Source organism: Vulpes vulpes, chromosome 7 (assembly GCF_048418805.1).
Source record: "Vulpes vulpes isolate BD-2025 chromosome 7, VulVul3, whole genome shotgun sequence".
In the NCBI taxonomy this organism is placed as follows: Eukaryota; Metazoa; Chordata; class Mammalia; order Carnivora; family Canidae; genus Vulpes; species Vulpes vulpes.
The window spans coordinates 44,803,686-45,092,043 of NC_132786.1; the positions used below are offsets into that span (position 1 = coordinate 44,803,686).

Here is a 288,358-nt window from a genome sequence, read left to right on the forward strand (position 1 = left end):
TTCTCCTGCTTAAAATTGTTTGAAAGCTCTCTAGTGAAAGCTCTCCCCATACAAGACCTTCATCTTTTGTTTTAATGAGCTGGCACCTATTTCATCTTTTGAAGATTCCTCCATTCTAATTTCCCTTGCACTGATCAGTTGCCTCTTTGCTCTTAGATTATTCTTCATCCTTCTTTTGCTTTGCTTTACACTTAGGGCAACTATTCCTGTAAATCACAGTCCTCCTGGCTCCTTTGCCATCTGGCTTCCAAATAAATTTTGTGTTTCTCTCTCTCCCTCATTCTCTTTCTCCCTCCTCCCTCCCTTTTTTTCTCCCTCAAGCCTTGTCTCCACCAGTAGATAAATCACCTTAGTATCTACCCCAGTATCTACCAGGTGACCCATCATCTTGGGCTGTAGCACCACCACCTTCCCTTCATCCTTCCGGACCTGGGCTGGTAGTGAACTCCCCCTGCAGTTGCCAATATTAGATTTGTCTCACCTCCCCATGGTTGCTCTTTCAACCTTCCAACATTTTAAAATTTGATTTCCCATATTTAATTCCTCCCACTAAATTCCCTGGTGTGAGTTTTGCTTTCCTGGCTGGATCTTGACTCATATATGCCCTTTACTTCTAGTTCCCAAAATAGGCTGCTCAAGAGAAGAAGGCATTCCCTGTGGGAAAAAAAAAAAAAAAAAAAATCCCTTCATTTCCCCATGATGCAAGCTCCTACTTATCTTTTGTGCTTTAATATAAATTCTACTTTTCCTGTGAAGGTTTCCTTTACTGTTCCAGGCATCCTGAGGCACTCTCCTTTACCAGTGAAGTACTTGGTACAGTATTAAATGTACTTTATCTTATTATTGAAAGTACCTGTACATTGGTCTCACTAACCCATTAAGCTCCTTGAAGCTAGAGACCACATTCTCTAGTCTGTATATCTGGGCTTTCAATGAATATTTGTTAAATAATACACTGCTGGATTTTTTAAAAGGTCCTAGGCTTATACTTAAGTAGCCTCAATAGATTCATGATATTTAAATTTTGTAAACATATTGGAAACTTCTGTGATTTTCTATGTTTCTTCAGCTATTTATAACTGCCTTTTTTATAAAGAAAATTAATTAGTACTTTTAGCCAATCTAGGTATTTTATTCCAGTGTTGGAGGCAGTATAAGTCATGGCAGTGGTTACTCTAGTTAACAAAGTAAAAGAATACTGATGTTTATAACATTAGTTTAAGTCACTGGAATTTGCCTTTTGATCAAAGAGTAATGATATAGTTACCATTTACATTGATGTGGATGGAACTGGAAGGTATTATGCTGAGCAAAATAAGTCAGTCAGAGAAAGACAATTATATGGTTTCATGCATATGTGGAAATATAAGACATAGTGCAGAGGATCATAGGGGAAGGGAGGGAAAACTGAATGGGAAGTCATCAGAGGGGGAGAAAAACAATGAGAGACTCTTAACTCTGGGAAACAAACTGGGAGTTGCTGGAGGGGAGGTGGGTGGGGGGATGAGGTAATTGGGTGATGGGAATTTAGGATGGCATGTGATGTGATGAGCACTGGGTGTTAGATGCAACTGATGAATCACTGAATTCTACATCTGAAACTAATGATGTATAAGTTGGCTAATTGAATTTCAATTTTAAAAAGTAATGATAAATTCCTATAGGTCCCTATCTTTACCACTGGAAATGTTTCATTAGCACATCATGTATAAATAAAGTCCAATTTAACTTTCCTACCCACTAAAAATATTTTAAAACTCTACAATTTCTACAGTATAATTAAATGAACATTTTCCAACAATTCACAAAGTGACTATCCCAAGTTGTTAAATCTTTTCTACTTTCTGGAAATTAAGAAAAATGTTATCTTTATTATTTTACTGAATTCAAGAGAAAGCTTAAAAGAATGAAAATTTATTATTCAAGTCTATTATTTGGTTCTGAGCATAAGATCCAAAATCTTTAGTCATTTGGACTTCGAACCCTCAACTACTGTTTTGAGTATTTGAAAAACAAAAAGTCGTGTTGTCTCATATTCCAGATATAAAAATCATTGATATTCCACTATCCACCTAGCATTTCATAGCATGACCCATTATCAAAGAGACTGAGATATGAGCCAGTGGGGAAAAGTGTTATCAACCAGTGAAATAATCCAAAGAAATTCAGAGTCTAGAGTATCTAAGTATCCCTTGGAAATAATTAAAGACTCTTGTGCATAAGACATAATTTACACTGGATAAATTCTAGCCATTGGAAGAATCCCTGACAATCAAAATTTTGCTACTACAAATCCAAAGCCAACATGCCTTTTTTTCTTAAATGTCATCATTAAATATTTATTCTTCATTTTCCCAGTTCTTTTCATAGGCCTGAAAAAACCCTAGTTAATTATTTTTCTTTCCACAATTATAAATTTCAATGCGAGCTTGATCTTCAAGTTACATTTAAAGCCTTTGGCAGCCCCTAAAAATACTTACCAATATAAAGCCCCTAAAAATACTTACCAATATAAAACACTGAACGTTTTTAAAATTAAATTAAATAAATAAATAAACTTACTTATTTATTTTTGCAGAAGAGAATGTCTTGAACCAGAGCTAATATGGGTTTGTACAGACCACTGGACAAGACACATTAATTCCACCTCCCCCAACTTCTGCCACACGGAAAATCCAGCATGACTAATCATCTACCCTACAGAGACAGAGCCTGACAGAGACAGAGCTGAATATAGACAATTATTTTGGGGGCACCTCAATGATTATCTGCTCAAACAACAAAAGGCAAAGTATCCTGATGCCCACTGGATGAAGATAGACGATTTTGTGCTTTAAGGCTGGAGGTATCTAGGAAGAAAGTTTAGGAATTTGGGTAACGTATTCTGATAAGTTTCTCCTTGGAAATCTTTCGAAAGTAAACATTTGTATACAAGCCTCAGGTTAAAGATAGTGTTACCTCTTCTCTCTCTGTTATGATTCATCTGGCTCTTTATCTTTAGACTTAATCTTCAAATAAAGCTCCCAACATTACAAACCAAAAAATGTTTTCAACTGTCTACTAACCCTCATTTTTTTGTTTCTTTAAAACAGTAGAGATAGAATTAGAGAGGAGACTTTTTGTTTCTTGCACTTATAAATATGCATTTAAAGCCTGCCTCATGAATATTCAGACAAGATAAAATGTCTAGTCAGTTCTGTCCAGTGGAGATTCCTATGATGATGGAAACATTCTAGATCTTCACTATCCAAAACAGTTCCTGCTAGATCCATCTGGCAATAGGCGCTTGAAATGTGGCTACTGCAACTAAGAAAACTGAATTTTTAATTTTATTGTATTTAATTTAATTTGAATTTAAATAGCTACATATAGGTTGCAACTACTTATTGGACAGTGCAGGCCTAGACATTATGACTTGAAAGGCACCAAGCAGGTTCCTCTGTCCCCAATTCCTGTATCCCTAATTTCTCAAAGCACCTTGGTCTCCATGAGCTGAAACTGACCCCATAAAAAATGGGATGCGGAATGAAATTAAAACTATGATCCACTTGACATTCCTGGTTGCAAACAAAAGTCAATGCTGGTTGACTTACACACACAAAAATATTTTTGCTGGTATGTAGACTCCTCACAGAATCAACAGGAAGCCTGAAGAATGAACCTTGAGCCAGCACAGAAGAATGTGAGGCATGACCATGTTCTTGCCATTACGAACAGTCTGAGTAGGATGCCATTACTGGCCTTGACAGCACTGGACACTTGCCACCATGCTGCAGGATTCTGTTGCCCTCGGTCTGCTGGCCATTGACCTTTCAACTCCACAATGGCCAGCTCAAATAATTTCTAATCAAACCTTTGTCATTGTGTCACTCTTTAAAGATACTGTCAGTCCGTGGGGTAGAAATATTTGCCTACCTTTTGAGTTCATAGACACTGCCTTATTTCCATTTTGAGACAAGGGAGGTGGGTTTGTGTAGGCCACAGCATTCATTTAAGTGAATTTTTTCAGCATTCATTTAAATGATTTTTTTTATTTCTAAAAAAATTAACCTTAGTGCAAACTGTAAAGAAGTGGAAGTAGAATCAAACTGACTTGCTCTATAGAAAAAATGTTATCTTAATTTTTTCAATTTTCTGCATGTGGTTTTTATTAATCACTTGCCATTGAAGTATAACATTAATTGTATAACATAATTATAGTTATGTATAATTGTCATGAAATTAAATTCATAATTTATAATTGCCTTGGTTAAGCTAATGGTTGATGCTATTGAAATCTATGAAAAGTCTAGAGCTGCACTGCTTGGTGTGCCCCTGCCATCTAGTGGCAAGACACGTTAATACCATTTTAGAGCTCTAAAGGGCTTCAAAGGCCAAATTTGCAAGAGACAGTTTTTTTCCACTTTACAATTTCCCCAATCTTTTGACCCAATCAACCTCATATTTCTTAAGCCTTTGGAATTATCTTCCATTATACTCAATTTACATTTCACGTTAATTTCAAACTATGGGTCTCTGAGAGCCAAAGTGTATCTCAGCATTACCTATAACTACATTCCCTAAAGGAGTTTCCCTTCCTGAGACTGCTTTTTTTCTTTCTTTCTTTCTTTCTTTCTTTCCTTTCTTTCTTTCTTTCTTTCTTTCTTTCTTTCTTTCTTTCTTTCTTTCTTTCTTTCTTTCTTTCTTTCTTTCTTTTTCTTTTTTTAATGAATCCATAAAAACAACATGTGGACAGAGAGGATCTTGGCCACTATTATAAAAGTGCAAATTAACACTAGAGTCATTGATGTCATGTATTGGTGACTTATAACAGGATTCCTCCCCCCCCCAAAACTGTTAAGTCTACTTTAAGAAAACATTGAAAGAGAATTATCAGTATTTTTGCTAGAAGTACAGGAGGTTTTTGCAGAACACTCGAGGAAGGGTGGGCGAGTCATAAGTAAAAGAATACATTCAGATCTCAACTTCGTTTCTTTCTGTCCTTGTAAATTTAAAAGGTAGTATTTGTCACATACCATACCCTAATAGCAAAATCAATACAATCAATTTCTCACCTAGCTGAGTAATAAAATTGACCTTATGCTTTAAAGATGCAATGTTTCCCCCTAAGAACACTTTTAAAAGGAAAGAGACACTATCAAGCAAATGACCTAATAAAGTTTCTGGTAGGTGATGTGGCTGAAAAGACGACATAAGGATGGTACAGTATAGGCAGCATGGACGGAGGTTCTAGAGATGGGGTGGGTCCATGGCTCCCCCCCCCCCCCTTGGTGGTCATGTTATTCATGATTCACACTAGGGAAGGAAGTAAGTGAAAACTTTAATCTGGATCTGGAGGAAGGAGGAAGATTTGGAGTATTAACAAGGATAGCAGAATAGATTTCAGATGTGGGCACTAAAGAATCTGGGAAAATGGTTCAAAGGAGATCTTGACTGGAGAAAGAAGAGGAAAATCAAGTTTCCTTTGTGGGGACAGGGTCTGCTCACAGGGGTTTTGAAAGTTTGGAGGTGAATGACTTTTATAAACTACTGAATGGGTGGAGCATCCGGGCAGAGGCCTGGTAAGGACAGAATGACTGTTCTTAGGGTCTTGGTGGGCCAGGTGTGGGGGCCTCTCTCTTCTCCTTGTAGGGCCCTTGTTGGTCTCCTGCTTGCCCAGCCATTCCCTTTTCCTTATGTTGCCCTCTTCCTCTTTAGCTGTGGCTAACTCCGTTTTTCATAAATGGCCATTGCAGTTTAATCAAAACATTACATGAAATTCACAATTTGATGTAATTATTGAATATCTAAAATTTGTGAGTTGAACCTCCTGTACTTCTAGCTAAAGAGTAAGTCTTGGGGCACCTGAGTGACTCAGTCATTTAAGCATCCGACGCTTGGTTTGGGCTCAGGTCATGATCTCAGGGTTTGAGATCAAGCACTATGTCTGGCTCAGAGCTGGGCATGGCCTGCTTGAGAAGCCTGCTTGAGATTCTCTCTTTCCTTCTCCCCCCTACCCATACCTCGCCCAGCCCCACCCCGACCCCGTTATGCACATGCTCTCTCTCTTCTTTTCTCTCTAAAAAAAGAGTAAGCCTCTAGTGAAGTTGCTTAATTGTCCATGACCTTCAAATTGTTTTCCTGTTGATGCACAGCCTTAAATAAGGCAAAAAATAAATAAATTAAAAAAAAAATCCAAAGCTCTCTATTCTAAAATTAAAGTTATACCTCCACTCTCATCAGAGCCTAATATCTAGAGATTGGCTACTCACCAAAGAGCTTACAGTTGTGCACCTATGCTTATGTCCGCCTTATTAGAGCCTGTGCAGAGAGAAGTCTTGTCATTGTATGGCTTTGGAAATTATTATTTCTGAGCTAGACTTTTTTTTTTTTCAAGATAAGAGTGATACCATTGAAGAATTCAATAATAGTAGTACTCTTAAAATGGCTAAAAATAGATTGCAATTATTCCACAAATATTTATTGTAAATATGAACATTTAACATTTTAGATAAGGAATAACAGTGTAGCAGCGTCTTTCAAAGATGTTCCACCTGCATATTCTTCCAAAAAGATGTGGCAACGGTTTTTAATGCTAATCCATTTCAGACCTCAAGACCTTGGTAAGGCCATCTGAAGAGGGGCAGCATCCATCTATTACCCAGATAGGCACAATTTCCAGTTTATTCCAGTTTCCAGTATGGGAAATGTGACTTGACTTTTCATACTTTGGTAGTCATCAGTGACCTTCCATCACGGATTTGCTAGTCTCTGTAGGAATATTTCAGTCCTGGTAGGGATTTTATTTCTGGTTTTTAGATTCTTCTGGTTGGGAGCATAAGGTTGATATTCATGGGAAAAAGTGGATTCCACGCAAGTTGTGTTTTTATACTAATCTACTCTACAGGATATCGAGTAAAGGATGTAAGGTGCTGCACCAAAATAAAATGCTCACTGGGCTAGAAATATTCCCTTTTGAATTATTTAAAATCGCACAGATATTTGACTGGCATTGTCTGTGCCTCTTTTAATAGAAGTGCGAAGGGATTTGATGCGTGTGTAACATATAGTAGCTACTTCGGGGGAGATTAGTTTGCTTTTAATCTGGTCAACAGGAAGATAATCTCAAAGACACAGGAGCTTGTATTTCTTTGAATTTGTGCCACTTTCCTCATTCAGTGTGGTTGCTGTGTGGTGTGAACACATACGTTCATTTATGCTAAGTGCAAGTGTGCACACTATCCGCGTAATCATGTATACGATTCCGACGCGGTACGTGCCTTGAGATGTTTCCACTTGGAGTCAGGTGCGTTCCAGGACATAAGGGGAAACGGAAACAGTCTCAAAGCGTTCGTAGGTTTTTTTCCCCCCATTTCATCGCTCGTAGCACCAGGGCTTTGGTCTAAACCACCCGTCGGGTCCCTCCCGGGAGTTTCAGCGACCACCCTGGAACCTGCGGCCTTGAGAGTCGCCGCCAGAGGAAGAGCTCGCAGGGAGCAGGGGCAGGGGCAGGGGCTGGGGCTGGGGCTGGGGAAGGAGCCGCGAGCACCCCGGACCCCGGCGGCGGGGAGGGCCACCGGGGAACCGAACAAAGGGGCCCCAACCCCGAGCGGGGGTCCCGTGGGGCTGGGCTGCGAGACCTCGCGATCCGCACGCGCGCGGCCCCGTGGACAGGTGCGCCCCGCCTCGTGGCCCCCCCGCCCCGCCCGCCCCGCCTCGTGGCCCCCCCGCCCCGCCCGCCCCGCCTCGTGGCCCCCCCGCCCCGCCCGCCCCGCCTCGCCTCGTGGCCCCGCCCGCCCCGCCTCGCCTCGTGGCCCCCCCGCCCCGCCTCGTGGCCCCCCCGCCCCCCCCGCCCCGCCCCGCCCCGCCTCGTGGCCCCCCCGCCCCGCCCCGCCTCGTGGCCCCCCCGCCCCGCCCCGCCTCGTGGCCCCCCCGCCCCGCCCCGCCCCGCCTCGTCTCGTGGCCCCGCCCGAGGACCGCGACCCCCAAGCGGGGGCCCGAGGCAGCCTTCGCGATGGGCGCGCCTCTGGGGCGGGGCCACGGGGCGGGGCCACGAGGCGGGGCGGGGCGGGGCCTCCCTACCTGCCTCGGCAGGTGCCGGTCCCGTGCGCCCCGGGCCCGCCCCCCGCCCCCCGCCCCCCCCCCCCCCCCCCCGCGCGCAGTGCGGCCGCCGGGTCCGGGACGGGGAGCCCAGCGGGGGCCTGGGGGAGGGGCGCCCGGGGCGCGGATCCGGGCGCGGGGCCCGGGCGGGGGCGGAGGGTCGAGGTGGGCGCCCCCAGGCCCCCTCGGCGCCCCTGCGGTGACCGCGGCGCGGCGCGGCGGGGCGGGGCGGGGCGGGAGCGCCCGGGAAGCCCGCCCGAGGGCGCAGCGGGCCGCGGGGGGGGGGGGGGGGGCGGGGCGGAGGCTCCGGCCGCCTCCTCTCGGTCCTCCCCTCCCCTCCCCCTCCCTCCCCCTCCCCCTCCCCCCCTCCCGCCGCCGCCGCCGCCTCCGCCGGGCTGAGGAGCGGGCAGCCCGCGGCGCTGGCGCGGGGCTGCGGGATGGGGACTTAGCGCCACGGCGGCGGCAGTGGCCGCAGCGCACCCGGCCGCCGCCCCCGGGTCGGTCCCGCCGCGGACGCGGGGCGCGGCCAGTCCGCCCCGGAGCCAGGCCCGCGGGCGGCGGCGGCGGCGGAGCTGGGCAGGTGCCTGCGGCTGGAACATGGCGCCCTCGGGCCCGGGCAGCGTCAGGCGGCGGTGCCGGCGGGTGCTCTACTGGGTCCCGGTGGTGTTCATCAGCCTCCTGCTCGGCTGGTCCTACTACGCCTACGCCGTGCAGCTGTGCATAGGTGAGCGCCCCCCGCCCCCGCCCCCAGGTCCCGGGACGCCGCTCGCGGAGGGTCACCCCTGCCCGGAGAGCGCGGCCCCCCGCCCCCGGCCCCCCCCGCCGCGGCCACACCCCCTGCCTCGCCCTCGCGGGCCCGCCCGGGGGCACCCGCCCCGCCGCTGCAGCCTCCGCGCCCGGGTCGCCCGAGGGCTCCTCGCTCCCGCCGGCGCCAGGCCCGCGCGGGGGACGGTGGCCTCGGCCTCCGGGGCCCAGCTCGCCGCTCCGGGTGTCCTTCATCCACTTCTTGGACGCTTGTGACAGCGCCCAGGGGCGGCTCCGCTGCCTTTGTGACCGGGGGTGGCCGGCGTGGCTTCCAGGCAGCAGGAGGGGAGGGTGAGCCTGGAGAAAGAACTTCTGCGGACACAGGCGGCGCGCAGGACCCGTCGTGGAGATGCTCGGGCCCAGGGGAGGGGAACGCGGCTGACCCTAGGAGCGTTCTTTGCATCCGGAGAGCAAGGTGGCTCAAGTCCAAGTTTTGGGCTCCTGAACTGGGGAGTAGGGTAGTCAGTGCTGAAGGGGGGGTGAGTGTCCATACTTAGGGAATCTAATCATGTTCCCTCCTGCCAGCAGGCTTCCACCTTCGGAGGTTTGCGAGAGCCAATCTGTGCTATCGGAATGTGTGTTCAAACAGGATGACCTTTCTGCCGGTGGCTTGTAAATGCCTTTTGTGTTTGGTACTTCAGCTAAGTGTCTACGTTTTTGCCCTACTGAGCACTAGCTTTGGGTGGGACAAGGGGAAATGTTAAACAGTGGCCTGCTTAGTTGAATCTTAGTAACTAAAGCATTTCAAAACTTCAACTCAGACGTGGAATCTTGTCTGAAGCCATCTTACCTCAAAATGTTGCTCCTTGTAAGAAATAGGTATCATTATAATGCCCCCAAGTAATCACTGACATCACTTTTAACTAACTTGGTTTTTAAATGTGATACTATTGATTTATTGAATTGAAAAGGATTTTAGTACAAAAGATTTCTTTAAAAAAAAAAAAAGGATTGGTTGCCCTCAAATCATCATATTATTTAAATATGTTACATTGAGGTCTAAAATGTATAAAAGTCTTCAAAAACATGGTTTAGTTTTTTTGTATTATTGTTACTATCAAAATAGCTGGTCTTGTTGAGATATACTATATAGATTACATAACTACTAGAAACCTTTGTTGCATTGCATTGGTTCTCCCTCTTAAAAGCAATGAACAGTTTCAGCTATTGAGCCTGGTTCAGAAGAGGGAAATCATGGAAGCCTTGATTATCAAAACAGGAGTTTATTTTCCTAGATCATCACATTAAGCTAAGAAGCTTAGCCTGGTACGTTGTCTCATGTTCATCAGGAGGAAGCCTATGAAGGCAGGCAGAGCTTTTCTTTCCTTGCAACTACCTCTGTCCTGGTAAAGTGTTACACGGGAGGTTTTTCTGTATTGGATAGATAGGTAATAGAGGAAGAGTAATAGAGAAAAGAATAAATAGAAAGTCACAGTCATATTGGGATCATATTTATATATATTCCTTCTGGAAATTTAAGATAAATCTAAAGCATCTGTGAAATCTTTATCACCTGAATTGGTGGGCTTAAACTGCCTAAGTGACATGGCCTGTTATTTCCCTGATGATCAAAAGTGAAGTCTCGTATCACCTCTTGTCACTGCCTATCTGGCCTGGTACGATGCCTGTCACGTTGAAAGCAATCAATAAATGGTCCTGAATAAACAAATAGATGATACAGAGGCAATATCTCTGAGGTTGTCAGACAGTAGTTTTTATATTTTTATTACTATAGGAACAGTGATCATGTGAAAGTCTAGATTGTAGAGTCTAGAAGGCAGGAGAAATTGAAAACATTTCATTCTAGACACTATGGGCAGTTTAGGAATAGTAAGCTCTAATAGCATGGCTAGATAGCCTTGGTTGAGTAGGGAGTTGAACTGAACAGTTCCTTTATAAGCACTGGGAAAGATGGTACTAGTATGGCAGACAAAACCAGCCTCCTCTCCTTTCCATAAACAAAGCAAAGGGGAATGCCAACCTTCCCTACCTCCACCCCCCCACCCCCCCCCCCCCCCCCCCGCATTAATCACATCTCAGACTGCCCTGCCCTTTGTGGATTCCTTTTCTGTTGGAAGTTGCTATCTACAATCAGATTTTCCAAATTTCACCTATAAAACATTGGCCAGGGTTGGGACCAGAGCATTGTAGTAACTGGAAACTGAAATAGGTTAAAGAATAGAAATAGAATAAACAGGGTGATTTACCCTAGTCCTCCTTTTACATCTGCTGTCAGCTGAGGATGACCCTGAATGTAAATTACTCTGTGCCCTTTGCTGAATGAACTGCAATTTAGGAGTAGTGCTTATCCTGGTATCCTTGGAAACTGGAGATAATGATTCTCATTACAGTTAGTTTCTATATTTAACAATGTGAATGTGTGTGGCTCTCTAGGCACTTTTTCAGTTAGCATGATGTTTGTTTAGTGGTTGTATTTAACGAAATCATAGTCCTATCTCTTCTTGGAATATTTACATATAAAAATATATGGGGTATACATATGTTGTATGAGAGTCAAGTCTTTTGGTTAAGTTTCTTTCCAGTCTACCAAAGAAAAGAGGTCTGCTAATACTTGTGAACAGTCAGAACATGTTTGTTGATTAACTAGGATTTTTTATTCATATTATTTCTCCCTCCTTCCTTCCCTCTCTCTCCACCCCAGCCTTTTTTGTGTATTATCCATCTTTTGATGCCTTTAGTTAATTTGAATTAGGTAAGTTTGAAGGGTAAAATTTGTAAGATGGTACTTTAGGATGCTGAATTGGAATAAAGGTAGTTGCAGTCTCCATCATCCTTGGTTCAGTGGACACACTAGACATGGTTCATATGTTTTACAAGCCCATTATGTCAGTTACCTTGTTAACTTTGCTTGCTGACCACGGTAACTGAAGTTTTCCCTTCTAAGTGCTAACATTCAAAGTTGTCTTAACTATTTTTCTACCTTTTTATTTTGTTGTAATTTCAAATTTACAGAAGAGTTTCAAGAATAGTACAAGAAACCTCCCCCTTACCCTCGTTTTACCATTTTGGCTTACATTTTTCTAAAACGTATGACTTTTCCGCCCTCACTTGAGGCAGGTGCCATGAAACAGTTCTTAATCGTTGTGTACTCATGTGGTTCTGCATTTGCTTATGGCTTTACTTGAGGCATTCGAAGCCACCGTGAAGCTTGACAAGCTTAGAGATCATCTGTGTCCTTTCTCCAAATGAACCAGTGAAGGTGTCAGCTGTGACTTCAGCTGCTATGGTGCGAATGTTAAAATGTCTGTTTCCCTTTCCCTTCAAACCTCTTAAATCTCTCTAGCCTAATGGGATTATTTAGCAAGTCTGTTAAACTTTGTTTTTGCTGAGTAAGAGTTAACACAGCACTAAAAGTGAGCTAACAGCCTTTACAAAATGATTTCAGAATTTTAGGATGATTTAGAGTTTGGGCCACATAGTTACAATCACTCAGCTCTGCTGCTGTAGCAAAAAGGCAGCTGTAGACAGTTACCTTCAAAGTGGGTGTGACCCGATTCCAGTGAAAGTTTATAACTAGTTGGCAGGTGGGACTTAGCCCTTAGGCAATAGATTGCTGATTTGGGAGTATGTTAAGTGAGCCCATTAGAATATTGGGGTTTTGCTCACAGGTTTGCAAGTGTTTGTTAATAAACAATCCTCAAAAATGATTGCAATTTCTTATGTACCACAGTGATTATTGAAGATGTTCAAGAATTAAATCAACTAATCTACATACTTTGAGATCAGTTTGGGAGAGATACAGTTAGGTTTTCCTTCCTTTATTTTTTTTTTTTTATTTTTTATTTTACGATAGTCACAGAGAGAGAGAGAGAGAGAGAGGCAGAGACATAGGCAGAGAGAGAAGCAGGCTCCATGCACCGGGAGCCCGATGTGGGATTCGATCCTGGGTCTCCAGGATTGCGCCCTGGGCCAAAAGCAGGCGCCAAACCGCTGCGCCACCCAGGGATCCCAGGTTTTCCTTCCTTTAAACAAACATCCTTAAGGATAGAATATATAAAATCTCAAAGCTTGGATACCGTTAACCTACGATCTACCATTAACTCAAGGTCATGGCAAGCTCAAGAATGGAGACCGAATGGGGCAGTGAATTACCTTCCATTATGAATTGAACTTGAACTAGACAGAGATAGAAGTGTGTTCTTGTTATTGGTAAACTATCATTTAAAAAAATCTCCAGGACATTAAAGCTTCTTTTGAAAAAAAAAACAAAAAACAAAAAACAAAAAAAACCTACAGGCAGATGATCTTGGGAATACAAGTGTTAACTCTCCATAATTACAAAATAGTTTTAGATGACATAGAAGATAACTGAGCCAAAGAAAATTGATGTAAATGTTTAATGTCTTGAATGACTTAGAAATCATTTCTTGTTGACAATAATGATTCAGAATATATCAGTTCTGTGACTTCTTGACATTCTCAAATATTTTGAAGATTTTAAATTATATGAAAGGATAAAAACATTTCATCAGATCTAAAATTCAAATGTATAAGAGATGATATGTTCCAAATTGTTGATCTGTGCTGCCATTTGACTTTAAATGATTCCCAGGAAAGCAGGGGAAGAGAAGACTCTGCTTAATGCTTTCTTGGTTCCATTTAGTGTGTCAGAGAATTCTTTTTCTTTTGATATATTGGACAATGCAGCATTACTGTTTGCTATTAAATCTTATTAGAGATAATTTATCTTATATAATAGAGACAACAAACAATCATCACAGTGCTTACCATGCAGAGGTGCTCCATAACTATTGAATGAATTGATCTCTTTGTGATTTTAGTAAGTCTTACTAGATCTGTGTTTTAATATAAGAACACGCCTTTGGGTAATGTAAGTAAGTGAAAGAGCAGGATCCAGTAGTAAAAACTCAATTTAAACTAAAACTTGTTATAGAAAGTTTGCTTTCAAATGCCTACTGAGAATGTCATCCATGCCATTAAATTAAATATGTGCTCCAGTGTTTCCAGTAATTAAGCAGAAGCCAAAGGGATGGTTTCTTAAATCACGATAATTAATTGTCTCCTGAGAGGGTGCATTTCCACGAGGTTAGAAAGAAGTCAGCTTAGAAGGGCTTGGGGAAGGTCCATTCAAAAGCATTTATTGAATCCTGTTTTGTGCCAGTTACTTTCCCACAGAGGTGATTTAGAGGAAAAAGTAATGGAGATCTTGTCCTAATAGCTAAGTAAAAAACTACCTCTGGAGTGGTGGGAAAAAACCCTGAAACCTTCTGTCCAGCTTTGGCATAAGGAGAGAGAGTTGTTCCCTTTCGGAATGCCACTCCCACAGCGAAGAGGCAGGAAAGCAGAAATGGAAAACAAAATACCCCACTGCTAGGAGCCTGTGAATTGGTTGCTGGACCAGCATAAAAGAATAATAAGGTAGGTAAAAAGAGCTGATGGAGAGCACCTCAGTAGTAATGAATTTCTAATTATATTATAAATCATACCACATGTAAATATCTTAGAGTAAGATTACAACCAGCAATTTTTGCTCCTGCTACGAACTAGTTGGCTGTTTCAGCCCCACCTTCCTTACCTGCTGCCAGGGCAACTTTTACTCTGCTTCCAGTTCAGGGCCTATGATTTGGTGGGTGAAATGGAGGAAGCAGAGAACTTCCTGAAAACAACTCATTGAATCTATGGAAAGACTGGAGAACCTAGCTTAGAAAACAGGCAGAAACCATGAGAATGTGGATGAAATGAAGCGGACATTATACCAGAGGAATGGTCTTTGGTAAGAGCTGCTGCTGTGGTGGCTGGCCATCACAGAGCGCTGGAGCTACTGTGACTCTTGTAAGGATGATTCCAGGAGCATCAGCTGGCGGAGCTGAAATTGTTGTGCCCATGTCCCAGGCAACAGGGTTCAGCAAGAGCAGGTGTTTGATCTTTTTGGCTTACATCATAGGGAGAAATGCCAGGAAGACAAAAAACAAACAAAAAAACCCCCACACATATCCCAGAGATTAGCATGGATGAGGATTCTCGTTAATGTTTTTGTTTTTTATTTTTCATCTTTTTGGGAAATTTGTGCTTTTCATCTCAAAAAAAAGGACCCATGACTTATATTTTATAGTTTATGCTGCTGATTTCATGTATTTTGATGGTTATATCACGTCCCTCAGCCTTCTTTTCTCCTGGAAGTGGTGAGTTCATGAGTCCCCCGAGACTCCAGCACTGTGTGTCATGACCGTAGAAATACAATATCTAACTTGCAAAGTGATAGATTAGAACATGTTATAGATCCTTAATGCTCTCTGTTGGAAAAATAGTTTTCCAAAGAAAGATCATTTAGAAAGACATTCTTAATATTATGTGGAACCGTATGATTTCATATTACCATTTAGAGATACCACAGGGAACTAATAATAAAGCTAGAACATAATTGAATTAATTTCTTTAGTAGTCTGTTGGAAAATTGTTGAAATATCTTATAATTCCCTTAAGGGTAGCTTTATTGTCATGTCTTAATTTTTATCTCAAATGCTGAGAGTGCAAAAGGGTGGAATTTGGAGGGCAGGGGGTGGGGTGAGGGCAGCAGGAGGAGATAAGTGACCTGATTTCTTAAGAAGCATATGGTAGCAATAAGGTAACAAGCTATGATTGCTTGAAATTTTTCCTTTCAAAATCCTGCCACATTTGGAAACATTTGTGTAGCATTTTTCCTAATTTGACTTTTTATCTGATTGCAACTTTGAAATTTAATTATAAATATTAGTGCCAGAAATGTTACAAAATCCATTTTTATTTGGGAGGTCCTCTTGAGCAAAAATATGTGCTGCATTGATCATCTTAGCACTTCTCTGCACTCTAAAATGCATACTTGACAGTAGTTCATTTCAGATATGTTGTTGATTACATTTAAAAAATGCAAATGAAGGAGCAGTGCTTTTATAGATGATTTTTATTTCTTTGCCAGTATTTTTTCATGGTATCCTGAAATTTCTCCTCTTGTGAAGTGTAAATTAAGCATTCCTGTTATACTTAATTTGACCTCTTTGGATTTATTCACTAGCATTTCCATCCTAGAGGAGCAGAATGATCTAGAGGAGTGCATCAACAAAACCAACACCAATAAATAAAAATCTTTTTTTAAAAGCATCCTTTAAAAGCAACATCCAAAGAATACAGTAGTTTCAATGCAGCTTATCTTCATGATCATCTAATAATAGATAGAATCCTTGTAAAAAAGCAGTTTATGTATTTCCAAGAACTTTATAGACTTATTTAATTATAATTCAATGAAATTTGGAAAACTAAAATGCTTTGTCATGGATGTATATTTTCTATATAGAGGTAAAATCAAGTTTCTGTCTCTGTGTTAATTGTATCATGTGAAAACTGGATTTTCATTGTATTCGAAGGGTATGTTTAGAATGAGGTGTCTAAAACTCAGACTGCAGTCTGTCCTCAATCATTTTGGGGCCCCAAGGGTCATCTCACAGTGGTAGGTAGCTGAATGTGAAGTGTGGCTTTTCACCAAATTTGTAGGGATGAAAGATGGTGTGACTTAAAATATGGTCTCTATACTGTACATGTGATTCACATTGGGGGTACAAGCGGGAAGAGCAGCCTGCTCCAAAACAGCTGATGTCAAGCTGTTATGAGAGACGCCTGATGCCACTTACAATTCACCTGCTGTGAATTGCAGGAGCTAATCTGTGATCGAATTTCTTTCTAGGTAGGCAACTCCATATGACATGTTTTAGGAAGAAAGGAAGTAAGAGAATGATGTGCTTAACTATGACTCGTGGGGGGCATCTCCAGGGAGGTCAGTTAATGTGAAGGGGTGAAGGACAGAAATCACTTTGACTTAGTCAAGGTTTTGATCATAGTGTAGTTTTAATGAAATGCAGCCTATTCCAGGACTGGGACCTCCAAAAGGCCAACAACTAAGGGCAGAATGTCAGTTGGAGGAGAGTAAATAGTAGAGATTCATAATAACAACCCCCCCCCCCCAGAAAAACTTGCATTTTAACAAATAATTACAAAATCCAAGAATTAAGTGCATTTCAGCCAAGGGCAATTGAAGCAGGTGACAAGGTCAAAGAGAGAAAGGTAGAAATTGTATAGTGCCTCCTAGGCCATTGTGAAGATTTCAGCTCTCCTTGGAATGAGAGGAGGATCCATTGCAAGATGTTGAGCACTAGAGTGACATGCTTTGGCTTAACGTTTAAAAAGATCATTCCTACTGCTGAGTAATGTAAGCTACTTCCATCACTTCATGTGAGAAAAAATGATATGTCACATCACGGTGAGGGTAGTGGAAGTGATGAGAGGTGGTCAGATTCTGGATGCACTTGTAAAGCAGAGGCTACAGAATTTTCAGACAGACTTTCATGAGTTGTAAAACGATTCCAGTATTTTGGGCTAAACACCTGGAAGGAGGGCGATCAGCTAAGATGGAAAAGTTCTGGGTAGAACGAGGTGACCTCAGATCAGTAGTGGGCATGTTGACGTTGAAATAGAGATGCTGAGTGAGCAGTTGCATTTATAACTGGCATTTGGGGAAGAGTCAGGACTGGAGGAATACATTGGGGAGTCTTCAGCATACAAATGGATTTCAAGAACAATTGGATACATTTGTCCCACCAAAGGAATAAATGGAAAGTGAGCAGAGACAAAACTTTGAGAGTTCAGAAGGTGAGTAGGAACCAGCATGAAGTGGAGGAGAACTGAGGATATGGTGTCCTGAAGCCTGGAGAGGAAGGGGGGCTCAAGGAGGAGGTGGGAATCAACAAATAGACTCATGCGTTCAATCAAATGAGGACTGAGAATTTAACAGTGTGGATATTGAATTTTTATTTTGGATGTATTACTGACTAAGCAGATTCCAAATTGAAAAGGTTTATAAAAAAGAAGCATATATACCAGTGTGTGGGTTGCTGGGAAATCTGAAATCATCCAATCCAAATTAAAAAAGGCGCTTTACTCTATTAGGCAAGCTTAACTTTTTCATTATACGAAGATAATCTACAGAGAAGGCCATGAGAGCAGGGACAATGTCTGATTAATATTGTAACTCTGACACAGAGGATGACACATAGTAGCATTCAATACTTACTTTTCTTAAATGAAAGAATACCAGCTGAACTTTGAAACTTTTGTGAGCCCAAGTAGACATTTTTAAACTTCAAAGAACATGAAGCCTTTATGAGAGCATTATCTGTTTTACCTTTTTTTTTTTTTTAAAGAAAAGATTTTATTTATTTATTTGAGAGTGTGCACTCAAGAGCAGGGGGAGGGAGAAGCAGACTCCCTGCTCAGCAGGGAGCGTGGAGCCTGACTTGGGGCTGGAGCCAGAGATGCTGGAATCATGACCTGAGCCAAACCCAGATGCTTAACCTACTGAGTCACCCAGGTGCCTCTATTTTACCTTTTCATTATTTGATCACTCAGATGTTCGCAAACAAGCTTGTAATGTTTTTATAGTTTCAAGTTATGGGCTGAATCTCCCCACCCTACCCCCAAAATTTTTGTTGAAACCTTACCCCCCAGTAACTTAGAATGTGACTCTGTTTGGAGATGCAGCCTTTAAAGAGCAATTAAGTTAAAATTAGGTCATTAGGATGAGTTCTAGCACCATATGACTGGAGGAAGTTTGGACATGGGTACTGAGGAAAGACCAGGTGAAGACACAGGAGGAAGACGACCATCTGCAAGCCAAGGAGAGAGACCTCTGAAGAAACCAAAGCTGCTAACATCTTGATCTCAGATTTCTGGCTTCCAAAACTGTGAGAAAAAATACATTTTCTTCTTTAGGTCGCATGCCTTCAGCAGCACTTTGTTATAGCATCCTTAGCAAACTGATACACAAATACAACAATCAGCTACTTTTTTTTTTTCTTTCTGGATTTGGAAATGTAATCATCTATAATAAGGATTGAGATAAAATTAATTGTATAATCCATTTGAAAATTTAAAACAATTAAAATAGAGTATATTAAATCTTAGCACTAGTATAAAAATAATCACTAAAAAAGAAGTGAAATACATGTGCATAAAGCACTCAAATTCCATTTTAATAATTTTCAGATAACTGAAATTTCCCCGTGATGTGCTGACATTTTTTAAATCCCTTTTAGATTAAAAAAAGAAAGGCCTTCTAAAACGTTTCAGCTACCTCTTTCTTTGCCCCAACCTTTCTCCAATAGAGTATGCTGCATAATTTAACTTTGAGTTAAGGCTATCATTCCGAGACAGATACACGTATGAAGTGAATATCCAAGGCCCTTTACATTCCCAGTTTCCTCTGATTCCTACTGACTGGAAGGGTCAAGAAGGAGTGGAATTTGTCATTTTGCCTTGACAAAAATTCTTTTGAAACCCAGGCATTGAGAATCTGGGAAGGCTCATGAATGAAGCACTTCAGTGGAAATGCCTAGCCAGGCATCTACATCTTACAGAGACTTTTCTCTATTTACCACTTCTGAGATTCCTTTTTTTGAAAAGATTAAGGAAAAGGAAAAACACACACACAAAACACTTGACTGTGGAAATAACCAAAGGTAGGAAAGAAAATTTTAGGTCAAGTTGAATATTGCTGTAAGTTGTCAGTTTGAGGAAAGGCTCTAAAGAAAGTGATTTTTATTTTATTTTTTTATTGTGGCAAAATATATATAATATAAACATTTACCATTTTGGCCACCTGCCATTTTTTAAAAAGTTTTATTTATTAAAGTAATTCTACATCCAATGTGGGGCTCGAACTCATGACCCCAAGATCAGGAGTCAAATGCTCCTACTGAGCCAGCTAGATGCCCCTAGCCATCTGCCATTTTCTGTGTACATTTTTAAGCGTGCAGTTCATTGACATTAAGTGCATTCACATTGCTGTACAGCTATCAGCACCATCCATCTTAGCACTTTTTCATCTTCCCCAACTGAAGCTCTGTACCCATGAAGCAATAAAACCCCTTCTCCCCTCCTGAGCCCCTGGCAACCCTATTCTACTGTCTGTCTCTGTGAATTTGACAGTTCTAGGTAATTCATAGAAGTGGAATTATATATTTGTCCACTTGTGTCTATTTCACCTAAGCATGTTTTCAAGGTTCATCCATGGTGTAGCCTGTGTCAGAATTTCATTCCCCTTTAAGGATCCGTAATATCTCATTGTATGTATACACCACATTTTGTTTATCTTTCATTTGTTGATGAGCATTTACGTTGTCTCCCCCTTTCAGCTATTCTGAATAATGCTGCTTTGAACATGGTTGTGCAGATAAACATCTGTTCAAGTCCCTGAGATCAATTCTTATGGGTATGTACCCAGAAATGTGATGTTGGATTATATGGTAATTCTAGGCTTAATTTTTTTAGGGATCACCAGACAGTTTTCCTGCAACAGTTGATCTTTGATGAAAGTGTGATTCCAGAGAAGTCTGTGTATGCCCTTGTAAACATCCAAATTTGAAGGTCTCCAGAGGCATCTGTCAGGTCCATCCCAATGTCACTGTAACAGTTTTTAACTGCCTTGTCCTTTTATGGTGCAGCAGGAAAGTGGGTGGTCAGGGAATTGTGAATAATCCCATTTTGCCCATGAGGCGGCCTTTATTACTGGGGAGCATGTCCCTCATGAAACACAGGCCATCAGGTATGCCGAACACAGAAATGCTGAGAGCTGCTGGCCTATTGTACATAGTCTAAAACTCAGCGATAGTTCTTAAGTAACCAGAACCCTACTGCTAAGTGGCAGTAATTGCATCTTTTTTTTCTTACGATTTTATTTTTTATTATTTTTAAAGATTTTATTTATTTGTGAGAGACACAGAGGCAGAGACACAGGCAGAGGGAGAAGCAGGCTCCATGCAGGGAGCCCGATGTGGGACTTGATCCCTGCTCTCCAGGATCACGCCCTGGGCCTAAGGCGGCGCTAAACCACTGAGCCACCTGGGCTGCCCAAATTGCATCATTTTAAAGAGCAACACGTTCACGAGTGTCAATGGTACACACACTTGGAAAACAGGAGCCGGTGGGGAAAAGTGGGGGAAACACATGTGTTTCTGTGGATGCATCAGTAACCTGTGGTATTAATCCTGAACTAGCTCCTTATCCACAGTATAGGGACTACGCAATTCACCAATGAATAGCAAGGCATTTGTGTTGTCTGCAGGGCTGGGGTAAGTGAAAATGATTTACAAACAGAAGCAAAAATCAGTACGTACAACTGGGGAGAGATCCAGGCAGTAAAACGAAATGCAGTTCACACAATGAACAGAGGAAGAGACTCAGTCCAAATATTGATGTCTCTTACTCAATTCTGAACACAAATATTAGAACTTTCCACTTAACGTTAATGAATCCATCTACCATATAATTAGGTGGTATTTGTATAATACTGCACTGTTGTCATATACTTTATCATACAGCGGCAGCAATAACACGCTTCTTCTCTGTGTGGAGGCTTCCGGCTTATGATTATATCAAATTATACCAAATCTGCTGCAATGGAATATACATTCTTGCAGTTACTGTCAGGCAGACTGCCAGTGCTGTAGGTAAAAGCAGTGTAGTACAACGGTATGACTGGTTGCACATTAGAAGGAGAACACTAATTCAAGCTGAGATCAAAGGAAGATTGTGTGTGTGAGTTTCCTGCATGAGTATGTGACAGTAAAGTTACGAAAGAAGATAGTACTTCCCAGGGTCTCCGTATAGAAGGATGATACCCAGTTTGACACCCTTGCATGTGTTAATAGATATTGTGACCCAATGCGATACTGCAGTAATTATTGCTATGCTAATGTTGTTTTAAATCTTTTGACTTATCCCTTCAGGGGTGCTATTGTAAATTCTCTTCTGATGAACATCAGAGGCAAAAAGGTTGGAATTACAGCTTTATACAGTTCCTTCCTCTGGGGTACTACATAAGTGCCAAATAATTTACACAAACCTAGAAATATTGGCCTAATTTTTGTATTATATGTGTTTTGCAATATGTACCCTGGTCATATAGTACTCGGCATGTAGCGCTAACCTGGGGAGGTTTTTCAAAGTTGTTTCTTTGGAAAAGCAGATGAGAAGCATTAATTTTTCTACATAATCAGACAGCCAGTGTTTGGGAATAAGAAGAAAGCACTCGTAGTATTATCTTCTGTGGTTATTCTGAGTATATCAAATAATGAGATTGATACAATGACACTAAAAAATATACTACAAAAATTGTTTCTATTTTACCATGTACATCTTTAAATGCTGAAAGAAACAAAATACAAGTGGCATTTTTGCTTGCTACCAATAAATAAATATGTACATACCTGTGTAAGAAAGGTGATAGTTACATTGGGCAGTGTAATCATTAAGGCCCCTCCAATTCTAAAACTCTAGTTCTGATTAATGAGGGAAATATTTTCAGGATCTAAAACCCCTGTTTGGCCTTCTCCCTCATAGCAGACAACCTGCATATGGGAACCAGGTAAAACGTTGCTAGGGGTGTAGCATCCACTACAGACTTGCATGGCTCAGAGGAGTTGGTCATGCCCTTCAGCTCCAACCCAGAGAAGGGCATCTGCAATTAGAAAGGTAGGCAGTTGGCCTTGAAAAGATCCAGGCACTGTAGGTATCTGAGTGGATTGTGACCATGTGTGAAAGAGGGAGGACCACACAGTTCTATCTCATGGGATGGGTAAACTCCTCTGCACTGAAATCCGCACAACTTGCTGGCCCTGGGAATCTCTTCTGTTTTAATTTGAGACAGAGGGATTATAGGATTCCATTGAGTAAGCTGTGAAATGAGGACACTAAGACCAGCCCTGAGGTCATATGTCCGTATTTCATGGCACTGTTTAGTACAGTTACTGATTCAGGAATTGCCTTGGCCTTAGCCAAGGGGAAAGTGGCAGTGAGTTTTCAGAGCCATAATCATGAGACAAAGCTTTTTAATTTCCCTTTCAAAACTGATGTATTGAAAGACCCACACACATTCTTAATGATTTAAGCTGATTCTCAGCTTTCAATTGGACAAGTTGGGTTTCACACTGTTTCTATAGAGTAGAGCTTCTTAGATATTTGGAGCAATGATTTGGTCACATTGCTAAAACATGTTATTGAGAGAGAAAAATATTTCTAACTTAGAAGATCTTGATAACTGTAAGAATTACAGATCACCATATCAGGACAGATGAATGGTCCATCTCTCTTCATTGCCAGTTTCTACACGTGGGAGATGTACCTTAGGAGCCTGTACACTGTTCCCTCTACTGTTCAGGAGTAAGATCAGCAAACCCCCTTCCCATCTCCTAATCTTTCTTATATCATCATCTCACTCTTGTCCCAGGAACCTGATTATCTGTTCCCTTCCTAATTACTGAATTGAGAGCTTACAAAACTCCAGCTTCAAGTACTGTTCTGAAATATGACCAAATATTTTTTTTAAGATGTATTTATTTATTAGAGAGAGAGCGCCAGTATGCAAGGGGGGGTAGAGCAGAGGGAGAGGGAGAGAGAGAGAATCACAAGCAGACACTCTGCTGAGTGTGAAGCCTGATGTAGGGCTCAATCCCAGGACCCTCAGATCATGACCTGAGCTGAAATCAGAAGTTCGGACACCTAGTGGACTGGGCCAACAAGGCACCCCAATCTGACCAAATATTTTAATTTTTTGTATTCAAAGTTTGTAAAATGATCGATTTCTAGGTTACTGGAGAAGGGGTGACAAAGAGGACATTTTAAACCCTGCATCCCAAATCAGAAGTAACAGGTGGTAGCACGATATTAAACAGGCCAGGATTATGTGATGGCAACAAAGAAGGAATGGCTGCCCTGGACAGAGAAGCCCGGGAGGCGGTGGGGGGGGGGGGGGCGGGGGGGAGGGGGGGATGCATTCAGAGCTTGCGAGACCACATGGAATCCTTGAAAGAATTTTGGAGTCAGACAGACTTATATTTAGATCCTAGCTCCATATGTTATGACTTGAATAACATTAGAATAGTTATTTTACCTCTGTAAGACTGTCGTCCTAACTTTTAAAGTTGTGATAATACCTTCCTCACAGATTGCTGTAAGATCTATATGAGAGAAACATTTGAAAAATTTAGCACAATCATCAGCATATAGTAAGCATTCAATTAACTATTCCTTCCTTTAGTTCTCTCTTACCCCCTGACGTCTGCCTCCTGCCCCTCCCTGGCCTGTGATGCCCTCTAAACCCCACCAGCCTTCACCCTGCTCAAGCTTCAGTCTTATTTTGGGGAGTGTTATAGACTCTACTGTGTCTTCCCAAAATCCATAGCTTGAAATCCTAACCTGTAGGACTTCAGAATATGACTGTATTTGGAGACAGAGCCTTTAAAGAAATAATTAAGTTAAAATAATTAGGTTAATGAGGGTGGGTCCTAATCTAAGTTGACTGGTATTCTACGAAGAGGAAATTTGGACGTAGACATGTACAGAGATAAAATGATGTGAAATACAGGGAGAAAACGGTCCTCTACAAGCCAAGGAAAGAGGCCTATGAAGAAACCAATCCTTGCAACACCTTGTTCTTGGACTTGACTTCTCCAGAACTGAGAAGATAGCTGTGTGGTGTTTAAGCCACTCAGTCTGTGGTGCTTTCCCAAGCTGAGGAATCCAGGGGTCTTTGCTAAAAATATGTATGAATGCCTGCTATGGAAAGGCGATGAGTATGGATTTTGTAAACTCAAAAGCCTTTCCTTCACAGAATAGCTAATTTTTATAACATGTTAATTTACAGTTTTGCAATATTGTTCCAGGTGGGTTATGCATTAGAAAAGCTTTTGGTGGCCAGTATGGAGGCCTAACCACCCAGATGACAAATGCCTTGCATAATCTTTTGGACCATAATCTATTCTTATGTAAGAGACTTCCTCTCTGTGGTTTATACTGCCTGACTTACTGTGGTTCATTTTTGTCTTTGAGGTTTTGTTGTGCCATCCTTCAGGGAAAGTTCTCCAGCGATTCCTCAACCATCTTGAGTGGTTGTTTGATAATTTCTAATATATACTTTAGTTCAGGAGTGTTTGTTAGATATAAATTCTGGGTTAGAGGCAGGAGGAATGCATCAAGCCACCTGGCAAGTCCTAGTTTCCTCCGTATGACGCAGCTCCTCTTACTGAGAATCTGGTGCATGTCAGGCTCTATCAGAACCTGGACAGGGGGACAGCTAGGTGATCTCGGGACCCTGGGATCAGTCCCACATCAGACTCCCTGCAGGGAGCCTGTTTCTCCCTCTGCCTCTCTGTGTGTCTTTCATGAATAAATAAATAAAATCTCTGGAATGGGTAGGGAAAGAAAATATACTTTAAAAGTCACTTTTTAGTTTTTCTCATATTAGTTTGCCCACATTGCAATTCACTTGCAGGGTTGTTGTTTTTTTCTTATTCACACTCAAAAAGTCTTCCAGCAATTTATTCCCCCCGACTTCACATGACACTCTCTAGAAAATTATAGCATTCCTGCACGCTGAAAATGCACTGCGTACCTCTTTCTCCAGATTGTTTTTTAACACAGTTAACACCAAACTTTGGGGGAACTCCTAACACTTCCCTCTTTTGTGATATTTATGTTCCATATTCAGCTAACATTTATTGAGCCCCTAATATTTATTGCCAGGTTCTATTCTAGGTTCTTTTACCTACATTACCTAGTTTAACTCACAAAACAACCCAATGGGATAAATATTGAGATAAGGCTCAGAGGGGCTAAGTAAGTTGGCTGAGATAAAACCTGGATCCAGGCAGAGATAGAATTCAAACCTTAGAGAGGGACATGGAAAAGAAACAAATAAAAATAATTGCAGATTGGACTGTGTTAAGAAAGAAACAGTATATCCTAATGATTGCAGGGGTGAGCTGGACCTGTGCTAAACTCTGTGCAAAACTGTTACTGAAATTGCAACTTGAAGCATGAGAAAGCTCTAGCCAAGAATGGAGCTGGGGAAGAGCTTTTCAGACAGCATGAAGACACTGAGGTTTAGTATGTTCTAGAAACAGAAGGCCAGCCTATTTGTAGCTTAGTAAGCAAGAGTATGACTGTTGAGAAGTGATATTGGAGAGGTAAGTAGGAGCCAGATCATGTTCGTTCAACCCAGAGAAAATAAGGAGATTGGACTTCACTGTGAATTCAGTGCAAAGCCATGGGATGGTTTTTAGTGAGATGATGCTATCAGTTTACATTTTAAAAGAGACCATGGTTTCCTTGTTATAAAATGAGTTTTTAAGGAATTGGATGAGGATCCAATGAGGAATGTAGACTGGCATGATGTTTGTGGTCAGGACTATTAGGCTCTTAGTCTTGAGCACAATTGGAAGCCATGTGTTGGGATGTTCTGCATAAGAAGCCTTATCCTTACTCTTTGTTTCTGTATGGAAGGCCACCACTTTGTCCTTGACAAATTCTTCCTATAAACCCATGGATAGATTTATTTGGAGGTGACTTTTGTCCTTGGTTTTTAAAAGTAAGTAATTTTTCAGAATACATCAGGGTAGAACTTAGGATAATTTTAGAGCCAGAGGAACTGTCAAAGTATGATTTTTTTCTAAACAATAAAATCAAAGTACAGAACAGCTGAATGTCATGGTCAAGGTCACACATATTTGGAGGATTGGACTAGAGTCCAGGTCTCCTACCATCCAGCTAAATGCAGGTGCAGAGGACACAATATTAGCATATTCAAGAAGCAGGCAGCCTGGGGCCTCCTGGGTGGCTCAGTTGTTTGAGCATCCAGACTCTTGGTTTTGGCTCAAGTCATGATCTTATGGGTCATAGGATGGAGCCCCAAGTCAGGCTCTGAGCTCAGTGGGGAGTCTCCTTGAAGGTTCTCCTCTGCCCCTCCCCAACCCCCACATGCTCTCTCTCCCTCTAAAATAAATAAATCTTAAAAGAAGGAGAAGAAGAAGAAAAAGAAGCAAGGTAGCCTCCAGTGGTGAAGCATCCTGCATTAAAAGGGGAATGGCTTAAGCTGAGGTTAGGGAGGGACTGCAGTTGTCAATACAATCACAATGACAGATGAGAATGAGAAAGGAACAGTTTGATAAAGACTTAAAAATATAAGTAAATCTGTTATAAGGAACATTAATTAAAAACATTTGCTAGGAAAAAAATACAATTGGAATTCAACTGGAAATATTGATCTGAATAATGTATTTTCTTAAGTCTGTCATTAAAATGGTCTGGCAGCAGTGTCACTAGCATTCCCGGGAATGATTTGTCATGTACCTCCTACCGCCCAAATTTTGATCTGTAATACCTGAAAAATGAGCTGCAGCTTCTTGGAAAGTAGCTAAAGGGACAAAAGATTCTACTTCAGGGTGTTCCTGCAGGCCAATTCAGTCGGAGAATTCATTGTCAATTGGACGAACTACTTTGACAAAAGCATCATTAATTGTGTTAGAGTAACTTGAGTCTGGAGAATCCACTGCCAGGGAGAGCTTTGGTGACTTAAAGGGGAGTGATGAGCAGTGGAGTCTGGGGTGCAAGGCCAGCTGGAGTTGGTTGAGATGGTAATAGGAATTTGGCAGGGGTAGAGACAGTACATTTGAATGATTGTTAAAATCATTTTTTCCTGTGAAAAGGCCAGAAAAATGGGTAGCAGCTAGACAGGAGATCAAAGACACATGAGACACACAGACACTTTGTGAGGACTGGAGATATTAAAGCGTATTTGTGCTGCTACTACTATATTTGTTTTAATCTTCTGAATCTGAGCTGCTCTGATTTCTTAATTGACAATGCCTTAATGACCACATGTCCTTGTCTTTTGTTAGTTTTAATTTTGAATTTGAGTGATCATGAACTTTAAGCTTTTTGAGCACGGGGATGGAATCCTATTTGCCATTTTATCCTCAAGACTAAGCCTAGCGTAGTTAGTGAATGTCTTTCAGTAAATGAGTTAAAGATTAAAAAATAGAGCATAGCTATAGTGTTCTCCTTACAATTCATTCTTTAGAATCAAATCTTTATTCTTGGCATTCATCATCATCAGACTGAATATATGGGGCTAAGATGTATCTGTGTTGAACTGAATTTGGAATAGTGTTGTGGATTTATAAAGAAAAGTTACTGTGTCTATGTGGTGTAAATAATTCCTCCAAAAAAAGAGTTTGAATTTGAAGGCAAGGAAAATTCTGACTAAGAAAGATCACAGCAATACACATTTGCAATGAAAGTGCCTAAAATCAAATTGTTCTAGCAACAATTACATAACTGTTCTTTGCTAATTTAAGGGGGAAATACTTTTTTTTCCTACTATGAGGGCGTATTTTAGTATTTGAAGTTTTGGATTTCGGATGTACTTATGACTAAAAGTTGAACTAGACTTAAGTTACCAGTGGTTTACTGAACTGCTTCTTATCAATAGCAATGGAATCATATTCCAGGAAGTACCAAACCTTTGCTCACTACTACTTCCAACTTTGAGATAGGCCAAAACTTCCAAAAAAGACTCTAGTCACAATGGAGGAAGACCATATGGAAAACAGAACAAGCAGACAGTATAGAAGGTAGGAAAACTGCCTGGGTTGTTATAAATACAGCTTCCTGTCCCAGCGTGTTTCAGCTATGTGGTTCCTGATGGAGGGTCCTCATCTACCTTGGGGTGTTTACAGCAGCCTCCAAGGAGTGGCAGTTTCTCAGGCATGCTTCCTGCATCTCTCATTGTGCAGTAGGGAGCTATTAGTCATTGGGCACCAGCGTTTATACTTGAGAAACTTGACAAGAGTGTATGCCATGGACACAACATTTTATGCTTTCCGGGGAGTTAACTAGGCAATTGCCAATGTATAAAGAGCAATAAATGTCTCCGGAGATGTGATGACCTGGAGAACACTGTTTTTATCTGAACCCTGGGAAGACTGAGAAACCATCGATCTAGGATTAAGACCCAGAAGGGGCAGGCCTGACCGGTTTTGTTCTCTGTGTGGTGTTCAGGGCTGAAATGCCAACAGAGCCCTGACTGAATGCAACCATGGCTTCCTTCTTCCACTCACTCTCACCTCTCCCCGAAATAAAGTTGAGCAAATATTTGGAGAATGTTGGTTTGAAGGGGAGCCAGGTTATTAACCTACTTGAGTGCCCTATGTCTCTTTCAGGCCCTGTGTTTGCCAGAAGTGTCCTAATCTTTACTCTCTCTTTTTTCTGTTTATTTCTCTAGTGTCCATGGAAAATGTTGGAGAACAAGGTAAGCTATGGTTTATTATTGTTTTTGATATAAAATTTTAAAAAGAATTTTAAAAAATAGCATTCATTGAGATTTGGTTGGGATTAATAAATCATACTTTGAGAATGCAGAGTCAAGGTGGGGTTAAAAACTTCTCTCACTCCCCAGACTGAATTCTCTCAGATGCTTGGCAGAGACCTCTCCCTTGAAATGGTAGCCACTGTGCCAAAGATTCCTGTGGCTTGGAGATGTAGGAATATCAAACAACTCCTGTGTCAACTTAGAGTATTGCCTCACACCTGAGTCACCCGTATTGTTTGTAGAAAATGTCATTAGATCTAGTCATTTCACACTCATTTAAGTGCCTTAATGAATAATTGAATTTTTAAATGATTCTGTGAGTATCGTCATTCTTTAAAAAGATAAATGAAGAGTGTCGTCATTCTTTTAAAAAGTGCCACAGTTTTAAAATACCAAATAGGCTGCATTTTAAATTACAAATGTTATTCAGCTGTCTTACAGAATTAATTTGTATATTAATGTATTTTCAGAATTGATCCTTGTTACTGTATACAAAATTAATATTTTACTTTGCATAGTACAGTATTTCAAGACTAAAATGCCATACAAGGTGTGTTTATACACATTGCCTGAAAAAAAAAAACTATGCTCTTCTTAACAGTTGTCCCCTGCGATAAACAAGACACTTGAACTCTTGTTGGAGGAAATCTCTTTTTGTCCAGATGGTCTCTATTTAAATATGTTGTCATTAGCATAATCAGGGCCACAGATTTGACCACAGCTAAGCAAAATTAGCAAACTGCTTCTCAAATAGGAACTGCGTTTGCTATTATTTGTCAGTGAAGTAAAGTTCTTAAAGCCTCCAATGCTTTAATTCTGTGTTTATGATTTAAAGTCGCAGGCATAGCTGCCTTACTTTTATAATTTAGGAAAGGTCCCTGTAGCCATTTGGCCAATAGATGGGCTTGTCTACAGATGAGAGTTTTCTAATCATGGGATATGAAATAATTAAATTATTAAAGAATTTGGCTGAGAACAAGTAGATCTTTTGTAAATATCATGGATGGTTTTAGTTTGCATTTGCATATTATAATGGTAATTATGTTCTTCTCATTTTAGTTGTGTGCCTGATTGCTTATCATCTACTTTTTGCAATGTTTGTCTGGTCATATTGGAAAACTATCTTTACATTACCAATGAATCCTTCAAAAGAAGTAAGTTAAAATATTAACGAAGTTATCTTAAAGTTGGAAGTCAATAATATTGATGTCTAAAGAATGAATTTTATGTCTTTTTGTTAATGTTGCAAACTTATTAAGTGTAGTGATTTGTTTATATTAATGTGTCTGTTTGTAAATACTTGAATTTTCATTTGGCAAATATTTTTGCACAAGTTGAGTATTGTATATCCAATATTAAATCTGTTGTGTGTTCCATTTCTACTGTAGACTCAAACATCACGGTGGTGGATGGGTAAATAGAGCTGAAGGTAGATATTGCTGTATTATAATTATCAGTTATCATACTAACAGATTAGTTGGCTGTCAACCACCAGAAACAACAACAAAATAACAATGTAACTAATCTTATCTTACATTCAAAGTCTGTAGCTAGTTCACAGCTTCTTGCTCTGATATGTGTAGCCCCCATTTCCAACATCACTTCTTGGCCTAAGATGAATGCTCCATTTCCAGCCATTACATCTACCTTCCAGACAGCTGGTCAGAGAAAGTAGGATAGAGGAGTAGAAGTAAATGTCCTTCCCTTTAAGGATACCTTCTGGAAGTTACTGATGACATTTCCACTTACTTTAGAACTTAGTTATATGACCATATATTTTTGTGCAGAAGGTTGGGAATGTAGTCTTTATTCTCAGTGGCCATGTTAACCATATTAACCATGTTAGAAGAAGAAAGCTGTGGATATTTGTAGGGGGTGGGGGGATTAGCAGTCCCAGCTACAGAAAGTTTTAGGTAGAGTGATACGGTCAAATTTACACTTTGAAAAGATCATTCTAAGTATTTGTTGCTGAGTCTTTCATCCTGGTTAAAAGTTCTTGGAGCAAAGAACTGTGTTTTACTCATTGCTGTATTGTTGGCACTTAGTCCAGTGCATGTTTGTTGAATTGAAATAAACTTTGTTCCAGTAATAATGGTAGAGTCTTAGTTGGCCAAGTTCAAAAAAGAAAAGACAGATCGAAGCACCACTGCAAATTGTTCCCTGAAGTAATCTGTTTAAAATGCAGCTGTGGTCAGAAAGGCTGATAAATTTGCTATATGACCTAGGAAAGGATATTAAAAAGAAAACCACAGATATTTGCACAGAATTAGTGGTATGCTTGGCCTAAAATGTTTTACATGTGGCCTTTTTTTTTTCCTTCTACTCTCTACTAATTTTTTTTCCTAATTTTTTTTCATCCCTCCTGCTGGATTTGCTTCTTTCCTATTATCTCTCTTACCCCCATCTTGGTCTTATCTGTAGGTATGAAGAAGAATGCAGACGCCTGTCCTAGGTGATCTTATCCTATCTGGTGCTTCACCTATGACCTCTGTATTAACACTTGCCAAATCTATTTCTGGCTCTCACCTCTCCCATTGCAAATTTATATGTCTCCCTGCCAAACATAGCTCCTTAGTCTACTCACACCTCAAATACAGCACATCAATGGCTGAAGTCACTCCTTCCCCTTCCCCAAACTGTGACTCATCTGTTTCTTATACTGGTTAATGCTGCTGCCATCCAGCTCATCTTTCTGGACATTCCAGCCTTCTAGAAGCTTGGCAGCCTTGCCCAGAATTCTCTTGCTTCCTTGCCCCTTCCCCCAACCTCCAAATCCTGCTGTTTTTACTCTCTAATTTTCCTTTTTTGATTCCAACCCCTCCCCTCTATTTTCTTCCATTCTTTGTTTTTCATACCATTACCCTAATTCAGGGTCTCAATCATCTCTTTTGTCTGAGTCATTGCAATCTCCCATAGGGTTTCACTATTTACAGTCTTGCCCATATTCCCTTCCCAAAGTCCTGCGAAACTTCATCCTTCATCCCAAAGCTGGAAGTCTAAAATCAACTTTAATTCTTCCATTTGCTATCTGACAGCCCTCTCAACCAGTTTCCCGATCCTGTGTATTTTCAATATAGTATCCAGGGATCCTTTCAAAACACAAGACAGATCATACCATTCTTTTGCTTAGAACTTTTCTTTGATATCCAAGCTCCTCAGAGTAAAAACATAATTCTCTGCTGTAGCTTAAAAGGCTGCTCAGGGTCTGGCCCCACACCACCTCTCTGACCCTCTTCAGCACTGCCTTAGTCACATTCCTCTCTCCTTGCTCATATGTCAATATGCGTGTTTCTACTTCAGGGATCTACAAACCTGGTGTTTTCCTTGACCTGGAACATTCTTCCCATAGATAACTGTGTGGCCAGGTCCCTTACTTACTTCTTATCTCTGTATCTCTGCTCAAATAAGACCCTATCTTTGAGGTTTTCCGTGACCACTCTGTATAAAGTGGTTAAACCCTATCTCCAGAATCCCCTATAAACCTTAACCTTGCTATATTTTTCTCCATGGCATATCATTCTATGACTCATTAATAGTCACTTTTTAATGTCATTCCTAGAATGTAAGCTCTGCAATGGCATGAACTTTATCTGTTTTGTTCACTGACCCGTAAACCAGTACCTAGAGCAGTATCTGACCCGTAAAAGGTGCTCAATAAGTATTTGCTAAATGATTGGATGTAGAGTAGAAGTTACATGTACACATGCAGGTTTGTGTTTATGACTTTGGCAGAAGTTGAAGTAACTTCTGATTTCCCCCCTAAAATTATGTGTGAGATCACTGGCTAAGAATGGGAGAGAGGGAAGTTGACTGAGGTTGGGGAGAGGAGAGGTTTGAAATAGTGGTTAGAGAGAGTGGGAAAGTGGAAGAAATGGAAGAAATGACACAGTATTGAGGGAGCAGTCGAGACTGAGGAGAGTGATTTACAGCTGTACCAGGCTTTGTTTATGATTTTTCTACAAAAAAACAAAAACAAAATCCATATACTTTATTTGATTCCTACAACTGTGTGAGACAGATACTATTTTTTAAAAGGATTTTATTTATTTATTTAAGAGTGAGTGAGTGAGAGAGAGAGCATGAGTGGGAGGAGAAGCAGCAGAGGGAGAGGCAGAAGCAGGCTCCCCACAGAGTAGGGAGCCTGACTTGGGGCTCGATCCTGGAACTTAAGAATCAGGACTTGAGCTGAAGGCAAATGCTTTAACCAACTGAGCCACTCAGGCACCCTGAGCTAGATACTATTTATTACCATTTTACAAATGGAGCATAGGCTCTGAATGTTGGCTAATTATCCCAGAGCATCTAGAGCTAGAGTGTGGTACAGCTAACATTCAAAATGAAGTTGTTTTGACCATCAAGCCTACATTCTTGCCAGTATCCATGGCTTAATACAGAGAGTGGACACTACTCTCTCTCCAATGCTTTAATGGGCAGGTGCATCCAGGACATCAGTTGGAGCATGGAGAGAAAAAAAAAAAAAAACAGCATTTCCATTTATATATTATTTTTTAGTGTTTCTTTTTTTTTTAACTTAAGTTACATGTATAAGGTATAGAAATTTACAGAAATATATATGTAATATATATAAACATAAGTATAAAATATATAAATATAATGTTTTATATATAATGTTTCATATGTAATATGAAAATTTCATATGTATATTAGCTAATACTACATATATAAATAAATATGCATATTGGCCCCAGAGTATTTTTTAGTGATGGGTCCATTATCAGGAGAATTTGGAGGCCATTATTATGAAAGAAAGAACTCCAACTCTCTGGCTAAGAATCCTGAGTTAGTAAAATGCAAGATACCACCCTAATCTTTTAATTGATCAGAAGCCAGAGACCCTCCCACTTATAAACTGTGGAGTCCTTGACTTAAATTGACAATAGAGTGCTCTCAACTGCTAAAAATCTTTGAAAATGGGACTAAAATAGCAGAGAAGATATAGTATAAGAAAATAATGTTAATATTTTCTTGTTGCTATTGAGAGAATTATAAGTAATCTGGAACTAAATATACCTTTTATATAACAGGATTGTTAAATTGCTAATAGTTTTTCAATTTATAAGATTTTCTCCCATAAGGGATCCCTGGGGTTTAGCGCCTGCCTTTGGCCCAGGGAGCGATCCTGGAGACCCGGGATCGAATCCCACATCGGGCTCCCGGTGCATGGAGCCTGCTTCTCCCTCTGCCTGTGTCTCTGCCTCTCTCTCTCTCTCTCTCTCTCTCTCTCTCTGTGACTATCATAAATAAATAAATTAATTAATTTTTTAAAAAAGATTTTCTCCCCTAAAAGTAAGATAACCATACTAAATTATATTTTGAGAATGGTGACTAGACAAAAAGAGAAAGGAAAAAAAAAATCACCCCAGGCTAATATAGACAGTTTACATGCTGAATTTCTTTTGAGTTATTTTTCCTGGTTGTATCCAACATGCACATCTTTTAGTTTTTCCCCACATAATAGTCCATCATTGGTTTATTGTCATTTTTAATAATGGCATAATATTCTCACTGAAATATGTAAAAACCTAAGTTGGAATTTTAGGCTGATCCCAATTGTTTGTATTATAAATGATTTTGTTAATATGTGTGTACATGTTTTGTGCACACTTTATATTTTGGATTATTTCCTTAATATTCTCAAAAGTTGAATGACCAGACCAGGGAAATTTAAATCACTTGCAAAATCATTTGAAAAGAGAATGGTAGCAAGTTAGAGTGCTAACAGTTTAATCAGACCTTTGGCATTACATGTCATTAAGAAAGCCATTCGTTGTGGAGTACCTGGGTAGTTCAGTGGTTGAGCATCTGCCTTTAGCTCAGGTCATGATCCCAGAGTCCCAGGATCGAGTCCCGCATCAGGCTTCCTGCAGGGAGCCTGCTTTTCCTTCTGCCCATATCTCTGCCTCTCTCTGTGTGTCTCTCATGAATAAATAAATAAAATCTTAAAAAAAGAGAGAAAGAAAAGCCATTGGTTGCCTATTTATTTATTTATAAAGATTTTATTTAGTAAAGCATACAATTCCGTGAGTGTCCTATTTGTTATTAGATTTCAGGTTTTTTCTTAATTTGTATATCCTTGTAAAATTATACTCTTCTTTAACCTGAAAACTCTATTTGACTTCCAATCTTGGTTTCTAATTCCATTCTCTAGTAAAAGGAAGGAGGAATCCTTGGAGAAATGACTGATTCTAGAACTAGGGCAGGAAATACTCAGGATGAGCCAGAGTGTGGGTGGGGGAGAAATGGGTGAAATAGGGAAAAGGGAGTAAGAGGTAGAAACTTCCAGTTATAAAATAAATAAGCCACAAAGATGAAAAATATGGCACAGGGAATATAGTCAATAGTATTGTAATAACGTTGTATGGTGACAATACTTAACATGGTGAGCACAGAGTGATGTATGGAATTGTTTAATCAATATGTCATACACCTGAAACTAATACAATATTGTATGTTATACCTCAATAAAAAGTAAAAATCAAAATAAGAGCCATCTATAATAGCCATCATCTTATGGTGATAAAAAGTAAGGTAGGGCTTAAAAGTAAATAAGATAAAGTAAAATAGAGCACTTTCTCGACTTATGGGGTTATGTCCTGGTAAACCCATTGTAAATTGAAAATATAGTAAGTTAAAAATGCATTTAATACATCTAACCCATTAAGTGTGATAGCTTAGCCCAGCCAACCTCAAACATACTCAGAACACTTATATTAGCCTACATCTAGGCAAAATCATTAACACAAAACCTATTTTATAATAAATTGTTGAATTTATTGAATAGTGTACTGAAAGTGAAGAATAATGGTTGTATGGGGACAAAATGGTTTTAAGTGTATGAGTTGTTTACTCTTGTGATCACCTGACTGGCAGGAGCTGTGGATTGCTGCCACAGCCCTACATCATCAGAGAAGATCATATTGAATATCACTAGCCTAGGAGAAGATACAAATTCAAAAGCTGAAGTATGGTTTCTGTTGAATGGATATCACTTTCACACCATTGTAAAGTCAAAAAAAAAAAAATTGTGAGGCCATCCTACGTTGGGGGCATTTGTAGGTTGATGGTGGTATTTCAAAGGGACACAGAAGCCAGTTGAAAATTCCCAATGACTGAAACTAGAACAATCTGAGCAACAAAATAGGTAAAATAGTATTGGATTATAGCCAAAAGTATACAATAAATATCTATCAATCTACTAATATAAGGAAATGAATAAATGGGGAGAAAAATCTTTTTTATTGGAGAATTTCAAGTAATTTATGTAGATATTTTGCTCTTAGAAGAGGCAAGAATAAATCCCCACTCTTTAAATATAGGCTGCAGGTGGTAAATTTCTTTCAAAGAGTACAGAGGATGGAAAAGGGAAAATAATGAGGAACTTTAGTGTAGAGAAACCTGACAAACGCTCCCTCAACCAGGTGATTTAGTTTAATGCAAGCACGGATAGGCGATGTTGGTAGTATATCTCCTTGATATTATGTGATGAGAAGGACACTTTTACCTCTGCAGTCTTCATCCCTCTAACAACTAATCTCAAACCTAATCATAAAAAAAATCAGACAGATTTTAATAAAGCAGCATCCAGAAAAACTGTCAAGGTCAACAAAAACAAGGAAAATCTAAGAAATTGTCACAGCCAAGAGGAACTTAAGATAGGACAAAGTACTTAAACTTAAGATAGGACAAGGTACTGTGGTGTACTGGATGGAATCCTAGAGCAGAAAAAGATATTCAGTGAAAACAAAGGAAATCTGAATAAGCTATAGACTTTAGTTAGTAATAATGCATCAGTATTGATTTTATTAATTGTAGTAAATTTACCATAATGTACTAATAGATGATGTTAATAATGTGGGCAGTTTGGCGAGAAGATATATGGGAAGCATGTAATATTTTCTCAAATTTTCTATAAATCTAAAGTGTTTTAATTTTAAAGTTGATAAAGCTATTTAAACAAGACAAAACAACATCCATTAACTGGCCAGAGGACTGCCATAACTTACAAGTTGGTGGTAGGTCAAAGATATTATCTTTTCCACCCTAGGAGGTCTTCCATTCTTTCAGATATCTACAAATGTTATTTCTTCAAATCCATGACAAGCCTTGGCACATTAAAGTGTTCTGGGGGACAGGACTCTATGTGGTGTATTCCACGTTAATATTAGATATTTGAACATCCTTATTATATGAGTAATAATTCTACCAACCTGTATTTGGTTTTCTGGACATGATGAAGTATATTGTTTATTTATTAATAAAAGCATTAAACATCTCAGCAGTCTTTCAGTTCACTCACTAGAACTTTCCTTTAAGGTAAAAAGGATCCCAAACTCCATAAGAAAATGTGGTAACATGTTGGTTTTAATTCTTTTGACTATATTAAGTCTTTATTAAACTGATTTTCAATACTATAGTTTAAACTAATTTTAGAAATAAGGAGGGGAAATATATCTGCCTAAATGGTGGGAATCTGAGAATGGAATGTTGGGGACTGAGATACAAAATAAATTTTTCCTTGATACTCATTGATCTGACATAGGACTACTGACACTTTATCCATTTCATAATTGTAAGAGAGTGTGGACTCTGTGCTAGGACTTGATTCCTGCCCTTGTAGGGTTACGTATTTGTGGGAAAGTTAGACAAGGACTAATGAACAAACAAAATGATTTAAAATTGTGGTGCATAATGCAAAGAAGGAATATATGGACCTAAGGGAGGGTGTGACAGGAGGAAGGGACAGAATTTTCAGGGTACCTACCCTAGTAAGGGAATCATGGAAGTTCTTTGAGAAGATGGCATTTAAGCTGAAATCTGCAAAATGAGAAGGAGCCATCTATAGAGTGAGGACTAACCTTCTAGGGAGAGGAATCAGCATGTGCGAAGACACTTTCACAAATGTATCATAGACACTTTTACAATGACCATGTCTTTTTCTTGACTTTTACAGCATTATGACATCATTTGATATTATACCCTTTATACCAATTAAATATTTCCAAACAAGATATGCAGTTCTATAAGGACCATTTACCTTTATGTCACTGTTTTTTTTTTTTCTTTCAAAACAATGAATGCACATTTTAAATGTTAAAGCAGTAAGGTGCATGATGCCTAACCTAGAATTTTTTTTTTTAAAGATTTTATTTTTTCATTCATGAGAGACACAGAGAGAGAGAGGCAGAGACACAGGCAGAGGGTGAAGCAGGCTCCATGCAGGGAGTCCAATGTGGGACTCAATCCCGGGGGATCACGCCTTGGGCCGAAGACAGGCGCCAAACCGCTGAGCCACCCAGGGATTCCCCTAACCTAGAATTGTTAAATAAGCCAGAATATCTGACAAATCCCCTGATAAACCAATACAATTGCATATGATGGATCACTAAAAAATGTGAATTTTTCTTTGCCAGCTCTTTAATTTAGATAATAAGATCTAAAGAGTGACAACATTCTCAGTGCACCCACCTCCTATCAAGTTCTTTTTTTTAAGAGTATCTTCAAAAACAATGAAATAACTTGTAGGAATCTGTTATCCAATTGGGAGATAGTTGTTTACCTATTTGAAATGTGGTTCCCAAATTTTCCTTCGATTCCAAGATATCTAGTCTGCTGTTCCTTTGCCACAGCCTCTGGGATCAGGCTGCAAGATCTTTCTTTTCTAGGCTGGAAATTCAGCACTACTCACAGTCACTCACCATCTTCACATATATATTCAACCAATCAGAATACTTGTATAAATATTTTTTTTTTTTAAACTGAGATTTAGGGTAGCAAGCAAGTGAAAAGCAGCTGACAGGAAGAATGCACTATGCCTTCATATATGTGACCTTTATTTATTTGTTATTTGTATTCATTTGAGAAAGGACTGGTTGAAGTGTAATTTTGGAACAATATGAAATTAATAGGAAAAGAAATGCTGTGGATTTATAACAGAAGGAATGTTTAATGTGAATTCTTTTTTCAATTATCTTAGAAACTCTTAAAGACCTAACTATAACCTATCTACTAGTTTATTTTTTTTATCTACTAGTTTAATGCCAGTAAATTTGTTATACTAATTTAGAATAATTTGTATGATGTAAATTTCTACTTACGCAAAATATCTTATTTTCTTTACCTTAATAAGTCTGAAATTTTACAGCATATGTAACTAAGTGTTCTGCATATGGTAATAGCATGGTAGCTTAGAAATGATCTACATTTGAAAGCTGGAAATTTGTTTTTCTTTTTAAAATAACCTCAATAGAATTGTCAACCTCTAAACAAAGATTTTTAATTTATATTTCTCCAAAGAGAAAGATGTAGGCTCAAATATGATGACTGCATTTTCAATAAATTGTATTTCTTTCCTTCATTGACATAATTAGATCACTTTCTTAAAACTTAAACAATTATGGAATATACATACAAAAAAGCATATACAATGCACAATTTACTATATATATGCATATATATATGTAATGTAGTTCATTAATTGTGCAGTGTAATATAGGGTTCAATTATGTGGATATGTCATACTCCAATTTATCCATTATCCTTTTGATGGACATTTGGGTTGTGTTTAATTTTTTACATTTTTAACTTTGATGCTGTGAATATCCTTGTACATATCTCCTGGAACAGATTTATACTTTTTTATACAGACTTTTAAAACTGTTTTTTGTGACATTTTTGTGTGTATATGTGCAGCTCAAACCAATTTGATTTTTGTCAAATATGTATTTTTAATTGAGTAGGCCAAATTGACAGGTTAAGAAGTAAAATACATGATTAATTCTTTTGAGTGCTAGAGAATTCATATGATTATCCCTAAATTAAAACTCACTTAGATGAGAAAACATACTTGATGGATTCATTTCTGAATATTATTAATCCTAATAATATTCAGTTGAAAAATGTGTCCATCAAGCCAAATTTATTTTACCATTTCATTTATTAATATAACTAATATTGGGGTAGAAGTCTGCAGTTGGTTTTTTTTTTTTTTTTTTTTCTTTGAGAGAGTGAGTGAGAGAGAGTACAAGCCAGGGGAGAGGCAGAGGCAGAGGGAGAAATAGTCTCCCTGCTGAGCAAGGGGGCCTGATTTGGGGCTCTATCCCAGGACCCCAGGATCATGACCTGAGCTGAAGGCAGATGCTTAACTGACTGAGCCACTCAGGTGCCCTGAACTCTACAGTTTATAAAACAACTTTACATACTCTGTTCCTCTTGAGTTTCACGATCATCAAAGGAAGCAGATATTAGTAATTATTCTCTTTTTCTAGATGCATCAACTAATGCTCTACCAGATTAACAGACTTGCCCAGATTCAAACTCTATTACCACTCTGAATCTATATGATACATACTATTGATATTTTATATATACCTTTTTGTGGGTGTAGTAGACCAGTGTGCTATTTCTTGAGAACTCTGCTGAAATTCAGTTTTTTTCCACAGTTCCATCTCTCTTATGCAGAAAAAGAATTGTTGGAGAGAGAGCCAAGAGGAGAAGCCCATCAGGAGGTTCTTAGGCGAGCAGCCAAAGATCTTCCCATCTATACCCGGACCATGTCTGGAGGTACATGATAATGAGTGCTTTGGCACGATTGTTGTGGTGACTGTCAGCATATTTATATACTTGAAACTGTCAAACACTCATTGAAATGCATTGTGTTATGTCTTGGGTGGTTTATTGAATCTTTCCTATACAATTCCACAAAACAGACCTGTGAATAACAACGTGGCCCAGAGATCTCAACTGCATCCACACTGACTTTACTTGTCTTGTGGCTTTTCTAGTCACTTAGCTGGGACTCAGTGGAGATGTTAGAACTGCTGAAATCTTGATTTGTAGTTATATTTAAAGTTTAAAAGTTTAATTATAGATCTTCGTATTTAAAAGGGAGCAATATCTATAATGAACATAACATTGGCAATTTTACACAAATTTAAAGCAGTAATTGTATAAAGTAGTATAAAACTTAAGGTATTGTTATAATTTCTTTATCTTTGAAACGTATGGTAATTTTCACTTTTTTTCTCTCTCTCCCTTTCCCTTTCCTTTTCCTTTTGCAATTCAGTTAGTAAATTTTTTTTCCTGGGTCAAGACCTTTTAGGTATTTAACAGCTATCTAATTAAAGAATTGTCTTTAAAATGTACACACACCAAGACTCACCCAGAAATTTTGTAACTTTAGGCCTGTGCCACCCACTTTGGTAGCACTAGCCCTATGTCCTGTTGAGCATTTAAAATATGGCCACTCCAAATTCAGTTGTGCTCTAAGTGTAAAATACGCACCTGGTTTCAAAGATTTAGTATGGCAAAAAGACTGTAACATATCTCATTAATATTTTTATATTATTTATATTTGTTTCTAACTCACTTGAGAATCATAATTGAATCTAAGTCAAGGTCTTGCAATTTTTTCCTGTTTGTTTTTCCTATTTCTCAATGGGCAAGTGGCAATTTCTTGATTTAATATTAATGCCACTGGTTCTGTGGCACAAAGACAGATGTGCTTGTATTCTTCTATGTATATTGACCCTAGATAAGCCTAAGCAAATATTGAGGAAATTTAATCTCCTTAAAAATAAATTACTGCACAAATTTCCAAAACTAGTTAATGACAGTGATGGTATCAGGTATGAAAAACTAGTCTCCATGTTCCTAGGACAGGGCTTTTTAACTGTACAGCTTGATACACTGGATTAAGAGAAAGGGAAGAAGCATAAGTCATACCATAATAAAGTATTAATTTCTATTAATAATAACTATACTTTGGATTTATAAGTCATCTCCTTGTGTAGTTTGTATAATGTTAAGGCTGTTAATCTCTGTTCCTCTCAGGTGTTAGATACCTACCTCCTGAGATGAACTTATGGTTCTTAAGAGTTGTGAAAGTGTGGAATACAGTCTGGATCTCCTAATATAACCTTTGTTTATATTTTCAGTGCAAAAATTCTGGATGACTGCAAAATCAATATTAGCCGACTAAAGTCATCAACGAAATTAAATTACACACAAAGTATAATAGATGATGTTGGTCTGATTAATCCCCCTCTGGAATATATAGAATGTAGAGGTGAACATGGTGCAGAATGGATATTCAGGGGAGCAGCCACAGTCCCACCAAGGCGAGAACATGAGAGGGGTGCTTCTTACCTCACCCCCAGCCAAGACCCCCCGGGTTCTCTGGAAAACTTGCTTCTTCATCCTGAGAAATTTTGTGGATTACTAAAGCAACTGAAAAGTTCAGTTGATGTTCATGCACTTTATATTTTATAGACAGAATTGAAGAAAGTGGATGGTAATGTAATTGAAGATTTTACTATCCATTTTAAATCCACAGTACTTCCTCCAAACCCCAAAGAGAACAATGCCGGTTGCCTAGATGAAACTGACTGCCCTAACAAGGGGAAAAATCCAACCACATTCACACTTTAGTGTTGGGCGTAGTGAAGCAGGAGATTATCTCACCTGCTAGTCCTGTGCTTTTTCCTGATCCAACCATCTTCTGCTTTCTTACAGGGATCATCAAACTTTATTAGATTGTTTTTTATTTTTATTCTTATTAATGAGGACTCTTTGCTTTTTTAGCTCTTTCTTGCCCTTGATCTCTTTCTATGAAATTTTTTTTTTTTTGTAGATTTTGACTAAGAAGATAACAGCTAGAGGTGATGGAACTTATTGTTTTGCACACAGAAATTAATAATATTTTCTTTTCAACATTACCCAAAAGGGTTTTAAATTACATAAGAGATATGGATAAACTCTGAAAAAATGAAAACAAGACCGTTAAAATTCTCTTTGGTAGGAGCTTTTAAGTGATAATCAGGTGGTTAATTTTAAATTACAGTGGTATAAGTTTAGTTGATATTGGCACATGGAATTTTTTTTATTTTTTATTTATTTTTTTTTTTAGTTTTTATTTTAATCACCCAGTGCTCATCGTGACAAGTGCCTTTCTTGGTCCCAATCACCTATTTACCCATATCTCCACTTCCTTTCCTCTGGTAACCATCAGTTTGTTTTCCATAGTTAAGAGTCTGTTTCTTAGTTTGTCTCTCTCTTTCTCTTTGCCTTTATTCATTTTTTTTTTGTTTCTTAAATTCCACATGAGTGAAATTATATAGTATTTGTCTTTCTCTGACTTATTTCACTTAGCATTATACACTTTAGCTCCATCCGTGTCATTGCAAATTGCATGATTTCATTCTTTTTTATGGCTGAGTAATATTCCATTGTATATATACATAGCATGACTTTTTTATCCATTCATCAATTGATGGACACTTGGGTCACTTCCATTTCTTGGCTATTATAAATAATGCTGCCATAAACATAGGGGTGCATGTATCCCTTTGAATGAGTGTCTGTGTATTATTTGGCTATATACCCAGTAGTGAAATTGCTGGATGGTAGGGTAGTTCTATTTTTAACTTTTTAAGGAACCTCCATAGTATTTTCCAGAGTGGCTGCACCAATTTGTATTCCCAATAGTGCATGAGAGTTCCTCTTTCTCCACATCCTCACCAATACCTGTTGTTTCTTGTGTTGTAGATTTTAGTCATTCTGAGAGGTGTGAAGAGATACCTCATTGAGGTTTGATTTGCATTTCCCTGATGATAAGAGATAATGAGCATTTTTTCATGTTTCTGTTGGCCATCTAGAGGTCTTCTTTGGAGAAGTAGCTGTTTATATCTTCATATTTTTAATTGGATTATTTGTGTTGATTTGTGTACATTCCTTATATATTTTGGATACTAACCCTTTATCAGATACGTCATTTGCAAATACCTTCTCCCATTTTGTAGTTTGCCCTTTAGTTTTGTTGATTTGTTTCCTTCACTGGGCAGAAACTTTTTATTTTGATGTGATCCCAATAGTTTATTTTTGCTTTTGTTTTCACTTGCCCTTAGGGGATGTATCTAGAAAAAGTTGCTATGGCCAATGTCAGAGAAATTACTGCCCGTGCTTTCATCTAGGATTTTTATGGTGAGACACTTGGGTGGCTCAGCGGTTTAGCGCCTGCCTTCAGCCCAGGGCATGATCCTGGAGTACTGGGATCGAGTCCCACATGGGGCTCCTTGCGTGGAGCCTGCTTCTCCCTCTGCCTGTGTTTCTGTCTCTCTCTCTCTCTCTCTCTCTCTGGGTCTCTCATGAAGAAATAAATAAAATCTTTAAAAAAAAAAAAACAGGATTTTTATGGTTTCCTGTCTTCCTGTAAATTTCTTCATAATTTTGGTCTTTAATCCATTTTGAGTTTATTTTTGTGTATGGTGTGAGAAAGTGGTCCAGTTTCTTTCTTTTGCCTGCTGCTGTCCAGTTTTCCCAATACTATTTGTTGAAGAGACTATCTTTTCTTCGTTGAATATTCTTGTCTCCTTTGTCATAGATTAATTGATGTTACAATTGTGGGTTTATTTGAATATTTTGGCTATTCACATATTTTGTTGTTCCGTACAAATTTTAGGATTATTTGTTCTAGTTCTGTGAAAAATTGTGTTGGTTTTTTGATAGAGATTGCATCAAATGTGTAGATTGCTTTGGGTAGTAGGGACATTTTAACTGTGTCATGGATTCTTCTAATCCATGAGCATGGAGCATCTATTTATTTCTTCATGTCATCTTCAATATTTTGCAGCATTGTTTTATATAAAGTTTTCAGAATACAGGTCTTTCACCTCTTTGGTTAGGTTTATTCCTAGGTATCTTATTATTTTTGATGCAGTTGTAAATGGGATTGTTTTCTTTTTTTTTTTTAATGAGAGTAAATTTCTGTTTATGAAAGACTATAAAAAAAAACCTATTTCTACATTGTTTTGATTTCCTGAGAATTATTACCCACTTTTATTTGAGAGGTTTTTGTTTTGTTTTGTTTTGGCTTTTGTTTTGTTTTGTTTTGTTTCCCGGTGTACTTTAAAGTTGAAATAATCACCATCTGGAGAAAATCTAGCATTGCTCACCAAACTCACCGCTTAAAGTGCAACTATAAATGTAAAAATATATATATAATAGTTTTCAAAGACTTAGTATGAAAAAATGTAAAATATTTGATTGATATTTGTATATTAATTTTATGTTGAAATAACATTTTTTACATAGTAGGTCAAATATTATATTATCTTAAAATTAATTTCCCTGTTTCTTTTTCTTTCTTTTGACATAACTCCTAGAGAATCTAAAAGTACCATGTGGCTCACATTATATTTCTTCTGGATGATACTGCTTACAATATGCTGTAATGCTCTGCATGAGTCAGTGATACTATGTAGCTTTCCCTGGAATGTAGCTATGATACCTCTTCATTCAGCAATGAGCCAGTCATGCCGTTAATCTCTGTAGTTCAGGGAAAAAGAGAGCTGTAAAGGGAGATGATTGAAAACTTATTTTAATACTGAAAATAATTCCATATAGGTCTTGTCTGAAAAAACTCATCCTAATCTTAGTTTATAGCAACTGTTACCTTTTTCAGAGATCGTAATATTAGCTAATGTAACAGTGGTAATTATTTGTTTCAAGTACTTTTTCCAAATTTTAAATTCACTATTTTGATTTTTATTGACCCCATGGCCCACCTAATAACTGTTCTCCTATAATTTTGGAGACTGCTTGTATCTTGTAAGATGTCTGTGTACTGAAATAGCATCTTCAATTTAGTCATCCATAATTGTCTTTGCTATCTGTATTAGAGAAGAAAGGATCAGGATTACCATTACAAGAATTAAGATTGTGTATTGGAAATGCTTCTTCCAATACTCACTTCTAACCTTGTATCTCACCCAACAGAGAACATGTGAGCTCTTTCCCAATTTAAGCAACTAATAGAATTTAATAGTGTTTCTAAAATGTGTTTGTATCATCAGGTACTTATCCTGTTAAGGTACTGGAAAGAAGTTGATTTACTTGAGGCAGACATTTTGTTTTCTTTGATAGAAATGGACATATTTGCATTCTTTGTGAGCCTTCCACCATTACTGACAATTAGGAATGCGTTAGAAAAATTCCTCCCAAAGATTCTCTATTCTTGAAAAACCTCTCTAGAGAACTAAGGCTGGAGGCACTTGGCTGGCTCAGGCTGTTGAGCAGAGTGACTCTTAATCTCAGGGTCATGAGTTTGAGCCCCATGTTGGGTGTAGAGATTATAAAGAAAGAAAGGAAGGAAGGAAAGAAAAAAAGAAAGAAAGGCTGTAGGCAAGCCATTCTATTTTTGTATTTACACAGCAGAATATCTCATTTTTACCAAATTCAAATTCACTTTGCTTTTTTAGAAGTTAAATTTGGATAGATGAAAAAGCCATTTAATTGTATATTCAATTCAGTGTTTAATCTAAGACTAAGTGGAGCTTTTTGTCCCTAGCAATCCGATATTGTGACAGATGCCAACTCATAAAACCAGACCGCTGCCATCATTGTTCCGTCTGTGATAAGTAAGAAAACCTTTTACTTCTAAAATGTGTACATGCTGGTGGTCTTTTTAATTAATAATGTTTCTTTCCTCACTGTTTTCCAGATTATTTCCTTTTCTTCTTAGTTGTGCTTCTGAGACCTTTATTTAGGACATAGAACCGGACAGCCCCTTGTATTAATATGAGTGTGGCTTAGGACGATAATCACCTAATTGTCCCTTTTCCCCCAGATTCACGCTGATGTGAATGAAGTACATGAGTTTTGGTAACTCAGACTTGGCTAGTTCTATTTAGTAAAGACTTCTGTGACTCTTTTTTCACCTTTATAAAGTTAGCTCATTTGACTTCACAACAATCAGATATTGTTAGATACTGAATACACCACAAGGACAGTGTTACTTAGCTTAAAGATTGATACTAAAGGGTAAACTTTTATCCAGACTTTCTGTAAATCTGTTGACAATTTTGCACTTTTTTTTAGCATAAGGTAATTGTATTTAACATATTGGATTGTTTTTAGGGAATGGGTTTTTGATTTGTATTTTAAAGTTTGTATATTTTGAGAGTTCTATAATTATATATCATAACTAGGATTGGTTATAATGTATTTAAGATGAGGACTTTTATTTATTGAATTTTTAGATAAGTAGGTTTGCAATATTTTACTTGCCACAACTTTCTAAATAACTTTTATATTTCCTTTTTATACTTAATGAGATTAAAATTTTATGAGGTGTTAAATTTTTTTTGTGTGTGTGTTTATTATTCTTTTAGATGTATTTTGAAGATGGATCATCATTGCCCATGGTGAGTATGGCTCTATATTTAAACACCTTTCTGTCCCTTAGAACTTAATAAATTGAATCCTTTATCTGTTTAAATCTTTTTATAAGTGAAATCTTGCCTTAGCTGAACCAGGAGGTACTTTGAGATTTAGTTTCTAGTATTTGTTGAATTAGCTCAAAAGAGGTTTTACTCGGGAGAATTTCCAAGGAATAACTTTAAAGCCAGTAGGTTTTTTTTTTTTTTTTTTTTTTTTATTTATTTATTCACGAGAGACACAGAAAGAGACACAGACACAGGCAGAGGGAGAAGCAGGCTCCATGCAGGGAGCCTTACGTGGGACTCGATCCCGGGTCTCCAGGATCACACCCTGGGCTGAAGGCAGCGCTAAACCGCTGAGCCACCTGGGCTGCCCTAAAGCCAGTAGGTTAACATCATAAAAGTTAATTTGTCATATTTGCTTAGAACAAATGGTTTTGTCTGCACATGCATAAACAGAATGATTCTGAAACCCTTCCCAGAAACTACACCAAAATGTATTCTCATAAATTATACACAATACCTCACTGGAAGTTTTGAGTAATGAATTAATTCATCTCAAGCTTTGACAATTTATTTTAAATAAAACTTGACATTGAGGAGAATCGCAAATACATAAATACACGTGTTTAAACAAGGTTTCCACTTGAAATTTATTAACACTTAAAAAAATAATTTTAGATCAGGCACTTTAACAGAGGATGAGTTGAAAGCTCTAATTAATGAAGATTGATTTTTCTACCTCTCCCTCTGATTTTTCTTCTCAGTGTGCACCTATTGGTGACAACTATACTCAGGGTACCAGCTAGGTTGGATTTGGACATAGGGCATGATTATTCTACAAAGGCGTGCCTTCTTTCCAGTGACCCTAGAAAATGGTAGACATGCTTTCAAATTTGTGCTAGGTGTAAGTGGAAACATATAGGGAATAATTATCTTAGCAGGAAATAATAGAGGAGTGTCAGCTTTACAATATTTTCTCTCTCTAGAGACCTCTTGCTTTTCTCCAGCTAGATTTTCTTCTTTCAGATGTTAAGGCCAGTTAACTCCTATGAGAGTAATGTTCTCAATGAATAGCCTCGCTTGCTATTAATATTCATTTGTAGTCATTCTTTTGCTTTCCTTGTTCTTTCATTCATTCTGTTCTTTCTCAGCAAGTGATTTTTTCCCCAACATCTTATAAGTTTTCTCTCTTTTTAAAAAATACTTTATTTATACGTACATGAGAGACACACAGAGAGAGGCAGAGATATAGGCAGAGGGGAAACAGGCACCCTGTGGGGAGCTGGATGCGGAACTTGATCCCAGGACCCCAGGATCACACTCTGAGCTGAATCAGACTCTCAACCACTGAGCCACCCAGGCGTCCCTATAAGTTTTCTTAATCCTCCCTACATTCCTCTCTTGGTCCTCCCAGTAGCTCATGTGTCCGGGCCTCACCCATAGGTGCACGATCCACCTGTGCCTTCGTTGCACCTGCTGCAGACAGTTGGCATGCCCTTGGCAGTTCCTGCCTTAGGCACTACTGTTTTCTTTTCTTCTCTGCCCAAGGGTGCTCTCTTCCGCCGAGGAGGCTGGGTCAGCTGATCAGCCAAGCAGTCCAGACATGCCAGGGCATTAATGCTTCCAGAGTCCACCCCCAACTGGCAGGTGCCTGGCCAACAAGACATGCTTTATGTGCTTTTCTGTCCTTCTTGTTTCAAATAAACTGTATCCAAGTTCTTGTCTCAGGGTCTGCTCTTGGGGTGGTGGTGGGGGAACGCATACAAAGACACTCTTCTTTTCCAAATAGCTGTGTATTCTCGGTATAATTTAGTAGAGTGGGAAAGAAATCAGGGACATAGAACTGACCTTGATTTTTCTGACTTAACAGTAGTATGAGATTGTGATGATAAGGAATGGAGAAGTGGAAACAACCAGTAAACAGCCTGTAAAGTGTGACATGCCCTTGTTGTCCTCACTAAAGCACATAAATAGGAAATAACAATTTACTATGATAGCAATTTTTCTAAACCTGCTATTAATTTGCCATTATAAGAGACTTTTGACATAATTTGACAGTCTTTCAAATTTTGACAGATCCTGTTAAATAAGTGAAGAGGAACAGATATAAGGCTATAGAGGTTTTAAAAATAGGTGCAGATTACATACCCATGTACTCCCTGTTAGCATGCTCACTCTGCATGGCAGCATGGAAGTTGGATGAGCTGACTGCAGTGCCTTTCAGCTTCTGTGTCCTTGCTTCTTTGCACTGTGGCATCCCCTGCCACGGCCACCGTCACAGCCAGTGCCTCAGCTCTGGGCACGCCCTTGCTGCCAGCAGTAGCCAGGTGGATTTAGGAAGGGTTTTGTGCCAAGGGCCTTGTGTTCTCTTGGTGCCAGCTGAATGAAGCAGACATTTTATTTATATATTTGAAATTTCAAGTTACAATGTTAACTTAAAAAAATTTATAGATAATACGTACTCTTGTTTCTCAATTCAAAAATAAAATAAGTGGGGCCCCTGTGTGGCTCAGTCGGTGAAGGGGCTGACTCTTGATTTTGGCTCAGTTCATGATCTCAGGGTCATGAGATTGATCCCGGCATTGGGCTCCCTGCTAGTCTGCTTAAGAATGCTCTTTCTTTCTCCTTCTGCCCCTAATATTCTCTCCCTAAAATAGATAAATCTTAAAAAATAAAAAAAATTTCAAAAATAAAAAAAGTGATCTTCTTGGTTCTCTCTCCCCCGCTGCCTCTCCTCTTCACAGGGAACATATCATTAAATGTCATGTGTACTTTTCAGATATAAATGTGTGTGTGTTCTACATTTTTTTTATACACACACAAAAATATTTTATACATTTTCTAATGCGAGTAGTTCCACTGTGGATTGAGTCTGTGCCTCTTTCCCCTCTTCACTTAATATATCCTGTAAAATTTTTTCTTATCCGTATATAAATAATCTTTTTTATAGCTATTATGTCAATATAACAGTCATTTATTAAAAGATCTTCAGGATGTTCCCAATCTCTAGGGCAACCTTATTTTGCAGGTCTTACATATAATTTTAAAGTTCAGTATCTGTCAACTTTGAGCATTTGAAAAACCAGAAAACCGTGCTGCTTTGTGGTCAGCAGCTTCAGCGTATCTGCTGTGGGTAGTTACGATGGTCAGGGGATCAACCTCACACTTGTGTTTGAACTAAAATAGAAATCCTGTAGTATTTACTTTATTGAGTCTCCCACCGAAGAGCTTTTTTCTTTTAACATAAAATTTTCGTTCATTCATTAATTATATTAATAATGTTTTGACATGCTTGCCAAAGATAAGGTAACACTAATTAAATTCAGTAATTTTAGCTTTAATTTATTGAGTGCCTATAATGTGTTAGAGATTATATATAGATATATATGTGAAATCTGTAGTACTTACAACTTAGTGTTGTAAGTACTGTATAATTTTCTAGAAATTATAGAAATTATTTGTTCTTTTATTTATTTACTCATGAGAGACACAGGGAGAGAGGCAGATACATAGGCAGGCTCCCTGTGGGGAGCCCAGTGCAGGACTCGATCCCAGGACCCCGGGATCATGACCTGAGCCAAAGGCAGATGCTCAATGCTGAGCCACCCAGGCATCCCTGCTTTGTCCAATTTTAAAGAGGAGGGGGAAGTAGAGCTCAGAAAAGTTAAAGAGTGGATTTAAGGTCACATGACAAATTTTTTGGACTCCAAAAGGCCACATTCTTTCCTTCCCCGCCCCCCCCCCCCCCCCCCCCCCGCCTATATATTATGTTCTTTTCTTCATTTAGAATCAGAAAGCAATTGCCCTGATTCTAGGGCCAAAAGCTATTTGCACTGAATTTTAAACAGTATATAAGGGATATTTGCCTTGGGCATGTTTTGTTTCTCCATATAAAATCATTCAGACTCAGGATACATCTCTTCCTTTTCAAATTGAGTCTACAAAGCAGTAGGGTGTTAAAACATTTCACTGTGTCTTATGAAGAGATGTTTTATTACTGTATTTCCTCAGTGTAAAGTACTTATCAAAGTCTAAGATACTTGGTTTTTATTTACTGACTTTCTCTTCTGTTTCCTAAGTGGCAGATAAGGCACATTACGCCATGCTTGTATTATTTAATACAAAAGCTGCTTCTTACATTTCCATAGGGAAAGAAACAATCTTTCTTATCCCTTTGTATTTTCCCTTAGTCCACAAGAGAGTCATTGTCTTCACCCCCTCTTCCAAAGTATTATGGCTCCCCAGCTTCTGTCTATGCATTCTCTCCTCTGGAAACCAACACAGGGAAGCCAAGGGAATATCCTATATCCTTTGGAGATAGAATGCAATTAGACTAGGCTTGTTTGGAACTCTGCAGTATTATTCCTTGCCATTACTTCATTCAGTTGTCATAGAAGGCAATCTTAGTAATTGGTCTGCACTCACACTAGAACCATAGCTGTTTTTATACAATGTGCACCTATAATTTTTGCCTTCTTTATGAACTTATTTGCCATATACAAAACCCTTATGTTCCAAAGTTACTAAATCCAGTGTTGTTCCCTTCACTTTGTTTCTTGAGATAGGTGATATCAACACTTTTCTTCCCCCATCCCCAAATTTTCAGTTTACTCATAAGCCAGGAAAACATTTACCTTTTTATTTTTTTTTTAATTAAAAAATTTTTTTATCGTAGGAACACTTACATGACACCTACTCTTAACAAATTTTTAAGTGCACAGTATGGTATTGTTAACCATAGGCACAGTGTAGTACAGCAGACTTCTAGAGCTTATTGGTCTTGCACAGTTGAGTGAACATTTTTCACGTGTACGTTGTTTCACTGTAAAAATCATTTTTTAAAATGATTTTATTTATTCACGAGAGACACAGAGGCAGAGACATAGGAAGGGGGGAGGAGAAGCAGCCTCCATGCGGGGAGTCTGATGTGGGACTTGATCGCAGGATCATGCCCTGAGCTGAAGGCAGATGCTCAATAACTGAGCCACCCAGGTGCCCCTCGCTTTAAAAATATTAAAAGAAAAATGTCTCCGTTTGTTAGCAAAGTCAGTAGAGAATGAGATCAGCTTGGAAACATTAGAGTAAGATAGACATTTGAGGAGAGGAAACAATCTGTGTATATTCTATGCGATAGGTTTATTTAGACCAATTAACAAAATGACCTTGATCAGTGAAGATACTGGCCACTTAAGTGTTGTATCATGTTTACATGATCATCCTGAAATTCCCTTGTCTTCGTAAAAAGGAAAATTAAAAAAAATTTTGATGGAAAAGTGTGACTATAAAGTATTACTTGTATTTGTATTTATACTTAATTGACATAATAGTTTGAATTCTTCTCCTCTCTCCAAAATACTCAAACTGAGAATTACCAATCTCCATTTTAGAATCAAAGGTTATAGAGCCAGCTCTCTGGAACGTTTATCTGACAGATAGGGAAAATGAAATTCCTGTGGACTATTTAACTTGGTCAAAACCACATAATTATTGAGTGTCAGATGTACTTTCTGACCCTGGCTGTCTGACTCTCAATCCTATTTCTTTTCTTAAACGTCCTCTGGATAATCTGGTTGTTTCACTGGTATGCTGATGGCATGTGAGTAGTTTGCAGATATTTCATCTAATATGGGAATACCTGAAAGATTTAAGTTAATCATAGTTAGAAATCAAATCCAAAGAGAAAGAGTTTAGTAGATACCTCTTATCTGCCTGACTTCATTGGGTTTCTCACTGGCTCTTTGTTTTTAGGGATGTGTTTATTTACAAAATTGGACATGAAACATAGTTACATGGTTCATGATTGATTAAAGCAATACCACATATCAAATTTAAAAGTATAAATACAAATTCCTTTTTAGTGAAATGGACTTCTTCAATATTTGTATGTGTAAAGAAATCTTATGAGTCATACTTAAAGAAATGCCAATAAATTTTAAATGATAGGAAACCAAATTCTGTGTTAAAGGTGTGCATATGTAGACCTAGTTTAAAAGTGTACCACTCACTGAAAATGTTGTTTTTGTTTTGTTAACAGGGTGAACAATTGTGTTGGATTTTCAAATTACAAATTTTTCCTCCTTTTCTTGGCTTATTCTCTGCTGTACTGCCTTTTTATTGCTGCTACAGATTTACAGTATTTTATCAAATTTTGGACAGTAAGTCAATACCTTGGTGATTTTTTCTGGTACACAAAATATATAATTGATTTTCAGTAATTGAGTTATTTCAGACACTAATTTTATAGACTAGGGTCTGCAAAATTTATATGCAATCAATATATATATATATATAGTCAATCCTCATTGTTCACAGATTTATTTATATATAGTCAATCATTTATATATAGTCAGTCCTCATTGTTCACAGATTCTGTATTTGTGAATTCTCTTGCTTGCTAAAATTTATTTATAATCCCCAACTCAGTGCTCACAGAGCTTTTGTGGTCATTTGCAGACATGCACAGCGTGGGAAAAATTTGACTCACCCCATGTGCACATTCCCAGTTAAGATCAAACAAGGCAGCATACTGCCTTCTTTTTTCTTCTTCTTGTTCTCTCCTACTATAAACAAGTATGCTTTTCAGTCTGTTTAGTGTCACATTTTTTTTGCATTTTTGTACTTTTTGTTGGTGATTTTGCTATTTAAAATGGTCTTCATGCATGATGCTGAAGTGCTTCTCGTGTTTCTAAGCAAAAGAAGACTAATATACCTTATGGTGAAAATACATGTGTTGGAGAAGCTTCCTATAGATGTGAGTTACACTGCTGTTGGCTATAAGTAATGAATCAACTATATATATTAAATGTCAGTATGGTGTTTTTAAGCAGAAACACATATAAAACAAGGTTGTATTGATCAGTTGATGAGAATATTGTGACCAAAAGCTCCTAAGAACCTAACCCTGTAAATTTCATGTGGCAGTGGTTCCATATTTACACATTCAGTGTTCATGACACCTTTATAGAACATAACCATTACGAATAATGAGAATTGACTTTATTAGGAGTTTTTTTTTCAGTATTTAAAAATTGAAGTATTTTCTTTATGTGTATAAAGACTATTTTTTAAAACTATTATGTCTTTATAATATCCTGAGTTTTTATTAGGTATTGATTGATTAGGCTTTAAGTAGTTCATTTGTTTTTCTGTGCTATATATTTTAAATGTATGCAAAACAAAATTATAGTATTATAAATATCCAAGTATTATAAATATCCATAGATACTCCTTATTGACCCCAAACAATAGTAAAAAAAACCAGTTATCCCAGGCCAGGATTGCTTTATTTTCATTAAATTATCCTTTATGATGGTAAGACTCTCTAAATTCCTAGATAATTTAGGTCAGATTTGAACCACACTGAATAGTAAAGACTTACTGAATGCCTCTGTGTGCCAGTTTCATTGCCAACCACTAGGAATATACAGGTATATGGACAGGCTCCTAGCATTCAAGAATACTTTTATGTCTAGCATGAAGAATGATCCCTAATCAGTGTCTGAAAGAATATTACCTCACTGCTTCTCAATCCTCTGGATGGTTTTAGTTCCAAACCATAAATATATATCTAAAGGAATGACCAGTTTTCACTGTGAGGATTCTGCTGTCAAAAGCTAGGAGTGAGACCTGGTGAACCTGTGTCAATATAGGATATCGGAATAGTATAACCTTCTCTCAGAAGGGGACACCTCCTAGCAGCTCTGATGCTTCACCAAGTGTTCATAGACCAAGCCCACTATTCTAGACTGGGTTCAGGTCTCCTTGGACAGTACGTATAGTAAGAGACAAGCTAATTTTGCTTTGAGAGGGCCTGTTTTATTACCTGGATATTGTAAAGGTTTGTTTCAGACTGGTGTTATGCACTAGTGTCGATCTTTTCTGTGATGCTATTATTTAAAATAGCTCAAAGCATTATTGTGGATGTGTTGTTGTATGTGTTTTTGTAGTTGATGCTGTTGCTTTGTAGTAATGTAAAACATCAATAAGTATAGTATTTGTGCCAATTAACCTTCATTTACAGGCATTATAATAAAACTAACCATTTGTAAAGCTGTAGTATGTTAACAGAACATTTTCAGGAAGTAAATTAAAAACTATATTTTGTAGTTCTTTTTATCTTCCTAGTGTTACAGTTTACCCATATACTATCATTTTTCTATGATTCAGTTATGAAAAACAAAATAAATATCCCAAATTTTAATACTTTTAAAATCTGTATTCATTAATAGTAAACATTTTTTATCTTATGACATTATTTTTTCCTCAAAGTTTTAATGTAAAGCCATGTATCTTTCTCCATATCTACATTTTTAAAAAGTAGAGCAAAAAAAAAAAAAAAAATCTTACTACAGAAGTAGGGGAATACTTATCCCTTTGACAAAACATTTTATTTTCTTCCTTTCTTTATAGAATGGCCTACCTGATACTCAAGCCAAGTTCCATATTATGTTTTTATTCTTTGCTGCAGCTATGTTTTCTGTCAGCTTGTCTTCTCTGTTTGGCTATCATTGTTGGCTAGTCAGCAAAAATAAATCTACATTAGGTGAGTATTCAATTATTGTAGTTAACAGAACTTTAAAGACATAAATAGATACTCATCGAAAGTTGCCATATGATTAAATGCCAACCCATCCTGATGTGGCAAAAATCATTTTTATTTCACACACTGTTTTGTGGGATGGCGACTGAGACACCTACAAATGCACTCGTGCTGTATATTTATTGACTGTCCATTGTGTGTAAAGCATTGTGTATATATGGTGGTGAACAAGGGCTAAGTAGTCTAGTAAGGGGCACAGAAAATCAATAACCAAACATAAAAGTAATTGCAAAATGCAAAGTGCTATATAGGAAACAAATAGGATGCTGAAGTGTGAATCAGGCCTCAAGAACTGTGGATGAGAACCTATTTAGGTAGAATGGACAGGACAGAGCTCACCAAAACAATGAGTATTTAACTTAAGAAGTCAGTCATGGTAAAAACCATTAACATCTTAGAGAAAACAGTATGTTCAAAAGCCCCACAGAGCTGCAGTGCACTAAAACAGTGCTTAATGGGAAATGTATACTTAGCTATAAATTATTTCATTAAGAAGGAAGAAATAGGTCAAATCAATTACCTTATATCTTAAGGAAGTACAAAAATAATAGCAAAGTAAACTCAAAGCTAGCAAATGGTAAAAAGAAGAGAACAGAAATAGAGAATTTAAAAAATAGAAGTTGATGGGGTGCCTGGATGACTCAGTGGGTTAAGTGTCTAACACTTGGCTTCGGTTCAGGTCATGATCTCAAGGGTCGTGGAATGGAGCCCCATGTTGGACTCCACTCAGTGGAGAGTCTGCTTGGGACTCTGTCTCCCTCTCTCTGTGTCCCTTCCCTCACACTCAAAAATAGATAAATAAATCTTTAAAAAGAAATAAGTTAAAAAATTAAAAATAGAAGTTCAATGAAATCAACCATTCATTCTTTGAAAATACTAACAAATTTTGCAAGTCATTAGCTAGAAAGAAAAAATAGAGAAGACTCAATGAAAATCAATAATGAAAGTAGTAGATTCATTACTACTGAATTTACAGAAATAAAAAGAATTATAAGTGAATGCCTGGAACAACAAAAACTTAGGCGACATAGATGAAATGGACAGATTCCTAGAAACACACAAACTACTAATCTAAAGAATATAAAACCTGAACAGACCAGGGTGCCTGGGTGGCTCAGTCAGTTAAATGACTCTTGATTTTGTCTGAGGTCATGATCTCAGAGTCCTGATATTGAACCTGGAGTCAGGCACCCTGCTTAGTGGGAAGCTTGCTTGTCTCCTTCTCACTCTGCTGCTCCCCCTGCTCTCTCTCTTAACATAAATAAATAAATCTTTAAAAACAAAACAAAACACCACAACTGAACAGACCTGTAACAAGGAAGGAGGTTGAATCAGTAATCAAAAACCTCCCAACGAAGAAAAGCCCAGGACCAGATGGCTTCACTGGAAAATCTACTAAACATTAAAAAAAAAAAAAAAAAATTAGCATAAAATTTTCTCAAACTCTGCCAGAACTTAGAAGAGAGGATAACACTTTGTAACTCATTCTATGAGGCTACCATTGCTCTAATGCCAAAGCCAAATAAAGACATCCAAGACAACTGTAGGCCAGTATCCCCTATGAGTATATACAAAAATCCTCAATAAAATACTAGTAAACCAAATCTAGCAGCTTAATAAGAAGGTAATACCATGACCAATTAGGATTTATCCCAGGAATGCAAGAGTGTTTCAATATACAAAAATCAGTCAAGGGTAATACACCACATTTATAGAATGAAAGGAAAAAAACCCCACATGATCAACTCAACTGATGTAGAGAAAGTATTTGACAAAATCCAACACCCTTTCAAGATAAAAACACTTAACAAACTAGGAACACAGGGGAATTTCCTCAACACAAGGAGCTTCCTTAAGCCTTAAATGATAAAGGGCATTTATGAGATATCTATAAATAGTATCATATTCAATGGTGAAAAACAAAAATCTTCACCCTAGGACCAGCAACAAAACAAGGACTGCCACTTTTCACTAGTGCTGTTTAACACTGTACTAGAAAATCTAGCCTGAAAAATTAGTCAAGAAAAGTAAATAAAGTCATTCAGATTGGAAAGGAAGAAGTAAAACTATCTCTCTTTGCAGATGACATGGTCTTCTATATAAATAACCTTAAAGAATCAACATTAAAACCTATTAGAGCTAATGAACAAAATCAACAAGTTGCATGACATAAGATCAATATGCAAAAAAATCAGTTGTATTTCTGTACACTAGCAATGAACCATCCAAAAGGAAATTAAAGAAACAATTCCATTTACAAACGCATCTAACATGGTAAAATGCCTTGGAATAAATTCAACCAAGAGGTGCAACAATAGTACACTGAAAGCTACAAAGCTTGGCTGAAAGAAATTAAAGATCTAGGCAATGGTAAGACTTCCCATGTTCATATATTGAAGATAATATGTTAAGATGGCAATATGACCCAAAGTGATGTACAGATTTAATGTGATACCAATTACAATTTCAATAGTGTTTCTTCCAGAAATGGCAAAATTGATCCTCAGATTCATGTGAAATTGCAAGATACCCCAAATAGCCAAAACAGGACCCAGCAAAAAATAAAACAAAGTTCTTCCTGATTTCAAAACTTACTACAGAGCTACAATGATCAAAACAGTGTGGTACTGGCACAAAGATAGAGATATAGACCAATGAAATAGAATGATAGAATGAGGAATCCAGAAATAAAGCCATATTCTTTTGGCCAGATGATTTTCCACAAGAGTACAAAGACCATTCAGTGGAGAACTTAATAGTGTCTTTAACAAATGGTGCTAAAACTATAAAACTCTTAAAGAAAACATAGAGATAAGCCTTAAGGAGCTTAATATGGCAAAGAATTCGTAGATATAATATCAAAAGCATTAGTAACAAAAGAAAAAATAGATTAATTGGACTCTACCAAAATTGTAAAAATGTGTGCATCAAAGGACATTGTCAAAAAAGCAGAAAGAATAATATTTACAACTCATTTATCTGATAAGGACTTAGTATTCAGATTATAAAAAGAAATCATACAACAACCAAAAAAGATGAACAGCTCAGTTCAAAAATTGGCAAAGAATTGGAATAGACATTTAATTATTTATTTTAAAGATATATTTTTTGAAAGAGAGTAGGAGACTGACAGAGGGAGAGGGAGAGAGAATCTCAAGCAGACTCCCTGCTTGAGTGCAAAGCCCAACCTAGGGCTGGATCTCATGACCCTGAGATCATGGCCTGAGCCGAAACCAAGAGTCAGGCACTCAGCTGACTGAGCCACCCAGGTGCCAATGAACAAACATTTAAATAGCCATTTCTCTAATGAAAATATATAGATGGCCAAAAACCATATAAAAAACATTGCTAATCATTAGGATAGTGTAAATCAAAACCATAGATACCAGTGCACACCCAAATCAACAAACTAGAAAGCAAGCGTAGCTGAGGATGTGAAGAAATCAGAACCTTCATACTTTTCTGGTATGAATATAAAATGGTGGATCCACTTACGTAAAAAACAGTTGCAGCTCACCAAAAAGCTAAACATGAAATTACATGACCCAGCAATTGCATTCCTTGATATATACCCCAAATGAAAGCAGAGAATTTAAAAGATACTTTTATGTCAGTGTTCATAGCAGCACTCTTCACAATAGCCCGAAGATGGAAAGAATCCAAACGTCCATGACAGATGAATATTTTCTAGACAATCGAATATTACTCAGCCATAAGAAGAAATGAGATACTACCACATGCATGAACATCAAAAATATGCTAAGTAAATAAGCTGATCTCAAAAGATTAATATTACATTTCATTTATGTGAACTATCCAGATTAGGTAAATCCTTAGAAAAAAAAAGCATATTGGTGGTTTTCAGAGGATGAGAAGAAGGGGGCCTAGGGAAAGACTCCTTGATAGATATGGAGTTTCTTTTGGGATGATGAAAATATTTTGGAACCTGGTCATTAATTACACAGAATTGTGAATATACTGAATGCCACTGATTTGTTCACTTTAAAATGGTTAATTTTATATTCTGTGAACTTCACTAGTTAAAAAAAGAAAAAGCTAAAAATGATTGTGAAACTATCTACATGGCTAGAGCATTGAAAGCTAAAGAACAAAAAATATATTATGAGGTTTGAGAAGTAGGGACTAAGCTGAGTAGTATCTTCTAGGCTAAGATTAGGAGTTTGGAATGCAGTGAGGACTTATAAATCCTTATGGTCTCTCAAAGAACACTTTGAGCTGAGAGACACCATGATTAGAGTAGTGAAGATTTAATTATAGTATATAGTCAGCACATGTTAATTTTTAATTTTCAGATGAAATCTTACAGCAAATATTGTTCAGCAAAAAATAATCCCATATTTTTTCTATTTTACTTTCAAATAATGTAGTCAGCTCAATATTGTTCAAATATTCAAATATTATATTGATATAATAATTTCTAAACAGTTATCTTATTTCAAATTATATGTTAGATAATTAAATTATAATTCATGATAAATTATAATTCAGCAGAAAATAAATTATTTCTAGAAGTTTAGGAACTTCTAGATTTAACTTATAACACTGAAAGAACTTCCTCTAGGCAATATAGTCCTAAAATTATGAAAATATTTTATTAAAAGCTATATATAACCCAGGGTGACAAATGCTAAAGGTCTTCCAAATTGCCACATTTTTCATAGTACCATGATTCTCTTAGTATTTTCTTTTTTTAAATGATGGACAAAAAAATCATTATACTTCTGTTTGTTCAGAAGTAAACAAACTTCTGTTTGTTCGTGTTCCAAAAATAAAAGTTCAGATTTTGCCTATCAGCATTATTTAAGAAGAATTTGTATCATAATAGAAGGGACATTCATTACCTTGTTCAGGTTCCACTTCTGTCATTTATTTGCTGTGTGATTTTGGACACGTCCCACGGCCTCTCTGAAGCCCAGCTTCATTAGGCAGAGTATGTACAACCAGGCACAGTGTTTGCATTTGCACTGGATCCTGCTTCAGATAAGCCAGCTTTAAAGTAAATTTTTGACTAGCGAGAAATTTAAATCAAATTGGAAAATGGAATTTATTGACTGGAAAAAAGGGAATTTGTAGAGTGTATGTAAAGTACAGTCTCATTGGTTAAAAAAACTATAGGTTTGTGTAGATCTATATCCATCCATCTATCCATCCTCACATCTATTTAATAAAGACCCAGAAGATGTAAAGTTTTAGTTTATTTGCTCAGTTGTGTTTTCTAATGTTTTGCAATGCACATGTGCTGCTATAAGAGTAAAAGGGTCTTTAAATATTAAAATACATGTAATCATATCTTATTATTTTAAAACAGAGTAGACAATCCGTGTTGCAGAGCTATTGATAGGGACATAAGTACTCACAGGAAGCTAGCCATCAATTTTTAGAGTTCTCTCATTCAGTGCAATAATTTATAACTACGGGGATTACTAGATATGTTCTAAACTCACATAGTTGCTCTACCGTGTTTTGTAGAGGCATTTAGAAGTCCCGTATTTCGACATGGAACAGATAAGAATGGATTCAGCTTGGGTTTCAGTAAAAACATGCGACAAGTTTTTGGTGATGAAAAGAAGTACTGGTTGCTACCCATTTTTTCAAGGTACTTTGTTGTGAAAATATTCAAGTTTTAAACTAATGAAAGTAATCCACCAGAAGAACTATCCTCCTGCATACAAGTTCCTGTTTTTTTTTAAGAATTGTTTTATGATTCACTGTTATATGAATGTGGTAGTCAGTTAACTCATCTCCTTAAACGTTCTGTATGGAAGCCAATGTCTGGTACACATGTTTTGTCCATAATATAACTGTGTTCTGTTTGCAAACATCAAAGCTTCACTTATGTTGTCTTGTTTACTGCTCAATTACAAGTTTTCATTTTAATTATAGTCTAGGTGATGGCTGCTCCTTTCCAACTTGCCTTGTTAATCAGGATCCTGAACAAGCATCTACTCCTGCAGGATTGAATTCAACATCGAAAAAGTAATCCCATATTTTTTTCTATTTTACTTTCAAAAAATGTATTTTATCTTCCTGTGACCTTTGATTCTATATTTCTTTGAAAAAAATGGAAGAACGTAATTCACTATAATGGCTCCCACTTGGAATGAGGGGGAAAGGAAAGTATGATTAGAGAGGGGCCCAGAGCAAGCTTCAATTATACTTATAAAACTTGTTACTCTAGGTAGTGGGTAAACAGGTATTGATTCTCTGTACATTTTGGTTGACTGATTTTTAAAATGTAATGCATAAAAGAAGAGAATATTCAGTCCACATTAGCTCCCCCAGTGATCAGGTGAGTGGACAATAAACTTGACCTCTGACCCTCCAGGTCCTTTCTGTGGTAACTATAATATTATAAAAAGATCAGAAGAACTTACCTGGATTAGGTTTTTGGAGATCAAATGGAATCCCCCACACCCACTCAATAGTGCACCATGTTCTTAATGTTTGATAAAAACCTGTAAACATCTGAACCATTTTTTTGTGGAAAGAGAAGGGAAGGAGTCCTGGAAATTTAGTGTCTGGAGACTTTTGCCCTTGCTCTAAGTTTTTTGGTTCCAGTCTATCAAGAATTTGAGGAAGACCTTGAAATTTAATTCTGACTTTGCTACCAACGAGCAAAAGGCAAAACTACTCAAACTTTTAAAAATGTTATTTATGAATTTGTGAGTTTGAAACACTAATTTTTGCATATTTAAGACAGATTTATTTGAATATGGCCATACCTCTAATTATTAAATGAAAGCTGATAGCAAGAGCATAACCATATCATTCTTAGTTAAATGTTAGAGATTTTTCTTAGTTGCTGGAATGCCATGTTCATAACACCTGACCCTACATGACTCCCATCTAGTGTGGATGTCCTACTGATCACAGTATTTTCTCTGGTGGAGCCTGTCATGACCCTAGAATTCTTCTTGAGTTAGTGATCCTGGTAGCCATTCCAAAACATTTTAAATTGTTAAGAGATGAAACCTGTTTACCACCCCATCCCTAGAGTGACCTTTGTATAGACCAGACTCAACCAGTTAATGAGGAGGCCATTCCGATGTGTTTTACAGGGATATTCAAAGGCATCAGAGTCTTACTGGGGTATACCCTCTGAGTTTTGGCTTGAACATTGAAGGATTAAGAGTTGTTTTTTTTTTAATATCTTGATGCAGAAAAATCTCATTTTAATAGATTACTTAGAATATTTCCAGGCTTTTATAAATTTTAGTAGTAGTTTTCAATAATCTTTTTTTTTTTTTTTTCTGCCTCTTAAGGGGCTTCTGTAGTTCAAGAAGATTTGGGTTTCTGAAATAGTATCTCTCTTTTTGCTAAATAGGCTTTGGGGGAAATCCTAGTTCTGGCACTATTGCCCAGCTAGGTGATCTTGTAACCACTATGGTCTTCTCTTCCTTTAAATTTTGAGATTGTATTTTGACAGCTAACATATCTTTTACATAATTATATAATTTCCCCTGATTAGCTCATATAGAATTGTTATGGCAAGTGATAGTCTCTCCTCTGTATTCTAGAGATATCTGACTCAACATTCTGTTGATATCTACTCAACATTCCCACCACTTAAATGCCTAAAAGTCATCTCCCTCCGAACAGATGCAGAGCAGAATTCTTAATTCCCAGACATTGACACTCTCACCTTCAGCTTAAATCTCCTACATTCTTCCATATGTCCCAATTAGTGATGCTCAGACTCCCAGATGCTCAGGCCAGGAACTGTGGAGTCATTCTAGCTTCCTCTTTCAATGACCTTGTATTTACTTCATTTGCAAATTTTATCACATATCCATTCTAAATATTCCACTAATCCAAGTCTTACCACCTTCAGACTACTTTCTGGTCCAAGCTGTCACTTCTCACCTAGATTATTTCCATACCGTCCTTACTGATCTTTCTGATTCCATTTTTGTCCTACTCCAGTCTGTTCTCGATTAAGAATCAGATTGTGTCACTCTTGTGCCCAAAACCCTCTGTTGGCTTCCCATCTTAACCAGCATAAAAGTGAATGCATGTCCTGACCTTTTCCTGTCTAATCTACCCCCAGTACCTCTCTGATTTGATCCCTTACCACTTTCCCATCTCTCACAATCCCTAGACACACAGATCTTGCTGGTCCTCAAGTATACCAAGCATGTCCCTTACTTAGCACATTTGTACTTGCCAATTCCTCTTCCTAACCATTTTTCTTTCTCTTTCTGAATGCTCTTTCAGCTTCTCTTCATTCACTTCTAGCTCAGGTGTAATTTCACAATAGAGGGCCATCTTTGAAAACCCTTTGTAAAATAGCAACCTGCTCTTCCACTTCCCCTTACTGCTCTTTATCTATTGTCATAGCTCTTACTGTCACCTGACTTCTTATATCTATGCCTACTTATTATTATTCCTCCCTAATTACAATGAAATTTCCATGTGATCAGAAACTATTCATTGATGTAATTGGCACTCAGTGAATGCTGTTGAATGAATGGATCCTTCCTTGTCATTTGTTGGAGTCTTATAAGCAGCAGTGAATCTGCAAGGAGTCTCTAAACCTGAACCTAGTTACTATGCTATACCTGGTAAATGGTCCCTTTCTTGAAGAATAATAATTAGAGGAAAAGAGAGTTATGGGGTTTTTTTTTTTCATAGAAATAAAATATATCCTTTTTATTTTTTAGACTTACCTCCAAAATTTCAATAAGGGGATGTTAAAACTGCACAAAATTGAAATACGCTCAAATTTTAGATATAAGGTAATTATTAAGGAGCAAAAGCATATCCTTTAAAAAATATAGTCAACTCGCATATGTGGAATTATTCTTGGAAGAATTTTAAGTATTTTTTTCTTTTGAACATTATTGTAATTACGGTTTCAGGGTGTTCTAAAAGTATACTTATAGTTTCTCTGCCAATAATTTTTTCTATCTAAGGATAGAAAAAATGGAATCCCCCACATATCTAAGTGAAATGCTATTTTAATTTATATTTTTTCATGCTATATATTGACATATGTTGATATATAGCATGTCTACTTAAATTTTTAAACTTAAATTTTTCTTTTAAGACTCTTTATTCCTCAAGTTAAACATCACATTTGTAAGACCTGATGATATCAGATGCTTTCAACGTTTCTGCAAGATAGTGCTCAAATTTGTTGTTTCAGTTTTTTTGTTTTGTTTTGTTTTTGTTGTTGTTTCAGTTTTATAGAGGAAGACAGAGAATTCTTTGTTCAAGACAAGTTAGGCCACTTTAGAAACACTAGACCAATTTTTCTCAAACTTGTCTTTCTACCATCACCTTCATATATTTTTTTCCATATCACCATACCACTTACAAAACTAATATTTTTATTTGATATACTTAGTTAAATTGGTACTGAAGCTTATTTTTAAATCATACATTATATCACTAATATATAGTGAAATGAAATGAAAAATGAAATGAAAACTAGTATAATTTACCATAAATAGAATATGACTTTAAAAAATAAAATTGTTAATAAAGTCCTGTTAAATTCTAACTAGATTCCCTCACCTACTAAAGTTAGGGGCGGAAGCCTGTTCTCTGTCTTAAAAATGGAGACTTGCCAAAGCTAAAGATTGTCATCTTACTGTATTTAGAAGAATGAAAAGAGAATGGAAGGAAGAATGGTTTTCTCGTTGTGAGTCAATGTGATTAAATGCCTTATTCCCCCTTCACCCAATTCTTTTGGGAAGTGGTTTGAATTCTGTACCTTGAGAAACCCTTAGCTTAATACTATTAAGAGTTAACATATGATTATGGTGTTGATTATTATTACTCAGTCCTGAAAACCATCAGTTTCCTGCAAAGCCATTGAGAGAGTCCCAGAGCCATCTTCTCACTGATTCTCAGTCTTGGACAGAAAGCAGCACAAACCCAGGAAAAGGCAAAGCTGGTAAGGGTGTGCTTACATGGCTATTTTAATAGATTTTATTTATAAAAGGTGAAAGTAATGCACAAATTTCATCATATTCTTATAGATTCTTCCTAGCTTCGGAGTTGAACTCCCATTTTAAATTTAGAATTATTTTCAGGAACTTCTGTTTGTAAAAATACTTTGATTAAGGTCTGTAAGCTGAAAAGATCATGTTGTGAAAGATCTGCATTGCTTTTATTCCAGTTTAAGAAACAGTTACTACTGCCTAACAAATAAAATGATATACTCAAAATCTAAATATGTAATTGCAAATATAATCAACTCAGACAAAAGAGTGAAAAATATCTAGTAAAAGGGATCTTAAACCATATGGTTCTTTTAAGATTCTATCCAATTTCAAAATGTCAAAGTAAAGTTACTGCATACTTATCATAACTCTAGCTGTTATTTCTTTGGATCCCACTCACATTTCCCTTGTTATTATTGATTTTAACCTTTGACTACTTCAGTCAAAATAGTTTATTGGCAAAGAAAAAGCAAGGCTTTGAAGTCAGACCTGATTTTAAATCCCAGTTTGGACACCTGATTAGTGTGTGATATTTGTAGCAACCTAACCTCTTTTAGATGTAGCTTTCTTTCTTTAAAATGCTATTTATTTCTCAGGTTAGTGAAGATTAATCAAAACGTATGATCATACATACAAGTGTATAAATATATGTGTGGTGTCCCTATAAATAACCATGATTAAGGCACTATTAGCCAGAAAATCGCTCCTTCATTTCTAGTCCTTTCTTCAAACTCTCTCCTAGCCTCCCTGACTTTGGCTCCCTGCACTTCATTTATTTAAAAAAATATGTTTATTAAAAAAAATAAAAATAAATAAAAAATAAATTATTTACTTATTTGAGAGAGAGAGAGAGAGAACATAAGAGAGAAGGAGAGAGAAAGAGAGCATGAGTGGGGGCAAGGGGAAGGGCAGAAAAAGAGGGAGAACCAGACTCCTTGTTGAGCAGGGAGCCCGATGCAAAGCTCGATCCCAGAACCCTGAGATCATGACCTGAGCTGAAGGCATATACTCAACTGACTGAGCCACCCAGATACCCTGGCTCCCTCCATTTTAAAGTGATTGTTGTTTTCTTTGAAATTTCTTTGGGATTTAGTGATAATGAAAAATAGGCATTCCTAAGTAAAAATTCTAAGGTCATTATTTAATCTATAATCAATCATATTCTCCTAAAATATAGGCTTTCTTTAAAGGGACTTATTCTTAAGTAATATATATGCCTATATATAGGCATGAATATCCCTATTGTGTGAATATCCATAATTTGGTCTGTCTTTTCACCTTCAAACCTGCCTTTACATTTTCCAGTCTATGGGAAGGACTAGACCTTGCCGCAACAAAGTTGATGTCACCTATTAGCCCTTTGAATCCATCAGTTTCCTTAGAGGCAAAGAAATGATCTATAGTTGGAGGTTAATTTTCAGGTGGTGGAAAGACAAAGAACTCTGTTTCTTTCAGAAGGAATTCATGTTGCCTTGTATAGTTCTGCACTAACATAGAAGTGATTTCTTGGCTTCCATGTGCTATTAATCATTTGGCATGTTAGATTAATTTTCTGTTACTTGGATGGATGAATTGAAAACTTATTTAAAGTATAAAGAGTGCTTAAAAGTTGGAAGGAAAATGTGAGAAGGATGAGCTGAGAAAGGGCTCAAAGATTAGTTTCACCAGACTGAGGGAGGTAAATGTAGAATTAGAAAGAATACCCTAAGATGATGTGAGAATTGCCAGGTCTAATGTGTCTTTCATGGTTTTGTTCACTCCTCCCACTTCCTGAGGTATATATCTCTTTTTATTCATCTTTTTAGAGATGGAGGTGAGAGAAGAGGCAGAGGGAGAGGGAGAGAGAATCCTAAGCAGGCTCCATGCCTAGTGCAGAGCCCCACTTGAGGCTTGATCCCACGACCCTGAGATCCATGACCTGGGTCAAAATCAAGAGTTCAGTGCTTAACTGACTGAGCCACCCAGGCACCCCCTGAATATCTCTTTTTAAAGAGCCTTTTGAGGAGCACCTCTGTGGCTCAGTGGTTGAGCATTTGCTTTTGGCTCAGGGTGTGATCCTGGGGTCCTGGGATCGAGTCCTGCATTGGGCTCCCTGCGGGAAGCTTGTTTCTCCCTCTGCCTATGTCTCTGCCTCTCTCTGTGTGTCTCTCTCATGAATAAATAAATAAAATCTTTAAAAAAAGAAAAGAGCCTTTTGTGACACTGCTGGAGGTCAACACTGTATTGTGTGTGTGTGTGTGTTTCCATATGACTACCTTACAAATCTGTACTACTTTCAGGGCACCTTTGGAAGCATATTGGGGGGATTCATAGATGGATAAACAAGTCCTGCCTATTTATTCAAAAGCAACCCCCTGCAAACAAAATGTTAATTTATATTCTTTCTTGAAGGTATGAGCAATCCTGCATTAACCATGGAGAATGAGACTTAACTCTTCAAACAAAATAAATTCATACTTTATGGAAGTAAGATGTTTTCCTTTATTGTGACGTTTTATATTTTTAATAGCCTTTCTGTTCTCTTAGGGCAAATAGTTTCCATAGACATTATTTATTTTTGAGTAATTGAAATTTTAAGATGTTGTAGTTCACCCTTAGGATCCTATTCATTATGCTGGAGACCTCTGAATGTGGACCTAGCTTTGGTTTTAGCTATATGTAAGATTAACTTGACACAAAATAGAAATGAGTTGATGTACAAAATTAATTTTTATAGGAATGCACTAAATGGCAAGGATTGTTCCTAAACTATTGAACTTACATGGTAATTATCTTGTCATATGATAGAATCTTGCAATTTTTTATTTTTAGTTTTTCTATCCTTCAGATATACAGTGGTTATAACCTTGACCATCTATCAGTAGAATCTCACTGGGTCTCAGTACAAGATAATTAATTATATCTTGTTAGTGCAAACCTCCATCATTTTTGGTTACTGTAGGACCCCCTAGTGTGTGTTATCCTTAAAACAAGTGTTCCAAATAATGTTCTTTAAACCATAATTTTTTTTAAACCTGTTGCTCCAAATCAGTATCTTTAAAAGATTATTTATTTATAAGCCTGCAGTCAATACAGTAAAAAGCCCTTCTGAAACAAAGCCATAGACATCTAAAGAAAACAAACAACTATACATACTGTTAAAATAAACAGTGTAGAGTTGAACAGTAAAGCTATCAAGACAAATTTTTATTTACAAAACTGTAGTCCAGAATCCTAAACTCTAAAGAAAACAAGAGAGTGGAATCTGAAACAAAATCATTTGTGTCAAGGTACTTCATGGATATCTGCATTTTTATTTTGTTTGTTTTTTGTTTTTTGTTTCTTTTAACCCATTTTAATCCTCAAATCTGTGTTGTTATTTTTTTTTCTTAAATCTGTTTCTTTGTTTTGTTTTCATGAATAGCTATGTAAATAACAGCAAAGTACCGATCTGGCAGTTTGCCAGTTGACTAATGTTTTGGTTTTGGATGACTGTATATAAGGTGTAGTGGATCAGATTAATCATAATTATGGTTAGGGTAGTGAAAATTTAATTTTAATTTGGTTAAATAGCAAAGAGACAATATTAAATTTCCAGAAGTAATTCTTAAAATGTCACTATTAAAATATTTTACAGAAATAGTTCTATAAACCATATAAAGTTGTATAGGATTTTTTTTTCAGTAATTTGAATCATTAGTCCTAATTATGAATGTTTATGAGGTCATACATGTTAAATATTTTACAATACTTTACATAGTGACATTGTGTGTAAGTCACATAGACTTCCCGGTATTTTGACACAAGACTAATGTAGTTTGAAAATCATTATTCTCAACATTGCATAATATTAGACAACATAGTAGGCTCTAAATAAACATTTTGTAAATAATTATAGAATAACATGGTTAAAATAAAAAATCTCACAGAAACTTGATTTTATTATATACAAATACATGACATTAATGGTCATAATAGCCAAGTGGAAGCATGAATCAGCTGCGATGTAAAAAAAAAAAAAAAAAGATTTTGTGATATGTTTTTCATTCTATTGATCTAACCTGTGACATTTAAATGTTTCTTTAAAAAATTGAATTTTCCCAAGGTAGCTAATATTCCAAATAGTTTTTAAAAGTTTTAAAAATGGTTTTCCTGCTTTACATCTCAGACTTGCAATTCCTTCAATGTACATTATATTGAATAATAATATCTGATATTGATATGCTTAATTTAATGATATTACTGAAATATATTTTCATATTTTCTTTTTGATGTACATTAATAAATTACCTGTGGGATTTTCTATAAAATATTTATTAGTTCATTCATCATACTTTGCAGATAGCCATGTACCTAGACCCATAGTAGCACTAATATGTAAGTCAAAATTAGCCTTTTCCACCTTCTCTCTTTAAGTAAAAAATGCTGTGCTTCTATGTATGTGAAATTTCAAACATATTTTCCTACATCCCCATCCCAACTCAGCTGTCACTCCTAAACTTCTACTGGCCTCAGACAAATGCAGAACAAGGAAACCAGCCATTCAAATTGCTGCCCCAAACTAGCAGTATTGGCATCACTTGGGAGCTCAATAGAAATGTAGAATTTTGGACCTTACCCTAGACCTACTGAGTCAGAATCTGCATTTTCTGCATTTTAACAAGCTCCTCTAGTCTTCTTCTATATGCTTATTATAGTTTGAGAAGCACTGATGTAGAAGTCTGTATTCAAGAACATATCTGAGCTTTCTGCCTAGAAAATATTTAATTTTGAACAAGGAATGTTATTCAACAAACACTGAATGAGTGGTTAGTTTTTTTGGTTTTTTATAGTTGACACAATAGCTTCATGATTTCTGTTTCATTTCAAGGTATCCATGCTGTAGGTGGATGGAAGAGGCTTCCCACAGGAAGGCACCATTGGCCAGTTGTTCCCATTTTCCTTTGGCTGGATATGCAGAATATGAATTGGTTAGTTCTCTCCAAGCTGTTGCTTAAAACATAACACATTTTTAAATTCAATATACAGATTGTTTGAACTAACACAAATTCCTCTTACATATTAGAAGTAATTATGGTTTATGAATCAAAGGCAAAAGTATCTTCTATCATAAAAGCTTGGAATAAATTCATGGGCTGATTTTCACCCAAATGTTTGGGTAGTACAATGTTTATACATAAAAAGCCCATTAATCATCTGAGTTTCTGATTCAGAAAATTGAGACTATATAAGATATTGAAATTTGAAAGATTTCAAATTACCGTATAATGACAGCTTTATTTATAAAACCTACTAGTTACCGAGTTGGAGGTAGCATTCCCTCTGTTGTGAATCCAGCCCCAGACTGAGTGAACTATAATGACTATGAATTCATTGCAAATTTTAAGTGGCCTACAGTTGAAGATTACCACCATTTTTGCCAGACTTTAATCTAATTCTAGCCTTTGTTCCCTGCTGGGAAAGATGTATGGTCATTGAAGCCTGAGCTCACTGATAAGCAACTAGCTAGCAAATTTTTATCATAACTAATACATTAATTACTACTACATCCAAAATATATTTTTCATCTCTTCTGATCCTCTTAAATTGGCTGAAAATTATAAAAAATCATTTATGATGTTCTTTTGCCATTCTGGCTTTTTAAAAAATCTAATTTTTTAAAAGTTATTTGTTCTATTGAACATATAGCTAAAATATTGAATTTGTTAATAATTCCTAATGGGCCAATAGATTAATCCTCCATTGGTATCTATATTATTTCTGTGTCCCCTCATCGAAAGTATGACAGTTATACTTTATATTTCTTCAAATACTTAAGATTAAATTATGCAAATCATTAAAAGAAATATACTTTTAGAAATTTAGTTCAATATGAACTAAATGGTGTGCTGTTTGGAAATTGAGTTTAAGGTAAACTAAAGTGGTGTGTTTGTTGATGCCAAATGTTCGGCTTCAGTAAATATACTAGGAAGCTCTTGTGCCTTGTATGCACTATTTGAAAAAAAATTTATTCTTTTTTTTTTTTTTTTTTTTTTTTGAGTGGAGTGTAAGTTTTGTAAATGTTAGAGATTAGAATAAGCTGTAAACATTTTTTGGTACTGATTTTGAGAATTTAAAGCAGATTATCTTTTAAAACTTACATAGCTAAGGAACTGGTATTTAATCAAAGAGAAAATGGTGTTAAACTTTTCAAAATCTGAGTTAGACAAAAATGCAACACATAATAGACTAGTAGACCAGAGGATAATGGAGTAAAAAAGATCCTTGCAAAACCCATTCTTTCTAAAAATATAAAGTTTTATATTTAAATGAGTTTGTGAAAGAATCAATTATCAGTGAAGTTCATTTTATAGATCATTTGAGTGTAATTCTTTGAGTAATAGGATGGCACTCTTTTTCAGATTTTTTTTTTTTTTTTTTTTAAAGCTAAAGACTTTGATCTGACAATCTGTTTCAGGAAATCTCAGAAGATATGATACATTCTTACTTTTTACTTTTAAAGGATTTTTTGGTCATCATTTTTTATTACCTGAAGTGCCAGGTTGGAACCTATAGCTACTGCTAGAAGTCTTAAGGGCAACAGCATCACATGATGTATTAAGAATTATATGCAGCCAGGTTTTTTTCAAAGCACAGTACTATAGCCATTTTTGTGGATAGGATTCTGTGACATGTTCCTTGTCAAAATAGAAGAGAAAAAGAAGTTTTTATTCTTTATCTTGCTAGAGTACTGTTAAGTTTTTCCTTTTGTGTAATTATTGATATACATGAGTCAGTACACATTAGAATCAGATTTAAAAAAATTTTTTTACAAATAAATTTTTTTCCATTAAGTTGTAATGGTTCCCTTTTTGTTTTCATACAGTGAATAATCTTTTAAGGGTTTTGTTTTGTTTTTAATCTAGGTGGTTATAATTTTTAGAGATGATGGCATATCTCATTAGATATGCAGTATAAAGTTTACCGAGTGAATAAAGCATCAAATAGACCTACATTTTGTACATATTTATAAAATGTACCTTAAAAACATTTTAAACATTTTGCTTTAAAAAATTTAATTGTTCGACTCAAACTTAGACACTTACACTTCAACTATCCTGATCATATATTTGATTGATGTTTGATTTTTCCTGTTTTTCAAAATTCTACCATATAGGTTAAATTTTTTAGATTTTTTTTTAAATGTACAAATACTTCATATACTTTTAGTTAACTTTGCCATTGTGCAGTGAAAAGAGGGTTTGTATTTTCAAAGATAAACTTATTGCATCTAAATCAATGATGGGACATTCAAGGAAGTGCTTATTCATGAATTCCCTCCTGTTATACCATAATAAAGTCTGGTTGATCACCTTTAGTAGCTGTCTATATGGAATTGCCTTTGCACTGACAATCGAAGTTCCTTTAAAGATACACTTTTCCTAAGTCTACCAGAACTACTGCAGACAAAGCTGATCTACAACCTGGTCATAACATAGGTCTTTTGAGGAGAGGTGGATGACAGGATAAGTATGTATTGGTTAAAATGATTCTGAGGACAATTAGAAACAGACCATAAAACTTGAGTACACTTGTTCAACAGGTAACTGGGAAATATGGCATATGTTTGGCAATAACCACATCCTCTAGAGAACTCAAATACAAAGGATTTATAGAATATGTTCTTTAAAAATGAAGGTGGTAATCATGATTCATGCTTCAGGAAAACAACCTGTGAAAAATTATTACTCCATTAAATTCTAGATGAGCAGATTTTCCCTATTTCAACGTACATGTGTCCCACAGCACAATGTTCAGTGTATTTCCATCCTCAAAAAGAGAGGATGTAAGGGGCTGTTCTACCATAAGGCAGTTTAGGTTACTCAGAGCTCTTTAATTGTTCTTATTCCACAAAAAGTTAAAATATGACTGGGCAATGCCAAACAAATCACTTGCAGTTTTTTCTCATGGCAGGAAAGTGATAGCAAAAACAAAACTGGTGACAGTACCCACAGATCTTTGGTGTTCTTATTTGTAGCCAGTATTCAGTATTAGCAGTTGGGGGGAAAATGTGTTAGGATGATTCATCTTTTGACTTACTTCTGAGTACCAGTGAAACCAAAGGGGGCTTTTTGAGAAGTGATTTTAAGCTCCAGTGTATGCTATGTAAAGGAGTTCATTACTCAGAATGGACAGTACTATTTTATGATTTATAAAAAACAACCATTTATGTTGCATCTTCCAGGGAAGGGGCTCTCCTGACCTGAATTTATTAGTAACAATTCTTTATCTTGTTTGACAGATAAAGGTGCTTGAGAAAAAAAAATAATGCTCCAAAGTAGAATTCTGTTGATGCTGAATTAAAAACTGATTATCACAGAAAGCTTCAGTTCTTCTGTTGTCTTTTATCCAACTATGAAAATAAAGCTATTGACAGAGTTTAGAATTCATGTCTTTTTCACTAAGTATAACCCCCTAAAGTCTGGTATTAGAAGCATCTTAAATGACCCAATCATTTATTATGAGAATATTAATAAAGAGCAACTTTAATTACACACTAATTTTAGTATAACATGCAAATGTTTCAAAGTTCTTTAAAAAATATCCTTAGGCAAGGAGACATTATGGGTAAACCCAGAATGGCTATAAAGAATCAACTGGAGGAGAATCTGTACACACATGTGTAACACAAGTATGATTTTTTGGTTTATTCTCTTTTCACATGGTCTTTGCACTAGTAAGACACCGGCTAACAATGAAATGTTTATTCTTGTTTAGAAAAAAAGAGAACAAAGGTGACAAGTGAAATGGCTACCTGCCAAACCAGAAGACCTTACATTTTCACAAGGTTTTAAATTTGACCAACTCAACCTTTCTCTGCTCCATGCGCATTTTTACGTATTTGCAGTTGTTAATACATCTGAGTCGATTTCAGGTTGCAATGACATAGTGGTTTCTCAACTTCTTTGAAAATGGTCTCACCTGTATTTCCATACAGACTACGAAAAGAAACTAATTCTTTGGTCACTTCAAACTTAACATTGATTTCTCAAAGAATAGCTGGGAAAGTACTAGAACATTTTATTTAGAGGCAAAGAACAATACTCAAAATCCTGTCACTTTATAATTAACTGTAGATGTTGTACCCAATGTCCTCACTCTTCAACCATTCTTTCCAAAAGGCTAAGTTGTTAAAATTATTTTCTCTAGACGTTATTTCTTTGGGCTACTACATTCAGAAACCATGACATAACTATCAGTAAATGGCTTTGCTTGGCTAACAAATGGGCCAGACATAGACTTTTCACTTATTTTTGTGAAGAAATCATGATGTGATGAGATACTCGGTTTTAAAATGTTTACACTTTCCCAGTAGTTGGGTATATTGTGATGAGTGCTTGGTCTGGTTATGTCAACATATATTGCATTTTTTAGCAGTTACACTATCATTGCATGACACATTATTTTACCATATGATTTAGTTAACACTCTATTGTGCCTTCAAGGCACATCATTCAAAGTAGTTTTCTGTTTGGATATAATGGATATAAGCTGGTAACATAAAAATAAATTGTTGTATAGATAGACCAGGCACTCCAAATGCTTTCATATCGTATCTGCATCACTGATTTTGTAGCATACCAAGAAGGAATGTGAAACGATGAGAAAGCCATAAGCAGTTTCTGTAGCAGCTACTCAGCCTTCCCACTGTGATGCAGAAGTAGCCAGACAGTACAGAAATGATGAGTGTAGCTGCATTCCAATAAAACTTTATTGATGGACACTAAAATTTGAATTCACTTAATTTTCACATGTCAGTATTTTTCTTTTGATTTTTTTTCCCCCCAACCATTTTAAAACCATAAAAACCATCCTCATCTCACTGGCCATACAAAAACAGGCAGTAGGCTGGTTTTGGCCTGTAGGCGTTACGTACTTTACTGATCTTTGATCCAAGAGATTTAAATAGAAGACGGTGAGTCCAGAATTAATGGCTTAGGAACATTACAAAATTATCAGCTAAATTATGCCCAAAAGCTAGATTTAGTAAAGTTCATAATATTCCTCTTGTAGAAGTTATAAAATTTTATTACTTCTTGAGACAAAAACCAAAATTGACAAACTATGAAATTCAGCAACTATGTGGCTATTCAAAAGGGAATCTTTATAATTCCTATTTTTTTAAGGAGGTGAAAATCAAAAAGAAACCAATTAAATTATCCTTTATATTGTCAGCTTTAAAAAGAAGCCACAGTAAGTCATATCAAATGTATTTACTTTGTCTTTCAGAATAAATGCATTCCTGAAAAGGAGATAAAAATCAATTCTTAACATCTAGTTGAGGTATTCAAAAAGAATAAACTGACAGTGTTTGAAATGCAGAAGGCTCCATTAAGAGACTAATAGCTACAGTTAAAGAAGTTACTGAGTTACTCAATTCAGTTGCCCAAATTAAAAAACAAAAAAAAATCCCCCAAATAAAGATCTTTAAAACAAAATTACCAGGCATCAACATATGTAAGAAAACATTTCTGAAGCCTTTATTTACAAAAGCTTTAAAAACAAATACCCTCTGTTTTGCAAATAACATTTTGTTTAAAAAGGACCACCCAGTTAACAGCATTGTAATAATCATGAATAAAGAATGTACAAAGGAAACAAACCAATGTGGCTACATTTTATGATTTGCTAGTATTACTGATTGAAATGTAGATAACACACATCATAACTTGTAGTCTATCATTTCAGGGAAGAGTTAATGATTACCAAAATGTCTTCCTACACATGCTCTGGTCTGGTCACATATTCTGCATGGCTAAATATTTCACAGTCTCTTTTGTCAATATATATAAAATAGATTGCAAAGATATACACAAAAAAATAAACAAGCATTACACTCCTCAGGTAATTGTAATTAGCTATATATATATATATATATAGCCATATGTACATATATACATATGGCTATATATATTTGTATTTTGTTTTGCACCAAATCTCTCCATTATTTATCTTTGTAACAACTATGAAAGCACAATTTTTTGTCTTCTAATTTAATTTGGTACAAAATATACCTAAAGACTTGCTATCTTTGGACTTTAATGAAATTGATCTGTGGAATCAACAAAAAAGCAAGAGCATTGTAAGTATGGCTATAAAATGTTTAAAAAATTAAAAATAAGGGTAAACAGTGACAGAATAAAAAGCATATCAAAGAGAAGTGTGCTATCATAAAATAACTGCAGCTTCAATATCTTGGATGCCAGTTTCCTGGCAGACATTAAACATCCAATCACAAGGGATTTCTCCTGAAGGGTGTAAAGCTGGTTTGAAAAATTCTTGTCACAGAGCAGCCTATACATGCCAATGAGAAACTGACAGACACTAGATGTGCTTGGAAGATTAAACACTACGTACAGAAACAGCAGTTACTAAGCTCCTCAGTAGTTTTTTGCCTTTTTTTTTTTTTTGTAGTCTTGCTGAATCAACCGTTTGCACAATGCATGTGCTATGTCTGTGGGTCAAAAACAAGTAAATACTGTATAAGGTTGGCAGATGGTCATTTTTCCAGCTAAGAGCAAGAAAAGCCAAAATTTCTGATAAAACAGAGGATTTGAGTCAGAATCACTCTCTAAAGTGCAAAATTGATGGTCCACAATCTCAAAAAGCTAAAACTCCTGCAGAATGGAAGGGAGACATGAAACAGGGAAATAAATTACAGTCAGTGCTAGTTAATTTAGGAAGGGGGAAAAACAAACCAAGCCCAAGCAGATAAAGTTTATCAAAATATTCAATACGATGCAGCTTTCCCCACTCTCTGTCACACATGCCTGCTAACAAGTATATTAAGTTAAGGCCAAATTTAACCTGAATGCTTTTCTATTTATTAAGATCTGAGATAGGAATGGTCATACTAGTACTGAAAGGCAGAAAATAAAATGGGCTATGAAAGAAAAAAAATAGTATCTATTGTTCAAGGGATTCAACCAGAGATAAAACCTATATACAAGCTTGTGTGTAGCTCAAATAAAAATAAAAGGACTATTTCATGTCATGACTGCTTGTTGGCTTCCTCTTCATATGCATTCCCTGTGCCATTCTGTACATAGGATGAACCAGAACCAAGGCCATACAAATGACCACAATATTTGGCATCATCAATATGATCTTCAAAGAACATCTAAAAAGGAATTTTGGGGAAAAAAAAAAGATAATTTTAACCAAAAGGTACCACTGGTAACTTATATTTCAGCAATGTAAGTACTGACTGTTCATTAACTAAAATGACAGCTCTTTCCTATGATGCTCCTTTGAGGCCACACATTTTAAATTCACTGAGTAAGACTAATGTCCTCAAGAAGTACAGAGAGCTCAAGAGAAACCAAAGAAAAAGATTACAAAAAAATGTATAAACATGTCTTTCCTATGAACATTTAGATCAATTTTATGAGAGTCTGTAATGATGGGAAAATGGCAGGCATTTTTATTTCATTAATGTAACAATACTCAATGGTGAAAATGAATGAATATTGCCAATGATGGGAGAAAAAAGTTTAGGCTTGTAAGTAGCCTTGAGTCTACATGCAAGGCCGAGTTGGCTGAAAACAATCAAACCCTAAACACATTCTGGACAATAAATCTGAACATTCACACTAGGTTACTATTCTTGAAGAAGCCCAGAAAAATAAAGATAACAAATTAGTAGCAGAGAATCCACCATTAATTGAACCATTAAGGTATTTTTAAAATGCAAAGCTGAAAATCCAAAGATTGCTTTAATTCTCTAACGTAGCACTGGGAAGAAGTACAAAACAAAGTATTTACTTGTCACGAATAGACAGTCCAAATCACTTCTGAATCAATACTTGGCAAAACAGCTATTATGCTTTCTATTATTAATACAATTGCTACAAAAGTTTTAAATTTCCAGATAGTTCTCAGTCAATTCTTGAGCGTCTAAGAAGAATACTCTAAAGAATTCTACAGTTATATTTTGCAAAAAGAAAAGCTTTTTCTTTGCATTTAATTTACAGTGAGGTATACCTATGTCTATCACTCCATTACGTAAGCTAGGAGGAGACTTGGGTTCATTCAATTCCACTCTTCCATGACTAGCTTATATTCAGTACTGCCTTTTGCCACATGAGGGGCTCTCTCTGCTCAGTGTGATTTTTGATTCAACAACTACTTCAGATTTACTTAACCACTTGAGAATTCAGAACCTCTCTGTAAGAATCTACTAAAAAGCACTATATAAGCACTACTCTACAAATCCTCGAAGTGCTGAAAAATGGCATGAGCAAATGGTATTTTACCAGCAGTTTAATGTCTAAGAGAGGACAATGCCAGGGAAACCTAACATGTAGATTACTTGACTTGGCGGCAGCAGCACCGATGTGGTCTACAGAAAGAATTCTGGAGTTCTGCTAGTAATGTGCGGGTGACATTTTTGATACAAGTTACTAGCCTCTGGCTTCAGTTCTCTCATCTAAGCAATAGTATGGTTGGACCTATATGATTCCTAAGGTAGTTTAAAGTGTTTCATTTTTCAGTCTATGAAGAAATCATTTTTTCACTGCCCTCTGAACTACATTTCAAGAGGACTTCTCTTTGAACACTTTCCACCACATTCAAGTGCGGTGGACACAGCCTACATGCACCTCTAACCAGATCTTCATTTAATGAGCACTTATCGCCCAAAAACTTTTGCCGTAAGATTTTTAATGTTCTCAACCTAACAACCAACTGAGAAAAAGGCACTGATGTCTTCATACTTCTCTCATTTTGAAAAAGGCCATTCCTGTGAGCAATGAATCAGATCCCGCTTGATGTTGTGGTCCTATCCGTTCCAGCTCTAACTGTTCAGCAACTTCCTGTAAACCACCCTAAGAGAAAGAAAATCCATCTGTCAACACAGAATCAGTACAATCCCCGAATTCAAAAATTATGTAACTCAGACGCTGACCAAAATATAAATGGACTTTAGCACATAAAGGTGGTGGACCATATGAAGATCAGAAAAAAAGAGAAGGTGAATTACAAACTAAAGTACTTGCTGAATAAAGGGAGAAGTATTTAATTTAGTAGAAAATGAGGTCCTAATTGGGAAAATTTATCTTCATCATATACTTTAAGGCATGTGACAGGCAAATAACTTTCCTAAAGATTTAAGGGAAGCAGATCCTATACAAGAGAACAGATCTACAGGGGAACATTTACCAAGTACATTCACAGTCAATCCATCCATCAACATAAAACTGCCCATTGGCAGTTCTCCAATTTTCTTAAGCTTCTCATCAATCATCTCTAAGTAGTTTCATCTAAATTTGTTACCAAATAAAGCTATTACGATTAACCAAATCCTTAAAAATTCATTAAGTGCTTAATTACGGTTTTGTTAAGAAGAATAAGTTACAACTCCTGAGATCTGCTTATGTTAATATTGCCACGCTTCACAAAGAAATGACAATGAAAGGAAAGAAGAGAGAATGAATAAAAGAGAAATTAACAGGGAAGGGAGGGAAGCACAATAATGGAGGGAGAACTGGAGGCAAGTTAGGAAAAAAAAGAACAGGACTACAACAAAACAGATCCAAATTCCTCTCTAAATTGTTAAGGCAAACTAGCCCTCTGATTCACAGCTTGAAACAGTGCTTTGCACAGACAGTGCTTACTTCTGTGCTAAAAATAACATGAGGATTAGGTATCATTAGTAGCTGCTTAGGAGAGCAACAGAATAGGGGCAGTCAGCATGGCTGACCATAGGTCAAAAAGCACCTTTGCCTTCAACCTAAATTTGACAAAGCAGCTCACTCAGGGCATATACAGAATATCTGGTGTACTTAGAAATTTCCCAATATCATTCACATAGGGAAGCAGTAATTTGATTCTGTTCCTAAAAAAATGTCATTGTAGAGACATGTCAGATTCTACAAAGCACTTCTAAAGCCAGATTAAAACATTTAGACCATGGATTCTCAGCATGTAATACTTTCAGGAGGTGGACTCAATTTCTACAGCAATAAGGCTATCCTACTACAACTGCAAGTTCACTTGACTCACAGCTAAGAAGTCTCTTCAAATTATATACAATCCCGCTGCTTTTAGGTGCTACAAACACAAAGTAATCTTTCTTAAAAATTTCACCAGTTATATACCATATTTTGTTGTAAGGCAAGCAAACTTCGGCCAAAAAACTACTTCGCTTCTGATTTTAAGTTCATTTGTCAAAAGCAGTTTCCTTATTCAACTCCTACAATATTCTTTCTGCTTAAAAGTAAAGCTCTTAAGAGTTTTTACCATCTCCTAAAAGTAGAACTTTATTTGTACTTCTAAAAACCTGATAAAAAAAACATGATCAACCTTGACGAAGGTTCTATGAAGCAACCACTTTACCTAAATGTGCTTTTTAGTTGTAGCTTCTATACAAACACATCTGAAAAAAAATAAAGCCCTTCTATTCCTTGGGAGTCTGCCACCATGGGTGGATTAGTTTTCAAACTGAAGGAGCACTCTACTTATTAAAGAAACGTTCCTTTTGAAAGAATTTTCAGAAATAATAAACTATTACATATGCATTTAGCAATATCAGAATGTAAGCCACTGTCCCAGACAGGACTACACATTTTACCATAGCACTAACTGCTTGACATCTTTTAGATCAGGAAAAAAAAAAAAAAAAAACCTTTCCATGTAAATCAATCCTAGGAACACGATCCTATTACTAGAACGAACAAAATTTTTTTTCCAAGCTGAAGAGGAAACTGTTTGCTACCTCACTGACTACCATCTGTACATTGCTGGCCACCTCAGATTTTATCTTGCATGGATAGACAGTGCATATGTTGGGCAGTGTAAACTTGCACTTCTGTGCATGAGAGCCTCACTAGTCCTCACATTTTTGTTCAGGTTTATGATTTTCAATCCAGCAGTCATGAGAAATCTGATTCTTGGTTTGAATTTTGCTGAGAATTTATATTGCCAACGTATGCTGAAGTTCTGAAAAAGACTTCCTACAAATTTTTTATGCAACAAAACAACCAGATAACGTAACTACATTTAATATAAAATTTAAAATACGGCTTAAAACAACATCCCAGGCTAGGATCTTATTTATCACTCAGTCTAAATAGTGTGTGGATTACCAACCGCCACTTGAAGCCTTACTTTGAGATTTTTGCAGCTCTTCATGAGGTACTTCACATCATAAATGACAGGAAAAAATAACCGAAGGATCTCAAAGAAGTCAAGTTCTTCTTCAGGCAAGTTAGAGTTGGTCAGGATTTTGATTAAATAGCCAAAGTCATAACCACTACAAAAGAATTAAATATAGAATAGAGACACATAAATACCAAAGATGAAAAAATATTTTTTTTCTGATACAAATTATAAGTAAGTCATAACTGTAGGTCAAAAAAGGAAACAACCAAAAAAAAGAAAAAAAAAGCACATGAGAGAAAAGACATGTTTATGATAATGAGAAAATGCCATCATCTTACCAAGAGTGATAAGAACTTGTCACTATCATTCAGATACCAATATACTAGCATCCCAAACCTGCAGTCACAGATTACTATTTTGCTGAACTCTGAAGGAAGAACTCTTTAAGAGGAATATCAAACCACTCTATAGATATCTCAAAAAATTTTAAGTAACTATGGAAATGGAAAAATAAATATGAATGGAAACTTGGCTGAAAATGTCAAAAGGTAGCAGAATTGGCAAAAATAATACAATTCTTCCCATACTTTATATAAAGAGGTCATGTGCTTAAAAATCTAGAGTGGGGCACCTGGGTGGCTCAATCAGTTAAGGGTCTAACTCTTGATTGCTGCTTAAGTCTCCCATCTCAGGGTTGTGAGTTCAAGCCCCACATTAAAATACTTAAAAATTAAAAACAAAAACAAAAACAAAAAGAACCCAAAGAGAATTCCCTAATGGAAGTATTTTCTTTTCCTTACATGATCTTATCAGTCATTCTCTTCCCTCAAAATTCTGTTCCTATCTCCTATGGCTCCTCAAGATATACCAATGAAAATGCTGCACATGGAAGAAATAAGAGTAGTAAACAATGAGAACTAAAATCCAGAGAAATACCAACTCCCACACTTTCAGATCAAGATCTCCTCTCTCTAGTGTTTTTTTCCCCATAGCTTTATATGTCCCTCCATTCCTGTGCCATAATTAACTATTTTTCTCTGTCTACCTTTATTTACTTCAAGGGCCTCTTACAAGGCACCTTCCTCAAAGAGCCTAACTCCCAGTAATTTCTTATACAAGGTGTTTTCTCCTACTGTGCTTTAAAATGCAGGTATGGTTTTCTCCACTAGTCTAAGTAGGAATCACACTTTAAAAAATATCTCAAAATCTTTTATTACACATGACTGGAACTCAGTACATATTTGATGAGAGATGACATTAATCGGTCTTTTGGGGGGATACAAATAAAATTTCTATTTAATGTTCAGAATTACTTCTAATATTAAAAAAAAAAAGAAGCTTTACTACTGAAGACTGGTAAAGCACACTAAGGTATACGCAATAAATGGCAGAACCTTTAAATTTCTGGTAATTGGCAAGGAAGTAATTACTATCTAACTATATATAAATCAATACATTTGCTTACTACTAGTAAAAGACTATGAGAATTTCCGGTTTATGAATTTTAGTCTTTATCTCCTAGAAATAGGTTAGAATATGAAGAAATATTTAAAATGGCATTTAGAATAAAACATATCTTGACAAATAGTGGAGTCTAACTTTTAGACTCTACATTCTAAAAAGACATGAGCCCTTTGTTCATCTTAATATCTCCAATGCCTAACACACAGTATTTGCTCAGAGTATTTTTTTTGAATGAAGTAAGTCCTATACAACAAAAAGACAGGATGATGCTCTCTCATCATGACCAGGAAGTAAAACAAAACAAAACAAAACAAAAAACTGAAAAAACATTCCTCAAATTAACAGAGACTTCAGTCTTGTCTCCTGAAGTAAAGCTCAAATGCAGAATGAAGAGAAAAGATGACAGGTGAGAATTACTATGTTCGGTACCAACTTAAAAATTACTGCTTAGTATTACACCAGAGTTTGCAATATGAACAGTCCTTCACTATAATCATTCCAGAGGCTAGAGCTGAAAATGCAGGAGACTCCTTTTTTTTTTTTTTTAATGTGTGAAATGGACCAAATATAAGAACATTAAGAGAAGGCCAAATAAAGTAATTACCAAGGCCACTTTTAGTCCCTGGGCTTCCAGTTTAATTTAGTTTACCTAAATAGGAAAACTCTGTCTTATTTGGAAGTCTCTTCTTACAAAATGGAACTAATTCCCCTTCTGGAAATTCTCTTCAACAATCCAGTCTTATTTTATAATAAGAATTAAAAATGACTATTTGTTGAGAATTAACTGTGTGTAAAGTCTTTTACTAAAATGCTCTAAATATATTACTGGTCATTAAAACAAGATATTTACCTAAGTAATGCCAGCTGATCACTCTATTTAAAAAAAAAAAAAACAAAATCCACAACCTCTACCCTCCCCTAACACTCTCTGTTTTTTTTCTGCATTGCACTTACTAACATCTAATAAACCACAATATAAATGTCATCATTTAAAGAAAAATTGCCTACTCTGACCAGAATATAAACTTCATGAAGATGAAGATTTTTGTCTGTTTGACTCACAGCTTAATTCCTAGAATCTTATACTGCAGTACTTGGCATTGGTAGATATTAAATAAATATTTTCTTAATGAATGAATGGTTTCATTCTAAGGCTCAGAAATGTTAAATGACTCTTAGTAACATTGATTCCAAATGGCATTGCTGGATTTAAACCAAGACCTACTTTGTCAGCTTAACTTTTTCCACTATGTAATACAGTCTCTCTCATAGGCTAAAAATGAATCTCATACCTTTAAATTAACCCTTAAGCAGACCAACATTAGCTTCTTAAGAGAGGAGACTGTTTTGCGGCAGCCAGTTCCCTCTCGAACAGTGACCCACACCAAGTATAAAGCAGCTAGGAAATAGAAACACAAATGCTATTTTCAATGCAATTTTTTTTTCTTTTTTACCTATGAAAGGATAACCATTTGACCCCTTCGCAGAGGACCACTCCTGATGTCATAAGAAGTTCTGCAAAGTACTGGGTCTCAATTCCTTCCTCCTCATGTTTTTTAAACTGGATGCCAGATGTTGTTAGTAGCTCTATAGAGTCCTGAGCATACATGTCCTCCCTGGCAGGAGAAAAAGAAAGACAACCTTCAAAAGCGCCATACTTCAAACTGTTTTTCTCCCACTTACATCTACAACTACAGTGCCAGAAACAACGAAACAGAGGATTGGCTAGGGTCCAATTATTCCAGTGCTTCACATATATGAAGGAAAATACAATTTAAATATAAAGGCTATTATTTTTGAAAAGTGTTCAGTAATTCATCTTTCAAAAACAGTCCAAGGGTAAGATTTTAAGCTTTACTATCGATTCAATTTCATTTGCCTTTCACAAGTTAGATATATTTAACTGAGTTTGAAAAAAGGGTCTTCTACTCACCAGGGGCTACCACCACAAAATAAAAGACATGTTTTTTCCAGGGGCTTTCAGTCTCAGCAGTCTTTTTATAGCTGCCAGATGGAGCTGTAGCCACTGGGGTGACAGCCTATATACATCTCCCATCTCCCAGCAGCTCCAGGAAGGAGACCAAGAAGAAAACATCTGATGTGGCTAAGTTGAAACTATAGTCCATCCTAAAGAAAAAGGGAGATTCCTCCTCTCACTAATGATGAGCCTTTCAAATGGCTCCAATAACCAGTAACATGCTTAAAATGAAAGCCTTTGCTATAACAGCAATAATTTCTTCTAACAATCTCACCTTCCAAAAGTCAAACCAGGAAATCTAAATATAAACCAGCCCTTCAAGATTTTACTTAAGGCAAAAAAGCAAGCCCTAATTTCTTGCTTTAGGAAGAAAGCAAGAAATCCAAGGAATCCACACAGGAATCCAAAATGTTAAATTAAAAAAGGATCAAAACAAAGGTATAGGTTTCTGAGAATACATGAGAAGTATTTTGTGCACTGCCCATTGTATTTTCATTTACTTTTTAAATTGCAAGAATATTAATTTCCACCACTTAGCAATAGAAAACTCTATTAAAAGCCACAATAAAACTAAACCAAAAGAAACATTTTAAGTAAAAAAGTATTCTTAAGGTCTATTCTCTGGACATCAATCTGCTTCTAGATGTCTTTGAAAAAAAAAACAAAACGTAATGCTCCATGACACCAGATGGTAAATACATTTATTGTGGTGAACACTACACAATGTATGGAACCTTATGTACCTGACACTAATATAACATTGTATATAAACTGTACCTTAATGTAAATATTAAAAAAAAAAAAAAAAAAAAAAAAAAAAAAACAACTAGCCACTGAAACATTTGAGAAAATAGAGGGGAACTGCAATCATTACTTTAGACCAAAACTCCCCACAGAAAAACCCTTTAGGAAAGATATTTGAATAAATCTAAGTTTTTTTCATTAAACAACAGATATTAATAGCCTTATTACACTAAAAATATGTATCTTGAACAACAAGTTTCACTCAAGAGGCTCTGATACCCACACTGGGAGGCATAATTTAGCAAATTATAACCAACCCAAAGCATAACAGATTCTTTCTCTAGGCTTTCATTATTCTGGGCCATATGCTCACTTAACCTTTATTACAGTACACTCTCAATCAGAATGTAAGCTTTAAGAGGGCAATGATTTTTGTCTATTTTGTTTAATGTCTATCACTATGCCAAAAACATGTGAGGTAGAACAGTGACAGGAATCATCCAGAGAGCTTATCAAAAATATGGAATCCCAGGTCCTATGCCTAGACCTATTGAATCACAATATCCAGAAGAAAGACCTGGATAAGTACTTCAGGCGTTCGATGATCAACAAGTTTGGTTAAAAAAAGGGGGGGGGGGATAAATTACTTCTTTCTCTTTTTTCTGCATAGTTTACATAACTCGATGCAACGTAAGCTAATATACTGTCATTTAAATTTCTTTGGAGGAAATATTTTAAAATTTGGAACCAATTCCATGCATTATAATGCCCAACTCATTAGAAGAGAAAGCTGAAAGCTCTATACAGGTAGGCTAATAAATCTCTAAATGGGATGAAGAAAATTTCCTGCTGGTAAGGAAAACTCCAAAATTGTTACAATTCAATTCCGAATCAAGACTATCCCTTTCCCAATCCATTTCAAGTTTTCAAATCATTCCCCACCCTCAAAAATCTTAGTAAATGGAAAAAAAAAAAATCTCAGTAAATGCAGGAATATGTTAGAGGATGCAAATCTCAAAAAAGTAGTGAAAACACTGTTGTGTCCAAAATGTAAGGATTGCTGCTGGTGTAGGGACTGACTTACTGATTAGAACAATCTGTTCAGAACAGCAGTGACTGCTCTTAACATTAATCAACTACTGAAGTTTAAGGTGGCAAAATATTCAGCTATAATAACCCAACAGGAGTGAAAGCCATGTACAAATCTCTAAAAAAGGTTTTCCCAAAAAGCAGATATATACAAGGCTGTTCATTTCAAATAATATCCTAAAAACAGAAACCAACCTAACTTTACTACCATACTTTAATAGTATGTTAAATTACCAACCATACTTTAATAGTATGTTAAATTCAAGAAATATGTTTTCACTTTTTTTTCAAGTAGGCTCCACATCCAACGTGGGGCTTAAACTCACAACCTCAAGATCGAGTCGCATGCTCTATCAACTGAGCCAACCAGGCGTCCCAACTTTTCGACCTACCTATAAGTATAAGCTCAGCCTACTATACAAATTCACATTTTTAAACACAACAAGTTAAACTATTTTATAGTTTGGAAATGCTTTCCAACCTCAATCCATTCCTGGCTCGCCATACATTTTACATTTACATTTTAAAACACACACACGCTATATATTTAAGTTTATGCTAAAAATCATGAGAAAAGGCAAACCAGAATACAGACTGTCACAAATGTATGAATGGTCAACTAAACTTAATATTTAATGACCTCAAACCAAGAATACATAAGGTGCTCAAAAAATCTGCAAAGGCTATATGAAAGACAACACGAATAGCCTGCAACTCCATACCTGACACTTAGATGCCCTTTAGCCTTCAAATGCCTGTTCGTGACCCAAAAAAAAAATCAAAACCACCCTCTGTTTGATTCTGTCCTTTCTACTTATGATTCTCCATTTCTTTCCTCTGCCATTTTCCTTAAATGATTATCAGCTTCCTTTCAGTTACCACTGAACCCACAATGTCCTATAACCTTTATTACACTATCAAAATGATTCCCTCAAACAGTAAGAATTATTGCAATCATCAAATTGATGTTTTAGAAATTTGTTCTCATCTCCTTTGATAGGTTTAATTTGCGCAGATCCTCAATATTCTACTCCAATTTTCATTTTACATTATCAATTCCAAATTCAGTTTGGAGAGAACTCCTATACATTCATCATTATCTAACAATTCTAATTTTTGGACTTTGGCAATAGAAAGCAGACAGAAAAATTACAGGAACATTAAGTTATAAACCATGACCAACTTTTCTCAACATTTATCCCTGGTGCCTAACACAGTTGCTGACACATTCCAGGCACTCAAGAAAAAAAGTCAATTTTCATCCTTCTTCAAAATACCTAGATTCTATTCATCGTACTGTCTCTACATTAGGTAGTCCCAGTTTTATCTTCCAATTAATCATTTCTACTTAAATAGTGCATTCTACTATATCCTTTTCCTTAAACAACTTCTTGGACATTAACATTAGTATAAATAGTAACAAAGCTTGGTAACAAGTAGCCCTCTCTGTATAAGAAAAAATGTCTTTCAAAGATTTTAATAAGCCAGTTGTTACTATAACAAAGATGTTTCTAGCAAAGGAAAATGTCAATTTTACCAGAATGGAGACATGGATGGGTCACCTCTTACTCATGTATTTATATCACAACAGTATCTTAGTTTAAAAACATTGTTCTCATGATCAACTTGGGAAAAAAATAACATGGAACAAATGAAATGGTGAAGAACTAATTTTAAAAATGGTTCTCTTTTGAGAAAAGGATAAAAGACATTTTTCAGTATTTCAGTACTGTAGTACTTATAGAAGAAGGTTATTACCAGTTTACATAGAGAGTACAGAATCTTTACAAGATTCTAGTATACATTATGAAATCCAACAAAGTATCAATAAAAAAAAAAAAAAAAAAAAAAAAGAAATCCAACAAAGTAAAACAGAGAATGAGGCTAAATACAATGTAATTATAAGCCACAGTACTATAACACTATTCTCTAAAACCATCTGCCCTGGTTTTTTAGATCTTATATGCTAAATATCACATTATTGAGGTTCTTACATTGGCACTACTGCTAACTGTCCCACAGCTTCTTTTACTATTTTTTTTAAACCAGATAGAAGATCATATTACACAAGTACAAGCTGTCAAATAAAAGGACACTGCAATGTTGTAACTTAGATAGAATATAATAAGTATTTCTCCACCTTAGAGTCAGTTTGTAAACAATCTGCCCTCACTTAAAAACACTCTAAACTTCCCTAAACTATCAACCATGAGCTTAACTTAGAATTCAGATTCTGAACTGTATCTGAAAGAAATAAAGTTCAAGGATACCATTACCTCTCCTATATATGTAAGTTACAAGAGGTTTTGTGGGCTGATTGGAAATGTAACTATTATGTAACATTGACTTGACAGGAAAATCCACCCAAGTTTCCAAGAAATGCCTTACTGCCTCTGACATGTAATCTACTCATAAACTGGAGTCAGAATATTAATCTCTTCACAAGGATAATTACTACAACAAAGATGTATATATTTCAAATTGCAAACAAAGTTTGAAAGTAAAACTAACGTAAGGTTATTTTTTCTATCAAGAAGTGATTTCAATACCCAAAGTTTTTCAGGTTTCAAAAAAAGTGGCAGTCATACTTTTCAAACAACATCTTCAAAATTCAAAGTATTTGAATATAAAGTCTTCTTTACCCTAGTTCTTTCATCCCGTAAGAAGAAATCTAAACTTTTGAAATTTTAGGTTTTAAGTATCTCTAGGATAACTGTGCCAAATTCAGTTAGCATTTTTCACCGTGAGGGAAATCAATTCCTAAAATTAAGCTAAAAAAGTTTGGGTTATATTTATTTCCCACTTACGTCAAATTAAATTTAAAATTAAACTGCCAAGTTGAAGTTCCTGGAGGATATTCTCCTTGCTCATTCATAAATGTCAGTCCTAGCTGAATTATCTTTAACAAGTCTACATTACATCGCAATAGTTGGTACTGATAGTCAGCATTGCTCCTGAATTCTCCAATAGGTCTTGCAACCACACCTGGAAACTCGGTGTCCTGTAAAATAGTTTTAAGATTCATTATTTACTAAATGATTAAAACCACAATTCACAAATTCTTAGAATAAATATGTAATTTTCAGTTCAAGTCAAATAATCCTGTTATAGATAATGCTCTACACATTCATGTTCAAATACAAATTACCTTTTAACTATGAAGAACTTCACTTTTTAGAAGCATAAAACTCTGTAATAAACTTAATGACTTTCTTATCTTAAACTTAATGACTTTAAGTATCAGTAAAAAATCATTATGTATAAGATATAAATGATAAGTGCACCAAATACTCTCTTCCCAAGGGAGGGGAAAATATAAATTCATGTTCTTCAAGGGGTATGTGAAACTATGCTCACAGTATGCTAGTGTTAAAACCAAAGAACTGGTTAAAAAGAATGGCAAATGCATCATACTTTCCAATCATTTCTCTGAGACAAAGTCTGTCTAAACATCAAAACCCTCTTCATTTCTTGGGGTAAAATAGTCCTCTCTCTATAATCTATACATCATCAAAAATTGCATGATACCCACTTATTCCTGTAAAACAATATCACATCTCTAATGTCACTCCTTATCATCTAAGAAATGATCACTATAAATTTTTGTAGGAAAAAAAACTTCAATTCTAATTACGGGTTAAGTATACCTTTACTAAATAGGGTATCTAGGTACACTCAAATATTCATATTTTCACCAGTCAACCTGCCCCTCCCCACAGAAGCACATTTATGTATTTGCATTAAAAATACTGAGGAAATGATACTATGATATATCACTTTAATTTTAAAATTGAAACTGGGAAGCTAAGAACAAAATCTGAATACCAAGTCACTATGAAACGGTAAAGAAATTAAAACTCTAAATTCAGTCCAACTCAACAACCAACCACATCACTGGATGTTTGTGTTATGGTAGGTGTGCTGTGGGAGAGAAAAGGTAGACTAGGACACTAACCCCTTGCCTTGCAGAGCTTACATCTAGAAAACAGTACGGTAATTACCACAAATGTACAAGGTACAGTAGGTAAAGCAGCAAAATAATTAACTGAATAGACAGTCGAGGTAGATTGAATACTACATGCAAAAGCAGAGATGCTTAACAGCAGTGTGTTCATCAACTCTAATGATTAAAACAACACAAAAACTGCAGACCAACAAAGTTTTACTGGGAGATCTGAGTTTCTGAAAAGACATGCAGGAGCTCCCTAGATTTTGGGCGCTCATCTGGTATTATCAGTTACACCTTAAGTGTTGCTGGGAGCTGACCTGGCACTCACAGCTAAGTTCTAACATTCATCTGTTGTTGAGTATAAACAGTTTCATACTTTATCATCAGACAAGACCACTCTGTCATCATGACTGAACATAGACAAAAACATAAACATTATTCTAACCACAAAAATGATCAAACATCCTTCTAGCTTGGCTGATGTAAGTGAATGCTGCTTCTTTATAGCTTTATTCTCACTCTATTCTTCTCTCATTCTAGTTAAGACTTATTAAGATACCCTGTCACAGAATTACCCCAGCTTCCCAACCGCATCCAATTCTGCACAAGGCCCTGCTTCCTTAATCCCTCCCTAAAACCACCTGACAGAAGCCCAAATCCTAAAATTCTTTTCTAACACTCTTACTGAAATATACCATGATTACAGTGGCATGCATTTTCCCTCACTGTAATGAGTAATAAACCCAATTTGTCACATTGCAGGAGCGTTCTTGATGGTCTCTGGTTGGAGGACATTGATAAAATTTTTTTATAATTAGATTAATCCCTAAAATATTAACTAGATGGGTTGAATTCAGGGCTTTTAAAATCCCTTTTCCTCTTTTATAAGAAGCATCTTAAGGATGTGAGCATAGGCATACCATAGCAACGTAATTATATTTTCTGATAACTTGGCGAATTTTCTTCATCTCTTCATCCAGGTTGCAAGCCCAAACTTCACAAATTCTTTGGCTATGATCTACAGTTGCTGCTGGCATAGTGAGGGCACAGAAGTCTAGATGCCAAGCATCAAAATGTTATACTTGATTGAAGATTTGTTTGTTTCATAAAATACTTTATCCTTTATTTTTGTACCTGTCAAAATAAAAACCAAATTTATAATAATAAATTATAAAACCAGTAATATCAGAAATCTGAATCACAGTATAATTGGGTTGCAGAAATCTGAATCACAGTATAATTGGGTTGATACAAACCTAAAAAATTATTTATTCAAAGTCACTAATTTGTAAGATAATCAGTTTGGGAAATGACTTGTCTAAAAGTCACACAGTTAATCAGTAGGAAAAAATGACCTACAACATAGGTTTTCTGGTTCTAATATGAATATTAAGTAACAGTCTTTTTTTATGTGTACATACTAATCATTTTGAAAAACTTTCCATTAATTAAAAGATTGCTCTGAATGAGACTCTTTCTCTGAACAAAACTTTATAAAGACATCCATTTCCACATAGAAAATGAAAAGTTAAATAGTGATATAAACAGGATCGGATGTTACTAGGACAAAAGGAGTGTTTGCTTTTACTCATTAACAGAACACTCAAAATCTAACTTGATTACAAAATCTACTTTAGTGGCATTTATTCAAGTCGGATTAGAAGGGACCTTTTTTAGTAAACCACTACCACCAACAGAAGGAGGGGGGGAAGCTCTTTCAGAAAAATAAGTAACAGCCACAGAAATTGTTTCACTGTCCAAAACTGCAGGAGGAAGAGAGAAAACAATAGGGTGTATGCATTTCAAACTGTTTTCTCATTTCCTAAAAGCTTGAGCATCCCCCCCACCCCCAAGTTACCAAATACACATCTCTCGTTTCTGGTCCATAGCGGAGTATTATGCTACCTAATGATAAGCGTACAGCCCCATCTTGGACAGAAAAATTCCAAAGGCTCCTTCATTTTTCACAGAAGTTTGGGGGGAAAAATTCCTAAAAAGGGTAAAAAAGGGGAATTATGATCCTCCCCCCCAAAACACTTCAGTCACAGATGTCACCTCAAGTCCTCTAAGAACATAAGTCCAAGATCTAGAGGGACCTCGCCTTTATTACCCTCCCCACTCCGCGAACCCCCACACACACTCCGAAGACCCTGCAGCTTAACACGGCCATCCCCCCACCCCCCCACGATTCCAGAAGCCCCGACCAGGCACCAGAGGCCTTCTCATCACGGGAGATCGAATCTCCGTACTGCGGGCTCCCGAAGAAACGAGAGGACAAGCACCGAGGCTCTCAAGTCATGGATAACTCTCTTCCCTGGCAGGGGGCCGGTGTGAAGGTGCTTGATAACCACTGACTGGAGCCAGACCGACTCCCGAGCACTGCTGCGGGAACAACTACGAGGAGCCGGGGCGCCGAGGATCCAGGCCACCGCCCTCCACTCCCAATTTCCGTCCAACAACGTCGAAGCCCCAGGTACAAAGCCTTTACGTCATCACTCCGCGCCGCCCCCTTGACATACCCTCAGCCCGCTACCCTGCCCCCTCCCCCGCCGCCGCCGCGCTCCTTCCTTCGCCAGCCGCCTTCCAGCTGGCGCCATCGCTCACCCTCTCAGGTTCGTCGTTCCCGCCCCCTTTCGACTTCCCCAACCCGCCCCTCCCCCCCGGCAGACGCAAGATCTACTTGTGTCGCTGAGCTCGCGCTCCTCCTCCTCCTCCTCGCCATAGAGACAGCAACCAGCGGCGGCGGCGGTGGCGGTGGCGGCGGCAGTAGCGGGTGCCCCATAGACACCTCACGCCCAGCAAGGGGGAAAGGGGAGCCGGGGCTGGCGCCGCACCGCGCTGCGCCGTCGCTTCTCGCACGTCCGGGCGGGGGCGCTCGGTGATGACGCGCCGCGCAGAGGGGGCGGAGCACGCAGGGGGCGGAAGCGGGGGTGGCGGGGCGCCGGGCGGTCGGGCCGCCGCTCGGGCTGGTTTGCGCGTCGAGAGCGGGAAGGTAGAGCTGCGTGTGCCGCGCGGCTGCCTTCCTCGCTCCAGCTGCCGCCAAGCGTAGTGTTACCGCCCATCCGCCCAGGCCCCGGGGATCCCCCCAGCCCGGCTTCTTGGAGGAGACGCGGCCCCCCCAGCGCTTGGGACCCGGGCGTCTCGGAGCGCTCGTCCTGTCGCTCGCTGGGGAACCGCCGGCCGGGGCAGCTGGGAGAAGCAGGCCGGAGCCTTCCGGGGCCTCGGGCGCGGGGACCCGTGGAGGATGAGCTGGCTCTTTCCCCTGACCAAGAGCGCCTCCTCCGCCGCCGCTGGGTCCCCCGCTGGCCTCACCAGCCTCCAGCAGCAGAAGCAGCGCCTCATAGAGTCCCTCCGGAATTCACACTCCAGGTGACTGGCCGGTCGCTGCCTCCCCGACAGGAGGACGAAGTGGGGCGGGAGGGTGGGCCGCGGTCATAGCCGCACGGAGCTCCTCAGGCCCGCTGCCGCCGGCTGCCTGCTCCTGTCACACCTGGCTGCGTCTTGGGTCACACGCGTGCTCTTCCATCCCTGACCCGCCGTCGGGACTTTGCCCCGGACCCTCCCTCCCTCCCTCCCTCGGGCCTCGCCGCGGCTCCGCTCTTGCAGTGGTGACTTGCTCATCCCTCCTGACACGTCAGTCCCGGCGGCTGTAATCTGTCTTACGGTCTGTATCCAGTATGCCCGGCCTTTGATCGGCCTCCTCCCCGGCCTTCTCCTCTGCCCACCTGATTGCCACATTACCAGGATTGTTAAAGTACTGCCCGTGGCTCAAAAGAACCGTAAAGAGTAATCTTCAGGGTTCACAAGAGTGTAAAATTTTTTGGGAAAAAGAAAGAAACTGTTGTAACATGCAAGAGGAGCCAGAGGTTTTATCAGTGGATTCTTTTTGGCTGGGAATGACATACTCAATCTTCTTAAGTCTTTAGGATTTACCCGGTTCCAGCAGCCTCCCCTCAATCTGGCCAACTACTAGTCTAGGGCTCCTCTCACCTTATTATTCTTATTCTCACACCCAGGAATTGCCTTTTATATTAATCTTAATCTGTTGTCTTCCTATGAGGGCTTTTTTTTTTTTTTTTAAGATTTTATTTATTTATTTATGATAGAGAGAGCGAGGCAGAGACCCAGGCAGAGGGGGAGAAGCAGGCTCCATGCAGGGAGCCCGATGCGGGGCTCGATATTGGGTCTCCAGGATCACATCCTGGGCCGAACGCAGACGCTAAACCGCTGGGCCACCCAGAGATTCCCCCTTCCTATCAGTTTTTCATTTTCAGCATGGTCAGGTTAGAAATATGTTGCAATTCAAATTATTTCAGCTGTTTTTTTTTTTCTGTAAACTTCAGCCCTTTATATCGCAAATATTATGGCCTCTAATGGTTTACAAAAAATTAAGACTGCCTCCTTTTATGGGATGTGCAAGTTTATTTACTTAACAGTGTCACAACATGTCCTTGTAAAGATACCAATATCAGTCAGCCCTCTTTTTTAAAAAGACCATGCATTAAAAAAAACAACAAACAAACATGAGACAATAAGACTAATTCCTGTTCAAAGACTATTAGGGGCCACTTTATCTGTTACTCTAATAATTTTTCCTGGAGCAAGTAAGTTACAGTGTAGAATAGTTTTGAATTAAATACGTTGTTAAAATAAAAATTCACTGCAAAGTTATTATGGCTAGAACAAGTGGCTACTGCTGATTGAACTTCAGATGTTTCTTGATTGTTTGTCTCAATTCTGCTGGTCCAGAAGTTTCAAAAGCTGAAAATTTATGGTATTTAACAGAAGAGTGGCATGCTATTTGTTTTAATGGTGGATTCCTTTCTGGAAAATTAAGTTCCCAGGGTTCTTCCAAGTCAATCTTGCTCTTTTTTTTTTTTTCCTCCCCAAGTCAGTCTTATTCTAAATAGTGTTCTGTACTAACCTGTAAGAGCCGTTCTTACAAGATATGCTTATAAAATAAAATTTAAAAAAAGATATGCCTATAAAATAAGTTGACTCATTTTGAAGAAGCATAACAAAAGTTTGTCTCCTTAGGAAGTATCAGCTTGGAAGATTGTTTCTAGTACTACTATTGCCAAAATACTTTTTTAGAACCACACCTTTGGAATTAATTGCCTTTAAGCTTTTGGTATATATTCTGTTAAATATTCTCACTGCTGGCAAGTTTTTATTCTTTGAGTTTGGAGTTGAATTTTTTAAATACAGCCTCTTGCTGCTAAGATTAGTAAATAAGGGTAGTGACTGATCTGAAATTTCTTGTGTGGTTTTTTTTGGGGGGATCTCCCAAATAAGGTGACATTCTAAAACAATTGCTAATCTAAGAAATTTTGGAATTGGCTTAAGCTTTTAAGTTCTTTTATAAAAAATACTTGTAGTTTTATTGAAATATTTCACATTTATAAACTATACTTGGATAATTTTGGAGACAATTAGGTGATGTACTTTCAGTTTTCAAGGAATTTGCAATGCCAGAAAAAAAGTGTCATCCATCTGTTCTTGTTAAATCTGCCATTTGAACTCATGTCATACGTTCTAAAACTAGCTGGTAAAAATGATCTATTTATGCAGTATATGACAATATGTTGCCTAAGTAGCCAAATTTCAATACTATAATTATACTGAAAGATTGTTGTGCAGTAAGACACTGTGGTTGGTGATTCTGAAGGTGCATTCTGCAAAAGTTGAAAAAAATGTTTCAAGTGATATTTGGTGGATAATAGAAAAACTTTCTACGTTATGAATATCAGTATCTTGTTGCATGCGGCCCACTTCCCTAATGTTTCATACTCTAATCCTTCAGATGTAAGATCAGCTGCTCTTTCCTAGCAAAGGAAAGTATCCAACTTCTGACTTCCTCAGTAGCCACATTCTCTCTTATACTTTCCAGCTCTTTTCTTCTTTTTTTAACTCCTTATGATAAAAAAAAATTGCATTGTAGGAAATCATCTGTTTGATTTCCTTCCTTAAATGAATTTAATCTCCTTTTTTGATTACCTTAAGAAATTCTTAACTCCTCTTAGAGTGCATCCTAAAGGTGAGCTGAATTTTATGTGTATTTCCTCATGTTGATCTTACTGGTAAGGCAGGCAAAATGGGAAACTATCATAGATGACAAACAAAATTTTTAACCAAAGCATAATAACATGTTTGTCTGCTATGAAAATGGAAACTGAAAGTTTTGTAGACTAGGCTCAAATAATATATTCCACTTTCTGAATAACAGTCATCATAGTTTTCAGTTTACCACGAACAGTCCTGTCTTTATGGACAAGGGTATAATTAGTTCTGTTGTTTCTTCTACTTCCTTTCCTAAAGAAGCTCACTCTGAAGGACACTCTTTGGTTTCCCACCCAAATCCAATTTTCCTGACTTCTTGAAAGAACACCAGTTTTTTTTTTTTTTTTTAATTTTTATTTATTTATGATAGAGAGAGAGAGAGAGAGAGAGACAGGGAGAAGCAGGCTCCATGCACCGGGAGCCCGATGTGGGATTTGATCCCGGTCTCCAGGATTGCGCCCTAGGCCAAAGGCCGGCGCCAAACCGCAGCGCCACCCAGGGATCCCCAGAACACCAGTTTTTTATCAGGGTTCCAGTATGCAGGATCACATACTTCAGGGAAGCTGTGCTCTTTTAATTCTAGTAGGCAAATAGTGATAATTTATACCAATCATTCACACTGCCAGTTCTGAAAGCAGGACTCTTGATCAATGGGAGTTGGAGGAGAAGTCAGCTGGGGAGCTGCTCAAAATATTTTCTGAGTAATAGAGATGTTCAGAAGGAAATTCTTCTCTTATGTTTTGGATATTGTTAAGTACGGAACATCTGGAACTGCTTGGATCATGAAAGACAGATGGAATCTCCATGATAATACTGTGATACTGTATCAGCATTGGAACTTTTGGTGCCTCTGGACTTAGTCCTTCCCCCCCCCCCCCCCAATATTTTATTTATTCATTTATGAGGGACAGAGACATAGGTAGAGGGAGAAACAGGCTCCTCGAGGGAACTTGATGTGGGACTCGATCCTGGTACCCCAGGATCACGCCCTGAGCCAAAGGCAGATGCTTAACCACTGAGCCACCCAGGCATCCCTGGATTTAATCCTTTTTAAGATTAGTAACCCCTCACTGTTTAAACCACTTTGAACCTGGGTTTTCAATTTCTTGCAATTGAAAATTTGCCAAGTGATACTAATCCCTATATTTAAAGATTCTTCAGAAGTGAAGCTGTTATTTCCCTGCATTGTACTACAATCAGAAAATACTAAGAACTGATGGTTTTAACAGTTAACCATTCTAACCATCTTGGTTTCTTCTTTCTTAACAATATTTAAGTTAATTAGCTTCTTTTATTTCCTTAGCTCTCAAACTGTAACCTGGAACTGTGTTGGGAATGGTTATTGACTATGTGAATTCAAAGTTATACAAATAACAATCTTTATTACCTTTTACTTAGAGATATCAGCTCTCTCAGTAAAGAACTTCTGCATTCATTTTAATAATTACATGGTAATTTTGGTGCTATTTTTATTTTATATTTAATAAGGAAATGTAATTTGGGGGTTATTATGTTTGTCAGAATTGCTTTTTTCATTCTATTACGATGACTATCTTAATAGAAGAGGCTCTGAACCAGAAGTTAGGAGACCCTGATGTAACATTAACTGCAGGGCAAACTTGGTTGCTCTCAAAGCCTTAATAGACCTTAGGACCCCTGAAGTAAGAGGATTAATTGCCTGATCTCTTATTGCCCCACCCAGCTGTGAAAGTCTGTTGCTTTCTCAGGTTCCTGGATGTAAGCACTCTCGTAAAGATAAAAGACAAACTGAATTTGAGCAATATATATGGAAGTAAGCAAAAATTATTGACCTTAGGAAAAACAGCAGGACTTAGGTGAATGAAAGCTTTGTACACAACTGACCTGGATTCCAATTTGGCTGTAACACATGATAGCAATGTGATCTTTTGGCAAGTTATCTAACTTCCCTGAGCCTCCAGTTCCCATCTGTAAAATCAGAAATTGTGATTCCTATCGTGAAAAATTGTTAACATTTAAGTGACATACATGAGTATTTATTAGAGTACATGGCACATAGTAAGTAAGCATATGACAAATCAAATTTCTTCTTTCCACTGCAAAGAATCAATACACATGGAACCTGCATGCTTCTTGCCAGCTTATTGTTTGTGAATCCCTCAGAAGTTCACCTACAGCTCATTTGCCTCTGGTAGGAATACTTCTGATTTGCCATTCAGTAAGCTCGTCCATTTCAGATCGTTTCCTCACAAATGAGATATACCTGTTTTGAGGGATTTAAGATATAATGCATGTAAGGAAACTTGTTATACTCAGTAAATGGCAGTTATTTTTCTTAAAAATGTGCTAATCTGCAGTCTTTAAAAAATGTTTTTGGAGTTTTCTTTTGCTGACAGTCCCTGGATACCATCATTCGTTCTAATTGCCCAAACCTTGAGCTTTATAACTTCCTTGAAGAGTCTGCTACTGTGTAGTTATTTATTCTGTAGCTGTTAAGTTTAACCCTTTGCTCACAGTTAATAAAACTTCCTCCTCTAAACTCATGGGTTTCTGAGTACGCCTAAATTACATAATTTTTTTCCTATAGATTTTATTGTTGGCTCAAAAGGACTCCTACACAAATTTGGTGACACAACAAATTTGTGATGAGAAGATATGTGTATGCATTTTAATTTGTTCAACATTACATTTTAAAATGTGGATCCATTGCTGGCATTTTAATTTGAGATTTTTCATTAAAGTATCCAGATTTTCAACTTTGAAAAGAAATAAGACTTTATTTAGAGCAGTTTTAGGTTCACTACAAAATTAAGTAGCAGGTTTAAAGATTTTCCATATAATCACTGCCCCCTCCAGCTTTTCTTTTAAAATAAAAAGATCTGGAAGATCCGCATAGCATTTGCTTTGAGCTGAAGAATAGCTGCCTCATTTATGGGCTTTCCTCTCTCTACTTTCCCAGTTTGTGGTTACTGCCTTTTGTGCTGCAAGCAATTGTATGTTATCTTTTTATAGGTATTTGAGGTTAAAACTTCTTTGTGGAAGGAAATCACCTTAACTTGTTGCAATAAAAAATCCTACGAGAATTTACTATGCCTTAGCCTATTGAAGCTATAGAAATCTACAAAATGTCAACACTATGACTCTATAAAGGGCATTGCACTCTTATTTTGAACTTTAAAATTATGTATGTCAAGCAGTCCCATAATTAAGTGAATCTTAATTTGATGCACTAAATCGTATAGTCCATTTATAACCCATGATTAAGTTACAATTGCAGAGTATCTGTCATAATAAATCATATTACCATTTAAGAAAATTTTTCCTATGTAGATCATAACAGCTCAAGTACTGTCTATAGTTAGTTTTCCCCTCAGTACTATCAGTCCATACCTTCTTAAAAAAATTAGCAACACAAGCAGTCATTTCTCCATTGCTGGTTGAACCCAGCCACATCTACTCTTCTCCTCAGTCCCCTGAACTCCTAAGCTATCTGCTGTGTGCTACCTAAGTCAAAAAAATGATCATCCTGTTTCCACTCAGTCCATGAAGGTGGTGATATCAACAGACTGTTAAAAAAACAAAATTCATGTGAGTCCAGTTTGAAGATCTAGTTGGTTTTATTTAATGACTCATGAATTGGTCAGCATCACATCTAGCAAGTGGAGAGAGGAGCTCCAAGGAGTTGTACAAAATGGAAGGTTTTTGTAGGAAGGAGAGTGGGGCAAGGAAGCTATTGACAAAAGGAAAGAACTGTTATAGGTAAAATCACCTTCTCTTAGGGGGAAGGGCAAGGAGTTTTATTATTACCTTCCTTTGAGAGAGACGAAGAGGGCCTATATGACAGATAGATTACTTCATTGGTGCTGATCAGGAATTTTCTGGAGGCTGAAACTGCAATTAGGTTAGGTTTTAAGCCCAGGTTTGGTGACTTGGCATAAGAGCCTCCATTTGGGGTCTTTGGTTTTCTTTTTAACAATTACTCCCCTTTTGATCAAATTGTCACCTTAGAATTTGACCAAGAGATGTGGTCAAAATTTAAGGCATTAGCACCACTCTCAGCCATGGCTCTGAAGTTGTGGAGGTTTTTGTTGTTCCTTTTTATGACATCCATAGGTCATGACTTTTTTTGCTGGAAAGGATTTTTTAACCTGTTGATGATAGGCTTGAGAGTGTAAGACATTAGAGACTTAGAGAGTCTCTTGGTCATACTAGCATGAGACACAGGATGAACAGAGGGTTGTATACCAATAGACATTGGTGTTTCCCAGTGACTATCTTGTGTGTAGTGAGTTTGTTTTCCAAAAAGGATATTGCAAATAGTCCACAAGATCAAAAGCAGTACCTTAGGTCAGGGAAGCCCAGTAGTTTCAAGTCTGGAAATTTTAAGTTTAAGAATATCACTAGTTCTCTTGACCTTGTCTTATTGAAGGTGATAGAGATTATGATAATTCCAAGAAGTTTGAAAACTTTTCATGCAGGCTTTATATAATTTGTCCAGTGAAGTGGGTGTCTTGATCACTAACTGGATATTGTGGAGGGTATACCCTAACTGAAAAACATATTCTCTTCTTTCTTTCTTTTTTTTTTTTTTTTTTTTTGCCACAGAGAGGGCATTAGCCTTGCCACAGAAGAATGATTCAACCCATTCAGAAAACATACATGCAATAACAAGAACATATTGATAACTGACACTAAGAGGGAGTTCCAGCAGGTATTCAAAGGGTCCAGAGAGGGGAGATCTGAGGCCTCTTTGGACAAAAATTATTTTCCAGGATTATGGACCTGACAGGTAGAAATCTCCCCACCAGTGTTGATTCATAATTTTAGTCATCTTAAATGCCCTACGGTGGGTAAAGGAATGCAAAAACCCGAGAAGTGGGGTTTTCCTGGGAGCTGAGAATTACCAAGCAGCCATCTTAGGGTTCCCATAGGCCAAGTGTTCATTTATCTTACAGCTATTACTGACCCATCTTCATTTTTTTCTGATTCAGGAGCAGACCGTTGCCTTGTTACAGGGATATCAGGGTGACAAAGATCTGGCAGCGAGGGGCCAGTTTTTGCAGAAGCAATATGAACTTCACACACATACAACACAATCTTACAATATAAGACACAGTATTACATCTTACTTGACAATGCTGCCCATGTAATTTAATATGTCAGATAAGTCTACTTAGTTTAACAAGTTTTTTGAAAGTGTTCCAGAGACACTTCTGGAAGAACTCCAAAATTTTTTACAGGTCAAAAAGACTTCATTAGGAACTTGGTTTTGGGAACTTTGTAAAAAATAGCAAAAAAAAAAATTTTAAAGTTTGCTTAAATACAATTACAGATCATTATGAAACTTGATACTTAAAAGGTAAAGATGCTTTCACAATCTGTTATCAAAAGCAGATCCAAAGTCCAAAAAAACCCCTTTGTTCTTTTAGCAGTGAATATCAAATTCTACTTTTGTACCAGCTTACTTTCGGTATTAAAACTTACTCATTTTAATGTTAGTCCTGACCACTCATAAAATTCCATTCCAAAACTTCCTTTTTCATAAATTTTATAAGTTTGTTATTTGTTTTTTACATTCAGATTTTGTCCTGTTCTTTAAATGACCACCCTTGCTTTAGGACAAAATTACTTTCTTTTCCCTCAACAAAAAAATGCATCTCCATTCCTTAGTCCTTCTCTGACCAAAAACACATGCTTGGGGATCCCTGGGTGTCTCAGCAGTTGGACACCTGCCTTTGGCCCAGGGAGCGATCCTGAAGGTCCAGGATCGAGTCCCACGTTGGGCTCCCGGCATGGAGCCTGCTTCTCCCTCCTCCTGTGTCTCTGCCTCTCTCTCTCTCTCTCTCTCTCTGTGTGTGTGTGTGTCTATCATGAATAAATAAATTAATTAATTAAAAACAAAAACCCACACTTTACTTTTTTTTACATATATAAATGTTTCCTTTATTTTTAGTAGCTGTAATAACAATTAGAATTTTTAACAGAAATCTTAATTTCTGGTGAAAACTAAGAAGGAATTGTGAACTGTCCTATCAGCATTTTTTAGATTAGCAAGTTATTAATACATTTCATAATTTCTAGAGGCATATGTTTTTTTTTTCAGTTTTCCAGTGTAAAATTAGCAAATCTAAATATATATATATTTTTAAGATTTTATTTATTTATTCCTGAGAGACACAGAGAGAAGCAGAGACATAGACAGAGGGAGAAGTAGGCTCCCTACAGGGAGCCCGATGTGGGACTGGATCCCTGGAACAGGAAGGATCACGCTCTGAGCCAAAGGCAGATGCTCAATCACTGAGCTACCCAGGTGTCCCTCTAAATATCTTTTAGTTTCTTTGCAGTAAACTAAAAGTAGATAAGCCTATGTTCAATAACAGCATTTTATCTTATCTGGAAATAACCTAAATATTCAATACATTTCCATCATTTGATTTAACAAGAGTCCTAAAATCCCAAGCTAAAGAGTTTTGGAAAAGTTTTTTTAAGCACACATACCATAAAATAGAATTGCTAAAAAGCTTATCTATAAATTCTTATCCCACTTAAGATCTAAATCATTTGCTCCAACAATTATGTTTAGATTACCCACGAAACTTGATGAGACATTAGATAAAACCAACCATCATTCTAAGTTATTTTTACTGACAAATTATAACGAATTTAATTAAACTGGTAAGTTTAGGTAGAATGAAATTTATCTGCATTTATATTTAATGTTGGTAACTCTAAAGACATGCCTGTTTTAATTAAGCCAATGAATTTAAACTAGCTTTAATTTACTAGAAGATTATCCAGGTACCTGAAAAATATTTGGGTGTTTTATATTTCTGAGAATTTAATTTACATAAGCACTTAATTTTCCTTAAGCCAATTAAATAGATCTTTAAGCCAACTAAATTTACAAATAAACTTTAAAAATACCATCTGGAGGTAGAAAATACCACACATTTACTGTATATAAAGAGGCACACATAAAGATACAGATGTAGAGAGACCTCATAGCTTATGGCCTTAAATTGCTGCCATGAATTAGGTACAAAAACACAAAACTCAGTAGTTGTAAAAGAAGCTACATCTAAGTTTTTCCTTATTTTTAATTTAAGGGCTAAATTTTAATATAATATGAAAGGTTGACCTCATACTTTTAAGAAAAAATTTTATTTGAGAATAGTTGACACAGTGTTACGTTAGTTTCAAGTCTACAACATAATTCAGCTTCTCTATACCTAGGCTTTGCTCACTGCAAGTGTAACTACCATGTGTCATAACACTTCTTATTACAGTATCATTGATAATAGTCCCTATGCTATGCCTTTTATTTCCATGATTTAGTCATTCCATAACTGGAAGTCTGAATCTCCTGCTCCCCTTCATGCATTTTACCCACTCTCCCACCCCCCTTCCATCTGGCAGCCATTATTTCTGTGTATTTAAAGGTCTGATTCTGCTTTTTGTATGTTAATTCATTTGTTTTCTTAGGTTCCACATGAGTGAAATCATACGGCATTTATCTTTCTCAATCTGACTTACTTCATTTACCATAATACCCTCCTAGTCCATCCATGTTGTGTCAGTTGACAGGAGCTAATCCTTTCTTGTGGTGGAGTAATATTTCATTGCATATGTTACCATATCTTCCTTATCCATTCGTCTATCAATGGACACTTAGGTTGATTCCATATCTTGGCTACTGTAAATAATGCATCAATAAATGGGCGCATGTATCTTTTTAGATTAGTGTTTAATTTTCTTTAGATAAATTCCTAACAGTGGAATTATTGGATCAAATGGGATTCCTATTTTTACTTTTTTGAGAAACCTCCATACTCTTTTCCACAGTGGCTGTACCAAATTATTTTCCCACTAACAGTGGCTGAGTGTTCCTTTTTCTCCACATCCTCATAGTACTTGTTATTTCTTGTCGTTTTGATTTTGGCCCTTCTGACAGGTTTAATGCTGTTTTTAATTCCTCAAAGAATTAAGTTGCCACCTAAATGGTAATCAGAGGACACTCATACCCATCCACCTATGTGTTTTTCCACCCTCTGGGTATATTTAGCTCAGGGAAGAAGTCTTTAAATTCTTTTCAGGCTCTGAATCTGCTTCAAACTTGGCCAAATTTCTGATCACAGAGTTAGTAAATCCTTTCAGGTATCTTGTCAGGTCTCAGCCAGGACATACAGTAAATATTTCTGGCAGTTTTAAACAACCCCATGGACTGGAGCAGCATCCTCAAAGAGGGTGCAAAAGATATTATCTTTACAAGATCCAGAGTCACTCTCAAATTTAGCCAGGCACAACCTGCCTGTACCAGGTGGACTGAAAGCCAAGCCAAATTCTCAGGACATAAAACAAGACAATCAAGAAGGCAGTAGCTATCTCTGGGAGATAATTAATAGTTCAATAATTAATACTTCTAATTCGTAATTCTAGGTTGGTTTTAATAAGATTTGGAAAGGAAGGGAATATTTTTTCCCCCTGCATATTGGGCTCAGGAGGTAATTTATTTATAAAACCTTTTGAGAAAAACAAAACAAAAACAACAACAAAAAACCTTTTGAAAATCCTCTGTGGGTTTAAATTATTTAACTATTGGCCTTTAATCCTGGAATGAAAGATACCTGTAGGGGATTTGCTGCAGCCTATGGTGGTCTTTATCTTAAAAGGTAACTAGTCTCTTCAGAGTCAAAAGGCCATTCAGACAGGATTACTAGAAAGAATACTCAAAGGTGAGAGAACAGTAGGAATTAATGCAGTTTTATATGTTAGTCTCAGTCTTTGTTTTAGATACTGTTCTTTTTCATTGGCTTTTTGCAGTGAATCAATGAAACTCTGGAATTTTGAAACCTTTTGGTGGCTTCTGCATACCAATTAATATAGGTATAAGAATCTTTGCTTTCAAGTACACTTCCTTAATTATTTCTCTAATTGGAGCATTTATCATAATGGCCATTGTAATTCTAGGTTGGTTTTAGTAAGATCTTGTCATTTAACTTAATGTTTGCAATTTATGAGACTACAGAAGTTTATGTTTTTAGATATGAAGTAAGCAAGTATGTCAGAAGGCAGCCTGCTCAACTCTGGATATGAAAGATTCCCCCACCTTTTTTTTTTTTAGCTAGGCCTCTGGGTTTCACAGAATCAAACTAATACCTAGAGGGACATGTGATGGAGTTGGGAATTGTGACGTGTTTTGCAGTGAACCTCATTGCGCAGAAATTATCTTGGTGGGTGACCTAGTGTCAATATAACGCATTAATGCAACCAACTTATTCTATCACAGAAATTTTCTAGAGGTGGAGGTGCCCTAATAGCCTTTGAATTTAAATGCTTGACCCATGCCCACCAGTGTTTGCAGCCTTATTTCTGGCATCCGAGACTCCCATTATCAATTAGCCCTTACTTAAAATAATACCACAGGCCTCATACTGGACCTAGTCCAGCTCAGATCAGACCCAGCCTGTTCTTAAGGCAGACCCAGTCCAATTCTAGCCAGTGGCCACCAACAGTTCCCAGCACAGGCTGACCAGCAGACTCTAGTGAATGGAGACAATGGACTGGAAATGGGGAAGGTACTAAACCAGTAAATACCAGTCAGTGAGGATTCCAACTACAATTGGAGAAGGGATTTCAATGTGGAATTATAGACTGAACCAAGGGCTAAGGATTGGAGCTCTGTTAGAGTCTCTTGTCTGTATAGACTGACCTCATTAACCCTGGACTGCAAAGCCAATTAGACCCAAGCTCAAATGCAAAGAGGGTAGAGCTCAAACCCAGAGGAGCTCACCAACAGTCCTTGGAAATGAATGGCAAGACAGTGAATTCGAAAAGGTTCAGAGTGCTGCACTTGTGTTTCTCTTTATCCCTGAAGGCCTTTTAGAAGTTCACTTCAGATCCTGCTGCTTCCACAAAACCTGTTAAAAAAAAAAAAAATCAAGTAAATTTTGAAGATGTAGATGGCTTCATTAAATGATTCATGAATTGGGCAGCATCCCATCTAGGGAGCAAGGGAGCTCCCAGTAGTTGTGCAAAACGGGAGGATTTTATAGGAAGGATGATGGAGCAAAGAAATTGTTCGCAAAATTTAAAAAAAGGATTGTACCAGGGTCACTTTTCCCTGAGGGTAAAGGGTAGGGGGTCTAATTAATTAGGTGGGTTACCTCATCTTGGGGGCTATGGAAAAGGCCCATGTGACAGATCACCCCATTTAGTGCTGTGTAGAAAATTCCTGACTGGTTAAGACTACATTTCTAAGGAGGTTGCAGTTAGGTTAGGTATTAATCCCCACTGTGGTGACTTGGCCTTAGTGTCTCTATTTTGGACCTCTGCTTTTCTTTTTAACAAGCCAGTGAGGATGTGAAATTTTTAATGGCAAAGGATATGTAGACTTTTTAGGGACCCGGTGTTATTTCATATCTGAAGTTCTTCCATTGGTGTTTTTTCTGTCTAGAATGTATAATTGGTTTTGCTGATTCTCTTTTCTGCATGTTAACTCTTACTTGATTTTTAAATGTAGTTTAGATATTTTATTTCCCTGAAGACCCCACCACCCCTACCCTTGTTTAAGTTGGGTGCTTTCTTCTGTGTTCCTGTAGCCCTTTGCACATCTGTTTCATTATCCTGTGTTCCACACAACGCTAGGCAAAGAATACTGTTAAAGAACGTGGTCCATGTCAAACAGATTGAGAAAACAAAAATCAAATGCTTTAGAATTTCTCAAAGCCTTTAATATGCTAAAAATGCATCTGTATTCTCCAAGAAAAGAATATATAGTATGAAACATTTTCCAAACAGAGTATTGAACCATATATTTGAGCTATTTATTTTAAATTTCCTGTTTCTTAATTTTTCATTTTCATATCAATGTTCATTTCTGCTTGAAATTCTTTGTTGACTTGTTGGTGGATATTTAACTCTGTTTATGATAGCCTGCCTCTGGTGATGAATGAAAAAAAATGCTTTGCTCCAATATGGGACAAGCTGATAGCTGTCTTCTGGAAACAGGCTGCACGAAGCCTTCCTACCTAAGGCACTGCTACTTTTGAGTACAGTTCTTACGGTACAAATATTAGTGCTATCTGTTGGTTGGAACAAGCAGGGAAAAGAGAAGATTGCTACCTGCTGTTGCACATGTCTTCCCATTCATTGCCCTGAGAAATGCTTCTGCGTGGCCCTCTACACTCCTGATATGCATGGACTTCCTTCAAGGGCTTGGAGGACCTTTAAACAACTCCTACTTTACATTGATTTTATGTTTTGGGTTGTCATTAGTTCCTGTATTTGCTTTCTTTTTCTGGTTTCTTTATTTATCATTCTTTTCCTTAAATCTAATCCCTTTTTTTAATATCTTAGAAATTCCTCAGAACTTCTTGTCTGCTTACTCTTTGCTTCTCAGCACTGTTACAGATTTGGTTGTTTAGACTTTCGTAATACTTCCTGGAGATTTAGTTGGGAAAGGGAAGTTGTCTTATCTTGATCTGCCATCTTTATCAAAGCATTCGAATCCCTTATTTGCAAGGTTTAGCTATAAACATTCCTCCATTTACCCAACACTGGAAAAAGCATGCTCTCAGTATCTTGATCTTTTTTAGTCACTTGATATTTTTTCTTCATGCTGTGTGCCTCTTCAGAGACCACACATTTCTGTATTTTCTTTAAGATGGTGTATATTTGGTAGCTGTACAATTGAACAAAGTCTTTCTTATGAAATACAAGTTTACACAAAATGTAATAACATCAGAGATAAATGATTCTACAAAAGGAGTCTTTTAACCATAACTAGTACCTCTATTGCATCTCAAGGTCTGTTTGTTTATAGTTTCAAGGACCATGAAAGAAATGAAATTGCCAATTAATCACACATTCTAACACAGAATTTTCAGCTTTCTTTAATTCCAAACCAATTTAGAGTTGATGAGGCAAAACCATAGTAATCCACTTTTCAGAGAAACTGGAACATAATAGTATTAATGGAAGATCATTCAAATTTGCTCTTATAGCGTGATTACAGTATTACTTTAAAATATGTGTGTGAAAAAAAATAAAATAAAATAAAATATGTTTGTGTACTTAACATCCAAAATACTGCTACCTGTCAGCTCAAAGATAAGGATGCAAAAAATTTTTATCAAAGTGTAATTTGTAATAGTAAAAATTGGAAATAATCTCAGTAATTAATAGAGGATAGGTTAAACAATATAGTAAAACATTATAACCATTTTAAAAAGATAATTTAAAATAGCATTTACTGATCCAGAAAAGAGCAAGTTACAAAATTGTGTAGACATACAATTGTATTTTGTTTTACGTAAGGGTATAAATATGGAAAGATTAGGTTATATACCAATGTGTTAGAGGTTATCTTGGCTATACGACTTCCTGAGTGATTTTTATATTCTCTTTGCTTGTTCTCCCCCACGGCCACCAATGAGAATGAATCATTTTTAGATCAGTTTGTTTATTTATTTATGGTGGGGGAGCAGAGGGAGAGAGAATCTCCAGTAGAGCCCAATGTAGGGCTTGATCCCATAACCCTAGTATCATGACCTGAGCCAAAATCGAGTCAGATGTTTACCTGAGCTACCCAGGCACCCCTAGAATAAGTTTTTAAAAAGTTATTTAAAGGTGGCTCGGTGGTTGAACATCTGTCTTTGGCTCAGGTCATGATCCCGAGATTCTGGGACTGAGTCCCATATCGGGCTCCCCACTGGGAGCCTGCTTCTTTCTCTGCCTCTGTCTCTGCCTCTCTCTGTCTCTGCCTCTCACTGTCTCTCTCATGAATAAATAAAATCTTTTATTTATTTTTTATTGTTTTTAAGATTTTATTTGTTTGTTTATTTATTTATGAGAGACACGGAGAGGCAGAGAGGCAGAGACACAGGCAGGGGGAGAAACAGGCTCCATGCAGGGAGCCCAATGTGGGACTTGATCCCGGGTCCCCAGGATCATGTCCTGGGCCGAAGGCGGCGCTAAACCGCTGAGCCACCCAGGCATCCCTAAATAAAATCTTTTTTAAAAAGTTATTTAAAATAGCAAAAAATTTGAAATCATATTTGTGAATATTCAGGGGATGGTTCTTGTTTTAATTAAGTAAACAGATATCTGCCATTTTGTCCAATGCAGCTAGTGTAGAGGAGGAAAACATTTTCCTCAACCCTCTTAAGATCCCTGGTGAGCCTGAAAATTAAACTGACAGATTAACAGGAGGAAAGACCTACAAACTTATTTAATGTAAGTTTAAATGAGATGGATGACTTAATAAGGAAGGAAAAACCTAGAGAAATAGTTAGACCTGAGTTTTTTAATGCTAGTTTTCATCAAAAGTGTACAGAATTCTAAGAAGTGCACAGTCATGGAGGAATACAATGGGTAAAGGAATGTGAGGCAACGAGGGGGCAGGCAGCTTAGTAAGGCTTGTTACTATTCTTAGTGTCCCTCTGTCTTTTGAGGTGGAGGATGCTACTTTCCTCTTGGTATGAGGAGAGCATATTTCACCTGAGGATTTCATGATCAGTTTCAGGGAAAGAGTAAGAGGTGGGAAGAAGGTTAGAGTAACCTTCCTGCTTCTCCTCTTAAACTCCTTCAGCTGAAAATATTCAAGATGCTGAAGTGCCATATTTTGCAGTGGCATGTCCTGAAGTCCAGCAATTGCCATGAACAACTTGTATTGGAATTTGTTAATGATGGTACACCTCTCACTAATATTACAAGAATTGCTTTCATTTATTTATTTATTATACTTCATTTGTGAAGAAAACTTGTCAAAACTTAATAAATGTCAACACTCTAATTGTGGAGACAAGGAAAACACTTCTAACCAATGGCTTAAGTAAAAATTATTTTAGTCAAATTCACTTTAATTTGTTTTATATAAAAATACACTGAAAAACTGAGTTAAAACTTTGGTACTACAGATTTAGAAAGGCTCCAACTTAGATGCATGTTCAAAATACATATTTGATAATAGCTAATTCATTATTGAACAATTGAACATGTATTGAACAATTATGGTATTTTGTGGAGGTATTATCTGATTTAATCTAACAACTGACATTCCTATTTTCCATTTGAGGGATAAGGCTTAGGTTAAGTAGTTTTTTTGGTTTTTTTTTTTAAGACTTTTTATTTATTCATGAGAGAGAGAGAGAGAGAGATGCAGAGACGCAGAGACATAGGCAGAGGGAGAAGCAAGCTCCATGCAGGGAGCCTGACGTGGGAGTAGACTGGATCCTGAGTTTCCAGGACCACACCCTGGGCTTAAGGCGGTGCTACACCGCTGAGCGACCTGGGTTGTCCCTTAGGTTAAGTAGTTGGCATATGATCACATAAGTAATAGTTAGAGGGAGAGTTGAACCCAGGAAACCTTATTAGGAGGTCATACTTTTAATCATGAATATGTTCTGCTTAGCTTAGAACTGATGGATGCTTTTGTGACCGGTATTGCCTTGAAGCAGTTAAACCATAGAGTCCTAAAAATAATATAAAAGAATAGAAAACTTAAGCCATTGAATTGATTATATGGTGTTCCTACCACTGAGCAGATTGTCAGTATTCTAGTCCAAAACTAAAACCCAAAGAGAAACTTCTGTAAAACTATGGAAGTCCTAATATTGAATATATTTTTGAGTCTGTTCTCAGCTGTTTCTTCATCTCAGTCCTAACCCTATTCTATGGGATGTCAATACGGAGCATTAGTTGAAGCAACCAAAAGAACAAAAAATTATGTAGACCCTAGATCTTCCAAAGGTATGCATGCTTAAAAAAGCTTCATGTCTTTTTGAATATTAAGGTTCTTCTCAACCTTAACTCATTAATACTACTTAACATTTTTCTCTTTGGAAATATTGTGAATATTTGTTAGAATTTGGAGTGAGTCCCCCAAAGATTTGGCTGCTAGATTATAATTGTAATGTATCCCTGCAATTAGCAATAAACTAAATTAGACTCTAAATATAGAATGTTAAGGTATAAGGAAATTATACTAGTTGGCTTATATTCAGCTGCTCCTAGCAAAGACTTCCAAAATACTGACTTAAACAAGATAGAATTTTTTTTTCTCTCACAAAAAAGAAATTCGGTTTGACAATTCCATAGTCATTGAAGACCCAAGCTACTTCTTTCTTTCTGCTTAGCTCTCCCTCGTGTATGACTTCCATTTTCAGAGTCACTCATGGCCCAGAATGGCTTGTTAGAAGTGTGGCTATCAGGTAGAGGCAGGAGGGGCAAATGGACTCTTTTAGATGTTTTCATGGTAATTCTGTCCTACAACCTCTCTGTATCTATCTTATTGGCTAAAACTTAAGTTTGTAAGAACAGCTAGCTGCAAAAAAGGCTAGGACATTGCTATTCAGAGTAAAATCAGACTTGTCTTACTTAGAGAGAAAGGGAGGTTACTTGTTTTTGGAGAGCAGCCAGCAGTCTGTCATAAGACTATAGGAGACATCTCATCCAGGCTTTTAAGTTTAAGCTATTAAGACCCAGACTTCCGGAGCTGTCTATATAGCTGGGTAATGGAAGAATTATAATCAGAACCCAGATTTCTTGCTGACTTGTGTTAACCAGAGGGATCACAATTACATCTACTAATGATGAATTAAAGTGAAAATAAATCAGTCTAGCATTAGTATGAGAGTTTTTCTTTGCCACTTTACCTCAGCATCTATCCCCATTCTACTACACACACCCCCCCACACACACACACACTTGGATATCCTAGAATATTATTGTCTGCTTATTTGATAAATCTATGATCATTTTTCCCTCAAGATACAAGTTATATGGCTAGATTCAGTGATTAAAATGAATAGTTTAGTAGGGTCTAAAAACATTTGGTGTTCTTTTTAACATTAATGGTTTTATACCTTCAGGTGAATTTTTCTCTCAAATTTTCTCCTACAGTATAGCTGAAATACAGAAAGATGTGGAATACAGATTGCCATTCACCGTAAACAACCTGACAATTAACATTAATATGTGAGTAGAATTGTATCCTGTATTTTTATGTATTAGTACTTTTAAAAATCTTTTCCTATTTTCTTAGTTATTAGAAGTAAATGGTTTAAAGTGAACTTATTTAAAATATTCCTTTTCTAGAAACTATAACTTACTAAAGTCACACAGTTTTGTGAAACAAATTTTTAAAGACATCATTGTAAAGTATATTGTTGTAAGAAAGAAACTATTCAAGAAGAAGTGCACTAAAAAGATGTAATATTAATAATACTGTCATTGTTTTTATTGATATGCACTAAAATCTTAGCCGGAGGTAGACTGAAAGAGAAAATCCACAAATGATGAGAAACAATCAAAGAAGTTGCATATGGAAAACTGTTAGAGATATATCCACCTCTATATCAGAAACAAGTGAAAATATTCTAGTCTTCAGCAACAGATAGACTATGTCAACCAGAAAGTTCAAGGCTGAATTTGATCTACTATTTAAAGAAAAAAAATTCAGTTAAAAATTACAGTCATGAGGTTATTTAAGAGGAAAGATGGGACAAGGTGATTGCTAAAGTACTCATTTAACTGTAAGTATAATTATTAATCTTTAGTATGAAAGTATTTAAAGTTATTGCCTCATTGCAGGAGGTGGCTGGGTGCTAGAGTAGGTGTTTGGTTGAGGTAAGAAGCACCTAACTTGAAGATAGGAACCATGGCTTCTCATCTTCATATTCTCATTGTATTGCATAATGCCTGCATAGAGAAGGCCTTATTAAATCCTAGTTGAATAAGTGAATGAAAGTGTGAATGTATAAGAATGCCATGCATTATGCTGTGTTATCTTGATATAGGAGTTTTTGAATCCTCACAGCAGCCCTGCAAATTGGGCAAATTACACACACATAGATACAAACCCAGATTTGTTGGGCTCTAAGGCCATTCATTGTCTTTATCAGACTGGTTTAACATCTTTAACTATATACATTAAATAGTTTTATCTCTACCAAATGCTCTAGGAAGGGCTAAGTAGGAGAAGCCAAAAAGGACCCAGTTTTCTTCTTGACAGTGCTGCCATACAAACCATTTTCTGATCCAACAGGGGAACAGAAAGACAGTTTTAAAGGGGCATATTCTTCTGACTTTAGAGACATTTAGAAATCAAGAGTTTCATATCCAGTAAAATCCATTTAGGACTTCAGTATCGAATTTTAAATTTGTGGTGGTTCTTAAAGGTTAGGATTTTCACCTTTTTTTTGTTGTTGTTTGTTTTGATATTGAGAATTGATTGTTCTTTGATTGAAACCATGTGATGGACCTCAGACTTGGGAGAGTTGTGTTAGTGGGGACAATTAGAAGATACCCTTATAACACTAAGGCATAATGACAGCTGCACAGTTTTAATCATAGTGCTTTTGCTTTTATATCTACTCATTCTTTAAAAATTCAATAGATGGTGTAATAATTCCTGGCAGCATTTCATAAGTAGGAAAACCACAAGAAAATTATATGGCCAGAACCTGTGGTCTAATAGTCAAATTGGTTCCTGTGGTTCTCCTGATACAAATACCTGACCTGATTTTATCTGAGATTTTGCATAACTTGGTATATTGTGTTTGAAAGCAATTAATTGACATATGTGAATAATATCTTGTAACTCAGGGTATCCATATTTTACATTAAGAAGATTTTACTGTATTGAATTGCTTTATAATTTTGTTGCTCAAATATATCATTTTGTGTATTTTCAATCAACAACCATAATACAACTTATTACTGTGAATAATTCAAATGAAAGCATGAAAATTTAATTTGCTTATAACTTTATTTTAGAATTATGACTATATAACATAACATTTATCTTTTTTTCATCTGTTCTACTTTTAACAGATTACTCCCTCCACAGTTTCCTCAGGAAAAACCAGTGATCAGTGTTTACCCACCAATACAACATCACTTAATGGATAAACAAGGAGTATATGTTACTTCTCCATTAGTAAACAATGTATGTATATAGTATAATTTATTTCAGAGTAGTATAACAGGTGTATTACTTTACTGCTGCATATTTTAGAAATTTAAAATGCATTTAAAATCTCATGTGGTCTAAGTAATTCCCCCCCCACAAAGGTCAATTATGTCTAATAGATAATGCTGATTTGAAGGTTATTTGTTTTATTTGTTTTTCTGTGATGAGGACCTGTTGATCTTAGAACTTTGGTTCACAGTAAATTTTCCATAGTTGTTAGGAGGGGATAAAATTCAAATATGCCTCAAAGTTCTTAGGATACATCAATGATTGATTAATATGAAGGACTATAACTTAAATGTACTCTCAGTATATACCTTTGAACCTTCAAATTATTTTTTAAAATGTGGAAATATTTTAGCTCCATTACTGGTTAAATTGATTTTTAACTGATTTGTGGCATTGAGCCTATGGGAAAATATTGTCAGTTGTAGATTACTAATCTGGTCATTTGACACAATATCCTTTGTTTTTTCATTTGATTCTTGCTGTGCCAAAGGAGATTTAAGATACGCTTTAGAATGATATTATCCTAATAAGACATACTCTGAAAGTGATTTTGATCATGCTGTATTACTGTTACTTTTAGTTTACAATGCACTCAGATCTTGGAAAAATTATTCAGAGTCTGTTGGATGAGTTTTGGAAGAATCCTCCAGTTTTAGCTCCTTCTTCAACAGCATTTCCATAGTAAGTATGTTTATACCAAAAAAAGTTTGCATATATTTATTTTACTTTTATCAAAATAATCATAATATAGTTTAAATTTTCAGATGATATTAAAAGGCAGTTCTCTTTCTTCCACATTCCCACTTTGACGCAGATACATTCATGCTTTTCACAGGCAACTTTGTTTTCTTCTTGTAGCTGCTTTTCCAATGTTTACCTTCATCTTTCTGAATAATTTAAACAGTATATATAATATATATATATGTATGTATACACACATATATCTTGGTTCTTTCATTTTAGATACTATATATTAACCTTCTATTATGATTGATGAGAATTTTAGTTATCTTTCATAAATGTTTGTTTCCCCTCATTCTCTCTGATTGATATCATGATTTTTACTTAACTTCATTTTTGGTATTTTCATTACTTAAATTCTGTAAATATTTCTGTAAATATTCCCCATTGCTGAACTAAGTACTTGGTCGTGATTATATTTTCTTTATGGTACAATTTTTTTTTTGCTTTTTCTGGAGTTAATAATTACTTCCATTTTTCTATTGGTTGTTTTATCCTTTTAATATTCCACATGTTTCAGCAGCTCTGAAAAGCACCTTTCAGATCAAACCTTGATGACATGTATTTTCTTTGTGAATCTGCAGTTTGGTTAGAGACTACTGGAGATAATTTATTTTTGTTACACTTTTTGTATTAGCTGTTGTGGCATGAAGTCTAGGGACTGAAATCCTCTAAAGGTTCTCTTAACTTTCCTGTCTGGCACTTTAAGTTAGTCACAAAGTCCCACCTAGGTTCAAAGAGGAGGAAATAGATTACATCTCTTAATAGAGAGGCAAAGGTCAAGAAGTCTATCTATGGAAATTTGGGAAAATACAATCTATCACAATCCTGGCAATAAGAATTTACTTCTCTCTTATGTGCAAAAATGTGCTCAGCTCCTTCCCCTGAAACTTCCAGACTCTGTCACATTACAGAATCAGGCTCACGTTAAAAAAAAAAAAGAATCAGGCTATGTTGAGGGTCTGGGGTTTAAGTATCTGAGTCAAATTCAGGTACAGATGAGGTTTCTTGGGTATGTTCCTCAAGTACAGTCTTTTTTGGTATGAAGACAAGTGAATTAAAGAGACAGGGTAACAGGTAACTGTCCCCCACACACCTATCATAGGGCAGTTCATAGGCCTAGGAAAACTACTCTAGGCCCTTCCACTGAAAAAGGGCGAAAATGGAAGCTATGCAGGAGCCACTGGGCCATAGCAGTTCTGAATCCAGCTGGGCAGATGTTGCCATTTCTTTGATAAGGAATTAATTTCACTTTCTGGAAATGATTCTTGATGGAGTAATTCTGGGTTTTTCATATTGCCTTCTGAATCAGCTTTCTTTCTGTAAAATGTAGCCCTTATTTGCAGATGAGTAGTTTTTTCAGCCTGCTTTCTCTTCTGTAGAAGTTAAGGGTCCATAGGCCTCTTTTCATTTGATATTGTCTCTATCCCTTTTAGACCAAGATGATACAATTACTTAAAAATATTTGTAATTTTCTTATGAATCCACTTTTCATCCATTTCTTTAGACAAAACTAATACCCACAAGTCTACAAAATAAGCCTTTAGGCTCCCTTAAGTTTCTTAGAAGCCCTAGGAAGCCTTTTGTCTGGCTAGACAGTTCTCTAAGGCACTGCCTCAGTTTTCTTCAGAGGAATTAACAAAGAATCTTCTAGCCCATCTTGGGCTTCATCTTCTCTTTGAAGCTCTTTCTTAATTTGAAAACTTTAGAGAAGCTAGGAATGAGAGACATTTTTCTTTTTAAACCCAAGAGATCTTCTCTCTTTATTTTTAGCAGTTCTTTCTTTTTCTCTCTTCTCTCAGGTTTTACTATAGCCAACTAGAAGTAAGGGGTACCATTAATACTGCCTGGACTCCTTAGCTAGATCATCTAATTCAATAAGTACAGGCATACTATGGATTCTGTTCCAGGCTACCATAATAAAGTGAAAATCACAGTAAAGTGAATCAAATGAATTTTTGGGTTTCCCAGTGCATATAAAAGTTATGTTTAGACTATACTGTAGTCTATTAAGTATGTAATAGTGTTGTTTAAAAAAATATGCACATGAGGGGAGAGAGGTGAAAGTGGTGGAGTATGAAGACCCTGGCTTACCTTGTCCCATGAGTACAACTAGATAACATTCACATCAGCATACATAATCCAGAAAATGACCTGAAGACTGTCAGGGTGAACTGCACAAGCAAAGGTAGAGAAGAGGCCACATCAAAGAAGGTAAGATGTGATTTGAGACCTAAACAGACGATGGCCATCTCTGGACAGCCTATAGCTGTCTCTGGACATAATCATGCAAGGAAGCCTACAAGGGAAGAAGGAACTCACATAACATCTGGCTTTGAAAGCAAGAGGGGTTGAATTTTGTGAGTTCTTAAAACCAAGGAGACTTAAAGCCTAGAATTCTAAAAATCTGCAGGCTCAATGCTGGGAGAGCCTGGAGGACCTTAGGAAGTGGAGCCCCCACTCTTAAAGAGACAGCACACCAAACAGCCTGAGCAGGTACAGCATAGAATCAGCAATTTGACAACTACCTGGGACACATGGAAGGGACAGTGATTTACTCATCACAGAGCTTGTCAAGAGAGATAGAGATCTCAGAGAGGCCTCTTAGAACAAAGGAGCTGGCACCTGCATTTCTCTGCCCTGCACCTCAGCTTAAAGACACAGCCACCTTTGGGAAGCAGTGCAGCACTGACACTCCCTACCTAACTTTCTTTTTTTTTTTTTTTAATTTTTATTTATTTATGATAGTCACAGAGAGAGAGAGAGAGAGAGGCAGAGACACAGGCGGAGGGAGAAGCAGGCTCCATGCACCGGGAGCCTGAAGTGGGATTCGATCCCAGGTCTCCAGGATCGCGCCCTGGGCCAAAGGCAGGCGCCAAACCGCTGCGCCACCCAGGGATCCCCCCTACCTAACTTTCTTAAACCAAGCCTTGTCTACTGTGCTGCATTGGATCTGCCCTCCCCAGTCATACTGCCTCAGTCCTGGCAGTATAGTATATCCCTCAGAAGACATGCACAACCCTCACCAACACCTTGACACCCAACCCACACATCTGGCAGGGCATCAGTCCTTGTACCAGGTGTGGTAGCAGGTGCTACAAAAGTCTGAGGTACCTCTTCTTAAAAGTACATGCCTGGTTAAGCTGATCCAGTCCCAACAGTAGAGGCTCCAGGTCTTACTTAGCAGACAGACCAGTACACCCCACCTTTGCTGGGGACCAAACAGCCCATAGTGAGCAAAAAGCCACTGCAGAAAAATGAACTGAAGGGAAAACTGGCAAGAACACAATAGGACACATGCAACATACATAGAAGACACCCTCTGAAGCAGCAGGTCCCGGGGAACAGGGAGCGCTGCACTGCCGGGCACTACAGGACTTCTTAGACATAAAGCATTACCTTCAAGAGCAGTTGGTATAGCTGACTTTCCTAACACAGAAAGAGACACAGAGAGATAAACAAAATGAGACAGAGAAATATGTTCCAAGTGAAAGAATAGGACCAAACCACTGCCAGAGAGCTACATGAAATGAATGTAAGTAATATGTCCAATAGAGAATTTAAAGTGTTGATCATAAAGATACTCACTAGACTTGAGAAAAGAGGAGAAGACATCAGGGAAACCCTTAAAAGGATGAAAAAAGAACCAATTAGAGATGAAAAACACAGAGAATGAAATTTAAAATCCACTTGATGGAATAAATAACAGGATAGATGAAACAGAGGGACAAATTAATGATACAGAAGACAGAATTTTGGAAAGTAACCAAGCTGCACAAATGAGAGAAGAAAAATTTATGCAAATTGAGAATAGTCTTAGGGAATTCAGTGACTATATCAAACATAATAACATTCACACTGAAGGGATCCCAGAAAAAGAAGTGAGAGAAAAAGGGGGCAGAAAATTTTTTTGAAGAAATAATAACTTCCCTTAATCTGGGGAAGGAAATGGATATGTTATACAAACCTAATGATAACCACAAATTCAAAACCAGTAATAGATAAACAAAGAATAAAGAGAAAGGAATCCAAGTGTATCACTAAAGAAAATCAGCAAACCATGAAAGAGAGCAAGAGAAGAAAGGATTAGAGAGAAACTAAAGACACAGTTACAAAACAAGTAATAAAATGGCAATAAATATGTAACTATCAATAATTACTTTGAATGTAAGTGGACTAAACATTTCAATCAGAAGACATAGGATGACAGAATTAATTTTTTAAAAAAGACCCATTTATCTGCTGCCTACAGCAGATTCGTTTAGCCCTAAAGACACCAACAGATTGAAAGTGAGAAGATGGAGAGATATTTACCTTGCAAATGGATGTCAAAAGAAAGAGTAATAATACTTATATTAGACAAAGGAGACTAAGACAAGGATAAATAAGAGACAAAGAAAAACACTATATGATAATAAAAGGGGCAATCAAACAAGAGGATATGATAATTGTACATATTTATGCACTCAACATAGCACCTAAATACATAAACAGTTAATAACAAGTATAAAGGAACTAAATGATAGTAACACAATAATAGTAGGGGACTTCCCACTTAAATCATTGAACATACCATCCAAAGAGAAAATCAAGGAAACTTTGAATGATATACTGGTCCAGATGAATTTAACAGATATATTAGGAACATTCCATCCTAAAACAGTAGAATACATATTCTTTTCAAGTGCACATGGAACATTCTCTAGAATACATCACATTTTAGGTCACAAAACAAGTCTCAACAAACTCAAAAAGATTGAACTCATACCATGCGTCTTTTCTGACCATAATACTAAGAAACTAGAAATCAACCATAAGAAAAACTCTGGAAAGAGCAAATACATGGAAATAAAACAACATGTTACTAAACAATGAATTAGTCAACTGAGAAATAAAAAAAAAAAATCAAAACTTACGTGGAAACAAAAATGAAAAAAATATAGTGATTCAAAATCCTTGGGATATAGCAAGAGTGGTTCTAAGTGGGAAGGTTATAGCAATATAGACCTATCTCAAGAAGCAAGACAAATCTCAAACAACCTAACATTTAATGGAGTTACAGAAAGAACAACAAAACCGCAAACCAGTAGAAGGAAGGAAATAATAAAGTTTAGAGCAGGGGCAGCCCGGGTGGCTCAGCGGTTTAAGCACCTGCCTTTGGCCCAGGGCGTGGTCCTGGGGTCCCAGAATTGAGTCCCATGTCAGGCTCTCTGCGTGGAGCCTGCTTCTCCCTCTGCCTGTGTCTCTGCCTCTCTTTCTCTCTCTCTCATGAATAAATAAATAAAATCTTAAAAAAAAAAAATAAAGATTAGAGCAGAAGTAAATAATAGAGAAACTAAAAAAACCAATATAACAGATCAGTGAAACCGGGAGCTGGTTCTTTGAAAAAATCAAAAATTGATAAACCTGTAGCCAGACTTATTAAGAGAAAAAGAGAAAGAACTCAAACAATGAGAGAGGAGAAATAACAACCAAGGCCACAGATACACAGACAATTGTAAGAGAATATTATGAAAAATTATGCCAACAAATTGGGACAACCCAGGAGAAATGGATAAATTCCCAGAAACATATAATCTACCAAATCTGAAACAGGAAGAAACAGAAAGGTTGAACAGACTGATGGCTAGCAAGGCAATTGAATCAGTAATCAAAAAACTCCCCAAAAAACCTGAAGTCCAGAACCAGCTGGCTTTATAAGCAAATTCTGACAAACATTTGAAGAGTTATTACCTATTCTTCTTAAACAATTCCAAAACGTAGAAAAGGAAGGACAATTTCCAAATTCGTTCTAGGAGGGCAGTATAATTCTGCAAACAAAACCAGATACAGACACCACAAAAAAAGTGAACTCAAGGCAGTATCTCTGATACATATAAATGCAAAAATCCTCAACAAAATACTAGCAAACCAAACCCAACAATACATTTAAAAAAATCATCACTACAGGGATCCCTGGGTGGCGCAGGGGTTTAGTGCCTGCCTTTGGCCGGGGGCGTGATCCTGGAGACCCAGGATCGAATCCCACGTCGGGCTCCCGGTGCATGGAGCCTGCTTCTCCCTCTGCCTATGTCTCTGCCTCTCTCTCTCTCTCTCTCTCTCTCTCTCTCTCTCTCTCTCTGTGACTATCATAAATAAATAAAAATTAAAAAAAAAATCATCACTACAATCAAGTGGGATTTATTACCGGAATGCAAGGGGTGATTCAATATTCAAAAGTCAGTCATTGGGACACCTGAGTTGACTCCGTGGTTGAGCATCTGCCTTTGGCTCAGGTCATGATATTAGGGTCCTGGGATTGAGTCTCACATCAGGCTCCCATGGGGAGCCTGCTTCTGCCTCTCTCTGTGTGTCTCTCATGAATAAATAAATAAAATCTTTAAAAACAAAATGAAGTTAATCACCATGATACAACATATCAGAGAAAGGATAAAAACCCTCTAATTGTTTCAGTAGATGCAGAAAAATCATTTGACAAACCACAACATCCATTCATGACAAAGACTCAACAGAGTAGGTTTAGAGGGAATACACTTCAACATAATAGAGGCCATATATGAAAAACCTACAACTAAGATTATACTTAATGGTGAAAAATTGAGTTTTTCCCCCAAGATCAGGAACATTACACAAGTGTCCACTTTCACCAGTTTTATTCAACATAGTATTGGAAACTCTAGCCATAGCAGTCAGACAACAAAAGGAAATAAAAAGCATACAGATTGGTAAGGAAGAAGTAAAACTTTCACTATTTGCAGATGACATGATACTATATATAGAAAACCCTAAAAACTCCACCCAAAAAGCTACTAAAACTGGTAAATAAATTCAGTGAAGCCACAGGATACAAAATCAATGTATAGAAATCTGTTGCATTTCTATGTACTAATAATGAAGCAGCAGAAAGAGAAGTTACGAAAACAGTCCCATTTACAATTGCACCAAAAATAATAAAATACCTAGGAATAAACTTAACGCAAGAGGTGAGAGACCTATTCTCTGTTAAATAAAATATTGATGAATTTGAAAAAGCACTAAGAAATGGAAAGACAATCCATGTTCCTGGATTAGAAGAACAGATATGGTTAAAATGTATACTACCCAAAGCATTCTACAGATTTAATACAATCCCTATCGAAATACCAACAGCATTTTTACAAAACTAGAACAAACAATCCTAAAATGTATATGGAACCACAAAAGACCCCAAATAGCCAAAGCAATCTTGAAAAAACCATATGGTACTGGCACAAAAATAGTCCCATAAATCAATAGAACTGAATAGAAAACCCAGAAATAAACCTACAGCTATATGGTCAATTAATCTTTGTTAAAGTAGGAATGAATAGGCAATGGGAAAACAGCAATGTCTTCATGAAATAGTGTTCAGAATACTGGACATGAATAGACATTTCTTCAGAGATATTCAGATGGCCAACAGACACATGAAAAGATGGTTCCCTGATGATCATTCATCATCAGGGAAAAGCAAATTAAAACTACAAAGGGTTAACACCTCATACCCATCAAAATGACTAAAATGAAGAACACAAGAAACAAATGTTGGCAAGGATGTAGAGTAAAAGGAACTTTCTTGTATCATTGGTAGGAATGAAAACTGGTGCAACCACTGTGGAAAAATGTGTGGATGTTCCTCAGAAATTTTAAAATAGAAGTATTCTATGATCCAGTAATCGCACTACTGGGTAATTACCCATAAAATACAAAACACTGATTGAAATGGATACATGCTCCCCTACATTTATAGCAGCATTATTTACAACAACCAAATTATGGAAGCAGCCCAAATGCCCATCAATAGATAAATGGATAGAGAAGTGATACCTATATACAGTGGAATATTATTCAGCCATAAAAAGAATGAAATCTTGCCATTTGCAACGACATGGGTATAGCTGGCGAGTATAATGCAAAGTGAAATAAGTCAGAGAAAGACAAATACCATATGATTTTACTCACATATGGAATTTAAGTAACAAGCAAAGAAAAAGGAGACAAAACAAGAAACAGACTCTTAACTATAGAGAACAAACTGATGGTAACCAGAAAGGGAGGTTGGTGGGGGTTAGGTGAAATAGGTGATGGGGATTAAGGAGCGTGCTTGTCATGATGAGGACGGGGTGAATCGATTGTTGAATCACTCTGTTGTACACCTGAAACTAATATGCTATATGTTAACTATACGGTAATTAAAATAAAAACTTAAAAGATTAAAAAATAAAATAATTACATAAATTAAATTGTCAATTGCTAAGAAATGCCTACCATTATCTGAGCTTGCTTTCAGTGAGTAGTAATCTTTTTGCTGGTAGAGGGTCTTATCTCAATGTTGATGGCTGCTGATAAACCAGAGTAGGTGTTTATTGAAGTTTGGGATGATGTGACAATTTCTTAAAGCAGTGACGTTTGCCATATTGATGAACTCTTCCATTTATGAATGATTTCTCTGTTGCATGCAATGCTGTTTGATTTTATCCACAGTAGTACTTCTTTCAAAATTGAAGTTAGTGCTGTTAAATCCTGCTGCTGTTTTATCAACTAAGTTTATGGAATATTCTAAATCTTTTGTTGTCATTTCAACAATCTTCACAGCATCTTCACCAGGAATAGATTCCATCTTAAAAACCATTTTCTTTGCTCAAACCTGAGAAGTAACTACATTAAAGTTTTATCCTGAGATTGCAACAGTTCAGTCACATCTTTAGGCCCCTCTTCTAATTTTAGTTCTCTTACTATTTCTGCCACATCTGCAATTACTTCCTCCACTGACATCTTGAATGCCTCAAAGTTGTCCATAAGGGTTGGTATCTATTGATTCTCAACTCCTTACATGTTTGACTTCTTCCCACAAATCACAGATGTTCTTAATGGTGTCTAGAAAGGCAAATACTTTCCAGAAAGTTTTCAGTTTACTTTGTCCAGGTTTATCCAAGGAATCACTGTCTTTGGCAGCTATAGCCTTACAAAGTGTATTTCTTTAATAAGACTTGAAAGTCGACATTATTCCTTGATCCATGGGCTATGGAATAGATATCATGGTAGTAGGCACGAAAATAACACTAATCTTAATTGTAGGTCTCCATCAGAGCTCTTGGGTGACCAGGTGGATTGTTAATGAGTAGTCAGAATTTGAAGGGAACCTTTTTTTTTTTTCTGAACAGATCTCGATAGTGGTCTTATAACATTCAGTAGACTGTGTAATAAACAGATGTATTGTCATCCATGCTTTTTTTTTTCCATTTATAGAACATAGGCAGAGTAGATTTAACATAATTCTTAAAGGCCCTAGGATTTTTAGTATGGTCAATGAGTATTGGCTTCAGTTTGGTCACCAGCTCTATTAGCCCCCAACAAGAGAGTAACCTTGTCCTTTGGACCTTTGAAGCCAGGCATTGACTTCTCTTCTCCAGTTATGAAAGTTTTAGATGGCATCTTCTTCAATAGAAGGCTGTTTAATTAGGGTTATAATTAAATCTTGTTTAGTGTAGCCACCTTCATTAATTGTCTTAGCTAGATTTTCTGGGTAACTTTCTGCAGCTTCTATATCAGCACTTGCTGCTACACCCTGCACTTGATTGATGCATGGTTGCCACAAATTCTCAATTTTGAAACAGTATCTGTGAAGCACAATTAGATGAGTCATACTTGTATATTTTCTACTTTCCCTGTTATTGCAGCCAACAGTGTTGGTAAACTTTCTACTAATATATAACAAAGTTCCCATTCCAACATTTTCCTCACTTTTCCTGCCAGTACTCTTTGGCGCATCCTCACAGGCCCTCAGGCTTCTCTTTGAGGGTGCATTTGGCTTTCACCTGTCAGGTTCCAAAGCTACTCCCATGTTTTAGGTTTTTCTTTTCCTTTTCGTTCCTTTTTTCTTTTTTTTTTTAAATACCAGCAGCTTTCCACTTCTAGGTGCTAAAATCTGTTCTGGCTACTAAGGTTTAGCAAAATTTTGGCTAAAAACGTTGAACACATGAATTTTGCCCACTAATCATCAATTCAGGAAGGGTTCATCAGAGAGCTCCTGTATGCTGTCCTTATCATCAGTGAGCTCTCAGCCTACTCATCAGAGGCCTTACCTGGGGATGTCAGATGGAATACCTATCTACACGTGGCCTCTCTCTGTGGCTTGGGCTTCCTTACAACATAATGGTGATCCCCAGAATGAACATATCAAGAGCTGTGAGGAAGTCATATTTCTTTTATGACTTAGATGCTGAAGTCATTCACTGTCATTTTTGCTGCATTCAGTTTGTGGGGGCAGTTACAATATCCTGATCAGATTCAAGGAAAGGAAAAATAGGCTTCATGTTGGTGGAGTGGCAAGGTTCTGGGGGAGTATGGGACCAGAAATATTGCTGTGTCCATTTTTTGAAAATACAGTATGCCGCAGATTGTTAGAAGATAAATTTTGAAACGAAAAATCTTTACCCCTTAGAGTTCATAGTCAGTATAGTTCAGATTCTAAGTTGAAGTGCTTTTCCACTCAATTTTGAGGATATTGCTATATTGTTGTCTATATGACTTCTGTTATTGCAAAGTGTCAAATGCCTTTTTGATTTCTGATCCGTTGTAAATTTTAGAAAACAATTTTGGTATTCTGAAATTTAATGATGATGCACCTTCTTGTTGGTCTTTTTGTTTTCTTTTCTCAGAATATTTCTCGGTTTTATATCCCAGTCCTACTTAATTTTCAAGAAATTGCTCTTGCTCAGGAGTCAGGCAGCCTCTTGAACACTGCCTGGAAATCTCCTTAGCTAGATTATCCAGTTCATTAGGTCCATCAGCCCCAGCCCTCATCTTTGCTCTCTTGTGTCTTTGTCCTGGAGTCATAGGCCTCACCAATATTCCTTACATAAAAACTGTATTTCCTGTTTTCTGTCAGGGTAGGGTTGGATATAAGTTCATTTACCTTATTTGAAAATATAAGCCAATAAGTTTACTTATTCCCATTTCAAATAAGTTCTATGATTAAGTGCAGGTTATTAAAATGCTGGTTTGATACATTTCTTAGAGATTTTTTAATAGGTTGTACATGCTACTGAGGTCAAAACAAAGCAAATTGGTTCAGAATAAAGACTTTAATTCAAGGATAACACAAATGCTCTCTCATGTTGGTCATATTACTTCCAAGTAACTTCTATATATGTCACTAACATATCTTTAGATAAAAGTTTTAACATAAAGATTAGCCATTTTTTAATTTTTTTAAAATATTTTTTATTTGAGACAGTGTGTGAATTAGAGAGAGAGAGAGAGAGAGAAAAGGAGCAAGGGAAGAAGGAGAAGCACACTCCTCACTGAGCAGGGAGCCCAACACGGGTCTCATGAACTGAGCCGAAAGCAGATGCTTAACTGACTGAGCCACACAGGAACTCCAAGATGAGCCATTTTTAGAGATGTTTTTCTTTCCTGTAATCTGTCTTCTATCCTGTTTTCCATTTTGCTATTGAGTTATTAGTCTTTTATCAATTTGTAGGAATTTTTTATATGTTAGAAGAGAAATTTTTTTTATTTTATTTTTATTTGTTTTTATTTATGATAGTCACACAGAGAGAGAGACAGAGGCAGAGACACAGGCAGAGGGAGAAGCAGGCTCCATGCACCGGGAGCCCGATGTGGGATTCGATCCCGGGTCTCCAGGATCGCGCCCTGGGCCAAAGGCAGGCGCTAAACCGCTGCGCCACCCAGGGATCCCTGTGATATGAGTTTTAAATGTTTTCCCCCAATTTGCTATTTGTCTTAACTTATAATGGGCATTGTCATGTAGAGGTTTTTGTTTTTTGTTCTTAATATCAAGCAATTAATCTTTTTCTCTTATGACCTCAGAATTTGGGATGATGGACTGTTCTTTCCCACCCGAAGGTTATTATTTCCCAATGATTTCTTCTAATTCTTGTAAGATTTAGTTTTAAGCATTTAAATTTTTGATGAATTTGATTTTTATCCTGTTATAAGTATTTGACTCTAATTCAGTTTTTTCAAGCTGTCCCAGCACTGTTTATTTTTTTTATTTTTATTTTTCCAGCACTGTTTATTGACTGATCTTTTTTTCCATTTATTTCTGATCTGTCTTATATCCTTATTCTGTCTCTCTTTTTTTTTAATATCCTTATTCTCTTATGTGTTTTGGGGTCTTTCTGGATTTTATATTTAGTTCCATTGATCTGCATATCCATTTACCACTATTTACTCTAAAAAAAAGTTCTCTTTTCTGTTTTTTCTTGTAATTATTAAAGTTTTATAATTTGTGTTGCTGTCACAGTTGATCTCTTCTTAATCCTCCTTCAGATACTTTTCTCTATAATTTTCCATATGAACTTTAGTACCATTGTATGTTTCAAAATCCATAATAAAAATTACTTTCCAACATAATTCCAACTTGTTAATTTGTCATTAATGAAATAATAATACTCCAGTTTAAAAAATTGTTCAAGCTTTTTATATTTTGGAGCATGTTTCAGTACTCTCTGTGTGTTTTCCAACACCAAGTAATTCTCCAGTTGTCAGCAGACAGTGACTGGGTTTCCTATAAATTTCATTCATTTCTGATGCTGTTTACCTGAAGATAGTGTCAGGTCCCACAGGTTATAGATTCAGTATCAGAAGACTGCTTCGCTTCCAACACCAGTCAAATCCACAGGTTGTTCTCCTGCTTCTGACCAACTGGATATAAACTCAGAGGTTCCCATAACCACCCCTGACCTTGCAGGTTCTATTAATGTGTTGGAGCCACTCAAAGAACTCAAGAGAAATATTTACTTAATGTTTACCAGTTTATTATAAAAGAACTTACAATGGATACAGATGAATAGTCGTGTGAAGAGATACACAGGGCAAGGACTGGGAGAGTCCCAAATGTAGAAGCTTCTGTCCTCATGGGCTGGAATGCACTACCCTCCCGATTTGGATGCATTCACCAATAAAGTTTGTCAGATCTCATTTTTCAAGAGTTTTCGTAGAGCTTAGTGTGCAGCCCCTTACTCCCTGAGGTCAGTGGGGATAGCTCATAATTCCAGCCCTTCATCATTGTGTCTTTCTAGTGACCTATCCCATTCTGAGACTGTAGGAGCCCAAACAGAGTCACCTCATTACCATAGATTCAGTGTTACGAATAACAAAAACAGGTTCCTATCACTTAGGAACTCTGTGCCAGGAACCTAGTTGAAGACCAAATACATTTCTTACTATACCACAAAAACAATGTGAACTATTGAGTATTAGCACTTTATTTAAAACCAGCATAAGCCTTTTTATCCTTTACATAAGAATGACTGACCCATATAAAACTAATACTAATTTAAATATTGGTTTAGATAATTTTTACCTGCAGTAAGGCCTGAATTACCCTACTTATTTTAGAGTCTGGTTCTCTGAACTTCTCTAAGAGAAAAAAATGTAAAATGTTTTTTGAGATTTAATTGACATAAAACGTTATATAGTTTCAGGTGTACAGTGTAATTCCACATTTGTACAAATGTTGCAAAACGTTCACCACAATAAATCTACTTAATCTGTCCTTATATATAGCTGGAATTTTTCCTGTGATGAGAACATTTAACATAGGGTCTCTTAGCAGTTTGCAAATATGCAGTAAGTATTATTAAATATAGTCACCATACTCTATATTACATCCCCTGGCTTATTTCTTTTATAAGTGGTAGTTTGTACTTTTTGACCACCTTTATGCATTTCACTCACCCCAACCCCCTACTTGGGCAACTACCACTGTGTTCTCTGTATCAGTGAACTTGACTGTTCTGTATTGTTGTTTTTAGATTCTACATGTAAATGAGATCATACAGTATTTGTCTTTCTTTTCCTGACTCTTTCACTTAAAATGCCTGCAGGAGCCATCCATGTTATTACCACAAGTGGCAAGGTGTCATTCTTTTTAATGACCAGTAATATACCATCACATATATAACACTACATTTTTATTTCTGTGCATCCATTGATGAACATTTGTTTGCTTCCATATCTTGGCTGTTATAAATAATGCTGCAATGAACATGGAGATGCATTAATCTTTTTGAGTTACTGTTTTCATTTTTTTGGGTAAATATCTAGAAGTGGAATTGCTGGATCATATGGTAATTATATTTTTAATTTTTTTTGAGGAACCTCTACTATTTTCCATACTATGCTGCACCAATTTACATTCTCACCAAGAGTACACAGGGTTTCCTGTTCTCCACATCCTCCATAACACTTATTTTCTTGTTTTCTTAGTGATAACCATTCTAACAGATATCGTGATATTTCATTGTGGTTTTGATCTGCATTTTCATGATGATTAGTGATGCTGAATATCTTTGTATGTATCTGTTGGCTATATGTATGTTATCTTGGAAAAGTATTTATTAATATCCCTGACCATTCTTTTAACTGGGTTGTGTTTTGCTATCATATGGTTTCTCTACGTAGTTTGGATATTAGCTCCTGATTATCAGATATATTTTTTGTAAATATCTTCTCCCATTTAGTAAGGTGCCTTTTTGTTGATAGTTTCCTTTGCTGTGCAGAAGTTTTTTAGTTTGATATAGTCCCACTTGTTTATTTTTGCTTTTGTTGCCTTTGCCATTTGGTATCAGATGCAAAAAATCATCACCAAGACCAGTTTCAAGAATCTTACTTCCTAGGCTTTCTTCTAGGAGTTTAATGGTTTCAGATTTTAAACTTAAGTATTTAATTCATTTTGAATTAATTTTTGTATTTGATGTAAGGAAGTGGTAATTTCATTCTTTTGCATGTGGCCATCCATTTTCCCTAGTACTGTTTATTAAAGAGACTGTCCTTTGTGTATTCTTGGTTACAGGATATGCATAGATTTCTGGGTTCTGTATTCAGATCCATTGATCTATTTGCATGCTTTTATGCCAGTAACATTCTGTTTTGACTACTATAACATTGTAATATAGTTTCAAATCAGGGAGCATTTTTCTTTTTTTTTCTGATTGGATGAGTTTCTCTGCCCTGTCTTTGAATACACTATAAACATTTCTTCTGCTTCACATAGTCTGCTTTTGAAATCCTCAAGTGTATTTTTTTTAACCTCTCTGATTCATGTTTGGCACTTTTTTATATTTTTTATCTCTTTGTTGAAGCTCTTACTGTGTTAATCCATTCTTCCCCCAAGTATAATACTTTGAACTCTTATCAGGTAAATTACTTAATTCCATTTTATTATATCCTCCCCCCACCTCCCCAAGGTTTTCTGTTTGTTTGTTCATTCGGACTGTATTTCTCTTTTTCTTCATTTTCCTTGACTCTCTGTTTCTATGCCTAAGATAAAACAGCCACCTTGAAGACTCAAGCCACCTCAGTATTGAGGACTGGACCAGGATATGAACCTTATTATTTTTACTTGTCCTACCTCTTGATTGTCTATAAAATAATTGTAATTGTCCAAGGAGCCTATTATATTCTTAATAGCTTCCAGTATTTGAGAGTGTGCCAGGGCCCGAGAGGATCTCATCCATCACCTAGATTCAGGCTGATTAGAAGCCAGACCCTCAGGTAGCTTTTTTTAAAGTACGCAAATATATGTAGTCTTGTGGGGCTGCAAGTGAAAGCCCTTATGGCCACCGAAGCCAGGTGATCTAGAAGTGTGGTCCTAAGATAGAGTTGCAAAATTGAGGCTCCAGATGATTGTATAAGCTTCTTTCTGGAGATACTGGTAAGCTGGTGTGAGGCTGAGGAAGTGTGCAGAGATGGCATCCACCAACCTACGTTTCCTGGGATTGCCTCCCTAGACCCCTAGTTGTGTGCCAAACCAGAAGCCTCATCAAGCAAAAGCTTTTAGGTGTGTTTATCAGACTCTTTCGCAGGAAGACTAGGGGTGTGTTCAGTCTGCTGTCTGTGCAGTGCCCGGGGAGTAGTAGCCTGTCATTCTTTTACAGTCCCATGGACCCAGGAACATGAACCCCCTACCTCCAGAGTTGTGCAGTCAGTGGGATCTCATGGATGACAGCTACCAAAACTGGAGCACCAGACATAAAAATAAGGCACCATATGTGCATAAGAGCTTTCCTCCAAGAGATATTAGTGGTCTGGAATGTGACAGAGAACATGAGGAGAGGTCCCACCATCCTTTGTCCCCAGAGCATATCCCAGTGGGTTGATGGTTGTGGGTTACATTAGGTACCTGTTCCTTAAGCTGACACTTTAAGATTAGGAATTGAGACTCTTTCAGCTAAAAATCTGGGTGCCTCTCAATCAACTGCTTCTGTGCTGGGTTCTGGGTGGAGTGAGTGAGCCCAAGCACACAAGCCCCTTTGGTTTTCAAAGCTAGATGTTTGGGGGACTCTTCTTTGAGATGCAGAGCTTAAAAGAGAGACTCTTCAGTGTGGGGTTCAAACTCTTGCCCCTCAGGAAGAAGCTTCAGGTTTTGAGCTCTCTCCTGGTTAGACATCTGTGCGGAGGTTTGGGTTTACAGGGGAGATTGTGGCTTAGCCTCTCCTGCTTGCTTCAATATTAATTTTTCTTGCTGATTTATAGGAGTTACACAACTAAATTTTAGGGGATTTTCTTGAGGAAATTATTCATGTTTCTGAAAATTTAGTGCACTCCTGGTAGGAGGTGATTTCAAGATCTTACTGTCTTGTCATCTTGAACCAGGACCCAAATACTTATTACATGCAGAAAAAAATATTGCTCTCTGATTCAATCCTGAGTACATGCTGCTATACCACTTTTTCTAATCTACATGTGTGTTTTTTAATGTGTATTTTTTATATTTTAACATTTTTAGCAGTTTTTCTATACATTTAACTATTTTCCTTTAAGGTCATTTAGAAAAGCAGCCATGAATTTCATTTATATTTTTCTAGATAAAGTGAGAGCTGTTGTTCAAGCAACCTGTTGTAAATACATTTTCTGGATTCAAAGTTCTTCATTCTCTTTATGATGTCAGTGATTTATGCTAATGGAATGCTTAAAACCCAAAAAGCCTGTCTATTCACTTCTACTCTGATGAGTGGAATTATATGTTTTCTAAAATGTTTTTCTTTTGGGGGGGAGAGGGGGTCATATTTAATCAATTTATAGAATTTTTAATTCAGTTATATGATTATAGTAACAAGATCCTGTCTCTGTGGCATGACGATTGTTATTATTCTCAAACTAATTGGCAGTAGTTTTATAGGTTTCCCCCTAAAGTCTAATCTACTGTTTTTGTTTTTGTTTTTGTTTTATGTCTTTCTCTTCAGCCTGTACAGTAATCCAAGTGGGCTGCCTCCTTATGCATCTCAGGGTTTCCCATTTCTTTCTCCATTTCCCCCACAAGAACCTAACAGGACTGTCACGTCTTTGTCTGTTGCTGACACTATTTCTTCTTCAACAACAAGTTACACACCAGCCAAACCTGCAGCTCCTTTTGGCGTCCTTTCAAATCTGCCGTTACCTGTTCCTACAACAGACACATCAGCACCGGTGGGTATCTTCAATTTTCCTTATTTTTGTATCCTTGACAGTTCATCTAATCAACAAATATTTATTATATGCCTTCTCATGCCAGCCACTAACTAAGGCACAAAGGTTAAAAGATTAAATCACATTTTCAATTAAAAAAAAAAAAAACCTCAGAGGAAACCAGTGAGTTTTCTTACTTAAATGTAAGTGAGAAACTTCCAGTAGAGTGGAAGAGAGAGTCTAGAGTTAGAGTGAAGATGCAGTTGAGAAAATGGTCAGTGCTCCTAGGAATGGAGGTAGACCTAGAAGGGATACTTTTATAAAAAACGTGTTTCTCCTTTTTCACCACTTTATCCTTAGTGCCTCAAACCACACTTGATACACATAGTAGTTGCTCACTTCAATATGAGACAGAAAAATAAATTTATGTTTAAGGCCAGCTTTTGAAGACGGTAATGAATTTGTCAGGATGAAAGGGGTTATATAAAGCCTTCCATAAAGAGGTATTAGTACTGACAAAACCACGGAGGCATAAACCAAACTGCGTTTTTGTGAAACTGCCTTTAATAGATCTCTCTGGCAGTCATATAGGAAATAGGCAAAGGTGCAAAAAGTGATCATGTAAGAGAAGTAGGTATCAGATTGTGGAGGATCTGCTGTCTACCATGCCAAGGGCTTCAAGTGTCTCATTGGTTTTGAAAATATTCTGTGTTCTTAAATAAGCTGGTAGCTGTTGCCATGTGGGATGTTACTGAGACTAACACTTAATGAATAAAACATATGAAGCAATTTTAAAATCTTCATTTTAACCTTGAGTATCATCCACAGTAATACCTAAGTATTATAAAACCTTACTGTATTCAATCTTACTAATTTTCATGTTTGTAATAATTTAAAATATTGGCCCAAGCAGACTTTACTTTCCAATACCTTTCATCATTGTATTAAAGAATGTTATGAACAAATATTGTGAATATTATGAATTTTAATTATAATTAGTATAAACAAAATTAAAAGAGAACCTTTCCAGGATCCTCAGTTTTAAAAAGTCATTTATAAAACAATGAATTATATATTCTGTATCTATCTTATTATCTTAGTTATGTACCTATTCAGACTTTTCCAACTTACGTTTTTTTAAAAATTCAGTGTCTTTTATGTGAGGCAAGTGTATCCATATATATCAATGAAATCCACAGATAATTCTCTGTACTTGTCACAGACAGATACACTTAAGACTTGTTTTATTGAACAGTCATATACTTGCCTAAGAAAGAGCTAACACAAGTACTTACATGATCCTCACCCCCCAAAAAACAAAAAAAATCAACCCTCTATGTAACCCTGAAAAATAGTAGTAAAGAAAGAAGGGCAGAATAAAGACAATGTAATGTGCAGAAATAAAGGTGGATGATGAAACATTATAGGATGTGATACATTAAAAATTACATTTATAAGTAAATAGGAAGTAAAAAATGGCTAAAACTTAATATCATTTCAAACTCTCTTTAGATAAGCCAAAATGGTTTTGGTTACAAGATGCCAGATGTTCCTGATACATTTCCAGAACTCTCAGAACTAAGGTAAAAAACTTGGGAAAGTAATGATAGTATTCACTGTCTATTTGAGAATGATAAATACAAAACATTCATCATCATTTTCATACTCATATTAAAGTAAAAAATTTTTTAAATCCTCAATATTTCTAAATTGTGGTTGTCTGGGTAGGAAAGTTATATAGTTATTAAGTCAGTTTTATGTCTTGTAGTTTGTATTTATTGAGTGACTTAGTATATACCCAGGGATTGTCCTCATTGCTGGGAATGATACAATAGTTACCAGGATAATGGTGTCCTTTCCCTCTTGAGGCTTACATTATTACAAAAATTATTTCTCAAGACATCATTCCTGGTGATTTCAGATATTTTTTGGCTTGAGACCTTTTCGTTGTTCCTTTTTAGGTAGAACTTTATACACAGAGAAACACATTAATGTTCTTATAAAGTAATAGCACAGTGTTTTTACAGAGCCAAATTGTATTCCAATGGATGACACATTAATTTGTAGTATTTAAGTGTAAGGTCCCATTTCTCGTGGAACGCTACTTCTCTATGGTACTTCATGAAAAAAATTGTTTTGTGGCCACTCAACTTTGGGAAGCATTGCATCCTTTATACCCCATGGAAGTTTTATAATACTCATAAGGCTGTTATTACAAGACTTCTGAGTATAATTTTAAAAAAATTTGTAGTTCTTTTTGTCTCTAGGACATACCCCACCAGGGATATATGGCCAAATACCCATGAGAAAAACTACTCTTCAAAAAAAAAAAAAGTTTACCTTAATTGACCCAGTGTTTTACATTCATTTTTACTAAATAGTGATTCATTATTTCCTGCTAGTAACAGTGAAAGTTTACAATATATCACATATGTATAAGGATTTTCTATGTACTGTAATGCTTGCAGCAACCTCAGGAAGTAGTTACTGTTCAGTTGTTTTTGTTGTTGTTACTGTTCAGTGTTATGAAGGATTCTTTTTTTTCCTTCCTTTTAAAAAAGATTATGATGAAAATGCTATATTATACACGTTATATTATTGTACATTTATTGAAGAAATTGGTTGTTTTGTAGAATTTCTATATCCAATTTTTGCCTGCTTGCATCCTGTGGTACCATTGAAGATATTCTTTTTCCCATATTTCTTTCTCTTCGTGGCTGGATCTAGAATTTTAGTTAAATTTGGGTTCAGTTGTATTAAATCATTGAGCTGTACACTTTAAACCTACACAATGTTATATGTTATATGTCAGTTATATTTCAATGCTGCAAAAAAATATGTTCTTTTGTCAAGAATACTTAACATCCTAATGCGTGCATACTTCCTATTACATCACATGAAGTAACAATGATGTCTCATTGCCCTATATTTAGTGACATTAAGATTGAAACAGAAACCTAGAATCCAGTATTTCATTAAGGATTGCAAATGTGATTTTCTACTACCAGAATCAGCCAGAATTTTGTGAAGAACAACTTTCTGTATCAACTATTCAGTTTTATTGAAATACCCTTCATATAGGAATGGAAAGATAAATCCTTGTTTTTTGATTTAGGTGTTTTTTTCAAGTTTCAGAATAATGAGTTGTTGCACAAACAAGCTCCAAAGTTTTTGAGAGGGAAAGTTTTTTGTTTTGGTAGTGGTTTCTGTGTTATTAAGAACTCATAGGGATCCCTGGGTGGCGCAGCGGTTTGGTGCCTGCCTTTGGCCCAGGGCGCGATCCTGGAGACCCGGGATCGAATCCCACATTGGGCTCCTGGTGCATGGAGCCTGCTTCTCCCTCTGCCTGTGTTTCTGCCTCTCTCTCTCTCTGTGACTATCACAAATAAATAAAAATAATTTAAAAAAAGAACTCATAAATTTTTTTTAAAAATATTTGATGTGTTTCAATCTATCACAGTCACTGTTCTTTTTTGATGCTTAAACAATTCTATCTTTAATCACTAGCAAACTCTTCACCTTGGATTCTATATATCCTTTCTGACAAAACAAAGATGCCATGGGCTCATTGTGAAATTTCTTTTCCCTGGCCTGAAATAATTTCTCTGAAAGGCGCTTGTTCTTTTTCAAAATTACAATACTAGTAGTATTACTGTGATTATTGAATTCAGGATAAGAGTTTTGGTTTTTATACTTATTTTGTGTTTTGGCTCTATCATACCTGACATGTACAGCTGGATACTGCTTTTTTTAAAGTTATCCAGATAATACTTCTCTGGATAATACGTAATTTAGGAAAAAAAGTTTTATTTATTTTCATTTGCTCTGAATTTTAAGGACTGCTTTTTTTTTAATTTGATTTTTAAAAATCATACAGTGCTTTATATAGCTCAGTAGTCCAAACTAATAGATAGATATGATCAGAAAGGTTTAGCTTCTATTCCTCTCCCACCCATCCATTTCCCTCTTTCACCCTATGGGTATTGATTTTTGGTTTTGATTTAGTCCTTCATAATTGCTTTTATTTAACTATTTTATGAATATCAGTAAACACACAAATTCATGTACTTTTATTGTGATAGCCATACATCTATTAGCTAAATAGATACAGGTAAACGTTGTGATTGTTCATGAATCTTCATCTTACTGGTCCTATTGTGATTGGATACTACTACTTTCAGACTACTTTATGTTCCACTGTTGTTGATTTTTATTTGTTTTTTAAGGTTATAATTTCCCTTCTTATGTATAAATATTGATAGGTCAAAAATTATTTAGAGGCATATCAACTGAATAAAATGGAAAAAATTATTAATATTTATTATCATGGAGAAAAACTAGATGACTGATATTCATTAACTTTTCTGTTGTGTTTCTAGTGTGTCACAGCTTACAGATATGAATGAACAAGAGGAAATATTACTAGAACAGTTTCTGACCTTGCCCCAACTAAAACAGATTATTACTGACAAGGATGACTTAGTAAAAAGTATCGAAGAGCTAGCAAGTATGTCTTTCTTACTTCTTAAATTTCCTAAGAAACATATGATGTTTACCTAGAAATAAACCAGAAATTTATCTTACAGGAAAAAATCTCCTTTTGGAGCCCAGCTTGGAAGCCAAAAGGCAAACTGTTTTAGATAAGGTGAGTTAATTATCATTTTAAAGAAATTCATACAATTTAAAAATGTAATAAAATAACATTTTTATTTTATGTTTTAGTATGAATTGCTTACACAACTAAAATCTGCTTTTGAAAAGAAGATGCAAAGGCAGCATGAACTTAGTGAGGTAAGATGTTTAGCTCTTTTCCTGTGCCATAAGAATTTTTAATCTCAATATGTATGAACTGCATTCTTACTTTCATTATTATCAGAAAGCATTTATTAGGTGACTGTCTTTATAAGACTTGATACTTTCAAGTGAGATGAATAGCTCTTAGTTATGGGGCATTATAAATTATTGGTGCTCATGCAAGACTATATTTGGTTCCAAGGCAGAAAAATACAAAAAGCCCTATAAATAACTTTCTTAAAAATGTTATTATAAATGCTAGTTTACGTCCTCTAATAAAATCTAACAACTTGAACTTTAGTCTCACTTGTAAGCTTATGTATAGATATCTTAAATGAAAACTTAGAAAGTTGAAAAATAAATGAAAATTATAAACTTTAGTTCACCACAAATAATAGATTTTATGCTAGAAATCCAGTTAAATTGAAAAAAAAACACTTTATAAAATTCAATCTGTATTTCTGAAAAATCTTTAAAAATAGGAATAGGAGATAAAATCTTTTTATCTCATATCAATAACCATTGTCATAAAAACAACATCCACTTTCCTTTAAAATCAGCAATACTGGAAGATAAAGCCAATGTAATAAAACAAAAAGTAGAAAATAAAACAACAGAAAAAATGATGGCAAAGGAGAATAGAAATTTATAATGGATTTCAGATAATTTGGTCATCCTTTAGAATTAAAGACATAAAAATAATAGCTAACATTGAATAATGATTATGTGTCTTACACTGCATTAAGCTATTTTCATATATTGCCCATTATTCCCTCAAGATCCTAGGAGGTAGGTGATGTCATTAGTTTTTTCATAGTACAAATAAGCAGTCTGAAGCACAGGGATATTTATATGAGGTCATATAAATAGAAAGTATCAGAGTCAGGGATCAAAGGTAAGCAGTCCTCCCTCTCTCTTAACCAGAAAGTCTGAGAGAGGCAACTGAAGCACTCTTAGCTGCACATTAGAGTTTAGAAGATGGTGAATAAGCTTTTTATAATAGTCATATCATTCTTTGCAAACTCTTAGTAAGCTAAGAATAGAAATTAATTCCTTAACTTGATAAAGAATATTAGAAACCAATAGCAAGCATCACAACTGTCAATTTCCAGGATCCTCTTAATATTAGGAATAAGATAGTGATGCCCAAGATAGGCATAGGAAAAAACAAGAAACTCCAAGAGAAGTATGAATGTCCAGTAGACAAACTGCTTTAACAGTTACTGTGTCTTCTGTGCTATTTATATAAGACTTGCTTGAAATGATTTTTGAAACACTTAAAAAATACAACCTTGATTCCTACTCCTGTCTCTACATGTGTTCACTCAGACTCTTTCGGGATGATGAGTCAGTCTTCTGTGTAAAGTATATAAATCACTTAACTGGACTGTGCAGTGCAGAAACGTGCCATATTTTATTCCCCTGTGTACCCAGTACCAGGTCCAATACTTGGCACATAGTAGATACTCAGTAAATATTCCAGGAATAAATGATAGAAACATTTGAACAGATATTGAACCTTTTAGTAATAATCAAAATTTATATCATTCTTATGAGCCAAACTTGTAAAGATAGATGACCAGGGTTGGCAGGGGTGTTGAGAAAATGGCTCATTCCTGTTCATTCTTGTGTGTAATATTTCACAGTGAGTTGCTACCTTACACCCACTAGCATGACAACTATTAAAAATAGTCTTGGGATGCCTGGGTGGCTCAGTTAGTTAAGCGTCCAATGCTTCATCTCAGCTCAGGTCTTGCTCTCAAAGTTGTGAGTTCAAGCACCATGTTAGGCCCCACACTAGGCATGAAGCCTACTTAAAAAAGTAAAATAAAAAAATAAAGTCTTACTTCAAACATTTAGGTCTTCTATCTATTTTGAGTTAATTTTTATTTACTTTCTGCAAAAAAACCGTCACAGAGATTTTGATAGGAATTGATAGCATTGACTCTGTAGATCACTTTGGGTAGTATTGTCATCTTAACAATACTGAGTCTTCCGGTCCATGCCCATAAGATGTCTTTCCACTTATGTCTTCTTCAGTTCCTCTCAGCAGTGTTTGTACAGGTCTTTTGTCTGTTTGACTATATGTAATCCCATCAGTTTTGCCATATTCTGTTCATTAGAAGGGAGTCACCATGTCCAGCACACACTTAAGAGGAGGGGCTTACACAGAAGTACCAGGAGTTGGGGATAACAAGGGTCCTCTTAGAGAGTGCCTACCACAATGACCTAATTCCTAACTCTTGAAGACAATGATTGGCTCAGTTTCCCTCATTCAGTGGTTTGCAGCCAATGGATTGGGTTACTTTGTATTTGGTATCTACTCCTGTATCCAAAAGCTGAGCAAGTTGGTGGGTAGCAGATTTCCTCAAAAAAGAGGCTATTTAAAGCATATAGTGAATTGCCCCTCACTATCCCGTCTCATTTCCTTTGCCTCTAAGGAGTTTTTCTGAGCAGTGTAAACTAAATTAGTACTTGATTTTCTTTTTCAGAGTTGTAGTGTGAGTGCCCTACAGGCAAGACTGAAAGTAGCTGCACATGAAGCTGAGGAAGAATCTGATAATATTGCTGAAGATTTCTTAGAGGGAAAAACTGAAATAGATGATTTTCTCAGTAGCTTCATGGAAAAGAGAACAGTATGTAATACTCTTCAGTTGAGGACAAGTGACAGCAATATCAGATTACTTAAGTATATTCATGAGTAAAAAAAACTTTAATATGTTACTGAGCTGGAGTTTTGAGTGCCATGAGGAAAAACTGAAGAGCCTCTATTCTTTAAGAATGATAGCAACATCTTTCTTTCATTTTGTACTGAAGCAAGTAAATCAGCTTAAGTCTGGTCTTAATAATTATAGGAGTGTACAACTTCTTATGTTCAACAAGTTATTTAAAAAGGGAATAACCTACAAATTATTTTAAAATTTGTAAATAATATTAAGAACATTCTGGAATAGTTTCTATTCTGTTCTGATTTCCATTATATTTAAAGAAAAATTAAGAAAATCTACTTAACAGTGTTTTGCCCTTTGATAGAGTTTTAAATATTTACCTAATTTCTCTGAAACATCACATTTGAAAAGTAACCTTTTGTTAATAAACATGTGCTATATGTATGCATATCCTGTTAAGGAAAGTGGGCAGATTCTATTATCCCCATTTTCCATGAGAGAAAATTAAAGTTTAGGAACGTTAAAGACTATGCTTAGAACATTGGTAAGGCATTGGTTTCTGGCTCCTTCTTTGGTACTATATAACTATACCTTGAAGCTTGTATTTATTAAGCTTCCTGGTTAACAACAGTAGGATTTTGTTTTTATATTTTTAAAATGCAGATGATTGAAATTCCACAATCAGAATTAAACGGTCAAGGTTTGTTTTAACATTCTGTTAGTTCACAAGCAAAGGTTATCTTCCCAATACAAGTCAGTGAGTCAGTGTTTACAGAGTTGGGTATTCTTAAATTCTGAGCTACGTTAAACATTCACAAGTTAAAAAATGTCAACAGGTTAAAGGATTCTTACTTCATATTCTGTCATAATTTAAGAAGTAATAGTTAAATCATTGGAGAAGTGACTGATATTTTAAATCATTTATCTTCTAGATCTGCCACTGTAGAAGAGCCAAGGAAGAGAAACTTCAACAAGCAATAACAGTGCATAGCCAATTCCATGCCCCACTATAGGTAAATTGTCTTCCAGAAAGTTTGTGTCGGAAGGCTATTGCATGAGTATTCTTTAATTGAAGTCTTCTTACCAGGGCCTGACATAATTCTGTCATAGCTTCTGTGTTAGATAACAACATGAAATGCCTCATACATTAAGCATAATTTTATATGCATTAGCATGTAACCAGGAAATCTTTTGGATATTTTGTTACAATGATGTCAGCTTAAATTTTTTTTTTTCAGTGTTGGGTAGAATCAGAAACTATAGTTAGTTCTTATCTCTTAGCTCGTGTATGGTGTATACCATATCACTTCATTGACATCTTTCTCACTAGTCTCCTTTGTCAGTTCTTCCTTTACAATGAACTTCATCTGTCGCTTTTCATCTCACACCAGGATGATTCCGGTAACTGTCTTGCCAGTCCCCTGAATGTAGTGTTTCTCCTTCCTGCACAGCACTGACAATAATCTTCCTCAAATACCACCCTGTGGTATAATTTCACTGCTGCAAACTTATGGTGAGACCTTAGCAATGATAGGATAACTGTTAAATTTCTCTCTGGTTTTAAGCCTTCTATAATCTGGCATGTATTTGAGAGTACCCACTTCAATTTTCCATTTTCCCCTTAAGTTCTCTATTTCCTGTTCTTTCTCCTATCACTTTATCTTTGGTCACACTTTTATCTGATCTCAAGATATTTCTTCTCCTCTCCTCTGTTTAGTTTTAGGGGTGATTTGGTTGCGAAAACTAGTTCCCACCCCAACAAGTGTTAAATAAAAGCTCGTATTATTAAACAATTCATACTTTATAGAGCCAAAATGCACACTGGACAGCTCAGTTGCTGAGAGTGAAAACACGACAGGAGGCCATAATAACTTCTCCTTCTCATACTCTTGCCAAGGCTACTTGTTTCTCTTTTCTGTGTCTCTCTTCTTTCCTCTCTCTCACTCTCTTGTGCTTCCTGACATGCTCTTCAGAGAGCCTTTCTTTGTTCCACTTGCACATGCTCCACCATTGCTGCCCACAGGTCTGATCATATAATGACAGTTCAAACAGCCCAGGGAGATGAACGAGGGTTTCACTACCGATCCTCAGAAAAGAGACCGGCCCAGCAGCAGTTTGGGTCATGGGATCTTGTGCTGACACAAGTGGGCTGAAGGAATGGACTCTGAGAAAGGAGCATTTAGAGGGAGGGAAGTGGCAGGATTTTCTCATCTGTCTCAGCCTTCTGTGCCCATTCTCAATCTAGTTGTATATGACGTTGGTGCTAACATTGAATTATTTATATGGACATGCTAGAATCCTTTCCCTACTTCTTTTCCCTCATCGTCAAGTTATCTTCTTACAGGTAGATCTTAATTGGAAGAGAATGTAAGAAGATGAAAATTTATCATCTTAAGTTAAATCTTAGGGTTTTTTATGTTCTTTTCTTTTCAGATTTTCCTGAAAACATAAACCACCAAGACAGAAATGACACAAGACTAAGCACATTTATATGTATGATTTGCAAATTGGCATTTCATCACAATGGCTGCATTCATAAATATTCTGGATAGACTATATGCAGAACTGAGACTGATTTTGTACAGATTAGAATAATTGCTGTGGTCTTTGAGAAATTTTTCTGCATGATTTGCACTATAAATGTTTATTTATTGTTGATAAATCCTATCATATTTAAGTTCCACTGCTGTTCCTCTTTTATTAAGTACCTATGCATGTAATTTTAGCTAGTATCAATATTTTATAAAGTTGCTTCATTTAAATTTATATTTTTAGTTTGAAACTGCCTCATTTCTTTATCAAAAATGGTTTTAGATATTTTTCCTCTTAACCTTTTTGAAAAATACTATTTTCAACTATAGAAAGCCTTATTTTTCCTTCTATCATGATGATAAAACTTTCAAAAAACATTTGTTTTTAAATTATTCATAGTGTCAGGAAATATCAAACCTACTAATGTGCCATCTCAAGAAAGTAACTTTTAATACACAATAAATCAAGAGAATACATCAGCTGCCCATTTATTGTTTAATTTTTAAAATTAAAGATACATTTAAGAAGCAATACAGTTAAATAATTATTTTACCTAGCAGAAAAAAAATTGCCTTCCACTTCACCCAGTCCAACATAAACTTTCATACTAATTTTTTTATATAAATATGATAGATTTATGATTGGATAATGAAATACTTTATAAATTCCTAGTGTTAAAAACAATCTTTTTGTTAATAAATAGTAAATCTAGACACAGAAGTCAATGAATTTTTTTGACCTTTACAGTGAGTTAGCTTTTCATAAGAGAACAGCTTTAGTAATAATATTTATCTTTTAGGCAGTCCAGTTTTTAAATTTGCTCTTTAAATGATACAGTGTTCAGTAGTTTGCTTCTGTACCATGTTTCAGAATGAACACATTTTATGGGTAGCTGTAAAAGCTAATAAAGGAGAAAATCTGTAACTATATGTATCTGAGGCTTGGTAAGTTAGTATCTAAATCACAAAACAATTTAGTGCAGAGTTTTGTTTAAATTTCATCTCAATATATATTGTTATTCCAAATGCCAGCATATAGTAGTACAGATTTCTTTTTCCTTCATTCTGTTTCTTTCTATACACATTCTTGGCAATAGAACTTTAGGAAAAACAAAATTATTTTCCTAGACTTGAGAAATATTTAATCTGTCTTTGCTTTGTGGAAGAGCAAGTATTCATATGGACTATAAATATATAATTGGAATAAAGATGTTAACTTTCATTAATTGCCTGTCTCACTGGCACTGTGCTAAGGGCATGGTGTTTAATCTTCAAAATGACCAGACATGATTTTTATGGATTTGTAGATGAAATAACTGAGGTAAGTGTTTTAAACTTGTGGCAGAGTCTTCTGGGTATTTAGAAACCTTTCCATATTGTACAGACCAGCAGAACTTCTGATTTTCCCAGCAGTCACTGCGATAGAGGGCATAATAGTTCCAGTCTTTTGCAATCAATCAGGTATCTTTCTTAGAAACTATATAGAACCCATAATAAGAGACCAGCAGATCACAGACATTTTAAAGGGACATAAATTCATTTGATCTACTAATTTTAGGAAACACCTATTCAGAATAAGGCACTGTGGAAATATTATACAGTAACTCAAACATGGTTTAGTTGCTTGGGTGCTCATCTAACTTCCCCTCCACATAAAAACAAATTTAAAAGAAAACACAACAAACAAACCAAAAAAACACATTTTCTTACACAGTAAATTTCTATATAATCACATATTCATCTCAACGCTTTTTATTCTTTAAACCAAACTTCTTCCTCATTTCATTCTGTACCTGTTAACCTACCTTGTTTCCTCGTTCCAAAATTAATTAGGCAACTTCCTTACAACCCAGTCATTAAAAAGAGGAGTTCAATCATGAATATTTGCATTTAACCAATAGACAATTAGTTCAGATATAGGTTGTATAAGTTGTCCAAGACAGAAAAATGTCTGCATTTGAATAATTGTGAATTTTGGTTTCTATTGCAGTAGAAAAAGTACATGATTTTTTGGGCAATTTTATGGCTATATTGTTTTCTTCTAAAAATTGGTCATTTGGAGAAGTTGTGCCAGAGGGGGAAAAATGCCTGGCAAGGCAGAGATTCTAATTTTACTTTAACATGTAAGAGAAAACCAGATGGATATCAGGAAATGGAGGAAAGCTTAGGAGTTATTATTCAGAGTACAGGTTTGTCATAGGTAGAAATTTAAACACTAATATCTCAAATAGAAGAAGGTTATAAATAAGTGGGATGTACAGTAAAGATATCCCTTTCAAAGTTGGAAGATTTCCTAGAAATAAGAGTAGGAAATTTCTATTGGAATAGAGGTTGTTTGACAGATAAGTTTGATTATAAATTACATTTGCTTAAATGGAAGGAATTTCAGTTAAAATTGGAATTCATTTTTAGGGGCAAAAGTAAACTTGATCTTAAAGAATAAAACCATATGCCAGGTTTTTCCTTATCCTCACCTAACTTTACTCTAAAAAAAAGTTCTTTGTTGATTGCTGAATCATGGTAAAAGTTACTAAATTTTCCAAAGTATTACTGAGTAGCAAGTCACTTGAACTCTAAATATTACTAGCTGAGAAGTAATCTGCCTTGAGTCAGTTTTACATTAGTTTATTACCTATGCTTTAGACCAGGTACCCTCAATAAAATACTTCCTGATTGATGTTTCATTTAAACTGAAAATGTGCTAATAGAGATTTTTAGTCTTTTGGATTAGCCATGCTCTTTCTAGACCCTGTGAAAGCATAATAAAGTTTTAATATGCAATAAATGTTACCTTTTATATAAATATCAGTGTTAGATTAACTTCTAATAAGTCTAAATGAACATGTATAAATTATAGTATCTTGTAAAATGTTTGGGAAGGCTGAAAAAAGAGTTTGTGTCTAATGTGAAAGACATCACATTAAAGACATTTTAAAATATTAAATATTTATACTATTTTGTTTCAGAATAAATGCATAGTTTTGTTTCATATATGTAATGTGTCATTTTTAAAATTTTTTTTACTTCTATATTTTTGTAGATATAAATTGCCAAATGGAAGAAATTAAAATCCCATCCTCAGTATTAGGCAAAGAAGCTTCTAAGAATTGATAACTATAGGAATGGCATGTAGTGAGTTGTGTTATAATAATAGAAAATCCATTACAACTATATCCTAAGTATCATTAATAGGGTATTATTATTTATAATAAGTTGCAAAAATGAACAAATATTCCTCAGTATAGTATGCTAACTTTTATATTCTAAAAGAATTAACACTTGTTTTATTTACATTAACAGAGTACTCTTATATAACACATCTCTAACATATTAAGAGTCCTATTTTTAACTAATTGACACAAACAATTACAGTTGACTTTTGAACAATGTAGAGGTTAGGTGCACCGACTTCACAGACAAAAATCCATGTACAATTTTAACTCCCCGAAAACTTAAACACCAGTAGGCTGCGTTGCCTGGAAGCCTTGTTAATAACATAAACAATTGATTACCACATATTTTGTACATCATACATATTATATACTGTAGTAATAAAGTAAGCTAGAAATAAGAAAATGTTAAAATTATATATTATAGAAGAGAGAATACATTTATACTACTGTGCTTTATTGAAAAAAAAAATCTCTATATACATAGAGCCGTGCAATTCAAGCTGATATTGTTCAGGGGGTCAACTGAATACTTGATTATTTTATTTAAAGATATTACTATACCCCCTCCAAACCATTCATACTAGAGTTTTCAACAATGTAGCTTTCTTGTCCTTTCTCTTTTTTCCTCAGTTTTATTGGTACGTAGTTGATACACATCACTGTGTAAGATACATAACATAATGGTTTGATGTATATACGTTGTGAAATGATTACCACAATAAGTAGACTTAGCGTCTATCATCTCATCTACGATAGATAAACTAAAAAGCAAAAGCTGTTTTCTTTGTGATTAGAATTATCAGGATTAACTGAACTTTCATGTGTATCATGAAGCAGTGTTAGCTGCACTCATGCTGTATGTTACAACTCTAGTACTTATATATATATCTTTAACTGGAAGGTTATACCTTTTCACCACCTTTTTCCAGTTCCCCCTCCCTATACCCCCACCTCCAGCAACCATAAATCTGATCCCTTATCCTATGAGTTGTTTTGTTTTTTGTTTTAGATTCCATATATGAGAGAGAGCATACAATATTGGCTTTTCTCTGACTTATTTCACTTAGCATAATAATGCCCCCAGGGTCCATTCCTGTTGTCACAAGTGATAGGATACCTTTGTTCTTTATTGCTGGATAATACTCCATTGTATTATTGTATATATTGTATATACAATATATATATATAATGTGTGTGTGTATATATATACACACAATGTATATATGTATGTATATATACACATTGTGTATATGTGTGTATATATACACATTGTGTATATATATATACACACACACACACACTCACCTGCTTTGTTCATACATCAATGAACAGATTGTTTCCATGTCTTGGCTATGAACAAAAGCATGCAGATACCCTTTAGAGTTACATGTTTTTGTTTCCTTTGGATGTGTTTCCAGAAATTGAATTGCTGGAACACATGGTAGTTCAGTTTTCCTTTTTGAAGGACAATTTGTGACAGGCAGTATTTTTTAAGTTTCAGGTGTACGTAATGATTTGTTTATATATATTATGAAGTGATCACTACAGTAAGTCTAGTTACCATTTGTCATTATACAAAGTTGTTACAATATTTCTAAATGCCCTACGTGTACATTATATCCCGTCTTATTTTGTAATTGGAAGATTGTACTTCTTAATCCCCTTCACCTATTTCGTCTATCCCTCCCTTCCCTCTCTGCAACCATTAGTTTGTTCTCTGTATCTGTGAGTGTTCATGTATTGTTTTATTTTTTATTTATTTTTTTGCTTTTCAGATTACACATATAACCAAAATCATACAGTATTTGTTTTTTTCTGACTTATTTCACTTAGGATAATACCCTGTGGGTTTTTCCAAGTTGTCACAAATAATATGATTTGTTAAGGCTGAATAATATTCCACTGTGTATCTGTACATAAAAATACATACGCACACATAAACACTTATTTAATCCATTCGTATATACGCATATTTAGGTTGCTTCAGTATCTTTGCCAATATAGTAAAGGGGTGCATATATCTCTTCCAATTAGTGATTTGATTTTGTTTTCTTCAGATAAATACCTAGAAGTGGAATGGCTGGATCTTTTGGTAGATACATTTTTAATTTTTTGAGTAAATGTCATACTGTTTTTCCATAGTGCTGTGCCAATTTATGTTCCTACCAGCAGTTTACCAGGGTTCCCTTTTCTCCACATCCTCGCCAACTTTTGCTTATCTTTTTGATAATAGCCTTTCTGACAGATTCAAAGTGATATTTCAGTGTAGTCATGATTTGCATTTCACCATGATTGCTGATGTTAAGATCTTTACATATGCCTGTTAATATCTTTACATATGCCTGTTAATCGCCTCTTTGTCTTTTTTTGAAAAATAGCTTTTCAAGTCTTCTTCCCATTTTTAAATCAAAATTCCTTATTTTTTTTAATATTGAGTTGACGAGTTTTTAATATATTTTGGAGCTTTTAATATAGTTTGGATATTAACCCCTAATCAGATATTTCATTTACAAATATCTTCTATTCGGGAGGTTGCGTTTTTGTTCTGTTGATGGTTTCCTTTGCTGTGCAAAACCTTTTTAGTTTGATATAGTCCTGTTTATTTTTGCTTACTGCTGGCCTTTTTTAAAAAGATAGGTCCCCCAGAAATGTTGCTAAAACCAAATCACTGTCTGTGTTTTCTTCTAGAGTTTTGTGGATCCATATGATACATTTAAGTCTTTAGTACTTTTTATTTTATTTTATTTTATTTTATTTTTATTTTTATTTTTATTTTTTATTTTTTATTTTATTTTATTTTATTTTGGGGTTTGGTATAAGAAAGTGGTCTGGTTTCATTTTTTTGGATGTAGCTGTCCAGTTTTCTCATCACCATTTATTTATTAAGGAAACTGTCTTTTCTCCATTGTATGTTCTTGCCAACTTTGTTAAAGATCAATTGACTACATAAGTGTAAGTTTATTTCTGGGCTCTCTATTCTGTTTCATTGATGTATGCATCTGGTTTTGTGCCATTAGTGTACTGTTTTGATTATTATAGCATGTTGTATAGTTTGATATCTAGGAGCAGGATATCTGCAGCTTTGTTCTCTCAAGATAGCTTTGGCTACTTCGGGTCTTTTGTGATTCCATATAAACTTTAGGGTTATTCTAGTTCTGTGAAAAATGCCATTGGAATTTTCATAAGGATTGCACTGAATCTGTGTATCACTTTGTTTTTTACTATGGACATTTTAACAATATTTTTCCAATCCATGAGCATGCCATGTTTTTCCATTTATTTGTATCATCTTCAGTTTATTTCATCAATGTCTTATAGTTTTCTGTTCAGCAGTCATTTACCTCCTTGGTAATATTTATTCCTAAATCTTTGTTCTTGCAGATACAATTATCCTTGGAATTGTTTTCTTATTTTCTTTCTAGTATATTTTTCTTTCTAGTGTCTTTCTCTTTTAATGTATAGAAATGCAACAGATTTTTGTGTAGTGATTTGGTAGTCGGCTGTGGCTGTTCTTCCAATACTATGTTAAATAAAAGTGAGAATCAGGCAGCCTGGGTGGTTCAGCGGTTTGGCGCCACCTTCGGCCCAGGGCGTGATCCTGGGGTCCTGGGATTGAGTCCCACATCAGGCTCCCTGCTTGGAGCCTGCTTCTCCTTCTCCCTGTGTCTCTGCCTCTCTCTCTCTCTCTTTCTCTCTCTCTTTGTGTGTCTCTCATGAGTAAATGAAGAAAATTTAAAAAAACCCAAAAAAACAAAAAACAGAATAAACATCCTTGTCTTGTTCCTACTCCTAGAAGAAAAGCTTTTAGGTTTTCACTGTTGAGTATGATGTTAGCTATGAGTTTGTCATATGTGGCCTCTACTTTGTTGAGACTTTTTATCATAAATGGATGTTGTACTTTGTCAAATGCTTTTTATGCATCTATTGAGATGATCGTATGATCTTCATCCTTTATTTTGTTGATGTGGTTTATCAGATTGATTGATTTGCAAATGTTGAGCCATCTTGCATCCCCAGAATAAGTGCTGCTCTGTTGTGGTGTGAGAGCCTTTCAATTTATCATTGAATTCAGTTTGCTAATATATTGTCAAGAATTTTTGCGTCTATGTTCATCAGGGATATCGTCCTATAACTTTTTGTTGTTTGTTTGTTTCTAGTTTAGATATCAGGGTAATGCTGGCTTTATAGAATTAGTAAGGAAGCATTTATTCCTCTGCATTTTTTTGAAATAGTTCAAAGATAGTTATTAACTCTAAATTTTTGAGAGAATTCAGTGAAGCCATCTGGTTTTGGACTTTTCTTTGTTGGGAGTTTTTTGATTACTGATTCAGTTTCAATTACTACTAATTGGTCTGTTCAGATTTTCTATTACTTTTGGATTTAGTCTCAGAAGATTATGTATTTCTAGTAATTTATCCATTTTTTTCTAGGTTTTCCAATCTTTTGGTATGTAATTATTCATTGTAGTCTCTTATGATGCTTCTTTTATTCCTGATTTTACTTTTTGGGCCCTGTCTTCTTTCTTGATGAGTCTGACTAAATGTTTTGAAGTTTATCTTTCCAACAAAGCAGCTCTTAGTTTCATTGATCTTTTCCATTGTTTTTGTTTTGTTTTGTCTATATTTCAGTTACTTCTATTCTGATCTTTTCTATTTCCTTCCTTTTATGTACTTTGGGTTTTGTTTGTTCTTCTAGTTCCTTTAGATGTAGGATTAGATTATTTGAGATTTTCCTTATTTCTTGATGTGGGCGTGTATCACTGTAAACTTCCAATTAGAACTGCTTTTGTTGTGTCTCATAGATTTTGGAATGTTGTTACTTCATTTGTCTCAAGGTTTTTTGTTTTTAATTTCCTCTTTTTATGTCTTCATCAATCCATTGGTTGTTTAGTAGCATGTTGTTTAGTCTCCATGTGTTTGTGTTTTTTTTCTAGTTTTCTTCTTGTAACTAATTTCTAGTTTCATACCTTTGTGGTTAGAAAAGATGCTTCATATAATTTCAGTTATCTTAAATTTATGGAGACTTGTTTTGTGGCCTAACATGTGATTCATCCTGGAGAACATTCCATGTGAACCTGAGAAGAATGTATATTCTGCTGTTTTGGATGGAATATTATGTATATATTAAGTCCCTTTGGTGTAATGTGTCATTTAAGGATAATGTTTTCTTAATAAATTTCTGTCTGGCAGATCTGTCCTTTGAAGTCAATGGATTGTTAAAGTCCACTATTACTATATTACTGTCAGTTTCTCCCTTTGTATCTCCTAATATTAAGGTGCTTCTCGGTTGGTTGGGTGCATAAATATTTATAAATGTTAAACGTTCCTGTTTGATTGATCTATTTTATCTATCTATCTATGTATTTATTTAAGATTTTATTTATTCATTCATGAGAGACACAGAGAGGTGGGGGGGCAGGGACACAGACAGAGGGAGAAACAGGCTCCACGCAGGGAGCCCGACATGGGACTCCATCCCAGGTCTCCAGGATCAGGCCCTGGGCTGAAGGCGGCGCTAAACCACTGAGCCACCAGGGCTGCCCAATCCGTTATTATTTAATGCCTTTCTTTGTTTCTTGTTATAACCTCTGTTTGAAAATTTATTTTGTCTGATAATAAATATTGTTACCAGCTTCCTTTTCCATTTTCATGGAATATCTTCTTTCACCCCTTCCCATTCAGTCTGTGTGTGTCTTTTCATTTGTACTGAATCTCTTGTAATCAGCATCATTTTTTTTGTTTTGTTTTTATCCATTCAGCTACCTTTTGTCTATTGATTGAAGCATTTAGTTCATTTACATTTATGATAATTACTGATGGGTATGAATTTGTTATATTCTTAATTTTTTTCTAGTTGCTTTTATATTCTCTCTTCCATTCTTCCTCTCTTCCCTTGTGTTGGTGATTTCTTTAGTGTTACCCTTGGATTCCTTTTCTTTTACTGTGTATTTATTACAGGTTTTTTGTTGTTACCAGAAGGTTCATATATAACAACCTATGTGTATAGCAGTCTTCAAAGTTGGTGGTTGCTTAAGTTTGAACACATTCCAAAAGCAATTAATTTTTACTCCCCTGTCCCACGTTTTATGTTTTTGATGTCATGCTTTACATCTTTTAATTTTCTGAATCCCTTAAATGATTATTATAGATATAATTAATTTTGCTTCTTTTGTCTTTTAATCTTCATGCTATATAACTGGTTGATCCATTATCTTTACTATATGTTTGCTTTTATCAGTGATATTTTTTTTCATATATTTTATTTCTAGTTATAGGCTTCTCTTCTCTTCCTGTAATATTCTTGAAAATCTGGTTTAGTGGTGATGAACTCCTTCAGTGTTTTCTTGTCTGGGAAATTATTCTTCCTTCAATTCTGAATAATAACCTTGCCAGGTAGAGTATTCTTGGTTGCAGGATTTTTGTTTTTGGTTTTCAGCAGTTGGAATATATTGTGCCACTCTCTTTTGATCTGCAATGTTTCTGTTGAAAAATCCGCTGATAGTTCTCTGGTGGTGATGGGGGGGAGGGGTCCTTTGTATGACTAATTGCTTTTCTCTTGCTACTTTTAAGATACTATTCTTTACCTTTAATTTTTGACCTTTTAATTTTGAGATACTGTCTTTAATTTTTGACCTTTGATTGTGATTTGTCTTGGTGTGGATCTCTTTGGGTTTCTCTTGTTTGAGACTTGTGCTTCCTGGACCTGCATGTCTGCTTCCTTTCCCAGGTTAAAGTCTTCAGCCATTATTTCTTGAAATAAAGTTTCTATTGTTTTCTCTTTTCCTTCTGGGATCCCTGTAATGTGATTGTTAGTATTCTTGATGTCTCAGAGATGCCTTCAACTATCATGTTTTTAATTTTTTTTTTTCTGTTTGGTTTGGGTAATTTTTTGCCACCCTGTCTTCCAGATTTTTGACCCATACTTCTTTATCATCTAATCTGTTTATTCCCTTTAGTGTAACTTTCATTTCTGTTATTTTACTCTCGGATTGGTACTTTCTTACATTTTTTTCTTTGTTGAAATGTTCACCTTATCCATTGTTCTTCCAACTTTGATAAGCATCTTTATGGCCATTACTTCAAACTCTCTTTGTTAGATTAATCATCTCCAATTTGTTTTTTTTTCTTGAGGTTTTGTTCTAGGTTTTCTTTTGGTACATACTAATCTATCTCCTCCTAATTTTGCCTCTGTTTCTTTCTGTGTATTAGGTACTTCAGCTATGTCTCCTAGTCTTGAGGGAGTAGCTTTTTAAAGTAAGAGATATCCTGTAGGGCCCAGAATCGCAATCTCCATTGGCCACCAGAGCCATATCCCCCAAGGGTACCCCCTGTGTGAACTGCACACTCCCTCTTGTGTCAGTGTGTGCACAAGTGCTGTGGGCACGGTAGTAGTTATGGGTGGCCCCTAGCCTAAGCGGTTGCCAGGGCCAACCATAAGCCCTGTTGGGTAATTGGTTGGCATGGGGTGCCTCTTGGTCTGGAAGGCTATGGGTCCTGACCTCAACTGCTGCTGTGTGCTGATAGGTGTGGTAATTCTATCTTAATATTTTGAGGATTCTCCATACTGGCTGCACCAGTTTACAGTTCTACCAGCAGTACACAAGTGTTCCCTTTTTCCACATCCTTACCAGCATTTGTTATATTTTGTCTTGTTGAGGATGGCCACCCAAACAGGCATGAGGTGATATGTTAGTGATTTTGACTTGCATCTTTTCATATTAACTATTGCCTTTCTTGTGTCTTTGGGGAAATGTCCAGTCAAGTCTTTTGCCCATCTTTAAATTGGATTATCTTTATTTTTGTAATTGAGTTTTTATAAGTTCTTTATATTTTTTGAATATTAACTCCTTATCAGATATATGGTTTGCAGATACTTTTTTCCCATTTCACAGGTTATCTTTTCACTGTTTTTTCTTTTCCAAAAGAAACTTTTAATTTGATGGACTCTACTTGCTGATTTTTTATTTTGTTGTTTGTGCTTTAGGTGTCACATCCAAAAAAAGGTCATGACCAAGACCCATGTCAGGGACCTTTATTCCTTTTTCTTTTTACTAGTCTTACATTTTTTCAAGTCTTACATTTAAGTCATTAATTTAATTTTTATAAGTGGTGTAAGATAGATATATAGTTTCATTCTTTAACATGTGAATATCCAGTTTTCCCAGCATCGTTCATTGAAGAGACTTTTTCCAGAGTATTCTTGGCTCCCTTGCCAAGTATTAGTTGACCCCATATGTTTGGGTTTATTTCTGAGTTCTCAGTTCTGTTCATTGATCTATTTGTCTGCTTTAGTGGGAGTATCTTACTGTTTTGATTACTATAGCTTTATAGTACAGCTTGAGATGAGAAAGTTTGACGCCTACTGGTATTTTTCCTTTTTTGTCAGGATGTCTTTGGCTATTCAGAGTCTTTTGTTGATCTGTATAAATTTTAGGATTTTTTTCTACTTCTGTAGGAAAATGCCACTAGAATCTTGATAAGGATTTGCATGAATTTATGGATGGCTTTTGGCAGTATGAACATTTTAACAATATTAATTTTTCCAGTGCAGGAACACAGGATACTTTTCCATGTATTTGTGTCTTCTTCAATTTCTTTTATCAGTATATTATAGTTTTCAGAGTAAAGATCTTTTACTTCCTGGTCAAATTTATTCCTTAGTATTTTGTTGCTTTTGATGGTGTCGTAAATGGGATCATCTTCTTTCTTTTTCAGGTCATTTGTTACTATTTAACAAAATAGTAATTCATACTATTTAGAAATAGTATGAATCTTTGTATTTTAATTAAATATCCTGCAACTTTACCAAATTCATTGATTAGATCTAACTTTTTTTGGTGGAGTCTTTAGGATTTTCTATTTATAAAATCATGTCATATGTAAATACAGTTTTACTTCTTCATTTCCATTTCTGATACTTTTTCTTTCTTTCTTCCCTGATGGCTCTGTCAAGGATTTCCAATACAATATTCACTATGAGTGGTTAAGAGTGGGCACACTAGTCATGTTCCCTTTAGGAAAAGCTTTTCACCCTTTCACCATTGAATATTGTAATAGATGTAGGCTCATATATGGCCTTTATATTTTATTTTTTAATTGTTTAATTTTATTTAAGATTTTATTTTATTCATGAGCGACACAGAGGCACAGGCACAGACAGAGGGGAGAAGCAGGCTTCTGGCAGGGAGGCTGATGCAGGACTTGATCCTAGGACCTCAGGATCATGCCCTGAGCCAAAGGCAGACTTTCAACCGCTGAGCCACCCAGGCATCCCTCATATATGGCCTTTATTATGTTGAGATTCATTCCTTCTATATATAATTGATAAGAGTTTTTATCGTGAAAGGATGGTTCATTTTTTCAAATGCTTTCTCTATATCTATTGCAATGACCACATGATTATTTTTTCTTTTATTCTATTAATGTCATGTATCACATTGACTGATTAGCACATGTTGAGTCATCCTTGCATCCCAGATATAAATTACCCTTGATTATTGTAAATGATCCTTTTCATGAGCTGCTGAATTCAATTTGCTAGTATTTTATTGAGAATTTTTGCATCTGTCATCAGGGATATTGGTTCATAGTTTTCTGGTAGCATCTTTTTCTGGCTTTGGTGATGTTGCTTGTAAAATGAGTTTGGGAGTGTCAGCTCTTTGATTTCTAAGAAGAATTTCGGAAGGATCTGTGTAATTTTATTTTAAATATTTGATAAAGTTTACCAGTTAAGATATCTGGTCTTGGAATTTTCTTTGTTGGGACAGCTTTAATTACTGATTAAGTCTCCATACTAGTAATTAGTCTAATTCAGACTGTTTCTTCTTAGTCTCAGTAAATTGTATCCTAATATTTTTTAATTTCTTATGTTTTCCTGTTAGCATATAATTGTTCATATTAACCTTTTAAGATTCTTTGTATTTCTAGAGTATCAGTTGTAATATCTCCTTGTTTCATTTATAATTTTGTTAATTTGGTTCCTCTTTTTTCCTTGATTTAGCTAATGGTTTGTTAATTTTATATTTTCAAAGAACTACCTCTTAGTCTGGGTAATGTTTTCTACTGCTTGCTTCTCACCTTCCTTTAGTTCTGCTGTAATCTTTACTTTTTCCTTCTCTGCTAACTTGGGGTTTACTTTGTTATTCTTTTTCTACTTGTTAAGGACTAGAGTTAGATTACTTATCTGGGGGACACCTGGGTGGCTCAGTGGTTGAGTGCCTGCCTTTGGCCCAGGAATGATCTTGGAGTCCTGGGATCGAGTCCCATATCAGGCTTCCTGCATGGAGCCTGCTTCTCTCTCTGCCTATGTCTCTGCCTTCTTTCTCTGTGTCTGTCATGAATAAATTAAATCTTTTTTTTAAAAAAAAGATTATTTACCTGGGATGCTTATTGCTATGAATCTCCCTCCTTGAATTGCTTTTATTGTATCTCACAATTGTCATCTGTCTCAAAATATTCTATTTTCCCTTTCTTCTTTGATCCATTCATTCTTCAGGAGAGTGTTGTAACAAGGAAAACTATAGAAAAACAATGGAAATTATACAACACTCTCCTGAAGAGAGTGGTCAGAGAATCATATTTGGTATGATTTCATTGTTCTTGAATTTGCTAAGAATTGGGGTTTTTTTGGCCTCACATGTTCTATCCTAGATAATGTTCCATTCACACCTGTGAAGAATGTATTCTGCTCTCCAGATAGAATGTTCTATATATCACTATTAAGTCCATTTTGTCTATAGTGTTGTTCAAATCTGCTTTTTCCTTATTGATTTGCTGTCTGCATTGTTGGGTGGAATATTAAAGTCCCCAACTATTACTGTATTGTCGCTTATTTATCCTTTTAGATTTGTTCATTTTGCATTGTCTTTATGTGCTGATTATAACACTGGGTGCATAAATATTTACAATTATTATGTCATCTTGCTCTGTTGACCCCCTTATCTTTTATATAATGACCTTTGTCTCTTTTTACAATTTTAAAGTCTATTTTGTCTGATAAAAGTATAGCTATCCCAGCTTTCTTTTTGGGGGGGAGGTACCCATTGCTTGAAATGTCTTTCTTCACAGTCTGTTTGCCTTTTCTTTTTAATATTTTATTTATTTATTCATGAGACACACAGAAAGCGAGGCAGAGACACAGGCAGAGGGAGAAGCAGCCTCCACGCAGGGAGCCCAACGTGGGACCCGATCCCAGGACTCCAGGATCATGCCCCGGGGTGAAGGCAGGCGCCAAACCACTGAGCCACCCAGGGATCCCCAGTCTGTTTGCCTTTAATTCTGAAAAAGGTCTTTTGTAGAATATCATTGGATCTTGTTATTTTAATCCACTTAGTCTGTGTCTTTATATATTGGAGAATTTAATCTATTGACTTTTTTTTTAAGATTTTATTTATTTATTCATGACAGACACAGAGAGAGGGAGAGAGAGAGAGAGGCAGAGACACAGGCAGAGGGAGAAGCAGGCTCCATGCAGGGAGCCTGATGTGGGATTCAATCCCGGGTCTCCAGGATCATACCCCGGGCCGAAGGTGGTGCCAAACTGCTGGACCATCGGAGCTGCCAATCTATTGACATTTAAAGTAACAATCAGTAAGGATTTAATACTGCTGTTTGTGTTTGTTTTGTAGGTCCATTGTTCCTTGTTTCTTATCCTGTTGTCTTTGTGGTATGATGTCCTGTCATCAGTATACTTTGACTTGTCATCTTCTTTTGTGTAATTAAAAGGTTTTTTCTCTGTGGTTACCATGAGAACCATAAAATATCCTAAAATTTAACACCCTATTTTTAACTATCAGCAACTTTAATTGGATTCCTAAGCTTTACACTTCTCACATTTTACATTTTTATTGTGTAATAACATTATTAAAGATATAGTTACTTTTTCTATGTTGTTTTTAACTTTTTTTTGTTTTTTATAAGAAACAATTTTTTTAAGATTTTACTTGACAGAAAGACCACACATGCACAAGCAGGTGGAGTGGCAGCAGAGGGGGACAGAGAAACAGACTCCCTGCCGAGCAGAGCCCCATGTGGAGCTTGATCCCAGGACCTTGGGACCATGACCCAATCTGAAGGCAGATGCTAAACTGACTGAGCCACCTAGGTGCACATTTTTAACTTTGAAACTTAAATGACTTAAACACCACCATTCCCCTATTACAGAATCATTTTTGACTATCATTAGCAGTGACTTTTACACTGCCTTCTTATGTTTCTGTGTTATTAACTAGCAATCTTATTTTCACTCAAAGAGCTCCCTTTAGAATTTCTTTTAAGGCAGATCCAGTGGTAATGAACTCCCTCAGCTTTTATCTGGAAAAGTCTACCTCTCCTTTATTTCTGAAGGACGTCTTCACTGGGTATACAAATCTGGATTGAAACTTTGAGGGTTTTTTGCTCCCAGTATCTTGAATATGTCCTCCCATTGTTTTCAAGCCTGAAAAGTTTCTGTTGAGAGGTCCACCTTTAGGGTTCTCTTTTTTGTAATCTCAGTTTTTTCTTGTTTTCAAAAGTTTTTGTCTTTGTTGCCATTTAATGGTAAAGTGTTTTGATTTAGCTCTATTTGGGTCCTTTGGGCCTCTTGGATCTGAGTATCTGTTTCTCTACCCAAGTTGGGGAAGTTTTCTGCCATTATTGCTTTAAATATACTTTCTGTCCATTTCTTTTTTTTCTTGGAATTCCCATAATCCCAGTATTATTTGTTTTCATCATGTCCTATAATTCTTGTAGCCTCTCTTCACTTTTTTTCATTTTTCTTTTTGCTCCTCTAGCTGTGTAATTTCAATTGTTTTTCTTCTAGTTCATTGTTCTTCTGCATGGCCGAGTCTGCTTTTGAAACTCTTTATTGAATTCTTCGATTCAGTTATATTTTTCAGCTCTAGGATTTGGAGTAGGTTTTTTTTTTTTTTTTTTTTTTTTTTAATGATTTCTATTTCTTAGTTGAACTTCTTGTTTGTGTATTTTCATTATTTTTTTTTAGCTGTGTGTTCTTAGAGTTCACTAAATTTCTTGATGAGAATTATTCTGAATTCTTTATTTGACAGCTCACAAGTCTCCATTTCTTTTGGGTCAGTTACTAGAGCTTCATTTATTTCCTTTGATGGTATAATACTTACCTGATTTTTCACAAAATCTTTGATTCCTTAGTTGGTACCTGCACATTTGAATAAGGGGTCTCCTCTTTCAGACTTAGCATGTTTGATTTGGCAGACATTTCCTCACCAGTCAAGCTCAGTCTGGGATTCTGCACATGTCTGCTGATAACATCTTTGGGTAAGTGGGATATCTTATTAGAGTCTATTTTGAGGCAAGGCAGCTATTCATCCTCTGAGGTCAGGGGTATGTCTGGGATTGAGAATAGCTGGATAATACTGCTGGCTTGGTTCCCTATTCAAGTCAGCCTGTGGGATGGTCTTTGTGATTTCCTGGATTCTCTGGTTAGGCTTTCTAGAAGGTTGAGACTGAGTACTGTATTTAGCATTTGTTGTGGCAATGAATTAGCCTCTCTGCCCTAGTAGGACAGCAGGATGAGGACAAGGACCTGTAGAGCTTCTCTGGGGACCTGATTCAGGCAAAAGTAAAGACTGAATATCCTGGTCAGATGAGCCACCAGGTTTTGCTCTATAGACATGGAAGCCACAGGCTGTGCTCTATTCAAGTGCTACTGTAAATGGGGCTGTTGGATAGGCTCTACATTTTCCTGCGTGTTTTTGGTTAGGTTGTTTGTGGGTGTGCTGAAGGTTGTATTTAACAGTAAGTGGGGCTATGAATTAGTTTCCCTGGCTGGGTGCAGCAGGAGAAACAGTTCAAAGGCCATTAATGCCCTTTGTCTTGACTCAAGCCAAGCCATGCCTCAAGTTCCCTGGCCAAGTAAGACCACTGAGTTTGCTCTTGGTGCTGTCACTTCTGCCTATCCACTCCTTGGCTTAAGAGTTGGATTACATACATAGCTCCTAAGGGTTTTTTTTTTTTTTTGCCAGCCCTTCCTGTCAGATGGGCAGGAGGCCATGCTTTGTAGGCGTAGGGGCGGGAGAGAGCTGTGTCTCTGGTTACTGTGTGGGCAAGACCGGAAGGGCCCACTTCAGGCAATTCTCAAATTTTCCTGAATAGATTTTCTGATCAGGAGGGGCCAGGAGCCATGATCTGCACCAGGGGTAGTTACGGCTCAGCTCTTATACCAGGGCATGGGAAGACCAAGCACCAGAGCCAGCAGAACAGCTTCTTTTGAGACCCAAATTTGACAGACCTGAATCCTTCCAAATTCCCCAAATTGTGCCACTGATCTGGCTTGCAGATGAACAAAACTACTGGATGGGACTACCTATTCAAAATATTGATTTAGGAGTGCCTAGTGGCTCAGTCGGTTGAGTATCTAACTCTTGACTTTGGCTCAGGTCATAGTCTTAGGATTGTGAGATCAGGCCCGCAATCAGCAGGGAGTCTGCTTGAGATTCTTTCTCCCTCTCCCCTCCACACTATGTCTAAAATAAATCTTTAAAAGAAAAAAAAAATTGATGCAAATTATAAAAGTGGGTCCTTTACATTCTAGAATGTACTGATGATTAAAAACCATGTAGTTGTAAATGTTATTTATCTCTGTCCAGACTTTCTCCACTAAGTTTCTTCAGATCAAAAGCTTATAACCAAACTCTTTAGAACTTTCAGCAGTGAGTGGTTATTAATGTTAAATTATAGTAACCAGTTACACAATGTCTAAAATGATAAGTGATAAAACTTATTAAATAGACAACCAAATTCTCTAGTTTTTAAGTGGTATTTTTCCTCATCAAAATGTTACATTACTAACTTTGTTATACTAAAACAATCAGGCTAGTGGTTGGCCCACACTGTCATGGTAATGAAGTCTCTAGAATAGTAATAAAAGGCAGTTATTTTAAACTGTTATATTTTATAACATTTATAATTTAAAATATTATATCTAATATCTGAATTCTGATGTTAAGAACCAAAGAGTAAATGTTGCTTCTATTTTATTAGGTATTAGACCCATGTTAGAGAAAAGGGAATTCTAGAAGTTTCAGCATTTTTTAAATGAGATTCCAGAAAAAGGAAACAAGATTATAATAACGATTCAAAATATATCATCTAAGGAAAAGTTAAGTGATCACTAAACCTGAAAGATAAGCTCAAGCAATCACAAAGCTCCTCAATTAGACACATCTGCCAACCAAAAGGGGTAGGTTTCCACAGTGTACTCTGTTACTGGAAATACTGGTAACAGAGTCACGAGGGAAGGCAATGTCAAATTTAGAAAACAAAATCTCTGTCTGGAAGTAAAATAGGAAAGGCTGAGGATAACAGGTGTGAGGGGAGGGGGAGGAGTCAGGGCACTTTTTGAGCAGATGCATGCTATGACAAGGAAGATTTGTACTGATAACTCAGGTGATGGAAGAGGTCAACACTACATAATGAACAAAACTTTCAGAGTCTAGAACAACTTTTAAAATGGGGAATAATTTTTCTTTTATATCTGTTTGATAAAAGAAATGGCTACTTCCTGTTTCAGCATCTACGGAAACTAGGAGTTGGACTTTTTTTCCCTTTTCATTGCTACATTTTACAATTCTCAAGGACATGTACCATTGCTTGAATTATTTTTTATTTTAAATTGCACTGCTCCCTTATTTTTGGAAAGTGTTTCTTGTGTGTCCTTTATGTTGGATCTCCACAAGGGAAACTTTAGGCAGTGAGAAACACAGCTTCGTCAGAATCGCGGTCCTTGCCACTGTCTTCACTTGGTGCACACTCCCCACCACTTGGAGACCGGCAGCTTAAATCCTCAACCCCAGACTCCTGATCACTGTTGGCTGAGAGATCTGGATCTGAGCTTTTCAAATTGTCTTGGGTTAGGATGAGAGCAGAATCTTCGTCACCTTGTGAAGGACTCCTGGATGGAAATGACTTCATATTTCCACTGTAATCCTGGGGAGTGTTGGCTGTGCTGTTGTCTGAGGTAGAAAACCCTGAGTGTTTGCTAGGTTCACTCGGCTTACTCTTCACCTTAGTGTGATTTAACTGGACTTTTTGAATTTTTTCCAGTCTCTAAAAAAAAAAAAAGGAAAAACCATAAATAATTTAGTATTTATTACTTTCCAGCTGGGTATAATGTGAAGGATTCTCCAAGACTTGGTTCCTTCATCTCTAATTAAGGAAGGTAATACCTGCCTTAGTATATAGGTTTTCTGTAAACTACAAAACAAAACAAAAAAACCCTAGGTTCAGCACCCGGCAATCAGGTAATAAACACCTCATTCCTGATTCCTGATTTAAAAAAAAAAAAATGGGGATCCCTGGGTGGCGCAGCGGTTTGGCGCCTGCCTTTGGCCCAGGGCGCGATCCTGGAGACCTGGGATCGAATCCCACATCAGGCTCCCGGAGCATGGAGCCTGCTTCTCCCTCTGCCTGTGTCTCTGCCTCTCTCTCTTTCTCTCTGTATGACTATCATAAATAAAATAAAATAAAATAAAACTTTAAAAAAATAAAAATAAAAAAAAAATAAATAAAAAATGTACTTTGAGTTGATTGGATGAAATCATTATGTAAAACTTTACAGGTCTAGAAAGAAGGATGACTACTACTAAGTTTTTAAATTAGGATATAAATCACTTACCATAAAACTTCTTCTAAAATCTACAATTCATTGGTTTTAGTATATTCACAAGGTTACACAACAATTCCCTACTACCTAATTCCAAAATACTTTCCTCATCCCCAAAGAACATCCCATATCCTTTAGCAGTTACTCCCCATTCCCCTTCCCACTGCCCTGGCAACCACTAAGCTACTTCCTATCTCTATGGATTTGCCTGGTCTGGACATCTCCCATAAATGGAATCATACAACATATGTTCTTTGGTGCCTGGCTTCTTTCCCTTAGTCTATATTCTTGGGCTTCATCCCCAATATAGCTTGTATACAAAACTCCATTCCTTCTTATGATTACTTAATACCACATTGCATGAATATCCACATTTTGTTTATCTCTTCTTCATCAGATGATAGACATTAGGGTTGTTGAAAATACATTTACCAGATTTCATCCTTTGGTGTCACCAAAGGAGGTGTTAAAAGACCAAGTATTGTATACTCATTTCAAAAGCATTCATCTTAAGTTGGTATGTGCAAAGAGCACTGTACTGGGCAGTGTGAATAACAGAGATAAATACAGAGCCAGCCATAAAGAACTTGGAATATGGAGGCAGAGTTCAGATCATGTAAGAATTTGGAAGAGTAAAAATTATTTAAGAGGGCAGATAGGATGGCTAGGGGGAAGATATCCGAGTCAGCTTCAACAATAATGGAGCATTCTAATAGGTCTGTGAAGGAATTAAACTGGGAGGTGATGGTAAGAGCACTTATGGCAGTAGGGAGGGACAGTTAGAAGAAAAAACACAAAAGTAGGAAGATGTCATTGTGTACAAGAAGCAGAAAACAGTTAAATTTGAGCAAGAGGAATAGAGAATAAAGCTGAAAGGATTGATTACTGAATTGTGGAAAGATCCTAAATGCCATGCTGAGGGGTTTTGACTTTATTATAAACGAAAAAGAGCCAAAGACTTTTTAATTAAGGATTTTTCTAAGTAATTTTTTTTCATTTTTAGTATTTCAACAAAAAGAATTAGAAGAATCCTAAGTTTTTCATAAAGCTTGGGTATCTTTAGGAAAAGGAAATAAAAGTGGCCTAGTGATGTCATGAGTGGACCTAAAATGGCAAAATTATAGGTTTTTACCAGAGCTCCAGAATCCTAAAATACTGTGCCTCATTTCAGTTTTCTAAGTGTGTTATTTAATTCAAGGTCTCTGAGCCTTGGTGGCAATTCATAATCATTGTGGTGCTTCAAAGATTCTCATCAGAATCACTGGGCTTAGAGCCCTGGCAGTACGATTTTTGGTGAGGTGATTTTGATGCACAGTCAAAAACTATTTCTCCAATTATGTAAAATTAAGGTACAACTCTCCAGGTAGGTCCAATGATGGTTTAACCTTCAGATTTATAATAGATTAAGATCTATGCCTGATTTCAAAAGTTCTCAAAACTAACAGTTTACTACTGACTGAATTTGTTTTATCTGGCTCCTGTATAGACTTGAGTGTGCAGCCCTATATTTAAGATCTTCCATGGTACTTATATCTCGAAAGGTGATGTTTCCTAGTAATGGTACAGGAGCAACTAGAGAAATCAGCCTCATCAGCTACCTCTAAGTGATTATCTTTATGGTTGGGGTCCCTGAACCACAATGCATGTCCCCCAAGCCATCATTCTTAGGGATGACCTCCAGGTGACTACCCATTAGGTAAAAGAGTGGACTTTGTTAGAGCTCATCTTGTGATATTTTGTGAACTCATTTAAACATAACCAATATACATATGATCTCAGGATCATATACATATGATCTCATCTTGTTTAAATATTTAGTCTTTAATTCATAATTTAGGTCCAGACCAGAGGAATTGGTTGCCAATTTTTGAACATAAGTGAGGCAGAATGAAGCAAAGAATCCAAGTGGTTTTAGTGAGCAACTAAAACCGTGGTATCACTGGAACCAAAGTTATATAATTAGCAAAAATATGTATATTATAACCTTTCTGGCCAATTACTGGGAAATTATAAAAGCTCAAAACTAGGCTGTTGCTAAGTTGATCTCAGCTATTACCATTTATAGCCTAATATAATATTATTCTTAAAAGTAGAGAAATTTTTACAAGTACATATATCTGATTTTGTTCCTTCACTCTGAATCCCTTTTTCATGTACTCTCCAGAAAGAATTCATTTTAGTTCTCTCAAGTAACAATAACAAAATAAAACCTGACCTACAGTAGGAATAACCAACTAGTTCAACAAACCACCTAAGTGAGCCCCAAGCAAGATGTCTAAATGTACTGAGTACCTGGGTTGGGGCTTCCATCATCTGGGTGCTCACCCGATGGGGTTCTGTTTCAGGTACTTTGCTAAAAGTATAAAATGGCTATATTGCTGTGTTTCATATATCCTGAGTTATGAGAGACTTTCGTGGAACAGTGGTTGTCAAGAAATAAGCACAGAAAGACGAACAAGAACAAGTGTGTCTTACTTCTTCTAGGGCCTCTAGTTCTTCCTCCAGCTGCTGGGTCTCCTCTTTCACTGCCATAAGGTAATCTGTAACAGACTGTCGGGGCTGCAGTCCCTTTTCAAAGCGGTTGTACATCCCGCTCCAAAACCTGCAAAAGATGGTAGAGCTTTAGGATGCCACTATATCACAATCTGTAAAGTTACCTCCTCAAGTCTTCTAAGGCATCTTTTAATGCCACAGTCCCAAAGTCCTAACAGTCAAGAATTACGAGCTCAGAGAAGACACCTATTTAAGGTAATGATTTCATATTGATGCTCTTATTTTTGTTGGGTCAGTACCCTTTTGGGAGGGTAAATTCATGATGAGTCTACTTATACGTATGGTCCTAAATAAGAAGGCATGTATGTTTCTAAAGCAGACTGAAGTAGCACATATTACCATATTCTTTTTTCTGTTTTTTTTTTTTTTTTTTTTTTTAAGATTTTATTTATTCATGAGAGACACAGAGTAGAGAGAGAAATAGAGAAAGGCAGAGGGAGAAGTAGACTCCATGCAGGGAGCCCAACGTGGGACTTGATCCTGGGTCTCCAGGATCACGCCCTGGGCTAAAGGTGGTGCCAAACCGCTGAGCCAGTGGGCTGCCCCTCTTTTTTCTTTTTAAGAAAATGGCTCTTAATTTTGAAGTAAATTTGGAAAATCGGTGATTATATTAACATTTGGAATCTTTCAGTTACAGATTTGAGGGTTTGGCTTGCTTTTTTTTTTTTTTTTTCCCTCACAACCACCAAAAATTGACATTTCCATTTGCAATAAGTCTTCCTTTTTTTTTTTTTTAATCCTGCACAATAAAGTATACTGGATTGCAAAGAATAAATAATATTATCACAGGAGTGTCTGTTGATCCATGCTTTACTTAGAAAGGGGCAGGGTTTTGATGTCATTCATTGTTTTATCCATAGTGCCTAGAATAGTGCTTGACTCAACATATTTGTTGACTATTACTAACAAATTTGGAGCAATACAATTGATTATATTGTATCTCAACAGCTCTCAAACTTCTGTTTTACAGGTTTTTGTTTTTGTTTTTAGTGTGACAATTAATGCTATTTACAATTCTAGGGAAATAATTAGATAGAAATAATTAAAAACAAATTGAGGAGGAAAAAAATTCCAGAGAAAAGCTATGAAGCACTAAGCGTTTTTGGGGATGGGTAGGGAGAAAAAAGCATTTCTCAGTTTATTCTGAGGAAGTTTGTCTTTTTGCTGACCTCTGAGACATCCTTCCACATCATACAACCTCTACATAGAAAAGCCAAAGGATAAAATATAACATATAACCCTAATAGAATCTGTAGGATGCCACCCTGCTCTCCCATCCCAATATGTACAGTCTTAAAATAATTTATTTTCATGGGAAGATAGTTCCTTCCACTAGGCAGAGATTCAGCAGAGAAAGAAGGTAAGCTAAGTCATGATCACTACCTAAATTTGTGGTTTAACTTACAAGACACTTGGTTTATTTGATCCATCATCCTTCCTTTCCTCTGTCCATTCTTGCTTCCTTCCTTTCTTCCTCCCTCCCTGTTTTTTGCCTTTAAATAATATTGGGGGGAATCCCTGGGTGGCTCAGCGGTTTGGCGCCTGCCTTTGGCCCAGGGCGTGATCCTGGAGTCCAGGATCAAGTCCCACGTCAGGCTCCTGGCATGGAGCCTGCTTCTCCCTCTGCATGTATCTCTGCCTCTCTCTCTCTCCCTATGTCTATCATGAATAAATAAATAAAATCTTAAAAAATAATAATATTGGAATTTACATTTTTAAAGTATTATTATTATAAAACATCAACTTCTAAAGAGAATTCCACATGTAGGAGGAAAGAAGAGGGAGAGGGGACACTGGCAAAAATACCAGATCGGATATTTAAGCAACCTCTGGTGTGTTTTATGTCCAAAAGAAACCTTGAGGCTCAGTGTTTCATACGCTTTGGCCTCCAGATAACAAACAGTAGCAGAATCTACATTTTTTTTTCATAGCCATACTCAGTAAGATCTAAAGGTTTACATACTTGTACATGAAGTTGCATGGCGTTGTGGGGAGACGAAGTGTCCCCCTGGTCTGACTGTGATCAGCTCTAAATAGAGGATTCATGTAGTCAGCCCGGTTCTTCCACAGGTGAGCCCATAAAGAATATGTTCTTTCTTGAATTCTGTTATAAAGAAAAGAAGCCTGAAAATGACCTTATCTTGGTTCTTAGAAATTGTAGATGTGTAATATTAAAGCTGGAAAAGGACCAATAACTGTTACGTGAATATCTGGGGTGTCCCTGTTTTGTAGCAGGAAAATGTACAGTCGGTGTGTGTCCTCATGATATAGCCGAAGGCACTGTAATAGTCTCAATCTCTCTGCTATCTGTACTGACCTGGGCAAGATGTTTAATTCCTCTGAGTGCAAAATAAAACTATATAATTTGGGGAAAATTTTCCCCAAATGATCACTGACATTTTATTATTTGCCGGGTACTATTTAAATGCTTCACCTGTTTTCTCTCATCCAGTCCTCACTGAACTGTGAGATGTGTCCATTGTACAGATGAGGAAACCAAGGCAAAGAGAGATTTGAGCAGTTTCTAAAAGTCACATAGTCACAAAGACACATAGTGAGTGGAATAGCCAGGATTCAAAGCCAAGCAAACACCATTAAAGTGACTGGTCCATCACAGCAAACCACAAAACAGTCTAGGAAAACAGTTGAGCTTGAAGGATGCACTCTGGTACTTTTCATCATTTACCATTTACCCAGAATCACACTTGAAGTTCCTGAGAGAACAGTGGAGTCCATTTTACTTGAACTGATCATTTCCAATATTAAATCTGATACTATTAGACACCACAGTTAAAATCATTGTATGAAAATTTGAAAACTGTTCTCTCATTGTAGTTCCTAAAGCACTTGGCTATTAAGTTTTTGACTTTGCAATTTATTTTATTTTATTATTTATTTATCTTTTGCAATTTATTTTAAATTCTACATTTCATTGATTCTCCCTCTGGATAAAAACAATACAGTTTTAATCTGAATAAAAGAATGGCTTGCCTTTGAAATGCGCTTTCCCAGTTAGATTTCCATTTGCAGGTCTTACTAAGACAGTATATCCACTGAAGATATCTAACTTTTTTCTTTTAAATGCAAAAATCACGTTCTCTGACTCCAGGAAATTTCCTTTCAATATGAGAGCATCAAGTCTACCATTCTGTCTGTAGATATCACTGAGGCAAATGAGCTTCTGTCTATCTTTGTCGGTTGCTGACATTAAACCATTTATGAAGTGATGTCAGAAAAAAAAATAACTTTAAAATGTTGCTATAGATATGTAGCTAAAATAGTCTCCAGAATGTTAAAACGCCATCTGAAATTCTCAATCACAATATCCTTATATAAAAATTAAACAACCAAACACTTACTTGAGTTCTTGTCGCTCCTTTTGGCTATTACATAAGAAGTTTCCGAATTGGCAGGAATAAACATGGTGTTGAATGTGAATCAAAAATCTCTCGTTGAACTCAAAGGCACAGGGAAACTGTTCCATTAACTGCCAGACACACTCAATGAACTGATCAATAACTGGAGAGATTTCTTTTGGATCACCATCTAGATTGCCATATCTATGAAAAAAATATTAGAGACTTTATAGCAAGTTGGGTTTTTTTTTTTTATTATAAAGCTATGAATGCAATAGCAATCAAAAGAAACCTCAGTTTTTAAATAAACCATATAAACCTGGAGGGCAGAAGTGGAAAAATATTAACTTCTTAAATTCTACTTTCAAGAGAAGCTTTGAGCTGAAGGTCTGGCTATAGAAGGGACACACAGAAAAGAAAGCATTAGTGCAAAAGGTAAAATTCAAGGGAACTTTCCATGGCAAAAGAACATTTTTTTTGTTTTGTGTGTGTGTGTGGGGGGGTTTTTTTTTTTTTTTTTTTTTTTTTTTTTTTTGAGCATCCTTTAGTTCAAGTTTCAAAAGTACATCAGGATTTTTGAAGTAAATCTTCTACTTTATTTTATTAGCAATTTGGGGAAGTGTGGGAAGAAATATCTAAGCAACATTAGAGGTTTTTGCTTTTGCTCCATTTTGTTGGAAGGGAAGAGGAAGAAAGACATCTTGAAAAAACTGTGGTTTCCCAAGTTTCACAGGATATTTCTAGAGCAATGTTAAAACCTGTCACATAATTTATTTCCCATCTGGTAATTCCCATATTCCCAGACTCCCATATACCTTCATATCTCCCATCTTTGTTTTTCAGAAGTATTTTAGAATCTCCTTCACATTTGTATTGATTTTTTTTTTTTTTAAATAGGTTTCATGCCCTTCACTGAGCCCAATGCAGGGCTTGAACTCACAACTCTGAGATCAAGACCCAAGCCAAGATCAAGAATCAGATGCTCAACTAAGCCACCCAGGCGCCCCTTCTTTTGATTTTTAAATGAAGGCTGCGTAGTCTTTAGGCTATTATGTGCTATTGTGTGAATTTTAGAATCCAAAAGAATGATTTGGGTATCATTACGTTGAAAATAACAATAGAGAACCTCATCTACTCAGCAATGGATAACCAACTTTAGGAATAGAAAAGAGCAAAGATCACCTTAGGAGTTTTTCCAAGAGTGAAAATATTAGAAACTGTCTGAAAACTTCTTAAAAGTTTGAGTTCCACTCAACTTGGTAGCTTTAAAAATGGTTTCCTCATAAAACAATTATATAGCTAGTCTTTTAGCCATTTCCACATTTTTTCTGTCCCTATATCCTCTATCTCAGAGATCTAACTGCCATAAGATAGTAGAACCCCAACACTGACAACAATGTGACCTTAAGGTTACTCAAGGGGCACCTGGCTGGCTCAGTCAGTAGAGCATCTGACTTAATCTTAGGGTGGTAGGTTCAAGCCCCACTTTTGGCATGGCACCTACTTAGGAAAAAAAAAAAGTAAGTTACTTAAATGTTTGCAGGCTTTAATTTTCTCATTTATAAAACAGAATCATTGTGTTTTCCTGGAAAAATAATTTCAAAAACAATTCTAGAAGACCACAGAAAATGATTAATGCTAAATGCAAAAGTTACACAATTAAATATGGGCAGTTCCGTGAATTTAGAATTTACTTTCGGAGCACTGAAACAAAAATGTATATTTAAAATATTATTAGCATGTTGCCTAAAATTTTAGCTCTAAAGGACTCGATTACCCCGGCATTAAGAGATTGATGAAACATCAGAACACCTGTCAGGCATTATCAACCCTGTCACCAGAAGGGACACTGGTGGCTCTAGAAACAGTAACTCAGTAACTTCTGTTTACTGAAAGCTTAGTATGGGTAGGCAAGGAACTAGATTAGTTAGCAATGCCTTGCTATAGCCCTGTGGAACAGGGAGGGTATCCCCATTTCACAGATGGGAGGGAGGCCCAACACTCAGGACAGATGCCCAAGGCCACACAGCTAGTAAATGCTACAGTCTGGGTTTGGGGCTGAATCTGACTCCAAAACCCAGACCAGCATCCTTCAGGACCTCTCTGCAGACATCTGAGACAAACTCCAATTTAATTCCCAGTATGAAAGGTCAAAGAGAAACTGTTCCACAGACATTTCACAGAGTAAGTATCTGCACTTCAAAAATGGAATAACTTAATGAATCAAATGCATATGGTAGGAAAAGGAAAAATCCGTTCTCAGCCAATTAATAGCATTCTGTCTTCCCTGGAGCAGTTTAACATTACTTAGTTCTGCTCAACAAATAAATACCAAGAGTAATTAGAACTTCATTTATCTGTGTTACAACGTATATAACAAAACTAACTTTTTGAATAAGATACACAAAGAAAATAAGGCTGTTTTCCCCCCCACTCAGTTAAAAACTTAAACAGATTTTTTTTTTATCCTACACATTCAAATCAACAGATTTTAAGGTTTTTTTTTTTTACCTGTGATTAAATTTATGACCAAAGGAAATCCAGTCCTTTTCAATTAATACCTATACAAAAAAGAATATATAAATATCATGGAGAGAAGCAAACAAGGACAAATAAGAGACCCCAACCAACAATGTTGAAGGATTCAAAGGTTCTTAGAGAAGTCACTCCTCAGGTAGCCTGCAGATAAATGAGCACTCATTGTCCACCAATATAGAGATGCATAGCAGAGGGTAAAGTTGAAGGTCATCCACAGGAAGGGTAAATGGGAATGGATACATGAAAAGGTAATAGCACCCACTGAGAGCTTTCTAGAAAGCACTGTTCATATTGCTCATATATAATCTCATTTCATTGTGGGACAAGTATGATCACTCTCATTTCTCAGAAGGGAAGACAAAGAGAAGTTAAATACTAAGATCACATGACTAGGAAGTGGTTGATGCTACCTCATAACCTAGCTCTTTCTACAGCAGAGCCCATCTCTTAGAAAGTACCAACCTCCTTACAAGAGGTAATAGGAATATTTTCCTGTGATCTTTACTACACATTAGACAAATTCTAAAATGTTGGGGGTTTGGGACATAATGGAGGAGTTTCAACCTGCTTTGGAGTTGGGGTAGCATAAGTTTATAATCTTCAATTGTCTAGCTTTTAAAAAGAAATAATATAGACCAATCCCATCACTGTCACCAATGCTCTAAAATGGCCAGAGATTTTCCCTTACAAATGTATGGAGTGGTTGAAGTTTGCCCTTGACAATATGTAAACTTAATGGGACAGAATTAAGAACCAATAATGGTAGAGGATGGTGTGAAGGAGTGCCTGAGCCAGAGACCCTCCACTCTCCAAATGGAAATGAAGGAGTCGAGGGGAGGAGTCTAAAGCTAAGAGATCAATCTGAAGTCTCAGTGCTCTCACAGGTAATTGGAAGTTCCCTGACACTTACAAAAAAAGAAGAAAAAGCCTATAAAGGAAACCTGCCTCTGCCTTTTCTCTCTTGTCCCTAGAGTGTCAGCGGGTATTACTTGATGAAGGAGATCTAGTAGTAGAGATATCCCATTCAGGCTCCTCTGTCAGCATCTATCCCTAGCACGGATTCAGGATCCACTGAAGGACTTTCTACCAAACCATGGTGCCAGAGGCAAGAACCAGGTAATCTTCCAGTCACTAGGAAGCCCCTGCCATCATGTTAAGAACAGGGCTCCAGCCTAGCCAGAGATTCACCATCCCAGCAACTACACAGATTCTGCAGGTGGAAGTAACACGTCACCCCGTGATGCACACCTAAAAGGTGAAAATCTAGGAAAGGGTGTACTCATAATTTCAACAAAGAGCACAGAAACAAACTTTCAATACTCTCATCCAGAGTTGTGAAGGACAATCTAAAAAATCATAGTAAATAAAAAGGTTTTCCTCTGAAGGACTTTGCATGTACAATACAGAAGACTTTTTTTCTCCAAATATTTTTTCCTGGAAAGTATTTTCTACTACATGTTCACATGTTACCTTAAGCTTAAGATATTTGTGAGCAAATAATGTATAAAGCTATTTTATATTTTATAAACTATTGAATATATTCTGTATTTGCCCCCAAATTCACATTGAACAGCACCAGTTTGAATTGGTTCCAACATCCCAGAAATTCACTTTTTTATTCCAAGACCAATTTTCTACATTTATTTATTCATTCATTCATCCATTCATTCATTCATGAGAAACAAACAGAGGCAGAGACATAGGCAGAGGGAGAAGCAGCTTCCCTCTGAGGAGACCGATACGGAACTCTATCCCAAGCCCTCAGGATCACGCTCTGAGCCAAAGGCAGACACTCAGCCACTGAGCCCCAACCTTTTCTCCTTTAATCTTGCTAATCTACTATGAGAAAAATAACAAGGGAAGAGAAAGAAGTTGCCCATAGTTGCCGAAAGAGAGGTCCACTCTGCTAGAGACCCGGTGTGGGCCGAGTGGCCTGGCAGCCACACTCACCATAAAGCCCTTCAGGGTCCGGTAATGCGGGTCCAGCAGGAGGCTGGCCACTGAGCACACTTGGGCAGTCCTGTCCCAGCCATCTGAACAGTGAACAAGCACGCTTGCCCCTTCCTCTGAAACTGCCTAAAAAACACAGAATCAGCAAAGAGTCAGAAAGAATGGCTACAGAAAGGAAAAATGTCTCATCAGAATTAGTTTTGGTTTTATACCTACAAAAAGAAAACAGAGGAGTTAAAAAAAACAAAACAAAACAAAACAAAACAGACAGCTAATTTAGTGTTCACGCCCCATCCATTAGGGTAGAGCCCAAGGAGTAGTTTGGTGCTGGCAACCAAAACTTTTCCAACCTATCATACCCAGGCGCTAGCCCCCAGACCACCGCAGCTAAGCACATGTGGTACAACAAAAGCATGCTTCCTGCCCAAACGTGTCCTGGCCCACCTTCTACCCTTCCCTCCCCTCCAGGTTCCCTTAAGAGCTTTCCAATGCTGCAATTCTGCAGCTGCTACTGGTCTCAATCATTTCCAAAAAGGGAAAGACACAAAAATTATAAGAAGTACAAGTATGAAAGTAGAGATAAAAGGATAGGAGTCAAGTCCTGCATCCAGGGGTGGGGGAAGGAAGAGAAAACAAGGTAAAAGTTATAGCAGCAAGTCTCAAAGAAAAGAATTTCTATTTGCTATTGCAAATGCACACACAATTTTTAGCTGAGTATCCTGGCAGGAAATGTAAATTGGGCAACATGGCAGAGATTGCAGCATAGCACTTTGAAGTACCAGAAATTCTGTTTATTTTTATTTATTCATTTTCTGTGTCCCATGCAAGCTCTGTAAGAGAGGAGACTTGATCTGGTTTATTCAGCATTGCATGCTCAGCACCTATAAAAGTGACTGGCACTAAATAAATACTTGGGAAACAAATGAATTATCTCGTAAAGGGGAGCATATCACATCCTCAGAAAAGACATGGCTGTCTCTAGGTATAAATCTGAGAGGGATTTATAAAAACAAACAACCAACAAAAAACATCGAGAAACAAAATAGACAACACATTCCCTGCTTACATGGAAGTCGCAGCAACGCTGTTCCTGTGGCAGAAGGGAACCTGCCTACCAGGTTTGGAAACCTGACCTGCCCTCATGACAAAGGAGTTGCTGTTTACTAAGATGGAAGCCCGGCCTTGGTCACTGAGGCGTCACACATTTGGATGTATGTACTCTCCTACAGAAAATTCTTTCCTCCAATTAGGACCAAGTCTAACCAAAGAGAGAACACTCTAAACAATGTTTTATCATTTACTGCTGTGCTAGCATACCATCAGCAGAGCACTGTCCTCTCTTTTGCAAAGTCACATGTTAAGAGGCCAAGCATTGTGGTCTGCAAAGCCAGCTCCCCACTCAGGGAGCCACAGCTTACTTGGGGGGAGGGGGGCGGCCACAGCAGATTGGGAGCAAATGGGATCTCTGTTCTGAAGTCAGAGTCCCCCAGCTGCTCTGCCCTTACTACGTACCTTTGCAATGAAGATTCCTGCATCCATGATGGCCTTAATGTGCCTTAACCAGCCAGAGTTCTCCAGCCCCCACAGAAAGTCACTCATGGAGGGAGACTGAAGCTCACACACTGCAAGATAAATCATGTCATGAAAGCAAAATAATGGCAAGCTCTTACTTTACATACGATCATATTTGCAGGCAGTTTGTTACTGATTCCTTCGTTGTATTTCCTGGAAGAAATTACATCATGATAAATGACCATACTTACTGAAGTTGATTCTCCTAAACCACTTGAAGTAAGGCACTTCTACGTTCTGTGGTCAAAGGGGAGGCTGCATTTGTTCAGCAGTATCATACTTGTAAAGTTTAGACCCCAACATTAATGAAAATCATTGACTGTGACCATCGTAGAGGTCCAGCAGAGAAGATCTATCTATCCTTCCAGCAAAGATATTGGCAGTGGACCACTATCTCTGGTGTACGTGAATGAGCGTGCTACAGAGGAAAGTTCTTGTGACGAACCCCAGCGCCTGCCCACTCCGAACTCCGCAGCACCCAACCACGTCAGCTGAGGACCACTGTGAAAACACAGAACTAACCGAAACATCTCAAAAGGAAATGCTCCAACTCCTCTTGCCAACAACCCCCACCAACTGGGAGTAAAAATGAGATCCTGTCCTTCTGAACTGCTGCTCCAACATCAAGGTAGGAGGTTTCCCCTTGAAAAGAAAGGTCAGCTGGAATCATGATATCTGTATTTACACAACTAAGGCGGGTGTGTCAATACTTCTATATTATCACAAGCAATTTCAGCTCCAGAGCTTACTTTTAGTTAACGTAAAGCACAAAAAAGCTTCAGAGCTAACGTTCTATGTATCAGAAATATTACAATTCCAAAGTGTATGGGTTTTATACATATGAAGTAGTTTTAAGGAGTCCTCTAAATCAATCAATGACAAATACTGTTCCATGAAAATATCTGTTTGTTGGCTGAAGTACATTTTATTGTACTCTGTGGTGCAGTGACACATGCAGGAAGCATGGAGCCCTTTCTCCCACTCCAGTGCTGTCGGTACGCAGCTGCAGAGTCTTGCACAAGTCATTTCAACTTTCTGAGCCTTGGTTTCTTCATGTTTAAAATAGGGAAGGCGTACTAAACCATATCTCAGTGTCCTTCCAACTCCAACCTCCCAGATTCAACTGTGTTAATTTTTTAAAGTACTGCACACTCGGGCGTGCCTGGGTAGCCCACTCGGTTAAGTGTTGGATTCTTGGTTTCAGGCTCAGGCAGTCATCTCAGGGTCATGAGATGGAGCCGCCACCACCACCGGTCCAGCTCTGTGCTCAACCTGTGGAGTCTGTTGTCCCTCTCCCTCTCCCAACTCATGCTTAAGTACTTTCTTTCTAAGTGAAATATTAAAAAAAAAAAAAAAAAAAAAAAAGTATTGCACATTTGGAATAGAGAGTAACTTAATTACAATATTTGTTAGCTGTCCTTTCCTCAAATGTGCCACATAAGAGAAGGTTCACTCTCATTTCCCGCAATCTAAGAGCCACATTAAAAAAAAAAAAAAAAAAGAAAGAAAGAAAACACACAAGTGATTAAATTCTGAGTCACAGATGACAGCAATGATGAAGAAAATAACACCAAAATTCCCGGCAAAGGCTCTACTTAACCATATTATAAAGTAGTTTAGGCAAAATTTCATACTCTTGCCCAGCTGGAAGCACAGCTCTCCAGGGACCTAATAAGCAGCTAAAGAACTGAGTTCTCTCTGGCCCTGCTCTGACCCCCGAGCACGGTCCCTTTGTCTGGGGTTACGGTGCTGTTCCCTCCGGCCCATATCACCACCTGCAGGAGAGCACACCGCCAGTATCGATGATAAAGCACGTGCGGAACAGGACGGGGAAAGGTGCTTTGCTGAAGCTCAGTGTAAAATACACAGACTGATGGATAGAACCGAGCTCTATGGGTCAGCCCCGCCGCCCTGGGCACTCAGCAGTAGGCTATTTCCAAGGTTATGGTCTCCTTGGTCATTAAAATGTGTTATGAAATATTTGAACATATAAAAGATTTTAAAATAATATAATGGACACTCAGACTGGCCACAATTATTTCAGATCTCTTTAAAAAAAGGAAAAAAAAATGTTACAAATAAAGTCCCATGTTCTTCGGCTTGAAGTCTATGAACATTACCAGGCAGGTTTATGCCCCTTCACTATTTACTAGCTGTGTAATCTTGGACATTTAGCCTCTCTGTGCCTCAGTTTCCTTGGCTATAAAATGAGGATAATAACAGCCCCTAGAACAAAGAGTTATAAGTTAGCCCTCATGACTATTAATTATCCTCATTCCCACTTCCAGCCTTGGCAACTTGATCTTTTTATCCAACATTTTATTTCTGAGACAGCCATATTATATAACTAGTTTTCACGCATTTCACAAGCACATAACACCCCACTCTAAATATATCTCAGATTATGTATCCATTCCCCTACAGCTGTTAGTTGTTTTTTTTTTTTTATTTAAATTCAATTAACATATATTATTAGTTTCAGAGGTAGAGGTAATTCACCAGTCTTACCAGTCTTACATAACACTCGGTGCTCATCACATCACATGCCCTCCTTAATGTCTGTCCCCCAGTTACCTCCCGTTCTCCCACCCACCTTCCCCTCCAGCAACCTTCAGTTCGTTTCCTATGATTAAGAGTCTCTTAGGTTTGTCTCCCTCTCTGATTTCATCTTGTTTTAATTTTTCCTCCCTTCTATGATCCTCTGTCTTGTTTCTTAAATTCCACCTATGAATGAAACCATGATTGATAATTGTCTTTCTCTGATTGACTTATTTCACTCAGCATAATACCCTCTAGTTCTATCCACGTCATCGTAAATGGCAAGATTTTTCTTTCTTTTTTTTTTCTGTAGTCATGTCTTCTTTTTCAATATTTATAAACAGTGCTTCAAAAGACATCTGTCTACAATCTCCGGGTGGAGAGTCTCCCTGTGCATGCATTTCAATAAGTGAAATGGGCTGGGTCAGCGGATCCCACCAGGAATCGCCAAACTGCTCCAGGAGCTGCTGCATCCTCTCCAGCAGCGTGGGATTAGTCCCTCCTCCCACACCCTACCCAACACCTGCTTCTGCCAGTGCTTTCGGTGGGGCCACTGTTACTTCTCTAAGGTGATTAATGCCAGTTTTTTGTTTGTTTTCATTTCTTCTACTGTCTGGATGAATCGGTTTTTTCTAGATTCATTATGTTTGCTTCCTTGCTTGCGTGTGTGCTTATGTGTGTGTGTGCGTGTGTTGTCTCTGTCTTCCATGGTGGGCTTTCCCCAAGTGTCCGGTGACCTCTGTCCATTTATACGTAAGTGCTGGGTGCACTTGCAGGTCTCTTAGCTGTGGGGCTTTGCTGTGTGGGAAGTGGGGGGCCTGAACCCCCAAACTTCAGGTTTGGCAACTGTTCTCTTGGAATGGCTGCAGGCCCCAGGGAGGGATGTTCAGACGTCTGAGTGACTCAGTAAGACCGGATGTCCATGTGCTCAGAGCAGGTCTGGGAGGTGAACCATAGGGCATCTTCTTCCATTCTCGTTTACGTACTGCCTCCTTTTTGGCCTGGTATTTCCTGCCCCCTCTTCCAGCTATGCCTGCTGTCTGGGAGCCCAGAGTCTCTCTAGTCAACTTTTCCAGAAAGTTCATCACTCATCCTCCCTCGTGAAGGTGAGGTAAGAACCTTCACTGGGCAGCACAGGTGAGGGAGGAGGCTGGGGGTCTAAGGACGAACAGTCAATCAGTTCACCTGTTTCAGAGGAACCTCATGCTTCATTCTGGAGCTTTTGGAGGGTCTGCGGGATTGTCGGGCTTGCTTCGGTGTTTCTCACACCCCCACCATAAATTTCAGCTTCTGTCTCGTCAGTTCACTCACTGTTATTACTCATCCATCTCTTTTCCAGCGTTGACATTTTTGTTGCTGCCACATCCTTTCCCATTATCCCACTGTCTCACTCTTCTGTGTTTTGCTTTTTTTTTTAACCACTTCCTTATCATTTTAGTGGGGGTGCAGGGAGCGGGTGAATACATGCCTCAGTACGCTAAATATAACCGGCAGCAAGGCATGGTCAAATGTGGGGTCTGTGTGAGTCGGAGTTGGAATGGGGATTAAACTGAGCCATTAAAAAAAAAAATCCACTTGTGGACGCAGGGTGGTGACCAGGATGCCTGGGCTCCACATGAGGAAAATAAAAATTTATCCTAAGAAAATTTAAAAAAATTAAAAAATTAAATTTTATCCTGAGATGTTGAAATGCTAGGTCTAGTCTTGATATGTGGTTGGGATCCAAAGGTATCTTTTCCTTACATGTGAGATTCCCTAGTTGAGAAATTACCATATCTGGGCAGCAGCCCCATGATCCCTGGCAGCAGCAAACCAACAACTGCTCAAGAGCAACACTAGCATAATTTTGTGGGATCGCACAGGTTAACTTCACTGAAGATAAGTATAAAAAATTACAACACACCAGAGCACAGTATTCTCAGGTAAGAGCAAAGAGACACAGGAGAAAAGGTACAGGATTAGCACCCCAAGAATATGATACAGTAGAACAGTAATCTGAACCTCGGTTTCATATCACTGAATTGGAGCAGAAGAATGGAAGTCTCCACCAACAAAACACAAAATGCATCGCTTTCCTGACGTGTTTGAGTTCATGCTCCTAGCAGCTGGGGAAAAGCATGATGTTAGCCACCGTGGTGGGGCTGCATGGTTGGTCACCTCGGCTAACTCACAGCCAGGATGCCCACAGTCCCCCTTCCAGGGTCCCAGGTAAGGATCCACCGCAGGTATCTGCAGGATATCTGGAAGGCAAAAATGAAGCAGTGCAGACTCCCCGTGCTTAACTCTGTAGGGCAGTGCAGACTCCCTAACTTTATTAACGTCAGGGAAGACAGTTGTTCTAGAAAGGAAACAGGACCAGAGCACTTTTATAAAAAAAAAAAAAAAAGCCTCAGCTAAGAGAATAATTACACAACAAAACTGTACACACTGAATAAGGAGCTAATCAAAATTGTGATTTAACTCTCTGAGGCAGATGAGGGACGTGAGAGGTCAGCCATCCTTCCTCTTCCATAGAGGGACGTCGGCAGACGCTACCCAAAGTGGAAACATCAGGCAACAGCAGTGAACTCAGGTGACACTGGAAACATGCAGGCCAAGGCCTAAGGTAAGAGGAAGCGGTTTCCTGAGAAGCAGGAATGGAAGTGGGCATGGCTAGGGAAGAGGATGGCACTTTGGCTCTTGTTTTGGTTACACACATAGAATTATATGATTTTTTTTGTAACCCTCTATAATTACAACACTTTTTGAAAAATGAAAAGCAAATCTAAACAAAATCTGAAGTTCTCAGCCTTCACTGAAGGAAATGTCCCCCCCCTCCCCTCCCCCAACTCTTCCCTTCTGGTGGGTGGGGAGTTCCTCGTATTTCTTTTCTAAACGTTTTGTGATAGAATTTACTTATAGTACAATTCACTCACTCAAAGTGTTCGTTGATTTTTAGTATATTCACAGAGTTGTGTATCCATCACCATATTCAATTCCAGGATGTTATCACCCGCAAAAGAAACCCATTAGCAGTCACCCATTTTCCCTGCCTGCCAGCCCTAGGCAACCACTAATCTACTTTCTTTCTGTATAGATTCGCATATTCCAGATATTTCATCTAACTGAATCATACAACATTTGGCTCATTGTGAGTGGCTCCTTCCACTTAGCATAATGTTCCCAAGGTTCATACAAGTTGTAGCATATAAGTACTTCGCTCCTTTTTAAGGCCAAATATTTCACGGAATGGGTTTGCCACATTTTTTAATCCACTCATCGGCTGATGGGCATTTGGGTTATTTCTACTTCTGGGCTCTGATGCATAATGCTATGAACATTCACGTACAAGTTTTATGTGGAAGTATGCTTCATTTCTCGTGGGGACATACCTGGGAGTGGACTCTCTGGGTCACATGGTTTAACCACTTGAGAGGCTTCCAGAGAAACTGTCTCCCACAGCGGTTGCACCATGTTACATTCCCCCCAGCAATGTGTGAGGGTTCTAATGTCCCCAGCTCCTGGCCAACACTTGTTATAACTTACCCTTTTGACTATCACCTCCCTGGTGGATGTGCAGTGGTATCTCACCACGGTCTTGATTACCTGATGGCTTATTCCTCTTCTGTCTTATAAGTTCGGTATTCATTTAAGAAAATGTTTGCTGGGCAGCCCCTGTGGCCCAGCGGTTTAGTGCTGCCTTCAGCCTGGGGTGTGATCCTGGAGACCCGGGGATCGAGTCCCATGTCAAGCTCCCTGCATGGACCCTGTTTCTTCCTCTGCCTGTGTCTCTGCCTCTCTCTCTGTGTGTGTCTGCCATGAATAAATAAAACCTTAAAAAAAAAAAAAGAAAAAAAATGTTTGCTATACTTGTCTGGCACTTCTAGGTGTTCTTATTAGACAGTGTTTCATATTAACTTAATCTGATATCTTGGGGAAATGGGAAAACCTCCGGGTTTCACTTAGATTTTAATTTCATGTGAACTAATCTGTGCATCTTAGTATTAATCATGATGTATGCAGGGGCAACAGCTAAACAGCCCTGCTCAAGGCCATGGGTTTCAGAGTCTAACCTTCTAGCATTCAAATTCCAGCTCAGTCTCCACCTAGCCACACAACTTGGGGTTAGTTACCAAGCCTTGATTTCCTCCAGGGTGCCAGGGGGATAAAAAACTTTCCTCAAAGAGTTAATTGAAGGGTAATATGAGAGAAAATATTATGCTGGGAGATAGAAGGCTCAGAAATGGTAGCTATGAAATATGCCTTATTATTTGTTCATCTAGTGTGGTGCCCTAAGAGGTAGGAGGTACAGACTCATTCACACCTGACCTCAAAGTGAGTGTTAGGAAGGTTAGGACACAATGTGATCAATGGAAGGAGAGCACAAGTCTTCTGACCAAAGCCTAGAGTTTCTGCTACTACACCATGGCTACCCTGGTGGCTTTAACTAGAAATGGTACTACTACTATTAATAATAATAGCAAAACTTAAATAGTGCTTACCAGATGCTAGACATTCCTCCAGGTGCTTTATATACAGTCATAACAATCATATGAAGAAGGTACTCTTATTATTGTGATTTTTTTATTATAAAAGTGGAAACCAATGCAAGGAGAGGTTAAATAACTTGTCCAAGGTCACCAGCTGATAAGCAGTGAGGCTGGGATTCAGTCTGACTCCAAAGTCCATGCTCTTAAGCAATGTCTATCGATCTCAGTTATATTATTTTTTATAATTTAAACATGAACCACTCTAAATGTTCCTTGCCTCCCACATACTATCAGCTTAAAGATTATACACTTTGTCATTTAGAACTGTACCATCCAGTGTAGCAGCTGCTAGTCACACATGGCTGCTGAACATCTGAAATGGAGCAAAGTCTGAACTGAGACATGCTGTGAGCGCAAAGTGTGTCCCAAATGTCAAAGACAGTATGAAAAAGAGAATAAAAAAATATCTCACTAATAGTTTTTGTAGTGACTACATGTTGAAATGATAATATCTGGGACAGGGCAGCCCAGGTAGCTCAGCAGTTTAGCGCCGCCTTCAGCCCAGGGTGTGATCCTGGAGACCCGGGATCGAGTCCTATGTCAGGCTCCCTGCACGGAGCCTGCTTCTCCCTCTGCCTGTGTCTCTGCCTCTCTCTCTATCTCTCAAGAATAAATGAATAAAATCTTAAAAAAAAATAATATCTGGGACATATCGAGTTAAATACAAATGTAGCATGAAAATTAATTCACCCATTTCCCTTCCCTTTTTTTGACACGGCTACTAGAAAATGTAAAATTACAAATATTGTCTACACGCGTGACTTCCATTACAGTTCTCTGGGACAGCAGCGATTTAGATGGCTCGAGGAAGATGAACCTGATTAGCAGTCTTCAAACGTTCCTGCACGTGCACCCCTGCAATAATGTTTGAAATGATGCACTCTCTCCTGCACTCTCGGATAAAACACCATAAGACTGAGGATGTGTTAAAGGGTGTGTCTGTCTTTTGTAAAGTTGGCAAAAAAGGCAACCAGAAGGGGGAGGTGGCAAAGGAGAGGCGGCTTCCAGCCCAGGCCAAGGAGCGTTCCAGGGGCAGCAGCTTTAGGAATGAGAACACATCAAAGTCAATGCCGTGAAGCCAGCTAGCCAGGGCGCACCTCATAAGTCTTCTCGCAAGTTCAGCTGCGTGTACCCAGTTTGAAGACAGACTGTGGACTCTGAGGCAAAGGCAGGACGACAGCCTCCCGTTTAAAATTGGGCAAGCCTGCCTTGCCCGCCAAGTGACACTGCCCAGCAGTACCACTCGGTTCCTGCAGGGGACAGGCTCGCCTCTGCCTGTGCACCCAGCCCGGTGGGAAGGCCTGAAATTCCAGCATGGCCTGGGACCTCCCACCACTCCCTGGGCGCCTGCTGTTTGGTCTTTCTGTTTAACCCCAGGCCATGACCCAAAGTGTTCAACTTAATCCTAAAATACACACATTCCACCACGTAGAGTCTCAGGACTCCACTGATTCCTTTAAATCTTCCACAGATAACATTACCTTGCAAACACTCTTTTCTCCCCCCTTTTCACTAAAGAGGCCGAACTTTCTGGTTGTTATTATAGGGCTTAGGGCTCGTTGGCATTCCTGTTTACTTCAAAAGGTCCAGGGAGCCTGAGGGATATCTTGGCACCCAAACTCTGAAGCTCAGCCCAAGAACAAATGATCCTTTTCACCTTCTCTTCCCACAAGGCATGGAAATGACAGCAAGTTTAAAAATAAAGACACCAGGCTTTCCAGCTAACCTGGAGATGGGTCTGTGCCAAAAGCAAGAGAGGCATAGACAGCTCACAGAAACGAGGCCCTCACATGTACTGCCAGAGAGAACATTCCAGTGTTGCCCTCTCCGTTTAGCTCACTCAGCAAGGGGACAAGCTGCTGTATTTCCTGCCAGGCCAGCTCCTTTCTTCCCACACCGAGAATGGCTCCTCGTTGAACATTCCTGTTTTCAGGAACACTAAAACTGTGTACGTCAAGTAGAATAACCTCACCAGGTTTTCAAGCAAGGTAACCACTGCGAGGGTGTGAGCGCCAAATGCTGAGCGGCCGGGTCAGAGCAAACAGCTCTGAAGATGATTAATACACGGGACAGATGGGGGAACACTTGAGACTCAAACAATCCGTGCCTGCATTTTTAAATATAAAACTAGTGGATTTGTTTGGATAAACTCAGGATAAGGCAGAAATACCGATTTGTTCACTCTTGTTGCCAAACCCAAACCAATATTTACAAACCATTTTGCTGAACGAAGTTCATTTCAGCTGACATCAGAGGCATATGCCACAGAGAATCGCACTTAGTACTTGCTGGGAGTTTAATGCCCAGGTCTAACAATATTTGTTTTACATAAAAGGGCAACCATATCCCCTAAACACATATCGATAACGCTAAAAAGAGAAAAGATAGATGATTACAGGACATAAGAAAATAAGAGATAAGAGGAAGAAGAAATCTATTTGGAAGAAAAAGAGCCTTGGGTGATCTTCTTTAGAGAGTTCCTAACACCAGTCTCATTTCTCCGTGTACAGTTGGGGCGGGGAACAGGGAGGCTGCAAAGGTGGTCTCCATTTGGACCCCACAGGATCGCTCTTTTTTGTCTCCTAAGACCTAAAGTTGAAAATTTCATGGCACTCCCTTAATTACCAGCAGGAAAGCCTCCTGCGTTCTGGTGATGGTTTGATTTGTCCCTTTCCCGTTTTGGAGTCAAAATGCCAAGTCCGACGAGACGATCTTCAAAGAACTGGTAAAAATGTAAAAAAAAAAAAAAAAAAAAGAATAACAAAGAACTGGTAAAAGGATGATAATTTCCCTTCACTGAACATCCTGGCAGGTGAACCCATTAAAGAAGACTTAACGATGGCCTGTGACATGGAAATGTCTGGTTAAGCCTGTTTTATGGTCTGCCATCTACTTAGAGCCCACCATGGTGACACAGAATGAACTTCTGAGCTCTGCGTGAATTGTATTCAATTTATCAATGTTAGTGGTATGCACTTCCCTACCCAGGCCAAGCAACATGGCCCCTCTCTTAGAGAACTACGTTAACTAGGGAGTTTCGCATATTAGCATCTCCACTGAATACCAACAAGATTAGTGATTATTCTTTAGAACAATTCCAGTCTTGTGCATGATGTTATTTTCTGGAATTGCCATATAATAATTCTATGAAACCCATGCTTGTACAGCCTTGCTTTCTTTTAAAGAATTTGTTGATAATATAGTAAGATGCAATCGAGCCTAAATTCTTTATATCTTTGTTAGCACTGCCTAAGTTGTAGCATAGAAAACACTGTACACAAGCACACACGTGCATGAGTATGTGTATGTCCAGCTACGAATAAACATGAATGTGTGTATAAATCCATGTATACACACGTGTTCCAGTAATATTAATTACCATTGGCCTACAGGAAATCAAGCAGCAGGTTCACAAAAGAATGCCCTCAGCATTTATTAGCTTTGCATGTGAATTTGTCTAAAAATACCAGTTGTGGCAAACAAATAAATAAATAAGTGTGTGCCCATTTATATTATACCTACTATATGCAAGGCTTGGTGTTTGGTGGTTTTCTCTCAATGACCTGACACAACCTCCCATCTACAGTAGGCCTGATTTTCTCAACTTATCGAAGAGGTACAGGTTCAGATGCCAGTGGCCCAGTAAGTACACTGTGATAGGAGTCTCATTCCCTTGACTCCAATTTCCACATTTTTTCCAATAACAGAGAATAATTAAGTCAGCTTGCAAATTAAGCCAGGATGAGCAGGAAGTTAGCTGAAGTTAAGGCTGAAAAGACTTTCAGGGAACTGAGAGCAAATGGCAATACAGAAGTCTAGGCCGGGAGAAGATGCTGAGAGGCTAGGAAGTCAGGGTGGATGCAAGATATCGGCCAGCGGTCGGCACTGGAGAGAAGGCTCAGGGCTCCTGGACAATGAGGATGGTGACAGCAGATGATGGACATGGTGAATAAGAAGCAGAAGTGGCAGGGAAGGGAGCGGGTGGAGACTCATTCCACACTCATCATACCAGCTGCGAAAGCTGCCAGAACCAACATTCTCACCAAATCTCAAACCTCACCGTCACTACAAGCAAATACTGAACTGCCAAATCTCAACCTCAGCCTTATGGAAAAACAGCTTGCCTTGTCACTCAAATGAGTCACGTCTATCTTTAGTTGCAATGGGAGGCACTGTCTTCTATAAGCATTCCTTTTGTAAATGTCCTAGTTGTACAAAAACTGGCCATTGTGATTAACAAAATATAAAGCAGTAATTCTGAAGGTGAAATTAATCTTTGAAATGTCTCAGTGAATGTCAAGAGAAAGCATAATTAGGAATAAAAACAGTCCCTAGTCTGTCATTAAATCACTTTGTTTTCTCTTGTCCTCTCCTTGATAATGTCAAGAGAGAAAAAGTCTTTGGCGTGGACATCCAGTGAAAACACTGGACCCCCTGACTTACCCAGGGACAGCCCTCAGTAAGAAGCGAGCATAATCTTTTCTCCCTGCCCACGATTTTTACCCTACAACAAAATTAGCACTCTGTTTTGTATTAATGAATGAAACATCTTTCCATCCAATGCCCAGCATGTAGGAAACTCTCAATATCTGTTTGACGTACAGATGAATGTCTGAGCAAACTACGGTGCTCAGGACCCAGCTAGTACTGGGCTTGCTTCTCCACAGTCTCTCCCTTAAGGGTATTATTTACTCCCAATACAAGGATTGGAAAGATGGCTTTAAGAAGTTTACTTAGTCATCATCCAGTACACAGCCAGTAAATAATTGAGCTGCACATACACCCCCAAGGCACAGGCTCTTTCCTCCATGCCTTAGTGCTTAGGATATTATGGTCCAGATTAGCTGATACCACCCAGCACTCTATCAGCCACATTTTACATCCTCTTACAACACCACAGAGAGCAAGGTACATGCTCATGATCCATTTCTTGCCTCCAAGTGACCATGAATTGATAACTAGTAAAGCCTGACAGGACAGGTCTGTTGGTCATACAGAATGCTCTTTGTAAAGCCTTATATGTGAAGCGATCTAGCTCTACTTTAATGGGAAATAAGGTTTTTTTTTTTTTTGCGTGAAAACTCATGCCTTATTGCTAAATTTTGAAGGACAATAACCAGATTTTCAGCCAGGCCTTGACTGTCTCATCTAACAGGTTAGTAATTGAGGGAATTAATAGTGGTAAAAAGTCAAACCACAGAGAACGGAAACAAGATGAACTTCTGTTGCCTTTTATTAGCTCATATGTGGTAGAACTTCAACAACTTGTATGCAGCATAATAGGAAACACTTTAAAATGAAGAACTTAAATCTGAATACCTATAAAGAGTTGAGCTGCTCCATATCTTCCAGGTAGAAGTAGCCATCACCTCATAAAGACAGGAGGTGAGCAAGAAGGTATCCAACAAAAGGGGCATTTGAACTGAAAGCCACAACCCTAATTCTAAGCAGAGAGAAGTGTTTCATGGACCTCTTAGAGCTGGGTGTGTGAGGGACTGCTCCTTTCTAGACCTTGGTGTGCCCAAGGCAACTTGGCAGGGCAACCGGAGTGGTTAGTCAGATACCCATAATACTCACTGCCTCCCATGATGTACTCAACATTCTCTGCTTTCAACTGTCCTTTCTACACCTAATGAAGGTTTTGAATAATGGGCCTCAGAACCTTCACACAGAGTACAAATCAGATATGCTCTCTGGGGCCATCTGATTTTGCCACAAAACGTTCTCCACTGTCAATGCCCACAATTCCGGGGGAAAAGACAAAAGTGGTTACACTTCGGGGCCCAATACAAAGATTTCCATCTTTTTAATTGCATTGACTCTGGCCCCCTTCAAACAGCTTTTCACGGTAGTATTGCCCAAATCGCTCAATGGACACTGGCTTTTCTTCTTATGCTCTGGACCCATTACCATATGACCTGCCATCAGGCTGAGGTTTCTATCTCTGTAAAGTAATTTGCTGAGAAAACATCTACAAGGCCTGACAGGTGGTTTTGTAAATTATTTTTGACGGACTTTTGCTGAGTGGACAGTGACCATGTCACCAGGAAAGCACTTCCCTACCTCTGAAATTGCACTGTTTTACTCCATGTCTCTTGAATAAAGAAATTGAGAAAAGTTACCAAAAAAAAAAGCCTGGGACCCATCAAATATTTGTCTGGCTGCCCGAATTCATCCATAGCGCATTAACTCACCCATTTTATTCAGTACTTATTTCCAAGTGCAGTGTTGCTTCCCAAGAGAAAGCATGATACACTTTACATTAGAAAGCACTTTACAGTTTGCAAGGAATCTTTTCAATAAATCTGTAAGTTAGAGACGATACATCGTTCACATTGTTTTACAAATACCGGAAATGAGGTTTATTCACCTTTATTCAGAGACTTTTATAAAGCAAGAACCCAAACCTAGATCTTCAGACTCTTAGGCCAGGGCACTTTCTACCCAACCTGCTACCTAGAGAGGCCATAAAGTCAAGTGGTTAAGAGTGTGGCATCTGGATCCACACTGGTTAGGTGAAAATCTTGGTTCTACCACCTACTGTCATGAGCTGGCACGAGTTCCTTAGCTTCTGTATTTCCTCCATTTCCTCATCTGTAAAATGACTATATTAAAAATAGCTCTAGCAAGACTTCCATGAGGACTACTTGAATAAATACACCTGAGAGAATTAAAATAATGTCTGGTACATAGTAATCACCCTGTAGATGTTCTAACACCATTACAATGTGGGGTGGTTATCTGTGAGCCTCTCCAGTGCTGTATCCACATATCAATGAGGAATGCTCTAACGTGACAGGAGGTACTAGGCTCAAATCTTGCTTTGTTATGAGATTCTGGGAAGTGGATATTTTAAAAACTTTTAAATTAATTATGTAATATAAAAATATTTTAAAATATGGGGCACCTGGGTGGCTTAGTTGGTTAAGTGTCTGATTCGACAATAGCTCAGGTCTTGATCTCAAAGTTGTGAGTTCAAGCCCCATGTTGGGCTCCACACTGAGTGTGGGGCCTATGTAAAGAAATAGATAGATAGATAGATAGATAGATGGATATGGAATGTAATATGCTAGACTGTAGCACTGGAGAGTTATGCTTTGAAAAAATAAGCTGCCATGTTGTGAATAGCATATATAGAGGGGTCCACATGGCAAAGAAATGTGGGCTTTCTTATTGACCGTTCCAAAAAAGAAAAAAGAGAAAATGTAGGGCACCATTTTATTATTTGAGGGAAAAACATTATATGATTGAAAAAGAAGGAAATAGAAAACAATTACAAAATTGCTATATAACTGGAAGGCATGATTTCTGTCTCATTGGGAGATATAAATACCACAAAGCAACAAAGTTTGCTTCAAAACTTATAAATCAAAGTTAAAATTAAGTGAGCTCTATAAAAGGACCTACACCGGATGTGAACTTAGTCCTCAAGATCAGTTTCTGATGAAATATCCTGCAGCTCTTGCTCACAGAGCCAGAATGCAAGCAATTTTTTCTTCTCTGTCATTCAAAATCCATTCTTTTTTCCTTTTTTTTTCAAAATCCATTCTGATAATATTAATTAACTGTGGTTAAAAAAATCCAAGAAAATAATAACCATGAATAAAAGTTCACTATGCCTCTTCCTACCACGTAACCAGCAGCATGAACCTTTCAATCTCTCTTGATGCCAAGGACAGCTGTTGGAAACAGAAAAAGCCCTAGAAGGTGGGTCTGGTTGCATCACTTCATCAGCTGAGCCTCCACTGGTGGTTTATAATTTACTTGGTAAAAACAGATAGTCAAACATTGGTCAAGTTCCCTGAAAGGTATCCAGAAGGTTGTCCTTGCTCACTGCGCTGACAGTGAGCTGGAAAGTGATGCCCAATTACTGTGATCCCTCCTGCAACAGGGACTGCCCTCTAGGACTTGGTCAGTCTGCTATCCTTTAGGAGAAGAGAGTCAGGCCACAGGTAGGAGGACAAAGCAGAAATGGTTCCTAATAAGAGACCAAATAAAGGCTAATTCCGAAACGAAGGTCAGAGTGATGGGGTACAAAAACTCCTCAGAGCTACTTTCTGCATTGAAGAAAATGTATGTGGCTCAAAAGTCAGCTTATGAAATTACTAAATGAAAAACATGAAGCATAGCAACTACATGTTTTTTAATGATTCTGACAGTGATGCACACCCTTCATACTAATGTTAGACCATCCTTTTAATAACAGTGCAAAGCTAGTCCAATTTTTTGACACCTAAAAAGTAAAGCTGATGGCAGGGACAGCCAAACTGTCAATGATTATTTATGTTTAAGAAGCTCAAACATAAGTGAGCTCAAGTTTAAGAAGGTCAAACAATCGGGGCGCCTGGGTGGCTCAGTCTGTTAAGGGTCTGACTTGGGTTCAGGTCATATCTCAGGGTTCTGTGGGGCTCCCCACTCAGCAGGGAGTGTGTTTGTCCCTATCCCTCTGCCTCTTCCCCTGCTCATGCTCTCTCTCTTTCTCTCAAATAAAATATTTTCTTTTTAAAAAGATTTTTGTTTACTTATTAATGAGACACAGAAAAAGAGAGGCAGAGACATAGGGAGAGGGAGAAGCAAGCTCCCTGCAGGGAGCCCAATGTGGGACTGGATCCTGGAACTCCAGGATCATGCCCTGGGTGGAAGGCAGATGCTTAACCACTGAACCACCCAGGTGTCCCTCTCTAAAAAAAAAAAAAAAAGGGCATCTCAAACAACCATGCCCAAGGTATCACAGTGGCATAAAACATGGCAGTTCTCATGTGGAAATAAGACGGAGATTCTCTGGGGCCCTGATTTTTTTCAGATACAGGATGAGATTTCTCCTAAGCATTCAAACACCCAAGGCTCAAATATTCGCAACCAGGGGCCTCAAACTGTAGTCACAGACCTGACACAGCTGGAGGGACCCGCAGAAATCATTAGTCTAAGCCTCTCATTTTATGGCAGGTAACAAAGCCCAGGGAAGGGGGGAACTGCTGGGTTGCATGTTTTACAGTGATGGAGCTGGCCCAGGGAGTCTGGCAAGGGGAACGGAAATCAGGAGCGGGTCTTTCCAGGCCCTCAAGCCCTGCGGGCAGGTTCTCACTACCCGCTGTCCTCCTGGTCAAGCAGAGACCTGCACACCGAGAGCAAATGTGTCCTCCTCGGGAAAAGTCATTCAGCATTTTCTTGGTCCTCCCTCACACCTACCCCCCCCCACCCCCACATTTCCTATTCACAGCCCACTGTCCCCGCACTCAGCCCCCCCCCCCCTTTCCAGGGCCTTCACCGCCAGCACAAGCACAGCGTTCACAGCCTCTCGAGGACCTCAATGCACAAAGCCAAGGGTTTTGCATCCCCCTTTCCCCGTGGCTCCCACTAGAGCCAGAAGTCGTGGATGGTGGTGGCAGATTCCTCCTCGAGTGCCTTCACAATCATGTGGAGCATAAGCAGTAAATGAGGCTGGTTTTGCTTGAAATGCAGAATTTCTGCTAATCAGCTTATGGCTGGTTTGGCCGCAAGAATGGCCATCATACCTTACATAATCCATCTTTGTCGTTTCCTCCCCCATAAGCCTGTGTGCATGTGTCCCCTGGTGGAAGGTGCTGGGGGCCGGGGGGCAGGGATGCCGCGTGGGAAAGTGATCTGAGCCCAGATGCACCGCAGTGTTGCTGCTTTTGAGAAATGAGTATCAGGTCCTGCAACACTCTCCCTTCTAATGGCCATTCGGCCACTCAGATTCATTTTATACACCTCATCTCCACACATGAACAGAGTTGGCTGCTGCTTTAAATGTAGGACTGCTTTATCTCCAAATAGCCTTGAACGTGGGTCAAACTAATATGATGAGGGAGAAAGAAAAACTCCTGTGCACTTTTATCTTAGATACTAAGCACTGGACAGTGCGTAGCTTTGCTAACCAAGTGAAAAACCATTTCCCCATGACACTTAGAAAAAATAAGAGGAAGACTTAAATGTTTCAGGAGTCCCTGCAATATGATATTCTCAACTTATCCCACCTATATAAACAGCATTATTGTAAAAACAATGTAAGAAACAAGACTATCTTATTCCACTTGACGTTACCATATTTCACTGTATTTTTTTTAATGCTGTGCATAAGGAAATGACTTACCTTCCAGCATTTTTTGCAGACTGCTCCTCATGACATGGATGTTCTCTATGCCGATAAACTGAAACTTGATATTGGAGTAGTTGTCTTCATTCTCATAGCCTTTCCCTGCAGCACGATTTGCCATGGCGTTGAGCTGCCAGGGGTCAGCAAAACAGAGTTAGTCACCAGTGATATTCAGGGCATAAAATGACCAATACAGCTCACCCACAGCCATAATAGCATTCAAAATGATGTGCAGAAATGTAACATGTTTGAGATCATGGGAACATTCTACTGAGCTGTGTGATTCCAGGCACTCACGCTTACATTCAACACCATAAATGTGTTGATGTGAGGCACACTTTCTTAGCTGGAAAGCTTTCTGGAGATGCCTCTTCATGGGTTCGGTCAGAGATGCCAAATTTGAATATGGAATTCTGGGATAGAGCCAAGTTGCCCTGACTTAACCAAACATTGTAACCTGTAGGTTTGCAGAAGAATATTAGCAGAGGCAGCTGGCAATACAAAGCTCCGTAAGTTCAATTATATCTTCCAGTATTATATTGCCAATAAACACATTATCCTACAGGAATGGCAATGTGATTTTAATCTGTCTACAAGAATCCCCCAATTAAACCTCGAGCAGGAATCACTGACTCAAATGACGAGCGCCTGGAGAACTACCTCCAGAGCCATTTTCTCCAGGCCCTTTATTTCAGTCTAGACACCTGTTAGGAGGGCTTTGGGATCATTTTCATCACCACAATTTTGTATATGGTGGGGGGTTTCCCAGTGCAAACTGGGTTAAAGACAATGGACTTTGAAGACATTTATTAAATGCAAACTTTTGCCCTCGTTCTATGTAACTAAAACCAGGAAGGAGACAAGTTTGGCCTCTGCTGGGAAATACGTACATTCCTGGGATGGATGTATTACTGCTAATATTCCATCCCTGCTGTTTGGCTAAGTAGGTGGTCTCATCCTAGGAAACACCAGTCACTGACCATGTTCCTCTTCTGTCCACAAAAAGCAGGTGGATTATCCTGACACCAAGAACTCAACGCCAGAAGAAATAAATCAGTCTCAGGCCTACAGTGATACTGAGAGGATAGGAACAAATACTTGCAAAAAGCTGGAGTTTAAAAAATTAAGCTAAGTTAAAAACATAAATATTCTTTCACCCAGATCTTTAGAAGTACCAGCACATAAAGACAGATGTCTAAGAATGTTTATTAGAACTTCCTCATAGTAATGACTCAAAAACCTAAGAATATACCATACTTCATCTATGGCATATTCCTACCCTGATCTTCTACGGAGACAAAAAGACATGGATTTGAGAGAAAAAGAGATAGACACGGAGACAGAGACACACACAGACTGATTTGGAATTGGCCCATGACGTGTTAAATGAAAAGAGTAACCTACAGGATAATATTCATACAATTATCTCATTTCTTGTAAAACAAATTAAGGTACAAATAATGTATTTATGTTTATACATGTTTGATTAAGTGGATTAAAACATATGAACACCTATACCAACCTGGCACAGGTACAGCAAAAAAACAGAGGTGACAAGGGCCAGGGGTCACAGTCAATACTACTTTTGATGCTCTTATATTTTTTGTTACCAACAAGATATATTAGGTTTGTAATTTAAATAATAGACATAACACATATTAGAAGTGAAAAATAAAACAGCAGAGGGCAAGCCAGTGCCGCTCAGAGCTGGGGCCAGCAGATGGCTGACATCTCCATAGCAGTTCTGCTCATGACTTAGCTCCTGTGATGTCAGCTGGGTTACATCAGCCCCCAGACACTGTTTCCAGTTACTGTCACCTTTCTCCTGGGCACACTATGAGGAGAAGGGCTTTGGCCTTGCTTAAGGAAAAAAATACAAAAATGATGTTATTTTGAAGACAACCTATGTTTACGCTTTAAAATTTTTGCATATTTAGGGGATCTCTGGGTGGCTCGGTGGTTTAGCGCCTGCCTTTGGCCCAGGGCGTGATCCTGGAGCCCCGGGATCGAGTCCCATGTGAGGCTCCCGGCATGGAACCTACTTCTCCCTCCTCCTGTGTCTCTGCCTCTCTCTCTATCATGAATAAATAAATCTTTAAAAATTTTTTAAAAAAATAAAATTTTTGCATATTTAAAGGGGAAATTGTTTTCTAAAATTACCTATACACATCATTCATTTGAAACTTACAGCTATAAAATATCATCTCTTTGTATAATTATTTTCCAAAGCCGCTGGCCTATCCTTTATGACAAGCTTTATAAAATAAAACAACTGATAGGATACTTGCAAGAATCCTTTTGCAATATGAGCCTTATATTCCTTCTGTATCTTGAATAACTCAAGTTAAGCCTACTCACCACATACTGCAAAGATACTCTTTTTAAACAGCATAATAAGTAAAACCCCAAATAACATTATTATTATTTGAATGTATAATGAGAACTCTGTGTTCCCATCTTTAAAGGTTGAGTACCTGCAACCTGGGATAATTTGCTGACAGTCTTTCAAAGCCAAGGAGCAACACAAGATGGCTTCTTGAAAGTCAATGGTACTTCTCATAATGAACAGAAGATGGCAATATTTAATCTATCATCCAAAGTGTACTTTGTCAAGGTTTCCGTGGATTTCACAGGAGACCTATCAGGGTGGTGTAGCAAATGCCTAACCCTCAAAGCAGGAAATAGGTTGTGTGATTAATAAAAATTCAAGAAGCTATCCTGGACCTATTTTATAAATTTCCAGATACAGTGTCCCTTGTATGAACCAAACAGTATTAGAGTAAGTCTAATTTGCCCCTTTGCCTTTGGCTGAGAACTCCATCTCATGACCGACGGAAAAGCTATTCATCTCAGCTCGAAAAACTCTCAAAGAAATAAAACACTGAAGGTAAATGTGTTACAGCTTCAGTTTATGTGTGAGGAACACAAGAGACAAATGGCTAGGAGGGCTGGAAAGAAAGTGCCCTGTTTTCTCACCCAAGATCACTCTACTATCTGATAATCTCAACATCTTTAGGCACAGAAAAACTCTTCAGTGAAACAAAAAGAACCTACTCATTTCTCCACAAACTCTTAACAAACACCTATGTGTGTCAGATGCTGAACAGAAAAGAAAGATGAATATGAAACTGTCTCTGCAGCCATAAGCTTCTAAGTGTGGCAGGGAAAGCACACGGCACCAGATCACAATGGACTCGACCAGCCAGGGCTGCTGCGTGATAGGCAGAGGCTATGATGGTGGCAGGAGTTCGAGTCCAGAACAGCCCCACGTGGCCTAGGGGTTTGGGGGTCACATTTCATGAAAGCAAAAAGCCTTGAGATCGACTTCAATCATCTGGAAAACGGAGACAAAGGGGAGGGCATTCCAGAAGAGGCAAGAGGCAAAATCAAGGGGCAGATGGGGGGGATCAGTGAGTCAACCGGGGAGCAGATGGTTCATGGATGGTTGCAGAGGCAAGAGAAGCTAAAACTCATTTAGCATCCTCTACAGAGAGGCTCAATTCAGAAGGTTAGACTTTACCCACGGTGGTGGAGGGCAACTGGAGGATTCTGAGCAGGTTTATTTGAAAATTTTAAGATTTAGTGTTGATGGCAGAGAAGATCCACTAGACCAGAGTAGAAGATGTAGGCTCCACGGGGAGCTTGCAGGGCTGGTCTGTGGTCAAATCCCTCCAAGAGGCACACAGCACGACTCAGTGAAGACTGGCTGACTGGCCGGCCAAACAAAGGACTGAATATTGAAGTGGAGAGGTGAACAGCCCAAGAATGTTAAGAAACACAATCAGATTCTTCCTCTGACCCTAAATCAATGAGAGACAGCTAAACCATGAGAACTTAGCCAACGATAATCTTAATATCAACTTAATGGTCAGCTTGGTCACTCAAAAGACTACAACTATCTGAGCCTTGCAGTCTCAAGTTTCAGTAGAGTACACCCTGTACCTGAATAATGACAGGAGCCGATCTGACGGCGTTGGGAAATGAGAACAAAAGTTATCTTGGCAGGAGGAAGACTGGGCCACGGCCTAGCAGCGGGCGTCACATGACGATCCTTTCCCTCCCTCCATCTGTAACTGGTGACATGAAGAACCTTAACTTGTGGCATAAACATGAAAATATGGGAAGGCTTGCTTTCTTGCTACTACTGTCTACAACTCTGCTAGGGAAAGCCTCCTCTCCTACCCCTGAGGACATCTTAGAATGAATAGCTTTTGGGTTACGCTCAACAGAGAAAATCACCATGCAGTTCCATTAAAATTGCAATCCCCTATATGAGGGAAAATTCTCTCTTTTCCTCATTACAGGCTATGGGGACAGGTGAGGGGTCTGCTCTCCCACTCCCTTCCTGTGCCTCTTTCTTCTAGGCACTGCTTTGGGAGGGTGTGTGTAGCGGGGGAAGTGCAGAGGAGGGATATGTGTTAAACATCTCTCTACAAAGCAGGCAAGACTGGTTCTCTCTGCATGACGTCACTGCTTTCCTGGTGACACTCACTGGGCATCGCTGCCCTCTTGGTGACAAGTGTCCAAATGCGGCATCCCCTAGGGCACGCGTGTGGGCTCTTGGAGATATAAGGTACACAGGTCGCTGACATAGGAGACCCCCTGGCTTGAGACTCTTCCAGTCCCCTCGGCTTCGCTCCCCAGCAACCACCCCACAGTCACACGCAGCTGGGAAGTGCCAGGGGACATGCCTGCTTTGGAGGGACACTAGCAAGATGATTCCTGTGCACTTCCTAAGTCAGTGTGTACTTGACCCCCCAGGAAATGCCTCCATCCTTGCACTCCCAAACAGAAGGCAGAAAGACTGCTCCACTGCCCCTGAACGCTGTGCTCTCCAATTGCCCTTCCCCTTGCTCGCCACCATGGAGGCCATCAGCAAGGATGGGACAGACACGCTCTCTTTCAGGCACCCCAATCTTTACAACCGATTCTTCAGATCCCCCCTCACAGGATTTGGTGAGTAGAAACCACCTAACTACTGATCCTAGAGAAACACAAAAACTTCTAACATCCTGTCATGCAACTTAAAAAAAAAAAGTGCTTATAGGGTGCAGTTAGAAACCATAGCCATGAAGCTGTCTTTGGAGAAGGAGCAAGGACAAAAGGCAGGTGGTAGCCTCGCCTCACCCCTTCTCAGAACCTCTCAGTGCTTCTTCCCAAGGTGCTGCCATCAGAGTCCCGCTCAGAGCCCTGCTGGCTCCTCTGGCCTGGCCTGATTTTGGATGAGCTTGGGGCTGGTCCTTCAGCTCTGTGTCTCCAGCTCCACTGGGTGTGTGCTTGGAGGTAAGCAGCCCTCCTGAGCCTCCTTTGGACACAAGGCTCCCCTGGAGATTTCTGCGAACAGCACCATGGTCGAGTGGAAGGAACACAGGCTTTGGCGTCAGATGAGCCTGGATGGCATGTGGGCACTGTCCTGAACTGTGTGACCTTGGGCAAATTATTTGACCTCTCCAAATCTCAGCCCTAGCCATAAAGAGAAAACATCTCCCAAGTTTCAGGATTATTGTAAGAATTAAATGACCATTTTTGCAAGCTGAGCAAAGTCCCAGGATGAAATAACAAGAAGTCATCAACAAGGCTGGGATAAAATTATTTCCCTCTCATTTTACAATTCAACATCTACTGCATTAATACTGTTTCCTATCTTCTTAATGCACCAAATCCCAGCAGTAATATATGACCTCAAGGGTATAGTTGTTTTTGAGCAGATATTTAATACATGCTGAGGACCTCACTGCCTCTGCCTCTCAAGATTTTAATGTCAACCAGCAATCCAGAAGGCTTTCCTCACAACAGGCAGCGTGCGTGCCTTGGGCCAGTCTTGCTTTCAGGGCAGCAATGATCCGAGTGGCCTCCTAATCCTTTCTCTTTTTAATTAAACCTGAGAGCAAACCCAGCAGTGCCCCATTTCCCGGCTCCCCACCACCTATAGCAGGCATGGGGTCCGTCTCCTGGCTACCAAGGAAGCCTAACACTCTGCAGGAACCAAAAATCAACAGACTTTGTTCTAAGCAGACAGTTTAAAACTCACAGGATGTGTGTGTACGTATGCATGAGCAAATACAAGAACAGGGCACTTGTATGAGACGCCAGTTTTCTTTAATGGATCAGCGTCATACTTCTTATCGCCGACAGTAAACATGCTTAGAGCTAAATATACCCTTCAAATCAAATCCTCTGGATTAATTCATTTTAAATCCGGAATATGCCTGCCTCAACAGCTGTTACATTTCCCAGAAGGTTTACATGGGGCATAGTACACACTTGGATCGCTGGCCCTGGAATGAGTAGGTGAATCTGTTTGGCTTTATTTAAATCTGGGACAATAGGACAGGAGAAGGGCACCCCAAATCAGTAAAGCCCTGGCCCTTCTTTCCTTATCCTGTGTTCAGTCCATTTGGCTAAAATGCAGACATTCTTTAATTCACCTCTGGTCACAAGGAAATTAATTCCAAACAGCTGCACTTCACTTACACGAAAGGTACAATGGAGAGGACAGAAAAGAGTCAAGGTTAGAAGGGAGGGGTTACAGGGCGATCAGCCAGAGAGAAAAGCACAAATCCGAAGACAAAGTAAAGTCAGAGGTCTTCTGGTTTCTTTCAAGTGAAAATCTGTAAGCAGAACAGCTTTGTTGTTGATGTTTGTTTTGTTTTTGTTTTTTTTTTTTTTTTAAATTCTTACCAGTGTGTTTTGCTTTCAGATTACCGAAAAGGAAGAGAATCCTTTGCCTATAATCTACTAGAACGGGATCTAGCTGTAACCTGGGTCTTATCACTGATCTCCAGGACTGATTTGCTGACCTGGTGTCTGAGAGGGACTCCTGCTCCGCTGCCCTGCCCACACCCATCCCACAGCTGCACTTCCATCAGAAGCACGGGACAGTCGGAGGTTGAGGTTATGACCAGGGCACAGATCGGAAACGAGGAAAACATCAAATTAAGTGAACCAGGTCATGAATCACCATATTTGGTGAGATGAGGCTCCAAGGAGCATTGAAAACCGCCAGGGGCTGAGTGCCTACATAATGGATAATGTCCAATTCTCAATTCTCATATGGCTCACAAGTATAGACTATGTCTACAGTTACCTATTCTTAATATCGGTGATACTTTCAGTGATTTGGGCTGTTGATCATACTTTCTGCTTCCTGTTCTAATGTTTATTGTGTCCTTATGTTCCTTTTAAAAATAGCTTCACTGACATATAATTCATAGACCTTACAATTCATCCACTGAAAGTGCACAGCACGATTCAATGGTGTTTGGTGTATTTACAGAGTCATGTAACCATCAGTACAATCTATCTTTAGAACACTTTAATCACCCCCAAATGAAATCCTCTACCCATTAGCTGTCACCCACAATTCCTCTCATCCTCTTGGCCCAAGGCAACCACCAGTCCACCTTCTTTCTCTACAGGTCTCTCTGTTCTGGACATTTTATATAAATGGAATCATACAATGCGTGTCCTCTGTGACGGACTTCTTTTGCTTAGTGTAACATTGTCAAGGTTTCTCCACATTGTAGCACATCTTGGTACTTCATTTCTTTTTATGGCCAAATAATATTCCATTGAGTGGACATACCACATTTTAGTAATTCATTCTCAGTTGATGGACATGTGGTTGCTTCTACTTTTAAGCTACTATTAACTATGAAGAAATAGTCACAGATAAGTTTTTGGTGGACATCTGTTTTCATTTCTTTCAAGTTAGGGGTAGAATTGTTGATGATAAGGTAACTATGTTTAACATTAAAGGTTCTAATGCTCTTTTAACCTTTTCATGATTAAAATTTTTTCAAACTATAATAATTATAAAGTGAAAACCTTCTTAAAATCCTCCTCTTGCCCCACAGGAAAAACCACTTTTAATGGCTTCACATACATTCCTTCAGATTCTTTCAATACATAGAATAATATATGATCCAATTAAAAAATAAAAAAGTTAAAAAAAAATAAAAAAGTTAATATAAAAAATATCTGTTTATAATTATTATTACATAAATGGGATGACATTATACATTTTTTCTGTATCTCACTCTTGTTGCTTACTAGTAGATCTTGAGCACTTTTCCATACCCATATGGAGAGATGGGCTATATGTATTTTTTTTCTTTCTTTAGGCATAAGTCCAGGTACATTTTCATTATTGGCAAGAAATAGAATGCCAAATATGTTGAATAAGGCCATTTTGCTTTATAATCTCATTGTGTCTGATATATTCCATGCACTTGTAGGTGATTTGGTATGTATTCACTGGCACATCCTTCTGAGGACTCGTTTTGTTGACTGGTTTACAAAGAAGTGGTTTAAGCAGTGAAATAGGAAGTTAAATTGGACCTAAAAAATGGAAATCTGTATGGAAGATACCCTGCAAGATGAACTTAGCTTACCTCTTGACAACTAGATCCATTACTTCCTCTGGATTGTTTTATTAAATTATAAAATCAGTGTATAAATACTTGCATAATTAAATTTTTTCAACAAGAGACATGTAGAAAGTTCTCTACCTCTCTAAATCCTCTTCTCCATGGAATTTTAACAGGCTGGTGTTTATCCTTCCATATTTTTAAAAATTTCAATAGAAACATTTATATACCTGAGTTTTATTTGACACAAACATAATAGTATACATAGTATTTTGTGATATTTTTTTTTTACTTGACATTATATATTGTAAATCTTCTGGAATCACAGACATGGATTGCTGCAAGTTGAATTTGACATGGTATATAGCTGAACACCTCACAAAAATTAAACAGTGGGAGATCCACAGTAATTTCTTATTGTCAGAGTGGAAAAGGTCATTTTAGAAACAAACCAAAATAAAAAAAAAGAAATCTGGTGGTGTTTAGGAGGGCAAACTCCAGAATTAAGCCATGCTCATTTGTTGTTTGCACTGTGTACCCAGCACAATGCCAGGAGCCGGGGAGCTCTCCCAAGTACCTGGCGGGTGAGGCACTCAGGTCACCCGTGGACTCGCACAGATGTGGAAACCTCATGGAGACACGCTCAGCCCAGCAGGGCAGCCACATCCTGACTATCCAAGAAGGAGCAGCCTCTTTGCAGATGAGGCCCTCGGAGAGGGGATGGTGGTCCCTGTACCTCTGCCTCCTCCCACCCAGGTCCACGCTTCAAAGCTGCAAAGACACCGATGTGAACGGCGACACTTACTTTAGGCCGAGTGTCCACGACGTAAATGAAGTCGCTTCCCGGATTGGCCTTCCTGATGGCCTGGAGCATCTGCTCATCCTCGAGGCACCGAGCACTGAAGCCGGACAGGGGCTGGCTGCTCCGGCAGATGGAGGCCTGTGGGACACGGCAGGGTCAGGCAGGTGCCCCACTGTTCCCACCGGCACCTCACAACTGCATCCCCAACAACGAGCCTCTGGTTCTCTCACACCCTGAGCCAACCTGCAGAAGGATCTCAATGCCTTCCAAAAACCAAGGCTGGTTTCTTTTTAATTACAGGCCAAAGAAACCACTACAAGGGTAAGCAGTGCAAAGTTTCTGTGTAAAAAATTAGGAGTGAACATGCATGCTTAGGCTGGACCTAAATTATGAAATATAAAGCCACTTAAACAGCCTACTTTCCCTTTCATGGCATTATTTAATCTTCCTGCTGAAGGTAGAAATATAAAGTAAATAACTATTGTCCTAAAATTTACAGGATACTGCTAATAGCAAGACTGGTTTAAAAAAAAAATAAGTTATTTTGTAATGGTTTCCATCAGTTTTTTTACCAGCTCATTTAGAAACCTCACGAATACTAAAAACCAATTCTAATCCTAAATGGGGGTGTTTCCACTGTGATGAGAGCCCAGACTGCTGCCGCTGGCGTTGACACCTAGGACAACAGACACATCCCCAGGCTGCCCCTAGCGTGTTAGAAGCAGGGGTTTCTCTGGAATCAAGCTGTATTCTATTCTGCAATTTCCCTAGTCTGCAAGTCCGACAGAGCATGTTGTATCGTCAGACAACATAAACAATAGCATAAACCTTTCCCTGAGTTAGCAGTAGGGGAGTATGGATACATTCTCGCAGTCCTAAAACGTACACTTTATGGCAAAGTACTTTTTAGGGACTTAGATTTTATTTTCACACTTAAAGAAATGACTCTTTCCAGGAATCTGCACTGAGGTTGTGAGTCCTCCAGATGGGAGGATGGAGGAAGCGGGGGTCGGTGAGGAAGGGAACCCACTTGCTCCAGGAGGACAGGCGAAGCAGGCCAAACTCTGAAAACGATCATGGCTAAGCTTGCTCAGGGTGCCTGCACTTCAGACTCTATCCAGAAAGGGACAACCCAGCTCGGGGTCCCAGCAAAGCTTAACTGTCCCTAATGCTCAACCCAGGACAACTTAGCTCAGGTTTGAGATTCCCTGGAAGAAAAGGAAGCGTTGGGTGCTCCTCATTGGAGAAGGTGGGGATGCTTCTCACTCACTATACCATCTTTCAGCTGAGGACCTGCTGGCCAGTCTGAGGATCATAGAACAGTTAGACACATATATGCGCAACTGCTAGAGAGTTCCAGTACCATCTGTAACAGTGAGGGGCAGTCACTGAGGTCAGTCAAGAACTCTGGGGGTGCCTGGGGGCTCAGTCAATTGACCATCTGACTCTTGGTTTCAGCTCAGGTCATGATCTCAGGGTCGTGGGATTGAACCCCATGTCAGGCTCTGCCTTCAGCAGGGAGTCTGCTTGAGATTCTCTCTCTCTCTCTCTCTCAAATAAACAAATAGATCTTAAAGAAAAAACAAAAAACAAAAAAAAACAAAACTAAACTAAACTCTGGGCCCTGCAGCCAGATTCAGAATTCAGGAGGGAAGCGCAAGGGAGAGCGGCAAGCAAAGCAAAGGGGCAGCAGAGCTGCTCGGAGTTGGAGAACTCCTGAATTATTGGCTGAAGTGCAATTGCAGGATGGAAGAGAAAGCGACTGGGGGTGGGCAGTGCTGAACCTGGATGAGTACAGGTAGGGGAGAAAGGCAGGCCTGGCGGGGACCAGTGGTGGGGACCACTGGCGGGGATGGGGTGCTGGGAACAGAAGGCAGGAGACTGCCACGGAGAGATGGCCACAGATGGCTTTCTTAGTGCTTCCCCTGTGGGTTCTGCTGCTTCTGCTCTTCAAAGGCTCTGCCCCGTGCCCTGAGGCCATTCTGACAGGTGAGAGCACACTTCTGAGCAAGTTCTATGAGATATTTCATGGGGGTTGGGAATGATCATTAATGCAGCTCCCACCAGGTAAGGTCTTAGACTATCAGAGGACTTGGATGGGAAGGAAGCACATTTAACTGGTGAGAATTTGTCTGAGAAATTGTCACGCACCACACCTGAGCTCACTAAACAAGTGAGACTCCAACTATTAAATGAAGCCGGGAGGACACCTGGGTGGCTCAGTTGGTGAGGCGTCTGCCTTTGGCTCAGGCCATGATCCGGAGTCCAGGGATTGAGCCCCGCCTGAGGCTCCCTGCTCAGCGGAGGAGTCTGCTTCTCCCTCTGCCACTCACCCCACTCTCATGCTCTCTCTCTCGAAATAAATGAATAAAATCTTTTAGAAAAGAAAAGAAAGGAAAAGCAGCCAGGGAATGATCACAACCATCAATGATCACCTGCAGGTTGAGAGCAGCTAGTTTGAAGTAAAGGGTGAGGTCTGAACAGTTACACTATAGAACGTGGTCAATAAACTAAACCAGATATATTAAACCAACTACACTTTCATATTTTGTAGTTATATATTCTTAACCGATAGATACACTCCATATGGAATTCTCTGTTGCCTCGGTGCTGACATAGTGACCAATTTTGTGTGGAGCAATAAGTAGTCCTGAAGTGCTTCTGCTTACCTTGTGCGTACCCCAGACAGTCACACTGTTGAGAGAACACTCCCCTTACCTGGCAGCCTTTCTTACTGATGTCTTTCACCCGAGGGAGGAGGTAAAACTCTTCGATGGTACACTGTCAGGAGAGCTGCTCATTTACAATGCTACTGGTAATTAAAATATCCAACATTTTTTGAATGCTTATTATGTTGCAAGCACTCTTAGAAAAACTTTGTGTTATTTTTATTTAATCTTCTCAATTACCATATAAGAAGACCTGTTATCTGCTCCATTTTACACGAGGCAACCAAGGCACAGAGAGGTGAAGTAACTTGCTCAGTGTCATACAGCTAAAGCCAGAAATTTCATCCAGGCATAACATTTTCTGATCCTGGATTCTTAACCAAAATAATATAGCACCAAAGTATGGAAATAAGTCAGGAGGCAGGAGAGAGAATTGAGAATGCAGTGTTTAAGAAGGTCTGGCTTTCAATCCATAGTTGGCTGTCACTTGCTATAGGATCTTGGGTAACCGACCCAAAGACGGTAGCCTCTGTCTTTGAACTTTGGTTTTCTCATCTACAATATGAGGACAATAATATCAAAATTATAGAGTGTGGGCGCCTGGGTGGCTCAGTCGTTTAGGCATCTGCCTTTGGCTCAAATCATGATCTCAGGGTCCCGGGATCAAGCCCTACATCGGGCTCCCTGCTCAGCAAGGAGCCTGCTTCTCTCTCTCCCTCTGTCCTTGTGCGCTCTTGCTCATTCTCCATCAAATAAATAAATAAAATCTCTAAAAAGAAAACCTACAGACTGTGATGAGATGTATAATTTTCCTAGAACTATACCTAACACATAGCGAGTTTCAATAAACATGAGTTATAAAAGGAAGAAAAAGGTCTATATGTTTCTTAAGGAACATCACCTGTTTGGAAATCTTGTAGAGCTTGGTTTCACAGAGATTTGCACTGTGATTTTTGGAGATCACAATATTGTGATAAGAAAGCAAAACTGCTTTCTTAAAAATAATTGAAGCATTTAGTAAGAAAGAACAAAGGATACAGCAATTTTAAGGGCTGGTAGGTAACAGGCTTCCGAATATAAGCGACATTTCTCATTTATACATCTCTAACTTTTATCTACAAAGCTGTTAATAGTTTGATATCCGAAAGGAATCTGGATGGCTCTGTATAACCCCTGTGCGGTTCAAGGCCTAAATTTTTATTTTGTGCTGCTCTTGACATCTGGTAAAATTGGGAAGGCCTCAAATGCCCACTCTGCTCCTATGGATAAAGCCTCCTGGCTAACCAATTCTCTCTACAGACCAGATGCAGCTCCTGCTCCCGTCTGAATAGTGGGTTTCTGTTTCCTGCTAGCCCATGGAATTAAACAAGCCACTCACATCCTGCTGTGAGTGGAACCTGAGGTCATCTCACCCTCTTCACTACAAAGCCTGCTTCCTGCAATCCCTGCTGGTTCACTCAATTCCTGAGTGCAGGTGCTCTGTGGCCCTGCACAGCATGCCGTGTCCTCCTCCCTTGGGGAGTGAGTATGTACAACTAACAAACTGCTGACAACCTCTTCTGCCCATTGTCAGGTGTCATGTGTTCAGCCTTCCCTGGAACCCTAGGGCAGGAATGCTAATCTCACCAACAAGTGAATAGGAAGTGATTACAACACCGCGTATCTTAAAAGCTGATCCAAAAGGAATGATGTACCCTCGGCAGGGGCATTTAGATCAGAGGATTCTCCACAGGACTTCTAGCTCATGCGATGATGTGCATTTCGCATCTTAATCCAACTACGGATCCCACAACCCCACATCAGCTAAGCCACCTTTCCAGCCAACAAAAGGGTCCCTAAAATAACAAAACAGTTTGTGAGGAACAGTTTAACCAAAACATATGATATTCTTACTCACAAGCATAAGTTTTACTGGGTGAGGAATATATATTCTTAAGTTTAAAGTGTCTAAAAACCACAAAAGGGAAGGAAGAAAGATCAGCAAGTTTACATAATTTCTACCTGATTTTTCTGTTTACTTTTTATGGAAGACTGCCTGGTTTATGTGTGAGTTTTCCTGAGCAACGACAACATGAGCTGTTGCTATGTTACCTCACACATCATCCATCTAACCACAGAAATCCACCTTCGACAATATTTCCCTTGATAAAAAAATCACTGGATGCATCAGATACATTTACATAATGAAACCTTGATACTAAAACCTCAATATTGTTATAAAACAAAATGGATCATTATGCTACATGCTCGACAGAGTCTAGTTCATGGAGGTGGGAGAGGGGGTATGCATGTACAGGCACACTCAGTGCTTCCCTGGGGTAACCAGTTCATGGAGCAATGCTCAAAAACACATCTCTGTTTTGTACTTTGTAAGAAGAGCTAAAACATGACGTATTGTCTTTCTTAAAGTTCTAAATATAGGAAATCAATTATTTTAAATTATAAATGATGGCTGTATGACTCCTTCTCAAGAGAAAAGGAGATCAAGTAAAGAATGGCACACAATGTGGTGTCTGGGTGGCTTAGTGGTTAAGCATCTACCTTTGGCTCAGGTCATGGTCCCTGCGGGGAGCCTGCTTCTCCCTCTGCCTATGTCTCTGCCTCTCTGTGTCTTTCATGAATAATTTTTATTTTTTTTTAATTTTAAAAAGAATGGCACACAAGAGCAGGAATGAAATGATGAGAATCTGAGGTCAGCTGGGGAAGAAGCTGGCCTCTGTGGTCTAATGTCTAAGACTTCTAGTCTCTTCTGAGACATCACATACTTGCCCTTTGCAATACTCACACTGACCAAAAAAAAAAAAAAAAAAATCCCTTTTCTCAAGAATATCAGAACAGAAGGAAAAGAAGCAGGATAGACACTACGCCTACTTTTTAAATGCCCAGCCCACCTTTGCCTCTTAAACGATAATAAAAAAATAAAAGATCCTCCCTCTCTTACTTCTTTATCAATGGATATTATAAAAAGTGTCAGTGTTCCTGGCATCATAATTTCAAATGCAATATCATGAAATTCTCTATTTGCTCCATCTTTTTTTTTTTTAAGAAATTCATATCTTTCATTCACCACTGCTCCAGTTCTGTGTAGAGTGAAATATAGTTGGAGTCAAGTAATACAGAACATTAACAAAATACTGGCCTTTTTTAGACCCCATTTCATAGCAGTGAGTATAACTACAAATAAGACAATTTATATCCTTTCAATTAATGGAACTCACACTGCTAAATGAAATCAGACACAGACCCTACCCTACTCCCTCGCCCATAGGTACATGTGCATGCATACACACTCACACACATGTATTCCAATTGTTTATGGCTATGAATTTGCCTTTGAATCCCAAACTATATCATCTAGCTTGAAAATCAAACTTGTCACCTGGCTAAAGTCAAATAACTTCTGAAGTGTGTGGCAAAGACCATTCTTGTCTCCCCAAATTTCTTTTATTGTCCTTCACAGAAATGGAACCATAATTTTTAGTTGTTTACACAGTTACCCATAAGACTATTTTCTTTCCTGCTCTGCGCAATTCTAACAGGATTGCGAGCCGAAGTGTCTCGTGGCGGTTTCAGGAGCCTTCCTCAGAAAGCTGTGCAGGCCCATTAGCCCTCCCACCCTGCTGCTGTGTGGAAATGATGTGTAGTACTGAAGTCATCTCTTATGCCACTTGATGAGGGTCAAAGACAAGGGAAGGCAGAGCAGAAAGGTGCAGGAGCTCAGGCTGAGTAGTGGACAACAAAGGCTCTAGGCCTGGACTGCCCGCTTTTGGAGTTTTATGTGAAAGAAAAATAAAGTTCTATTCTGTTTAAGGCACTGTTAACTTAGAGGCTCTATTAGTTGCAGCAAATCTAATCCTAGCTTTTATAATTTTTTTTAAGTAGGTTTCACACCCAGCACAGAACCTAGCACAGGGCTTGAACTCATGACTCTGAGATCAAGACCTGAGCTGAGTTCAAGAGTCAGTCACTTAATCAACTGAGCCACCCAGGGGTCCCTTATAAGTAATATTTTAAAAATTAAACCTGCTCTCCATAAATAAAGATTTCTTATACTGAGGACACTCAAAAGAGTGTGCCATTAAAAAAAAAAGAAGGTGCCATGGATTCTGGGAGCCTTCCTAAAATAAGCATTTCAAAGAGTCTCTTCAGCACTGTTTGAACAAGCACAGAGCTTCCCAAGGTGACCACTTAGAAAAGGACAGGCATTCACTTGGATGATTAAGTTTAGGTATTTTCAGACTGAATCCCTGTTTATTATCAAATAAACATGAAAGGTCAACATGAGGTAACGTTTTAAGCACAGTTGTGTTGTGTAATACCACACACAGCAATATCCACATACCTTTAAGAATTCACACACACACACACACAAACAGCAGAGGGCTGCTAGAAAAATGCCTGTTTATGATAAAACAAGAAAAGCAAAGCATAAAACAAAAGCATGCCTTGAGACTTACGTGGTTATCTTTATAGTAGTAAGAAAGGGCAGGAAATCGCCGTCTGCTCCGGAATTTGGAACTCCCCACTATGATGTGTGCCGTGGCCGATTTGGGAACATACAGTTCAGTAGGGTAAGAATCACAAACCTGTCACGGAAAATACATGGGGATTTTGAGGCCATCTAGTAATGCCTTGTGAACTGCCACAAGAAATTCCATTCACCATACTTATTTCTAAGGTGCACATTTAAGTTTTCTTAATCAAGTTACAGAGGAGACTATTTTGAGGAAACCAACAGCCACTTCAGAGAAGTGAAGAGCTGTTGATTCCATGAAATCATGGCAAAGGAGAGCAAACACCATCCTTTGGCACGGTCCCTTCTGAGGGCACTCTGAGTGGCAAGATAGCAACAGGTGAGCATTTCTTTCATCAAAAATGAAGAAATTATAATTCGGCATCTTGGTAGCTGAAAAAAGTTCAGCTGCCTGTTTGGAGTGAAAGATAGCCCACCAGTGGGAGGCAAGTGATAGCAGTGAGCCACCCAGGGGAACCTCTCTGTCCCTGGCACACCCCAGGCTCACTCTTGCCTCTGAGCTGGCAGACAAGGCCATGCCCTCCCTGGATATTTCTCCCCCTCAATCCTCCCAAATCTTCTCCATTCTTCAAGAGACAACCCAACTCCACCTCTTTCAAGAAGCTTCCTCCCAAAGCCTCCAGCTCAGGTAAGTTTCTAGATCTGACTCGGTAGCACACAGTGTAAAAGCTTTTTGTTTCTTAGGTGTGATTTCACAAATGGTAAGAAATGACTTTACTCCTCCTGCACTAGCAGAAATCACTAGCTGTGATTCCCACCGTGGAAACTCTAGAGCCTCAGAATAATCTTGTGAATTAGTCAGAAATCAGCAGTTTAGAACGTGGCTCTGATTTGCCAACCTCATGACCTTCTGAGAGTGAAATTATGCTGGCCTCTAAAACTGATAAAACAGAGAAATAATATCCCATGCAGTTGATAGAGGGGTCAAATCAGACAAAGCACTTTATAAACCACCAAGTCTGACATAAATAAATGTTAGTGGTGGCAACAGTAATCACTGACTTGTTGCTCGGCATGTTGACATTGCTCGATCTCTTTGCAAAGATTGCCCAGATGGCAGTTCCTGGGCTTCACCAAAGTAGCTGTTTATTTCTCAGAAGTCAAGCATCTTCTTGGTCTTGTAAGAGGAGTCCCCAAGGAGGAGCAGCAACAGGAGTTCAACAGTCTAGCAACAGTAGAAATGTGCTAGACGAATGTCCTCTGTCCATCTCTGCTCACACCTACCCCTCTGGAAAAATGGAACTGAAGGGAATACAAACCCACCCCAAGGAAGAGCCCAGCCTCCACCACAGCTCCTGATACCTGCCCCAGGACGTAGCCCTCCCTCACCTGCATCCTCTGTCTTTGTTACCAGACTGGTGAGCAATATCAAGCTGGAGATAAAAGGGCCAGAGAAGTGACATTCTCTGGCTCAACGTGTGATTTCAGCAGTGAGCCGAAGACATTTTAGGGAAGATTACCGAAGACTTGAAAGACTTTGAGACTCTGGCCTGGGCACTTTGGAGGAAATCCAGTTCCAGGAACACCAATACTCTGGAGGAAAATCTTGTACCAAGAACAGATGGCTCAACCTAGTTGGACCCAGAGAGCTCTGCCTGGAATTACTGTCACAAGACACTACTCCTTCTTCCCCATGCAAATCTGGTGTCTGAACCCATCTTCAGTCGGTTGGCCAAAACATGACAACACAGACCACACCTGCTTGTCTGAGGCTAAAGAGACATGTAGTCATGGCACCAGGCTTATGACGTTTTCTTAAAATAACAGTTTTAAGAAGGAAGTTGGGAGGTTTTCAGTAAGGTGGGAATCACCTTTCTTCATTATTACAACACTAGGGAATTGCAAAGTTATTTATGATGAAATAAAATAAGAAAGTAATAAATGGGATTTCTCAACATGCCTGATACATAGCCTTTCTGAATAACAGAGGTGGGTCTTGGAACTGGGGAGCTCCTGCTGGGTCCTCTTGTGGCCTCCCAGGACCAAGGATGCTCAGCTTGTCTCATGCTGTAACCTTTACATGCACCATCCCTGGTGCACTAAGAGGAAGGTAAACAGAGTCAACTCTCCTGAGTGCTCCTGGCCCAACCCTACTTAGGGACCTGACTGCTATCCACTCTGCACCCTCCTCCTTCCCAAGAAAAGAAGCAAAGACTTTCCCACCCTCTAAGAGTACCAGGGTACTCCCATTGCACAGTGTTGGAAATCATGGACTTTTGAGGTTTGCCTGAGTGAGGGCCGATGAGGCCAGTTATGGGGGACACCTGCTTTCCCCAGAGCACAAGGTCTAGATGAAAAGAATTCAAGGTTCAGAACTGAAATATGAGCATTCTGATAAGCACTTGAGTGGGAAGCTCTACAAAAAGCTAAAACACCTTTGGAATAAAAAGTCAGACCCATAGTGCCAGTTAGCTCAAGTTCCAAGACACAAATTCTTAACCAAACTAGAAAATAGTGAATTCATCAAGCTTTCATGAAAGCTGACAGCACTTTCATGTAGAAATTTATTTTTTTAAGATTTTTATTTATTTATTCATGAGAGACAGACAGAGAGAGAGAGAGAGACAGGCAGAGGGAGAAGCAGGCTCCATGCAGGGAGCCCGATGTGAGACTCAATCCCAGGTCTCCAGGATCACACCCCGGGCTGAAGGCGATGCTAAACCACTGAGCCACCCGGGCTGCCCTCATGTAGAAATTTAAAAACAGTCCTGAAGGCACCTGGGTGGCTCATTCAGTTAAGCATCTGCACTGGGCTCAAGTTATGATCCCAGGTCCTGGGATCGAGTGCTGGGGGAGCCTGCTTCTCTTTCTCCCTCTCCTTCTGTGCCTCCCCCTGCTCATGCATCTTTCTCGTGCTCTCAAATAATCTTTTTTAAAAAATGGTTCTGCATAGCACTGACCACTGTCATTTTTGCAAGAAGCTCACACAGTTATAGTTAAAATTCTGACAATGAATAATGCACACTGAAGTTTATACCACCAAATTCTGAAACTAATCAAAATTTCCAAAATTTTGCCTGGTTTGGAAAATCACATAAGAAAGTTCAGAGAGAATGGGAGATATTCAGAAAAGGCTTCCTCTGAATTTTCCTTATTTATATGACTGCCTGAGCCAATGAAAGTGAAGTTAAAATCATTTCTGCATACATTTTTTTTTATTAATGAGGAAATGATTTTGCTTGTCCTCCACTAAATAAATTAGCCTGTGTGGAGTACCCGCCTATCTTAGTTTGGTCTTGCCAAGAAAAATCTCTTTTGACAATTCTTCCATTCATTCAACGTGTTTTTAAAAATATATTTGACATATACCATTGTACATGTTAATTTGATACATTTATATACTGTACTGTGATTGCCATTGTAATGATAATCAGCACCTTTATCACGTTACATAATTCTCCTTTCTTTTCAGTGGTCAGAATCATTAAGTTCTAGACTCTTGGCAAGTTTGTTGATTATAGTACAATACTGTTGTCTATCAACAAGTTTCTACTGAACACTTCATATGTGCCTGGCATTGTGTTAGGTGCTAGGATAGTAATGAATAATAAAACAGCTACTGGTTTCAAGGACTTTATATTCCCAGGAAAGCTGATCTCTGTAGACGTGGTTGCAATCTTGCAGTAAATGCATTTGCCATGGCAGAGTAGTAACCATCTGAGATGCCATCCAAAGCATCTTAATTAGACCTCTGTATTTATTGAGGACCATCAATTTAGCACATTGGAGAGTTAGTTGTCCGAGACTGAGATAGATCTACATAGACTATCTTTTGTTTTGTTTTGTTTTGTAGACTACCTTTCAAAAATATTTTATTTATTTATTTAAGAGAGAGAGAACAAGCAGGGGTAGCTACAGAGGGAAAGGGAGAAGCAGACTCCCCAGTGAGCAGGGAGACCGAGGCAGCGCTCAATCCCAGGACCTGGGGATTATGACCTGAGCTGAAGGTAGATGCTTACCCAAATGAGCCACACAGGTACCCTGACAACTTTCTTCTTAAACATTGAAGATCTAAAATTTATTTCAAGGAATTTACCATGTAATATTAGGGAAGAAGAAGGAGGGAATAAGCTGCATAAAATGATTTATATATAATTAAATAATATGTAATACATAAAATATAGCTGGAGAAAACTGAAACAAGATTTTAAATTACTGGCTTAGATTATACATTTTATTCCAAGAGAAACAGTAAAATTTTAACCTAGTAATGAATGACAACTACTTTATTCAAGAAAAACATTTTCAGGGATGCCTGGATGGCTCAGGGGTTGAGCGTATGCCTTTGTCTCAGGGCATGATCCCAGGGTCCTGGGATTGAGTCCTGCATCAGCCTCCCTAGGAACCTGCTTCTCCCTCTCTCTCCCATAGGCAGTCTATGTCTCTGCCTCTCTCTCTTGTGTCTCTCATGAATAAATAAAATCTGAAAAAAAAATGTTTTCAAGAGTTACATACAGAAGGAAATCTTCACTTTGAGAGTTTGACTATTGCAGACAAGTCTTATGAGTAGGACTATGAATAATGATGATAGAGATGATGGTGATGTGATAATTAGCCTCCAAAGACCGCATGAACAGAACAAAGCAGCATAGGCTCTGAACCTGTGTTTTTTTTCTAAAAAGAAAGAAATAAGGGTGCCTGGGTGACTCCTCATTTTGGCTCAGATCATGATCTCAGGGTCGTTACATCAAGCCCCATGTTCGGCTCCAACTGGTCATGGAACCTGCTTAAGATTCTCTCTCTCTCCCTATCTGCCCTTCCCTCACTTTATCTAAAAAAAAAAAAGAAAAAGAAAAAGAAAAAGAAGGGAGGAAAAAGTAAACATTTTCTCAACCACAAGAGGAAAAGCAAAAGTAACAGATGACACCATAAGGTTCTCAATGGGCTATTAGAAAGTTTTTGAGAAAATCAACTTTTATTATAGAAGTTGGCAATAAATAACGGTATATAATCTTTCCCCCTATTTCATTGGTATTAGTAAAATCAGAAAATCCCCTAGGTTTTCACCTGTTTGTATGCAGTTTGTTGGTTGTAGTTTTGGTTTGCTGTGTGTTACTTTGGAAAATAAACATTGAGTAACTCGTGTTTTGTAGTCTCTACATTTAAGACTTAAGTGACTAAATATGAGTCATGTTTGTGGTGCTAATTCTAGAAGGAAATCTCATCAAAAATAGGAAGAACCTGTGTTTCCAAGAAAATATTATTCCACAAGATGTAGCTTAGATTCATTTTCTTCCTGACTCAAGGGTGTGTCATATTTTTTTAAAAATTTAAAAAGGTATCCAATTTTCTTTAGTAAACTTGGATTTTCCTTCCTTTCATTTCAGGGCTAAAAATTAATTGCCACATACTTCATCATGATTGAGACAGAGAAGCCCCAGATGTCTATTCACAGTTGTACAACTCTGGTTGTTAGATTTAAGTGTGATAACAAAGGAAATTCAGTATCGTGAACATGTCCATTTTACCCCCCAAAATCTATAAATTCGAGATATCAGAAGAATGGGATGCCTGGGTGGCTCAGTGGTGGAGCATCTACCTTTGGCTCAGGTCGGGATCCCGGAGTCCTGGGACTGAGTCCCACATTGGGCTCCCAAGAGAAAGCCTGCCTCTCCCTCTGCCTGTGTCTCTACCTCTCTCTGAGTCTCTCATGAATGAATAAATAAAATCTTAAAAAAAAAAAAAGATATCAGAAGAATGATGTGTAAGGAACTGACCTGCACAATATCAAGTCATTATAAAACCATAATAACCATAATTAGTACAAATGTAATTATGGAAATTATATAGTCTCTAATTGGGAGAATTTACAGGTAGGTAGGGTTTATTTTAAAAAGCAATAAGCGGGATCCCTGGGTGGCGCAGCTGTTTGGTGCCTGCCTTTGGCCCAGGGCGCGATCCTGGAGACCCGGGATCGAATCCCACGTCAGGCTCCCGGTGCATGGAGCCTGCTTCTCCCTCTGGCTGTGTCTCTGCCTCTCTCTCTCTCTCTCACTGTGTGCCTATCATAAATAAATAAAATAAAATTAAAAAAAAATAAATAAAAAGCAATAAGCTAAAACATGGAACAAAATAGGAAACACAACTCAAAACCCTGAGGATCCAAAGATTCCCCAGGGGCAATATGTAAATATCTCCTGAGGAGATATTTGCAACAGCTATAAACAGTAACACACCATGAGCTGGAATATATAAAGAACTTCTATAAATCAATAAGAAAAAGACAAATAACTTTACAGAAAAAAAAGGATAAACAATAACAAGTAGGCAAGTCATAGAGAATCAACTTAAGTTACCAATAAATACAGGCTCACTTGCCAGTTATGGGGAGGATACAAATAAAACCACACAGATCCATTTCACACCAATAAGATTGGTACTTTTTCCAATTTATGTTTTTGATTAATTAATTCATATGGTTATAAAATGAAACAATACAAAAAGATGCACATCCTCATCCTTGTGTTCTGTCCACCCCATACCCATCTACTCTCCAGGTTATCACTTTGGGACAATTACACACATACAAACATATTTTCTTATTTTTCTCATTCTTTTTTCAGATAAAAGATATAACACTATATTCAATATACCGTGTCTAGCTTTTTTTTTTTTAAGATAGTTTTGAAAGTAGTCTCTATACCCAATGTGGAGCTCGAACTTACAACCCTGAGAGTCACATGTTTCACTAACTAAGCCAGTCATGCATCTCTATGCCTTACTTTTTTAACCTAATGATATACTTTAGTAATCTTTCCTTACCAGTAGATGGAATCTACCATATTTTTTAATAGCTTCACATTAATTTAATATATGGATAGAGCAAAACTTATTTAACTCATCCTCTACTAAGAAACTTGGCTTTCTTCTAATATATGCTGTTACAAACAATGCTTCAATAAGTCACCTTATATATCACTATGTGTGTGTATACTGTTGACTTTTTAAAATAAATTCCCAAAAGTAAGACTGCTGAGTCAATGAGTAGGTCTATCATCAAACAAAGGCAGTATCAATTATCAGCGAGTCTGTGGAGTACGGAAAACTTGTCTATCTTGCTATTAGGTCTATTTGTCCATGCATTCACTTTGGAAAGAATCTGGCAATACCTAGTAAGGCTAAAATCTCTTTAATTTCTCTAACTCAGAAATTCTACTCCTAGATGGAAACTCTCAATACACTATGAGTCATGTATAAACCAGTTAACAGCTTTCTGACAATAAAACAAAAAGGGAGGGAGAGGATGATAAGGATAATTTTTTTGAACTATGGTCCATCTGTAAAATGCAGTATAATACAATAGTGAAGAATGAAGGAAGGAGAGCTACAGGTATCAACAGCTTCTTCATTTCTCGATGTCTTAGTTACCTATTTGGGCTATACCTGAGTTTCTCCATTTGCAAAGCAAGGATATTAACCACACCCACCACATGGGACTGCTAACATCTGTCAAGTTTTTAGAACAGTGCCTGGCATGTGGCAACTATAATAGATGTGTTTTCTAAATGAGATGACTCTCAAATACAATGTGAGTGAAATATCAGTTTCAGTAAACTACATTCAGTAAAATACCACGTACAGAAAGCATAAAAAACACAAAATAATACCACATTTTTACTACTTACAAATGTGGAAACATAGAGACAAGGACAACACCAAATTGTGGACAGTGACACTACAGCAGAGGTGATATGGAGGGAACATTAGGGAAGTTTAAAAACATTGATCTATGTGTTTATTTTTGTACCAGGACGATACTGTTTTTATTTCTATAGCTAGCAATCAAATATATATATTTGTGTGTGTTTGTGTGTGTGTGTGTGTGTGTATATATGTTACATACTATATATACAATATAGTTAATTATTACTAAATTTATATAACAAGCTATTGGGACTAAGGAAACTATCAACAAAACAAATGTAATGGAAGAAGATATGTGCAAATAATATATCTGATAAAGGGTTAATATCCCAAATATATAAAGAATTTATACAACTCAACACAAAAAAATAGAAATAATCCCAGTGAAAAATGGGCAGAGGAACTGAATAACTATTTTTCTAAAAAAGACATACAAATAGACAGCAGACACATGAAAAGATGTTCAGCATCACTCATCATCAAGAAAATGCAGATCAAAGCCACAAAGAAGTGTCCCCTCACACCAGTCAATATGGTTAATATCAAGAAGACAAGAAATAGCAATTGTTGGCAAAATGTGGAGCAAAGGGAACCGTCATGTCTCTGTCGGTGAAAATGTAAATGGCACAGCCATTATGCAGAACAGTATGAAGATTCCTCAAAAAATTAAAAATAGAAATATCATAAGATCTGGCAATTCCACTACTGAGTGTTTACCCAGAGAGAACAAAAACACTAATTTGAAAAGATACATGCATCCTTCTGTTCATTGCAGCATTATTTACAACAGCTAAGATATGGAAGCAATTTGCATCCACTGATAGATAAGGAAAATCTATATAATATATATAGATATTATAAACACACACACACACACATACAGAGGAATATTAGTTGGCCATAAAAAAGAATAAGATCTTGCCATCTTATTGTATATGAATGCACTTAGAGGGCATTATGCTAAGTAAAATATAAGTCATATAGAGAAAGACAAAAACAAAAAAACAAACAAACTAGAAACAGACTCACAAATAGAGAGCAAATTGGTTGCCAGAGGGGAGAGGGTCTGGAAGGATGGGAGGAAGTACAAATTTCCAATTATAAAATAAATAACTCACAGGGATGAAGAGTAAAGCATAGGAATATAGTCAATAATATTGTAATAACATTCTGTGGTGAATATACTTACCCTGGTGGGCATTAGGTAACATAAAGAATAGCTGAGTAACTATGTTGTGCACCTGGAACTAATATAACATTGTTTGTCACCTATTCTTCAATAATAAAAAAATTTTAAAAATGTAACCAGAAATGATCAATAACAGGAGATTAGATATAAATGGTCAATCGGCATATACAAATCTACATATCAAGGAATCAAAGCATGTAGAGTAAATAAGAAGGAGAAATCACTTGTCCCACTACCAAGTTGTCAAGAAAACTAAGAATGAACCTCTTTCCCAGTGAGGCACAAGAATCAAGCATTCTCATACAAACTACTGAGAATTTATATAAACTGGGACAACTTCCCTGCAGTTCTTTTTGACAATATGTATAAAAATTTGTATGCGATGCCTGGGTGGCTCAGCACTTGAGCATCTGCCTTCAGCTCAAGGCATGATCCCATGGTCCCGGGATCAATTCCCACATTGGGTTCCCTGCATGGAGCCTGCTTCTCCTTCTGCCTGTGTCTCTGCCTCTCTCTCTCTCTCTATCTCTCATGGATGAATAAATAAAATCTTTAAGAAAAATTTGTATAAACTTTCTGACATAGAAATTCACCTTTAGGAATCTGTCTTTAAAAAGGATTTTAACATGGGTGGAGGTATAGTTACCAGGATGTTCTCACCATGTTTATTTAAAATAGGAAAAAATACTAGTCCTCTGAATGTCTGCTGGAGATTAGGTAGAAAGAATAGGATATGGCCATACTATCTAATGTTACATAATGTTTTTAAATGATACAAAATATACTTATTGGCAGGAAAAAACAGCACGATATATGAAGAAAAGCAGAACACAAGGCATGTGTAACATGATTCCGTATTTGTTATATATATTTGAACAGTTCCTTTTCCTCTGTGTTTTCCAATTTCAAAAAATTAAATGTATGACTTAGATGAGAAAGGAGTTATTAAACTATGCAGATGAGGAAAAGATACTGAAGGAAAATTTTAAAATCTAATGGAAGAATGTGAGGGCACTGAGATGCTGGATATTTTTTCTTTTTCCTCTCTTTTATAAATGCTCTGCAACATTCTTACATTACTTTTACTACTTAAAATACTTAAAAAATTAATAGGGAAACCAACATTGATTTGCAAGCCCATCATGAGGACCAATACGAAATTGATTCTGCTTCTCCTGTTTCCTTTCCTCTCCATATGCCTTTGTAAGCATAGACACATTTCTCCCCATTTCTCTAGGGAAGCCTCTTGGTGACCTTGTGTACCAATCAAGAGTTCAGTGAGTACAGAGAGGAGCTGGTGCCAGACTGCCATCAGAGTCTCTGTGACTTCCCCACTAATCACTCGCTACACTATAAAAAGAGCTGATGGGAGAACTTGGCACTGGCCGGCTCTCCCCACCATTGCCTGGTGATGAGGCCCACCACTGGACTTCTCTGGGTCTCCATCTCCTCAATCATGAGGGAAAGGTGTGTATGTGTGTGTGTGTGTGGGGGGGGGGTGTCTCCATGGTTCCCTTGGCCAAATTTTTTGTTTCTAGTTGCAGGTAAGAATTGCACTTGTAATAACCAAGGGAGACTTGCAAATCCAGAGATCTATATCTACAAAGAGCTATAAAAACTAAAGGAGATTAAACAGAAGTCATGCTAAGCTATTTGGATCATGAGTTCACTTGAATTAAGTATCTGGATTTCACTAGATGCCTGCACTCACTCTGTAGTCTCTATTCACATCGCTGAGCTGCCAATAATTATTAGGGAGGCCCATTCGCTTGTACTCTTCACTGAGATCGATCAGCATCCAGCCCTGTTCTCTTTCTTCTTTATCCAGCTTGGGGTTGAATGAAAAGCAGTATAACTCCTCATATTTCACTGCAAGAAAAAGGAGAATAAAGCCAAATCAAGCCAAATCAAAACTAGGACCAAATCTCCCCAAAAGCATTCTGTCTGGGTTGGAGTTTATCAAGAAGCCAAACCAGCTTCTTGCCTCTTGGGACACTCCTGGAGCACCCCATCTCTGTGGGCAGGTCCACCCACCTCCTCCCATCAGTGGCACAGGGATTTTGTGACAAGCAAACTCAACTTCACAAGAGCTTCTTCCTTTCAGAAACAAGGCCTTTTCCATTTTTTGCCTTTTTTAAAAAAAAAAAAAGTTTTTGAAGACAAACATATTCTCCAAACCACATAAGAAATGGAGCTTAAAAATTAATTAAGAGGGATGCCTGGGTGGCTCAGTGGTGGAGCATCTATCTGCCTTTGGCTCAGGTCCTGATCCCAGGGTCCTGGAATTGAGTCCCACATCGAGCTCCCCACAGGGAGCCTGCTTCTTTCTCCCTCTGCCTATGTCTCTGCCTCTTTCTCTGTGTCTCTCATGAATAGATAAAATCTTCAAAAAATTAATTAAGAATGTATGCATCATTAGACATCAAGAATTCAATTTATGTTTATCAAGCTTGGATCTGGGATGGCCTCTCAGAGGTAGATGGAGGCCCACGCCCCCGCCACAATATGAAAAATAAAATAACAATTGAAAAGCTGTGGAATGTATTCAAGGGTTTGCCCTGAAAACATATGAATTTTTAGCAAACACATCAATGCCATAATTGCACTGCTCATACAAAATTCATAGGATTCATAAAAAAAATCAATTCATTGTGCAAGGCCCCCTGGTCATGAGGGTCAAATTCAAGGAGGCATGATGAAAGTCTGCTTTCAATTCTGCCAAGATGTCCATGTCTTTATGTAACACCCTTTCTGCTTGTGAGGCCAGGCCCAACAGCCTTTCCCATTTAGAGCTAGAATCTGATTTTCCTGCTCTGATTTTGTTATGTTGAAGGAAGCAATTACGCCAGTGCTATTTAACAGAAATATAAGCAAGCCACATATGTCACTTAAAATGTCCTTGTAGCCACATTAAAAAACTAAAAAGAAATAATGAAGATAAGATTTTACCAATATTCTTCATTAGAAACCCAACATATCCAATTATTATCATTTTGATATGTGCATAATAAACTTTTTAATATTTCATATATCTTATTTCATAATGTCTTTGAAATTCTGTGTGTGATTCACACTTGACAGTACATCTTCATTCATTCTAGCTACATTTCAAGGCCCACCAGCCACATGCAGCCATACTGGATACCGCAGACTACCATCTTGGCTAGTGCAGATCCAAGCAATCTGGTAAAGACAAATCATAGCTGATACTCACTGAACCCTTGTTTCATTCTAGATTCTGTTCTTGATAAATGTATTAACCCATGATGGGCCTCATTTTACAGACTAGAAATCTGAAGCAAAGGGAAGTTAAGGAACATACCCGGGGCCACACAGCTAGTAAGTGGGAACTCTGGATTTAAATTAGGTAATCTAGCTGTAGCGTGCATGCCCCTAATCACACGCACTGCCTCTCTAAGGAAGATCCTTCTCCTTCTCCCCAGATGGACCACTTTTGTGTCTTTTCCCTTGTTCCACCCCGAGTCATCTTTTTCTCCAATAGTAGATTTCTTTCTCCTCACAGTTTTCTTAGGTTCCCCCCACCACCACCACCTTTATGCCTTAATCTGTTGATGACATTCAGATGTGGCTAATTTAATTGTTCTTCAATGTGTGTCTGGAGACCCAGTAAAGGATCTCACCACCAGCAAAAGGCCACAGTAACACACCGGCAGCCTGGGAGCTAAACTCAGTTTCAGGCTTGTTGTGACTACTATGGAAATGACTCATCTACAAGGAAGAAGAAAGATAAGGGTCATATTTTAAGGACTAGACTTTTTCATTAGACATGTACTCTTTATTGTAGAAAAGAAGCAAAAGTCGGTTTATCAGTTAAACTATGTCCTATTTCAGTTTCTTTGGATATATCTCTAAACTTCAAGCTTTAGAATATTGATGATTTTGACCAATAAGGAAACACACACCTCCAGGTACCTGTACACACACAGAGTAGCTGCTCTCAGTAGGAACCATCTCTTGTAATCTTAGCTACTGGAGTAGGCAGCCTACGAAAGTGAGATCCTGTTCTGGGAACCATCATCTGGACACTGACACATCTTTTCCATCTCTCAGTACTATTTCATGACTCAGGCCTCTGATATCATAATGTTAACCGCAAATGCAATTTGTTCAAGAGGCCAAGAGAATCTCTAGAGAAAGCCTCAGTTCCTGCAGTCAAAGAAGAACTTGTGAATATAGGGTTAATAATGGAAGCTAAGTTCCCTTTGTTGAATAGTTACAACTAAGTTTAAAGGTAGAAGGAGAAAACCATTCTAGAACTATTGAGAATTTTCTGTGTATGAGCTCACACTGGCTGGCATTGGGGGGGAAACAAGCACACAGAACACCAACTAAAGGAAGAGTAATTTATAGCAGTCATTAAGAAGATCATTCTTGATTTGGGAGCCATTAGAATCGGTTGCCATTAAAACTGTGAAATGTTTTGAGTTATTTTTAAGCTAAAGGGTAATCACGCTCTGGCTCAAGTTAAGTAAAATTCTACATGAGGGCAAAGAAACCGCCATTTTTGTCAGCCAAAACTCGGTCTTATTCACATAGGCGAGCTTCTTACCCAACGGCCAGCCCAGGGGAAGCCTTCAGCAGATGACAGCCTACTCTGAGAAATTAAAAAGTACCACTAACACAGATGTAAATTTTACTGAATATTTCCCATTCACAATGTTCTGTTGTCCTCCATCTCCTGCAAAATACATAGCAGAATTCTTAGTAATCAGCAAGGAGGGGAGTTAAAAACAACAAAAGTAGGGCTAGAGAAATCTCTAGTCTTTACAGAATCTGAACTGAGAGGACACACCTCCTTCAGAGAGGTCAGAGCCCTGGTTTCTCACCCTCATCTCTTAAAACAGACATGTTAAATACTCCACTGGCTTCTCACACCACAAAGTCTGAGCCATCACATCCAACATCAAATGCCTTTTGCTGTTAGAGGCGGCAGGGTTCAACAGGAGGTGTGCTGAAGGACCCTCCCCCAGGGCTGCTCCCATAAGAAGTGAACACTCCATATGCTGGAGTAAGCTGAACGTGAACCTCCAATCTAAAAAAACATTACTTTTTTTAGAGAAAATTTTAAATCATTCTGGTATTTACTTTTAAAATCAGAAATTATTCTGGTATTTACTTTATTTACCCACCTAAAGCTTACAGTTGCTAAGCAAAGGCAGACTTGAAGGTTTTCCTATTCAGAAAGAAAAAAATAATAATTTCTAAAATACTACATTAAATCAAGAGTGGGTAGCATCTGGGTGATGTTTCTAGGAAAGCCAGATCAGTGTTTCAAGACTCAGGAGACAGCATAAGAGATGCAGGTTTTGAGCACTACCGTTCATCATGGCCTCCTTAACACAGGGAAGCACCTGATCCTGCAAAGGGTTCCATACCTGTTGCTCTCATCAGGGCCTTGGCTCCTGGCCATCCCCCTCTTCCTCCTCTCTGGGGAAGATTTACGCCATCAAGTGGCAATTTTCAACTTGGAACCACCAAGCTTACAAATGGCTCTGCCTCTGCACCCCACCCTTGCTCCTTCTCTCTCATAAAAAAGGAAAGGGTGTTCACTCCACCAGATAAGGCAGCTGTGGGTAAGACAAAGCAATTAGAGAAAAAAGAAAAACAACCCAGTTTGTTTCCCAGGTATCAGGCTAAATGGTTCTGGAGAACAGAATATTTCAGAAAAAAAAAAACAACTGGGGAATTACCATGATAGACTCATTGGGAGAAACAAAAAGTAACTTAATACTATAATAAAAAAATACTTTAAAAATAAAAAGAAAAGTTATGTTACTGATGGTCTCCCTTTGGCAAAGTTTTTAAAAATCAAAAGGAAAGAACAAACAGGAATGGGCATTTGCAGAATGCAGAGATGGGTCTGGGAAGAGCAGCACTGGGAGACGCACATAGGTGCAGCTTATTAGAACCAAAAATCACAACTGAAAGCCCAGCTGCTCCCAACCTTCTGCACCTTCAGGCACCCTCAAATAACCAGAGCTGAAAAACCATTTACACAGGGTGAGAAGACAGCACAGCTATTCCTGGACTTGGCAGATTTAGAGTAAGAATCAGGAAAGGTGTGCTGTTTCTTTTGCACAAGTATTTGAATGAAACACCAGGGCTGAGGCAGCAACCTCGTGGTGGAAAAGGACTCCTGGACTCAGAGATTAGTGTTGTCGTCAATAAAAAGCAAATTACCACCGCAGACACTGTATATGGAGCCATGACTTAGACGAGAACGTTAAAAGTGAAATTAAGCCAAAAAGGTAAAATTAAGCAAAATTAAAAAGGTAAATTAAGCAAATGATAGGATTTCAATCATGAGATTTTAAAAAACATATAAGTGCACAGAAGAACTGGGGACTAAGAACTGGAAAAAAACACTTGTTTAGAAAAAATGGGAAAATAAACAAAGATGGTTTAAATGTTAAATGGTCCACAAACACTACCGAGGGAAAGATAATTGATACAAAAATAAACAACAGAAGGCCAATCAGAGAGAGGCGAATGCACATGGGAAAAGTGGGAGCTCTCTGAGAAATAGGGGTCTTCTCATCAGAAAAATGTATATCCTTCTTAGTACTCTGGATCCATTTTTCATTGGGGCCAAAGCTTTACTTTAAACTAAATTATTCTTGACTAAGAATTAAAGAGTTTACTGAATTTGGCTACTTCAATTTTTCACTCTTACCAAATCTGAATTCACACAGAGGACAAACCAATAAAACCTCACTAAATGTTTTAGTAGTTTGATGTACCCTTATTCTAGAAAACCTAACTCAGTGAAGAGGGAATCTCAAGAGCTCTGAAAATATCTCCTTCATAAGACTTGACTGAAATGGACTCCCAAGCATTTCTTCTTTATAAAAAAATATACATACATATATTTATATTATCATATAAATATGTATATAAATACATATAAATATGTATATGTATATGTATACGTGTATATATATATATATATATATATATATGGTGTCCTCCACAGGATCCTGCAGTTTAGCTATGTCTATGAGGGTAGCTGGAAAAAGTTGATTTGTGTTGGTGACTAACTGGAACCACAGAGAGCTATATCGTGCTACTAGAATTCAAAGTATACTATACGCACACGCACACACACACACACACACACACACACACACACTCACTCCTATTCTGAAAGACCTACAGGAGGGGGAAGGTGTATTTTGCAAAAGATCCTCGGATGGCTCTGATAAGCCACCTCTACTCCCAGCTGGGACCCCCTCCACCTTTCTTTACCTCCACCCAGATTCAAAAGCTTGGTTCCTAGGTTATAGGCTGTCACGTGTCCTAATCTTAGCATTGCCTCTAACATTAAACTGTGAAATTGTCTGGGTTCTATTTCATCTTCCCACACTTACTAGAGCACTCTGTTTTATGCAAACTGGCATTTCTAATTCTGTGTTTGAAAATGCTAGTAGCTTTCTAAAAATCTTCTAAGGTAATAGGTTTAATTCAATTAATTACCATGATTTCCTTTTTTGGCTCTCTGGCTATTTCTAATACCTAACTCCCAAATGTCACCTTTAAGAAAAAGTGTGTGTTTTAAAAATTGAGGGCCACAGAGATTTTCCTCCCTGAGGGCCCTCATAACGAGAGTCCTGGCACTCGCTGTCATCACTGGCCACAGCCCTCACAGTCACTGTGATTTGCTCTTCCAGCCACTCAGCTCTTTCCCAGTTCTCTGGGCTATTCCTAAATCCTATTAATCCGGTCAGAGCACATTTATTATCCAGTACACCCATTAATCAGTGACACAGAAATTGCTGGCACACAATTCTCCTCGCATTCCCTGCTGCACGCAACCTAACATACATCTTCCCAGAACTTCTGTTCCAATTATAGTGCACTCTCTAAAAAGTTCAACTGCTTTTCTGGCTAACTCTGCAGTTCTTTGCAACACAGTGAGATGAAAAAGCCTCCACTGGCTGCCTGGAACACGGGGCAAAGTCAAGTCAAAATTATCGGATTTTGACAGCTCCCTGGCATCATATTCATGAAATAACTTTAGTTCCTCACTATCTACATGAGATGATCACATCATAAGAAACGGAGGACCCAATTAACCCCATGCAGACGTTACGATCGAACTTCTTGTCCTGAATCCAAAAGTAGTTAGCAAAGTAACTGTAAAGACGTATCCCATCTTCCTTGTCAGTGACTTTGGTGTAACACTACCATAGACATTACTCTTATATAAAAGGTTTATTTTTACTAAATTCTCCCCAGAAACTCAGATGTCTATTTCTTTTAAGTGAGAGGACACCACAATCCATACAAGCCACACAGAAAGACATACTTTTCTAGAAGTGTATAGTAAGCGGTAACTCTGAAGACCCCAATCCGAGGGACATAACAGGAGAGTAACTGTCAGCATCTATTTTTCAAATCAACTAAACATTCTTCCCATGACACTTAAGAAGGTTCTGTTTAGGAGAACTAACATATCCATACTGTGAATACAACTATTGCTAACAAAGGTCTAGTTACAACCTTGGGAAACATATATCACCATCAAAAAGCAATAAAAAAAAAAAGAGCCTTAAAAGCCCCAAGAGGGGAAACTGCCCTAGAACTGTTTGATATTAATATTTTCCACACAAAACAATTTATCAGTTTTAGCTTAGGCTTCAAGCACGGTAGCTCAACTATCACAGTCTGGGAAGGGCACAATTTTAGTACGATTTCACTACAAAATGAAAAGCTATGACCCCCCCCCCAAAGATAAAGTAAATAGTAAGAATAATCAAAGAGGTTCATTGCCTTAAAGGCAAGGAATCATGGAGAGTTCTTGGCCCCTCTGAGGACTGGGATAGCATATAATTCCTAAAACACCAGAATTCTTGAGCTATGCATATTTCTTGAAGACAATTTGTGAACTTAAGGGTGCGACATACGAAATGCCTGGTTCCTGCACCCTACCTGGCCTTGCAAGGCGTATCAGAGAGATGTACACATCGTGGCAGTCTCGTTCCTGTGGTATGATGAGCTGCAACAGCTGGAAGTTCTTGCAGCGAATAAGCAGAGGGCATCCAGTAGCGGTTGTTGCCTGCTTTTCGATGGTGGAAATCTGACTGTGAAGAATCTACAACCAAAAGTCATGTGGAGAAGCTGTGCACAAAAACTGGTAAACGAGACAAGGGGTAACACAGATCTCTGAAGGAACACAGACAAGAAACACTCCCCCCATCTCGAGCTAGCTCAACACCTGCACTCAGATGACAAGAACCAATGTTCTGGGAAAGAACCATCTAAATGTATAATTTTATTTTTCATTACCAAGCCTTCTGATATCCAGGCTAATTATTTAGAGCCAACTATTCAGCATATAATTTTGTACAAGTCCAGGTAAGGGAACATATTGGTAGTCACATGCTGAATGCACTTAATAGCTAAAATTAAAGAAGGTCATGAGAAGTTAGTAAAATAAACCTCGCAATCAACAAAAGCTAGAGATGGCTCCACTGGGAGGTGCCACCATGCTCTTTAATTCCACATGGAATGCTCAAGTTCAATAGCAACTTAAGATTGTTGTTTTCTAAGTTGCTGGTGGTCAGGCAGGCTGGAGAAGAGATCTATGTTAAAGAAAGTCATGCTGAAAATACATCTCTCTGGTGCTTTAGTGGCCAGAGAGGTTGGGGCTTCTGCTCAATCAATGGTAGCATTCATTATTTTATGTGAGTATAGTTGACACATACACACACTGTTACATTAGATTCAGGTGTAAAATATAGTGATTTATTAAGTCCACACATTATGCTATGCTCCCAAGTATAGTCACTACCTGTCACAAGTCCTCTCCAGCCAGTAATGCCTGCCACCTTCTGCTGAAAATGTAGCAATGTTTATAGAATATAGAAAAGGGAAAAAATCTACAATGCAGGGATTCTGGTTCTAGTCATAGTGTCACGGTTGGGTGGCTATATCAAATAAGATGTAAGGGTCTTATTATTAAGTAGCAGAAATACCTGACAATGGGACACTTCCCTAGCTTTTCTTGCCTTCTTTTTCAAATTATTGGAAAAGTGAAGACAACATAATAAGATGACTAAGTGGCCTGCATTATTGCATCCTGCAAATAAAACATCTTTCCAATAAAGCACTACATTAATGCTGTATCTGGCACTGATATTCTGGAATCTCTACTTGACAGCTGAGACATGAAGCACTTATATCTCTGGCTATTTCTAGGCTTGTCTTTGATGATGTTCAAATAATTAGTGTTGAAGATGAATAAGCAGATCAAGTGGATTTGACTCTCTGCAGAAAAAGGCAAAGCTGACCTTCCAGAAACTGTCCTTTCAACACCCAAATACCAAAAACCCACCCACCTCACCCTAAACACAAACAAAAGGAGGGTCAAAACTTGTTACTTTAAGCAACAGAAAAATAGAGAATGCATACCCATGTTTCTTTTCTTGTGTCAGGTGCATTTTCCACGAATATGACATGAGTAGCCGTCAAATACAAAGTACCTAGGGCTGCCTTTTTAGAAGATAGCCGATCTACCAAACGGACATTTTCGACCTAGAGAAATCAGTTTGACAGAGTTATAATAAAGCAAAAAACTTCATATGAATAAATAATAAGTAAGACATCTGGAATTTAATCCCAAATATAATTTTGAGAATTCTTCCAATAATAAAGCCCAAAACTTGTTCTCTTAATTAGATACCAGTATATGATTCTGTATATCAAGACAAAAATTCATCACTTAAAATATTATTTTAAATGTACCATAAAAGATTTGTAGACCTTATTCTTTAATAGCCTTTCTGTATTTTAAGTAAGTCTGCATTTTTATTTCACTATAGTTATATAAAGCAAGAAGTGTATGCATCAGAGTTTTTACAACCACCATGTATGAATTATGTCTATTAAATGCACAATAATGTATTTCCCTATGTATTTCTCGGTAGTAGAAACAGTCTCAAGGCAGTTTGCTTCTGCATAAACTAGCAGGAAATATACATGTGGGAGCAAAAAGTATCAGAGAAATGTTCTGCATGTTTACAAGGAAAAATCTACCAAATTAAGATGCTCACATTCATTTATAATAAAAATTTCTCTAATAAATGGAATTTTCACCAATGACCTTCAGTGGTTATGGGAGATCTCTGGAAACAATTTTTATTGAGCATACACCTCTCTTCTAAGCAGAGCAGCTTCAAGGATATGTGTGCTGGTATCATTCCAATAGGAAATATAATGGAAATTCTTAGACAATCTCTACAGGGTAAGTGGAAACTAAAGGAACTATGACTCTTAACAAGGCAAGGTCACCACAACCACCAGATGAACATTCCTGAAATGATGGTGGGCTTAGGGGATCCCTGGGTGGCGCAGCGGTTTGGCGCCTGCCTTTGGCCAAGGGCGTGATCCTGGAGACCCGGGATCGAGTCCCACATCGGGCTCCCGGTGCATGGAGCCTGCTTCTCCCTCTGCCTGTGTCTCTGCCTCTCTCACTCTCTCTGTGACTATCATAAATAAATAATTTAAAAAAATTAAAAAAAAAATGATGGTGGGCTTGGCAGCACTACTTACTACAGCTGAGGGTCAGCCATCTACAGACAGACACTGGCTCAGCCCTCACCCCCTCAGGTCAGGATGGCTACCTGCTTCCATGAGAAAGCCTCAGGGAACAGTGAATCACATTTGCTCCGTATTCAGTCTAATATGGAAGTGGTGGCCCTGATGTATTTGAGAGCACAGGGCTTCCTCCCTGCTCCAGGGAAGATGCAGGGGAATAGAAGACCTAATGAGCACTCTTCAGGACAGCAAGGTCAAACAACACTCAAGACATTCTGCTGCCTCAGTCTTCTCAGCCCTGGAACCAACCAGCCTTCTGAGAAGAGCACTGGAGGAATCCCATCCCACTTCCTCCCAATTTCCAGGGATCTGATGAGGTCAATAAAGAATCTGGTATTTAAAATATGTTTTTATTCGTACAATTTAGTCTGAGGTGGTTGCATGATTCTGAGGCCTTGTGAATGTCTATGTAAAAGATGCTCATTCAATAAGAGTGTCTTAACCTACCAGCTCATAGTTCTAAAAAGTACTTTTTTTGTTATTGATATATTCCTTTCATATCATTATTCATCACTGCGTCTCTTGCAAATGGTCTTCATGTCACCAGTTTACTTTCCTACTAGGTGATCATCGTTTCTTAGGTATTCGTAAGAACTTTTTATATTAGTAAGGAGAGTGGCGGCCAAATTTTTGTGTGTTTTGTAACTTTCTCTTCACCAAACTCTTTTACCACCTCTATTAATTGTTTCAATGTCTTTTAGATGCTCTGAGTAGACAGGAATATTTTCTGCAATAATTTGTTTCTTCTCTTCCAGTATTTATACATCTTTTTCTTTTCCTTGTTTACTGGCAGTAACTAGCACCTTCAGATTAACAGTGAATAGCAATAGCATTCACATTTTCATTTGTTTCTTTTTAAAATACATCTTTATTGAGATATAATTCACATTCCATACAATCCACTCACTTAGAGTGTGCTACTCAGTGGTTTTTAGTATATTCACAACGTTGTGCCGTACATCTCTCCTCGTGCATCCATTACCACAGTCAATTTTTTAAAAATTTCATTGCCCCAGAAAGAAACCCTGTGCCCATCAGCCTTCAGACTTCTCTTCTTCCCCAATCACCTCAGCACTAGGCGACCATCAGTATACTTTTTCTTAGTGGATTTGCCTATTCTAGACATTCATATAAAAGGGATCCTACAATATGTTGTATGTACTTTATGACTGATTTCCTTCACTCAGCAACATGTTTTCAACTCATGCTTCAATCCAGATTAATCCATTTTTGAAATATGTCAGTACTGCATTTCCTTGTATTGCCAAATAATATTTCATTACATAGATACAGATATATCACATTATATTTATCCATTTGTCAGTTGGTGGATATTCAGCTTGTTTTCACGTTTTGGCTATTATGAATGATGTGCCATGAACATTCTTTTACAAGTTTTTGTGAGGACATTTGTTTTCATTTCTCTTCAGTATACATATATATACACACATAATACACCCAAGAATGGAAAGACTGTGTCATATGTAACTCTGTTTAACATTGTGAGGAACTCCCACATTGTTTTCTAAAGCCATTGTACCATTTTACATTCCTACTACCAGTGAATGAGGGTTCCAAGTTTTCTACATCTTTGACAACCCTTTTTATATCTCTTTCTGATTACAACCATCCCAGTAGGCGTAAGACAGTATCTCACTGTGATTTTGATTTACATTTCCCCCAAGATTAATGATGATGAGCATCTTTTCATGTACTTGTTTTTAATGGAACAATTCCAATATTTCACCATTAAGTTTGATGTTGATACTTGTTTAAATCACATTGGGGAAGTGACCCATTCTTCATTCACTTTTTGACTTTTAAAAATCAGGAATGAATACTGTCTTTTTTAAATATGATGAATATTTGCTTTTTTACTTTAGTCCTATATTACCAATAAAAGAAATATATTTCTTAATCTTTAAAGAAGTCTTGGATTCTCCGGATTGGTGTTTTAATATGTCTTATCATTTTATCTGCTGTAACTGTTTTGATTTCTGTTTTGTTTTCGCATCTCTGCTTTCAAGAGATACCGACAAGTACCAGCCTATTTGTTCTACTTTTATCAGGTGAATTCGTCATGGTTATGGTGCCCTGAATGTTACTATTTATTTTTTTTTTTTAACTAAATCTCATTTTGGCATCTATTTTCCTTACAAGTTATATTCTAATAGCTGTTTTTCAAATTCTTAAACTCTTTTAATTCCTATCTGTGGATGAATCCCTCCCTCTTGACCCTGTCTCTCATTCCTAAGTTGTGAATTATGTTTTTACTTTCTTATGATTAAATAAGCAAAGTGTTTTCTTCAAAATAACAGGTCCTGGGCCTATAGATTTAATAATATTTCTCTTTTCTAATTGTTTAATTTCTCCTCCTTTGTTAGTAATATTTCAGCTTTTGTTGGTATATTATGTGACTTTGTTTCTTTGTTCATTTCTGAACTCTCAGGTTTGAGTCACCTCATTCATTATCATCCCTTTTGTTTAATAACAAATCTTTTAAATCCAATAATTTTCCTCCAAGTAAATCTTTGGCTGCACCTTATGAGTTTCACTTGCAGTATTATTGTTCTTCCTTCCTAGAAGAGTCTATAACTGTATTTTTTTATTGCTTGTTTGACCCAGGAGTATTTAAGAAAAATTATTTTTCAATTCCCACATGATCAGATTATTTTATTTAAACTTTTGTCAGTAAATGTTCTATTCTGAACTAACTACAAGAAAGACCTTATGGAAGAGAGTTGTGGGAGAAGAAAAGCAAGGGGATATATTATTTTTGGAACATTTCTATGGGAAAATACTGAGTTGCATGCTAAAATATAACTACCTAAATTAAGTGGAGGTTCAGGGGTGATACACTAGTTAGCACTATCTAAAAATGGAATATAAATAATTTTCCCTGCCCTAAGGACTAAGGAGACAAAACTTTATTGGGATAATCAGATTGAACATAAGATAATATTTTGAGGCAAAAATATTTAGTATATTCTTTCAATAGCAGTGAAGGAAACTATACCACTCAGATTATTTTTAGAAAGCATCAGTGAAACAAAATGAGGTTCACAGATGGTGGCAGATTAGAATACTTAATGAGATTTTTTTTTTCTGTGTATTTTTGTTAACTTTGGCTGCTGCTGCAGGAAAAATACATTTCAAAATTTGGCAATAGTTCTTATAGGTCCCATTGCTGTTAAAAGTAATTTTGAAGTAGAGGGAGAAAAAAAAAATGAGGGAAACAAGAAGAGCATGAATTCCCAGTGATCTGTAGCAACAAAATAAATGAGCAAAAAAAGTTAAAACTCAATTGTTTGAGAAGCTCTATGATGATAGGGAGCACTGCTCAGGGGCCACCACATGGTTTACACTAAGATAGCTAGAACATTCTTGACTGTGACTCTAGAGTCAGTCAACTGTAGATAAAATAAAACAAATCTCAAGAGTTTGGCCACCATCTTGATGACCCACTGGTTCAATAACTCCATCTCACTGTTCAGCTAACTTAATTCTAACTTAGACATACAATAAGCTATAAGATAATAAGGCTTATTTCATGCCTGGAGAGACAGGACCAGCTTCTCTAAATAATGTTATTATAATTCATTTGTGCATTCCCAGGAACACCATGCTTAAGACACACTGGGTATTCATGCTTTGCGAACAGCAGTTAATCTATGCAAAACATTAATTATTGGGTGTGCCTTATTCACATTCCGACATTTCTGAAAATGGAATTCGTCTTACAGTTAATGTGTAAGAAGCTGTTATGTCATTTAATTGGCAGTGCTTCTGTCTTTCTTTGTAGGGAAAAAAAAAATCTGGGTGCAACTTACCATCACTGATGTCTTAGATTTGCTGACATGCAGTTAAATTTGTAGTCATTGGCACATAAATAATATTTGAAACCACAAGACCCAAAGAGCTTACCCAGGGAGAACATGCAGAGACAGAAGAAAAGAAATCTGAGGAAATCCAACCTTTAAAGATGTGATAGAAGAGGAATCAGAAGAGCAAACTAGAAGGGAATCCAGCTGGAGGAGAAAAGTCAGGAGAATGTGCTGTCAAGGAACCATGGGCACAGGGAGTAGTTTATGAGAAAGGGAGTGTCCATTCTCAATGCTGCTAAGAGATCACGTAAGGCAGTAACTGTAAACTGTCCACTGGATTCAGTAACATGGAAGATGCTGGTGACCTTGGCAGGAGTGGTCCTAGGAGCACAGGGATCAGAAGCCCTAATGCATAGGAAGGAGAAGTGAACTTCATAGGAGCTGAGAAAGTAGAGACTCTTCTGTTTGTAGAAGGGTGGAACTGGGCAGGTAAAGCCTGACCACTGAAACTCCATCCTGGAACAGTGGAAGCCCAAAGGATAGAAGGAGCCTTCCAGAAGCAACTGCCATTTTAAGACATGTTAAAGAAAAAAATCCTATTACGCTGCCAACAAGGGGGCATCTGGAACTGTGATACTCACAGGAAATGCAACAACTCCCATTAGGAGGAACTTGTGAGAAATACATCTGAAAGGATCGGAAAAGGAGATGAGGTTTCCTGGGCAAGGATTTATTTATCCTGCTAATACTGACGTCTTCCCAATCCTATAAAGCTTTCTCCCCCAGCTTTAACAAAACTGGTGCTTTAACAAAACTTAAAATGTATACTTATTTACATAATATTTACAGTTTCAGAAATATAGAAGGAAGGAAAGAAAACCAGTCCTAGTCCCACAACCCAAACATAAGCACTTATAATTTTTTGGTGTATTTTAGAAAATGCTTATACTGCATTTAAGCATTATTAGGTAGTGAAGTGCCAGAAGAAATAATCCCAGGGATGGGAAGGAAAATTCTTTTGCTTTACTGAGCCTTACTTTTACCCCAAATCTTCAGGATAGTTGCTATATATCATGATGTCTTGATGGGTTGGACGAGGGCTGGGTAGCTAAGTAAGGGGCAGGTTTTAATTCTCCATAGCTGGGTGGCATAGATGCAGGAGTGGATGTGAGACAATCTCTGACCTGACTACCTCAATAGGAGTAGGAGATTATACCAGAAAAGACTGGAAATGCAAACCTCCATGGGAATTGGCAGGAATTCCAGGGAGAGTTTGGATTTCCAAGGGGAAAAGAATGGGAGTGTTCAAAATAGCCTTCCCGATAGTTCATGGATCAGGCCAATCTTAGCTGTCATTTGGTTTATGTCAAAATTACCAAAATAATAATAATAAAAACAATAACAAATATTTTTAGAGTACCATGCCATGAACTGTGCTGTCACTTTGCATAAACGACCTCAGTTAATCTCCACAAGAACCTCATGAGTTAGGTCCTTACATAATCCCCAGTTCACAGTTATTGGGGACCAGTTTCCTCAGGCCACTCAGGCAGCGTGTGGCTCAGCCTGGAGCTATGGTCTGCCTAACTCAGGGCCCAACTTCATCATAACACCAGGGCTGTGAGCACTGGTGAATGCCTCTGAGGACATTTTAGTCCCATTCTTCAAAATCAATACATATTTATAAACATTTATTTTAACCAGTTCTATGGTTAAATGAACACATGAAAATTAGCGTTTGAAAATTGAATGCTTTCAGACAAAATTATTCTATAAAACCATATTCACAAACCACTACCAGTATATTCTTTGAAATTAACCCAAAGACAGAGAAAGCCCAAAATATAAGAGCCTAGATGCTGGCAGGAGATATTCGGGGTCCTCAGAAGTAATTAAAGAGAGATCACCAAACATCCACCTCCATTCAACAAAATGCCTATGCGGAGCACCGTGTTACACCCAAAGAACAAAAGGGTGAGGAAGACTGAAATTTTGTCTATCCTCAGGAATCTTCCAGGCTCACTGGAAGAGCCTGTGCCCCAGTTTAACAGCCTTTTCATTCCCATCCTTGCTTTGCTGGCTTTAGATTGAGGGGAAAAAAGGTTTCATCAGCTTTTCTAGGCCAAGGCTGAAAAGCTTCAGTGTAAACCCAGGGCCCTACCACGTCACTGCGAGGTCTGAAACAGGACACCCAGCTGTGGAACACAAGTCCTGCTCCGACCGTCCCTTGCTGCCTGGGAACCAGGGGGACCCTGTAAATCACAGAGACACAGAGCCTCTCTTCAACTCTCCATCACACCACTTTATAATTTCAATCTTAATAGGATATGAGCCTTGGTCTTCTATTCTGTAGGTTGAATATTGGATTACAGAACATTCTGGATTCCAGAATCATCCCAGACTATTTACAAAGGTAGAGCTACTTTGCAGGACAAGCAGTCCACAGCGCAGGGTAGGATTACCTTTTACTGAAAAAGACAGAAGAAAGGCAAATGTTACTGGCAGCCAGTTCTGCTTGGGCCAAAGACCACGTCCTCAATACCATATATAAATTAGGCTGAAGGTCACTGTCAATCATTTGGGGGAAGGGATCCAGAGGTTGCTGAACAGAGAGAAATTGAAATGCCTACCGTGGCCAAAACCTAGGACAAGTTTATGTTCTAATCTAAGAAAAGCAGCTAGATAAATAGTTTGTCGTGCTAAATTTGGTATCATGACATTTTCTAGTTCTACCAACATGAAAAGTAAAGTATTTGCGAGTCAGGAGGCCTGGGCTCTGGTGCCGGTTCTGGTTTTGGAACTGCACTGTGGGGCCAGGGAGCTTACTCACTGTCTCTGGGCTCCCATTTCTGTAAAGCACTGAAAGGATATTTAGTGTCTTTCTCCAAGTTACCAGGCCGCACTTAGAACTCAGTGGTACTGGGGCACCTGGGTGGCTTGCTGGTTGAGCATCTGCCTTTGGCTCAGGTCATGATCCCAGGACCTGGGATCGAGCCCCGCATCAGGCTCCCCACAAGGAGGCTGCTTCTCCCTCTGCCTATGACTCTGCCTCTCTCTCTCTCTCTCTCTCTTCTTCCTCTCATGAATAAAGAAATGAAATCTGAAGAAAAAAAAAAAAAGAATGCAGTGGTACTGATCCTTTACAGAGGTCACAGAGCACATGCAACTGTAACTGTGAAAATACAAACCATAATGACTCTGTATTAAATTCTCCAGAAATCCAGGCACTCAATAACATGGCTGGCCAACAGAACTCTTGAGATCTCCTAAGAAAAGGAAGCACCAGACTCTGCACCAACATCCAGCATTTGGGGCCCAAAAGAGAGATAGGAACATGGCAAGTCCAAGCACATGGCCCGTTAGCCTGGGGGAGAAGCTGCTTGAGCACCACTGGCTCTTTCCCAATCTCCAGGCTCCTTTTCCCTTTCTTTCCTCTTTTTGGAGTTTGAGGACCTGGTTCCCTGGGGAACTTGGAGGATATAAGCCTTCCTAGATTATTTCTACCTCTGATAATTAAGTATCATTTGGTTTTAAGTCTGAACCAATAAAGAATCTTACTGTAGCGTTTAAAAGAACGAACCCTGGTTGCCTTTAACAAATGACACCAGACTGCATCTTTCCTAAAGTATTATATTTCATATTAATGCTCATAAAATTCTTTAGGTTAAAATGAAAGAAGACATTATACATGATGTATGTTTACATCAGAATGCCAATCTGATTTCTGAAAACATAAGATTTTAAAGTCCATCAATCTAGCCACCACTTTTTTACAGTCTTTAACAAGGTGATATTCAGGCTACATGGTGGACAGACCAATCTGGCTTCTAATTGCCCACCCATCAAATTCCCACATCACTGGTCAGAAAGTGGCTATGTGTCAAGGGGGGAACTTGTGCAGAGACCAAACTTGAGGCCATTACGATAATGAAAAACTAAAAAGTCAAGGCAGAGTTAATTTCTCCTAAAGGGTTCTTCCATCGTAAGCAGAACATGTCATATGAGCCACAAAATGTGAGGATGGACAACACAATACACAATACACAGTAGTTTGAAATACACAACAGTTAATGTAGGTCCAGGACACTGTACAGTAATGAACACGATGATTAGGAGAGGTGGTGAGATGTGAGAACTGGGACATGGAAACTCCCAGGTTGGGGAGCCATCCCTGGGCATCCACAGGCCTGTGGGTGGAAGCTGCTCTGGCCTAAAGCAGTGCCTCCTCCCTCACTCCCCCACTAGCTAACTGCTGAGAATCACAGTCAGGCCAATTCAGGACTACTTTTCCAGAAATGCCAACGGTAAAAAAGGAAGCACAATTGTGGCTGAGTCCCTTTAACTTCTCCCTTGGGCAGAGGGAGTGAAAGAAGGGTAATAAGAACAGCAATACTATGATTTACTGAGCAACTAGCAAGTGCCAGGTATTGTACTAAGTGTGCTCCATACCTGTTTCTAACCCTAGCTAAAAAGCAGACATGATTACCCCATTTTACAAATGATAAAATAGAAGTGCGTGAAGAGTTAATCAACTGCCCACAGACTCACAGCTACAGAGTGGCAGAGCCAGATTTTAAACCAGAAGTATCTGACTCCCACATCCATTTCTCCAAGCCCCTCCTCTACACTATCTCTTCAGTCCAAGACTAATATTGTAAATAAGGTAAGGCATCATGGCTCTCAATAGCCTATCCTCCATTTTCCCTAAAATTTCAATTAGAGAGCTACATACTTAAGTAAAAATCTCTGGCTAAAGCTAAAGCATTCATAATTCAGTACAGAGCAGCTCGGTTGGCCATTTTAACCCTGCCTGTTTGCTTCATCTTGTCTGGAGGAGCCACTCTCCATGGTATTGTGGTCATGACAGCCTGGAAAGTCTGGTACCTCAAGTGGTCCCAGGACTAGCTGGACAGAGTCTGGAAATGAGTATTGGCATGTTTTACATCCTAAGGTGTAATGACATCCTCCAGCATCAGGAGAACCATTTAAAAAATCAAATTACACTTCTAGCCAACCATACTTTAATTATAGAAATGTCTACCCTATTAGAAATTCTGAATGGTTTTATTTACGTAGGTGTCCCTGTGTTGCTAAGTAAGATGTTTTAAGTTTGAAGCCAGAGCTCCAGGATAATGTAAGTTCATGTGTGAGAAAAAAAAACAGTGTGTACCTCTGTAGTTATTAATAAAGAGTAATGAATAAACAAATCCATAACAGAGACTTACTTCTTGCTCCCACTGAATGTTTACCTCATGTCTACGACTTCATCTTCCACTGTTAAAGTAGTGGTAGCGACAAATATAAGAAAGGTGGACTACATGATTGTGTTTGCAAAGTTACTTGACAAAGAAGAAAAAGAGAAGCAACAAAACATTCCTGAGACCATTTAGAATCGTTATAATCTCTTTAAACAGAAGAAAAGATATTTGGTTTTTTCAACTTAAAAAGAAGCACTTCTAATACTGTACTATATATTTGAAAGTTGCTGAATGAGTAGATCTTAGAAGTTCTCATCCCAAGAAAAAAAATTTGCAGTGATATGCAGGGACAGATGTTAACTAGACCTGTTGTGCTCATTTTGTTATATGGACACATAGCAAATCATTACCTCGTCTGCCTTAAACACAAATGTTGCATGTCAATTACGTCTCAACAAAACTGGAAAAATAAAATCATATTGCAAAATGCTACATAATAAACTTGTTTGCAAAAAAATTAAAAATAAAAAGCACTTTTTTCCCCCACTGACATGAAATTGTTTAAACAAATAATAAGGGGTCATAATGAGGCTTCAGGAGTTCTCTAATCTAGCCATTTGATAGAATAATCATGAACACTAATCCTTCTCCCAAAGGCAGATATAATCTGTTTAAAACTGTAAAACCAATGAAAGTCTTTTCCCAGGACCATTTTATTCAGAGGTCAGATATTGGAGAACTAAGGGCAAAAATCACAAAGCATAGTCCAAGAAAATATATGACATGTAACCAGAAGAAATACTTGGACATTCGGCCCTTTATAAGGCCCCTCTTTGCTATAACACAGACAAATACTAGTGGGATACACACACTGAGACTACATAAAAATAATCCTTTTTCCAAGCTGCCTCAAAACGTATCATTTTGAGGCAGATATAATACAAAGCAAAGTACCCATGAAAGAACCCCATGAAAATTAGGCAGCTGCCATCCATCAGCTTTTAATTTAATTAAGCCCTTTTAATTTGTTAATTAATGTTATTAATTTGTTGAGTGTCTACTCTGTACCAAGCACCCCGACTATTTATCAAAAGGCTTCTAATGAGTAATACTGCCAGCAGATTATCTGACTTCACCTCTGTCAGGAATCTTCCAGGACCAAGAGAGAAAAATCTCAACCCATATTGCTTAAGTCAAAAAGGATCTTACTGAAATATGCATCCATACACATCTGGGATAGCGCTGGCTTCAGACTGGCCAGGGGTTCAAAATGCCCAGCTCTTCACCCTCATTTCTCAGTGGTCCGTCTCTGCTGGCTCTTGGCTCTCTCCTCACAGAGGCCCCAGCAACCCAGCCACACCTCCTACCAGTGAAGAAAAGTACCAAAGGCCCAAGCAAACACTCACTGCCTTTCATTGGGTCATGTGCTTATCCTTAAACCAACAAAGACACGATGGTGGCCAGATTTGAGGCACAAGCCATACCAACACAGGGACAGAGCACAGAGCAGGCATGTCCCCAAGAGGGAGTGGTAAGAATGGAGGGTAACCAGCCAAGGCCAGCACATGTCCACCACACGATCTATTCCCAGTACTGTCACCCAAGCAGTCATCCTATCATACACTCCATTCATGTCACTCCATATATAAAACCCCAGTGGTTCCCTGCTGCTGTGGCTTTCCACAACCTGGCCCGCCTTTACCTTTTCAGCAGGTTCCCTTTTGCATATCCCAAACCATTGCCAGTTCATATGCCAGATGCCACCGATTATTTTTTGAAGATACACTGATCTACGAGAGTCTATGCATGTGACGATAATCCTTACTTCCACTTCTTCCACTACCATCCAGCCTGTGAAGCTCACATCTTCAACTTTACCCCCTCACCTCAAGGCAGAACCTGAATAGAAGCAAATCCAACCAGATTAAACGAAGTAAGATGGTTCAAATTTGGAAAGATGAAAATCCAGTTAGAAATCCCTAATGCAAGGGATTTAGGTAGACCTGTGGGCAGATATTGATTGAAAAGTTCATCATGATAAGCTTGATCTAATTTTTAAAAGTAAGGGGGGAAAAGATAGATATGTCTACCCAGCCTATTTTGTTAGGGTAGTTGCACAAAAGGACACTGAAAATCAATAGATTCTGGAATTATATGCACATTAGAAGGATACCAATTTAGTGTGTCAGCTTCCAAGGTAAAGTATCTATATATTTCCCCAGTTTTCTGGAAAATTTACGTCTTCTCCACATGAGGAATTGGGCACTTGATAGACATATTTCTACAGGTTTTTAAGCCACCTACAAATCTTTCCAACAAATAATTCCAACAAATAATGTTATACTCTGGGAAAGCTAAAAGCTTTGCAAAATTTGCTTTTAAAAGAGAAAAAAAATCAAATTTCCTATATAGATATTTTTACCCAGCTCAAGTCAAGGTGAAGGAAATATCTGGACTTCAGATAGCCTTGAATGCCTATAAATGGGCAGGTTGTTGAGTTCCATCTACCTATTCAATTGTTAAAACAGATTTGGCCAAAATTTAACAAACTTAAAAAAAATTCCCTGAGAGGGATAATAAAGCTAAAATAGTTGGGGACACAGAGCCGTAGCTACTTAACTGCTAGGAATTCTTAGAAAAGGCAGAGACAAGAAAAGGGGAGACCATTTTTGCTCTGGGGAAACTACAAACGTTATGCCAGCAGCCAACTCTCATAAATAAAAAGTCAGGCACTTGAGAGTTTTGTACAGGGTCCATATAATTTATTTTGGTAGGATGACCCTGGATGTGTAGGCTTAAAAGCACATGTGTTGTTGAATAAGAGGACAGTCCCAGGATTTATTTCAACACCACCTTAAAATAACCTCAACCAAAAATACCATTTTCAACAAGCCCAAGTAAGAGAAAAAGAGGAAGAAAGATGTGATAGGCAAGTAAATGGAGAACAGATGCAAGGCCCATTGTAACTCAAAGAATAAACGTATGGAATGGTCTATTAAAGATCAGTGGTTTCAAAACAATAATCATTTAAAAAACTAAAACAGTCTCAGGAGACTAAGACCTCACTATGAAGCACTACAGAAAGTCAAAGGCTTATTTGGATGATGATTTTCCTCCAAAAGTATTTCTAAAATTCTAAAATGCTTCTGAAGTTGACATATTTTTGACAAAGGCACTATTAGCAAAGCATAGGCTGTCTACTTATATAGCTCTATGGGAAAACATTTTTCTGAGATCAAGTTGTGCCAACTGGAACTTATTGCTGGTCCAAAGAGAGGAGACAGCTGGTCATGGAGAGAACCAAGTCGTATACCTCCTTCCCATCACATTTTGGTAAGTATCAATGCCAAGGATAGAGGGGTACAGTCGTCAATCCAGGGCAAGGCCAGGTTCCAGCTCATTTACACATTCCCATACCTCACCCAGGGCTCCCAGCCCCGAAGGACAGACCTGTAATCCACACCACATTCTTCTCCTTCTCCTCCTCTAGCACAGCCCTCTGGAGGCATCACTGCCATTCGGGGAAATAAGTATGAAGCAGAATGCTTTGCAGACAGGAGGATGTGGTGGTCTCTTCTGGGTCCAGGAAGAAAAGGTTCACAGCTTCCTATCACAATGAGCTGAGGCTACCAAGGGCAATGTGGCCCCTCCAGCTGAACACCCAAGACCTGCCTCTGTAACACCCGCTTTCCTCAACCACTCCACTCCACAGGGACCATTCTCTGCCCTTTGGATCACCGTGACCCTTCTGGCCATTGCTATTTATTTCCGATTTTCTCTGTGCTGCCTTATTACCTGCTATTTTCAATGGATCACTTGTACTGTTTCTCAGAATATTCATGCTCATGGAAGGCATGGATTCTTTTATTCCCACTATTCTCTGCAGCACCATGAACAACACTAGGTCCATACTTACATTAGAACTGTGGGAAGAGGGGTGCCTGGGTGGCTCAGGCTGTTAAGTGTCTGCCTTTGGCTCAGGTCATAACCCCGTGGTCCTGGGATCCAGCCCCGCATCCGGCTCCCTGCTCAGTGGGGCTGGCTGAGTCCTGGGATCCAGCCCCGCGTCCAGCTCACTGCTTCTCCCTCTCCCTCCCCCTGTTCATGCTCTAATAAATAAATAAAATTTTTTAAAAAATAACTGTGGGAAGAAAGAAAGAGGCACAGTTTGTAGCTTATTAGCTTCCTGAAATGAGAGACCACAGCAGTGATTTCAGAGCAACATCACACCCCACGATTGTCAGACATGAAGGACAGGCATTAGCCCTTTTCACCTTTCTATCCTGATGCCTAGCACAGGTATGTGCTAATGTACTTGTCCAGTGAATCAAAATGAACATTATCATAACAATTAAGTATGTGAGCACTAGTAGGTAAAATCTGGTATGATTATCTAGGAATGCTTTATTACTGAATTTGAATTTTCAGACAAGAAGAAATATTCAATCGTGGAAGATGTTGCAAGTACAAAACAAGGAATAGAGAGGGGGGGAAATAAAACCCACCAAACTTCATTTGCAAAGGTGAATACTAAGTGCCATGAAACTAACTTAGAACAAAGACTTCTGACTTTTTTCCACAGCTGGGATATGGTAAGAAGCTATAGTTGAGAAATAAGTCTTTAAAAGCTGCTGGGAACACAAGCCAGCAGGAAAAAATAAGAACTACACCATTAAACTAGATTGGAGAATTTTTTATTTTTTTAAGTCCACTTGTCTTCCTTCACACAGGGCAGAGGTTACCCTGTTAGTGTAGAATCTGAGAACTTTCAAGAACATTAGTTTACCTCTGCTTTAGGCTCTAAATTCATTATGTGACTGCTGCAGGTGAATACATAGCTCTTCATAACATCCTTATTTGTTGAGTTGAGATCAGGATATCAATGTCCCGCCAGTTTGTGGGTACACTGCAGAGCTGAACTTTGAGTTACTGTGTAAGAGGTTTTTTTTCACGCTGTCATTTTTAACAGGTTTTGTGAAAATCCTTGGGATTGAAGTTTTGGTAATAATGTTAACTTTATAGTCTGATTTTCCTTGCAAAACTAAAATCTATGAGGTTGGTACCAAGTCCAGATACAACATTTTTACTGGAAGCCAGTCTCCTATTTTCTTGTAAAGTACTTTTGAATTAATGAAATGTTAGCATAATTGTGTAAAAAAAATAAGAATGAAAATATTAAGAAACAAGGCTGTTGAAAGGCAGTAAAGCTTAGACACAACATCACATTAAACCATTCCCTTGATTCATTCATTCAGTGACTATTCGCTGTACATCTCTACTCTCTGCCAGGCACTGAGGATATGGCAATGGACAAGACAAAAGTCACTGCATGCATGGAGCTTGCGTTCAGCTGAGGAATGGGTGGGCAGGGAACAGGCAGTGAGTAAAATACATACATACATGCATGACAGAAGATGCTAGAGAGGAAAGTCAAACAGGATAAGCAGGTGGGTGTAGAGAGGCATCAGCAATTCCGGAAAAGTCCCCTCCTATCAAATGACTGGATATTTCAGTAGAGAAACAAAGTAAGTAAGAGAGCTGGCCATAAGGAAATCTGGGGAAAGAGCATTCCAGGCAAAAGGAACCACAAGTCAAAGGCTCTGAGTTGGAACAGCTTGGACATGTTCATGGGGCTACAAGTTGATGTCTGGACCGGAGTCTGTGAGGGGCTCCAGGTAGCCAGGGTGATCTGTGGCACCTTCCAAGACAATGTGGGGGCTCTGGCTTTCACTCTGAAAGGCGTGAGAAATAACTGGGGGGTTTCCGGGGGAAAGGTAATACGATTTGGCAAATCTAAAAATGGAGGATTTTTCTAAGGTCTTGGCTTACAGTGATTATATGATTATATATACATGTTTAAAGAATATGGAAATATTTCTAAATTTAATTATTTCCTACAATGTAAGTTCCATGAAACTAGGGACATTGTCTGTCTAGTTCACCCCTGGATCTCCAGGGCCTAAACAGTACCTGGCATCCAGGAAGCACTCATGGAATAGTTGACGAAGGTACATGTGAATGACGGAATGCCTGAATGGTGTCTTTGAATCTATGCACTTAGCTCCAGAAAGCAGAATTCCTTTCTCCAAGCACTACTCCCCAACCTGGCTGAACAGTTCACTTCAGTGTGTAAGTCTATTGTGTAAGAGCACCTAGAAGGTTCTAAATAACTTATACTTTGCTACATGCCCTAGGGAATGAAATTTTCTTTCATAGCTTGGCAATAAATTTATTTCTCCGGGAATCTGTGATAAGCAGTGTTTTAACAAATGAAAAAGAGGAGAAAAGTAAACACACAATTTTTATAAAGTTGTCATAGCCTGCCACAAAACTTTAAGTGGGGGTTATTTTTAAACTATTTTAAATGGCTGTGGGAGGAAGGGTTGGGTTTATGTCCTGGGAAGTACTTTTACTCCCAAAGGCTTCAGCTAGCTGTCCACCAGGGGAAAGGGCACTAAAAAAAAATAGCTTAGACTGTTCCTGGCCTAAGAAATATGGTACAAAATGAGCTGCTTGGACTCTCTCTGAGTGCAACATAAGAACACAAAACTGAACCATCACACGGGACAAAATCATGGAATCTTGAGTGCTTGGTCAAATGGTTTAATTTCATGCATACTTCACAGCTTGTTCAGAATAGAAAAGCCAATAAAAATAAGCTTTAAATAAGGATGAGAAAGTATATGTACATCTGTTTTGTGAAAACAAACATTCTAGACAGTTTTTCTGGCGGGAATAGAAGTGATAACCAAACAAAATCAGTTAATGATGAAAGTTCAAGGACAAATACTGAAATTTACCAATAATGAATAAAGCAGACACATATATAGCATTACAGTTTCATGTCTATCATTCCTCACAAGATATCCAAAGTCATCTTTGGTATATAATGTCTCCCGTTATCTCCCTTTTGAAAACGTTAATGTTACCATGAAAAAAAATCATCCATGAAAAAAATCAAAGTGTGTCTCTTTGCACACATACACTCCAAAAAGTCTCCCCCAGCAATCCAGGGTGATGTCACTGAGGCCTTTTTTTGAGGAACACAGGCCATTGCAAAGGCTTCCTGAACAAAACTTGACACCTTTCCTAAAATCCATGTCGATCCAGATTCATCGTGTTTGATAAATTAATGTTTTTATAAAAGAAAAATATGCTCTCAAATATGGGTGTGAAGTAGAGTAGGGTTACAGGAAGGCAGTCTTTGTAGAGTGCCTTCAGAGGAAACAATGTCACCCATTGTATGGCAGGAAAGTCAATGAGTAAGTCAAATGAAATGTTTGGATTAAGAAAATGTTTTCTATTATCAAACTTCATAGATGTTCTTTCAGCATATAATCCTGTGGCCACCTCTTTGTGCAATAAGATGATAATAAAAATAATAAAAGCAACTATAATGTACTGAATGCCAATTATGTGCTCTAAATGTATTCTCTGGTTTAGTCTCCTAACTATGGATGAGAACACCAAGGCTTTGAGAGACCTCAGGTGACTCATTCAAGATCATATACCTAATACAATAATCAAGACTGTGTGATAAGTAAGGATGGACATGGAAATCAAATGAATACAGCTGAGAGTCCAGTAGGGAACCCATGCATCTATGGTGATAGATCACTTCACTAGCGAACTGATTTTCCACTAGGGTGCCAAGACAATTAAGAGAAGACTTTTTGATAAATTGTGCTGGGATAACTGGAATTCCACAAAAAAGAATTAAGTTACAGCTCTAATTCTCACAAATATAAAAATTAATTCAAAATAGTTAAAGACCTAAACTGTATAAATCCCTGTAACCTTGGGTTTGGCAATGGTTTCTTAGATAAAGCACCTAAAGTACAAACAACCAAAGAAAAATAGATAAGCGAGGCTTCATCAAAATTAGAAATGTCTGAGCTTTAAAGAATTTTTTCCTCCTTCCCTCCCTCTCTCCTTCAGTCCTTCCTTCCTTCCTCCCTCCCTCCTCTTCCTCCCTTCCTTCTTTCCTCTTTCCTCCCTTGCTTCCTCCCCTCTTTCTCCCTCTCCCTTCCTTCCTCCTCTTTTCCCTCCCTCCTTTCCTTACCTCTTGCCTCCCTCCCTCCTTCCCTCTTTCCAAAAATTTACTTAGTTAATAAATACTTATTGAGCATACAGTATGTGGCAGACAATATTTGTTGGCTGTATTCTTTATTGTGGCAAAATACACATAACATAAAATTTACTACTTTAACCATTTTCACGTGCACCATGTGGTAACATTAAGTATATTCTTTATATAACCATCACCTCTATTTCCACACGTTTTCATCTCCTGAAACTCTCTATTAAGCAGTAACTCTCACTTCCCTTACCCCCAACCCCTGGTAACTTTTATTCTACTTGTCTTCAAGAATGTTTTCATTCTAGATACCACATATAAATGGAATTACACACTATTTGTCCTTTTTTGTGTGCCTTAGTTCACTCAGCAAAACATCTTAAGGGTTCATCCATTTTGTACTATGTATCAGAACTTCATTTTTTATGGCTGAATAATATTCCACTATATATATATATACCACAATTTGTTCACCCATTCATCTGTTAGTGAACACATGTATATCTCCACTCTTTGGCTATTGTGAATAATGCAGCAATGAACATGGACATACAAGTATCTGTTGCACTGTTTTTAATTCTTTTAGGTGTATAGCTAGAAGTGGAATTGATGGGCAATATGAGCATTCTATATTTAACTTTTTGAGGAACCACCAACCTGTTTTCCATAGCAGCTGCACCATTTTGCTTTCTCACCAGCAATGTCCAAAGGTTCCAATTTCTCCACAACCTTGTCAATACTCGTTATTTTCATTATTTTTACAATGGCCATCTTAATGGGTATGAAGTGTCTCATCATGGTTTTGACTTGCATTTCCCTAACAGCTAGTGATTTTAGGCATCTTTCACATGTTCATTGGTCATTTGTATATCTCCTTTGGAGAGATGCCTATTCAAGTCCTTCACTCATTTTTTTAATTGAGTTGCTTCTTTTTCACTGTTGCTGTTAAGTTATAAATGTACCTGTTTGTTGAAAACAGATGCAAATATACAAACCAAAGAAAGTGAAGCAAAGGAGGATCTCTCATATTACAAAAGAATCATCCAGCATACCTTTAAATATTACATACCTCTCACTCTAAGAAAATGTATTTGATTATAGGCCATGTTGATGGGTGACTGGCAAGGTCAGTAAAGCAGAAATATTAAACTATTGAAAGTAAATACATCATTTATGTACATGATATATAACAGACTACTCAACATTAAATTGTTCTTAAAGACAATGGAATCCAGAGGGAAGACCTAAAATACAAACGTATGTGTTATGAGAAATTTTTCCATAATGTGTATTTATTGACTGAATTGATTTCATCAGATTACTTTCAAAAATATTTGAGTTCTTTATAAAATATATATGATAAAAAAGAAATGGTGTTAAAAAAATGCATGCCACCCTTGTATTGTCATTTTGTAGTTCCTTAAGGGAGTGTCCAGGTTTTATTAAGGACATCACCTGTGTGTCTAATAGAACTCTCAGACTCAGTATGTCCAAAACTGACTCCTGCGGTCCCTCTTGGCTTACCTCCAATCTTCCTCTCATAGCCGTTCTAATCTTGGCAATCCAACTTTTTGGTGCTGGGGCCAACAACCTTGGTGTTATCCTTGATTCCTCCTTCTCTCTGCTCTCATATCTACTCCATTAACAAATCCTCACCACTGTACTTATAAATTATTATATTCAGTTTATTCTCACTCCACTGCTACCCTCTAGTCCCCTCTTGACATTTTTGCTTATGCTCCCACCTCCACCCACTTAACTTTTGCCCGAGACTCTGCTAAATGTAAGTCAGAGCTCAGATCAACTTCCATGGATCTCCTCCCCAGAGTGAAGGTTGGCACATTACCTGCACTGCTCCTTGTCAAATATCATCTCCCACTACCCCACTCCCTCCTTTCCACCATGCTGTCTCCCTGCTATTCTTGAAGATTCCAAGCATAGTCACTTCAGGACCTTGTCACCAAGTGTTTCCTCTGCTTTCCTTAGATATACAGATAGCTTGATTCCTCACTTTCTTAGGTTTCTGCTCTACAATCATTTTCTCAGGAAGGCCATGATATCATTATATACAAAATAACAATCCTAAATTGCTCCAACCAACATCCCCCTCCCCCTTTATTTCACTATTTTTCTTCATGTCATTTTCTCCATCACACACATATACATACGCACACACATAGTCTGTATCCCCCTAATTAGAAAGCTACCTGATAGCTACTTGCATTTATATGAACACTGAATGAAAGAACATGGATTTTTAAGTTCTGTGACACACTGTGTGTTCTGTACACCCAAGCCACACACGGGACAACCAGACTTCAAATAAACTTTTGCTGAACCTACTAGAGGTGAGGATTTCAAGAAGTGCAAGTGGTTTTTAAGGAATGCTTAACCACAACTCCTATGATAATTTGGTTCAGACCATCCATTCCCACTTCGAAAACTAAAGAAATATAACTGTCACAGCTCAACTTTTAAGTAGATTATTTCACTATAACCTATCAGCCTTGTATTTGAAGTATAAGAACATATTTGATGACAGAGACTATACCCCCCAATACTGTTAAATATTGTGCAATAAGAGAACCTCTAGCAATTGGGCAATAGTCTGTCTTTAGACAGATCTGAATCAAAACACAATGTAGGGCTTGATTCCTTTGATAAAATCAAGCTGCAAAAATAAGAAAAAATGAGGGGAATGTTTGATAATACAGAGACAGCCCATTAACCTGAAGGCAAGAATGCAAGAAAGGACTGCAACTATAAAACCACTAAGAACCCAAACTGCATTCTCTCATCTGTTCTCAATAGCAAAACACAAGATTGTGTAGTTGTTGAAAGCATACATCTCTGAAGCCACATTGTCTGGTTTTGAAACCTCACTCTGCTCCGGATCTCTGGCTGAATATTTACCTCAGTTTCCTCATCTGTGAAATGGGGCTAATAATACTAATTACCTCATAGAGTAGCTTTAGAGCAAATCAATTAATATAGTGCCTAGCACATAGCAAGTACTAAAAGTTTTCTTTCATCAGTACTATTGTTGTATTGCTACTGTTATAAACAGCCACAAAAAGTATATTCCATCTCACCAATAGGCAGAAATATAAATTAATGAGAAGCCCTACCTCACATACCATTCCTGTGAATAATAATATTATTATCAATAATAAAAAGTTCCCCTGCTACACTGCTTGCAGAAAATTCTAGAGGAAAATCTAGAAGTTATCAAAAAATATTATATAAAATAACCAAGTAGCAGAAAGTGAAATTAAGAAAATAATCCCATTTGCAGTTGAACCAAAATGAATGAAATACTTAGAAATACATTTAAACAAGGAGGTGAAAGATCTGTACTCTGAAAACTTTAAGATATAAGTGAAAGAAATTGAAGAAGATTAAAAATAACTGGAAAGATATTCCATGCTCATGGATTGGAAAAATGAATATTGTTAAAATGTACATAGTACCCAAAGCAATTTAGAGAGTCACTGCAATCCCTATCAAAACACCAACAGCATTTTTCACAGACCTGGAATAAGCAATCTTAAAATTTGTATGCAAACACAAAAGACCCTAAGTAGCCAAAGCAATCTTGATAAAGAAGAAAGCTGGAGACACTATAGTAGCAGATTTCAAGATATACTACAAAGCTACAGTAATCAAAACAGTATATCACTAAGACAAAGACACACAGATCAATAGAATCGGATAGAGAACCCAGAAATAAACCCATGCTTATGTAGGCCATTAATCTATGACCATGAAGCAAGAATACACAATGGGGAAAAGGGAGTCTCTTCAATAAGTGGGCTGGGGAAACTGGACAGGGATATGCAGAAAAAGGAAACTGGATCATTTTCCTACATCATATACAAAAATAAACTAAAATAGATTAAGAGATAAATGTGAGCCCTGAAACCATAAAGCTACAAAAAAGATAACATAGGCAGTAATCTCTTAGACATTGGCCTTACCAACATATTTATGGATATACAGATATAGATATGTCTCATCAGGCAAGGAAAACAAAAGCAAAAAAAAATTACTGGGACACTCCAAACTAAAAAGCTTCTGCACAATAAAGGAAACCATTAACAAAACAAAAAGTTAACCTACTGAATAGGAAAAGATATTTGCAAGTGATATGTCCAATAAAAGGTTAATATCCACAATTCATAAAGAAATTACACAAATCAACACCAATAAAACAAATTATCTGATTTAAAAATGGGCTGAAAACCTTGACATTTTTCTAAAGAATACATATATATGGCAAAAGGACACACAAGAAGATGCTCAGTATCACTCATCATCAGGGAAATGCAAATCAATACCACAATGAGATATTACTTCACACCAGTCAGAAAGGCTAGGATCGAAAAGATAAGAAATAACAAGTGTTGATGAGAATGAGAAAAAGGAACCCTGTAGGCTGTTGGTAGGAATGTAAATTAGTGCAACCTCGGTGGACAATAGTATGGAAGTTTCTCAAAAAAATTATAAATAGAAATAACATATGATCCAGTAATTCCACTCTTGGGTATTTACCCAAAGAAAATGAAAACACTAATTTGAAAAGATGTATGCATCCCTATGTTCACTGCAACATTATTTACAATAGGCAAGATATGGAAGCAATCCAAGTACCCAGCAATAGATGAATGGAGAAAGAAAGATGTGGTGTGTATATATACATATATGTATATACAATGGAATATTAGTCATAAAAAAGAATGAAATATTACCATTTGCAATGATAGGAATGGACCTAGAAAGTATTATGCTAAGTGAAATAAGTCAGACACAAAGACAAATACCATGATTTCACTTACATGCAGAATCTAAAAGACAAAACAAATGAACTAAGGAACAGAAACAAACTCATAGATACAGAGAACAAAGTGATGGTTGCAATAGATGAGGGGAGTGGAGGGATAGGCAAAACAGGTAAATAAGATTAAGAATTACAAACTTCAAGTTATAAAATAAATAAATCACAGGGATGAAAAATACAGCATTTGGAATACAGTCAATAATACTATAAAAACATTGTATGGTGACAGACAGTAATTTGTAATGGTGAGCATTGAGTATAGAATTGTTGAATCAGGGATCCCTGGGTGGCGCAGCGGTTTGGCGCCTGCCTTTGGCCCAGGGCACGATCCTGGAGACCCGGGATCGAATCCCACGTCGGGCTCCCGGTGCATGGAGCCTGCTTCTCCCTCTGCCTATGTCTCTGCCTCTCTCTCTATCTCTCTGTGACTATCATAAATAAATAAAAATCAAAAAAAAAATTAAAAAAAAAAAAGAATTGTTGAATCATTATGTTGTACATCTGAAACTAACATAACATTGTATGTCAACTAGGCTTCAGTAATAAAAATTAAAAATCAATAAAAATATATAGAAAATCTGACAATTTAGAAATTTAATATGAGGTAACAGGGATTGCACAGCAATTTAAATACATTGATGTTCACCACAGTTCTTTATTATAGAGAGAAAAATAGAGACAAAGTAAGTATCAAATACTAGGGGATAAATTGTCAAAAACTATGAAGTGTCTGAGATTTTAATCTACTTGCAACAGCCTCCCACGGTTTCATGGAGGCTGACAGAGACACTAGACTCCCAGGTCAGACAAAGCACTTTATTGCTAACTGCACACCTAGAAGCACAAGCCTCATGTTTCCATCAGCTTCCCATGCCAGCACCCTAACTCCAAGTCTAATGGGCAAAATAGAGCAGCCTGGATGGATGTTGCACATAGAATAGATCTGTGTCACAGATGAGGAAACTCAGAGCCTAGTGTTTAAGAAAAGTCAATCTCATAAATCAAAAGTCATCTCATAAGTATGCCAGCAACCCTAACCAACCTCTGCCTCCAAGGAAAACATAATGTTTATTATCTTGGACTGCAAACACATTTTCCCTTTGCCCCTGAGGGAGAAACTATTTCTATCTTCCAAGGCCATTTGCAGTAAAATCATCCTTGAGAAGGTAGTTCGGAGTAAAAGTGCAGAAACATTTAAGAGCCACGGAGAAGTGCCTACTAACATGAAGAATTTATAATGCATCCAATGTGAGATGCTATAGTTATGATGACTTTTCAGAATGTTTAATAAAATGAGGAAAATATTTATAGTGTATTATGACAGATAAAAAAAAACAGTTCTCACCCCCTAAAATTATATACACATACAAAGAAAGAAATGAACCTAATATTTCTATATTACTTTTCTATTTATATATAAAGAAAAGGGCTGATAATCTACATAGAGCTAACAGCAGTTTTTCCTAGGTGTTGAGATACACATGATTTTTATTTTCTTTATGCATTTTTAAAAATTTTTTTTTATTTATTTATGATAGTCACACAGAGAGAGAAAAAGAGAGAGAGGCAGAGACATAAGCAGAGGGAGAAGCAGGCTCCATGCACCAGGAGCCCAACGTGGGATTCGATCCCGGGTCTCCAGGATCGCGCCCTGGGCGAAAGGCAGGCGCTAAACCGCTGCGCCACCCAGGGATCCCATCTTTATGCATTTTTGAACTAAATGTTCTTCAATGTACTTTCATAAGCAGAAAAAAGGATTTTCAAAAAATATACATAGATATGACTGACACCTAAAGTACAATAAAAGAAAAAAATGCTTAAGTTAGATTTCATCAAAATTAAAATCTCTTGTGCTTCAAAGGATGCCATCAAGATCACAAAAAGAAAATGGACAGAATGGGAGAAGATATTTGCAAGTCATGTATGTAGTTAGGGACTTGTACCCAGAATATATAAAGAACTTTTTACAACTAAATAATTAAATAAATAAAAGACAAATAACTCAATTAAAAAAAGGATCAAAGGATTTGAACAGATGGCTTTCCAAAGAAGATATACCAATGGCCACTAAGCACATGAAAAGACACACACAACAAAATTAGTCATCAGGGAGATGCAAATCAAAATCATGATAAGTACTACCTTACACCCACTAAGGTGAATAAAAAAGACAGTAACAAGTGCTGACAAGGATATGGAAAAACTGGAACTCTCATACATTGTTGGTGGAACTTTGAAATGGTACAGCCATTTTAGAAAAGTTTGGCAGTTCCTCAAACCTAGGGTTGCCATACGATTCAGCAGTTCTACTCTTAGAGAAGTAAGATTCTACCTAGGAGAAAGAAAAACATGCCCCCACATAAACAAAGTACAGATACATGTTATAACTTGAATGAACCTTGAAAACATTAGGCTAAGTGAAAAAAGCAAGCCCAAAAGACTACATGCTGTATGACTCAATTTATATGAAATGTCCAGAAAAGGCAAATACACAGAGACAGAAAGTTCCTTAGTGGTTGATGGGTGAGCAGGAGAGAGAAATGAGAGTGACTGCTAATAAGTATGGGTTTCTTTTTGGAGTGATGACATGTTCTAGAATTAGATAACTGTGTTGGTTATACAACTCTGAATATACAAAAAAAGCACAGAATTGTATACTTTAAAAGAACTTTATATTATGTGGATTCTGAGTAAAGTTGTTATTAAATATATATATATATACACACACACATATATATATCACATAATGAAATCACTAATTATTGAAATGTTAAAAGTAGATAATACAGAAAAGTGACAAAATGTCAAAAACATCTTTGAAAATGTTTCAACATCACTAGTAAAAAAATATATATATATGATGAAAGAATGAAGTGCCATCCCTGTTCTTCAAATTAGCAAATATTTTTTAAATTTAAAAAAAAGGCACAGCAAGAAAGACACTATACCTCGTTTCTAAAAATTAACAATGTTTTTGTAAGGTCATTTGGCAATATATGTCCATCATTCATCTTCTGGACACAGTAATTCCATCTAGGGTTCTATCCTAAGACAGTAATCACACATGCAGATAATAATTAACAAACAAGATTTTAATTGTAACATTATAATAGCCTTATGGGGAAATGGTTAATGTGATAATGATATTTCCATATTATAAAACAGTCTTCTAAAAGCAAGTTTTCAAAGACCACAATACGGTAAGTTAATGGAAGCATACTACAAAACTGAACTGGGTTATCCTTAATTTCTAAACAAACAAATAAAAAGGTTGTGTATTCATGCAAAGAAAAAGAATGGCAGAAGGAAATATTCTCAAATATTAACAGTGGTTAATTTCTAAATAAATTCTAATATAGAATCAAAAATAATACTTTTATAACCTGAAAATTATTTGTTAAATGAAACTGAAAGAAGAGAGAACACTTGGTGATGACACAGAAAAAGAATCTTCTCATGACTCTATTGATCTCTATCACAGAGAACACTTGCAACTCAGACCATTATTTTCAAATGGGGGATATGGAGTTTTGTAATTATAAGTTGGTGACTTTGACATTAATTCAAAGTAGCATTCTAAAATTGTTTCTTTAATGGAATTTTGTATGACCCTAGAAAAGGAAACCATCAATCAGCAGGAACATTGTGGTTTCACTCAGTCATCATCACAGATGACTTCATTTTTTTTCTTCAATAAGCTATTTGGAGAGGTGATGAAGGACAAGTTTCTCAAATGGTAGATGGCACCAAACTGAGAGAAGTTAATCTCTATCAGGATTGAGATCCTGGGAGATGGGGCCAAAGTGGCTTTAGTTACTAGGAAGTCACATCCACCTAATCTAGTTTCCTTCTTGGATGAGATTACAGATGAGGTAATGGGGTGAGCTTGTTAAAATCCCAATGGTACCAAACTGAGAGGGCAACAGAAGTGTACCAGGATCAAAAGACAGAGTAAGGGATTAGGCAATAAACCAAATCCAATGAGACTATATTCAACAAAGATGAGGGTAAAACACTATCACTCATGGAAAAGGCAGGACAGGCTATATACTTCACAGCACAATATGTGGAGTTAAGGGTTCTCTTCCACAGTTCACCAAAAGGCCACTGAGATGTGGCTCTGAGGTATGCACAATTTAAAAATAGTGAATTTTACTCTCTTCCAATTCAACAATCTCTGAAGTAATCATATATTTGTAACTCACTGAGTAAAATAACCAGGACTTAAATGAAGCCACTGGTTGGTGGCTAGAAAAGGTGACAGTAAGCTAACTACTTAGGTAGGAGGGAAGAGCTAGGGGAATGGCAGCATCAAATGAAATACTTGAAGGGCCATTTCCTGGAAGGAAGGTTGATGTACTGGGCAATATCCCAACAGACAGAGCTAGACTTAATTGCTAAAAACTAAAATGAAACAGATTCTTACTAAAGAAAACTTCTTAATGATTAGAGCTGTCCATGGTCATTATGGACTTCCAAGGGACACAGTGAGTTCCATGCATGAGAAGTATGAAACTTGAAGTAACTTGGCTTAGAGGAAACTCAAACATGATTATAGAACAGAGAAGAAATATAAAACCCACCAGAAAACAGTTAAAAAATAGCAATAAATACATACCTATCAATACTTATTTTAAATGTAAATGAACCAAATGGACCAATTAAAAGACCCAGCCTGGCTGAATGGCAAAAAAAAAAAAAAAAAAAAACAACAACAAGACCCATTGTCTTGTATTATATATATACTGCCTCCAAGAGACTCAGTTCAGACCTAGAGACACATACAGACTGAAAGTGAAGGGATGGAAAAAGATATTCAATGCAAATGAAATGAAACCAGGGGTAGCAATACTTAGAACAGACTTTAAAACAAAGACTAACAAGAGACAAAGAAGGTCATTACAAAATGATAAAGGGATCACTCCAACAAGAGGTCTTAGTAATTGTAATTTTTATGTAAAAGACAGATATTGTAAATTATAAATATCTATGCACCCAACATAAGGTACCTAAATATGTAAAGCAAATACTAACAGACATAAAGGGAAAAACTGACAGCAATACAATAATATTGCAGACATTAACACCCCATACATATACACCAGTGGATAGATCATCCAGAGAGAAAATCAATAAGGAAACAGAGTCCTTAAATGATACATTGGACAAGATGGGTTGATAGATATATACAAAATATGACATTCAAACGCAACAGAATACACATTCCTTTCAAGTGCAAACGTACTTGAAAGTACATTTCTTTCTCCAGAATAGATCACGTTAGGCCACAAAACAAGTCTCAATAAATTTAAGAAGATTGAAATCAAGCATTTTTTCCAACTGCAATGATATGAAATTAGAAATGAATTATAAGAAAAAAAAAACTAGGAAAAACCCCACAAATACAGAGAGGTCAAACAACATGCTACTAAACACCCAATGGGTCAACAAAGATCAAGTAGGAAATCCAAAAATACCTTGAGACAAATGGTAATGGAAAAACAATGGTCCAAATTCTATGGGACGTAGCAAAAGCATTTCTAAGAGGGAAGTTTATATTAATACATGCCTACCTCAAGAAATAAGGAAAATCTCAAATAAGCAATCTAACTTCCACCCAATGGACTAAAAGCCCAAAGTTAGAAGTAATAAATGGAAAATAAATGAAATATAGACTTTAACAACAATATAAAAGGTAAACATAACTCAGAATTGGTTCTGTCAAAAGATGACAAAATTGAAAAACCTTTAGCCAGGCTCAGTAAGAAAAATACAGAGAGGGCCCAAATAAATAAAATAGGAAATGAAAGGATAGGTACAACTGACACCACAGAAATACAGAAGATTATAAGAGACTACTATGAACAATTATACGCCAACCAACTGGACCTAGAAGATGAATGAATAAACCTAGAAGAAATGGCTAAATTCTTAGAAACAAATTATCTTCCAAATTGAACCAGGAAGAAATAGAAAATCTGAACAAAATATAAGGATAACATTGAATAGGTAAACAAAAAAATTCCCAGTAAACAAAAGTCCAGATAGACTCACAGGTTAATTCTAACAAATATTAAAGGACAGTTAATACCTATCCTTCTCAAACTATTCCCCCCAAAAATAGAGGAAGAAACACTTCCAAATTCAGGCCAGCATTACCCTGATATCAAAATCAGACAAAAACAATACAAAAAAAATTACAGGCAATACCCCTGATGAACATGAACACAAAATTCCTCAACAAAATATTGCCAAACCAAATTCAACAATACAGTAAAAGGATCATGTAGCACGATTAAGTGGGATTTTGAAATGATAGTTCATTATGTGCAAATCAATCAATGTGTACACTACATTAACAAAATGATAAAAACTCTCAACAAAGTGGGTAAATAGGAAACATACCCCAACATAATAACACCATATATAACAAACCCACTATTATACTCAACAGTAAAAAGCTGAAATCTTTTCTTCTAATATCAGGAACAAGACAAAAATGCCCACTCTCGCCACTTTTATTCCACATAGTACTAGAAATCCTAGCCCTAGTAATCAGACAAGAAAAGAAAAGAGCATCCAAGTTAGTAAGGAGGAAGTAAAATTGTCACTATTTGCCAACAAAATGCTCTAAAAAATTCTAAAGACTCCATAAAAGAAACTACTAAAACTAATAAACAAATTCAGTAAAGTTGCAGGATTCAAAATTAATACCCAGAAGTCTGTTCCTAATAAATCTATACAATACCAAAATTTCACAAAGATAAATTAGGAAAACAATCCCATTTATAACTCCAGCAAAAAGAATAAAATACCTAAGAGATAAATGTAACCAAGGAGGTTAAAGACTTATACTCTGAAAATTAGAAGACATAGATGAAAGAAATTGAAGACAACACAAATAAGTGGAAAGATATATTGTGCTCATGGATTGGAAGAATCGATAGTGTTAAAATGTCCATAGTACCTAAAGCAACCTACAATTCAACGCAATCCCTACAACCTAGGTACCATAGTACCTAAAGCAACCTACAATTCAATGCAATCCCTATCAAAATACCAATGGCATATTTCACAGAGCTAGAAAATGTAAACCTAAAAAATTGTATGAAACCACTAAAGATCCCATATAGCCAAGCAATCTTAGAACAAAACTGGAGGTATCATGTTCCCAAAGCTGGGGAAAATGGACAGAATATGCAAAAGAATGAAACTGGACCACTTCCTTACATCATACACTAAAATAAACTTGATATGGATGAAAGATATATAAGACCTGAAACTCATTGAGTTTACTCATTGAGTAAACTCAATGATACTGGTCTTAGCAATATTTTTGGGGGGGATCTGTCTTCACAGACAAGGGTAACAAAAGCAAAAATAAACAAATAGGACAACATCAAACTAAAAAGCTTTTCACAGGAAAAGAAACCGTCAACAAAAAAAGGTGGCCTACTAAATGAAAGATGATACTTGCTAATGATATATCTGATAAGGGACTAATATACAAAATATATAAAGAACTTAGACAACCTGACACTAAAACACCCCAAAACAATCTATTTAAAAAATGGGCAGAGGATCTGAACAGACATTTTCCAAAGAAGATATATAGATGGTCAACAGACACACGAAAAGATGCTCTACATCACTAAATTATCAGGGAAAGGAAAATCAACACCCCACCCCTGTCAGAATGGCTAGTATAAAAAAGATAAGAAGTATCAAATGTTGGCAAGGATGTAAAGAAAAGGACTACTGCACTACTGGTGGGAATGTAAATTGGTGCAGCCACTATAGAAAATAGTATGGAGGATCTTCAAAAATTAAAAATAGAATTACTATATGATTACCATATGATCCAACAATTCTACTACCGGGTATTTACCCAAAGGAAACAAAAACGCTAATCCAAAAAGATAGATGTTCCCCTCTATTTATTGCAGCATTATGTACAATGACCAAGATATGAAAGCAACCTGAGAGTCTGTCAATAGATGAATGGATAAATAATATTTGGCATATTTATGCAATGGAATATCACTCAGTGTTAAAAAAAAGAATGAAGTCTTGCCATTTGCAACTACATGGATGGACCTAGAGGTATGGTATCACGCTCAGTGAAGTAAGTTAGAGAAAAACACCATACGATTTCACTTATATGTAAATGTCTAAAACATTAAAGAAACAAAACAAAGCAGAAACATACCCAAACATACTTAGAAACACAGAGCACAAATGAGTGGTTGCCAGAGGGGAGGAGTGGTGGATGGGGAAAATAGATGAAGGAGATTAAGAGGTATAAGCTTCCAGTTGTAAAATAAATAAGTCACAAGAATGTAAAGTGTAGCATAGGGAATAGTCAATATTGTAATAACTATATAGGGTGACAGATGGTGACTAGACTTATGGTGATCATTTCATAATGTATGTAAATGTTGAATCACTATGTTATACACCTGAAACTGATCATCTTGTAAGTCAATTATACTTCAATTAAAAAAACAAACATGATTCTAGTCCATTCTCTTCTCAGATGCCTGAAATACCCCCATATCTTCACTGCCAAGAGACATTTGTTTAGATACCTCTATTCCTTTAAGACATAAACTAATTTCTTTTATACAAACAGGCACAATTGTGGGAAACAACTTCTCTATATCCAGCAAGACCTTCTCTACCATCATTATCCTTTGTTTCTGCTGAGACTATAAAGAATTTGCCTAAACACTGGGCCATATGAGAATCTTTCAAATACTGAAAGATATTATGTAACACCCTCATAAGATTGTTCCTACTCTAAGGTTTTCTACTTGGGCAGTGTATATTAAGAAAACAGTACCAGGGATTTTCACAGGGGCTCAAAATGCAAATGCCTATTAGTGGAGATAGGTTACACAAACTATAGTCACACAAATAATATGCAGTCATAAAAACAATAAACAGGTAAGTGAATTCTGAATATAAAATATATATATATAAAACAGTGGGCAAAAAGTTCAGTAAGAGAAAAAGCAAAAAAAAAAAAGAGAAAGCATACTATGATTATATAAAAAGGATCACTCACAAATTAGAATTGAATTTGGAATGATAGAAATATGATGTCATGCTCACTGGATTGGCTAAGAAACCGTTCCCTTTTGATGTAAACCATCTATTCACACCTATTCATAACACACATCTATTCATAAACAATTGTTTCCAAAGTATCTAGGTTCTTTATACAAGTCATTCTATATTGTTTGAATCACATATAAAGTTTTAGTTATATAATACATAAAATGTAATCATAATTTCCTCAAAAAGTAACATAGAATCACTATATTACCAGTAGTTCCACTTCTAGGAACTAGAGAATTAAAATTTTATTTTCAGGGTGTAGGGGATTGGGTAAAATGAGTGAAGGGGAGGAGATACTGGCCTCCAATTATGCAACGAGAAACTCAGGAATAAAAAGAGCATGAGGAATACAGTCAATGATGTGTAACAGTGATGAAATGGATCCAATGGAGCAGCATTTGTGGTGAGCACAGCATATTGTATAAACTTGTCAAATCACTAAGTTGTATATCTGAAACTAAGGTAACATTGTAAGTTAATTATACAAAAACAAAACAAACAAAACCACTTTACTTTCACACACATTAAAAAAACAAGTACTGGAGCACTCATAGCAGTATCCATAATAATTAAAAAGTCCAAATGTCCATCAATTGATGAATGGATACACAACATGTGGTCTATCCATACAGTGGAATATTATTCTGCAGTAAAAGGGAATGAAGTATATCATTACAGGGTATAACTTGGATGAACCTAGAAAAAATGATGCTGAATGAAAGAAGTCACAAGAGGCCACATCTCAGATTACTCCATTTATACAAAATGTCCAGAACAGGCAAATCTAACAGAGATAGAAAGTAGATTAGTGGGACTACTAAGGGCACGGGGTTTCTTTTGGGGATGGAACATGAAAATGCTCTGAATTAGACAGGTGATAGTTGCACAACACTGTTTAAGTGCACTAACACACACTGAGCCATATACTTTGAAACGACTGAAATGAATGAATTTCATAGTATTTGGATTCTATCTTAGTAAAACTATATATAATCACAAAATATATATCATTACATATATGCAACATAATATATTGACATCTACAAGTACTAAACACTAAATCCATTAGAGGATTCACAATACTGTCCCTAGTCACGGGTACAACACACAAGGCCTGAATCACCAAAGCAAACAGTAATAACTGAAGAGCTGAGACCAAGAATTACTCACTCCTATTATTTATTTACTGTATGCTTAATTGGTGCCAAGAAATGTGTTAGAGGTGAACAAAGATATGATCCTCATCTTCACAGGGCTCCCAGTCTAGCAGGGAAGCTGGACATTAAACAATCACTCAAAAGGCACCTGGGTGGTCAGTGGGTTAAGTGTGCCTTTGGCTCAGGGCATGATCTCAGGGTCCTGGGATCGAGTCCTGCATCGGGCTCCCCGCTCAGTGGGGAGTCTGCTTCTCCCTCTCCCCCTCCCCCTCGCTTATGTTTGCTCTCTCTCAAATAAATAAAATCTTTAAGAAAAATAAACAATCACTCAAATAAATCTAAAATTTGTAACAAGGAGCATAAGGTGAAACATTGCATTTGGGGATACAATATAACAGGCAAATATGACTTAGAGGAGGAATTAGATAATAATGTCTCTGAGGAAATTCCATCCAGTCTGTAACTAGAGAGATGAGTTTTAGCCACATGAAAAGTGAAAATAAGAGTATCCTCCAGATGGAACGGCAGTGCAAAAGTCCTGAGGTGGAAAAGAATTTATGTTTGAGATACCCACTAAGGCTAGTTGTGACCAGAGGGTAGTGAATAAGAACGTGAAGAGGGCTCAGTCTACACAGGACCTTATGGACCACTCTGAGCATTCTCACTTTATATACTGGGTACAAAGGGAAGCCACCTGGGGCTCCTGGGTGGCTCAGGTGGTTAAGCTTCTGACTCCTGATTTTGGCTCAAGTCATGATCTCAGGGCAGTGAGAGGGAGCCCAGAGTCAGTTTCCACACTCAGCACAGAGTCTGCTTGAGATTCTCTTTCTTCCTCTCCCTCTGCCCCCCACCCTGCACTCATGCTGTTTCACTCTCTCTAAAATAAATAAATCTTAAAAAAATAACCGAAAAACAAAAACAAATGGAAGCCACCCAGGAATTTCAGTGGGCAAGTAACATGATCACCTTGTGCCATAAAAGCATCACCAGACTCCCTCTGTAGACAGCGGTTAGAAAAGAGTGAAGAGGACACTACCAGTTAGTAGGCTATTCCAGTAATGGCTCAGAGCGGGAGATGGGGTGACAAGGGCAGACATTTTCAAGATCAGCTTTGCAGTTTGAGAGGTCATCACATATCTTATTTTACAATTAAAATTTACTGATGTGGGGAGAAAAAAAAAAACTGTTCCAGAAAAATCAAAGTATAAAAAGTGAGATTACTTAGCCAGGATCCTAGTCCAGTACCAAACCAAATTCCACAAAACACTTCAAGCTATATCCTGGAGTCCTGAAGCCTTTTCATAAAACTAAACCCAAATTATCCCTAAACTTTTTGTAGAATATTTTCTTACTAGCAAGCTTTCACAGTGGTAAAAAAAAAAAAAAAAAAATCCAGGCAGTGAAATAGAAACCCAAAAGTTCACTGTGATGAGTACAGGTAATGCTTGGTGTCCTCACTTTGACCCAGCTGCAAACGAGCTTGTCCTGGGAACATTTCTTTTTTTCTATAAAGGAACCATTCTGGGAGAGAAACACCCTGCTTAACATATGCTCTGTTAAAGGCTTCAGTTAAACACGCACACACAAAGAAATATGTGCAAAGTATTCCAGATTATTCATGTGCATCTGTCTCCTTAAACTACACTCCAGAGACTGAAGCAGAACACAGAGGCTGTGATGGATTTCATACAGCTTATAAAGAGTAAATGAATGACTTTCATTGTAGTAGGAAAGCAACTGTACATTATACACCCATACATGCCTTTCTTTTCCTCTTAAAATCAAAACCTACTATCTACATGGTAAATATCACTGTAAACCCACAGTGGGTCAGAAAAACAAAATTTGTGAATGACCTTATATCCTTATAGCCCAAGACATGAATCATGAAAAATCTAAGGCAAAATACCTATTCCAGTTCCCCCAGAACATACTGGAAGCAAATAATAAAGATGAATATAACCATCATTAATTATCTACTTTGCAACACATACTCTGTAAGTAGTTCCCATGCTCTATTTTTCACTTATACTGTGAAAATTAGTTTTGCACTTAAAAGTGCAAAATGAAGAGATGCTGAATAGCCTCAAGCAATCATTTCATCATTTCCATCTTTATCACTCACAAGGTTTCAGCTTCTCTGAGATTGTAATGATATCTTACAATATATCCTATTGACACAACTGCATGACAGCTCCCAGTCTTCCATGTTAAGACTCCATTTTTCTTTAAGACTTCCCTCGCCCTCTCTAGTTAGGCTCGTTCTCCATCCATCCTCCCCTCTGGTCACTGTCTCTTGTATATGTCTCTGTCCAAACTTACAACTGCCCCTCCTTCTAAACAAGGACTTCCCTGATGCTTCATGCTCCCAGGACCTAATGGAGCCTCATACATGAAAGTTGTCAAAGGCTTGTGAAATGAATGAGTAAATGAATCTGATCTACGAAATCTCTGTATATAATTTTTTCCACCTGTGTTATCCTAAATGTTAATGATCCTCCATCCAATGACATTTCAGACGATTCTCCATTTTTTCCATTTCCTGATAGAAAGGGATCTCTGATTTGAGGTACTACACTGTTTAGAGGGTGTTCACGAAAACCAATTATAAAACAATACTGTTTGCTGCTCAGGGTTAAACACATGGCTTTGTACAGAGTTTAGACATTGATTAGAAAAAGCCTTTACCCCCCAAATTCATATTCTATAGTGACATGTCACTCCATCACTCTTGCTATTGACATTCACATCAGATATTTCTATAAAGGGCCCCCTTCACCACGACAAAGAAAATATGCCCTTGGCAAGGACGAAGGGAGTTCATGAGTTAAATTTGTCATTCCGGAATAAATAATTTAGCACCACTTAAATCCTGAAAGCTTTGAGCCACCTACCTTGTGGTTTATGGCGCGCTCTTCTATGTTTACAATTTCCCAATAGTAAAGCAACAGTTTAATTCCACAGTGCAAAATCAATACAATTTAAATTTACCATTGGAACTATCTAGCAAACTAAAAGATCTATTCTTCCCCTGACATGAGATCATCGTAAAGCTGCTTCTACAAAAAGGTACTTAGGAACCATTCTAGAATTTAGAGATGAATTCTTCTTACTGGATTTAAAAGCAATTCCCACCCCCCACACCTCATGAAATGGTTGGGATCCTGGGGCCACCTCAGTTGGGACCACACAGACCCACCTTTGACTTAACTCTATCAAGGGCCTAGATTTGGAACTGAGATCATCCTGGAAACACGAAGAGCTGTAGTGGTGGTAAAGAGAGATAGCCAACTTCCTTCAGAAATATATTCTTTCACCAGGTCAGGGTTTTAATCAGACAGGAATAGTGACCATCGTTTTCACTCTAAATTATATGACTAGCGCAACTACAAGTGGGAAAGTTTGGTGCAGCCATCGACGATTCCAGTGTAATTTCTCTGGAATGACCAGGGACCAGGCGTTTTTCGTTGAGGGCCCAAAGCTGGTGCTGTGTTCAAACACACCAGTGGACCAATCTGTAAGCTGCACCCTTCTCCTCAATGAAAGAAAACTGGTGGAAAAAGCAAGGAGACGCAAGGACTGACAATAACGGTCACCCCACGGCGAATATTGATCATCCGCTCTGTGTAAGGTCCACTGGCGATGGGGGAGCCGAAGGGGGAGCCGTGTGGGTCCGAACCCTTAGATTCAACAAGCTTCCAAGAGAGCCTCCAATCCACCTGCGCGTACTTTAACTCCTTTCCTTGCACCTGTCATCAATCGGGAAGGCTGGTTTCTCTTTCAACTGCTCAGAGCAGCCAACAGAAAATTGGGGGGGAGGGGAGGCGGCAGCAGCAGCAGCAATGTAGCGCCAGACTAGAAGGGGGCGTCTATCAGCAGATCAGCAGCCCTATTATTCAAGGGACAACTGGGGTTCCCTCCCGCCCAGCCCCCTGCCCAGCGCGCGCTCCCAAGGACAAGAGGTTGGCTCCGCCAGCGGCCAGAGCTAGGCCTGGAAGGAGATGCTCGAGCGCTGCGTCCTCCTCCTCCTCCTCCCTCGCTCGCTCGCGGTGCCGGCTCGCCAGCGCCCGCGGGAAGCCGGGCCTCGGGCCGGCTCAGCATCCCTCCCGCAGCCCCCGCCGCCCCCCTCCGCCCGCGCCCGGGCACCCACCTTGGGCGTGCGGATGTGCTCCATGGTGCGCCCGCTTCGCCGAGGTCCCGGCGGGCGCGGCCTCCCGCACCTGCGCGCTTCTGCGGCGCGGCGGGAGGGGCGCGGGGAGGGGGCTTCGCGCCCGGCAGCGGGCGGGCCACGGGCCTTGGCTCCGCCTCCAGGTGCGGCGGCGCCCGCGCGAGGCCGGCCTGCGGGTCCCGGGCGCAGCGAGACCTGGGGCGCGCCGCGGCGCCCCCGCCCCCCGCCCGCTGCAGGCCCGGCTGGCCTGGGGCGGCTGGCGCCTCTCGCAGGGGGGCCGCCGGCGTGACCCAGCGCGGCCCCTGTTCCCCCAGACACAAAGGGGGCCTTGTGCTGGGTGTGGCCTCTTGGAGGAGTGCTGGGGAGCACGCGCCGCCCGGGGATCCGCTCCCTCCAGCGCGTCCCAGGATAGGTGGGACTTCAGGTGGGCCGGACGGAAGGCTGCCACCTGCGCTCCGGACCAGGACGGCCTAGCGGGTATGTCCCTGCGAGGCTGGAACGCGGGAGCAGCTCGCGCAGCATCTGGGATAAGCAGCAGTGCTAAATCCTTAGGAGGTGTTCTGTGAAGTCGGGAATTTCACATCAACCTGCCACTTAACTGTTGGAAGAGCTGCTTTTCCCCTGGCACCGTGTTGGGTGCTCCTTTGCCGTCTCCGCTTAGCTCTGACTGAACTGGAATATCATTTCAACCTCCCAGTGCCCTGGGAGACCATTAGAACAAAAAAAGATAAGTTGATGTTTGCATTTGGCAAAATTGACCCAGGGTATAACTTCTACCTTAATAAAGAACACCAGCAATAGAGTCAGGAGCGCTCTCAACTCATTCTGCTCAGTCTCCTCATTTGGAACGTGAAAGTCACCAGCCTAAATGATCTTAAAGGGCGCTTAACATCTCCAATTCCCTAAGTGCTAAGAATCCTATATTCGTTTTGAGGTTTGCATTCTGAATGGGATAATAATCTTGGAATTATGTGATTTCAGGACTCTTCTATTCCTCTGCTGGTGGGCAAACCAACAGTTTACTCGGTAAGTAATTTTTGCATACAACTGACCTTCATATTAGTGCAGTTGTTTGTTTTTTAAGCACTCACAACACTAACTGGTGCGTGAAAAGACATAAATCTGAATGCTATAAATGGCCTAATTTGAAGAAAAAATTTCCAGATTAGTTCAGAAATACATCTTCCATTATCATAGCTATAAAACAGAACAGCATTAGGTTAAAATGAGTCAAAAATTATATTCAAATTATCAGGGTAAATCAGAAAACAAGCTGTGTTAATTTATAATAAATTTATGAAGTAATAGGGAAAGAAATCTCTATAAATAAACATTTTAGTTTGATCTAACAGTTCTCTGAAGAACCCTCCCCGACTTGTCACTATTCAGATTACTAGATTATATACACTGTATTGACCTTTGATGGCCACTCTGTACTTTCTGGTAATTACCCTCCCTTGCATCCCCAAGTTTCACTGCTTCTCTGAGCCATTACTCAGTGGGGCAAAACAGATTGAAGAAAGCAACAAGAGTTGGAGGGCAGTGACCTGAGGGAATGTAGAGTACATCATTGTAATGCAAACTGTGTTGACCCTAAGTAGGTCAAAAATGAGAAACTAGCCACTCCTTTACTTAAGAAACATGGACATTAATTGCATGGACCTGGATAGAGCTAGAAAGTATTATGTCAAATGAGATAAATAAGTCAGAGAAAGACAAATACTATATCATTTCACTCATATCTAGAATTAAAGAAATAAAACAGATGAGGAAAGGGAAGAAAAGAGAGAGACAAACCAAGAAAGTGACTCTTAACTATAGAGAACAAACAGAAGGTGACCAGAGGGGAGGTGGGTGGGAAGATAGGTGCGACAGGTGATGGGGATTAAGGGATGTACCTCTTGTGATGAGCACCAGCTGTTGTATGGAAGTGTTGAATCACTATATTGTACACCTGAAACTAATATAACACTATGTTAGCTAACTGGAATTAAAAACTTCAACACTAGCATTAATTAACTGATGGTCACACACAAGCTACTGTGGCAGATACTGGGAGATTGAAGGAGATTTAGAGGAGAAGGATACCAAGTTCCAAAATAGTGATGCAAATAACACCAACAAAAAGTAGACCAGCTATGAAGGCAGCAGAGCATGTGGAAATGCCAAAAGAAGCTTCCAGGAGATTGATTCACTTCCTGCAATTTCCATATTAATTATGTACAGGAAATAATGGGCAGACTCAGAATCATATACTTAGTCCTTAAAGTTCTATATTTGGTGTATCTAGAACAAACCATGGGAAATTTGGATGAATGCTGTATCTGTGAGTCTTCAAGAAGCAGAAATTCCCAGATGGCCCCAGAACCAAGAAGTGAGAAAGGGAGAAAAAAACCTTAATCTTAAAACACTACATAATTTACAGATGGATGCACTCTTAGGTTTGCACTACATCAGCCTTTGCCCAATGGGTTGCAAAAATGGCTATTTTTCTCTGGTATTTATGAGTCCTTGATGGAAAATAAGTATATTTCAACAAAACTATTCTCATCATCAAGCAAAACATAAGATAGTAGGGTCATATCTAGTTACCTGCATATTCATCAAACTACTTCTTCCCTTGCCAAGGCACAACATAGTTGTACTGATTTCATCATTAGTGTCTTATTTTTCAGTGGTTTTTTACCATGTAAAAATGGGAGATATGACTGTACACATCAATATTTAATTATCCTATTCTTCATGAGCACACACAGGAGACTATACATTTCAACTCTGTTACTGTTGGGTGGCACCGTGTGGCTATTTCTGTCCAGTTGGTTGTGAGAAGTGACGTGTACCATTTTGGAGCCAAAGATCTGCAAAACCTGGGTGAGGCCCTTCAGCTTCCTCTGCACCCCCCCCCCCTTTTAAGATTTATTTATTTTAGAGAGAGAGCATGAGAGAGCAAGCACTCATGAGTGGGGAGTGGGACAGAGGGGAAGAGAGAATCTCAAGCAGATTCCCTGCTGACCATGGAGCCCTATGTAGGACTGGATCCCAGGACCCTGAGATCCTGATCTGAGCTGAAATCAAGAGTTGGAAGCTTAACCGACTGAGCCTCCCAGGTGCCCCCTCTTCTTTGTCTTGATATTTGGAGATCAGTCTTAAGGTTATCGAGAAATAATGATGGTAAATTCACTCTACATATATGATGTGACTGATACTCAAAAAACTATTCAGCATTAGACTGAAATGAAGGAAGAAAGAAATAGGCCGTTTGCCCCAGTCATTACTTGAAAAGCAGTTACTCTGAAGAGTCACAGCAGATTCTTTTGAATGAAAAGAACATGTTTTTGTGAACTCATGAAGCCACTGAGATTTAATGGTTTAAATTTTGTACCTAGACTAGCCTATCCTGACTTTACAGAGAGAGTCAGAGTAATATCCTGTCTCCCCCTTATGTGTTTCTGATATTTTTTAAGGGGGTTGCAAATGTCCTTAAAGAGCCCTAAGGACATATGTTATAGGCCAAGACTTAAAGTACTCTATTGTATATTACAAAACTTCTGGAGAACATCTTAAGAAACTTTTATCACGTAGATATTTCGATTGTAAATAATATTGCTATAGGACTTTTTAAACAAAACCTTGATGTTAACTTGGAACTTACCCAAAAATCTTGTGATCTTCATTGGCCTGAGGAGATTTGGATACTTATCAAATGCTTGCAAGACTTTTTTCCGGAATACTTACATTTCTCCTGAGGCAACTAAAAACTTCTGATTTGGCAGTGAAGACCAAAAAATGTTTCCTAAGGGGGTAGTATTACTAATGATTAGAAACTGTATACACTCCTCTTCAGCCCTATCAAACCTCAATGGCCCATGTAATGTGTGGAGGAGGGCACATGTTTCTGAAAAGCACAGTCTGATAGACCTGTATTAGGTACTCAATATGATGGAAGCAGAAAACCTATATTTTTGCCTGGGGGGGGGGGGGGAATAGGTTTTATAACATAGATTTTTATAGTCTCGATGATGCAAAATATCGATGCCTTCTCTGGCCTCGCCCTATGCCAGTTATAGAGAGTAAGCACTCCATGGATTACAGGCAGCTCTGCCCTTTCTCTAGGAACCAAAAAAGAAACTCTAGAACAGCATAAAAACAGCACTTACTCTGTGAACAGGACAGGTTTTAAAATAGTCTCTTAAATTTTGTTCTCCTTCCAAGAAGGCACATTGCTTAAGTCCAAGTATTGTCCTCAGACCACTTATTACTGTGTATTGCCTTTCCACTGCCATCCCTTCAGCTGTCAGTTTGATGCAAATTATTCCCCTATCAATATTTTTAGTCCTCAGTTCTCTCTCTGCCACATGTATTATGTTCCTTCCACCTGCTGAGAGCTTCTACCCAGAGGTTTCATCAGTGCCACAAAGTGGGTAGGGTTGAGAACATGGGCTCTGGGGGCAGACAGGTCCCTTTTCTTATCACAACTCTGGTGTGTGTCAGCTGTATGACCATAAACCAGTTTTCTAACCATCCTGGGCCTTAGGGTTCTCAGCTATAAGATGGGCATAATGATAAACCCTGTATTATTTTGTCAAGCTGAGGACTAGATCTCTCTCTATATATGGATGTTTATTGTATTTACTATATTTTTATTGCCTTAAGTACTTCAAAATCATAAAAAATAATAATAGCAAAAAAAAAAAAGGAGATAATCACACCTCCTTCCTAGGGTAGATGTGACAATTCAGTAAGATCAAGCATTCAACATATTCTGTGACAGATACTTTTTTTTTTTAATTTATGATAGTCACACAGAGAGAGAGAGAGGCAGAGGGAGAAGCAGGCTCCATGCACCGGGAGCCGGATGTGGGACTCGATCCCGGGTCTCCAGGATCGTGCCCTGGGCCAAAGGCAGGCGCCAAACTGCTGCAACACCCAGGGATCCCCGACAGATACTTTTTGAATGTTCACCTTGTGCCAAGGACTGGAGATAAAATGGGAACCAAAGCAGTGGTAGCCCCTGCCCTCAGGAAGCTTCAGTCCCATGATACCAGCTATTTTATGACCTACCTAATCCCAGATCTTCCACCTGACCTCATTATTTCTCGTGTTAATCCCAATCACTCAAGCTCGAAAGCTTGGAGTTATATTTGGCTTACGCGTCTTGATGGCTCCATGTTCAGACACATGTACATTCCCTCCTCCTTCAGCTGATCCGTTCACATTCCTTCACATTCCTTTAGCATTTCATTTCTCTAGTTCAGGTCCCCACTGCTTCATCCTGGCTGGAATAGTAGCTTCTGCTACCAGATTCATCACTGTAAAAAGCCACTTCGCTCCTGGTCCTCTCCAGCCGACAAACCTTCAAGTGGTTTGCGACAGCCTTCTGAATGAAGTACCATTTCCTTACTCTGTCATTTCAGGCCTGACCACATCCTGCCCTTCTCTTGTACAAACTCAGCAAAGTGAGTCACTGGCATTTAGTAGGTGCTCCAGAAATACTTTTTTGAATGTATCAATGAGTCACCCAATCACCTCCTTTATCTTGTTTCGGCTTATCTTTGTGTCTTTGCGCATACTGTTCCTGTCTGCCAAATTCTTTGAGGTTTCAAAATTCACTTCAGTATTCCCTCCAGATGCAGTTCTTCCAAAATAGCTCTTGTCTTGTCCTTCCAATAGGCAGAGATTAACATAAGCAGTTTGTTTTCATCTGGAAGTGCACTTCTATGCGTCTCTGTCACAACTTGTCCACAGGGGACCTCAATCACTCCACTATCCCAGAAATACCCTGCTGGCCCACTACACTGGCAACCTCATGCTGAATAGATCTGATAAGCAAAAGGTAGCATGTGCTCTAGACGCCCAAGCAAGGCACTCATATGTCAAAGGGTTGGTGATACGATCTAGGAAAATTCAGGGGCCTGCAATCACAGTGAAGTTTCTGGAGATATGCTATAGTCTGGGACATAGCTTTCACTTCCCAGAAGTTGAAATAGCTTCTCCAGTCTGAAAGGCATGTCACTTCTCTTTGCACCCCTACCACTTCTTGCTCCAACCCATTGAGCTACCAGCTCTGAGTGAGATCTAGAACAAGAAAAGGTTCTCCAGCTGGTTTGGGTTGTAGTGAAAACACACCTACCACAGTGGCCTTTTGACCCCAGCAGATCCAAATATGCTCAAGGTATCTGCAGTGGCAGATAGAGATGTGGTATGGAGCCTCTGGCAAGCTGCAGCTAAGGAATCACACATGGTTCCCAGCATGGCCCACCACCAGGCCCACCAGGCCTTTATGCTAATTTTTTTAAGTTTTCGTTTATTTTTGATTTTAGAAAAATACACATAACTCAAAATTTACAATCTTAATAGTTTTTCAATGTATGGTTTAGCGGTGTTAAGTACATTCACATTGCTATACAATCGTCACTGCTACCATTTCTCAAACTCTTTTTCTGTTAAACTAAAACTCTGTACCCATAAAACAGTAACTTCCTATTTCCCACCTACTCCTACAAAGGATGGAGGGGGGAGGGCACTTGTTCTGATGTGCAGAGCTCTGTGTTATTTTTTTCTGGGAACTTCATATGCCTTGAAGGACAGCTGGCTAGGCATACAGATCAATGGCAGTTTAAGGCAGGTGACCCCCAATTTGTTCAAATGTCAGGAACTTGGAAGGAAAAGGATTGGAGATTGGCAATGAGAACTAAGGAAAATATTTATGGACTGATGTCTAAGGATGAGCCCAGAGTATGAAAATATTACTGCCCTATATAAATACTATAGGACATCTGATTCAGTGACACGGTGACATTCTCAATAATTATATGCACAATATGGTCCATTTTATTATTGACAGTCAAGACTTTCTCAGCCTTGGCAGAGCCTACTTTTTGGACTCATGCGTGAGTGACATTAGTGGTAGGGAAAGAGGTTGTATATGAACTCAGCAATGTGCCTTCCCTCACTGAGTCTGATTTGAGTACCACAGCCAAGGCTGATGCTGAGCCCCTACCTTCCCCCTATTCTATACAACACCATCCCTGGTGAAACAGCCAGCCACCTGTGGTAGGTTGATTATACTGAACCCCTTCCACTATGGAAAGAGCAGATATTCTCTCTCAATAGAATAAACACTTTACTTTAAATATGAATTTTCTTTCTTCCCCACAATAACCTCTGTCAGCACCTCACTATTGGACTTCCTTCATGCTTCTTCACTCTCAGAGTCTCCCACAAAATATATCTGCTCCCAAAAAAAAGTGCTACACAAAAATAAGAAGTGGGCAAATGTCCACAGGATTCATTGGTCTTGCCATACATGCATTCATCAGAAACTATGGCCTCATATACTTACGGAATGACCTATTAAAGACTCTGTTATGACTCCAGCTAAGAGACAAACACTTTCAAAGAGTGGGGTGATGTCCTACAAGATGGAGAGTATGCTCTGAATGAGTTTTCAATATTCTCATCCATTTCCTATAGGTAGAATATAGGAATCCAAGGAGCCAGGGGTGGAAATGGGAATAGTACCTCTTACTATGAAACCTGTTAAAACACTGACTATTTTTTGCTCCCTATGATTTTGGACTTTTTGGTTTAGAGGTTGTAAAAACCAAGGTAGAAATGCTTCTACTGGGGGCCACAACAATGGTTTTGTTGAATTGGAAATTGAGACTGGCATTAAACTAAAAGCATACCAAAGAAGCGATATGTGATTAGCCACGGAGATTGACCCTAACTAATTATGCAGAGGGAAATGGGGTTGCTGCTCTCCAGTAGAGGCACTGATGGGGTACGCCTGGAACTCAGGGCATCTCTAGAATACTTCCTAGGTGGCACTGCCTTGTCCAGGGGTAACAGCACCAGAAGATGCAGCAACCCTATTCAGGAAAGATACACAAGGGCTCAGATCATCCAGGAATTAACTGGCATCAAGACCCCAACCAGTTTTACCTGTAGTCTGGGGACAGCTTTTCATTTTTATCCCATTTTCCATTGTGCATTCAGTTGGGTGTATTTGTAGGGTAGGTTGGTACTCAGCCTGCATCACAGCCTTCCCTAACTCTTCAGAAATTAGCAAGTATCTGTCCAAAGTTCAAGTTTTTGTAAATTCAGGAAGCTCTAAAGCTCCTGTGGAAAGAATCATATTCCAGTGAACCCTTATGGGACGGGACTTGCCTCACGTAACAATCTGGAAGTATTTGGGCTCCAGTTCCAGTCCAGCCAGTATTCCTGGTCACATTTTGATTAGTAAACCATTAGAAATCACAAATATCAAAAATCAATAGAATTATTAAATGTTATGTGGCCATATATAAAATGCTGCATGAGCTTTAAAATTTTTCAAGAAATAATGACAGGAAAAACATTTCTGGCAAATTTTTAAGCCCAATAGCCAGATACAAAACTATATACTGTCTGATCTGAGTTGGGTTTCAAAATCCATGTGTGCATGGGTATATATGTGTGAAAGTAAAGAGAAATAAAATGGAAGAAAGAAACATATAGCAATCACATCTGGGTAGTGGGTTTGTGGGTGGTTTTAATGTTTAAAAAATATTTTATAAAACTGGTGCAGCTACTCTGGAGAACAGTTTAGAGGTTCCTCAAGAAGTTACAAATGAAACTACCATATAATTTAGCAATTACACTGCTAGATATTTACCCAAAGGCTACAAAAATACAGATTCAAAGAGATACACCCACACCGATGTTTATAGCAGCATTATCAACAATAGCCAAACTATGGAGAGAGCCCAGATGTCTATCAACTTATTAATAGATAAAAGGTAATATATATGTATATAAGATGGAATATTACTCAGCCATCAAAAAATTTAAATCTTGCCATTTGCAGTAACATGATTGGAGCTAAGGAATGTAATGCTAAGGAAAATAAGTCAATTAGAGAAAGACAAATACCATATAATCTAACTCATGGGGAATTTAAGAAAGAAAACAGGTGAACATATGGGGAAGGGAAAAAGAAAAAAAGGAGAGAGGGAAACAAGCCATAAGAGACTCACTCAATGATAGAGAACAAAATGAGGGATGATGGAGGAGGAGGGTCAGAGGGGATGGGCTAAATGAGGGATGGGCTAAATGAGGGATGGGGATTAAGGTCACTTGCTGCGATGAGCACTGGGTGTTGTATGTAACTGATGAATCACTGAATTCTACTCCAGAAACCAATATTGCACTGTATACTAACTAAAATTTATATTAAAATATTTTATAAATATTCACAGTTCATATTTTAATAATTGTAAAGATTGTAATAATATTTTTAAAATATTTTTAAAGGCCATTTCAATTCAAAACTAGTCATAATCAGTAATCATGACATAATATCATAACTTAAAGCAGATATGTTTGTGGAGAATAAACTTTATTTTGTTTTTTTAAAGAATAACATAAGTTGGATTCTGAAGAGTTGAGAGACCTTCTAAGTATATACTTCCTAAAATTTCAATTCAAAAATAATCTTTCTGAGAAGTAATCCTTTTTTAAGGATAAAAGCAGGCTTATTCTCCATGAGGAAATAATAAAAACAAATATCCCAAATGTAAAACAATAGCTGGAAAAAGAAAAAAGGAGGGTGCTCCCCATTGAGTTGTCAGGATCTTGGCAGTGCTATTTTTACAACTAAAAAAAAAAAAATTTTCTATGAAGTACAGTCAAGTTTGTAGGAATGTTCTGTGGAGCTTTAAAGCCAATGTTCTGTAAAAATTACTTACTTGATCTTGTAGTAAAAATCTGAAATGCATCTTTGATGTTTAGGTCACAAGATTAATATAATTAGTAAACCTACTTTAATCTCCCTCATCTTTTTATTTAGATACAGACACTAAATATTAGCAAAATGTGTATGAACGTGGAACTCATAGCCAGGCCACCTCAAGATTTTTAATAAACAAATGTAAGAGTTATTCTTGGGTTGCATTACGGTTTCTTGTGGAGATAATGAGTAATTTTGAATGATGGCTCTGCAAGAAAATTCTTCTCTTCTTTGGCAGAGAGAATATTTTTGTAAACAAAAGCAATGAACAAGATTTGTTCAGAATGGTGAACTAACAAGGATTTGATCTGGACCTAACTTGTTGAGAACCACCTATGTTCACATTTAGATCTGGCAGTCAATATTGACAGTCTTGCCACTGCACAAAACAGCTTGAACATAGCACAGAATAGGAATCCCATTATTTTCAAGTAGAACAGATGCAGTTTATTTTCAGTGTTTTGTCCCTGGTCATTTTACCATTTTGCAGAGAGTCTCCTTGGATAATCATTAGTTGATGAATGAATTCTAGTCTAGAAGCCGTGTTATAAGTAGGTTGCTTAGTGCTCAGTCTTCACAAATAATGACTAAATTTCTGGGCCATTCCTCAGAAGTGATGCAAACAATGGTACTAATTATGCTGCTACTTAAAACTGTATTGAACCTTTATTTATAACATTATGTCTACATCACAATGCATAGGGACTGGCTTGAGCATGCATTTTAGAAACAGTCCTCCTCCCTCCCCTTGGAAGCAGAAGGGGGCATTTCCACAAGCCCAAGAGTAGTAGTGGCTGGCAGCCTTCAGTGAAAGACATGCCAGCAGAGATGACTTCTCTCGAGGACCAATATCTCAACTCTGTCTCCTTTAGCTTGCTAGGTTAAAGAACAGCTGGAGATTCCATGGTCTTGCAGACTATGAAATAATATTCTACCAAGATATGAGGTTATATATATATAAAACTATGTGACTATTTTTGCAGTCCTATTTAGAATATCTCAACTACAATAACGTCTCAATAAAAGATCTATTTCATAGCCTGCCCTGATTTTTATGGTAATATTTATTAGCAATTGTACATTCATTTTGGTCTTGGGAATGATAAACAGAAAATTTGTAGGAGGAAAAATTTGAATAGAGATAGTTCTATTAATTTTTTTTAATTGAGAAAAATGGATCTTAATTTATTTTAACTGACAATATCCTGGTCCAGCTTTGAAAGCATCGTTTAAACTGTAAAAGTTTTGAATTAAAGAACACAAGAAAAAAAAAGAACACAAGAGAGGAGAGAGGGATAGAAGTGGCTCAACAGTCACTCTCCATGACCTTATCTTTAGTGACCCACCTTTGTGTGTCCGCAATTCCTGAAAACCAAAGCAGGACAATAGACTCACAACAGACTAAAAATAGAGCTTTCATTCCTAGAAAGTGTAAAAATATTACAAACCACACCTGAGTGGCTAGTCAGTTCAGCATCCAACTCTTGGTTTTGACTTAGGTCATGATCTCCAGGTGGTGAGATTGAGCCCCGCATGGGGTTCTGTGCTTTATGGGGAGTCTGCTTGAAATTCTCTCTTTCTCTCTCCCTCTCAAATAAATAAATAAATCTTTTTTAAAAAACATTACAAAACTCCCAATAGTGATAGAAATTGGTATTATTTGTCTCTTTGCAGGATACATAATGCATCCCTAAACATCAAAATATAGGGCAAATACATAGAGACAAAAAAAATGCTTTTTTAAAAAAGATTATTTATTTGTTTGAAAGAAAGAGAGACCAATACAGCAGAGCAAGAGAGAGAGAGCATGAGCTGGGGTGAGTGGCAGAGGGAGAGGAAGAAGCAGGTTCCCCACTGAGCAGGGAGCCCAACATGGGGTTCAATACCAGGACCCTGAGATCATGACCCAAACTGAAGGCAGACACTTAACTGACTGAACCACCCAGGTGCCCCCAAAAATACTTTTCTGAAATAATTTTATATTTCAATTCACTTAGGTTACTTGAGGTGGCCTTGACATGAAACGAAGCAATTTGTTTTAATCTTTTTTTTTAAGATTTCATTTATTTATTTACTTATTCATGAGAGGCAGAGAGAGAGAGAGGCAGAGACACAGGCAGAAGGAGAAGCAGGCTCCATGCAGGGAGCCCGATGCCAGGACTCAATCCCGGGACTCCAGGATCATGCCCCAAGCCGAAGGCAGGCGCCAAACTACTGAGCCACCCAGGGATCCCCAGCAATTTGTTTTAATCTTAGGAGGAGAAGCTGACTAGGAAACAAGCTGCCTAGGATCCAGCAGGAAATGTGACAGTGTTCATTGACTGTGTTAAAATATTTATTGAGTGAAGATTGGACATCTGAAGCCTTTGTGCTTCAGCAGAGGGAGCTGCTACAAGCCATATCATTCACTCACAGGGACTCTGGGAAAGTCCCTGAGCCTCAGATCTCTGGAGTGTTTTCATTATTAATCCCCAATCCTTAATCTTAAAGATTTTTCCATTGCTACCTTAGTACACGTCAGCTATCAGTCTCAAACTTCAATAATGTACTTCTAGCATTGTGTACATTTAAAAAAAAATGTTCCCTCATACTTGACAGACTTAGTTCAAAAATACTTGCTTATAACTAAAGCTAAATACCTGATCATGGCTATTTACATCTGCTATAATCATTATGACATTAGTATCCCTTTCCTATTACTAATTATTTAAAATAATAACAAAATGCAATAAAACAGTCCAAGTAGTTTTATGCAAAAAAAAGAAAAGAAAAGAAAAGAAAAGAAAAGAAAAGAAAAGAAAAGAAAAGAAAGCAGCTTAATGTAAAGTAGTATGTTGACTGGCCAGTACATCACCGTGAGACACCTCTGAATGTATATTCTTCAGCTGATAAGAAGTGCAGAGTCTGCAAATTGAGGTCATCATTATGGAAGACATAAAGTACAGACTGTTTTAAAGTCATGTAGGTTATTTATAAGTCAAGGTGTTACCTTTATTCTTTTACCTCATCCTTCAACACTTTTTCTGAAAAAAAATTAATATCAATTAGAATACTATGGAGAATGAAAAATCTTTCCATATAAATTTATCTCTGTTAATAGAAAGTATAAAAATACATACATACATACACACACACACACACAGTGTTCATTGCACCAAAAAGGGTTATTTCCTACAAATCAGATTGCAGCAAAGTGTATACATGGTATTGCCAAGATGAATACTTTCCTCAAATTATTTCTCCCAAGACGTAATGAGAGATACTACCGAGCAAAATTACTTATTTTAATCTTTTTCAGCTTAAAAGAAAACCAAAGAACCTTCATTTATCATTGGAAACTCTAAACCAAAGCTCACAGTGAGTGCCTTGTGTTAATTATTTTGCTTAATTTAGATTTGCTTTATTTCACTGTGTTAAGAAACATGCTGCATTTCTCAATGGTATTTTGGGTGGCACAATTAAATGGGACCATTAATTCAGAGTGCAAAACTGACCCACAAATTGCAGGATATTTATTGTCCTTGATCTCTGGACACTAAATGCAAGTGGAACCCTCCCCCGCTTCCCCCACCCAATCATTGTGACAAGTAAAATAGTCTTTCCCTCAAAGCATCCACAAATGCCCCCTAATTCCAAAGACCCACCCAGGTTAGGAACCACAGCTGAGACTATACACTTAACTTTTACAAATGGCAGCTAAAGTTGAAGGGGAAAAACATGGAACTGGTGATAGATGAAGTAGACAGTAATAAGATTAATGACTACTAATTAATGGATCCTTTCTATATGCCAGAGCTTATAACAGACCTGTAAGGAGAGGAAGAAACAAAACTTAAACAACCAATCCCAGTCACAGAGGTGTCAAGGTGATACCAGAATTTGAATTCATTATTATCTTACTCCGTATCTTATGCTCTTGTTAATCAAACTAGCTATCTTACTGTTTTAAGTTAATTAAGTCAACTGACCTTCAGACAGCTCTATGAGTTTGACCAAAAACCAGATTTTGTGCAGTTAATACATTCATTTATACGTATACATAGTATGCCTTCAGCAGAGCTCAGCCTGAGCCATAGACTGGTTTTTAATAATTATGTAGAGTTCATACAGTTTGTAGATAGATATAGATGACAATACCTGTAGGAATTCTTACGAAATCCTCAAAATTTGTATTGAGACTAGTTGAATTCACAGTCTATAAAGTAACGAGAGTATAACCAAGAAGTCTCTGGGTCTTTCTAGCCTGTGGATTTGTCTATCACTGGCTCATTGTCTCCACTTGCTCAGACAGAAATTCCTGTTTCCAGAAATGTTCCCCTCAGGCATGGGAAGGCATTCCTAGAAGCTTGCTCAGATATGCCCAGGAACACCTGTTCTCCACAAGCTGGTCTCTAGCCTCTGTCATGAAAGCCCCAGCTGGGTGTACCTCATCCATTGTTACTGAAGCCTTCTAGGAGGGGGCTAACATCTCTGCCAGGAAAGTTATTTCCTGGCACTTCCAGGCTGACCATTTTGACAGCTTAGAACCATACTGAATTTCCCACAGAGGTAGGGAGGATGTTTTTCTTCCCAACTCTGGGTCACATTTTCCTGAACCACAAAGTGGCTCTGCTTGAGCCCAGAGTCTACAGAATTTCTCATGAAGCTCCTTTAGTTTTGAGCTCACCCATCTTTACACTGGTGCTCAAATTAAACGGAGCAAATACTATTATGGAAGTTATGCTTTCCATTGTCCTTGTCTCTAAAGAAGAAAAAAAGTAAACCTCCTAATTTTGGTATCTAATTTAATATGCCAACTTAACTAGGCTAAGGTGCCCAGTTGTTGAGTCAAAAACCAGACTGTGAAGGTATTTTTTGTGAAGGTATTTTTTTAGATGTTATTTACATTTAAATCAGCAGACTTTGATTAAAACAGATTATTCTCCATAATGTGGGTGGACCTCATCCAATCAGTTGAAGGCCTTAGGAAAAAGACTGGGATCCCCAAAAAGGAAAGAATTCTGCCTCCAAACTTCCTTTGGAATTAAGAATGCAACGTTAACTCCTGTGTGAATTTACAGCTTACTGGCCAGCTCTGCAAATTTTAGCCTTGCCAGCCCTGGTAATCACATGAGCCAATTTCTTAGAATAAATCTATCTATATCTAGACCTAAATATAAAGAGTATATAGGTCTAGATATAGATTTATAGATATAGGATATATAGAGAATAATAGAATTATAGAATGCATATATATATGTATATATATATTATGTACATATATATTCTCTATAATCTCTACTTTATATTTCTTATTGGTTCTGTTTCTCAGGAGAACCCAGATTAATACACTTATCCCATCCTCTTTCAGACAATCCAAAAGTACTCAATTATAGCAACTCTAGACAGATATTCAGAGGCATCACCTGCTTGCAAGGTCAATAACCAGACATTGATCAATTACTATTTTGAGATCCTCTGGAACACCATTTTATATTGCAGTTAGTGATTTATAGAAGATACAAGTGGATTAGAATATCAGTCTCAGTTTCTCTCACTTAGGACTCCAAACAAGTGTTGCCAAGGGAATACTCACCGTGCTAGTCTTGTCTCATGTTCTTTCCCAAGATAGTTGATACCAGGATGTCTGTTTCTTCAACAACATTCATACCACAACAATTTATATTTCTACCACAACAATTTATATTTCTACAATTAGCTAACATCTATTGCCATTTCTTCTTTAACCCAGATATCAGTTGGGTGATATTCACTCTCTGAGATAAAATTGGCTTGAATCTACAGTCCATACCTCATGAAAATCCGAATTTTTGTAGATTTTTAGGTGAAAAGGAAAGTCAATGCAAGATCTGGGTCCTGTTGCCTTTCTTCCATGGTATGTCCTCTTAGACTTACAACTCAATCTTTTTCTCTATCTCTACCTAATACAACCACACTAAATATTTGAGAATATATAAACAATGCTGATAATTTTTAAGGATTTTTAGGGTTGCTTATGTCACATCGCTCAGTAGTACTATCAACCTGAAAGTACATGTTAATGTAATGGATAATATTTGAAATAGTAATTGAAGTTCCATCTCATGTTTTCTTTTATCATTATCTTTCCTCCCTCTACTCAGGCAAACTATAACATCTTTCATTTACACTTAAGAGGTCAGGTATAAGCTAGAACCAAAAAGCCCTTGAGTAGCAGAACGTTGAGCTGAGAGCCATAAACCTGGTGGAAAAGAGTTTTCTGAATTCCAAAAATTTAGCTTTCATTATTAAGAATCAAAGCCAGAAAGAAGAAGACATCAAGTTTATCCTCAAACAATAAACAGGGAGAAGAAAGATGAAGAGCCCATTTCCAGCCACACAAGAAGAGGATAAAAGACTTTTCTTGGCTAGAAGAAAGGACTTCAAAGAAGAGAGGGAGTTTCTGAGTGTCTCTGGCCCCTGGCTCTACCCCTGACCTCGGCTGAGTCCAGGTAGGAAAGGCAACTAGAAATCCAAAGCAGAAAGGGACCCAGGCCTTCCTTCTTAGAGCCTAGCCTAGGAGGGCTGTGAGTCTCTGCATTCATCCTGGCAGCAGGAAAATCTGAGAGATATGCCTAGACATCTGGTCCAAGGGCAACCTCATGCATCCTCAGGGTGATACGGGAACAGCAGAAGAAAGTTACTATGGCCCTGACAGGGGCATGGGGACGGTACCCAGGTCAATGGACATGGAGGGAACCAGGATTCATATATGCTCTAGTGAGGAAGACCCAAAATGACCTGCAATGACAGATAATCTGGAGGGTTACCAGGAGGATGGTGTTTCTTTCAGCACACGGAGTAGGACACACACCTAGAGACTGGTGGGATAAGTTGCAGCTCAGCAGCTGCCAGAGATGTACATAGGATGACTGAATACCAAGCTCTGTCTTCCCCTGATCTGGATAATAGTTAAATCCCCTTCTTTCTGGGACTCATGTCACCTCCTGGGCAGAAGGGAGGAAACAGTTGAGGGAGAATGAGAATGAGGGAGAAAACAGCCATAATCCACAGAATTTCAAACCCTGAGGATCGAAGCTAACCTTGAATCAAGCTTATTCTTATCACCACCCATTAGAAAGGGTAACTCAAAATTTAGTTTATTATAGAGAAATGAGGAAAGATACAATTTTGCATAACTGTTCAATATATAGGGAAGTTCTATAAACTTTTCATTTAAAATATGTCATTCCTGCTGTTGAAATGCTGTTGCACTGAACATGGAAAATTTCTCACTGGCTCTTCACTCAGTCTTCCTCTCAGGTTTTCTCTACTACCATGCACTTCTCTATGCCTGTTCTGCCAAGATTGTTTTGAGAATTCCAAACTCTGTTTCTGTGACCTGCAAAGCAAGTCAGCACTCCCCAGTTCTTACTTTTACCACGTACCAACCAGTTGAGTCTTCAGCAACTTGAAGCACCTTTCCATTGAACAGAATCTGACCTTAGAAGTCACTTCAGAGTAGGTATAGCATCTTTCTCCTTTTACAACTATGTACCAGTTGCGTTTTGTACTTCACCTTATGATAATATAAATAAGAAGACTGATAGAGGCTCAGAAAGAAAATGAAAAGAGGCACAGATCAGAAGTTGTGCAGGCAGTACTCACACCCCAGTCTCTGTAACCCAAAATCATATACTAAATAGACACTGTCTTGCAAAAACTCCTAGTCTTTGCTTGCATGTTTGCTTGATGTTCTTGAAAGTTATGTCTTGATCATTTCTTTTCTTTTGAGAGCTTGGATTCCTTCCAGTCTACTCCTGATTTACTGGTTAATAAAATGGCTGATGGCTGATTGGCTCTGTGTCTCCAACTCAAGAGCTCATTATCTGCCTTCTCACTTTGGCAACTTGTTCAATAGTACAATCAGCTTCACTGCCTTCTGAGGCCTGAGGGAATCTTTTAAATCCCCTTTGATGAGAATAGTCATTTCCTGCCCTGAGTTTCAACTGAAATTTGATCACGAACATTTCCTGTACATCTCTCGGGAAGCAGTAGCTAATGGGTGGTATTATTGCTCAATCCTTTTATGTCCCTCTGTGGACTACCAGGGTCACCCAGAGCAGTGTTCCTGCCACCTCCTTTGGGGAAAATGACTCCAAAGGGGAGTTGATTTACACTAGTTCCCAACCAATGTTCTCACAAAATGGAGTGGGAGAAAGAGAGTTATGTAAACAGGTGGAACCACACAAAATACTTTGTCCTAGACTGAAAACTTATGTGGTTGAAAATGCCTAACAGCTCATAAAAAGTTGATACTTCAGATATTTTCTTATTTCTAAGAAGACTGAAGAAAAGAACGCATCGCATTTAACCTTGGAAAACCAATTATCATTACAAATTTTATGTTTTAAGATTATTTCACTCTAAAAAATTAAGTTTTTGAGATATATTGAGAGCAGTCATAGCTAGAGAAACAACTAATCTTTCATGAGTTAGTAAACTGTGATACAATCACTAAGTAGTCAAGTAAAGTAAACTCAAATCCAATTTGATGTATTTCTCTGTTTAAAAGCCCTATTAATCCCAGGTAGGCAGATTGGTTTAACAATCCAAAATCAATGTACTCACCATATAAATAGACTAAAAAACCACCATATTATCATCTGAACAGATGAAGAAAAATCATTTTGCAAAATCTGACATCCATTCCTGATTAAAAGTACAATACTCCAACCAAACTAAGAATAGAAGGGAACTTCCTCCACTTGATAAAGGGCATTTACAAAAAAAAAAAAAAGACTATGGCTAACATCATATTCAATGATGAAAGACTAAAAACTTTCTCTGTAAGATCAGAAGCAGTCAAAAATGTCCACTCTCACCATTATTACTCAACATTGTACTGTAGGTTCTAGCCAGTGCAATGAGGCAAGAACAATAATTTAAAGATAGAAAAGGAAGAACTAAATGTCTTTATTTGCAACCAACATGATTATATACACAGAAAATCTAATGGAATCTATAAAAAAGCTATTTGGCTAACAAACTTATCAAGGATAGAGAATACAAGGTGTCTGACTGGCTCAGTTGGAAGAGCATCTGACTCTTGATCTTGGGGTTGTGAGTTTAAGCCCCATGTTGGGTGTAGAGATTACTTACATAAAATTTTTTAAAAGGATGAAGGAGGCAACAACAATACAAAAATTATATTTCTATGTGCCAGCAACTGATAATTGGAAATTAAGAATAATACCATTTATAATAAAATTTAAAATGTGAAATAAACATAAAAAAAGTGTGAACCCTGTATACTGCAAAGTACAAACATTGCTTAGAGAAATTAAAGAATACCTAAATATATGTTTAGGAAGATTTCATGTTTTGGAGGACTCGATATTATTACTTTCTTGCTCCCCAAATTTACTTATAAATTTGGTGCAATCTCAGTCAAAATTCCAGCAGGTTGTTTTTATATAATTGACAAACTGATTTTATAATTAATAGCAAAAGACCTAGAATTGCCAAAACAGTTTTGAAAAATAAGAACTATTTTGGAGAACTTACAATATCTAAATTGCAGATTGTGAACTTGTAGTCATCAAGACAATGTGATATTGGCTTAAGAATAGACAAATAGAGTAAACAAAGTACCGAGTCCAGAAATAAACCCACACATATATGGTCCATTGACTTTCAACAAAAGTACAAAAGCAATTCAGTGGAGAAAGAATAGTCTTTTCAACGAAGTGCTAGGAAAATTGGATATCCATGTGCAAATTAAAAGCAAAACAAAAACAAACTGTGATCCTTACTTCACATCATTCAACTCAAAATGGATCATAGGTCTACATATAAAATAAAACTATAAAATTTCTAAAAGAAAGCATAGGAGAAAATCTTTGATACTTAGGACTAAGCAAAGTTTTCTTACATAAAACACCAAAAACATAATCCATTAATAAGACATCACAAACCGGGCTCTCAAAATTAAGAAACTTCTGCTCTTTGAAGGGCATCTTAAGAGAATGAAAAAAGCAAGCCATTGACTGAAAGAAAATATGTACAAGTCACATACCTGACTTGTATCCAGGACGTGTATGTAAAGTATTCTCAAAACTCAGTAATATGGGGACACCTGAGTGGCTCAGCGGTTGGGCGGCTGCCTCCAGCTCAGATCGTGATCCTGGGATCCGGGATCGAGTTTGGCATAGGGCTCCTGCGAAGAGCCTGCTTCTCCCTCTGCCTATGTCTCTGCTCCTCTCTCTCTCTCTCTCTCTCTCTCTTTCTCTTTCTGTCTCTCATGAATAAATAAAACTCAGTAATATGAAAACCATACAATTAAAAAAAAAACAGGCAAACAAGATACAGAAACAACTTAAGTGTCCAACAACAGATGAATATATATAACATAATATATAATATACATACATACATACATATGCAATGGAATATCATCCAGCCACAAAAAAAGGAAGGAAATCCTGCCATTTGTGACAATTATGCTAAAAGAAATAAGTCAAACAGAGAAAAATACTGCATGATCTCACTTTTATGTGGAATCTAAAAACATCCAATTCATTGAAATAGAAAATAGGATAGTGATTGGTGAGGGGTGGGGGAAATAGGGAGATGGTGGTCAAAGAGTATAAACTTCCAGATCTAAATTCAGGGAATCTAAGTGAATAATGCTGTACTGTACAGTTGAAATTGCTGTGAGAGTATGTTCTCACCATAATACAACAAGTAGTATTTATGCGAAATGAAGACTGTGTTAACCTTATTGTGGTAAACATTTCACCATATATATATGTATCAAATCATCACATTGCACACACCTTAAATTTACACAATATTATATGTCAATTATATTTTAAAGCTGGAAAGAAGTTAAAAATTAAAAATGGGCCCCAAATTTAAACAATTTCACCACAGAAGATGTGGAAGGCAAATAAGCACATGACAATATGCTCAACATGATCAGTCAATAGAATCATAGATCAGTCAAGTTAAAAAATAATGAGATACCACGTCATACCTATAAGAATGGCTGAAATTATAAAGATTAATTCTACCAGGTGTTGGCAAAGTTGTTGAATTAACTGGAACTCCCATTCTCTAATGGGGGTAATGAAAAATGGTACAAAACTTTGGAAAACAAATTGGCAATTTCTCAATTAGTTAAACATATACGTATTCTTTGATTCCGCCATTCCACTCTTACGTATTTAACCAAAGGAAACAAAAACATAGGTCCACGCAAAGTCTTAAATATGAATGCTCATAGCACACTTTGTAATATTCCCTAACTGGAAACAACCCAAATGTTCATTACCAGGTAAATGTGTATATAAATTGTGGCATATCCATATAATGAGTAATCCTCAGCAGGTGAAAACAAGAGAGAGCTATTAACTCACATAGCATAGACAAATGTCAAAATACTTAAGCTGAATAAAAGAAGCCAGACTCCCACACACAGACATATTGTATAATTCTATTTACATAAATTCTAGAGAATAGAAAGTAATTTATAATGATAGAAAGCAGATCAGTGGTTGTCTAGGGTTTGGGAGGGGTAGGTTATTTGGTAGATGTGGAGATAGAAGAGCAAGGATTGCAAAGGACACAAGGAAACTTTTGGTGGTAATTCACTATCTTGATTCTGATGGTTTCATATATGTCAAAACCTATCAAATTGTATATCAGAAACATGGTAGTAGTGCATGTCAATGACACCTCCATAAAGCTGTTATGCACAAACCTAAACTAATGATTTTAGTAATGATTGTAATTTATTCAGTTATGGAAATCTGAATTATTTCTATATCCTATAGTTTGAAATTAAAAAAGTAGGGGATCCCTGGGTGGCGCAGCGGTTTGGCGCCTGCCTTTGGCCCAGGGCGCGATCCTGGAGACCCGGGATCGAGTCCCACATCGGGCTCCCGGTGCATGGAGCCTGCTTCTCCCTCTGCCTGTGTCTCTGCCTCTCTCTCTCTCTCTGTGACTATCATAAATAATAAAAAAAAATAATAATAAAAAATTTAAAAAAAATAAATAATTTTTGGAAACGCTCCAAGCAGTCATTTTATAAAAACATTTTCACATTTGAATGGCATGGCTGAAAAAGTGAAACTCTACAGTGAGGTCTGTAAAAGGCTTATCGGGTAATCAAGTAATGTGACGTCATTCACTGTCACCCGGTGCTATGTAGAGTGCTGTTGGTGAGTGTGCAAAGGCCTTGTCTCTAGGGACCCAGATTTGTATGAGCCAGAGTAGTTGGGATCCTAAGGAAAAGTTGATATGAATGAACATGGGCTTGGTAGCTGGGATTATCGGGATGGGGAAAGCATAGGCACAAGGCTGTCAATAGAAATGTGCCTATCTGACAACCTGTATGTTTGCTCGGCTCTTCTTTCTAACTTGTGGGAAGGCAACCACAAAGCTTGGTCCTGGGGAATGAAAAGGCTATTACGCAGAGATCCCTGTTTTTTTCTGTTTCCTGAGAAGCCGAGAAAAACAAAGAGGACCAAGGTAAACCAGGTGTATGCTCTGCACCCGATTTTTATATGTCTGACAATTCCAGTAAGAGAATCATTTTGTTGGGATGCCTGAATGGCTCAGTGGTTGAGCGTCTGCTTTCAGCTCAGAGCGTGATCCTGGGGTCCTGGAATCTTTTTTAAAGATTTTATTTATTTATTCATGAGAGACACAGACAGAGAGAGACACAGACGGAGGGAGAAGCAGTCTCCATGCAGGGAGTCCAACACGGGACTCAATCCTGGGTCTCCACGATTACACCCTGGGCTGAAGGCAGTGCTAAACTGCTGAGCCATCCAGGCTGCCCAGTAAAATCTTTTAAACAGAGAGAGAGAGAGAGAGAGAAAGAGAGAGGGGGTGAATCATTATGTTATAGTCAATAATACTAAGTTATAAACTTCAAAGCTGCTAAAAGACTAGATCATAATTGTTCTCACCACTAAAAAAGAAATGGTAATTATGTAACCTGGCAGAGGTGTTAGCTAAGGCTAAGGTGGTCACCATATTGCACTA

General features: G+C 37.8%; 4 protein-coding genes and 1 long non-coding RNA gene across 15 annotated transcripts in view; 3 read left to right on the plus strand and 2 right to left on the minus strand.

The window, feature by feature from the left end:
- Window positions 1-8,496: 8,496 nt before the first annotated feature.
- On the plus strand, window positions 8,497-73,234 carry ZDHHC2 (zDHHC palmitoyltransferase 2). Of its 4 annotated transcripts, XM_072763624.1 has the most exons (14): window positions 13,829-18,635; window positions 20,085-20,161; window positions 29,009-29,035; window positions 30,155-30,249; window positions 40,555-40,675; window positions 46,458-46,527; window positions 47,281-47,313; window positions 53,366-53,486; window positions 55,741-55,873; window positions 61,421-61,547; window positions 61,835-61,927; window positions 65,737-65,849; window positions 68,290-68,364; window positions 70,748-73,234. In XM_072763624.1, exons 2-13 carry the CDS (start codon window positions 20,158-20,160, stop codon window positions 68,328-68,330), a joined length of 978 nt encoding a protein of 325 aa, XP_072619725.1. In that variant the 5' UTR covers window positions 13,829-18,635; window positions 20,085-20,157; the 3' UTR covers window positions 68,331-68,364; window positions 70,748-73,234. The 4 variants fall into 4 exon arrangements, with proteins under 4 accessions (XP_072619727.1, XP_072619726.1, XP_072619725.1 ...); XM_072763626.1 differs by lacking the exons at window positions 13,829-18,635; window positions 20,085-20,161 and adding an exon at window positions 8,497-8,803; XM_072763625.1 differs by lacking the exons at window positions 13,829-18,635; window positions 20,085-20,161 and adding an exon at window positions 8,957-9,298.
- A 3,139-nt stretch (window positions 73,235-76,373) lies between these two features.
- On the minus strand, window positions 76,374-94,187 carry CNOT7 (CCR4-NOT transcription complex subunit 7). Of its 3 annotated transcripts, none has more exons than XM_025984579.2 (7): window positions 93,922-94,187; window positions 92,162-92,375; window positions 90,100-90,293; window positions 84,936-85,097; window positions 82,024-82,168; window positions 79,632-79,742; window positions 76,374-78,037 (listed from the first exon to the last, which is right to left on the minus strand). In XM_025984579.2, exons 2-7 carry the CDS (start codon window positions 92,276-92,278, stop codon window positions 77,909-77,911), a joined length of 858 nt encoding a protein of 285 aa, XP_025840364.1. In that variant the 5' UTR covers window positions 92,279-92,375; window positions 93,922-94,187; the 3' UTR covers window positions 76,374-77,908. The 3 variants fall into 3 exon arrangements, with proteins under 3 accessions (XP_025840364.1, XP_072619728.1, XP_072619729.1); XM_072763627.1 differs by lacking the exon at window positions 93,922-94,187 and adding an exon at window positions 93,524-93,753; XM_072763628.1 differs by lacking the exon at window positions 84,936-85,097 and having other exon boundaries at window positions 93,922-94,129.
- On the plus strand, window positions 94,151-146,422 carry VPS37A (VPS37A subunit of ESCRT-I). 3 transcript variants are annotated; one of them, XM_025984575.2, is made up of 12 exons: window positions 94,151-94,610; window positions 113,181-113,255; window positions 115,113-115,227; window positions 115,841-115,941; window positions 133,236-133,458; window positions 134,950-135,020; window positions 137,817-137,944; window positions 138,024-138,082; window positions 138,160-138,228; window positions 140,724-140,867; window positions 141,833-141,913; window positions 143,334-146,422. In XM_025984575.2, exons 1-11 carry the CDS (start codon window positions 94,486-94,488, stop codon window positions 141,911-141,913), a joined length of 1,191 nt encoding a protein of 396 aa, XP_025840360.1. In that variant the 5' UTR covers window positions 94,151-94,485; the 3' UTR covers window positions 143,334-146,422. The 3 variants fall into 3 exon arrangements, with proteins under 3 accessions (XP_025840360.1, XP_025840363.1, XP_025840361.1); XM_025984578.2 differs by having other exon boundaries at window positions 94,152-94,905; XM_025984576.2 differs by lacking the exon at window positions 140,724-140,867 and having other exon boundaries at window positions 94,476-94,610.
- A 15,154-nt stretch (window positions 146,423-161,576) lies between these two features.
- MTMR7 (myotubularin related protein 7) lies at window positions 161,577-265,989 on the minus strand. Of its 3 annotated transcripts, none has more exons than XM_025984574.2 (14): window positions 265,561-265,989; window positions 228,013-228,135; window positions 226,531-226,693; window positions 219,293-219,450; window positions 208,672-208,800; window positions 201,549-201,683; window positions 192,372-192,504; window positions 175,131-175,240; window positions 173,619-173,744; window positions 171,642-171,691; window positions 169,134-169,334; window positions 167,738-167,878; window positions 165,697-165,823; window positions 161,577-162,665 (listed from the first exon to the last, which is right to left on the minus strand). In XM_025984574.2, exons 1-14 carry the CDS (start codon window positions 265,582-265,584, stop codon window positions 162,303-162,305), a joined length of 1,983 nt encoding a protein of 660 aa, XP_025840359.1. In that variant the 5' UTR covers window positions 265,585-265,989; the 3' UTR covers window positions 161,577-162,302. The 3 variants fall into 3 exon arrangements, with proteins under 3 accessions (XP_025840359.1, XP_072619724.1, XP_072619723.1); XM_072763623.1 differs by having other exon boundaries at window positions 226,531-226,732; window positions 265,561-265,639; XM_072763622.1 differs by lacking the exon at window positions 265,561-265,989 and adding an exon at window positions 239,429-239,455.
- The window catches only part of LOC140599671 (uncharacterized), a 31,537-nt gene continuing 9,134 nt past the window's right edge, over window positions 265,956-288,358 (plus strand). The window contains exons 1-4 of one of the 2 annotated variants that reach the window (XR_012002588.1): window positions 265,956-266,055; window positions 266,560-266,604; window positions 278,646-278,704; window positions 281,671-281,817. This is a non-coding gene — a long non-coding RNA (uncharacterized lncRNA). Of the gene's footprint in view, window positions 266,056-266,559; window positions 266,605-278,645; window positions 278,705-281,670; window positions 281,818-288,358 lie in introns of those variants that run through there. The other variant, XR_012002587.1, reaches the window with a different exon arrangement.

Coding starts and splice junctions, on each gene's coding strand:
- ZDHHC2 (XM_072763626.1), top strand. CDS start 8,677: ATGGCGCCCTCGGGCCCGGGCAGCGTCAGGCGGCGGTGCCGGCGGGTG. Junction 53,487..55,740: donor ATTTTATCAAATTTTGGACA/GTAAGTCAATAC, acceptor CTTTCTTTATAG/AATGGCCTACCTGATACTCA. Junction 65,850..68,289: donor CCCAGGAAAAGGCAAAGCTG/GTAAGGGTGTGC, acceptor TCTTTCTTGAAG/GTATGAGCAATCCTGCATTA.
- CNOT7 (XM_025984579.2), bottom strand. CDS start 92,278: ATGCCAGCAGCAACTGTAGATCATAGCCAAAGAATTTGTGAAGTTTGG. Junction 82,169..84,935: donor AAATGGTTATCCTTTCATAG/GTAAAAAAGAAA, acceptor ATTCTTTTGTAG/TGGTTATGACTTTGGCTATT. Junction 78,038..79,631: donor CCTTTTTCAAAATGAGAGAA/GTATGAAGACAT, acceptor ATTCCTTTTTAG/ATGTTCTTTGAAGATCATAT.
- VPS37A (XM_025984575.2), top strand. CDS start 94,486: ATGAGCTGGCTCTTTCCCCTGACCAAGAGCGCCTCCTCCGCCGCCGCT. Junction 113,256..115,112: donor CTGACAATTAACATTAATAT/GTGAGTAGAATT, acceptor TACTTTTAACAG/ATTACTCCCTCCACAGTTTC. Junction 135,021..137,816: donor CCAGAACTCTCAGAACTAAG/GTAAAAAACTTG, acceptor TTGTGTTTCTAG/TGTGTCACAGCTTACAGATA.
- MTMR7 (XM_025984574.2), bottom strand. CDS start 265,584: ATGGAGCACATCCGCACGCCCAAG. Junction 208,801..219,292: donor ATGTGAATAGAGACTACAGA/GTGAGTGCAGGC, acceptor TTTCCGTGACAG/GTTTGTGATTCTTACCCTAC. Junction 201,684..208,671: donor ACTACTATAAAGATAACCAC/GTAAGTCTCAAG, acceptor CGTGTCCCACAG/GCCTCCATCTGCCGGAGCAG.